The 215,000-nt window shown below is 36.3% G+C and overlaps 13 protein-coding genes and 1 pseudogene across 28 annotated transcripts in view; 6 read left to right on the plus strand and 8 right to left on the minus strand.

Moving 5' to 3' along the window:
• Positions 1-8,620, minus strand: part of LOC106880891 (low-density lipoprotein receptor-related protein 6) — a 56,579-nt gene extending 47,959 nt beyond the window's left edge. Inside the window, exon 1 of the mRNA XM_014931044.3 lies at positions 7,629-8,620. Within this exon, the coding sequence (XP_014786530.1) occupies positions 7,629-7,683 (55 nt within the window). The 5' untranslated portion in view covers positions 7,684-8,620. The remainder of the gene's footprint in view (positions 1-7,628) is intronic.
• Positions 8,621-19,509: 10,889 nt separating this feature from the next.
• Positions 19,510-30,609, minus strand: LOC106880884 (NAD-dependent protein deacetylase sirtuin-3). 4 transcript variants are annotated; one of them, XM_089359386.1, is made up of 10 exons: positions 30,174-30,609; positions 27,663-27,822; positions 26,391-26,543; positions 25,452-25,687; positions 24,785-24,885; positions 24,034-24,078; positions 23,473-23,589; positions 22,530-22,650; positions 21,354-21,448; positions 19,510-19,823 (listed from the first exon to the last, which is right to left on the minus strand). In XM_089359386.1, exons 1-10 carry the CDS (start codon positions 30,226-30,228, stop codon positions 19,614-19,616), a joined length of 1,293 nt encoding a protein of 430 aa, XP_089215512.1. In that variant the 5' UTR covers positions 30,229-30,609; the 3' UTR covers positions 19,510-19,613. The 4 variants fall into 4 exon arrangements, with proteins under 4 accessions (XP_089215512.1, XP_089215513.1, XP_089215510.1 ...); XM_089359387.1 differs by lacking the exon at positions 30,174-30,609 and adding an exon at positions 29,943-30,071; XM_089359384.1 differs by lacking the exon at positions 30,174-30,609 and adding an exon at positions 28,700-28,938.
• A 1,396-nt stretch (positions 30,610-32,005) lies between these two features.
• LOC106880893 (battenin) lies at positions 32,006-52,615 on the minus strand. Of its 4 annotated transcripts, none has more exons than XM_014931052.3 (16): positions 52,517-52,615; positions 47,324-47,407; positions 46,182-46,236; positions 45,275-45,389; positions 43,913-43,984; positions 43,466-43,545; positions 42,693-42,778; positions 41,761-41,833; positions 39,809-39,952; positions 38,813-38,889; positions 37,591-37,643; positions 35,732-35,800; positions 35,423-35,478; positions 34,463-34,556; positions 32,982-33,122; positions 32,006-32,676 (listed from the first exon to the last, which is right to left on the minus strand). In XM_014931052.3, the coding sequence occupies exons 2-16, from the start codon at positions 47,346-47,348 to the stop codon at positions 32,548-32,550; spliced, it is 1,269 nt and encodes a 422-aa protein (XP_014786538.1). In that variant the 5' UTR covers positions 47,349-47,407; positions 52,517-52,615; the 3' UTR covers positions 32,006-32,547. The 4 variants fall into 4 exon arrangements, with proteins under 4 accessions (XP_014786538.1, XP_014786536.1, XP_089215509.1 ...); XM_014931050.3 differs by lacking the exon at positions 52,517-52,615 and adding an exon at positions 49,559-50,628; XM_089359383.1 differs by lacking the exon at positions 52,517-52,615 and adding an exon at positions 48,116-50,062.
• Positions 52,616-59,800: 7,185 nt separating this feature from the next.
• On the plus strand, positions 59,801-63,143 carry LOC106880895 (retinol dehydrogenase 12). Its single transcript, XM_089359389.1, has one exon. The coding sequence runs from the start codon at positions 60,996-60,998 to the stop codon at positions 61,941-61,943; it is 948 nt and encodes a 315-aa protein (XP_089215515.1). The 5' UTR covers positions 59,801-60,995; the 3' UTR covers positions 61,944-63,143.
• A 474-nt stretch (positions 63,144-63,617) lies between these two features.
• LOC128249044 (retinol dehydrogenase 12 pseudogene) lies at positions 63,618-67,872 on the plus strand (annotated as a pseudogene). The gene has a single exon (XR_016243580.1). The product of XR_016243580.1 is annotated as a retinol dehydrogenase 12 pseudogene (transcript).
• Positions 67,873-70,253: 2,381 nt separating this feature from the next.
• Positions 70,254-79,253, minus strand: LOC106880890 (uncharacterized). Its single transcript, XM_014931043.3, has 4 exons — positions 79,189-79,253; positions 74,009-74,185; positions 73,012-73,119; positions 70,254-72,429 (listed from the first exon to the last, which is right to left on the minus strand). Exons 2-4 carry the CDS (start codon positions 74,177-74,179, stop codon positions 71,401-71,403), a joined length of 1,308 nt encoding a protein of 435 aa, XP_014786529.2. The 5' UTR covers positions 74,180-74,185; positions 79,189-79,253; the 3' UTR covers positions 70,254-71,400.
• A 9,783-nt stretch (positions 79,254-89,036) lies between these two features.
• LOC106880900 (N-alpha-acetyltransferase 40) lies at positions 89,037-100,197 on the minus strand. 3 transcript variants are annotated; one of them, XM_052971480.2, is made up of 9 exons: positions 100,059-100,197; positions 96,407-96,451; positions 94,604-94,654; positions 93,994-94,046; positions 92,062-92,157; positions 91,165-91,326; positions 90,673-90,756; positions 89,748-89,825; positions 89,037-89,205 (listed from the first exon to the last, which is right to left on the minus strand). In XM_052971480.2, the coding sequence occupies exons 1-9, from the start codon at positions 100,062-100,064 to the stop codon at positions 89,088-89,090; spliced, it is 693 nt and encodes a 230-aa protein (XP_052827440.1). In that variant the 5' UTR covers positions 100,065-100,197; the 3' UTR covers positions 89,037-89,087. The 3 variants fall into 3 exon arrangements, with proteins under 3 accessions (XP_052827440.1, XP_014786547.1, XP_014786549.1); XM_014931061.3 differs by lacking the exon at positions 100,059-100,197 and adding an exon at positions 98,968-99,174; XM_014931063.3 differs by lacking the exons at positions 92,062-92,157; positions 100,059-100,197 and adding an exon at positions 98,968-99,174.
• Positions 100,198-101,807: 1,610 nt separating this feature from the next.
• Positions 101,808-128,157, plus strand: LOC106880885 (uncharacterized). Of its 6 annotated transcripts, none has more exons than XR_016243581.1 (16): positions 101,808-102,011; positions 103,950-104,066; positions 104,573-105,807; positions 107,027-107,157; positions 107,765-107,891; positions 108,107-108,206; positions 109,237-109,385; positions 109,915-110,185; positions 111,369-111,476; positions 112,014-112,098; positions 112,917-113,018; positions 114,581-114,712; positions 114,825-114,911; positions 115,341-115,516; positions 116,773-117,010; positions 117,345-128,157. XR_016243581.1 is itself a non-coding variant. In XM_089359390.1 (15 exons), the coding sequence occupies exons 1-15, from the start codon at positions 101,916-101,918 to the stop codon at positions 116,911-116,913; spliced, it is 3,057 nt and encodes a 1,018-aa protein (XP_089215516.1). In that variant the 5' UTR covers positions 101,808-101,915; the 3' UTR covers positions 116,914-128,157. The 6 variants fall into 6 exon arrangements, 3 of the variants coding, with proteins under 3 accessions (XP_089215516.1, XP_089215517.1, XP_089215518.1); XR_016243582.1 differs by having other exon boundaries at positions 118,831-128,157; XR_016243583.1 differs by lacking the exon at positions 101,808-102,011 and adding an exon at positions 102,105-102,172.
• Positions 128,158-129,381: 1,224 nt separating this feature from the next.
• On the minus strand, positions 129,382-137,156 carry LOC106880899 (eukaryotic translation initiation factor 3 subunit K-like). Its single transcript, XM_089359394.1, has 8 exons — positions 136,885-137,156; positions 135,830-135,928; positions 134,830-134,950; positions 134,141-134,215; positions 132,491-132,569; positions 131,847-131,924; positions 131,051-131,176; positions 129,382-129,489 (listed from the first exon to the last, which is right to left on the minus strand). The coding sequence occupies exons 1-8, from the start codon at positions 136,935-136,937 to the stop codon at positions 129,425-129,427; spliced, it is 696 nt and encodes a 231-aa protein (XP_089215520.1). The 5' UTR covers positions 136,938-137,156; the 3' UTR covers positions 129,382-129,424.
• A 3,140-nt stretch (positions 137,157-140,296) lies between these two features.
• Positions 140,297-145,605, plus strand: LOC106880887 (uncharacterized). The gene has a single exon (XM_089359395.1). It carries the CDS (start codon positions 140,928-140,930, stop codon positions 142,980-142,982), a length of 2,055 nt encoding a protein of 684 aa, XP_089215521.1. The 5' UTR covers positions 140,297-140,927; the 3' UTR covers positions 142,983-145,605.
• Positions 145,606-159,062: 13,457 nt separating this feature from the next.
• Positions 159,063-164,944, minus strand: LOC106880897 (delta(14)-sterol reductase LBR). The gene has a single exon (XM_014931058.3). It carries the CDS (start codon positions 164,820-164,822, stop codon positions 163,527-163,529), a length of 1,296 nt encoding a protein of 431 aa, XP_014786544.1. The 5' UTR covers positions 164,823-164,944; the 3' UTR covers positions 159,063-163,526.
• Positions 164,945-164,979: 35 nt separating this feature from the next.
• On the plus strand, positions 164,980-183,512 carry LOC106880896 (serine/threonine-protein phosphatase 2A regulatory subunit B'' subunit gamma). 2 transcript variants are annotated; one of them, XM_089359397.1, is made up of 14 exons: positions 164,987-165,213; positions 167,911-168,038; positions 168,948-168,997; positions 169,134-169,188; positions 169,977-170,089; positions 170,837-171,005; positions 172,166-172,210; positions 173,016-173,057; positions 178,608-178,751; positions 179,156-179,292; positions 180,157-180,232; positions 181,290-181,427; positions 182,370-182,497; positions 183,270-183,512. In XM_089359397.1, exons 1-14 carry the CDS (start codon positions 165,129-165,131, stop codon positions 183,388-183,390), a joined length of 1,431 nt encoding a protein of 476 aa, XP_089215523.1. In that variant the 5' UTR covers positions 164,987-165,128; the 3' UTR covers positions 183,391-183,512. The 2 variants fall into 2 exon arrangements, with proteins under 2 accessions (XP_089215524.1, XP_089215523.1); XM_089359398.1 differs by lacking the exon at positions 173,016-173,057 and having other exon boundaries at positions 164,980-165,213.
• A 1,574-nt stretch (positions 183,513-185,086) lies between these two features.
• Positions 185,087-190,911, minus strand: LOC149133172 (glutathione peroxidase 2-like). Its single transcript, XM_089359399.1, has 3 exons — positions 190,593-190,911; positions 185,863-186,093; positions 185,087-185,735 (listed from the first exon to the last, which is right to left on the minus strand). The coding sequence occupies exons 2-3, from the start codon at positions 186,082-186,084 to the stop codon at positions 185,388-185,390; spliced, it is 570 nt and encodes a 189-aa protein (XP_089215525.1). The 5' UTR covers positions 186,085-186,093; positions 190,593-190,911; the 3' UTR covers positions 185,087-185,387.
• An 11,596-nt stretch (positions 190,912-202,507) lies between these two features.
• On the plus strand, positions 202,508-209,139 carry LOC106880888 (uncharacterized). The gene is made up of 3 exons (XM_014931041.3): positions 202,508-202,719; positions 205,037-205,189; positions 208,851-209,139. Exons 1-3 carry the CDS (start codon positions 202,566-202,568, stop codon positions 209,000-209,002), a joined length of 459 nt encoding a protein of 152 aa, XP_014786527.1. The 5' UTR covers positions 202,508-202,565; the 3' UTR covers positions 209,003-209,139.
• Positions 209,140-215,000: the final 5,861 nt, after the last annotated feature.

Genomic DNA, 215,000 nt, shown 5'->3' on the forward strand with positions numbered 1-215,000 from the left:
ACAAATATATACACTTACACACACACACACACATATATATATACATATACACACAAATATAGGTAAGCACACGTACATAGACAACGTATATATGCACAAATACGCAACGTTCACACACACACACACACACACACACACACACACACATATATATATATATATATGTATATATATGTATATATATGTATATATATATATATATATATATATATATAACATACACATATACACACATACAGAAGAGAGAGAGAACGTGAGAAGTAAATAGACTTAATTGTAATTCTAAAAAAGGTCTATTTGAAAAAATTGCAGCCTATATCCTAACATTTAGGCAAGAAAACAGTTAATCAATTGTCAAGCAATTCACGGAAATCAGTTTTAATTACTACTGCACGCATATAATTAGACGATTTATGAGAGAGAAGGGAGATTGCCTAGCTTCAGTTGTCAAATATTGGCGGTGGTTGAACTGTGTTAGCAATGATTAAAAATTGTCACACACACACATCAAGTAGAGAGTGGCGTATCCTCATTTTCCCTGGGGTATAGATGACTGATAAGATACTAATACATGACTGGTACTAATTTAGCTGGCCCCGGGTTCAATGAATAATGAACAGCAGTAAGCTTGATAATAGGAAAATATCTAAACTCAGAAACGGGAGTCCAGTAACTTGATTAGATATCACCTTTCGCCTTGTGTGTGTATGTGTGTATATATATGCACAGAGATGGCGATGCTGAGTTCAATTTCGAATACAAACGGAAATTGTAGACAATATCGGTTTCATGCTTTCATTAAAGAAAGCAAAAACTTATAAATTCTATTTCGATTAATTTTTTTAAAAGACGATTTTAACGAGTAAGAGTCTAAAAGATAATGAATAATACAAACAAATGATTAATAAACAATTTCCTTTATTCACAGCACACAGCTTTCCTTCATTAATAAACATTGAGATTGTATTTCGAAGAGCTAGTAGACGGCATTATATTTTTAATTGTTAGAATTCTGAAACACACACACACACACACGTGTGTTAATCCCCGCCACCACTGCTTGAAGGCAGTGTTGGTTTGTATATGTCCCCGGATCTTAACGGTTTGTCAAAAGAGAACCTGACTTTAAAAGATTGCTTCAGGCTATCTCAATAGTTATATGAGGGGTAAGAAGGGGGGGGGAGGCATGGGATCGATGTGTCATGGATTTTTTTCTTTTTCTTTTTCTGAGAATAAGCGTGTGTACGCCGCTTCTAAAATACCTTTTGTGCATTGATTTAACTCGGCGACCCCGTTTCAATTCCCAAACAGGAGCCTGTCACAATCACCACCACCAAGTGTCAACTGAGAAAGACATGAATGTCACAACCTCCCGCTTCCTCTTCTCCAGTAAACCTGAAACTTCTTAGAAATAAAATACAAAAAATGAGGGAATCAACAGGGGGCAGACAGCAGCCGCAGGATAGAAAATAGCAGCATAGGGAGAGAAATGTGTGAAGAAATCGAAAGCGGCATTTCAGAGGAGTCCAGTACAATAGCGGATAAAAGGTTGGGAAACCCTAACACCAGAAGGGTGAAATAAATAGAAATGGCAGCAAAAGGAGTAATAGTAGATGTTATTGTTTAGTCCCAGGTCTATCTTAATTGAATTGTCCTGTGATTAAAGGCATTTCAGTCGAGATCATCACTAAATATTTACAATACTGTACATCTAGGATTAATACGAAAATTTCATTGCAAAAATATTCATTTTTCCGAAAGCTGTGTAAAAACAAAAGTCAACTAGATTAAATAAATTATCCGAGACTTTATTGCCCATTCCGAAAAAAAAAATTCCACAACAAATTCCGATATAAACGCTATTTACATCACCTAAAAGGTATTTGTTGAAAACTTCAATGAAAGATATCCATTGTTTCTGAAAGTTATGAGGAAACAAAGTCGGGTGTGAAGTGTAGGTATGCCAATTATTTAATGTGACCTGGCGGTTCCTTTAAGACGGTTGGATGTGATTTAGGATGATTTGGCTGCTATTCCTAGCAAAGTGAACGGTCATGAAGTAGAGAGGGTCCCTTGAAAATAATGGTAACAATTAAGCTGTAAAGGGAGCAGTTATTAAGCGGTGTGATGAAAAACAACAATAGCAGGAACATCCACAACAATGACGGTCGACAGCAATTAACCATTGGAAAGAAGAAGAAAAACAGACACACATTAGTAAGACTTGGATAAAGGCGATCACAACATAAGAATATATGGGTGACCTCCACATTAATACAGGGTAGAACGAGAGAAGTGAATCGATGAGAGAAAAAAAGGACAGAGCAGTTGATATAAAATTCTGTTGACAGACATCCAGTGGGGTCGCGAGAACCTAAAAGATAGCGACAGCAATATCTTATAGGATAAGTGCAACGGTTTTACAACTAGTAAAGGTAACCCCTGGGTATTACTAGTCTCGAGTCCAAAAATTTATGGGGCCAATTACCCGGATTCCATAACGCATACGTGACCAAGAGAGATTACAACATATACTCGGAACGGACGCCAGTTCGTTGAAAGGGTTACGCATTCGCAGACGAGTGGACAGGAGCAATGTGAAATGAAGGGTTTTGCTCAAGAATACGATGATCAACCTGGTCTGGGAATCGAAATTACGATCCTGCGATGGATGCAACACCCCTAACCATTAGGTTATGCGCCTTCACACAAATACGAAACAGAAATAACAGAAACCAGGAGATTTAAATAAATGGAAAGAGTGTGGAAGTCTTGGAGAAGAAAAGTGAAGTTGGTAATTATTGTCGACCAGCACTCAAATCGATATAAGTGTGGTCAACAGAATTTTATATCAACTAATTCTAGAGGTTGGTCAGTTTAATTCCGTCAAGGAAGTGATAAGCCTGCTCTGGCAAGTCTCCGATTGGGGAAAAAAAATGAAGTAATACATGTGCCCGAGGACGAAATGTTGACGAACGTTTCGGGGAAACACCCTTCGTCAGAGTAAATATAGGCGATCTCAAGTTGTATGAACGATTTTTACAAAACTAAATTCTAAGCCGTTTTCAAACTATTTTTGTTGAACAATTTAGTACGTTGTGTAGATACATTAGTCCCAATATGAAATAAACTTCAAGAATCTCTGGTAATGACACAGTTTAAGCGTTTCCCGAAAGAGTTTAGACAATGTAAATCTTCATAATTTTCTCTACAAAAGTGAGGCTCTCTAAGTCAAATAATGTTTGTTTTTCTTTTAGTAAGAAATCGACGAAGGAAAACACTACCCTTCTAACATTCAAACAAATACCCGGACAAATTCCTCCATGAAATACTAGAAAAACCGACGAAACTCTACGGCATGGACAAACTTTTTTCTAGAAGCGGGCAGTATAGACACGGCTCATCATTAGGTGGACCGCACTACCCGAAAGAATTCGAGGTAATTTTTCGTTAAGCGTGCCATTCAGAGAGTCCTGCGGTTCGCAGTTTGCCCATGATTGTCCTAAACCACGACCTCAAAAGACTACCACAAGTAATGCTATAAAGTTAGACATGGCCTGGGCTAATAATGACCAAAAATCTATCTTAGCTCTGTGAATGTGTGTGTTATAATTACAGTCAGTTTAAGTTCAATATAAAATTTGTTTCAGTGATTTTCAATGAATTGCTTCCAGTATAAATGTGAACTTGTAGATTTCATAGTTTAGAATAACTAGCAACTATTATTATTTTTTTTTTTCATGCATAATGGTTTTGAATGCAAAATAAAATGTATTTATTATTATCATGTGTGGAAAATAAGATTGAAAACAACGATAGCATTACCTCGAGGATAAATAAGTCAGTTTTTGTTGGGGTTTTTTTTTGTATTTTAATATAGTAAACGAAATTAACAATAACCATGTGACTTAAAGGGAACAGCACCGCCCGAAACGTTAGTCGCACCACACGGCATTGTTTTTAATTCTAACTACTTCGCATGGCAAGAGCGGTTAGGTCAGTGAACTGGGAAGAGCTGTTGGCCAATTCTCATTTCACCATCTATGGCTAGCTTAGTTCCAATTGAAACAGATCTAGATTAAACAAAAAAAAAAAAAATTACAGTCGACCTGTCCGGCTCGGTCGATAAATTGTTGACCAGCACGCTCACTCATTACCTAATTCCATTAGATTATTCTAATAAAACAAAATCTACGTGCAACTTAAGACGAATAGAGTTTTATGAACAATTTAGGGGACAAGGATCAAAGCCTTTTTCTCTTTTTTTTTTAAGCAAATGGATGGGTGAGCATCAGATAGAAAGAATTTTACCTGATTATCTAATATAATTTTTCTACGTTCCGGGTTCAAACACTACCGAGGTCTCAACATTGACTTTTACCCCTCTGCGGTCAATTTTAGTCGACGATACGTCTCCCCAATGAAATGTGTGGCCTTTTGCCAAGGTAAGTTAATAACGATCGCTAGTAACAAAACACAAATAGAGAAGACTAAACGACAAACAGTTGTTTTGTGTCTGCATTCTGCCTATGTAAATATCAGTCATGCACTGAGTATACTTCACTATAAATTTGAGGCCTTTTGTCAATGTCAGAATTTATTATTAAACAGCAGAGTAAGGGAGACGGGGACACAGTCAAGAGGTCAGCAGTTCATATCCTGTCTCTTGAAATGTGTCTACCCGTGTCTATGATATGGTGGCTCTATCTACATTACGACTATGGAGTGGCAAAGATCGTAAGGAGAAACTAAATGCCTTATAGTATTTGGTAATATCCCGAGTTCAAATTCATTCGAGATCGACATTAACTTCCCATCCCTATCCCTTAACATCGACTCTATAACAAGTAACAGTAATATAATGGGTGTCGATTTTATCAACTAGACATACCTTCCCCAATACCACTATGAATTTGTGGGGAATTATATATATATATATATATATATATATATATATTTACTTGGAGAATGGCGCAACAAATACAAGAAAAAGCATTTTCGTTGGACTAGATAGCCGTTGTTTTATTATGTGGAGCTTGTGAAATGAGTCAGTGTGGAGGTTTAGGTTATGTAAAGACTACCCCTGAAGGATCGAGGCAAACCTACCACTTATATATATATATATATATATATATATATATTAGACATTCTAGATATATAAGATTCGCTTGTACCACAACCTTGGAAATTAAGTTGTTAATCCCCACCTCCAAAACCGCCTTTAACTGGCATAACATGAAGAAAACGTTTGGAATGAGAGGTATCAAATGCCACAACCAAATAGCATTTTAGCTCAATCTAGATTTGATAAGAGATAATGGCGAAATAGTAATGTAGTTTAGTGTGTATAGAAAGATAAATGGACAAACAGTAGTATTTATAGTTACTGAGCATTAGAGAAACGGTGACGGAACAATAGCCCTGATATTGATATCGAACAATACAGAAATCGAGTATCTAGAGAGACGGACCATGATGATATTATTGACAGTCACCATACATAATGATAGGGTTTATAAAACAAAAAGATTAAGCACAGAATGCAAACAGTGCCAAGTCAACCCTGATCACGGGCATTCCTTGTTGTCATCGTCCCGTTTTGCTCCAAGATATGGTGTGCTTAGGAGAACCACATTATCCAAGACGATAGGGTGTAGTTTTGAGGGAGATTTGAGTATTATTTTTAGCAGGTCGACCGATCGTGTAAGAGAGGTGGTTCCTCTCATTGGCTCTACAGTTTAATAATAGTAAATGTTGTACACTAGATATCGTGCAAAGGAAGTTAGAATATTTGCCAACACATGGATGAAAACGTAAATAAGCGAAGCTACAAGTTTTATGACAAGAAACAGAAGAAAGAAGGAAGGAAAAAAAACTCATCGCAAAATAAAACAAATAAAAAAAAAAGATTATTATAAAACTAGGTGAATATCTAAGTAGATATGTCGAAGAGAAAATAATATTGTTGGCGGTGGTGGTGGTAGAGGAGGAAACACCCCCTCATGTTATTTTAGGTGTAAATGTAGAAATATATATATATATATATATATATACACATATATATATATATATATATATATATATATATATATATATATATATATATATATATATATACATATATATAACAATTTATACATACAAAGAAGGAGATTAATTAAAGGCCTCGGTCAAGGCAGAAAATACACCTGACTGTAGAGCCGCCGAAACAATAAGGTGAAATAAGATGAAATAAAAAATATCGACAGTAATAAGTAATATTGTTATACTAAGATAGAGAAAATCTTAGTCATTGAGATACTAATTCTGTCTGGAGACAATTTTAGTGAAATACTATTCTATCATCGATAGAGTGTATCTCTTGGATGGTTAGTCCTATTGTATATTATTAAGTCTGGTATATTATTAGAGTGTAGTAGTAAACTATGGCTTAAACATGATAAACTATATTTAATAGTTTGTACTGTAAAGTACTAAGACTATAAAACTGGATAGATTGTCTATAGTGTGGCTATGAAACTGGTAAGGTAGTAAAATATTACGCCATAAGTTACCATACTATCGATGAAGAATACATTATAGTACGGTATTGCACTATCACTAAATAGTATAGCATAGTCGTTGTTTAACTCCAGGTTAGCCTTGACTGAGCAGGCATGATCAGAGGCGGTCCAACCATGACTGCCCGTCTTTTTTATTATTTTTTTTGTATGTTTAAGGAGTACCTTGCATTAGAAATCTATCCTTTCTTTTAATGATGGTAATATAGTATTTGGAGGAATTTAGCTGCTGTTTCTCACAGGTCGAGCGACCACGTAGATGGTAATAAAACGTTGTAGTATATAGTAACATAGAAGATATGTAGTATGGTATATAGTATGATATCAAAACTATTGATAAACAGTTTAGAAAGAGAAGAAAAAAAAGGTAACAGAAATGTTATGGCAGGATAAGGTGCTAAAAATAGAGTTGGGTATATGGAAAGATAGGAAAGATATCAATCGATAATTTTTATCTACATATAGTAAAGACGGTTATGTATCGATAAACGGTGAAAGGTGAGATAAGGTAGAAACGGAAAGCCAAAAAGGAGAAGAAGATGGAGTAACTAAATCCATGCTACATGCATATATGGAAAGAGAGCACAATATGGCGGATCATATCTCTCAATGTCTACAACACACACACATATACATACGTAAATATACATATTTACACACATACATACATATATATGTGTACGTGTATACGTGTGTCTGTGTCTGTATATATATATAAATATATATATACATACATACGCACATGCACGCACACATGTACATTTCATACACATTACAGCTAGCAAGTGCGATTCATGTAATGTGTACATTGTAATTGTTTAGAACAAAGCATGCAAAATTTCAATGAAACAATCCATGGGCTCAAGGCATTGTTAAACGAAAAGAAAACTGGGGGATAAACGACAGACATAAATTCCTCAACAGTAAATTATAGCGCGATTTGTGGAAACGTAGTATCAAGTTTAACCAGCCATTACACGCGCACATATATATAATTAAGCACATACATACACATTCGTATAGGGAATGTGTAAACATTGTATAGACAATATAGCGTAAGGCACTCACCAAAACAACTCCAAAATAGCGTGTTGAGCAGGTAAAAGTTAAAGAAGGTATCCATGATATAAAATGCCGATCTGCAACATGCAGTACGGTGATGGTAGAGCCTTGCAGATCATCCAGCTTTTTGCCTCATATCCGAGCGATCATTTTTTTAACTTTCACCCAGCCCGTCTTCTATCATCAATAAACACAAACTGAGCATGTTCAATTTCTTTCAAATTATTAATGTTGTAATTATGTATGTGTAAGATATCACTCCTCTTGGCTTGAATCTTCGAGGATTTTGACAAAATTTGTTGCTTTTATTACTACAAGTCCGTTAATTGCTTTTCTTTTTCTTTTTGGTATTTAGAAGCGGTGCCCAAAGTTTTGGCAGTGTTGGGAGCAGCATCATGTTGAGTGTGCAGTGTCATCCACTGTCATTAGCATCTCTCTCTCTCCCTCACTCTCTCTCTCTTTCCCTCACTCACTCTCTATCTCTTCTCATTATAGTGACCTCCCCCGTTTCACAACAGCTTTTTTTCCCCCGTCGTCTCTCCACTGCTTCCCCTTCCTACAACCTTGCTTTCTTTCAGTTTACCTTAAAAAGCCTAGGCCGTTTTCTGTTTTGGCTATTCCAGGTTTTATCACAAATCGGCCCTTCTCATATCCAATTAATCTCTTAATACTCGCATTACGTTGAGTGTTGTTGCTTCTAGCACAAGTTGGGTGATTGAGTCGGCCACGTTTCCATGGTATGGTAGCTCCCAGCGACTTTCAATGTGGACTAAAATGTTGGTACAACACCTCCAAAGGGAGTACTACTTCAACTTGACGGCTGCTATTATTCGCATAAAACTTTCCAAACTATCCAAGCGTCATATTCCTATAGATATGTGTGCAAAAGACGATTTATAAACAATACATAAAACCCTTACTACTAACATAACGACGTCGATAATTGGACAGCTTTTTTATAGCAATTCCTCAGAGATTCAAACTATAGCTGACAAGGGGGATAATCATTGGTCTCCTTGTTTTTCCTCCTCAGACGTAGAACTTTTTTTTTTCTCTCTCCTAATGTTAACAACTTTATGAAAAGTAGTCAAGGGCTAGATTCTAATCCTTTCTTTTCTCGCTCATTCGGTTGCTGTCATCTTGCTTGTTTCTTACATGATAAATATTAGTTCTCAGATCTCAGGACATACGAGTATATGATATAAGACACAGTGCTGTCTTAAAGCATGGGTACATTCGGCATTTGCGGGTCTCGAGGCTCGTTTCTGCTTTATGTATACAGTGGCTTGCTGTCAAATACATAATTATCGGGCCAGTGCATTGATTTGCCCCGGGGTTCTATAATGCAACTAAGACGGGTCTGATATGATATATATGCTTTTCTTGTCAAGGACATTATCGATATGAGTGGCGTGAAATAGCTTCAAGGCCGGAGTCCAAGACTTTTCCTTACCTTGAATTCTGCGGAGTGACGTGCATCATTTGTCTATAAACAACAAACATTTTGCAATTTATTCGACGATCCCCTTCGAATTAAACTGATGCGACTCGTGAGAAGAGTCCGTGAGCCTGTTTCGATTTCGGTTTGAATGTAAATATTGTCGTTAATGCCCTTGGAAAAGCCATGAATGTCACAATTTCTGTCTCCCTCAAATATCTAGCCTCTATATTTTAATAAATATCGATGTTTTTATATTAAGCACAAAACCACAAGTAACTTATGCAATATATTGAAATTTACAATAACTAATACAATCTAAAGGAATTTACCAAAAAAGTCTTCAAACTAAATTATTTTTAAAACATTGATTTTTTTTTTTCAATAATTTTTTTTTATTCTCCTATATTATAGGCCTACGATATTTTGGTTTCTGTCACACCTAGGTTATTTTGTTAAACTTTTATTAGTCCATGACCAGATTCTGATTTTATACTAGAATTAATTTCATCAATTTACCGAGTGTGAGTGTATATGTTACACTACACAATAATTTATCATTATGTCAGCATTATCGAAAAATCATCATCATCGTTGTCGTTTTAATATCCCTATTTCCATGCTAGCATGGGTCAGGTGGAATTTTTTTAAGGGAGATTTTCTTCTGCTGGATGCTCTTTCAGTCACCAATCCTCACCTATTTCCAAGCAAGATAATATTTTCCTACAGCTGGAAATACGCAACCTTACTTGAATGACAGTGATGCTTATTTATAACCATCACTTGATGTCTAGAAAAGGATATACACAAATATGTACATACACATATACATGCATATTTGCATGCATACATACATACACAAACACGCACATTGAATACTGTTGTACATAGGCTAAATGTGTTTGAAAGTTGTGTGTTTTGTTTTCGGTATGTTTGTTCCAAAACAACACTTCTTTTAGTGCTGGTGACACTGCCGGATTGAATGGTACTGCCAGGTGTCGAAACCATAATGGTATCTGTGGGGCAGCTGATGATGGGGGTATGTTGGATTGTTGGTATGGCTGTTTGTGTATATGTGGAGTAATGTTATAATATATCCTTTTGATACATACATACATACATACATGTGATGGGCTTCTTTTGGTTTCTGTTTACAAAATCCACCCACAAGGCATTGGTCAACTCAGGACAATAGCAGAAGAAGACACTTGCCCATCTGACTGAATCCAAGACCACATGCTTGGGAAGCAAGCTTCTTAACCACATAGCCATGACTGTACTTCATCTTTATGGAAAAAAAATCACCATCATCCTTAAGAAAAAGACTGAAGCATTGGAAATGATCATGAGGATACTAGCAGGGTCATCTTATCAGCCTCTTGAGCCCCTGGGCAAAAGAATGCACTGGGGATCCTATGTTTATTTATTGGCAGCTAACTATAGACCATAGTATACATACATAGATTCAGTGGTGTAGCTAGAGTGTGTGCCAAATATTTACATATATATATACATATACGACAAGCTTCTTTCAGTTTCTGTCTATCAAATCCACTCACAAGGCTTTGGTTGGACCAAGGCTATAGTAGAAGACATTTGCCCAAGGTGCCATGTGGTGGGACTGAACCCGGAACCATGTGGTCGGGAAGCAAGCTTCTTGCCACACAGCCACACCTACACCTCCACACAGCCATACCTGTGCCTCCACACACACACACACATTTGCAGGCCCATAAAAAACAAACTTCCACCAACTATTTTGCCTATATGTCTGTGCACACCTTTCAATGCCGTGTATACCATAAGGTCTGCAAATCTAACGGAGGCCTCAAAAAGACATTTTAAGATCTACAAAGATCAGAACTTAACTGCAGCTCTCAGTGGTCCAAATCAGATGTGCAATCTATGCGGGTGTCTTTTCAATACATTGTCTGGTTTAAAACTCCACATCAGATGCCATGATGGATCTAAGGCGTAAGTAAGTACAAGAGGTGGTTAGACTCTGCATAAGGAGTAGACAACCACCACCACACACACACACACGTGATGTGCTTCTACCAAATTCCTTCACAAGGCATTGATCAGCCTAGGGCCATAGTAGAAGGAATTTCTTTGAGGTGCTGTGCAATGGGACTGAACCTAAAAATCACATGGTCACAAAGCAAGCTTCTTAACCACACAACCATGCCTGTGTTCATATAGAAGTCTCCAAATTTGAGAAATGAACATGAAATGGCTTTTGATAAAACTGGAATATTTGACACTGGTAAGGAATGGCTACAAGTCAGCATCTCTTGCTTGTAAAGTCTCCTGGTTGAAGAAAATTCTATTTATTTTATTCATTTTTATTTTTTATTTTCGATATGCACACACATACAACCACACACACACACACATGCATACTGATGATGATGATGACGATGATGACTGAAGCTGGTGGTGGTAGTGGTGGTGGTGGGTGGTAGTGGCGGAGGAGGAGGAAGAGGACAGTGATAGAAGAGGAGGGGGTGGAAGAAAGTGAAGGCAAAGGAGTGTGAAAGAATCTTTTTTTAAAGAGAAGGGGGGTGGAGAGAAAAAAGTATTAGAATTGTTATATAAAAACATCTGTTGTGACAACTGAGACTTGAAAACAGCAGAAAATCATCAGATTCTGTTAATTCCAGAGTGTTTAACCGAATATTATTCTATGCCAAGAAACAATGTATGTGAGATCTGTGGGTGTAATTCAAGGAAAGACAATCCATATCACCTTTTAACTGAGGAAGTTAGTTAAAAATAAAAATGTCATGACCCCCACTCCTACCCCATCCTGAAAGAGATTGAATAACTCAGAGAGGTGAACAACAATGAATTAGTATGGATATGTTTAACCCTTTTGCAACCAGATTACTCTGTCAAATCTAATGCTCATTTATTCACATTGTTTTCAATTAATCATGCATTGTCTCTTCATCATCATCATCGTTTAACGTCTGCTTTCCATGCTAGCATGGGTTGGACGATTTGACTGAGGACTGGTGAACCAGATGGCTACACCAGGCTCCAATCTGATTCGGCAGAGTTTCTACAGCTGGATGCCCTTCCTAACGCCAACCACTCCGAGAGTGTAGTAGGTGCTTTTATGTGCCACCGGCACGAAGGCCAGAAATTTTGATGATGTCTTTGCTTGTTTTTAGAATGACATTGAAGGGCTGGTGTAAGAGCCCCCACAAGCCCCCACCAGAACCAGTGGCATGGAAAAAAACACTCAGTACACAATATTAAATGATTGGCATTAAGAAGGGCATCCAGCTGTAGAAACCATGCCAAAGTAGACTTTGGAGTACAATTCAGTCTTAGGACACATTGAATTCTGTCAAACCCATGCCAGCATGGAAAACAGATGTTAAATGATGATGGTGGTGGTGGTGGTGGTGGTGGTGGCAGCGGCAGCAGCTGTGATGATGATGGTGATGATGATGAGAATGTCAATGACGACGATGAAGTTGATACTTAGAGAGGATGTGTTGCATGAAAAAAAAAAAATAAATAAATAACATAATTTAATGCAACATCGTTTTAGCATTAAATTTTTAATAAAGAGAATGTGAGAAATATTTTTATTCTGCCGTGTAATTCCTTCCTAAAATAACTCAACTAATTGTTAACCACTGCAATTACTAGGGTCTAAAGATTTCACTGAATTTTTCTTGTAAAATATTTTGAATTGACTCTTTTTTTCTTTTCTTTTTTTTTTTTTCTATCAGAAGCTTTTTTTGTAAAAAAAAAAAAGCTTTTTGCTTTCAAGAAAATAAAAATTTGCTTCTTTTGTTGCTTTTTTTTTTTTAACATTTTTAAATGCTTTTAAAAATAGTTTTATTTATTTATTTTTTGCTTTGTCATACAGTTCATTGCTGAAGGTGCACCAACAGCATACAGAACATAGTTTGCTTTTTTTTTTTTATTTTTGTATTCTTTTATTCTTGTTCATATATTTCTATATATAAAAAAAAAAGTGGGGGTCGGTGGCGGAGTTCAATTCAATTGGAATGTTCATTAGTGTTTCAATGAGTTTTCACAAACTCCAAACACACGCAGTTTCATTGAAAGTTTCACATATCAGTTGCTGAATTTTTCCTTAATGCTGTCAACAGATATAAAACTTAATAGCAATACTGTGTTCTTACTATTTTCCCAGCAGCTGATCAACTGTGAACATCTTTCTCTTCTTTGCAAGTGAGTCAGCTAATTAATTGTTCTGCTTGAATACCAGGTTTTGATAATAATAATCTTCTTTTGACGGGGGGGGGGGGTTCTGTTGCATTCCTCACAATATCATTTACAGGAGTGATGACATATTGGTATTTTCTTTAGTTCCAAGACTTCTCAATAAGCTGTGATTAACAGTTTCTGTCTTAGAATCACCGGCCATAATTTCTGCCCCACACTGTTTCGTTTTACGATTATCTTAGCACTACATCGCTGCATGGTATACTTACATTGTTTTTGTTTTTTTCTTATTTTTTATTTTTATATCTGCAAGATGTATTGATTTTAAAACTGCTAAAATATTTAAATATATAAAGCAGAGGCATGGTTATGGGGTAAGAAACTTGCTTCCTAACCATAAGCTTTCAGGTTCAGTTTGACTGTGTGGCACCTCAGGTGAGTGTCTTCTACTATAGACTCAGGCTGACCAAAGTATTTTAAATGGATTTGGTTACCAGCTCCTGTTAAACTGTTCAACCCATGCCAGCATAGAAGACAGATGTTATATGATAATGATAATGACAATGATGTCGACAGTGATGACAGCGGTGATAACGATGATGGCGGTAGTTACAACGATGATGGTGGTAGTGACAATGATGATGATGATGATGGTGGTGGTGATGATTTCTGAAACAAGGATTTTTCTTGAAGTAATCAGCCACCTGAAAGCAGGAAGTGTTCGTTATGTTAATAACGAATTGCAGTTTTAGTTAACTGTGTTTGAGGTGTTTAATCCCGACTCACATTTGTAAGGATAATTGTTTAAATGAGAAAGGGATCATATTAAGATAAGATACATTGCGGCTTTTAATTTACTATTTACAAAATATTACAAACTCTGGACTTTGATATTAATAACTCTTAATAAGTGTGTAGGTAGTTTCTGTTATCTAGGTGACATAAACAGTGCTGGGGTGTGTGTGTGTGGTTATAGTGAAAGCATGTCGTAGCTAGAGTAAGAATGCGGTAGAAACTATTCAAGGACGTGTCAACAGAAATAGCAACAGCTATTGTGTTGTTTAAGAGATACTGAATGCCGAAGAGCTGAAGAGGCTGGCTAGAGTTAAGTGTTGTTTGTTAAGTGTGCCACATTGAGAAGATGTTTAGGAGCTGTTACTTCTGTTGGAAACAAAGAGAGCAGGCTGCATAAAAGTGTAAACAAGAAGCCAAGAAGCACGATGCTGTTTAATAGTGAGATATGAATATTGAATATGGAGGTATAGAGTTTGAGATGGAATTTGTCAAGTGTGGGCTGCAGAATGTCTAATGTTAACTTATCTGAAAGACAGGAGGTTACTTACTCTAAAAACAATTTAACAATTCTGCCAACTTAACGATCAACTGCATTATTTGCAGTTAGAAAGCATACATTTTATTCTGAAATATTCTTTTTATTTTTAAACTCATCTCACTTTCTCTCTCTCTCCCCCACCCCTCTCATATTACGGTGGTGAATTGTCGTCAGTGATGGGTAGAATGTCTCATAGTATTTATTCCAAAATTCTGTGCCCCTGACTTCAGATCCTGCAAAGGTTAATTTTGCCTTTCATCCTTTCAGGGTCAATGATGATGATGATGATGGTTTCAAATTTTAGCACAAGGTCAACAGTTTTCGAGTGGGGTGGGTGGAAGTTAATTACATTGACCCCCAGTGCTTAACTGGCATTTATTTCATCAACCCTGAAAAGTCAGCCTTGGCAGAATTTGAACTCAGAACATAAAGCTGGAAGAGGTGCTGCTAAGTATTTTGTCTGGTGTGCTAATGGTTCTGCCAGCTCACCACCATTGCCGATGACGATGATGATCTTAATATATACAGTGCACGGAATGCATTACTATCTTATGTGTACCAAAAACTCACAAAGGGAAAAAAATCATAAGGACTTTTGAGCGAGATCGTTGCCAGTGCCCCTGGACTGGCTCTTGTGCGGGTGGCACGTAAAATACACCAGTTTGAGCGTGGCCGTTGCCAGTACCGCCTGACTGGCCTTTGTGCCGGTGGCACGTAAAAGCACCCACTACACTCTCGGAGTGGTTAACGTTAGGAAGGGCATCCAGCTGTTGAAACTCTGCCAGATCAGATTGGAGCCTGGTGCAGCCATCTGGTTTCACTAGTCCTCAGTCAAATCGTCTAACCCATGCTAGCATGGAAAGTGGACGTTAAACGATGATGATATGAACCAGAAACAAGCAGATTCTGTCCAAAGATCTTTGCCCCCCTAAAAAACTTCACAGTAAAATATATGGAATCACTTATATAGAATCGGTCGGTTTGTGTTGATTCAAAAGTAATATAATTACTTAATCCATTAGTATTCCAAAACTGATGGATAGAATTACTGAGGCAGGAAATTCTTCTTTGGTTTATCTTCAACTTCCACATCAACATAATCATTTTGCTCTTATCTTATTCTACATGTTGCAAAATTATATTTTGCCGTTTCTGTTGATATTCGAACCATAATAACTTTTGGTGTCTGGTTTCTTTTTCCATCATATACCATTAAGAGTGGATTAAGTCAAATATAATCTCTTGTTCCATAAATTGAAATTTAGAAAAAAAAAAAAAAGGTTTAGTTCTGTAACCGAAATGGTAAATAAAATTCTATCTTAAGCAGTTTATCCATCAAAGTATTACATGAAAGTTTTGGTTATAGCACCGGTCTCTCTCTCTCTCGCTCTCTGGCAGCTGATGAAGGAAATGTTCTCTATGTGGCCTGTGTGTTTTCTGTACTCTGTTTATCATTTTGTCCACGTTTTTTTGCAACGTCCTGTACCCAGATATGCGTCTATATATACATGTAGATGTAGGTATGTACATACATGTATGTATATATGCATATACTCACTTATTATTTGTATTATATATATATATATATATATATTCGCCATGATAGATCGCTAGCCACTATGCACTTTTGTTTTCTCTCCTTGTTTCTTTCTGTGGAAGAGCATAGGCTTGAAACGTTAAAGACTTTTTCACTTCCAGAGCATTATACTAATGCATCTGCTTGTTTTCTACACCACCTGTCTTCATCTTTTGTTTTGTTTTTTTGTGAATTCTCTCCCTATATATATATCCCAACTTCGCTTGACAACCGTTGCTGGTGTGTTTACGTCCCCGTAACTTAGCGGTTCGGCAAAACAGACCGATAGAATAAGTACTAGGCTTACAAAGAATAAGTCCTGGGGTCGATTTGCTCGACTAAAGGCGGTGCCCCAGCATGACCGCAGTCAAATGACTGAAACAAGTAAAAGAGTAATATATATATATATATATATGTATGTATGTATGCTTGTGTGTGTGTGTGTGTATACATACAGGGGCGGGTGCTGAAAAGTTCCTGGCTTTAAGGGTATTGTGAAAGGCCTGGATGGAGGCCTTACCTTCTGAGTTCTTTAACAGGGTTTAGAAAAACTGAAGTAGACATTAAACTGATGTTACTCAACTAACATATCATTACTTAATTAGTAGCAAGGCAGCAAGTTGGCAGAATCGTTAGCAGACCAGGTGAGATGCTTAGCAGTATTTCGTGTGCCACTACATTTCTGAGTTCAAATTCTGCCGAGGTCATTTAATTGGAGTAACATTACTCGACAGGCTGGAAAGCTTGGAGATCAGGGAGTCTCTCAAAGTTAAGCAGCCACTTCTCCACATCGAGTGGTCAAAACTGTGGTACTCAGACATGAGATTAGAATGTCTCGGGAGAGAATCACAAGACAGATTCATCAAACCAAGTCAACTGGTGGGAGATCCAGGAGTAGACCAAAAACAAGATGGTTGGATTATAGCCATAGACTCGGTCAGCTGCACTTGAGAATCTAGCAGAAAAGTGTGATGGTAATTGCTTCTATGGAGGAGGTGCCTAAGGACTCTATCCCCATGATCTTCCCAGGATCAGTGAGTGGAGATGATGGATGGATGGATGGAATTTTCCTCCACCAGTTCCAGATGTCTTACAGGGAAAATTTTACAATTACATCATACTACTGCAACAAAAGTATCACACCATAATTCTACAATCGTATCATATCTTATCACAGCTGCTGTGCGTAATAAAAATATATCGTTTCTTTTGTTTAATATTTATTAACAGTAGCTACATTCACTTATATATTCTAGAAAATGTTGGAGAGTTTGGCAAAAACAAACATCCACATTAATCACTGAATGTCATTCTTGATGTTAATAGTTTAATAAGAGCAAGAGAATTTCATTTTCCAGTTGTAAAGTTGATTAATGCAAATAATATAGTAATGAACCGAGAAGCAAAACAAAAGAATTTGTGGATAATCACTGTATCAGTAAACAACATGTAGCAGGAATATTGGCAGAGTCCCAAACATCAACTCATTGCCAAGAAATCAAACTCAAATCACTATGTTTAGATGTAAAAATAACTAAGCACCGCAACAGGATTCTGTCAAAGATTGATAACGTCAGCAAAGAACTATCCATTTCAGATCTCTGGTAGACACATCAAGAATGTTTTTTTATTATCAGTAGATAGCTAATCAGTAAAAACAACAGAACCAGTAGATGTTTAACACATTGTTATATCCCAGTTGTGATAAAAACATATGGGATTGTCATTAACGATTTTGTCTTTGGCGTGTTTTCTTTGACAGACCTTGGCTGCAGTTGTTTGAAGGATGAAGTGGGACAAAGCGTGAATCCAGATAGAATTAAGTGGATATAAAATGACGATGATGATGATGATGATGATGTGGATGGTGGTAGCGATGATAATGATGAAGATGATTTTGAAAAGGCAATTTAAGCTTTATGATGTTGGTTCAGTTTCTTTTCAAATATATCTAAAATGACAGATATGAAAAAAATCTCGCCTGTGCTTGTGCCCATGAAAAGCACTGAGTCCACTCTGCTGAGTGGTTGGTGTTAGGAAGGGCATCCAGCTGTAAAAATCCTGCCAAAACAGTCACAGAAGTCTGGTGCAGGCTTCGGCCTGGCTGGCTCTTGTGGTACCATCCCACCCATACTAGCAGGGAAGACGGACATTAAACGAAGATGATGATGATGATGATGATAGCAGATGATGAAACAATTTTCTATTATGAAACTGTTGTCAGTTGGAACAAATTTTTGGTGTAAGTGACAACAAAGAACTGAATACAGGAGTGTAGATATCTAAGGCCTTGTTCAAAAGTACTAAGTTCTAAGCTTGCTGGCACTGAAGTTTCCTTGAATTACTTGCAGCATTAGTAAAAAAAATATTAAAAAATAAGGACCAAAAATATGAGCGAGACATTCAATTACCAATATTATCACCCTCTTAAAAGAACAACAACAATAAAAAAGATGGAAAGACAGAGACTCCTGAGTAAAAAAAAAAGGAAGAACTTTATCTGTTTTTTCATTAAAGTCTTGAAGTACAGTATACAGGTATGAGACGTTTTGGTGCCGCCTGCTTGGCATTGCTGATTCCACACAAATTTATTAGATGTAAGATGTTTCAACATATCTCTCATTCTCTCCCTCGTTCACTTCCTCAATGTGTTTATGTGTGAGCATCTTTTAATTTCTCTATTTCTCTCTATACGTAGGAGAAGAGAGGAAAAGGGCTCATGGCAATTCTGTTCAATCAATGAAATCGAATGTCTCTCTCTCTCTCTATTTCTCTCACTTTTTATGTGTACATTTCTGCACATGCATGCATGTGTGTTTGGGCCTCCAGCACCAAAAAGTGCCGTTGCCAAAACACACCGAATGTCCAGTCAGTTGTGTGAAATCGTCAATGTCCAAACAACCACACCCAATCATCTCTTCCTGCAATATACACACTGATTCCAAAGTACTGTTATACATTTACAATTATTACTATTATTATTATTGTTGTTGTTGTTAGAATTTATTTTCTGATATGGAATATGAATTTAGAATTCATTTCATTGTATGTGAACCCATATACATACTTGTATATATATATATATATATATATATATATATATATATATATATATATATATGTATTGTAAATATATTTATAATTATAGTATATATATATATATGTATATATATATATAATCATAGTAATCACATCATTTATAGTAAGTATATATATATATATATATATATATATATATATATATATATATATATACACATTACATATACATATATATATATATATATACACACACATATATATATATACATATATACACTATAAAAATAGGTAGAATTCAAAATAGAAATTTATTTGTTAAATAAAAGATACTAAATATTGAAAACTTTAGATTTTCTCAAAAAAATTATTTACAAATTTCTTTGTTTGTATTTTCTATGGTGTTGTTGTCTTTTCCTGGTTGTCTTTAGAACAAACATCTCTACTGCTTTCACTTGTATTTGGATTGTTCTTTTTGGATTTTGATCTAATGCTTGGAGTCTTCTTCTCTGACTCTAGGGAGTTCTGTTCACTATTTTCAAGTTTTGGATCAGATTCTTTAAGAGAAGTGTTTGATTCTTTGAACTCCTTATGGAATTTGTTTGCCTGGAGACAAAAAAAAAAAAAAAAGGGTGAAAATAAAATTAATACTTTATCACTTGAAAATAAATTCGATAATACCAATAAGAATATTTTATATCTAAACTTCCACATCTGTTTTTCCAATTATCTTTTTACTGGTTTCAGTCACTGAACTGTGGCCATGCTAGGGCACTTCCTTGATGAAGCCCATCATATATATTTTTGTGTATATATATATATATGTATGTGTGTTTGTGTGTCTGTGTTTGTCCCCCCAACATTGCCTGACAACCGATGCTGGTGTGTTTACGTCCCCGTAACTTAGCAGTTTGGCAAAATAGACCGATGGAATAAGTACTAGGCTTACAAAGAATAAGTCCTGGGGTCGATTTGCTCGACTAAAGGCGGTGCTCCAGCATGGCCACAGTCAAATGACTGAAACAAGTAAAAGAGTAGATATATATGCATGACAGACTTCCACACAGTTTCTGTCAACCATATTCACTCTCAAAGCATTAGTCAGCCTGTGGCTATTATAGAAGAAACTCGCCCAAGGTGCCACACACTGTGAATGATTCTGAAACCACGTGATTGCAAAGCAAGAAAACAATATTTCATTACTATACAAATGAAATATTTGCAAAGTAAATAGAGTTACATCCCTTGAGCAATAAACGAACACAAGAACAAGAATTACATGAGGATATGGTAAGCGTGTCCAGAGTGGGCAATAAGTTCAATGTCTGAGTGGTTAAGAAGTTTGCTTTGCAACTAAATGGTTTTATGTTCAGTTTGAGCAACAAGAGACTTTTACTATAGCCCCAGGCCGGCCAATGCCTCGTGAGTGAATTTGGGAGATGGAAATTATTTGGAAGCCTGTTGTGTATGTGTGTGCGTGCATGTGTGTTCATGTGTTCGTCTTCCCAATGCTTGACAACTGGTGTTCGTCTGTTTATGTCGCCCTTTAACTTAGCAGTTCAACTGAAGTGACCGATAGAATAAATACCAGAGCTAAGACCATAAGTACAATGCTTGATTTGTTTGACTAAAATCCTTCACAGTTGTGCTCCAGCAATTAAAAGATGAAAGACACCCTAGGGTTCTCTCATCAGCTGCCATCTTAGTGCATGTAGTCCTTGAGGAATTCAGGATGGGATGCCCTACAGGCATTTCAAATGTGAATGAAACTATAAAATGGGATAGGGTCAACATAACTAAATCCACCAGTTCTGCTGCAATAAACCCTGTCCAATCCATACAAAAATGGAAAAGTGAATTCTAGACGCCGCCGCCGCTGCCGACGACGACAGCTTAACATTCATTTTCCATACTGGTCTGGATTGGATGGTTTGATCAGAGCTGGTAAGGCTGAGGGCCACACCAGGTTCCACTGTCTGTTTTGACTTGATTTCTATGTCTGAATACCCTTCCTAAAGCCAACCACTTCACAGAGAGTACTGGGTACTTTTATGTGGTACCAGCACCAGTGCTTTTAATGTGCTACCAGCATCAGTGAGCAAATAAATTAATAAGATACTCCAATGTAATACTTACGTATTTCTTGCCCTCAGCATCTGTTAACAGTTTCAATATCTCAGCTTCCCAATTGAGCTGAGTGACTAACTTTTCTAAGGATTCAGTGAGATCCCCTAAAAGCAGAAAATGCAAACGAAGTTAGATATTTTAAGAATTTCATTATAAAACAACAAGGAATTTCATTATAAAACAGTTTGGATTGACACCAGATAAGACATATGATGGGATTTTCTTTAAATTTATTAGTGTTAGGAAGGGCTTCCAGCTGTTTTGAATTAAAATCTTCGGATCTTTTTTAAAACGGGGGCCACATTTTTCATTAATGTTTTACGTAGTGTTTTTGGTACCGAAAGACTTTCAAACTTCGTATACTTATCTATTTTGTGTTATAGAACAGAAAAATATTTTTGTATTCGAATTTATTTCATGTAAAAAATTGTCTTATTTCGATAATTTCAACCAATCACTGACAAGTATTCAGTTGTTTACATTTACTCCTTTGGATGATTAAGCGATGTAAAGCGTATTTAATCTCCATACCTTCGTTTTATTTGCTTTTTTCATTTTAAATTTGCTTTAACCCTAACCCTAACCCTAGGGTTAGGGTTAGGGTTAGAGTTAGGGTTAGGATTAATTGTTTCAGAATCGTTTGTTTATGTAATCGGCACTTAATGTATATCGGCTGAATGGACGTCAGTGATTGGTTGAAATTACAGAAATACGACAACTTTAACATGGAATAATTTATGGATTTCTTTTTTTTTTTTAAGAAGACTAAGAGAAAAAGATGTTTTATATGACACATTCTACCAGTGTTCCAAGTTTCAAAGTGTTTCGTTAATGAAAAATGTGGCCCCCGTTTTAAAAAAGATCCAAATCTTCCACCAAACTTAAGTCACAATTTATGTTCCTAACACTAGCTTAATGATAACAAAGTTATTTGACTAAATTCTTTGTTATATTTAAAGTAATTGAAAGAAACACAGAGCATCTCAAAATACAGTAACGAAAGGGTTAAAGAAATTATCGAAAACTCACTAAAAAAAAAAAAAAAATCAATAGTTCAATATTGTTATACCTTATATTTCAACAACCACTCATTAATGAAAAAAATTAAATTTAAAAATTAAATTAAATTAAATAGAAAAAGAAGTTGGGTGTTGGGGAGATCTTTCAAAGAAACTCAGTCTGTACCTGCCACAGTAAAGTCATTTGCACGTGAAGACGTCCTGAAAGGTCCAACAGCTTTCATATTAAAAAGTATTCGAGGAACAGTTGATGGTACATAGTCAATAATGCCAGCAAATGGGTGAACCTAACAAATATAATATAAAATCCATTATTAGTAATATGTCCAATTCAATGTTTATATTAACTCGTATAGAATTGAATAGGTTTTATGAATCTTTACAGGTTTTTTTGTCAATAAATTATTAAATAAAAGGTAATAGTTTTTAAGGTTTGCAAATTTTGAGTAATTTTAGCCAATTGAAAGCCACCATTACACACACCATCATCGTTTAACGTCCTCCTTCCATGCTGGCATGGGTTGGATGGTTTGACAAGAGCTGGTAAGGCAGAAGCCTGCACCATACTTCTGTGTCTGTTTTGGAATGTTTTTTTTTTTTTTTTTTGTAATGGTTGGGTGCTCTTTCTAGCACCAACTACTCTGCAGAGTGGGCTGAGTGCTTTTTACGTGGCACCAGTACGGGTGAGGTCAGTTTTGGCATGGTTTTTACAGCTGGATTCCCTTCCAAATGCCAACCACTTTACAGTGTGGATGACTGTACATTTCACACTGGTGTCTGTTTCCATAGCAACAAGCAAAGCTGTAGCCAGTCCTGTTTCCATTGTAACAAGGTCACTGTACATGCACTTTCACCACCACCACTAGTTTTGGTGAGAATCATTTTGTAACAGATGGTTATCATACAGAAAATGCCGACTTCCAATTCCTGTTTTCTGATTGACTAAAAATGGTCAAACTTTGAACCTCTGTAAAATTTTCCTTAATTTTTTTTTGGAATAAAAGAATCCCAGCAAGAAAAATTACATCTATACACCAAATTTCAAAATCTCCAAATCTATGACAGCAACCAAAAAATTCCAATATCTGAGATAAAAAGATATTTCTTACTTCGAGTGACGTCCCCATTATGAGTACAAGCTCTGCTCTCGACATATCTTTGTGATATTGGAAGAAACTTTTGGGAAGATCTTCTCCAAAGAACACAATGTCTGGTTTTACAATTCCCTAAAATATAAAATAAAGAAAAATGTTATTAAATGTTAACAGAAAGAAGGTAGCAAGCTGGCAGAATCCTTAAAGTGCTGGGCCAAATGCTGAGCAGTATTTTGTCTATTTTTACAATCTGAGTTCAAATTCTGCTCAATGAGGATGCTCAATTACAACCATCATGTGATGTCAAAACACATAAACACACATACAATTGGCCTCTTTCAGTTTCTGTTTACCATATCCACTCACATGGCTTTAATCAGTCTGGAGCTATAGCAGAAGACACCCACCTGTGGTGCTGTGCAGTGAAATTGAACCCAAGACCATATGATTGGGGGAAATATATTATAATAATAATAATAATAATTGGAGCATCAATTATCTCAAACTTAAAAAAATTTAAAGATATTTTATACAGAAAGAAACAACATAAAGAAAGTGACATAAAGTAAATCTTACCTTACAATGTTTGCATTTAGCAACATCCTCTTTAAAGATAGCATGCTGAAAAAAAAAAACAACAGGTTATCAAATGATGTGTTAAGCTTGTGGGAGTTGCTTGTCATCAAAGTAATGAAAATAGAAGACCTTACCACCTCTTGTTTCTTTCTTCTCCTATCCAGTCTCTCCTTTAAACACACCTGCAACCTATGCAGCCTCTTCATCCCCAGTTTTTCCTTTCCTACACTCCATTCGTTTCTTAAAGCCCTTCTCTTTCCAACACCACCACCTTCACCAGACCCAACCACTGCACTTTTTACATAAGGGACTTTTTTCATGCATCTCCAACAACCTCATATATGTGCTCCAGTGCACATAATCTGCTTTGGCATGATTTCTACAATTGGAAGCTCTTCCTAACACCAAGTGCTTTACAGAGTGCACTGGATGCTTTTTACATGGTGCTACCACTAGTGCAGCCATGAAGTAACTCGCAAGACAAGTTGAGACATCTCTCGTCTGACTGGGACATAGTATTGAGGGAGGTGGCTTTATGCCAGGTGATGAGAATTTAAAGTATGATAGAAGGACAGAAACAGGTGTCTTGCAAATAGAGGATATGTCAGGGCAGACCCTTAAGTTACAGGAAGGATATTTTAGGGGGTACCCCACAAAATTATTGTAAAAATAAAATTATCTGAAGTAGCTTAAATATACTTCGCCAAAATATATTTTCAGAGATAAAAGATTTTTTAGAGATTCAACAAACCTTGACTTCGTTTCCTTTGTACTTCTTTCTACAGGAGAGGCATGTGGCATGTGCAAAGGTTCCATGGCATTCTATGAGTTTTGCACAAGGAATTCCAGACACTGGAAGATATGAAAACAACAGATGAAAGAGGAGTACTGGGTTTTGGAAATAATGTCTTTGTTACATTTTAAAAGTAACAGTGTGGCTGTGTGCAGATGCAGGTGTGGTAAGAAGCTTGCTTCCCAACTACATGGTTCTGGGTTCAGTCCCACAATGTGATACCCTTCACAAGCGTCTTATACTATAGCTTCAGGCTGACCAAAGTCTTCTCTCTACATACCACTGACGATAAGGGAAAGACAAAGACCAATGGAGCTTGACATCAGTGATGTTCCAATTCCTTTCTACACCTGAGTGAACTGGAGCAATGTCAAGTAAAGTGTCTTGCTCAAGAACATTGTAGGATATGTGTGAGAGGTTAGATATAGCCAGTTTGATGTAAAATTGTTTTAACCTTGCATCACCTAACACAAAACCATTTCCTGTAATGCTACTCCCCACTCAGGTGAGGGGATTTGTCTTGCACGATAATAAAATTCAGAGATGAACATAAAAAAAAAAAAAACTCACAAATCTTAGTGGAAAAAGAAATCAACAAAAATTGATTGAAATGTTTAAAACTTACATCGTTCAAGACCGTCAATATTTTGAGTATACAATCGAAGTAATAGTCCTTTATCATGTAAAAGACGGAGAAAATAATGGTTGTAATTTGGACGGTACTTTACAGAGGGATACAGTTCTTTAGCAAGGGCAAAGAATGGCTTTGGATTGTATTTGAAATAATCTATATCAAAAATTGCTTCTGGGTATGGAATGTTATACTGCTGTAAGTTGTCGTACAGACCAGTTCCGGGAGTCCTGTGGAAGAAGAATTTAAAAACTAATTCAAACACTTGATAATCAAAAAAGACAAAAAAAAAAACAACTAAAAATACAATATTATAACAATAAAATAATAATGACAACTTTTCTTTATTCTTCCTGAACCCCAGCACTCATAAGACCAGTTACCCCATTTCCGTGATGTACAAGTAACTGAGACCACAAGATTCGTCTAATTGGGACACGAGTCCATTGCGAAGCCCCAAGCCAGCAATTTTTTAGGAGAAGGGGGGGGGGGGGACAAGCCAATTACAGTGATTCCAGTACTTGACTGGTACTTTCTTTTATTGACATTGAAGGAATAAAAAGTAAAGATTTGAACTCAGAATGTAAAGAGTCAGAAGAAACGCGACTTGCCACAAATGGCAAGTCTTTAGGGCCTCGTTTTTGTTTAGATGAATGGGTCTTGTCAAGCAGCAGCAACACAGTCACAGGAAAGTACCTCAGGAGGGCATTCTACACACTAAATACACATATGGCAGGGTCCCACATATATAAAATAGTGAGTTCAAAAACTTTATTTTTTTTCAGAGAAAGAGATTCTGTGCACTCATTGCATAGGTAGCCTCAGTTAATGCAAAGTTTTCAACCCACTATATTACATATGTGAGCCCCTACCTTAGATAAATAGTATTAAAAAAAAAAAAAGATAAAGACAATAAGGAAACTTTTAGAATACCTGAAATCCATGATACCACTGTTGGTACTGAGACCAGCTCCAACTAAAACAACAATCTTTGATATATCATTACTCTGAAGGAGCTTTGTTGCCCTTGTCAAAGAATCTAATTTGTGATCAGAATTATCAGTTTTAGACGTGGACAATTTTCGGCTGTAAGTAGAAACAATACATTTTTTTTTTTTACCAAAGGAGTTACAAAATATATACATAAAATAACAGTTAATTTATAATTACATAGGATTATAAGAGAATATGCAGGAATAAATTAAACAAGGACCCATTAAGCCAAGTGCACCCATGCTGGTGGTATGTAAAGAACATCTTTTGAGTGTTCATGGGGGCAAAGCAGTGGAGTTACTCTTGAGCGCTGGGCCTCACCGAGGCATTGATCGAGACCTTTAGCATTATGTCATGCTTGAGAAGAAGGTTCATCAAGCCAAGCAAAATAGCAGTCGTGGCAGATACTGGAGTCATGCAAATTGGCACCCTTGCCAGTGGCACGTAAACACACCCTGGTGTCACACAAATGGCACCCGTGCTGGTGGCACATAAAAGCACCCATTACACTCTCAGTGTGGTTGGCGTTAGGAAGGGCATCCAGCCCTAGAAAACTATGCCAAATCAGACTGAAGTCTGGTGCAGCCTTCCAGCGTGCCAGCCCAGTCAACCCATCCAACCCATGCCAGCATGGACAACGGACGTTAAAGGATGATGATGATCATAAATTTAAAATTTATATTAATACAAAAACACTTTTTATAGAAATATCTTTTAGATTTGTATTTTTATTTTCAAACAAAGCCTTGTGAGAAGAATTGGTAAACGGAAACTGAAAGAAGCCCGTTGCATGCGTGTGTATGCATGCATGTTTGTCTCCCTTGATTGTGATTTCATTTAATTGTAAATGAATGTCATTCATTTCCAATATTCTGTGAAAACATATCTAGCCATTGGGAAATATTACCTTCCTTCATCATCATCATCATCATCCCTTAGACCAAGTGACTAACCTTATAAGTTGGTTTCCATAGCGTATAATGATTGAGATTACAACATTCCCCCTGGATGGGACACCAGTCCATTGCAGGGTTACCCTTTCCCAGCTGAGTAGAGACTGGAGCAACAAGAAATGAAGTGTTTTGCTCAAGAACACAGGGCACCACCTGGCCTAGGAATAGAAACCATGATCTTGCAATCATAAGTGGGCACATGCCCCCACACACATCTATCAGGTCACAGCAATTGATAAAAAGAAAAGTAAAAACTTACTTTGGATTTCTGAGATGTGTTGTGGCTAGCTTCAAATTTTCATCCTGTACACTTAAATTCTTCAGACCATCCAACAAATTAGATTCAATTTCAGAGTTAACATTATTTTGATTGACAGTTTGGATCCCACTCGATGTTAGTATACTGGGTTCCATTTGTGCTGCACAAGAAAGAAAAAATTGGATTAACATTCTTTCATTTATTGTTTTACATCACTTCTCTACATAGCCACAGATGCGGCCATGTGATTAAGAAGCTTGCTTCCCAACCATATCGTCTTGCGTTCAGTCCTGCCGCATGGCACCTAGGGAAAGTATCTACAACTACAGCCCTGGGCAGACAAAAGCTTTGTGAAGTAGATGTGCTAGATGCAAATTGAAAGAAGCCCATCGTGTAGTTGTGTAGAAATTCTCTAAGCTTGGATTATATTTTAGCCAGCAGAGAGTCAATTGGCATTCAATCGTTTTGAGTCTCAAGCTTGACAGCACGTGTTGTCAACTGTAAACACATGAAATATTATCACTAATACGGCTTTTTCGACGGTGATTTAATTTTCTTCTTGGGAATTTACATACACAAATGAAGCAGGTAAGAACCTAGCTGCATACACATACATGCATATGTAAGTTGCACATTATAAATATGCAAAGCTTTTCTCAAGTTTAAAATGTGGCATTGCTTTTGTTATCTACATTCCACACACATACATACAGAAAAGAAATATGTATACGTATATATTTGCGCCGAAAAGTCAATTTGTTTTGAAATCGCCGATATTTAGGTAATCGTACCGAAAGATCGCCGAAATCCGAAATAGCCGAAACCTTTTATAAAGAGTTCCTGCAAATCCTAGAAATGTCCAGCTGTGTCCATTCGTCTTTTGTTGCATCTTTTGAACTTGAAAGTATGTATACCACTCCAAATGAAGCCCATTCTTTCCATTAGCCAATAATAACAAACACGGAAGGGTAAATTGACCAACAACAAACAACACCTGCATCAGAATATATGTAACCTTGTCCTATTTCATGACTTACCTGTATGGAATCGATTCAGTAACTTTCTGTGTGATAGTACATATGTGTCTATGTTCTTTTTACTTGATGCCAGCGTATATCTTAAATGATTAAAGCTTTTCCTAAATAAATCGATAGTCACCATTGTTGTTATTAAAAATCTTCTAAAATCTTTGCCTGTGTTGTGTATTTGTGTATTACGTAAGAAGATGGTGAATAGCAAAAAGATCTTTAGTTAGATGATCGCCACATGTTGATGTGGTTAGTTTCGTATATATATATATATATATATATATATATATATATATATATATATATATATATATATATATATATATATATATCCAAGCAAAACATGGAAACATAATTTCTCTTTCAACTAATTCTGAGGTTCGTTTGTCAGTTAACTAATATTCATAAAGAGAATTTCGAAATTTGACAATTCGGTATCTAGAGACGAAGACAATATACTTAGCAGTAACAATGTCAGATGTGTTGCGACGAGGAGAATGGACGCAGATATCCACAGAAAACTTCCAAACATTCAAAAACAGGTGTTTTGCAATAATCTAAAACCGTGGTTCCCAAACTTTTTAGAGACGCGACCCACTATTTATGGCACCAGTTTATGGCGACCCACTTAACTCTACTGGGTAAAAACATTAATGAAAGAAACAAATTTATTTCAGATTACATTTTTATTGAGACCTGTGAGAGGGCCTCGTTTATATTAAATGTGAAACAAAATGTTTTATAACTGTTTCGATGTCTCCATACCCTATGGGTAGGTATTAACTCTAATACAAAACCTCGAAGCAGTAACTGTTATCGGCCCGATCAGTGTTGTACTGCGCAGAGTTAAAGTTCTCTATAAATAGGTAAAAACAGACTTTTCCTTTTTACGATTACGTTACGAATAAATAACTTGAGAAAATGACCACCTCTGATTTGTTAAGTTCGTGAAAAAAAGCCTACTGCTTGATAAAACAACCAGTCTGGTATTGAAAACATGAGTCTTGAACTGTCTCGATAGACAGCAGTTAATCAAAGGTAATGCGTAATCTTATAACTTTTTGCGACCCACTAAGATTCCGTTCGCGACTCATAGTTTGGGAACCACTGATTCTAAAATATTAGATATCCAGCAACTGTGGACAAAGAACATTGGTGTAAAAGCCAAGTAGGAACTCATCGCCAGCAAATATGAATAGGCCATGCACAAGCTAAAAAGACCAAAGGGATAGATCCATTTGGTAATGCGAACCTTGGATTACAACAGGAGTGAAAGGGAAAAACAGAACGTCCGTGGATCCTTTGGTGGTGATCGGTAGAATAGGAACTCAAGATCAAACGAGGAGCCAAGATGTGCTAGAAAAAGTCGATAGAAAACTTATTCCGCTAAAAAGAAAGAAAAAAACAAACAAACAAACCATGCCGAAACCGGGAGACAGAAATATATATTTTTTGAAACGTTAAATAATAACATATATTTTACCTTCTGCAACGCAAGTATTCGAATCCATTTCGTGTGGGATCTCTTTTTTCTCCATAATATAAAAATTTAAATGTACAAAACGTGTGTATAAAAATAGACAGTTTCGTATAATAAAATCTCTACTGTACGAGTAATGATCATACTATCAGGAGGTGAAAGTTGACACTTGTTCAGAGAGAAACAAACAGATTTGTTAACTACGAACAACGATGGGAGATAACTGGTATTACATTGCTGACCAATAGTAAAGTATTGACAGCAGTGAATATTGGTAATTTCAGCTTACAAAAGTATATTCTCAATAAAGTATATATCTGTATATGTATATTTATATTGACTATATAATTTCAGAGAAATGTGTATTGTGAAATAAAGAACGAAATCGACAGAATTGTGTTTTATCCATTCCTCATGCTTAATACTTCCGGTTATTGTCACACATGGTTAACTCCCTTCCTTAGCAACAGTTGCTAGCTAATAATCCAGGGGCTCGTTCCTTACCAGTAGTTCTACGGATAGTTTTCTTTAAAAAAAAAAAAAATCATTCGAGGAAAAGCTTTGACTGTCAGTTTTCTCTGTCATTTGGCAGACCTAAAAATATTTATTAAGGATAGCGTCAATTGAGCTTATTATACAAATAGTTTGTTCTATTAGTCGTTATAATGGAAGGTAGCCATGTATCTTCTCTCTAGCAAAATTATACATTAGCCTCTCAACACAAGGCATAAAAACTACCGCTCTGCCTCTCAAATACATTTGCCCCCTCTCAGTTAATAGGCGTTTTCCTTGTCTTGTAAGTTACTTGGCGATCTCACTTGTGTCAATACCATGGAAAAACACCCAGTACACAGTAAAGTGGTTGGCGTTAGGAAGAAAATCCAGCTGTAGAAGACCTGCCAAAAATGACACTGGAACTTGGTACAGACCTGTGGCTCTGCAGTTCTTGTCAAACTGTCCAAACCCATGCCAGCTTGGAAAACATGTTAAATGATGATCTCTTTTAACTTGACAAAGGAATTTCAACCATGTTTCGTGGTCTGCTACCACAACAGCTCCTTTATAGGATCCAGTTAGCTCAAGGCATCAACAGGAGGAACCACGTCCAGTTTTGGCCCCTTCTCCTCTACCGTTTTGACGTGGGCCCCCCCCCCTTTCGGCGGTGTCTTCAGCTCTGGTGTTGGGTGCATGTCTTCTTTCTTCTATTCCCTGGCCTCTTTGATGCAGCATCAACGAGTGTCAGCGTCCGACTGACTGTCTTGTCAAATTCCCCTTTTTATACCTGCTGCTAGGCTCCAGCAGGCTGAAAATTTGATTCTTAATCAATCAGGGTTGTAAAAGTTTGTGGCAGTGGGCTTGAAAAGGTCTTCATTGTAGATGTAGTCTTTCATGTGTTTAGAGAGGTAAATACAGGTATAGTTTGGATGGATAGATAAATAATGGAAAAGAAACAAAACTGTTTCAGCTGCTTAGTTTAATGTGTTTGTATTTTGGATCGAATAACACCATTTTGGCCACTTGTATTCATCATACTCTTTTGGTTATCGCCCAATTTTTTTCCCCACTCATTACAAAGATCTTAAAATTTTTTTAAGTCATTGGTAATATTTTCTTCCAATTAAAAGTCTGTTGTCTTTTCATTTTATCACCGTTTAGAGTCCACACTGTTGGCATTAAGAAGGGCACCAAGCTGTAAAAACCATGGCACAGCAGACATTGGAACTCAATGCAGTCCTCAACCACGTCAGTTACTGTCAAACCACCCAACACATGCCAGCATGGAACATGGATGTTAAATGATAATAATGATGATGATGATTGAACAGAAACACGTCCCAAATCTAAAAAATACATTTATTTAAATAACTAAACAAGTTGCTTTATTAAGAAACATGACTTTTATAAAAAATATTTTTTAAAAATGATATTTATTTATAACAAGATTATATAAAAAAACATATTTAAAAAATGCATGGGTGTATATTATTTAAATTATGTAAGATAACTAGGAAAATAAAGTGATATAAATATGGTTCTTAAAATATATATAAAAAGATGAAATGAGAGTATCAGCCAAGTGAATGAAAAATTAAATTATAGTTTCAAATCATGATATTGGTCTGCATATCATCTTATTATAAAACTTCACTGTCCATCTTATCTCAGTAAACCCAGAAGAAATCACAAAAACGAGAACTATTGTCACTTCTCGGCCCCATGCTTATTAATGTTAACAATGGTGTCATGATCAAATTATTCTGGATGTCTGACTTAAAAAAAAAAAATCACTCCTTGTTAGATTTGGCCCGCTTAAGAAGTGATAAAATCAAATATTAAAATTTGTCTTTATGATATTATGTTGATCATTTACTGCTGATTACATCTTGATAGGTCTTCGACAAATGCTGTTGTGAGCCGGAATTGAAATAAGCCCGGCAATGGCTATGCCCATTGAATCAGCAACACAGGTCACTCCAATACTGAACTCTAAGTATTCGGGGCTAATCTACAATGGAATATAGAGAAAATGGTTGGTTATCATTATATAATTTTGCAAAACGAGTTGAAGAACATATATATCCTTCAATAAAAAACATATAATATATAGAAAAGAGCATGATTTATTAAAATCATTTTAAAACATTCTCAGCAGATAAAACCTCAATTTGGAATATATACTGTACAGAGATTTCTTTTTTTCTATTTTTCTCAGAGTTTAAAATTTGTTGATTTGCTGATGCTGTTATTGCTGCTAACAGCAGGGAACATGTTGGGAATTAGAGATTAAAAAAATACTTTTAAATTACTTACCTCCTGTGACATTCGGTAATATGTATTAACATAAGCTAAACCACCTTGTACTCCTTCAATAAATATAACTGCAATGATGATCCAAAAGCTTTTTATATAATGAAAGAGGACTTGTGTCTGAAGAATAGCTAAAATGCCCATCTGGAAAGGAAAAAAAAAATAAATAAAAATAAAAGCAAATCAAGGAAGAACATATTTCACCTTTATGATCTACTACTGTAATACAATCCAAGGGGGTGCTGAAAAGTTCCTGGTTTGGGTAAAAGAAAATACAGGAAAATCAGTTACTTATAATTTTATCAAACATATTTCCCTCTCAGATTCACACACTTATTGTAGAGATCTTTCAGTTTTTCTAAGCCCTGTAAAAGAACTCAGAAGGCTGGGCCTCTGCCCAAGCCTTTTGTGATACCCTTAAAGCCAGGAAATTTTCAGCAACCCCTCATATTTATATATTTTCTTGATAGGCCGTTCTATATATTTTGTATTTTTATGTGCATATATATTTTTCACCTTCTATGCTTTTATATATGTATTCCTTTTATATGTTGAAGGCCATGGTAATGTTTATATCTCATCAAATCTATGGAAGCGTGGTGTATGACTCGAATTAGATGTTTGTTCTCTAATCAATGACCTTTTCTTGTCTCTATCTCAATTTCATTTGAGCACTTCTTTTTTTGCAGTCCTACAAACCCTTTTGTCTCCATAAAAAGAGGCAAAAAATTATTTCTTGTCATATATATATATATATATATATATATATATATATATATATATACATACATACATACACACACACAAACACAAGGCGATGCTGAAAAGTTCCTGGCTTTGAGTAAAAGAAAATACAGGAGGATCAATGCTCGTGAAATTAACGTGCAAGTGGCTGAGCACTCCACAGACACGTGTACGCTTAACGTAGTTCTCAGGGATATTCAGCGTGACACAGTGTGACAAAGCTGACCCTTTGAATTACAGGTACAACAGAAACAGGAAGAAAGAGTGAGAGAAAGTTGTGGTGGAAGAGTATAGCAGGGTTCGCCACCATCCCCTGCCGGAGCCTCGTGGAGCTTTTAGGTGTTTTCGCTCAATAAACACTCACAACACCCGGTCTGGGAATCGAAACCGCGATCCTATGACCGCGAGTCTGCTGCCCTAACCACTGGGCCATTGCGCCTCCGCCTATGTGTATATAATCTATAAATCAATTTGGAGAAAAATACATGAAAGACAAAATACAAAAAAAAAAAATAGAAAATAAGAAAGAGAGAATAGGAGGAAGGAGAAGAGAGAAGAAGGATGAAACATTAAAAGCAAAAACAATACAGACAAAAATCATGACAGTAGAGAATATCACTGTCTTGAGTATTTAATTTTTTGGTTCCCGATGTGAAAGGAAAGCATTACTTAAAAAGAATTACTTGAAGACGATAAATGCTGGACAGAAAAAAGTATGAAAAGGAGAATGAAATTTGTACCTGTAGTATAACAGGCAACCAAAGGAATTTCAAATGGAAAAGGTTTACAGATGAGCGGGCAATGAAAACACCAATTTGGTAATCGACTTGATACCTACAAGATATATAAACAAATAAAATAGATCAATAAATCAATACACAATAAAATTGTGAACAAAATAAGCATCACATTTGACAAAGTTATCTGAATGCTGAATGATTTAAGATTGGATTGAATCATTGTTTTGAATTAATTATCACCTGTTTCTCTCTCTCTGTCTCATTCTAACCTTTCATCATCTGACACAAGATCACCTCCTCCAACGACCCCTCCCCACTCAAAAGATTTTTCTGTCTTGCAAGGTACTTGGGTGACCCTGTCAGTGCAGGTGCCACTTAAAAAGCACCCAGTCCACACTCTAAAGTGGTTGGCATTTGGAAGGGCATCCAGCTGTAAAAACCTTGCCTGGTACTTGGTGACCCTGTCAGTGCAGGTGCCACTTAAAAAGCACCCAGTCCACACTGTAAAGTGGTTGGCATTTGGAAGGGCATCCGGCTGTAAAAACCTTGCCTGGTACTTGGTGACCCTGTCAGTGCAGGTGCCACTTAAAAAGCACAAAGTCCACTCTGCTGAGTGGTTGGTGCTAGGAAGGGCATCCAGCTGTAAAAATCCTGCCAAAACAGTCACAGAAGTCTGGTGCAGGCTTCCGCTTGGCTGGCTCCTGTCAAACCATCCCACCCATGCCAACATGGAAGGCGGAAGCTAAACAATGATGATGGTGATGATGCATTATCTTGCAGCTTTGAAATTTTGATGATGTGGTCGTTTATTTTTTGATGTGATTTGTTTGTTTATTATGGTAGTGGAGGACAAACAAAAGCACGCACACACACTATTGATTTCGAGCAAGCTCTGTCTAAAAATACACAGGATTTTGAAAGGGTATTTGAAGAGACAAAAGATCAATAAAAATTGCTCACCATCGATACTGTTCAGCAGATTTTAACCATATTTTGTTGAAATAAAGAAGTTCAAACTGTAAAGACGAAGGGGAAAAAATTAACGCAAATAATTAACTTCCATAATTACTCAGTACATATTATCACCATCAATAGGAGGCGCAATGGCCCAGTGGAGCTTTAGGTGTTTTTGCTCAATAAACACTCACAATACCCAGTCTGGGAATTGAAACCGCGATCCTATGACCGCGAGTCCGCTGCCCTAACTACTGGGCCATTGCGCCTCCATAAGTGAGAATGCAATAGAGGTAAAAAAAATTATTGTCTTACCAATGTTTGATTAATATAATACTCAGCAATATATACCAAACACAATGGTAACATATACTTTACAACTGCCTAAAAAATAGAAAAATGAAAAATATTTTAAACCTGAAGAATCCAGGCCAATATTTAACATAGAAATAGTAGCAAGAATTCCAATATGATTAAGTAATAAGCATAGGCATGGAGGTGTGCTTAGCTTTGCAGCCATGTGGTTTAGGGTTCCATTCCACTGTGTGATACCTTAACCCTTTAGCATTCAGGTTACTTTTTCAAGTGTAATGCTTATTTATTCACATCGATTTGAATTAATCATACATTATTTTGTAGCTTTGAGATTTCAGTGACACGAGTGTTTATTTTCTAGAACAATATTGTAGGGTAAGTGTGAGATGCTGGATCTGGCTAATTTAAATGCTAAAGTGTTGAGCAAATGACTTCTGCCATAGCCTCAAGCTAACCAATGTCTTGTGAGTGGGCTTGTTACATGGAAACTGTATAGAAACCTACTATGTGTGTGTGTGAGTGTGTGTGTGTGTGTGTGTGTGTTTATTTCCTCTAAGTAATATGTTTTATACTTGATGGTTTCATGTGAAGTCTCATACAAATATCATAGACAAGGTGAGCATAAAAACGATGACAATGACGAATATAGGTATAGGGTGTTCAAAGCATCTCTCTGCAGTAAGTATTTTATTGCAAAAATAAATATTCATAAGATGATATAAGACTGCAAAAGAATATATCAGACTTTACAAGACTTTCAAAAACTTTATAAGAGGTGTTGGAAGTGTCGTCCTTCATTTTCAATACATGTGAGCACCTCCTGGGCTGAATTCACTGTGGAGAGACTTTTTGAATACCTTAGATATTGTACATAGTAGGATATTCTTTTCATACATTAAGAAACACAATTGAGTTCAGCTGACCTTGGTTGTTAACTGGAGCTGGTTTACATAAACAACAAAGGGACTATATATTATACAGGTTGCTTTAAACCTGGCAGGACAACTTTTGTGATGCAGAAGTATAATTGGTTGACCTAGTCTTAGCACATTATTAATGTTTACTTTATAATACCATATCATCTTCATTGCTCAACATCTCTTTATCCATATTGACATGGGGTGGATGAATCCAGAACAGGAACTAACAAGCCACAGGACTACACTGAACCCAAATGTCTGCCTTGGTGTGGTTTCTACAGCTGGATGCCCTTCCTAATGCCAACCACTTTACAGAGGGTACTGGGTAATTTTTTCTTTTTACAAAGCATTAACACTGGTGAGGTCAACAAGTACTTGAAAGACATAAATCTTTAAATTGTTTCAGCTTTAAAGCTGTTGTCATGCTGGGGCATTTAACAAAAAAAGAAAAAAAAGAAAAACTCAACCACACCAGAATATAGTGTTGTGATTAATGATATATTCATGATGACAACAACCAGACCAGAACCCATAGTGGATTGGTCATTGCCAGGGTTAATATCAAAGAGTGGACAGGCATCAATTTTGTTAACTGACAGAGGGCAGCAGCAGAAGAAAGGAAGAGGTGGTGAAATCTGGTTGTGACATCATCAACAAATGCCCAAATGACCACATGGTCAAGGGATAGTAGGAGGAAGAGGAGGATGATATGGAAATGGAAAACTTAAAACTCACAATTTGAATGTACTTAATCTGATATTTTAGTGCCTTGAACATCTATTCGCATTTCCACAATGTTGGAATATCAAAAATATACAAGACGGTGACATTTTACACACACACACACACACACATAGATTCATCTATAGACATGGTGGACATTCAGGTTTTAAACTGCACTTTAAAAAATATTATATATAAACCAGTGAAAGATTTTACCCCAATTCTGACGAGTTTTTCTCTTGTATTAAGCATCAATCTTGGAGGTGATGCTGGAAACAGAAAGAATATTGGTGTTACCATATATATGTATATATATATGTATATATATATATATAAGCATATATTCATTTTAGTGAAGCATTGTGTGGTATTACTTTAAAGAGATTTGTTGCATCAGGCTGGAACAATGCAAGACGGTACAAAGCAAACTACAAAAGGAAAAGGAAACAGAACAAAACAAAATTGTAGGTTTTACCTTATCTGTATATATTTCAGGGATCTGTATATACATATATCATCATCCTTATTTAATGTTCAAGCTTTATGCTGGCATGGGTTGGATGGTTTATCAAGCTCCAATGGATCCAAAGATTGCATTACACTTGATAAAGGAATCTGATATATATATATATATATATATATATATATATATATATATATATATATATATGACGGGCTGTCAAGCGATGTCGGGGGGGGGGGGGACAAACACAGACACACAAACATATACATGCACACACACACACATATATATATCTATCTATATATATATACATATATATATATATATATATATATATATATATATATAAAAATAAATATATATATGCATATATACAATGGGCTTCATTCAGTTTCCGTCTACCAAATCCACTCACAAGGTTTTGGTCGTCCCGAGGCTATAGTAGAAGATACTTGCCCAAGGTGCCATGCAGTGGGAATGAACCTGGAACCATGTGGTTGGTAAGCAAGCTACTTCCCACACAGCCACTCCTGCACCGTAATTCTAATATAATTGTCCGATTTGTATCTACTGACCAAGGCCATTTGTTTTCTTATTTCTAGTCAATTATTTAACTGTCTTTTATTCAATTTAAACCAATCAACATCACATTGTGCATCCAGTTCATCTTTCTCATTTTATTCTTTTGTGAACAAACAAACAATGCCATTATATTATAGTAAGTTGTTATAAACAGTTTTTTTAACAAATAATTTAAGTTACCGTATCTGATGGCATATTCGATGCAGTCCAATTTTAGCAGTGCATATTTAGGAAAAAGTGAACCAAGGATGAAATTAGGTTATGGAAAGCTCCACCGTGCATTTAGAACCAGGGGGTGAGTTTTTGAGACATTTTATTTTGGTGGTGGGGGGGAAAAAAGTATCTCATATGCCATCATATACAGTATTTAATTAATCATTAATAATTACTTACAGTTTAATAGCATACTGTGAGAAACATCAGTACCAAGTGTTTGTAAAACTGGAGGCTTTTGCAATAGGACAAAGTAACTGGAAACAATTACAGTAAAAATACAAATTTAGTTTAATATATTTAGATTAACAATTAATATTACAATATTTGAGGGCAGTGAATCAACCAGAAACCAACAGAGTGCCAGACTGAATGCTTTTCAGTATTTAGTTGAGTTCTTCTATAATTTACATTTAATGTGTTTGACATCAACTCACCTGAAACTGCCTCTGGTTTCATGATAGAAAACCTACTTATTTTAAAGTGTTTGCATTTAAATGACAACTAACCATTGTAATTTTACATAAGAATCTTTAGTTAAATTGTGTTCCAAACATCAGATAAATTATAAATAAGTCAGTTATTTCACTAAATCACTTCTCATTTATGCTCTCAACCACATGGTTTCGGGTTCACTCCCACTGCATGGCACCTTGGGCAAGTGTCCTCTGGTATAGGCTTGGGATGACCAAAGCCTTGTGATTGAGCAGAAGTTCTCATTGTGTGTGTGTGTGTGTGCATGTGTGAGAAAGTGCTTGTGCTCTCCTAACAGAGAGGAGGGGAGTGAATTTCTTTAGAAACATGGTAACAGAAGGGTTAAACCCAATCGGGATTTACTTTGCCTTTAATCCTCCTGTGGTCAATAATAAAAAAAATCAATAGTATAGTCAATGCATTGTAAACCTTCTCAGCCATTACTGAATGTGAATAAATAGTGTAAATGCAATTATCGATAATTCAACTTATCCTTGCTCATCACTCACTCACTCACTTCTCACACTCAACCACACAGCCACACGCAATTATGGGACAACAATGATTATAACAAGACATGCATTTGCTTCTTGACTTCATAGGTTTTTCTATCAGTAATAAAGGATTATTTTTAATGTTAACCGGAATTAAAATGTGATCTCTAGACAGGAATGAAATATACAAGAGGAAAGACAGACTTACCTGAATGCAAAAATGGCAGGAATGATGAGCATGACCAGTATTGTGTGACGAGGAGAAAGATTAAGCATGGTGAGTCCTGCATAAGAAAGAGCACCAAAAATACCAGCCCCTCCAGTTCCAGAGGACCATGTTGAGACAACATTTCTGGAAAGCATAAATGAAATAAGAAAAATATTGGTGCATTAAATGTAACAGCTATGACAATTAAAATTTGAACGGAAAACAAAAAGAAATTTAAATGTTATAAAATGAGATTTTTCTTAAAGATAGATGTTGAATTATGCTTAAGCTATAACCAATACCATTATCATCAACTGAATGTTCACTTTTCCATGCTCGGATGGGTTGGACAGAGTTTATTGAAACATATTTTCCACAACTGGATGCTCTTCCTGCTGCCAACCTTTACCTGCTTCCAAGCAAGGTAATATTTCTCCATGGTTAGACATGTTTTCACAGAATATTGGAAATGAATGACATTCATTTACAATGATCATGTGATGTTAAGACAAGGAGACACACACACAAAATGGGCTTTTTTAAAAAAAGTTTCTGTCTACCAAATCCACTCACAAAGCTTTGGTTGGCATTGAGCTATAATAGAAGACAGTTGCTCAATGTGCCATGCAGTGGAACCGAACCCTAAACCCATGTGTTTGGGAAGCAAACTTCTTAACCACACAGCCACATCTGCACCTGGTAAATACTGAAATCTGATACATGGGAGACAGTTGGGGCATGGTTGATAAGGGTACTGAAACTGTGCATTAGAAATGAATGCATTTATGTGGAAAACCAAAAAATATGCATATATGTAGAAATCAAATAATCAGAGATGAGACCAGTGGTTCTCAACTGGGGTCCATATATTATTTTTGGGGGTCCACACAACAAAAATAATAAATTGGGGATCCACAATAGTATTTTAAGGGCCCCTGAAAAAACTTTGCTTTAGTTGTATGTATTGGTATGTATTGCAAGAAACAACTGGGTTTCTTTCTCTAACATTTTACTTTGTTCAACTTACACAAGTTAATGTGTGAAGAACAAAATAGGAATTTTGAAAGGAGTTTCTATGAAACTAGTGTTTAAAAATTGAATAACTATGGGGTCCAACAGAATAAAATGATAATCAAAGGGGTCCATAGATACAAAATGGTTGAAGACCCCTGTGTTAGACCAGCCAAAATGTAAGTTTGACAGGGACTGAAAAAAAAAAGCGGGGGTAATAGTCTGGAAAACTTACACTACTCTTGGATTGAATGGGAATCCAGTTGGTATGTGTTGACAGTTTGACAGGAGTTGTAAGGACTGGGAGTCACACCAGGTTCCATTGTCTGTTCTGGTTTGGTTTCTACAGGTAGATGCTCTTCCAACCACCAACCACTTTACAGAATGTACTGGGTACTATTTACATGGCACTAGCACTGACAGGGTTGTCAAGTATTTTGCAAGGTAAAAACCCTTCAGCTGGGAGTGGGGAATAGTATTGAAGCGGGGTGGCTTTGTGCCAGTTGATGAGAGATTAAAGGTATAGAGGGGCAGGGATAATTGATTCAATCATTTTAATAAGCATCACTAAAGCATTATCTTTACCTTGGTAACAATCGATAACAGTCTACCTAAGTTAGCTATTGGCACAGTACCTTATTGCATGATCTAGTCAGTTAAGAGAATGACTGATAAAACCCTTTCACATTTTGGTATTTTCAGCGACTCATTAGACCTTCCTGGAAATCCTCTTTGGAATTGTAATTTCAACTGTTTTGCATGCTAATTCTTCAAATCAGTTGTAAAAAACAAAAAATCTTCCTAGAACTTCAATTGGATTATAAACTCTATATTTTATTTATACTATGTGTTGAACAACTTCTCCTAATGACAATTCCATACCTCTTTCTTTTTTCTCTCATTCTCCAATGAGCACAGAATCAGATTTGATGGATACTTACTTGTGAAAAAATGAAGTTAAACTCAGGAATGTAACTTCTCCTAATCCAGAGCTAAAGCTGGCAAAACAAACACCTGTCCAAAAATAAATATAAAATTAAATAGTAGCCACTGTCCTATTATTATACAAAGATTGTTTTTGAGTTTCATACTCTTGTATTGTACAAACAAATTTGAAACAACTCTGAAGAATTCTTTCAAGCTTCTAAAGCACATTTAATAGCGAAGCCTGACAGTACAATCTCTAAAGGAAAAACTGTGGCACGTGCCTGCTGGAAATGTATACTTGATGTGAAGAAATCAGCTTTGAGATGAATATAAATGCATACAAGAGTTATACAAAATGTCAGTTTATATTGCGCATATTTTTCAAAATTCACTTTGTCCATAAACATTAGGCCATTACAATTTTATAATTTTTTTCCTTGAAGGATAGTAAAGAAAGATACCCTTGATAGTACGGTGCATTAAATACACGGCTACAACTAATTAATATATATATATATACATATATATAGGAAAATGAAAAATAAGGCAGAATGCTAAACTGGAAGCATATTTTAATAAAGATTTCTAACCGGCTTTCATTGCAAAGCAAATTTTCAAGAAGAAGGAGAATGAAAATGTTTTTTACAAAGAAGTACAAAATGAAGAAAATAATATATAAAAAAATAAATATACCAATACATTATATTGTCTTTGAGCTTTTGAAGTTCAATGGTAATTCATGTATATAATGGTTGGAAAAATAAGGATGCATGAGAATTGAGAGTTGTGTTAGGTTTAAAAAAAGGGTTAAAAGTTTGTGTTAAGTAGGAAGTGTGGTGTCAAAACAGGAACTTCCTGTTTTGACACCACACTTGAATAATACGACCGAATATACTTGTAAATATGCCATCAAGAATAATTAAAAAAAAAAAAAATCAATAATTACCAATAATACTGAAGATGACATTTGAAGCTGCTGAAACTAATATGAAACTGAGAGTAGTTGTAGCGATGATTATTGTCACCTTTAAGCTGAAATAGTATTAAAAAAAAAAAAAAAAAAGAATAAATTAAATGTACTTGTTAATTAATATGTAAATGAGGTGGCAAGCTGGCAGAAATGTAAGCATGCCGGTGAAATACTTAGTTTGCCTTTTAGCAGTTCAGCAAAAGAGATCGATAGAATAAATACCAGGCTTAAAACATAAGTACTAGAGTCAATTCATTTGACATAAAATTTCAAGGCAGTGCCCCAGCATGGCCGCAGTCTAATGACAGAAACAAGAAAAAGATATATATATATATATATATATATATACACACACACACATACATATTTGTGTCTTTGTGTGCGTCTACTGCTTCACAACTAGTGTTGGTTTGTTTACATCTATGTAATTTAGCAGTTTGGCAAAATTGATCAATAAGTACTGTGGTTGATTTGTTTGATTAAAACCTGTCAAAGCAGTGCTCCAGCATGACTGCTGTCCAATGACTGAAACAAGTAAAAGGTAAATTTTCCTTCACATTTTGATTCTAAGTCTTGCTCTTTTATCAGGTTTGTAAGGAACTCTACAAAAGCACCCAATAAAAAGAAAACTGAATTATGACTGATTTACTGAACAGAGCAACAAATTAGTAACATGCTGTTTCAATTAACTGTGAGACAGAAATACATGAATACTTGATACCGAAGAAAATAGTAAGAGAATAACTTACTTGTAAGATAGTTTCTGGATGTAGAGTGGTGAGGATAATTTTATCAATAGTGCCGGAAGAATATCAGCAAGCAGGATAGCCTACGTAAATAAAAGAAATATAGATGTCACCATGAATTTCCTATCCCTTACAGATCTGTGATTGTCAGGCTGTTCAGATGGCTTTGTACATTCTATTCTTTTTTACTCTAGGCACAAGGCCAGGAATTTTTGGGGAGGGGGCTAGTCGATTAGATCAACCCCAGTATGCAACTGGTACTCACAAACAAGTGAGAGATGGGGACAGTAAGGGCATCCAGCCATAGAAAATCTACCTCTATGAAATCTGTCTGACCCATGCACATGATGATGATGATGATGATGATGGACATCACGTTGAAAAAATGGACATGATGATGATGATGATAATGGATTGGTAATAAAAATTTGAGAAAATGAAATGACTTACGCCAGTTCCAATTTCATTACAAATCAGATATTTGGAACCAGAATCTGCGGTGGTGTTGCCAAATGTACTAGACTTGAAATACAGAAAGAAAAGAAATTAAAGAATAAGATAATTGTTTATCCTACTAACTGAAATTGTAATTAAAGACACATGATTTATATATATATATATATATATATATATATATATATATATATACATACATATTGTGTGTGTGTGTGTGTGTGCATATGAATTAATAGGTTGGTTTTATGTTGAGTTATAAGAAAAGTAATTTAACATTAAACTGAAGAATTACGCCATACTTTTTACTACACTTTGACAATTTTTGATATCTTTGCATCTGAAGCAGTTGGAGATATGATAGTTTGACCAAAAGAACTAGCTATTGCAAGCAAAATTAAATATTGAAAAAATGCATTTGGCCAAATTTGAACATACAACAGTTTAACATAATAGCAACTATATATATATGTGTGTGTGTATTTAGAATTATCAACAAAAAAATTGAAACCAATATTTTTCAAAAGTTTAATTCTTTAGCATTTAAACTGGCCATATCCAGTCCAAATATTCTACCTGTTTTATGTTCAAACCAGTTAGATCCAGCATCTCAGACCAACCCGAGAATGTCATTTTAAAAATAAACGATCTCATCACTAAAGTCTCAATGTTACAAGGCGATTCATTCAAAATAGTGTGAATAAATAAACATTATATTATACAAAGTAATCTGAATGCCAAAGAGTTAAAATATGGAAGAAAAGAAAAAACATTGTTAGAACAGATCCCAACATTTAAAGGAGAATGGAAGATAAAGTTTGGAAAAACTTGGTCCAGGATAGTAAAACAAAAATTTAGTATGGTTGAAAAATGTTAACTTGTTCAGAAAATAAAAGTTTGCCTTACACACACACACACACACACACCTATTTATTTATGGGGGGGTACTGATAAGTTCCTGGCTTTAAGGGTATCACAAAAGGCCTGGTTGGAGGCCCAACCTTCTGAGTTTTTTTTACAGGGCTTAGAAAAACTGGACTGCTGCAATAAGTGTGTGAATCTGAGAAGGGAACATGTTGAATAAAATCATAATTAACTTTTCCACCTGTGTTTCTTTGTTTAACATACATTTCTTACCAAACTGGCATGAGTTTGACAGGGGAACACAGGGGGTGTATTTGAAGCAGGATTTAATGGTTGGATGCTTTTCATGTCACTAATCCTTATTTGAAAAAAATGTGAGGATTTTCTTATATATATTCCACAGGTTTTAGACAATGGAGAGCAACGAGTCATACACATGCATACACACGTGCACATGCACACACACACAGAGGCAGAAAAATGTGCTATACTAACATTATTTTGGAATGTATCAGACTGGTTTTGTTTCTTATTTTCCTCTTCTTTCAGAATATCATGTGCAGCACTTAACATTATCACATAGGCAAAGTTATTGCATAACCCAAATATCCTGGAAAGAAATAAAATATGAAATTACATTAGACAAACAACTGGCACCAAAAAATGGTAAAGTTTAGATTAAATGAATGGGAGGGCAGTAGCAAAAATAAAATCATCTTAAACTATCTCAATATCATTATTGTTATTATTTTTATTAAGGCTGCGACCTGGCAGAATAGTTACAGCACAGCAGACAAAATATTAGGTTGTCCGGAAAGTTTGTGCCGATTTTTAAAGGAAAGAAAAAGGTCAATAGATACTTGCCATTACATTTTTAATCAACCAAATATGAACCATTTTGTTGCACAATGCGTCTCCATCTTTCCTTTAACTTGAAAATACCTTCTTCCCAGAAATGAAGTGGCTTCATGGCAAATAAGTTGAAAGGTAAGCTACTATAAATTGGAACAAACTTTCCGGACAACCCAATACTTTGTGGTATTTCTTCCAGGAGTGGCTGCGTGGTAAGTAGCTTGCTTACAAATCATATGGTTCCGGGTTCAGTCCCATTGCATGGCACCTTGGGCAAGTGTCTTCTACTATAGCCTCGGGCCGACCAAAGCCTTGTGAGTGGATTTGGTAGACGGAAACTGAAAGAAGCCTGTCGTATATATATATATATATATATATATATATATATATTGGAAGGTTTATATATATATATATATATATATATATATGTAAGTATGTGTGTATATGCTTGTGTATCTGTGTTTGTCCCCCCAACATCGCTTGACAACTGATGCTGGTGTGTTTACGTCCCCGAGAGTTTGATGATAGGAAGAAATTGGCAGTTGCTTACCAAAAAGCTAAGAGATTTCTTTTATTTTCCTTCTCTTCATGCTTCATAGAATCCACTGAAGTAAAAGAAATATGTCATCAGAAAAATAAGGATATTAACACAACCTCACATGCATGCATGCACAGAAATATACACATACAGATAAATATACACTTAAAGAATGAAAGAGAAGGAAAATATGAGAAACCATGCAGCTCTTCTACAAGAACCTGGTCTGTCCCCCACTCACCCACAATTCTCTCATACTCTCATGTCCCCTAGCATAAAACTGATCTTCCTCTCTCTCAGGGTTTGTGATTTTGCAAGTTGCATATAGCAACCTCAGTAATGGGGTGGCACAAAAAATGCACCCTGTACTTGTTGTAATGTGGTTGGTATAAAGAAGGGCATCCAGCCATAGAAACTATGCCAAAGCAGACATTGAAGTATGATGCAGTTCTTGGTCTCAGTGGATCCTGTCAAATTGTCTGACCCATATCAATAAAGAACATAAGTAAAAAGTAAAGTAAAATTGCCTTCTCGAATCACGCCGACTCACAAGGGCCGTTTTCATGGTTTCCATCGTATATAAATTCCCCACCTGAATGGGACGGTGGTCCATCACAGGGCTATTCATTTTTTTTACCAGTTGAGTGAAGTGGATCAACATGAAATGAAGTGTTTTGCTCAAGAACACAATGCGTTGCCTGGTCCAGGAATTGAAACCACAATCATACGATCATAAGTAACCCATTTAGCTATGCGCCTCCATGCCAGAATAGAACATCATCATCATCGTCTAACGTCCGCTTTCCATGCTAGCATGGGTTGGACGATTTGACTGAGGACTGGCGAACCAGATGGCTACACCAGGCTCCAATCTGATTTGGCAGAGTTTCTACAGCTGGATGCCCTTCCTAACACCAACCACTCAGAGAGTGTAGTGGGTGCTTTTACGTGCCACCGGCACGAAGGCCAGTCCAGCAGTACTGGCAACGGCCATGCTTAAAATGGTGTATTTTATGTGCCACCTGCACAGGAGCCAGTCCAGCGGTACTGGCAATGATCTCGCTCGAATGTCTTTTCACGTGCCACTGGCACAAGTGCCAGGAAGGCGGGACCCAGTGAGTAATGAAGAGGTTAGTATTAAAATTGTGGCTTACAGGAACACTGTGAATTGTTTTGCATTGTACCAGAGGAATGTTCAGAAGGAAGCAAGTAGGTAGAATCTTCAGCATTCACTTGATCTAAAAAATAAAGAAGATTAAAAAAAAAAATGGTAAAAAGTGCATACAACTATTTCTCCTCAAAAAAAAACATGACTGGTAAGGATAGAGGCATTGGTGTTAGGAAGGGCATCCAGCCATAGAAACCATGCCACAACAGATAGTTGGAGTCTGGACACCTCCCTGCTAACAGCTCCATGTCAAACTGTTCAACCCATGCCAGCATGGTAAGCGGACTTTAAACAATCATCAATGATGATGATGCTTTGACTTTCTATTTAATTGTTAGAGAAAGAACTGCATTTGTCTATTGTGTTTGGCTTGTGAAAGAGCGGAGTCAAAGTAGATTTTTTCTTAAAAAATCCCCCTTTTATTGGGGAAATCTGACACATCCACTCAAAATTTTGTTGCCCTTAACTGCAGAACACTGTGTTTTAAGATGAGCTCTAAACTGGTCCCACATCATATTTGTGGGTTTCTTTAATCTTTTAGCATTCAGATTACTTTATCAAATGTAATGCTTATTTATTCACCTTGTTTTGAATTAATCATGTATTATCTCATAGCTTTCAGATTTCAATGATGTAATTGCTTATTTTAAGAATAATATTGTAGGATAGGTATGAGTGGCTGGATCTAGTCAGTTTAAATGTAAAATAGGCAGAATATTTTAGGCCAGATATGGTCAGTTTAAATGCTGAAGGATTAAAAGTGCTCCAAGACATTTACCCCAGATTTCTCACCCATAAACCAATGTCATTTCCATCTGTTTAGACTTTAGGCTGGTAGTGTGTACCAACTCCAGAAGGAAATTTTCACTCTTTGGAACTGTTTTTCTTTTAACAATAATCATGATTTAGTTTGGTTCCATCAGCCAAACAAAAAATCGGTATCATGTTTTTTTTTTTGCCTTGTTGCTCTTCCATAGTAATACTATATATTTTATTCAGTGTTCTGTTCCTTGACATGTCATCGGAAAAACAACAAAAACACAAATATGCATCCCATATATGTCTTGAATTTGACACAGTTCAAAGTCATACTACTTCCTCAGTTTTATTACAAAGCAATGAAACTGCACAATCATTTCGTCTACATCAGAAGGAAGCTTTTATGAAATATTTGTTTTCTGTCTTACAGATAAAGAATGTCTCCTGAAGAATCTTTGGCACCATCCATTTGAAAACTTGAAAGATTGACTAATTCCATATTTCTCATCTTTTGACATTTTCTTTGCTTGTAACTTGACATCCGATGTTGTTACAATATGTCCATCGTTTCTCTTTTCTTCCACCCATTCAACCAATTCTTTCTCCAGTTCTGGATAGTGAGCTTGCTTCCCCCTTAGACATTGTTTCTTGCTAGGCATTTTTTCCAATTGGATTTTGTTCTTCCTCCATAACCTGATATTGCTCTCAACAACACCAAATTTCCTACAGGCTGCGCAGTTGTTGTTCTTTTCGGCAAATTCTACGGCTTTAAGTTTAAATTTCGCACTGTAAGCAATACGCCTGCTTTTCACATCCATACTTTTATTATAATGGTGTTTACCGAAATTTTTTTCACTATTAGCGTAAGTTTAAACCGTATTTTTATTTTATAATTATAGAAACACTTTTAAACAAATGCATATACACACACCATCAGGGACTCGCGTTAATGGAATCAACAATTATTATTGGATATATTTACTCAAGACACAAGCAATAAGAACACATTCATCGTGAGATTCCATGGAGCTACTACATTCAGTATATTCGTTTTTAGATTTGTAGCTGCATTTATATTTTACACTCAAGTGTATTGCAACCCCCGAATTTTCATCTTGATGTTTTTTTTCAAATGAAAGTTTTCGCATTATATACGAGTAAATGTGTGTGTGTGTGTAGAAAAGCTCGGTCGAATGACAAACTTCATAAATATTGAAATAAAAGGATAACTTGAGCTAAATAGTGGATAATCTTTTCTAATCACGGAAAGTTAACGAAAAGGTGTTGAAAATCACCGCAAAATATAAAATAACAAAAAGGTAAAAAAATAACGGAAACCATACAATAACAACTAGAATTCATGTGACAGTTTAACGCTTTAAACAGTGTCAAGAAAGTAACTTATTTAAAGTTTTCCAGTTGGGTAAGTCTCACTCGAATCCTTCAAACTTATATAACTTACCGTCCATATCTTCTTCAGTGGACAACTGTGAAAAACTGACAGAAGTACTTTTACGGTTTTTTATGTTATCCATTTTCTCCACAAAATGTTTTGTTGATGAAATAAAAACAGTGATAAAGAATATATTCCTCGCTTATGAACGGAACAAAATTTTAGGGAAAGTTAAAAAAAAAAAATTTTGGCGTGAAGAAAAGAAGTCCAGTATAACGGGCAGACCTTTCGGTGGAGAGAGTCATTTAATAAATTTTAACAATTAATATATAAATATATAAAGTTGTCGCTGTTCAGTCGGTCCAGGTCATCTTTGATCGATCGAACCTATGATCAAAATATACCAGCCATGGCCATACAGTCTTTGCAAGGGTATGTATGACTACCATAACTAATGTGTTCTTTTCTTAAGACACTCGGGTCGGTTTGTGGAAGATTTTGCTGTTATAATCACCGAATGGAGCTACCTCTACAAGGTTCACTTGGTTAATGTTGTGATTTAAAGATCTTTAAATAACTTCGTTATCACGTGATTGGTGAGTGCTCTCCCTTGCTGTATAGTATTCGCTTAAGGGAGAGCACTCGCACGTTGTGTAATATTTGCATTGCAGACGCAAGACCAGAAGTTTAATGGAGCAAGGGACTTGTTGATTAAATCGGCTTCGGTGCTCACCCGGCACTTATTTTATCGGTTCCGAAAAGACGAAGGACAAAGTCGGAGGAATCTGAACTCAGAATGTTAAGTCGGAAGAAATGTCATTAAGCATTCTGTCCGGCTTTCTAACGATTCTGCTAGGGCATACCTACACAATTGTGCCCAGTCTCCGAACTTGTGAATGAAATTTTCTACAAATACCTTTTGAGTGGTGTATATTCAAGTTATATGTGAATTTGTTGTAAGAAAATTTTTCGATCAGAGTGAAAAGGAGTTTCAGATAAAGATTGGTGGGCGCGCCCAAATACATACTGAAACATCACAATTTTTTTTCGAAATTTCAAGTTTCATATTGTAGACATATACGTGATGTGTCCGCCAATTTCTTTGTTTTTTTTTTTTCTAGATTAAATTCCGACATAATCTGAAAAGTATTGAAAAGTTTTGAAAATTCCATTAAAAGACACTAATTTTACTTAAAATGACAAGGAAACAAACGGAGGGGGCACATTTGTATAGATATGCCGAATATCGTAATATTAATGGATACCAGACCTTTGGAAGCTTGATTTAAGTAATGAGTTGTAAATATGGACTAAGCATCGCATAATAAGCAACAAGGATATCCAAAGTTAATGCAGTACGATTGTTTCATGCGACTCCATTTATTTAAGCAATGTAAACATTACATCAAATGTAAAATGCAGAGTAATCCTCAGCTGCACAAAGATATAGAAATTTATTGAAATTTCCTTTCAACAGAAGGACATATTTTTGTAACTACATTTAAACTCTCCAGGTAGAAAGGAAAAATACAAAAAACCATTTTGACTAAGCCAGACCATACAGGCTAGTAATTAATTCTAAGCAGATTCTTAAATAAATAGAGTCGCATTAACTTTGGATATCCTTGTTGCTTATTTTGATTTTATATATATATGTCTATATATATACATATATATCAGATTGGAGCCTGGTACAGTCTCTTGGCTTGCCAGTCCTCAGTCAAGCCGTCCAACCCATGCCAGCTTGGAAAGCAGACGTTAAATGATGATGATCATCATCATGATAAATATATATCATTGTATTGACATGACTATTAGATGTTGTTATACATCTCTGGTCACAATGCACTTCCTCATTTGTTGTAGCTTCTGAATGATGCCACTCCACTTGCAAAGCATGCAGGCCAACACTCTCCTTGAGTGAAACACCAGTCCATCATCGGGTTACCCATTTACACATGCACTCACGCACGCACACACACACACACAAAGTAGGGGACTTTGAAGGAAAGAGAAAGAAAAGAAATCAATCCTAAAATTAAACACTGAAACTGTAATAAACACGGAAGCCGTAATAAAGTTTACGGCCAGCTTCTTCACTTACTTTGCTAATGAGTGAGTCTCTACAACAGAGGCAGGCAACAAATAAGCCACCGAGGCCGTCTCTGTGAACCTAAGACTTTTCCTAAAATATTTTCAAATTCAATCTATTTGCAATTCATTAAGTAGGTGATAACTTTTTCATAGTCATACGTGTCATGAATTGTTCAATTTGTGTTTATGTAAGCATAGCCAAAGGAGGAATGAAGTGAGGGTATTCTGGAGTATTTTTATATATAATTATGATAGAATACACATGTGAGCCATGGTCACATGTGAAAAAAAAAATCACAAAAAGAAGTTCATGATAGCTGCCTTACAGTATAGAGTAGTGGTTCTCAACCATTTTTTAATCTACTCTTTTACGTGTTTCAGTCATTTAACTGCGGCCATGCTGGAGCACTACCTTTAGTCGAGCAAATTGACCCAAGAACTTATTCTTTGTAAGCCTAGTACTTATTCTATCAGTCTCTTTTACTGAACCGCTTTGATAAATATTTTATTCTAGTCTACAGAACAAATTTTTGTAAACAGATTCTCCTTAAAACCCCACCTTTCTTCATAACTGATATTGTGTCTAGTAAAATGTAACCCTGTGACATATTCCAAAGGAACTGGTATGGGATCTTTAGGAATCAGGTGCTGAGAAATTAGAATTGGATTGTATACAAACATACACCGAAGAACTAACATGCTTAGAGAAAGAAGGAGAGAGAGAGAGCATGGAAGATTTTCTGGCCCACTTAGTAACAAATTAGATAAATAAGAAAGTAGTAGACAACTGAACGAAACTAGAAACCGACATATTAACTTTCAGGTTTACAGAAATACAGTCAAATGTTCTGAAATGAGAGTAATTATGTGAGTTATATAAACTACGGTGGAAGTAAGAAAACACAGCAGAAAGCTAGAAAAATGTTAAAATACCATTGAGATCTTGTGCAACAATTTCTTTAAGTAATAACCCTTAATATATTATTTCGCAACATGTTAGGTTGTTAACCTTCATTAATACATGTACTTATCACTAAACACATGACCAAAGGTTGACTTTAAAAAAATAGATAAAAGCTACACCTATATGTGTGTGTTTGTGTGTGTGTATGTAGGTTTATATATATATATATTTATTTATTTATTTATTTATGTGTTTCAGCCAAGTTGCTGCGGTCATGCTGGTGCACCATATATATATATATATATATATATATATATATATATATATATATATATATATATATATATATATATATATATATATATATATATATATATATATATATATATATATATATATATATATATATATATATATATATATATATATATATATATATATATATATATATATATATATATATATATATATATATATATATATATATATATATATATATATATATATATATATATATATATATATATATATATATATATATATATATATATATATATATATATATATATATATATATATATATATATATATATATATATATATATATATATATATATATATATATATATATATATATATATATATATATATATATATATATATATATATATAGGTGCAGAAGTGGCTGTGTGGTTAGAAGCTTGCTCTCTAACTATATGGTTCTGGGTTCAGTCCCACTGCATGGCACCTTGGGCATGTGTCTTCCACTATAGCCTTAGGCTAATCAAAGCTTTGTGAGTGGATTTGGTAGATGGTAACTGAAAGAAGCCTGCCGTATATTTATATATACACATATACAATATATATGAATAAGTGCTAGGCTTACACTGGCATGTGAAAAATTAGATAAATAAGAAGGTAGTAGACAACTCAACGAAACTAGAAAAGTGACATACTAGCTTTCAGGTTTACACAAATAATTTGGCAGATGCTGGATTAAACATAATTTGGAGAAATCTGTTAACTTAGTGATTCCCAAAGTGGGTGGTTATTGCCCCACTGGGGGCAGTGGAAAGTTTCTAAGGGGTGTTGAAGAAAAGCGATAATGGGGTAGTGATTCATGTAAAAACAACAAAATAATGGGTTCATTAGGTTAAGTTTTATTTGTGGAATACAGTTGCTTTGAATTTGCTTCAGAAAAAGGTCTATGTTTGTGATGGTTACTCGGGGTGGGGACGCTAGGAATGTGGCCTGAGTATCAAGGAGACGGCAGCCTGATAAAGTTTGGGAACCACTGTTTTAACTATATGTCTGTAGAGAGTAGTGTCATGAAGTGTATGAGAGAGAAAGAAAAGCAGGAATGGTTCATCACAGTGAATTAAGATTAGTTTTCTGTAACTGAAATCATGCAAAAATAATCTATAATGATTAAGCAGAAACCAAGTACTTGAGTAGTTTTTCAGTATGGAGCATTATTTTTTTCAACTGTTGATTTTGATTAATCCATACAACTTACGTTTTTGTATGGAATTTTCACTGCCCCTGAATAAACTTAATATTGAACAGCAAGAAAAAATATATCTCTATGTATGTATATATGTCCATGTATACAATTAATCAAAGGACATACTAAGTGTGTCTAAGCCAAAACACTTATTTAAATTATTTTGACTGTTACTTCTAGCAGGCAGACATACTTAGTAAGTATATCCTTTGATTAATTTTATTCCTTCAGCTATGCCTTTTGGGCCTGTAATTGCCTATATTATTGATTCTGTTCTTATCATTTTTAATTGTTACACTAGATAATAATAGAATCAATATCTTTGCAAATATTTTCTCCTGAATTATTTGCTCCATATTGAAATTATGTCCTTGTATATGTATACACACAAACACCTTCTAATTTCTTTTTTTCTTTCTCTTAGCAGTTACAACTGCGAAAGCTGATTATGTCATTTTATCTAAACTGGAATGTATATTTTCCACATTCGTATTTGAATTTTTTGTATTTCAATAATTTTTCATTGCTTTTATTCATTCTCAAATTTGATGGACATAAAGCGGCAAGCAAGCTCAACAAGAAATCTCTAGTGAGACTTTTTTTTATTGATGTACCCCCAAAGAGATCCAGAATGATGGGTCCAAACATGTTTTGCACTTAATAAAAGTCTAACACACATTCCATCTCCTACTTTATTAATACTATATATATATATATTTATTTTTATTACTTTTCGCTACTTAACATCCTAGGTTAATATCCTAAATTAACATTATTTACTTTACTTTACTATATAACGGTTTTCTTAACCGATATTTAACGATCTAACTATTTAATGACCACTCGGAGTTATGACGAAATTTTACGAGCCGTCATTACATATTTTACAAAACTTAAAAACTTTGACTGCCGTATTGTGCGCTGTACGAGAACTACTGTTGTGATGGCAGCGCATCCCGAGCGCCCAGCCTCACCCTCCGACACGCTCGCTCTCTCACTCTGCCGCCTGTGGTCAGCCAGGCAACACAGTGACGCTCTCTGTACCTACATTACTATTTCGTCTCTTTTTTCCATTATCTCTTGCACCCCATACTACAAGATGCCTCCAAAGAGGAAGGATACATCTTCACCTGCAGCAGGAAGCGCCAAGAAACAACGAAGGCGGGAAAAAGGTGAGAGCTATCGCAGACGATACGGGTCTGGCACATTCTACCATTTTGAAGGACAAAGTTAAAGTGAAGGAGGCAGCCAGAAGTTCGACAGGCGTTAAAGCATGCATCACAAGACATCGGAAAGGTCTCATTCATTCACGAGATGGAAAAGTTGCTGGCAACCTGGATTGACGATCAGATTAAAAAAAGAATTCCGATGAGCCTTCTCACTATCCAAGCAAAGGCACGCAGTATTTTCACCACACTGAAGGAGCAACAGGTAGAAGAATCAACTGAGACATTTACGGCAAACTATGGTTGGTTTCAACGATTTCGTTCGAGATTTAATCTGCATAAATCGTAGCATCAGCGAGTGCGGATGTGGAAGGAGCAGAGAAGTTCGTTCAAGATTTCGACAAAATGATCGTCGATAGTGGCTATCATCCAGAACAAATATTTAACATGGATGAAACTGGGCTGTGGTGGAAGAAAATACCTGAGAGATCATACATCCGCTAGGAAGCAAAAACTATGCCTGGTTTTAAAGCTTTCAAGGGCAGAGTAACATTGTTGTTAGGTGGAAATGTCGCTGGATTTAAGTTTATTAGGCATCTTATGTACTGGGCCTGGAATCACAAACATACTTACGATGTCTTAGCTACAATAATACAGTATCCACATCCTAACTTTTAAGGTTTTCCTTGTGATAATCTTACTGTTACTTATTCATTTTTCAACAATTTATGTTAGTGATTCTTGGCCCTGTACTGCATATACTTTATACAGTACGGTATTCTGTTTTTATATGTACATACAGTACACTATACCGATAAAAAAAATACATACCCTATGAATATTCGTTTAACGACGAATTTGCGTAACGACAGGGCTGTTGGAACGTAACTCAGTCGTTAAATGAGGACAGTCTGTAATCAAATTGAACCCTGAAGAGATACAATATCCCATTTTTTATCACAGACAAGAGTGAGTCGAGATATTGCATCAACATATACATAGGTCATTAAACAAGTTTTTACGATGGATCGTGTTATAGCTCTTATTTAAATTGATATGTGCACAAAATTGTATGATTAACAACTTTTCATATGAGAACTTTGCTACTTTGATAACAGGTACAATATTTTTACCAAATATTTGGTAGAGATCTAAAAATACATACATACATATATATATATATATATATATATATATATATATATATATTACGACAGGCTTCTTACAGTTTTCATCTACCAAATCCACTCACAAGGCTTTGGTCAGCCTGAGGCTATAGTAGGAGACACTTGATCAAGGTACTACGCAGTGGGATTGAACCCGGAACTATATGGTTGGGAAATACGCAGCCACTCCTGCGCCATGCTTATTCAAAAGATATGTAGTAACGCCGTGCGCATGCGTGGAATTCAACAACCAAGCTTTCCCGCTTCATTCTGTCTCTTTCTTGTTGGCCAGCGATTGAGCAAGGACGTGTTTAACTGTCTCTCTCCATATTTCGAACTTACGCTCGACAGCTCGCTTACATCTACATACCAACGTCCCAACAACCATGCTCACACACATAGAAGCTGTAACAACAAACAAGAGCTAAAGATGTGTAGTAACGCCGTGCGCATGCGTGGAATTAAACAAGCAAGCGTTCCCGCTCAATTCATTCTCTTTCTTGCTGGCCAGCAATAGAGCATGGACATGTCAAGCAGTGTCTCTGGCATTCAAACCTGGAGACAGTCTCTTTACGTGTTTAGCTGTCTCTCTCCATCTTTCGGACTTACACTCGACAGCTCGCTCACATCTACATAACAACGTCCCAACAACTATGCTCACACACATAGAAGCTGTAACAACAAGAGCTAAAGATGTATATATTTACCACCTGAATAAAATGTTGTTTAAGTTGATAGTCTGGAGTTCAGCGTTCCGTTATATTCTTAATTTTATATAGGAAAGTCAGGTATACATCTAATGATGTATAACCAACTTTTCTATACTGGTGACCCCCGACGTGATTCGAACACACAGCCCGCTGAGCTGCAATAACCCACTTTCTTATAAAGTGGTGATTCGACGAAGAAACAAACGCAGCATGGACTCTGGACTACCAACTTATAACTGGTGAACCCCGACTAAAGAACAAATACGGCCATGGAGACTGAACTACCAACATCAACAAGCGCGGTTTCTTTTCTCGCCTCTGTTAGAGTGGATGTTTCCACTCATGAAAAACAGACAAGAATTACAGCCTGCGACTTTCCAATTGTGTACAAAAAAAAAAAGAACTTGGTATAAAACTCTCGTGTACTGACTTTCTTTCTGCTGTGATATCTCACATACATATAGACGGCCTGTTTTTTATTATGTTCTTATATGTCGCATTCACACTCTCACATACACATACATCTTTTATGCCACACTAAATATCTCTTGTTATTTCATACGGTTGTCTTTTCTATCGTCTCATTACTGGTATTTACGAAATCTATGTTACTGTAGTATAACATAATTACTTGTATATCATCTTTGATATATATTTTGGTGTTCGACCGTGTGACACGTTTAAATAAAAGGAGTCCTCTGTTTTTCCATTCGTCACCATTTCTCCTTTTTGAGTTCGCACGGTCGTTTTTTCATCTTGGGTTAAGAAAATTTTTCTTCGAGGTTTTCGCTAATGGCCGTACAGAGATTTGTCTGTCGACTGTCTGTAAAAGCGTACCTCTTCAAACACCTATCACCAAGCAGCCTTTTCGCCACCAGCTTCGTGCGCCAACCAAGATTACCACCGTGACGACAACAATTACTACTACCAACTACAAGCATTCCCCCCGACGTCGCCAAGTTTCAACTGACCCATTACCACCACACATACAGAACACAGCTATATTACAGTTCCTGCGCCGACGTTTTCACCATCAATGTACTGTCTACCACAATGTCGTGCGCCAACAACCCCACCACCAGGGACACACCAGATCAACACACTCGGTTTTATCTTCACTGTGGAGTGGAATTTATCCACTCACGCACAACAGTAAGAGCTAGCCGAATTGAATATTCCGTACCGGGTAACCGGTCACAACTAGCATTCCGACGCTCAACTATAGCTCTGCTCCTTGAGTATGGACATTCAAAATCAACTTGTGTAACTTTTATACGAACTGGATTTTTTGTCTCTACAGACACTTTTACTATGTTCTGTGTTTTTTTTCTCACACACACACTTGTGCACTCATACATTTTCTTTCCTTTCAGTAAAAACAAACACTCAGACTTTCACATTCCGTGATTCCAGTTCCTGGACAGTAGTCATCACGATTTGTTTTCTCATTGTCTCATTTGTTTTTTACTAGGTGGCATTTACTGCCCATATTGCATGTTTTTCTTTCATTCCTTCACTTTGTACATTGCATGCATGTATCACACGAGTGTACATTTCATTTCTTTAATTTTTCTTTGTGTGTGTTTTGTGCTACATTCTTGTGGTTGGTTTTCAGTGGCCATCCTGCCTCAGGCGTTCTAACAGATTTTATATTATCGTGCGTTTCTCGCACTGGCAAGGGAGCCCTGTAGTAACGCATGCGTGGAATTAAACAAGCAAGCGTTCCCGCTCAATTCATTCTCTTTCTTGCTGGCCAGCAATAGAGCATAGACGTGTCACGCAGTGTCTCTGACATTCCAACCTGGAGACAGTCTCTTTACGCGTATAGCTGTCACTCTCCATCTTTCGGACTTACACTCGACAGCTCGCTCACATCTACATAACAACGTCCTAACAACTATGCTCACACACACAGAAGCTGTAACAACTGTCAACAAGAGCTAAAAATGTATATATTTACCACCTGAATAAAATGTTGTTTAAGTTGATAGTCTGGAGTTCAGCGTTCCGTTATATTCTTAATTTTATATAGGAAAGTCAGGTATACATCTAATGATGTATAACCCACTTTCCTATAGATACAATGAAACATATTTTAAAGAAGAGGATCCACCATGTTAAGAACTTGATGGGGGCTGCGCTCAATCGAGATCCGGATGGATTCGGCCACCGTGGTCGGCTGGGTAGGAACAGTGGTTACCAGTGAGAAGAGAGTCCGGACGAAAGGTGCCGCGGAGATGTTGGTGAAACGCCGCCTAGGAGTTCTGGGAGAGCTGATCGCCGAGTTCGGACTGAAGCTGAACGTGGTTTTTGTACCTTCGGAGAGAAACAGGGCGGACACACTGACCAGGGTGAAAAGGGCGTGTCGGCTGGGTGACTCCGAACTGAAGAAGCTACATGCTATGCACCACTTGGGGGTGGATAGGACCCTGTATCTAGCGAAGATGATTGATGCTGACGTCACTAGGAGAAGCATCAAGAAAGTGGTCGGGAACTGTGACAGATGCCAGCCCATTGACCCCGACCCGGGTGGGCATGAGCAAGGGAACCTCTCAATAGAGCGAAACTGGAGGAGACTAGCTGTGGATGTGACGCACTACCGTCAGGGAATGTATCTCACCAAGAAATATATTTTGTATTTTCAAGTTATATTTTTTATTAAAATACCTAGTTATATAAATAAATCGGTCAGTTATCTTAGTTTTTGCTGTTCTGTATTCATTTATCTATAACTGAAATACTTGAGAAGACCCGGCAAGCCAAGTGAGACCAAAATCCAAGGCCTCTGCCAGGGGTGTAGCCAGCCCACTTATGCGTACCTTTCCTTCATTGGACACTAAACTCCGCTTGCGAAGACCTGTTGAGTCAAGTGAAATCGAAATCGAACTAAATTCGATGACTGGCACCCATGCCAACGTCTCCTTCATTGGACACTAAACTCAGCTTGCAAAGACCTGTTGGGACAAGCGAAATCGTGATGGCACCTGTACCAGTGGAGCGCTAAGAGCACCGTTCAAGTGTGATCGTTGCCAGAGCAGCTGTCTGGCTTCCGTGCCAGTGACACGTAAATAGCACCATTTGAGCGTAATCGTTACCAGCGTCGCCTTGCTGGCACTTGTGCCGGTGGCACGTGAAAAGACATTCGAGCAAGATCGTTGCCAGTGCCGCTGGACTGGCTCCTGTGCAGGTGGCACGTAAAATACAGCATTTTGAGCGTGGCTGTTGCCAGTACCGCCTGACTGGCCTTCATGCCGGTGGCAATTAAAAGCACCCACTACACTCTCGGAGTGGTTGGCGTTGGGAAGGGCATCCAGCTGTTGAAACTCTGCCAGATCAGACTGGAGCCTAGTGCAGCCATCTGGTTCACCAGTCCTCAGTCAAATCGTCCAACCCATGCTAGCATGGAAAGCGGACGTTAAACGATGATGATGATGATATTTCAACAAGCCACGCAAGTCTGAAAAGCAGGCGTAAAATGATGATGATGATGAACAGCAACATAATTTTAATCTAATACAAGTAAACTTTCTCATGTTAGATAATAACAACAACAACGACAACAAACTTGAATTGTCCCTTATCACAAACAAGCGACCCGCAGTACACCTTAAAAAAAGTCTCCGACTGCTGTCATGAAAGCTTACAAGAAACTGAAATGGCACGTTAAACTCAAACATCACCTCCAGTTCTTATACGCAGGCTGCAGAAAAGAAATGCTTGTCTTACTAGCTGTGAGACTCACAAAAATAGAAATGAAAACATGAAAATTTCTCTTGTTCGTTATAAAGATGAAATTACTCATTAGCACGTGAGCTTACGATGCGCCGACCATCGGGAAATACATGTTGTGAGATGTTTATGTAGTTCTTACGCACCTTCGTTCGACAAACCTCAGAACTGTATAAATCTGTGTTGTGAAAAGCTGTGTCAGTCCTGGTTCCTGTTGAAATCTCAGTATATTAATGATGTTATTGACAATTTTGGCAGGTGTAGCCATCACAATTATTTTACCATTATCGATTCGCTACTATATGAAAGGAGCCACCTGCACCAGCCCTGTTAAACTGGAAGGCAAAACAGTTATTATTACTGGAGCTAACTGTGGAATTGGATTCGAAACAGCCCGTAATTTATTACAACGAGGGGCTCGAGTGATCCTCGCATGTCGGGACGTAAATAAGGCAAAATCGGCTGCGAAACAATTAAGTGAATTAGGTTCAGGTGTTGTACTTGTTGAAAAACTTGATCTCTCAAGCTTCGATTCCATCCGGACATTCTGCAAGAATATTAAGCAACATATAACCTCTTTGGATATCCTTATAAACAATGCGGGTGTTTATTTCCACCCGTATGCTAAGACAGAGGATGGCCTGGAAATGCATATGGGGGTCAATTATTTTGGTCCTTTCCTTTTGACACATCTTCTACTGGAGTTATTTAAAAACTCTGATTCACCCCGCGTCATTTTTGTCGGGAGTATGCTTTACAAAAACGGGAAAATCGATTTTAACAACATGAATAGACAGGAGTTTTTTCATCAACACGGTGCCTACTGTGACAGTAAGTTAGCATGTGCTTTATTTTGCCGTGAATTTCGCAATCGAATGTCAGACACTAATATCAACATATATTATGTTCACCCAGGTGTAGTTAATACAGATATAAGTAGAAACCTTTTAAATTCATCTCTTTTGAAATCACTGGTCGATGTTTTCAAATTACTTTTAAAAAATTGCCAAGAAGGTTGTCAAACTGTTATATATTGTGCTGTTAGTGAAGAGACGAAAAACCAATCTGGTTACTACTACAGTGAATGCCGGAGACACGAATGGGCAAAGCAGGCACTGGATAAACAACTTGCTAAAAAGTTGTGGAACTTCAGCGAAAAAGTTACTGGATTAACCGAATGAAAATCTTAACAATTGATCTCTCATCAAATTATAATGTAACGCTACCCTTCTTTTCTGTGGAATAATTAAAAAATAATAATAACGAAAGAAGAAAGACCTCAGATGCAATTAATATAAAAATCTTGTTCGTCAGGAAATTAAAGAATTCGATAACAGTTTAGTTTTTAAGAAATACTGATTCGATCTTGGAAGGTGTGAAGTATCATTCATTTAATACAACAGAACCCTTGCAGGGAACAAAGAAAGTATCTTGTATTTTAACGTATGTTTCCTTTTCTGAATGAAATCAACGGCGACTTAATTGTTGATGTTACATGACGGTTATGGAAATATTTATTTGTTTGTTTATTATCGATCATGATCAGTGATATTGGAATATCCAAGACTGGCTTTACTAATTGAATGAGAACATTTTCAAACCAAATATTTGACAGTCCGTGCTGAGGTAATGTTCATACGAATGTGTTGAATTTTAACATCTTTCTAGTTGTTTTTGTTTCGTCGTGCTTTTAAGAAATCAGAATTTTCTGTATTTAATTAGTATAAAGAAAAGCATTCCTGCCGGGACCAAAAGCTAAGCCTAATAACTCTTAACGAATCATACGTTTCGGTAATTGTATTAAATGCAGTTAAATACTGCCGAATGAAGAAAAGGCAAACCTAAATGTGACCGTCAAGTATTTGTTTTGAAAAGTTTTCGTGTTGGACTTTAAATCCAGGAGTCTCTGATTTATTTAATGAGGGTTCCGCGTAGGAAGATCACTGATCCCAAATTGTAACACAAATATATGGTTTAATGAACATCATTTTCAAAACTTTCTTACACGACTTTGGAAGTTAGGTATAACAGTTTTTAGGCATACCTACACAAATGTGCCTCGCCCCATCAACTTTGTACGTATGTGAACGTCACACCATTTTTCTTTTTTACGTTAAATTCCGATATAATCGTTATCTACAGCTTCTGAAAGTTGTTTATACAAAACTTCACTAAAAAAATATCGTGTCTATATGGTTTTATACCATGTCGTTCTATATGATGTGTGTATTATTACGATGGAATTCAGTTGTTGAAATGTTTCAAGCTCGGATTCAGTATCTTAAATTTGCTATGTTCCAGGGCAAAAATACAAAATCAATTACCTTAGAAATTTCAATCGACTTTTTATTCTGCCAATAAAATCCTTTTTTTTTTTTAAACGATGGTATTTTCTAAGTGTCTTTTTATGAAAGGCATACCTTTCATCTTTTACTTGAGTGAGTCATTGGACTCTGGCCATGCTGGGGCACTACCCTCAAGGATAGAGTTGAACAAATCAACCTACACACTTATTTATTTTTTTGTGCCTGGTACTTATTCTATCAGTTTCTTTTGCCATATTGTTAAGTTATGGAGAAGTAAACAAACCAACACTGGTTGTTAAGAGATGGGCAGAAACAAATACAATGGTACACTTGCACACGCATATATGACAGGCTTCCACACAGTTTCTGTCTGCCAAATACCTTCACAGGCATAGCTTGGCCTGAGGCTATAGTAGAAGACAATAGCCCAAAGTACCGTGCCATGCGACTGAACCTGAAACCGCGAGGTTACAAACCAAGCTTCTTAACTATACAGCCATACCTGCACCTAATTGTATATGACTTGTAAATAATGATTTCTGAAATAAGAGCGAACTTTTAGAGGAAGAAAAGAACTGAATTCATTGATTAATATATATTTGACTGACAGTGGAAAAAGGAAAAGCTAAGTCAACTTTGGTAGGGTATGAACTGGCAAATTACCATATATTCAGGCAAATAAGGTGCACCTCCATTTTGGCAGGCCTGACCGGTGGAGGAGAAAAAAAACTGCACCTGACCCCGAATTGCCAAGCTGAATATCTCACATTTTCATGTATAGGAACACTGAAAATTTAAACTGATGCCCTTTCGGTGAGCTATTGTGGTAGGTTAAGTTCCAATACTTACCTTAACACAATCGAATTTCACCTCTGTCCTCCACTGTCACCTGTATTGTCTATTAATAACAGGAACCAAGTCTACTCAGAGCCTGACCTTCAGTATGTAAGGTGCAGGGGTTCTTTTGGAATGTATTTTGGAGGGAAAATATGTGCCAAATATGTCCAGTGCCAATACATCCAATTCGATACCAGACTTGGATGAAGATGAGATTTTTCAGCATGACGGAGCTCCATGCCACAGATTGCATGCAACACAACAGAGTCTGGCTGATGAAGGTGTTACCGTATTGAAAAATTGGCCAATTCAAAGCCCTGATTTAAATATCATCTAGTAAATTTGGACAGAACTAAAGAGAACAGTTTGTCAGAAGAATCCACGCAATTCGTACGCGTCTCTTCCCAGGCGCATTGAAACAATTATTGAGGCTAAGGGAAGCCACACAAAATGTTAACAATGTACAGTAACTTCTTAAAACGAACATTATGTAATAAATTTTCATTATAGACATTTTTCTGTTTGAAAACGCTGTATCTTGATTGGTTTATGTGAGGCAGCCCCAAATTGTTGCACGGTCATTTTTGGTTGTCGTCTCACATCTTTCCGTTTCATTCAGAACACCTACTACAAAATATAAAGATTGAGTATGGACACGGCTCCAGCAGGGCCAATGTTTTAAACTATAAAAATCACAATACGAAACATCCACTTATAAGTTGGCTATTAGTAGAAATTTACAGTAGTCTAAAGTGACTGAGATTTGTACGGTACTGTATTATAGTGGTTGAATAAATATAGATCGATAAAATGAGTACTAGACTGAAATGAATACTGGGGTTGAACTGCTTAACTTAAATTTATTGATATGTTACTGTAGCTTACTTCCAATGATTGAAGTTAGTAAAAAAGTTCTGATACATAGTACAAGAAATTTACTTTTGGTACATAACCATATTATATACATTAGCCGCACACTCTTAAATATACCTTAATATAGTAAATTAATACTTGTATTTATTTGAAGTACATTTATTCTCCACGCTTGCATGGGTCAGACAGAATTTGTTGAGGCAGATTTTCTATAGCTGAATAGTCTTCCTTTTGTCAACCCTCACCTGTTTCTAAGTGAGGTAATGAAAAGCAGGCGTATGATGATGATGATGCTGAACAACATAATTTTTATCTAATACAATTAAACTTTCTCATGTTCAATAATAACATGAAGAAGTCTCCCTTCCATACACATGCAAGCATGTATCTGACTCATACACTGTTCACTTTCCAGATATTTGTACAATACTACATATGCTTTATACGCACTTTTGACAAGTTGTAGTGCACCTGAGCACTGTATACAATAATTTCATTATTATTATTATTATTATTATTATTATTATTATTATTATTATTATTATTATTATAACAACAAACTTGAATTGTCCCCTATCACAAACAAGCGGGCCTCAGTACACTGTAAAAAAAAAGTCTCCGACTGCTGTCAAGCACGCTGGTAGCAAATAAATTACGAGAAACCTAAATGTTAAACCCAAACATCGCCTGCAGTTCTTATGCGCAGGCTGCGGAAAATAAATGCTTGTCCTTCCAGCTGAGTGTGAGATTCAGAAAAATGGAGATGAAAATATTTAAATTTGTCTTGTTCATTATAAAGATGAACTTACACGTTTGCACGTGAGCTTACTTACAATGCGCCGATTGTGAAGAAGTACATGTTGTGAGATCATTATGTAGTTCTCACGCACCTTTGTACTATAAACGTCAGAACTGTAAAATCTGTGCCGTGAAAAGGTGTGTTAGTCCTAGTTTCTATCGAAATCTCAGTATATTAATGATGTTGTTGACAATTTTGGCAGGTGTAGCCATAACAATTATTTTACCATTATCGATTCGCTACTATATGAAAGGAGCCACCTGCACCAGCCCTGTTAAACTGGAAGGCAAAACAGTTATTGTTACTGGAGCTAACTGTGGAATCGGATTCGAAACAGCCCGTAATTTATTACAACGAGGGGCTCGAGTGATCCTCGCATGTCGGGACGTAAATAAGGCAAAATCGGCTGCGAAACAATTAAGTGAATTAGGTTCAGGTGTTGTACTTGTTGAAAAACTTGATCTCTCAAGCTTCGATTCCATCCGGACATTCTGCAAGAATATTAAACAACATATAACCTCTTTGGATATCCTTATAAACAACGCGGGTGTTTATTTCCACCCGTATGCTAAGACTGAGGATGGCCTAGAAATGCATATGGGGGTCAATTATTTTGGTCCTTTCCTTTTGACACATCTTCTACTGGAGTTATTAAAAAAGTCTGATTCACCCCGCGTCATTTTTGTTGGGAGTGCGATTTACAAATACGGGAAAATCGATTTTAACAACACGAATAGACAAACGTTTTACCAAAAACACAGTGCCTACAGTGACAGTAAGTTAGCATGTGCTTTATTTTGCCGTGAATTTCGCAATCGAATGTCAAACACTAATATCAACATATATTATGTTCACCCAGGTGTAGTTAATACAGATATAAGTAGAAACCTTTTAAATTCATCTCTTTTGAAATCACTGGTCGATGTTTTCAAATTACTTATAAAGAATTGCCAAGAAGGTTGTCAAACTGTTATATATTGTGCTGTTAGTGAAGAGACGAAAAACCAATCTGGTTACTACTACAGTGAATGCCGGAGACACGAATGGGCAAAGCAGGCACTGGATAAACAACTTGCTAAAAAGTTGTGGAACTTCAGCGAAAAAGTTACTGGATTAACCGAATGAAAATCTTAACAATTGTTCTCTCAACAAATTATTTCTGTGGAATAATTAAAAAATAATAATAACGAAAGAAGAAAGACCTTATACTTCTCGGATGCAATTAATATAAAAATTTTGTTCATCAGGAAATTAAAGAAATTCGATAACAGTTTAGTTTTTAAGAATTACTGATTCGATCTTGGAAGGTATGAAGTATCGTTCATTTTATACAACAGAACAGGGAACAAAGAAAGTGTCTTGTATTTTAATGTATGTTTCTTTTTCTGAATGAAATCAACAGCGGTTTAATTTCTGATGTTACATGACAGTTATGAAAATATTTATTCGTTTATTTATTATCGATCATGATCAGTGATATTGGAATATTCAGGACTGAGAACATTTTCAAACCAAATATTTGACAATGCGTCTTGAAGTAATTGTTCATGCGAACGTGTTGAATTTCAACATAGCTTTCTAGTTGTTTTCGTATCGTCGTATTTTTAAGAAATCAGAATTTTCTGTATTTAATTAGTATAAAGAAAAGCATTCCTGCCGGGACCAAAAGCTAAGCCTAATAACTCTTAACGAATCATACGTTTCGGTAATTGTATTAAATGCAGTTAAATACTGCCGAATGAAGAAAAGGCAAACCTAAATGTGACCGTCAAGTATTTGTTTTGAAAAGTTTTCGTGTTGGACTTTAAATCCAGGATTCTCTGATTTATTTAATGAGGGTTCCGCGTAGGAAGATCACTGATCCCAAATTGTAACACAAATATATGGTTTAATGAACATCATTTTCAAAACTTTCTTACACGACTTTGGAAGTTAGGTATAACAGTTTTTAGGCATACCTACACAAATGTGCCTCGCCCCATCAACTTTGTACGTATGTGAACGTCACACCATTTTTCTTTTTTACGTTAAATTCCGATATAATCGTTATCTACAGCTTCTGAAAGTTGTTTATGCAAAACTTCAATAAAAAAAATATCGTGTCTATATGGTTTTATACCATGTCGTTCTATATGATGTGTGTATCGTTACGATGGAATTCAGTTGTTGAAATGTTTCAAGCTCGGATTCAGTATCTTAAATTTGCTATGTTCCAGGGCAAAAATACAAAATCAATTACCTTAGAAATTTCAATCGACTTTTTATTCTGCCAATAAAATACTTTTTTTTTTTAAACGATGGTATTTTCTAAGTGTCTTTTTATGAAAGGCATACCTTTCATCTTTTACTTGAGTGAGTCATTGGACTCTGGCCATGTTGGGGCACTACCCTCAAGGATAGAGTTGAACAAATCAACCTACACACTTATTTATTTTTTGTACCTGGTACTTATTCTACCCCGAATTGCCAAGCTGAATATCTCACATTTTCATGTATAGGAACACTGAAAATTTAGGCTGATGCTCTTTCGGTAAGCTATTGTAGTAGGCTAAGTTCCTGTACTTACCTTAACACAATCGAATTTCACCTCTGACCTCCACTGCCACCTGTATTGTCTATTAATAACAGGAACCAAGTCTACTCAGAGCCTGACCTTCAACATGTGAGATGCAGGGGTACTTTTCAAGTGTATTTTGGAGGGGAAAAAAGTGCATTTTATGTACCAGAAAATGTATTTTTTTATCTATTATCTTTTCCTGTTATCTGTTATTAGACTGAGGTGCACTGCCTTGAAAAATTTGAGCTGAACGAAATTACTCCAGTACTTATGTTTTAAGCCTGGAACTTATTTTATTGGTTTCTATTATGAAACCACTAAGTTACAGGGATGTAAACAAACAAACATAAGTTGTCAACCGGTGTGGGAGACAAATACAGCCACAAGGACTCACACACACGTATATATGACAGGCTTCTTTCGGAATTCCAAATATCAAGTCTATTCACAAGGTTTCAGTCGATCCAAGGCTATAGTAGAGTACACTTGCCCAAGGTGCCACACACTAAGACTAGACCTGGAACCATGTAGTTGGGAAACAACCTTCTAGCCACACAGCCATGCCAGCACCTATACGAACATAACAAAATCCCGCAAACTATTTTGTCAAATAGCTCCTTCCTATAACATATACATTATCGTTCAAATGAGAATAAAAATGCTTTTGATGGGGGTGGGGGTGTATTCTATTTTTCCACAGTCCTAGATAAAACCCAAATTGATAAAATCTATTCAGAAAGGTCTTCTTGATGGCTTTATTATCTTGTATTCTTATCATCCAATCACCTCATCTTCACTTATGTATATAAGTTTACATATGTATGTATATATTCATATATGTATGTTTGTGTGTGTGTATATATATATATATATATATATATATGTGTGTGTGTGTGTGTGTGTGTGTGTGTGTGTGTGTGTGTATGTATGTTTATGTACCTGAAAATACAAGTTTGAACAAATTGACTTCAGGACTTATTTTTCAAAGATTATTACTTATCGTATTGGTCTCTTTGCTGAACTACTAAGTTATGTAGATATAAACACACTAACACTGGTTGCCAAGCAGTGATGGGGGATAAACATAGTCACAATGACAGACACAAACACACACACACACACATGACAGGCTTCGTTCAGTTTTTGTCTACCAAATCCTCTCACAAGGCTTTGGTCAACCTGGAAATATAGCAGAAGACACTTGTCAAAGGTGCCATGCAGTGGGACTGAACCCGGAACTATTTGGTTAGGAAGCAAGCTTCCTACCTCACAGTCATGCCAGCACTTATGTTCTATGTTTTATTTTTGCATTTTTCACAATTTTACAATTTATACAACATTACATATTATAAGACAAGTACTTTTATGCTTTCTGCAATCTTCAGGTTTATTTAGTAGCAGTATTAACCAACAGCTATGCTTCGCAACTGATAACTGTAGTAGAATGCTTGAATTTCTCCTTTAAATACTTCCCAGCAGGCTCCAGCAAGTTGTATCATAAATCTTATGAACTGTATTTTAACCTATCAGAGTACTGTTTAGATGTCACAACTTAGTGGGTGTGACCGTATTTTATTCATAAAAACATTTTGACCAATTAGCATGCAGCTTAGCAATTATGCCAACACAGTTCATGATCATTGCCAAAGCAGCTGTCTGGCTTCCGCGCCAGTGGCACTTATATAGCACCATTTGAGCGTAATCGTTACCAACGTCACCTTCCTGCCGGTGGCACGTGAAAAGACATTTGAGTGAGGTTGTTGCCAGTGCCGCCAGACTGTGCGTAACTGGTACTTATTTAATCAACCCTGAAAAGATGAAAGGCTAAGTCGACCTCGGCAGAATTTGAACTCAGAACATAAAGACAGACGAAATACTGCTAAGCATTTCGCCCAGCGTGCTAACGCTTCTGCCAGCTCGCCGCCACTCAGTTTCTGGCTACCAAATTCACTCACAAGACATTGAGCAGCCCATGGTTATAGTAGTAGATATTTTCCCCAAGTGCCGTACAGTGGGACTGAATCCGAGACCATTTGGTTGGAAAGCAAGCTTCTTAACCCCCACAGCTATGCTTGTGCCTGTATGGTGAGATGAGAAGAATAAATAAAAACTGTTGAAATGTATTATTTATCGAAGAAATTTTAATACGCAATATAGATAAAAATAAATAAGTTAAATAATTTGTTAAATAGATATAAAAGTCTCCTTGAGTATTTTTACATTTATTTTCAGATTTGTATTATTATAATATAATCTGATTGTAACTTGAAGATATCGGAGTACTTTTTAAAATATAGTTTTGTGTAGTTGTTGAATAATCTCAGCTGCTGTTGTTGTAGTTGCTATTGTTGTATGACTACCTTTAGTCAACCCTGACTGAGCTGACCAGAGGCATGTAAGAGACAAATGAGAGCGACTCACAGATCTCTTGTTTCACACACTCCACGTCTCCCATGAACTTCCTGACCATCATGGACTCAGGTCTTCTACTAACACCCACGGACTGACCAAAGAGTTGTGAGTAGATTTTGTAAATAGGAAGTGAAAGAAGCTTGTTAATGTGTGTGTGTGTGTCTTTGTGCTTGTGTTTGTCCCCACCACCACTCAACAATAGGTATTGGTTTGTTTATGTGTGTGCATGTGTGCGTGCACATGCATCAGATACTCTCACTTTGCCTTAGATTCATGTGATAGTTGTAAACGAATGTCACCATCATACAAGCAGTGTCCTCCATTTCCAGTCTTCTGATCATGGTGAAATATTACCTTACTTGGAAACAGGTGAGGGTTGGCAACAGGAAGGCCATTCAGCTATAGAAAATCTGCCTCAACAGATTCTGTCCAACCCATGCAAGCATGGAAAAGTGGACATTAAAACAATGATGATGAGGTAGACTCTGGCATGAAGTAGTTAATGATATAGGGGAACAGCCTGAACATGTGCTCTCCTCACTGTCCACTCTATTTCTGTATACCCATAGACCCAGGTCCTAGTGTTGATCACAACAGAAGGAGCAAGTAATATGGAGCTATGTGTGGAGACAGGTAATTGAATATTCTGGCAGTTAGATTATCCACAGATTTAACTAGTGAGATTTCTTGTAGTCATTCCCTCTACTGCTGTAAGAGACAATGTTCCCTATTAAATTCTCATCCATGCTGGAAATGTGGATTATGTTAAAATGGTTTTAAATAGGGGGATTGATATTTTCCTGTGTCCTTGGTTCAAATTTCCTGTATGTCCTACTATTTGACACTTTTAGAATTCATTTTAAGTAAGACAGATCATTGTTATGAGTTTGTACACATTGGGGTGGATATATATCCTCAATCTTATATAAAATGTCTTCATTCAGAGTGGGGGATCCCTCAACGGGTTGTAGATATAATATTTTGTCCATGTTTTGATTGCAGCAATTAGTTTTCCTCCAAATGAAATCAGTGTTCTCCAACTGCATGTTATTTACAGGTGCAGTCCCAAAATTAAAGTTGCTATTTCTGTCAAGAAATCCATGACTGCTTATATTAATATAAGTGCCATAGTTGATGTTGCTGTTTAGTCTTGGAAAAGCATTAAAATCAATGTTGTTAGTGAAGCTGGTACCATTACTTACATCAAGAGGTGCACCAAAGTCAATGTTGCTATATATATCAGTAAGTATATCATCCTGTTTGATGTTGTTATTTACATAAAATGATGAACCAAGATTTGTGTTGTCATTTGCAAAAGACGATGTTTGGGAGTTCTCATTATCACTCCAGTCAAAAGCAGTCTCAGAACCAGCAGAATCATAACAAGGTAGACTATGCTGTGAACCAGACATAACACTGGAAGGAGACATGTTTGAAATGTCTGTGCAGCTATTGAAATTTCCACTGTTATGCAGATTATTTGATCCAGGGAAGCAATAAAAACCATTAAAGTTTGAAGAAATTTTAGATTGATCATATTTTTGATCAGGAACATTTACAGAAGAGGTTGCTTCAAAGGAAGCTGATGGATAATAAATTGGCTGTTGATAAGTATTCAATGTATTTGTATGTGCGGGTGTGTTATTGATAGGATTATCAATCATGTGATTTCCTTCGTATGTTTCCTTTTGGTGATATGTTTGCATTATCCAGTTCTGAGTAATATCCCTGAAGCTAGAATGGCCGTAAAGTTCATTGTAGTTGATGTCTCTAACTTCATCTGTGACATTAGACAATAGCTTTTCCATATTTTGTTTCATATCTGTAAGTTTCCTTACAATACTTTTTAACATTATTTGTTTTTTTTCTTCTTCGAAGAGATTCTGAAATTGATAAAAGAAAGAAAAATAAAATCCAGGTTTTTATTCAGCATTTCAGAAAGTTTAGTATATAAAACATGAGAGGTTACAATATGTTGTCTGTTTATGTTTTATAAGTCTTCTCCATTACATGGACCACTTTGACTGGCAATTTTATTGTAAGCAGGAATCTTTCAGAGAGATATTCTTCCCATTGTGTATGTTACCTATGAGTTTGCAAATGGTGATGTATGGACTTTGACAGGGATGTATAACTGATTGATTGATTATTAATGAACTGATCAATCAAAGAATTGAATAGCTCATTGGTTAAATAGTTGACCAATTAACAAATAATAAAGAAATGAAATAGACCCAGTGTGTGTATGTTTATCATTGGCCCAATGACCCTCCCTAGATGCAACAAAGTCTCATATAATATTCTTCCGTCTAAATGATGACACTAGCACCATCTCAAAACATTGCCCCAAACTAACATACCAGCGAGTAATTGAAATACAAATAATGTAATATATAGCTCAAGATATTCCTCTGACAAGTATAGAGGTTAACCCACACAGTATTAGTAAAGTATCGACTACTTACAGCTTGAGAAAGCCTTTCTTCCCATTTTTTCTTGTTGCGACATCTAGCAGCTGCTCTCCGGTTCTGTTCTCGGCGTTTCTCTTTCTTTATCTCTTCATCAGGTCTCAACTGTTCACAAAGACAAAGCAGTCATCATTAACATTCAGAATAAATCCCCTCTTCCACCACCAACTTCATTATTTTCATTATTCGCTTCACGTGTCATACGCATGCTTACACATTCCGTCATTCTTTTATTCCTTATATCATCATCATCATCATCATCGTTTAACGTCCGCTTTCCATGCTAGCATGGGTTATATATATCCCTGGACTGGCTCTTGTGCAGGTGGCACATAAGATGTACCATCCTGAGCGTGACCGTTGCCAGTACCGCCTGACTGGCCTGGTAGGGTTTTCGAGCAAGATCGTTGCCAGTGCCCCTGGACTGGCTCTTGTGTGGGTGGTACATAAAAGACACCATTTCAAGCGTGGCCGTTTTCGTGCGGGTGACACGTAAAAGCACCCACTACACTCTCTGAGTGGTTGGCGTTAGGAAGGGTATCCAGCTGTAGAAACTCTGCCAAATTAGATTGGAGCCTGGTGTTGCCATCCGGTTTCACCAGTCCTCAGTCAAATCGTCCAACCATGCTAGCATGGAAAGCGGACGTTAAACAATGATGATGATGATGATGATGATGATGATATATATATATATATATATATATATATATATATATACATATATGTAGATAGATAGATAGACAGACAGACAGACAGACAGACAGAAAAACGGACAGACAGACATAAACACACACATACACAACAGGCTTCTTTCAGTTTCTGTCTCCCAGTTTCACTCATAAGGTATTAGTCAGTCCTGTGGTTAGAGTAGAGCATGCCACCAGACAGTATCCATACTGTGGTATCCGGCAGGTTTGAAGATAAAACAGGTAGATTATTTTGGCCAGATATGGCCAGTTTAAATGCTAAAGGGTTAACAGGTAGTAAAACTCACTTGATATTTTTTCTCTCCAGTAAATGTAGTATTAATCGGGTTCAGCCCATTGGCATGTCTTTTATTCAGGATATTAAGCTTCAAATACTGCTTGGTCATAGGACTAGCAGAATTCTGCAGCTGACATTGTTTTAGGCATTCTTCAATCTCCGGATCAAGTCTTGTATACATTTTGACCTAATTTAAAGAAGGAAAGAAAAAAAGCTGAATATATATATATATATATATATCAACCACAGATAATTCAAAAAGAAAGAAAATGAATAATTTCAAATGTCATTCATATTGATTTTCTTTCATTTACAATCGGGCATTGTCATGAGGCTGGAAGAAATGCTGCCAGGCATTTTGTCCGAAGCACTGATAATTCTATAAACTTTTGAATTTATTGGAAGTCATTGGCAATCTAGCATGATATTTGGAGCTAGGGTTACCATGTGAAAACTATTTTAAAGGTTGTTCAGGTTTTACATTTTGGGGGATTAAATGGGAAATATTTGTTTTAAGGAGGTTTAGTAACACAGTTTTAAAACTTTGTTGACGTGTTTAGATGTTACTAGAAATGCATTGAGAAATAACTAGATAGTGTAGATAGAGTGGTTTGTGTCAAATTCCGCATGAACTCTCATTGTAATTTTACAATCTACGTCTACTTATCAACTAAGAGCAATGTTCATTATTACATTGTATGAAGTTCAAAATATCATTTAATTTCACTTTGTTTAACAATTATGTGGAGGAAAAATATATTCACTTTCAACTGTTTTGTTGCCAGTATTTCTAAAGAGAGAACATGCTAAAACTGATGCCTTCACATGGAATTTTTTTACCGAAAAAACTATGGTAAATTTATTCATTTTCTTTTTTGATTTCATTGCATGATCTTTCATCTTTTATCTTTTACTTGTTTCAGTCATTGGACTGTGGCCATGCTAGGGTACCCCTTAGATGGATTTTAGTCCCCCAAAAAATCAGCCCTGGTACTTATTGTTTTTAAAGTTTGATACCTATTTTATCAGTCTCTATTGCTGAACTGCTAAGTTATGGAGACATAAACAAACCAACACAGTTTGCCATGTGGTAGTGAGGGGCGGGCAAACATAAACACGAAGACACACGCAATATATATCTATATATATATCTATCTATATATATATATATCTATCTATATATATATATATATATATATATATATATATATATATATATATATACACACACATACATACATACATATATATATATATATATATATATATATATATATATATATATATATATAATATATATTATATATATATATAATGGGCTTCCTAATTAGTGTCCTTCTACCAAATTCACTTAGAAAGCATTAACCATCTCAGGGCTGTAATAGAAGATACATGCACAAGGTGCCACACTGTCGTACCTGTGCCTATTATAGTGATATCCTACATATATATATATATATATATATATATATATACACACATATATATATATGCATATATATATCAATGATTGCTTGCAGAATGCAAACTCTTTCCAGAGAGACCTTTTCAGAACCTCGAAATATCAATGAAGAACAGTTTAGATGGAGGAAAGAAAGAAAGACGAAATGATGACCAGATAGCCACAGACAGACAGACAGAAAAGAGGTACATTCCATTTATGGAAAGTAAAGTGTGAAACCAATTCTTATGCTAGAGAAACAAAATAATTGTCTTCTAAGTCTGAGCAGTCAACAATATGACGGAATTATAAATTGAAACCAACTAAAAGAAGTATGTTAGTTATTGGGTGAGGGTAAATAACTTTGTTGTGTAGTGTAAGCAATATTAATGAGACTGAGAAGGTTGAAAATAAAATAAGTGGGATTAAAATATATTTATGAATTTGTTCTGCAAGGTTCTTGATGTGAAATCGTGTGTTGCAACAGATATTGTTATAAAGTTAAAGAAGTGATTTAAAAATTCTCAATCGCAGGATAATGCTAATAATATAGCCTGAACAGGATAAACTACCCCTATTTTGCAGAAAAAAGTGTTGGAAAGGAAAGGGGCGAAGGCATGAGTGAGAAAGAGAGAGTTAGAAGTATTGCAATGGGACACGGGGGAAAACAACACTCACACATAGGGGTGCGAGTGTTGATAGATAATGTAAAATTCAAAATGGAAAATGGAAAGGATTAACAGAAAGGGACAAGGGACAAATGAACTTGGAAATCCCCTTTATTGGCCATTCTAAAGAAAGACAGGTTCGGTTAACTAGCTAATGATTGGAAATGAGTAACTCTGAGTATTGGAAATCGGAGCCTTTCAGTTATAATCTATTAAAGAATACTCTGCATTTGTATTGAGTCCTGTAATTTATTGCTTCTGGTGAATCGACACACACACACACACACACACGTACAATTATCTGCCGACAAAAGTAGATAAGAGATAAAGCTTTAGGTAATGACAATGACATTAAATATATAAAAGATAAGATGTACTTCCCATATATTGACTAAAGTTTCTATTGTTTATGAATCCTATGTATGTATGTATGTTTGTGTGTCTGTATGTATTTATTTATGTATGATTCTGTGTGTGTATATATAAATGTATCTATGTTTGTACTTATAAATGTAGGTGTGTATGTGTGTCTGTATCTGCATGCACACATGTGTATATTTATACATGTGTAATGTATGTTTAGACACAGCTTGGGCACTCAGTTAAGAAGTTTGCTTTGCACTCACAAGATCCCAGGTTCAATCCATTACATGACATCTTCAGAAAGTATTGTTCCTTTCATAACCTTGGGTAAATCTAAGCCTTGTGAGAGACATAATGTTGATAAAAACTGAATGGAAAATCTGTTCAATGAATTGTACCTATAGTCAAGGGGTTCTCACCCATAGACCCCTTTGATTACTATTTTATTCTAGTAGACCCCTCCCCATTTGCATTTGTTGTTTAAAAACTAGTTTTATAGAAACTTCTTTCAAAATTCCTATTTTGTTTCTCACACATTCACTTGTGTTAGTAGTTGCATTATGTAAAATGCTAGAGAAAGAAACCAAGTTATTTCTTGCAATACATACATCTGAAGCAATTTTTTTTTCAAGAACCCTTAAAATACTATTGTGGACACTCAATTTAAATTTTGTTGTGTGGAACCCCCAAAATCTTTTATGGACTCTGGTTGAAAACCACCACTTTAGTCCAATAGCCCAACCTTGTCAGACACTGTGTCAGGCTGATTTTGTCCATGGATTACATTAACCCTTTCGTTACCAACCCACCTGAAACCAGCTCTGGCTCTGAGTACAAATGTCTTGTTTTCGTAAGTTTTGAATTAAAATCTTCCACCAAACTTTAGTTACAATTTATGTTCCTAACACTAGCTGAATGATAACTAAGTTATTTTACTTAATTCTTTGTTATATTTAAAATAATTGAAAGAAACACAGAGCATCTCAGAAGAAATATGGTAATGAAAGGGTTAAGGATACTCATGTCTATGGAATACTCAACCAGAAGTTCATTTGATGAAACAGATGAATAATTATCTTTGAAGCCGACTGAGATTCATTTACTGGTTTTTTTTTTATGTAGGTATATTTGTATTCTTTTATTCTTATATTTGTTTCGGTCATTTGACTTCGGCCATGCTGGAGCACCACCTTTAGTCAAACAAATCGACCCTAGGACTTACTCTTTGTAAGCCTAGTACTTATTCTATCAGTCTCAATTGCTGAACCGCTAAGTAACAGGGATGTAAACACACTAACATCAGTTGTCAAGCGATGATGGGGCGACAAACACAGACACACAAACATATATATACACAGACACACACACACACACACACACAAACACACACACACACACATATATATATGATGGGCTTCTTTCAGTTTCCATCTACCAAATCCACTCACAAGGCTTTGGTCGGCCCGAGGCTTTAGCAGAAGACACTTGCCCAAGGTGCCATGATGCAATCTTTGGCCCCATCAGATCCTGTCACACTATCTAACCTATACCGGCATTAAAAGATAATGCTGATGACGATGATGATGATGATGATATTACTTTTACTGAGGAGCAAAATTGCTTTACTGTATTCCCACTCTAATGGGAATACAGCATAACAGGATTAATAAAAGTACAAATCTCTGCTGGATTCCTGGTAAAGCACTAATAAAAAGCACACGTAGAAAAGGAAGATGCACCTAATTCTGTCCATTAGTTTGCCTGAAATCGTTGCGCTTGAGCTTCATATGCTGTTATATATTGCTTGCTCGGTAGCCCAGGTGTGGGGTAAAGTTAGACATAGGGGCCCAGGTCCAAGAGGGTTAAGTTACTATTTGCTTTCAGACAAATGCTAACTTGCATCTTTACCCATGTACATAAATGTGTGTGTGTGTGTGTGTGTGTGTGTGTGTGTGTGTGTGTGTGTGTGTGTGTGTGTGTTTGCATTTGGTGTGCATACACAGATGTGCATATATCCTTTTTGTAAGTGGAAATAAAAATTTGCTCATATTTGATGGTGAATTGTAAGTCGATACAACAAAAATGACAGATTCAAATGAAGAAACTTAAATAACAATAAATTTTCACAAACTGAAATGCATTATGAAACATTCATTATGAAGAGATGATATAACATATTTCATATATTGTGTCACATACTTCATAAAATATATAACAACTTACCATAGAATCCTTCATTCTTTTATTTTAAAACCACCATAAAAAGAATTATGTATTTATTATAAGATATTTTGTGGGTTTACCATAAAACATTTTATAAATTGTACATAAAATTTGGTTTTATTATACATTGGACATGAGCAAGAGATATGTTTTCCTCTTAAAATGAATGATGGTATATTTTATGAACTATGGACTGACCATACAACTGTTATAGGTTTCTTTTTGGATTGACTACAAAATGTCATGTTGTCTGAAGGAATACTTATTTTAGTCACAATAAGATGATGAATTCACTACAGAATGACTATAAAAATGCTTATGAATTAACTTATGAAATATCCATCAAAATGATTGTTGAGATTATTGTTTACTTGGAAATTATTTCGTTTTGATCTTTTTGGCTGAGAAATATCAGACACTAATGCAAAATATACAAACTGTTGACTTTACATGTGGATTTTTGGAACATATTTTGTTAAACATGTAAACACTTACAGATATATTTCCAAAATTTTGTTGCTTGTCTCTGTCCACGACTTCCTGTGAAATGAATGTAAATAAACAAATGCACATGTAATTATATACAAATATTTATAAAAATTCCAAGAGGTGAGTCAGAGGAAAACACGTGTGATAATTTGTTGATGATGTCATTATTGATAACACTGATTTAACGAGTGGAGTGTGGTGATTGTGGGGATGTGGAGGGTGTAATAATTGAACACCAAAATAATTTTTATTTATCTAATTTTTATTAATTAATTTTGTTCTGCTCAGATTTTTCATCAATTTAGCGTCAATGAAATAACTACCAGTTGAGCATAGGGGTCGATATAATCAGCTAGCTCCCTGTCCCCTAAAATATTTCAGGCATTGTACCTACAGTAGAAAGGGTTATTTATTTATTTTCATTCATATGCAGTCCATAGTCTTTATAGCCTATGAGATCTTAATATAATTGAGTAGCTTTTTCTGTTGATCGGATCAATTGGAACGCTTCACCTCATAACTGATGGAATACCTGTTAAAAAAAAATATTAAAATGTTTTAAATCAACACAACCATTATTCACTGTCAACATGGCTGTAACCTTCATTATCAGAACCACAACAAAATCTTCACTATCACTATTGCTCCCAGAACTCAGAACTGTTACAAGGTATTGCATTCATGACCGCAAGGTTGTGGGTTCAATTCTCAGACTGGGCACTGTGTTGTGTTCTTGAAATTAAAACACTTCATTTCACATTGCTCTATGATCATGTCAACATCTGATGAGTGACACAGTGTGCATCTGTGCAGGGAATGTCAGTTTGATGGAAGGAGAGATAGCTAATGTACAGCATTTAACCTTTGAGCACTTCAAACGAATCATCTGTGCAGGTTTGTTCCGCAAAAGATGTGATTAAACATGGAGAGTTTGAGAGAGTTGTAGTTATTGAGATGAGATGAAATATTTGACACAGGGTCTAGTATAAGTCTGGAGGTCAAGAGAAAAATAGAAAAGTGTATGTATATGTGTGTATGTATATATATATATATATATATCAAAAGGATGTGTTATAATATTATTCCACAGCCATACCAACAATCCAACATACCTCCATCATCAGCTGCCCCATGAATCTCATTATGTTTTCGACACCTGGGCAGTACCATTCAATCTGGCCCGGCGGTGTCAAAAGCACTAAAATAAGTGTTGTTTGGGAGCAAGCATACCAAATAAACCACAACTTTCAAACACATTTACCCTATGTACAACCGTACTGGTAAATAAATTCAATAAGTAAATTACGAGCAACTCCTAAATACGTAACTAAACAGCGACAAATCTGTTATGAAGTGACAAAGTCATAACATGGGAAGAATTGAATCAATTACATCAACCTGGCGGAATTGCTTGCAAGCTGGACGAAATGCTTAGCAGTATTTCACCCATTACTATGTTCCATGTTCAAATCCTGCCAAGGTCGACTATTCAACTGTTACTTATTTGATCATCCCCTAAAAAGATAAAAAGCAAAGAAGACCTTGGTGGCGTTTGAATCCAGAGTATAAAACCAGAAGAAATGCTGCAAATACTGTCCAGCTCGCTAACGATTCTGCTGGCTCACAGCCTTCTTAATAATTATAATGATGGCTTCAAATTTTGGCACAAGGCCAGCAATTTTAGGGGTTGGAGTAAGTTGATTACATTGATCCCAGTTGTCAACTGATACTTATTTTATTAACCCTGAAAAGATGAAAGCAGCATCTGAACTCACAATGTAAAAAGGGAGGAAATGTTGCTAAGCATTTTGTGCAGTGCACTAACGATTCTGCCAGCTGGTTGCCTTCATCATCGTTTAACGTCCGCTTTCCATGCTAGCATGGGTTGGACGATTTGACTGAAAACTGGCGAACCAGATGGCTGCACCAGGCTCCAATCTGATTTGGCAGAGTTTCTACAGCTGGATGCCCTTCCTAACGCCAACCACTCTGAGAGTGTAGTGGGTGCTTTTACATGCCACCTGCACGAAGGCCAGTCAGGCGGTACTGGCAACGGCCACGCTCAAAATGGTGTTTTTTTACGTGCCACCTGCACGAAGGCCAGTCAGGCGGTACTGGCAACGGCCACACTCAAAATGGTGTATTTTATGTGCCACCTGCACAAGAGCCAGTCCAGGGGCACTGGCAATGATCTCGCTCGAAAATCCTTAAACATGTCACGGGCACAAGTGCCAGAAAGGCGACGCTGGGCACAGGTGCTATCCCGATTTCGCTTTCACTTGCCCCAATAAGTCTTTGCAAGCTGAGTTTCGTGTCCAATGAAGGAGATGACGTTGGCATGGGTGCCAGTCATCGAATTTAGTTCGATTTCGATTTCACTTGACTCAGCAAAGTCTTTGCAAGCGGAGTTTAGTGTCCAATAATGATAATAATAATAATAATGATTTCAAATTTCGCCACAAGGGCAGCACTAGTTCTGCAATTGACATCTGCCTCAGTATCCCCCCCTCTAGCAATAAAGCTACCTTGGTAGGCAAGATTGACGGTGTTTTCAACAGGCTCTTGATTCAAAAGAATCTGTGTCTCTCCTTGCTCTCAGGCTTGCATCATCTTGAATTTCTCATTTTAAGACTGAAAATATTGACTGTTTCCAACAGACGTTGACAATTGGGGTAATTTCTTTTCTATTGTTGAAGAATATCTAACTTAATCAAGAATATTTATTGTTAATTCGAGTAAAAACATTTATTGTATATTTTTTCATTTATTCATATTGTGTTTGAGGAATTACCAAAGGTTTTCTGTTCACATGGCATTTTGTTTGAGAACAAGAATAATGCTTAAAAATACTTCATGTTTACTATAGATCAGTGAAGATTATCACAGCAATGCTGACAAAAATATTTGATTAAAATCACATTTTTTTTCATTTTTTTATGTGACCGGTGACAAGAGATAAGGCTTTGCTATTTTAAATTACCAACCTTATCATTAAAGACTATAAAGCCTACTTATATCAGGTCCTTGTGTTGCAATGGTTAAGTGTATATGGAGCAAGAAAGTGAAGGCCATATTGGGTTGGCAACTAAGTTCCCACCGTTTTTTTAAATTTTGGAATTTATTGCATTTTTAAATTTTGGATCTATTTTTTTCGAGAATTCTATTTTTGAATCATTTTGGAATCTTTTTTTTTTTTCTAGTTACTTTTAGTTAATTTTTGTTTATTTTCAGATCATTAAAATGGAATGTCAAGTTAAGAAAAACGAGCATTCTCGACACCTCCTTCTTTTTGCTTTTAATCAAGGTTCTAAGGCCACAAAAGCTGCTCGCGACATTTGTGCTGTGTATGGAGAGGGTGCCATAGCTGAAAGAACTGTTCATGATTGGTATGCCAAGTTCAAAAATGGAAAATTTGACCTCAAAGACGCACCTCATTCTGGTTGACCGGTTGAGTTCGATGAAGAGCGATTAAACCAACTTTTGCATGAAAATTCTCGTCAAATGACAAGGGAACTGGCAGAGAAAATGGAATGCTCCCACGCGGCTATAGAGAAGCATCTTCACTCGATGGGAAAGGTTCAGAAATATGGAGCATGTGTTCCGCATGCTTTAAGTGACAACAACAAAAATCAACGAGCCAAAATCTCCATTGGTTTGCTTGCTCGTCACTGCTCAACTCATGGACACAGGCAATGATTTCTTTACCAAATCGTTACTGGCGACGAAAAATGGTGCCTGTACATCAATATGAAGCAGCGTAAGGAATGGCTTATCCCTGGTAAACAAGCGACACCTTGATGAAATAAGATCTTCATCCACGTAAAACGATATTGTGCGTATGGTGGGACTGGGAAGGGATTATCTATTACAAATTGTTTGAACGGAACGAAACGGTCAATGCGGAACTCTATGTTCAACAGTTGGAACGACCAAGGAAGCCATCTAATATGCCCATGCATCTTTTATACAGAGGAAAACCGTATTTATTTATTAATGTCATGTTTGAGAAATTACCAAACATTTTCTGTTCACATGGCATTTTGTTCCCTTAAAGGATAATGCTTAAAAATATACTCCATGCTTACTAATGATTATCAGAGCAATGCTGGCTAAAAAAAGTTTTGATTAATCCATTTTCCCCATTAATCCATTTTCCCCATTAATCCATTTTCCCCATTTACTACTTATTTTTTCCATTATGTTTATTTTTTAAAATTTTTATATGTGACATGCCACAAGAGATAAGCTTTATCATTTTCAAGTGATTGGTCTTATATTTTAATTGTAAAACATTTTTATGTCTAGCCAAAGAAATGCACTTGAGTTTATATTTCATTAATTCTATGGCATCTTGTTTTAGGTATGTCACTGAGCCTTTCTTTGGCTCCTATCACTAAGCAACAGAGGAGGAAAATAATCCTTTCCGATTTTGTTACAAGGTCAAGGATTTAAGGAAAGGGGGAAAATGAATACATTGACCACTGCTCAACTGTAGCTTATTTTATTGACTCCTAAAGGCAAAGTTAACCATGATCATATACTATACATTTAATCAACATTATCCAGTGGTGCGTTGTGTCCTTGAGCAAGACACTTTATTTCCCGTTGCTCCAGTCCACTCAGCTGGCAAAAATGAGTAGTACCTGTACTTCAAAGGGCCAGCCTCGTCACATTCTGTGTGATGCTGAATCTCCCTGAGAACTATGTTGAGGGTATGCAAGTCTGCGGAGTGCTCAGCCACTTTCACATTAATTTCACAAGTAGCTTTTTCTGTTGATCGGATCAATTGGAACGCTTCACCTCATAACTGATGGAATACCTGTTAAAAAAAAATATTTAAATGTTTTAAATCAACACAACCATTATTCACTGTCAACATGGCTGTAACCTTCATTATCAGAACCACAACAAAATCTTCACTATCACTATTGCTCCCAGAACTCAGAACTGTTACAAACCTTATCAAAAAATACGTGTCTGTTTCTATTTATTTACAATAACGATGATGATAACAACAACAACAACAACAACATCAACAACAATAATAATAATAATAATAATAATAATAATAATAATAATAATAATAATAATAATAATAATAATAATAATAATAATAATAATAATAATAATAATAATAATAATAATGATGGTAATATTGATCATGATAATGATACTGATAATGTTGATGATAATAAAAAGAAATTTATATTATTTATGTTTTGGAAACTGAAATGGGGGGGGAAAAAAAAAATCCCCTAGCTTGGGTTTCTAGTACTGTTGATAAATTATCTGATTGAAATTAGTTAATTTATTTTTTAATTTATGTTACTGAAATTGATTGGACAAAAACATTTATGATGTAACACTGGTAACATGTGTTGTTGGTATTTGCTGGAGATATCCAAATATTATTCACCAGAAAGGCATGGCTTTGTGGTCAAGCAGTGCACTTTGCAACCACATGGTCTCAGGTTCAGTCCCACTGTGTAGAATTTTGGGCAAGTGTCTTCTTATAGAACTACATTAAAGAGAGAGTCTTGTTTATAGAATTTTGCAGCTGCATACTCCTTCTTTCAATAACATTAAATCAGGAAATAATATCAGTTTTGAATTTTGGCACAAGACCAGAAATTTCGATGGAGTGAGCGGACGTTAAATGACGATGATATACATATATATATATATATATATCTGTGTGTGTGTGTATATATATGTTTATATGTTTGTGTGTCTGTGTTTGGCCCCGCACTATTGCTTAACAACCGATGTTGGTGTGTTTAAGTCCCTGTAACTTAGCGGTTTGGCAAAAGAGATTGATAGAACAAGTACTAGGCTTACAAAGAATAAGTCCTGGGGGTCGATTTGTTTGACTAAAGGTGGTGCTCCAGCATGGCCACAGTCAAATGACTGAAACAAGTAAAAGAGTAATTCCAACAGTTTTTGACGAATGAGATAATTTCTTTTCGTACTAAATCATGGAGTTATTTTAAATTAGTCGTTTTTTTTAAATTTTCATATACCCACCAACCCTACACTTTGCAAAGAAACTCTAATTTAATCATGAAAATTTATTAATTATTCAAGTAAATTTACTTTGTATTTATTTTCAATGTATTTATATGCTAGAGAAACTTGTACCAAATGTTTCCTGCTCACATGGCATTTTGTTTTGTAAATAGAATAATGCTTAAAAATACTACATGCTTACTACAGATCAGTGAAGGTTATTTGATTAAATTATTTGATTAAATTTCACATTTTTTCATTATCAGTTTTATTCATTTATCTTTTTTTTATGGCACGCCATATGAGATAAAGCTTCAAGCAAAAACTCTTATCTTTTAAATATCAAATAGTATAATTCATTTTCTTTTTAATGCTGGATCTCAGAGCATGTAAAGCTATATAAATAATCCTTTGTTCTATAGGAAAATTTGGGAAAGAGGGGACTAGTCAGTGCTCAACTGGTACTTATTTTAATGATTCCAAAAGGACGAAAGGTAAAATCAACCTCGGCAGAACTTGAACTCAGAACATAAAGCTGGAAGAAACATCACAATGAATTTTGTCTGGCGTGCTGATGATTCTGCTAGCTTGCCATCATAAGCTGTATAAATAATTCTTTCTACTGAAGGTACAAGGCCATGAAATTTTGGAGGAAGGAACTAGTAGATTACAAAAACCCAGTATTTCACTGGTACTTATTGACCCTGAAAGGATGAAAGGCAGTTCCTTGGTGGAATTTGAACTCAGAGCATAAAAACAGACAAAGTACCAATAAGCATTCGGCCCAGAGTGCTAATGATTCTACCAGCTCCCTGCCTTCAGGTTATGTAAGTAATCCTTTCTACTATAGGCACACGGCCTTGATTTTGTGGGGAGGGGGACAGTTGATCACATCGACCCCAGTACTCAATTGGTATTTAGTTTATCGACCCTGAAAGGATGAAAGGCTACGTTGAGCTTGGCGGAATTTGAACTCAACATAGCGACGGGTGAAATACTGCTAAACATTTCGTCAGGCATGCTAATAATTCTGCCAGCTGGCTGTTTTCAAGTTGTATAAAAAATAGCATGTAAAGATTGGGTTGGAAAATCCTTTTGATTGAAGAAGTCAAATATTTACATGCTATTTATTCATAGCTTTGTGTGTGCTTCGAGATCTACTATTCTGAAAATGGATTACTTCACATTCTCTCAAAAGTTTGTAAATTCTTATGACAGAAAGCACTGATGCTGGTGCCACGTAAAAACCACTGGTGATGGCACCATGTAGAAAGAGGCTAATACACTCTGTAGTGGTTGGCATTAGGAAGGGTATCCAGCTGTAGAAACCAAGCCAAAACAGACTATGGAACCTGGCACATATGTTTATGTATATATCTATGTGTGTGTCTTGTGTCTGTCCTCCCCGCCCATCATCACTTGATAACTGGTGTAGGTGTCTTTATGTCCCTGTAACTTAGCAGTTCAGCAAAAGAAACCAATAGAACGAGTACTAGGCTTAAAAAATAAGTCTATTTGGAGTCTATTTGTTCAGCTACTAAAAATCTTCAAGGCAGTGCTCCAGCATGGCCGCAGTCAAATGACTTGAACAAATAAAAGAATCAAAGAAAAGTATTCATTAATGTTTTTTTTATTTAGTGGAGGGAATTAAAAACACGTAACGTACACACATTTTAGGGGTTGGGGATGGGTGTGTGTGTGGAGTGTGAAGTCCTGATTACAAACCATAAATATCAGCATTACTTATAATTACCAATACTACTACCGGAACTTTCATCACAACCACAAGTCACCACCACCACCACCACTATTATTCTAATCACCTCAGCTATCTCCGCTATGAACCTTATCTGAAAACGTGTCCAGTTCAATCTGTTTACAATAATAATGGCTATGGTGATGACAGTGTTGATTGTTACTACACAAGCATGTTTTATTGTCTAGGGAGGGTCATTATGCTAATATTATTAACACACACACTGGTTCAATTCCACTCCTTTATTATGAGTCAATTAGTTAAATATCCAACTAACTAATTTAGTTGGATATTTAACCAATTGACTAATAATAAAAGGAGTGGAATTGAACCAGTGCATGTGTTAATCATATTAGCATAATGACTCTCTAGACACAGCAAAATTTGTTTCAACACACAAATTCACATAAAGAATCTTGCAAACCAGACACAAAAACATGTTTTATATTTTCAAAACTGAAATGAGAGAACTGCAGTCATTAAATAGGATACACAAACACACACACCATATTTTAAAATTTGAACTCAGAATGTACAGACAGACAAAACTTCATTAAGCATTTTGCCAAGCGAGCTAATGACTCAGACAGTCCACTGCTTGCCTCCAATGATGGAACAATGCATATCTACTAGCATTGCAATATACCACAAAGAAACATAGAAAGGTGTTCTGGTTTGGCTGAACAAAATTTATTTGAATGTAAATAGGGCTTTACAAGCAGAAAATAATTTTGTAAAACAAATGAAAGGAAAAAAAAGAAAATCCTTTTCATTTCTTTGTTATGACATGTAAATATGAAATAAATGCACTTTTCCATTGATGTCTTGGCTTTGCTTTCTTGATTGAAAATAATGGTTTCTGCTGATTGGCAGGGACAGGATAGACAATCACCCCAGTACTGATGGTTTGATATTTTATCAACCCTGAAAGGAGGAAAGGTAAAGTTGTCCTCAACAGGATGGATCATAAAACAATGAAGATTCTCTACAGGTAAAATATTTTATCTGAATTATTTTTTAATAAATCAGCATGGCTGTGTGGTTTAAGAAGCTTGCTTCCCAATCACTTGGTTTCTAGTTCAGTTCCACTGCATAGCACTTTGGGCAAGTGTCATCTACTGTAGCCCCTGGCCAAGCAAAACCTTGATTGGATTTGATAGACAGAAACTGAAAGGAGTCCATCATGTGTGTCTGTTTCTGTGTACCCTTGCCTAGGCATCATATAATAATTGTTAATGAGTACCATTTACAGTTCAGTGGAAAGTTGTAACCAATCTGTTAACTGTTACCATCATCAGCATTTAATGTCTGTTTTCCATGCTGACATGGGTTGGACAGTTTGACAGGAGCTGGCAAGCCACACCAGGCTCCAATTGTCTGTTTTGACATGGTTTCTATGGCTGGATGCCTTTCTTAATGCTAACCACTTTATGGAGTGTACTGGGTGCTTTTCTTGAAACACTGGATTGGGGGTTTCTTATGTGACACCGGCACAGATGCTTTATATGTGGCATCAGCTACTGTGAGCTTGCATGGCAAGGACCTCTTGGTTGAGTGAGAGAGTGAGTGTGTGTGTGGGGGAGCATGACCATAAAGGACATACCTATACGTGTGGATGGATGGTCAGTTTTACTTAGCCTGACATGTCTTTTCAAGCACAGCAAATCGCCAGAAGTCCCAGACCCTTGTCAACTCTTCAGTGAGGCCTAACTTCTGATGTTCCTTTCTCACCACTTCATTCCATGTCTTCCTTTGTCTACTCCTGCCACAGGTTCCCTCCACTTCTTTATGCAGCTGTCCTCATCCATACCAGCACAGTCTTCTTCTCTTTTGCACACAATTGATGTCTCTTATACCCAGTTTTCCTCTTACATCATTTACACTCTGTCATACATACACACTGACATTACCCACCCAGCAGAGCATGCTAACTTCATTTCTTTCAAGCCTTTGCATATCCTCAGTAATCACAGCCCAATTAATACGTTAAGTAGAATTTAGCTAACAGTAGTCAAATTGATATTTTTAACTAACTTCAACTGACTTTCGTTTTAATTAAAAAAAAACAAAAAAAAAACCACAAAATTCTGAATGATCATTATTTATATATATTTATATTCTATATATACAAATTTATAAAATGTTAAGTTGCTTTCTCAACCACAGAGGGTTTTTTTTCTGGCATAATTTTACTGAGTATTTCATAGCAATATTCTTCTTCGAAGAGTGGAGTTTGTGGCGAGATTTCATCAACACTGTATCTGTAAAAGAGAGAGGTTATAGTTTTACACACACACATGATCAGATATATATATATATATTGTATGCATATGTACAAGGGCATGCTGAAAAGTTCTGTTTCTCATTTGCTAATTAGTAATAATTTGGAAAACAACTGATTTAAATTCATTTGATAATTCTAAGTCTATAATCTAGAACAGGAACAGTGGTTCTCAAAGTCCACGAAGCCCTTGGGGGTTCTTGAAAGATTTTATTAAAATTTATGAGCAATAAATTGGTTATATTTCTACAATAGACAAAACACTTTATTAATTTTTTTTATACAATTCCTAATAATATTTAATTCTAAAATTATAAGATTTTTGAAACATTGAATGGGTGTGAGGGTCCATCCAAGTAAAATAGGAACCAAAGAGGTCTACAAGCCAAAAATGGCTGCGGAACACTGATCCAGAAGTTAAAAGGCTTAAGGTTAGTTTTACTTCCTCTTTAAATCAAAAAATGGTTTCGGAACGTGTCCAGTAACAGAAAAGAAATGAAGGCAAAAACAAAAGTCACTTACTTTAGCTTATTTACAAAAAAATCTCTTCCAACAGGATTGTGTTTAAATATAGTCAGCATTACTTTCTTCATGTCTGTTCTATAATGAAGAGATTTTACGTAATTAATAATAGGAAATAATTGAGTTACTTAACAATAGAAGAAACTGATAGAATAAGTACTAGTCCCTTGTATAAGTCTCTTGGGGTGGGGTCCAATTTGTTCAACTAAAACCTTTCAAGGCAGTGCTCTAACATGGCCACAGTCAAGTGAGTGAAACAAGTAAAAGAATAGAAGAATTCTTGGTCAAGTGATTGGCAATAAGAAAAGATCCAATTGTAGAAACCACACCAAGAATGGAACATTTGAGTGAGACAATTCTTTTTTGGAACGTTTCTATGTCTCACGACCATGCAATATCATTCTTCATACACAAGCATCGATCAACAGTTCATTTAGAGAGAAATTACCTCCGTTACCAGCACAGGCAGGAGCTCACTAAATATTAACACTTTCTTCTTGTTTTGATCACTCATGTATGCATAATTATATATATATATATATATCATCATCGTTTAATGTCCGCTTTCCATGCTAGCATGAGTTGGATGATTTGACTGGGGACTGGCGAACTAGATGACTACACCGGACTCCAATCTGATCTGGCACAGTTTCTACAGCTGGATGCCCTTCCTAACGCCAACCACTCCGAGAGTGTAGTGGGTGCTTTTACGTGCCACCAGCGCGAGGGCCAGTCACACGGTACTGGCAACGGCCACGCTCAAAATGGTGTTTTTTATGTGCCACCTGCACTGGAGCCAGTCCAGCAGCACTGGCAACGACCTCGCTCAAATGATTTTCTAATGTGCCATCAGCACAAGTGCTAGAAGGCGACGCCGCTAACGATTATGCTCAAATGGTGCTATTTATGGGCCACTAATACTTACTTATGAGCAAGCAACTCCAGGATTTGCATTAAGAATTTGCCAAGTCCTTTTCGTCGTGCTTCAGGCATAATTTGGATTTCATAACTGAAAAAACAAAAAAAAAACAAATGACATAAAATATGCAATAAAAAAAATGGAAATAAATATATAAAAGTTACTATGCATTCATTCTAATGAAACTAGCAAAAGTTGAATAGTCATGAATATTCAAAATCCCACTTTGAGTTGATTCCTTTTACATAGGAACAGAGTCCCAGAAAGTTATAAAAGCTGAACATAGTGTGTTATCCGAGATCAGTGATGAATGAATCAGTGATAAATGAGGCTACATTTAATCATGCAGATGTAAAATAAGACAAGTCATACTCCTGAAATATATGTATATACTATAGCCCAGGGGTCGGGTAACACTTTTTAACCAATGACTGAAACAAGTAGAAGATAAAAGATAAAGATACTAGTGGATTGAACATAACGGTAACACCAACTTACCAATAAAGTACTTCATCATCACATTCTAAATCGAACCTAAAATGAACACAGGCGACTGGCTTCTTACTGTCCAAATCTCTTGCTATCAAATACCATGCTTTGTCTTCTGTCATTTCAGTTTTCTTCTCTCGGTCACTCCATCCCCAATCACTAGCTTCATACCTAATGTAAGTGGAAAAAGGAAAAAAAGAAAAAGAAACAATAATTAATTTTTGGAAAATGGGTAAATATGCACAAGTGATTGATGCCAGGGCTGCCTGACTGGTTCCTGTGCCAGCGGCACATAAAAAGCACTATCCGAACATGATCGATGCCAGGGCTGCCTCCTGTGCTGGTGGTACATAAAAAGCACCATCCGAATGTGGCCGATGCCAGTGCTCTCTGACTGGTTCCTGTGTCGGTGGAACATAGAAAGCACCACAATTTGGCAGAATTACAACTCACAACGTAAAGACATGCAAAATGCCATCAAGCCTTTTGTCCAGCTCACCACCTTTAATAATTATAATAGTAATGAATCAGGTTTGACCCCTGCAAGATTCCTCTTCCTACACTTGGATGTACATCACCTCAACCTTTCTATTACCACATTCATGTCAAAATACACTGCCTTTGTTCCAATAAATTTTGGAAATAATCATGATTTTATTAAAATAAGTTTGTCAGTGTTAACCTAGTGTTTGCAACGAAAATTAACATGATATTTTGATGCAAGTTCTTAATTTAGATCACTTTAAAATGGAATTTATATCACAGAACCATGAATGGTTGGTATCAAAGGATACATAATAGATTGAAGGCATATTCTTGGGTTTTAGGTAAATGTCTTTCCCACCACAAGTAAGAAATAAACAGAAGAAAACGTAAGAGAAATATTATAGTAAAAAAAATTCTTACAATGACTGCATATTAGATTTCGTCAACTGAAATGCCCAGTCAATGGTTTCCTTATCAAGTTCAGACACCTTTGAACATTCGATTTTAATGTCTAATCTGTAAAAAGAAAAAAAAAAAATCTCAGTGATGGACTTTGTTTAAAATTGTTATTTTTGTTTATTAATTTTTCTCGAGCCCAAGGATTCATAATGCCAATCAACCAGTTTCCATGGTGGTGTATAAGTGACTCTAAGATCTCAACACTACTCCTGAACCGGGAGCTAGTCTGTTACAGGGTACAAGGTAAGCAATTTTGAGCGGCGAGGAGAAGTCAGTTACGTCAACCCCAGTACCTGACTGGTACTTTATTTTATTGATCCCAAAGGTATGAAAGGAAAAAAGTTACCTTCAGTGGGATTTGAACTCAGAACATAAAAACTGAAGAAATGTAGCTAAGCATTTTGTCTGGAGAAGCTAAGAATTCTGCCAGCTTACTGCCTTTAATATTAAAATAATTACATTAAATTTTGTATTAAATAAACATAACAATGACCACAAACTTAATTAGAATATCCCTGCTTCTACTGGTGCTTTGAGGTTCTGGTAGTTGTGACACGACATTCCTGATACTGTAGAAAACAATTGTCTAGGCGTTCTCAAATTATAGAATTCTGTATCAGCACTCTTAAAACTACCAGGTACATTTCTATGGTTACTTCCTTCACAGAAAACTGGTGCAAATAGCCTTGCATCAGAATATGACCAATTGAGAAATATGAACAAAGGATTCTTCAGCTGACATCCTCATCATTTAACCCTTTTGTTACCATATTTCTGTTGACATATACTGCCCTTTTTTTCAATCAATTTTTAAAATAATGAAGAATTTAGTAAAATAACTTTCTCATTATTAAGCTGAAGTCTGGAATAAATTAGAATCAAATTTTGATGGAAGATTATAATTTAGACCCTTTTAGAACAGCAAGTTTATGCCATGGAACCTACAGCAGTCTCAGACAGGTTAACGTCAGTTTTTCAGGCCAGCATGGACTGGATGGTATATGATATGGTCCAAGAAGCTGCAGAGTTGCATCAGGCCTCAGTATCAGCTTTGGCATAGTTTCTATGGCAGGATGATCTTCCTAATGCCAACTGATAAATACCCAACAAACAATTAATTTTTATGACTAGTACACTGATCTAGTTTACCTTAAAAGCCATATCCAACCATAAAATACTATTTGTTTTATGTTCAAACTGGCCAAATAGTCACTTACACTTATGCTACGATGTCATACTGAAGGTAAACAATTCCATAATCAAAGATAATGCATGACTAATTCAAAACAATGTGAATAAATAAGCATTACAATTCCAAAATGCGTTTTTTATATATGACAATTTTATCAATATTTTGTTTGCCTTCACTAAAGATTGATCTGTTGTTGTTGTTGGCACTCCGTCGCTTACGACGTCGAGGGTTCCAGTTGATCCGATCAACGGAACAGCCTGCTCGTGAAATTAACGTGCAAGTGGCTGAGCACTCCACGGACACGTGTACCCGTAACTTAGTTCTCAGGGATATTCAGCGTGACACAGTGTGACAAGGCTGACCCTTTTGAATTACAGGCACAACAGAAACAGGAAGTAAGAGTGAGAGAAAGTTGTGGTGAAAGAGTACAGCAGGGTTTGCCACCATCCCCTGCCGGAGCCTCGTGGAGCTTTTAGGTGTTTTCACTCAATAAACACTCACAACGCCCGGTCTGGGAATCGAAACCGTGATCCTATGACTGCGAGTCCGCTGCCCTAACCACTGGGCCATTACGCCTCCACTCTGAGGAGTAAGCAGAACATTAATATGTCACTACTTAGATAACTGAAAACACACATACACAACAGTCAGATATATAGCTAAAAATTATAATAAACTTATAAACCTAAATTTAAACATACCCATTTCTTTCAAACTTTTTGAATGGCATCAACATAGACAGAGGGTCTTCCAGCTGCAATATTAGAGATGAATAAGAAAGAAAAATTAGAAAAGTTTTAATTTTAAAACATGACCTCAGATCAAATTTCTTGCTAAACTTCACCATTTCATATCCACTTTTCCATGCTTGCATGGATCAGGTAATTTATTCAGGCAGATTTTTTACAGCCAGATGTCCTTCCTGTTGTCAATCTTCACCTGTTTCCAAGCAAGGTAATATTTTCCTATGGCTAGATATGTTTTTCATGGAAGACTGGAAATGAGCGACTTTGCTTGTATGGTGGTGGTACTCATTTACAACTATCACATGATATCTAGAGTACATACAAACACATACACAATGGACTTCCTTCAGTTTCCATCTATCATATTCCCCCACAAGGCTTTAGTTGGCCTGGGGCTACTGAAGAAGGCACTCAACCAAGTTGCAACACAGTAGAATCGAAACCAAGAACACATGGCCGGGAAGCAAGTGTATTAGTCACAGAGCCATGCATTTTATTGCAACAGACACAGTAAAAGAATAACTTAATTCTGAAAATTGCTAGTGCAACAAATTTAATAACATACCTTATTAGCAGCTTCAACTTTCGCAATTGACGCTTTTAAACGAGAAATTTCCTAAAAATATCAAAAAAGAAAAAAAAAAAAGTCAATTCCTAAGTTTACAAACCAAAACCTTGCTGTCTTATTTTCACCACTATCATTGTCATTAGACTAGAAAATTATGCGAGGGGTGCTGAACAAGTTTTCAGCCCAACTTGTATTTATAACTGCAGCATTCATGCCTTACACACACACACATTCACAAGCTAGAAGCTGCTACACATACACTGACATTTCCCTGATCTAATTGATGGTATTTAGCTCCCAACCAGCCATAACTGAACAAGCTGATGATCAAATGCATTTCTGCTGTGATCATTGCATCAGTTTAAAGATATAGTGTAGTTTGAGGTACATTTAAGCTATTATTTCTCACAGACTGAACAATCATGTAGTGGCTTCCTTGTTGGTTTGTATTAATAATCAGTTGTAGCCATTTCTCTTCAGAATATTACAAACAAGCAGGATCCATGGAAATACTATGGTGTAAGCCAGCATATTTGAAAATCTACTTCCCCTTCATCCAAGATTATGTGTATGTCTATTTTCATAATACCGATAAACATTTAAACCTAGTAAAAAAAACAGAAAAAGGATTACTGATAGTACCCCACCATATCCTATCCACAGCCTTTGGTCTGGAACATGTAAAAGATAAAAGTGTAACAATCACAGCTATTTACTAAGGTTATTTCACTTTAACTCATTAGTGTTTAAACGGATCATATCCAGCCAAAATAGTCTACCTGTTTTCTGTTCAAACTGGCCAGGTGTGGCCTCTCTCACCTATCCAGCAATGTCATTCTTAAAATAGACACCCACATCATTGATATCCCAAAGCTACAAGGTAATAAATGATTAATTCAAAACAATGTGAATAAACAAGCAATACATTTGGCAGAGTAATTTGAATGCTCAAGGATTAAGATAACTGTTTACTGATATATCTTTTAATGCATAAATTTATAGATCAGGGGTTCTCAACCAGGGTCCATATAAGATTTTTGAAGATCCACAATAGTATGTTAAGGGCCTCTGAAAAAATTTTGCTCTAGATATATGTATTGGCGTGTATTGCAAGAAACATCTAGGTTCCTTTCTCTAACATTTTACAAAGTTCAACCAACACAAGTTAATGGGTGAAAAACGAAATAAGAAGAAAAAAGTCTCTACAAAACTAGTTTTTAAACATCAAATGGCTAGGGGGGGGGGGGGGGGTCCACCAGAATAAAATAGTAGTCAAAAGTGTCTATCAATAGAAAATGGTTGAGAACTCCTGTTATAGAACTTCACGATATTGTTTGATTATGTTAAAATCAAAAATCAAATCACAATAAAAAATGGAAATTGTAGTCGTGGCTGATGCCAGTGCCGCCTGACTGGCACCCGTGCTGGTGGCACGCAATAAGCACCATTCATGTGTGGGTCGTTGCCAGTGCTGCCTGACTGGCTCCCTGTGCCAATAGCACATAAAAAGCACCATCTGAATATGGCCGATGCCAGTGCTGGTAACGATCATGCTCAGAAGGTGCTATTATGTGCCACCAGCTACTCTGACAATGATCACACTCGAATGGTGCTCTTAGTGCTCCACTGCTACAGGTGCCATCACGATTTCGCGATATAAACAAAAACACAAAAAACTGGGGGAGGGGGGGGGGGCTGTTAAATTTGTGAATTTCAATAGCATATGGAGAAAGAAAGAAACAAACGCTTAATAAACAAAACAGCTTTTTCAGTAATGGCGTTGGCACCATGCTTCCATACCTGCAGTTTCTTTTGTCTTTTTTCTTTTGATTTAGCAGTTCTTCTCTGAAACAAGAAAAAAAAAAAAAACATCAACCTGTGTTTAGGATATTCTTGGAATACAGCAATCATTAGCTGTGCAGTAAGAAGCTTGCTTCCCAACCACATGGCTCCGGGTTCAGTCCCACTGCGTGGCACCTTGGGCAGATGTCTTCTACTATAGTGCAAGGCCAATGAAAGCTTTGAGTAGATTTAGTAGATGGAAACTGAAAGAAGCCTGTTGTGTGTGTGAGTGTGTTGTCATAGTGTATGTGTCTCCCCTCCCACCATTTGACAACCAGTGTTGGTTTGTTTATGTCTCTGTACTCCTTCAAGGTGGTGCTCCAGCATGGCTGCACTCCAATAAGTGAAACAGGTAGAAGACTGAAGATGTCAAAATGCAATTCTATGTGGAGAATTACCTTGGAAATCTTTCGAGAAAGTATAAACAATAACGTGTCTTGAATGGCACAACAATGCTTTCCTTGCTGGCATGGGTTGGACGGTTTGAGTGAGGGCTGGCAAGCCAGAAGGCTGCACCAGGCTTCAATCCGATCTGGCAAGGTACTTCTACAGCTGGATGCCTTTCCTAATGCCAACCACTCCAAGAGTGTAGTGGGTGCTTTTTACATGCCACCGAGTCCCAACCTCATGGTTTCAGGTTCAGTCCCAATGCATGGCACCTGGAGCAAGTGTCTTCTATTTGCTTAATCAAAACCTTGCGAATTGATTTGGTGCATGGAAACTGAAACTCTCTGTGTTATATATGCATGTATGTATAAATGTTGAGTGTCTACTTGTTTTTGACATTGTGTAGTAGTTGTAAATGAGCATCACTGTCATACAAGCAGTGTTGTCCATTTCCAATATTCGGCAAAAGCTTGCCTAGTCATGGGGAAATAACACCTTATTTGCAACCAGGTGAGGGTTGGCAACAGGAAGGGCATCGACCCGTAGAAAATCTGCCTCAATAATTCCGTCCAACCCATGCAAGTTTAAAAAGTGGACGTTAAACGACGACGACGACATGACATGAAGTTCTCGTTTTCCTGGCAACTAATAGGAGACAACTCTAGACTTTGAACTGAATAAGTTGATTTCAGCAATGGTACTGCAAACAAATTGCAAATAGAAATGTACAGCAAACTACTGCACACACCCAAACATCAATAGACCCCTTAAATCCAACTTCGAGAGTACCTGACAACTTTCTCAAATTTATTCCAAATGACTCAACTGCTGTCCACCAAATGAGTGCACATGAACCAAAGAAGGACCGTCTATGTGATCGTTCGACATGCTAGAAATAGCAGCCAAATCTTCCTAAAAGCCTACCGTCTTATAAAAAGATTATATTGGGTAATGTCATCCTAGATACACAACGTCTATATAAAAGACAAGTAGGTCATATTTGGAACGTCTTTATCTCTGTATAAAACTGAAGTCATTCTTGGAACGCCTCTGTTTGAACAGAAGATGGGATAGTCATTGTTGGAACACCATCAGAGGACTTTAGAAATAATGCATTTCTAAATCTCTCAGAGAGATTTGTGCAGTAGTGATACGATGAAGTAGTTGTATGCTGTCAACTTAATGTGACAGTCCCCTGAAGGGAATACTACTACTGTTGGTTAGACCTGGGAAGTTGCACCGCTTCCTGTCGGCCTTGACGCATTTCCTGTGTCCCCTTGTAAACATAAGGACATATAAAAACACGTGCAGTCACCTACAGACTGAGCTTCCAAATCCTGTTTCCTGACTGGGTGAAAATGATCAAACTTTAAACCTCTATAACTTTTTAAAAACATTGTTCTACAAAAAGTGAAATTCAGCTTGAAAAAGTATATTAATGTGCCAAATTTTAAAATTCTCCATAAACTTTAATTTTTGAAATGCTGGCAACCAAACTAACTAGATCCAGGTCTTGAGATTCAGCCTGAAAAATTACATCAATACACCGAATTTGAAAATTTTCACTTGGCCGCTATTTGCTTGTACTGGTCGCATCCAGAACTCGGATGTTCTCGGACCCCGCATTGCCGATTTCCTCCGTAAAATTGGGATAACAGCAGCTCGTCTGAGAAATGAGCTCTGCAAGGTGGGGGAAGCTGTTGCAGCTAAAGACACCGGCCATTTCCGCGGCAGTGCCTTTGCTATTTATGTCGACGACGCGCGGCTGAAGGTACCATTCAGACTGGGATGCACAGCCTGTTACTCTCTCCCCCCACTTTCTTTCGTTGTTTAATGCTCATCCTTTTTTATTTGTATTTTTGTTTCCTTGTTGAAGTAATTCTGTGATTGCTGTTTCGGTGGTTGATTTCTGATTTCATATTTTCCTAAAATGAGAACATTCAACAAAAGACAAGAGAGAGAGAGAGAGAAACCCTTCGTGACTCCACGCAGTCTACGTCGTTGGCACTACGACAATAAAACATACGCGGACAACCTGGTTTAATATTCGACGACTCAGATAACCTATTTGGATAACGCAAGATGAACAACTCAGTATTGCAACGAGGTATATAGCATGATTGTTAGCTTACTTGAGCTTGAAGCGTTACGGTCAAAATCTCTCGCGGACGAAGCCTACGAATGATTGACAACATATCTCAATGAAAAATTGTTTCAATCACTTGAACAACTGAGTGGCACAGCTCCCAGGTCTGAAGGATTCTTCCCAAAATGTTGATATTCTCCAACTTTCGTTGGGGAATTTTCTGTACTATTTGTCAAAGTGCCAACGTCGATCTTCATTCGTTTCCTTGGTTTCTACTGTTTCACGTCATAATGAATGGTCCAAGTTAATTTTCAAAGCCTGCCGATACTTCTTCAGTTTAAACGCAACGCGACAGCGAAAACATTTCAAAATCATTGTCCAACCTAAGTTTATTACACGTGATTTTGATTATGCTATTCCGGCTGTATAAATATTTGAAGTGGCAGAAAAGCCACCAAGAACAGTGCAGAGGCTGCTGAAAAAGCATCTAGATGGCTGCAGCCGAAAAGTAGTGATCGGTGGGGTCAGCAGAAGGCCGTTTGGACACGAACCAAAGCTTGTTCAACCTAAGCCATGTTGTAAGACCAGAAACAACCACTGAGTCCGAAGTACATTGACAATGAACCTACGTATTGCATCTGCAGATGTTTGTGGAACTATTTGAGATAAGATGTACAAACCCCAAGAATAATGACATTGACGAATCGTAATCAATCACAACATTTCTACATTTGGCATATTTTGCAGAGAAATAAATTTATAGAGCCAATATAAAAAAAATGTCCCAAAATTTACTATATTATTGTCAACATTGGCGCGCGAAAGTTACATTTCGAAACATTAGTGACAGGATTTCAGCATGTAACATTTAAAAGTATTTGCATAATATATTGGAAATCTTATCAATGAAATAACACACTATAAAGGAAAACTTTTTCTAACAATGAAATAATGCAATGTAAATTTTTCTTGTAGCAATGCCAAACACCATGTGTACGTCAAGTAATGAAACAAAGTAACTATCAGCTACAAATATTGTAAAATAAAGGATTATAAAACGGAATATTAAAAATTTATATCCAAATTTAGATGAATCTCTAGAATTAATCTAATAAAAATTACAACTGTAATACTCACCCCCATGTTTGTTAGTTAATGGCTTGCACCGTTTCCCGCCTTTTTCCTTTATTGTTTATATCTTCTATTGAGTTACCTCCCTTAAACAGCTGACTTGTTCCTGATTGATCTTTCCTTCAGCTGTTAAATTAGGGTTTAAATTAGTCAATGTCGGTGGAGCTATTGATAAGTAGGAAATAAAAGCGTTTTTCGATTACATATTAAGTATAATACTTTTATTATTCAATCTTTTCCCTTTTTATGTCTCTAAACAGGGAGTCTCCAACAGATATAGTTCAATTTTATTTTTTTAATAAAAACGGTTTACCATTTCTGAAATGAGTGTGAAAAACCAAACCAATATCTACATGGAGATTTATCTAAATCGGACCACATCATTTCATCCTGTCACTATTTTTTTAATGGCTTCATTTAATTACAAAATTCGAAGGCATGATTAAACATTTTAGGAATTTACTTTCACCAGCTTACAATAAAGAGCAAAAAATATTCAAGGCAGTAATGAAATGCCTTACAGAACGGAATCATTAAATCGAGAAAAAAAAATTGTTTTATTTTCTGCATGCCCATTCTTAAAGTCCTCCTAAATATTGGATATTCTTGCGATAAAGTTCCAATTCACATCGTTGTTGTAGTCTTTTGATACTAACAGTAATGTGAAAAACATGAACATTGCACATCCCCCAGAATAATGTTACTATACCTATGTAAAATAAAGTGGAAAGTCTTTAAAAATTATAGTTGGTGAATTAAAATATCTGAATGAATGTGAAGTTTTAAGAATAAGGTTGACATTCAAGAAATAGCAGTCAAATACCTTTCAAACTACATCATACAACCGTAGGATAATAATGGCTCTAGATAGTTTATGTCCGAATAAAGATGCAATAGTCATTGATGGAATACAGTGGAATAGCAAAGGTTTTCAGTGTCCAGGGGTAAAGACTCTTTTGGAGCCACTATCTTAACAGGCATGAGAAGCCAGAGGATATTTTAAGAACGAAGACGACTGTTCAAACCCCGCCTATATCTGAGGTGGACTTTATTCAAAAGTTTGATTCATGAGTACTGAACAACAACGGTAACAAATATTGTATGTTGTAAGGATCAATTACTATTTTTGCGACCGAGTTTTAATTTTCGGGTGGAACTTTGAGATATTAATCTCACCAATATCTACAGTAGGCGAATCGCCTTAAAAATATTTCGAATACATCTTGGACATTGCACATACCACTTTCCTTCACATGTCACTTATAGTGTGTTGATTCTTCCGAGAAAGCATTCTTGGTGAAACTTGCCTCCGCTTTTCTTCCCCACTGTTTTTATAATCTAAACTGAATATTATCTATATTAATTCACCTCTCACGATCCTCCTATTCTTATAAAGAAAAGTTGTGAACATCATCTCATCTACACTGCCTCTACTTCCTTAAATCTGTTCAAGTAATCAATTAAAAAAACAGAAACAATTTTTTTTAAATGTAGAAAAAAATTATTAACCCATGAATGAAACTCATTGAATACTGCCTTGTCCATTGTACCAATGTTCAAATATAGTCTTCTGCTTCTCCTAACTTGCGTTGTCACCCACATCTCCCAAACTACTGTGCCACGTTTTTCAGAACCTTGAGAATTTCTGAATTCTTTTTCTTTAGATTTGCATTATTCTGAAACTGTACATATATCTGTTACTTTCTAGATATTTACAATAGATAATTTCTATATAATAATTCGAATTAAACTTAATCACAACCTTATATACTTATCTTAATTCTCCTGAATGTCAGATTATCAATTAAGTAGTAATTATTTTCGTTGAACACCGCTTGATTTTCATACGTAAACAAGATAAAAATGAAGAATGAGAAACATGTTTTATGGTTTATTTTAATTTGCGGTTGGCTTTTATGTTCATTAAAAGCCTCCAAAAGCAAAAAGAAAGAAATTATGGTTAGTACTTTACTCGGTAATTTTCAACGAAATCAAATAATATCTATTTCAGTGTTAAACATATTTCAATGATTCAGTGTTGTCTCATTCATCGTGATTTTGGAGATGGCGCACCATAGCAGACAGCTAGAAACGACCTTTTATACCATTTATTTCGTTCGGTGCTTCTCACTTTTGAATTACAATTTTCTTAGTTTTAATCTATGCATTCTTTCACGCTAGTTTCTTTAAAACAATGTTTCAGAATCCTACTGAATCGCGATAATAAACTGTGTTCCTCTTTTCGTAATCAAACACGGACGCTATACCAAAGAAACCTGTCCAATGTTTTCGAAATTTGTTTTTAACTAAAATCATAAAACGAACAGTTCCTTCTATTTTATTTCTTATTTTATACTACAAAACATTTACTCTGATTACCCATTGTTTTTATTATTTGTATTTTTTTTTCTTTTACTATTTTAGTGGGGTCAACCGGTATTTTGGGGGAGTGAAATATTTACCTAGAATATCTCTAAATTTCTTTATTTATCTATTATATTTGTTCCCATACTGATTTAGATAAATTTTATACTTGATTAATATTTCATATTCGAAGATTTTATACATCTTCAATTCTATTGCAGTTTAACTCCATTCTGGCAAATTTACTTTTTCATGTTCCTAAAGAAAACTTGTAGTTCTTTTCTTTATAGAAAACAACTGATTTTGGAGGAAAAGATTTGTATATTTTAAACAAGAACTATATGAAGTTAATCTTTTCACCATGGGAATTGTGTCAACAGTTTTAATCTTCGCAGGTTCTTCTCGTGTTGAGAATGAAAAGTGAATCAGCTCCTTTCAACAATATAGGCTACGATATACATCGAATGAACGTTGATAGAAAATTATTGCAAACTCTGGATTTAACAGTGGAAGCTAAAATTCTTCCATAGGTTTGCATGTTTATTATTGACTACAAAACTGTCCAAATTAATAAGGCACACCGTCTTTCTCGTGTGTGCATGAGACTAAATTTGTTTTTTTTAATTAACATATGGCGTTCATACTCAACTTGGTATCTCTGATATATATTGGGGTTTTTGTTTGATTGAGAATGACCGCAGAGTCCATTTTGCTATGGATTTGGTGTATGGCAGAATGAAACGTCTCTACTTTCTGTTGGTTTCGTCTAGTTCTTCCTGAAAGAATTGATTCAAATGCCTTTGCGATCGTACGTTTTTTTCAAACTGGAACAAACGTGTCTTAGACAATTGTGTTAAAACTGTATTTAAAATATCTCTTATCGATGGTACTTGTCTGAAAAGGTAGGGGCGATAGAACTGAAGGCCTTAATGATTGAAGACAGGTTTTTTAAAAGAGATTTATGATTGCTTGGTTTGAGGTTTCTTGAAGGTTTTTTTTCCCCATTTAATTACATTCCTATTATGTCCCTTTTTCCATTGCCACATCTAGGCTCAATACAGTGTTTATTCATTTTTTATTTCTTAGTCCAATCCACGCCAGCCTGGAAAACAGATATTAAATGATGATGATAATTCCAAAGAATTATAATACCTAGGTTAAAATAAATAATGCTTTGTTTTAGTTGTTACAAATCATTTGGGGGTTTGGGGAGTTGTACCTGTCTTGCAAGTGACTTCATCTGAAACAATGTGTTGGAACTGAAGCACCTACATCATGAAAGAGCTATTCTAGCCATTTAATAACACACTAAGCTGTTAAATTTAGTTCCTGAAGTGTTAGAATTTTCATTGCACAACTCTGACGTAGTTCCATGAAATTGCAGTTATAAGTCGTAAGACAAATTTGTGAGGGCAATGATTTTTTTTTTTTTAATTTTGGTATAAAAAAAAAAGAGGTTTTAGTTATTACAGAATCATGGTTAAGTTTTCATTCTAATCAGTTTTGTTTATTTTATTTTATTTTTTTTTCCAGAAATTATTTGACTTTATTGAAAATGAAAAGAATTCAATTTCAAAACAAAAGGCTAGTTGCTCTCTCAACTCACCAAGCTTGAAGTCAGTAGCGCACCTAAGACTCCTGGAACCACAGGTATGTTTTTTTTGTGTTTTATTTTTGTTAACAAAACTATTAACTGGATTTATGTCATAGAAATTAAGAAACGTCAAGACATGAAATAAATCATTTTTAACAGGTTAACTTGAAGTAGATAAATAAAAAACAGCATTTAGAATATTGGGTTAAAAAAAATTCATACACACTATTATTTGTAGTTTAATCTACATCAAGTTACACCATTAAAACGATTTATCAATTGGATTATTTTGAAAGATTAAATGGATAGATTGTATTTTGTTTGATTAAAATTTATGAATATGATATTCCATTTTTAAAGAGAAAAAAAAAAGGAAAGAAATATATAGACCGTAGAACTATTTTATTTGAATACTGTTTGAATATTGTTTCATATCTCATTCTGTCACATCAATTCTTGTTACATGAATTTGTTTTATATAGTTCTAATCCAGGAATAAAAGCCAATACTTTCAGCATTGGTAACATCTAAACTTTTTGTTTCTTTTTGATTATCTCTTCAGAATGAAAATACTTTCCTTTGTTATTTAAAGTTCTTGGAAAATAATCCTAATGATGGTTTCGTCTGGTCTGCTTTGGGCCATCTTTATTTACAAAAACCACAACCCCAGACCACACAAGCAAACTTTTGTTTTAAACAAGCTGTAAAACAATCTACTAAAAATAGTCTCTCTGTCAATGAATGGTATTATATCGGTCCTTTTGTCATTGGGAAAATGGAACTGGACGGAGATCCTTTGGCTGCCTATGGTGGCATCCGTAATGTTTCATTATATCGTTTGAAAAAAAATATTAAATATTTTTCTGAAATTGTTCCTAATGGGGAAGTCAAATGGAAAGTTTATCGACATTTAGGAGAATCCTTGATCCGAATTTCTCCTGAATTAGAATGGAATGATTTGGTTGGATCTCTTGGTTCTATGGGTATCACTGAATGGCAAGGTTGGATTATTGGTGAGTTTGCTATCAACGAAAAAGAACAAACAGTTATTATTCAATGCCATGGACTTACTACTGCCTATGTAGATAAAATTCCAATTGTCGGAGATGTCTATCATCGAGATCAGCTTATGTTCAGCATTACCCTCACACGCGGAATCCATACACTTTATGCAAAATTACGTGCTAAAGTAAACGCAAATTTTAAATGTGTTTTCAAGACAGTTAGTACAAGTTTTGATATACTTTCTCCAACAATGGTACCTGATCTAGTCGATGGTTATTTGTTCAGTCAATATCTAAGTATTCCTGTGATTAATTTCCTGGGCAACAAATGGTTAAAGAATATTGGAGTTTCTCTCAAGAGTCAATCTTACGGTCAGCCAATTACTTTGGAATTGGTTGATAAACGGAATATAGCTCCTGGTCAAATTCTTGGACTAATCATTTCCATCACTTCTCCTCATAATCGTCTCACAAATGGCTGTTATTCAACAGGGATCGATTTGGTTCTGGAAATTTCTACATCAGAAGGTAGCATGGAATCTGCACCAATAAATCTTCGGTGTCGAAAACTTAATCAGTCTTTTCTATTTTCGTTCATTGATCATGATGGTTCTGTCCAACAAGGAGCTGCTATCGCACCGATTTCTAAATGTGTCTCAAAGCTTTGCCCGGTCCTTCTCACTCTTCATGGAACTTCTGTACCAGCACAAAACCAGGCAGACAGTTACAAAAGAATGGTTGGAAAAGATTTTGAATTTGGATTTGACACAATCTGGCTTTTGGCACCAACAAGGTAAATATATTATTTGGATGTAACTCTTCACAAAGGTAAAAAAAACACACTAAGAGCACAATAAAACATATAATAAAGTACAGATCTTATATTGCACTGACAGTTCAATATACCAAGTCAGATGGTATTTCATTATGTGTTGTATTGTACTCTTCTTGTTATGTATTATTATTATTATTATTATTATTATTACTGGAAGGCAGCGAGCTGGCAGAATCATTAGCACGCTGGACAAAATGCTTAGTGATATTTTGCCCATCGCTTCGTTCTGAGATCAAATTTGGCCGAGGTTGACTTTGCCTTTCATCCTTTCAGAGTTGATAAATTAAGTACCAGTTGTGTACTGGGGTCGATGTAATGGACTACCCCCTCCCCCAAATTTCAGGCCTTGTGCCTATAGTAGATAGGACTATTATTATTATTATTATTATTATTATTATTATTATTATTATTATTATCATCATCATTATCATTGTTATTATTATCATTAAGGTGGCGAGTTGGCAGAATAAGTACCAGTTGAGTACTGGGGTCAATGTAATCGACTATACCCCTCCCCCAAATTTCAGGCCTTGTACCTATATTAGAAAAGATTATTATTTATCTTCTCCATGCTCCATATCTCATTTAAAAACAATTAGTAGGGTCTTATTGGTCACTGATTTCATTCAGGCATTTTGAAAAACAAGCTAATTTTTAAATTGCATCTTTTGGGGACATTTATGTTTGTGCTTTGAAGTGCATTTACCTGTGACTTTTCAAGGTACGTAAGTGCGTGCAAGTGTGGTTATGTGGTTAAGAAGCTTGCTTCCCAAATGTGTAGGATTGGGTTCAGTCCCACTGTGTGATACCTTGGACAAGTGTCTTCTATTATGGTCCTAGGCCGATCGATGCCTTATGAGTAGATTTGATTGACAGAAACTGAATGAAGCATATCATGTGTGTGTTTGTGTGTATGTACATGCGGGTTTGTACCCTTATCTATTTGATTTTTGCAAATGAGCATCATCATTGTTTATGTGAAAAATGTATCTAGCCATGGACAGTATTATCATACTTGGAAACAAATTAGCGTTGGCAACAGGAAGGGCACCTGGCCGTAGAAAAATCTGCCTTACCAACAAATTGTCTGACCAATTCAGGCATGGAACAGCAGACATTAAATGATGTTGATGATGATGATGTATAATTATACTTATCTTTATTTTTATTTTCACAGGCATGGAGCACACAACTGGGAAGGGCCTGGTGCTCTGACTGCTATGACAGCCCTTGAAAAACTGCGTATCCTTGTCCAGTCAGCAGATTGGATAGAAAACAAAGTTGCAGCTGACCATGTGATTTTTTCAGGCATGTTACAATGTTAAAATAATTTTCTGAATTAAACATGCAATATTTATTTAAAGATTTGCCAAGAAGTTTTGAGTAAATGTGGCTGTGTATTAAGAATTTTGCTTCCCAACCACATGGTTCCAGGTTCAGTCCCTCTGTGTGGCACCTTGGGCAAGTGTCTTCTACTATAGCCTTGGGCCGACCAAAACCTTGCAAGTGAATTTGAAAGATGCTGGCCAGATAGGAAGCTCCAATTGTCTGTTTTATTTTCACAGGCATGTAGCTCATAACTTGTCACTGGCACAGATGCTTTATATGTGGCACCAGCACAGGTACTTTATATGTGACACAAGCACAAGTACTTTATATGTGGCACCAGCACAGGTATTTATATGTGGCACTGGCACAAGTGCTTTATATGTGGCACTGGTACAGGTGCTCCTTACGTGGCAATGGTATGGGTGCATTTTACATGACACCTGTGTAGTTCACAATTGAGCAGACCATGTATCTCAGATCAATGACAAATGAATCCGTGTTAAACTAGGATAAATGTAATACGTTTGTTTCTTATTTCTACTTTCTCATGTTAACAATACTGATAATGCCATTCACTGCTCTTCAGGTCATTCAATGGGTGGTCATGGAGCATGGCACCTTGCTACTCACTTTCCTGACCGTGCCCTAGCTGTAGTCTCCCTCGCAGGATGGATCAAGAAAGAAGAATACGGGGACAGTAATCTGTTTTTCAGGTTTGTTTCAGAAATTGTTTTTTCATCTCTTTCACAGTAAAAACATGGCTGTGTGGTTAAGAAGCCTGCTTTGTAACCACAATACAACACATAATAAAATACCATCTGACATGGTTTATTGAACTGTCAGTGCAACATAAAATGGGGTTTCTCACAAACCCCATCCGAAATTGTTTGTAGAAAGCCAAAAATGATAGTATTATCTTATATTTCAGACATGATATTTCAGCAAGCCACACAGATCCATCTGTCAAAGCAATAATGGAAGCTGCTATTGCAGAAAATGATGCTGACAGACATGTTTCAAATCTTAAGGTAACTGTTCAATCCACTCCACAATATATTCCACAATTGCTTATTATTTCCACTATGTCTGCATATACAAGTGATAAGTTGATAATGAATTGCAATCTCTGTGAATATTGTTGGTATTTTGTTATTTTTAGAGTGAGATTTAAGATGGCTATAGAGTTTACCATTTAGTTTACCACAGAATTTTTATGTATGATCTCATATATATCATAGAAAAATGATATTTTATAATTATTGGGTAAGAAATTTGTTGCACATCCACATGATTTGGGATTCAGTACTTCTGTGTGGTACCTTGTGCAAGCGTCTTTTATTATAGCTCTGGGCTGACCAAAGTCTTGTGAATGGATTTGATAAACAGAAACTGAAAGAAGCCTGATATATATATATACATTTTCAAAATGTAACTACATGTGGATTGCTTTTTTTCTCCGTTTTCCTTTTCTCTTGGACTTTCCTGATTCCTGTTTCTGAAGAAGAGCTTTGCTTGAAACGTAAAACTACCTATCTTTCCTTCCCTGAGCATCTGTTAATACTTTGCATGTACTATGTCCTCGCATTGTTGCTTTTTTCTTGTGTTTTTTCTTCATTTTTGGGGGGCTTTATTTATTTATGTATGTATATATGTATGTATTTGTGTGTGTAATGTGTGTGTTACTATCTCCTTGCCTTGACTTCAAATGATAGTTGGAAATGAGTGCCATTGTTATGTAAGTGATGTCTGTTTCTAATCTTACATGAAAGAACTCTATGTTATATATGCATGCAATAAGCTTCTTTCAGTTTCTATGTATCAAATCCACTCACAAGGCTTCACTCATCTATAGTAGAAGTCCCTCGCCCAAGGTGCCACACACTGGAATTGAACCTGAAACCATGTGGTAAGGAGGCAGATTTCCTAATTTTGATAGAAACTGAATATCCTTTATTGTAATTAAACAAAATAATCTCTTTCTTGAAAATGTATTGTTATATTTTTCATTAATTTATTAATTAATTAACTAATTGGCTTGTTTTGTTTTTCAATCAAAAGGGAATTCCAGTGTTAGCAAGAATTGGAGAAAATGATAGAACTGTCCACCCCTATTTCGTAAGGCGGATGTTTCGATTGATTTCAGAACTGAAGACAGCCATCAATTATACAGAACTCTCAGGCAAGGAGCATTGGTGGTGGGATACTTGGTGAGTCAAGAAGGGAAATCAAAGAAAAACACTGGTTTTTTTTCTCTATTATTGTTTTTTTTCTTTACTCTTCTTTCAACCCTTTCCCTTCCTAACATCAAATCACACACAAACATTCTATCAATTTTACATTCAAACTGGCCATATTTGGTCTCTCGTGCCTAACAATGGTATCGTTGAACTCTTGAAGCTACAAAATAGTGCATGCTTAATTCAAAATAATATGAATAAATGAGCATTATATTTGACAGAGTAATGTGAATGCTAAAGGGTTTTAAATGTTTAGGTTTTGGCTTATATTCCATCTCCTGTAAGATAAAAATCTCGTTCTTCCTGTTCTTTTAGATGTTATGATGTTTGGTGCTATTTACATGTCACTGGCACAGTATTTTTAAAACGATATTGTAGGGTAGGTGTAAGAGGCCAGATCTGTCTGGTCTGATTTTAAAATAAGTGGAATATTTTGGTCAGATATGGCCAGTTTAAATGCTAAAGGGTTAATCATGCCGTTTTCTTCAACATTTTGCAGGTCTGTCAATGACGGAGGTGCTGTGCATGACCAACAGTTGAGGTCATTTGCACAGAAACACGGTGGCATCCCAGAGTTCAGTAAAAGCTCAGGAAGCTGTAGTGTTGACAAAGAGCATTGCTCTAGTGGTAATCAGTATTCAATCACTGCTTCTCAACGTCCAGTCGATGGCCATCATACTCTGGTGACACTTAACCCTGCTTTCGGAGAATCTATCCATGGTATTTGTGTCCTGCAACAAATTACACCTTTCCGAACAACCACCATAGATGTAAGTAAACAAATATATTAACTCCTTTAAGTCTGTAAAGTAAATATCATTGTCATCATCATCATCATCATCGTCGTCGTTATCGTCATCATCTGCCCAGGCAACTTACCTGAACAAATGCAACTCTCCCATGCCAGGTATCCTAATTGAGCAATACACCATAAGCATCTCGCTTGCGTTTTAGTCATATTGGTCTTTTTCTAACTGAAATATCTCATCTGTGCACAGATGATGATAGTGGTTAGCTAACTGAACTGATTCATCTTGCCCATTGATCATTTGGTGTCTGTTCACCTGCTCAGCATCTAATGATATTTACCATTAATTCAATAAATTCATTTGCTGAAGTAGTTCACATCATCCATCATGCTGCAGTCACCTGACTTCAATGAACCCTGACTCGGGTGGCTCACATGTTAATTAACTCAAAACTAGTACCCTGACAGATGCTACTACTCTGGGTCAGGGTAGATCCGGGAATAATAGTTAATAAGATGTGGTTCCACACTCCTCAAAAACCTAGAGCTCTTATACTAGGGCCCCATTATTGGATGCAGTTTAAAGTCATATCCAGGGCATAGAATATATTGCCTCCATTAATTTTCAGGCTCAGCACAATTTTCGATTTTTAATCAACATTGTGGTGATTAAATTTTTGCATACTAGTGTACAGACACCAAATTAATTTGTTAAAATTGGTTGCAATTAACATCCCTTAGTAAAAAGCACTCAGTCCACTCTGTGGGGTGTTTGGTGTTAGGAAGGGCATCCAGCCATAAAGACCATGCCAAAACAGACACAATAACCTGGTGTAGTCTTCTACCTGGCTGGCTCCTGTCAAACCGTCCAACCCATGCCAGCATAGAAGACAGACGTTAAATGATGACGATGACGATGAAGTTATATGAAATATGTAGAATTCTGAAAAATATCCCACTATCAAAAATGAGTTAATCCTTTTCAAGCCAACCTACTTGTGACTACCCTTGGTTCTGTGATACAAACTTCTTGTTTTACACGGATCTAAATTAAAACCTTCCTTTGAAATTTCATGTTAATTTCTTTTTAATAACCACCAGTTTAATAATGACTTATTTCACAAAAAAAAAAATTTTTTTTCTAAATGCTACAGTTTTTCACATTCTAACTTGAATTCAATCAATATTTCTTTGTCATTGGAAAGATCCATCAAACTGGCGACTCTATTCAACTGCAAACATCAAATGTTGCTAAATTCCAGCTTGTAAAAAGTTCAAACCGAGCAATAAACTGGACATCGGTTAATGTTGTTGTAAGTATGGTTATGATACTTTACTGTCTGAAATATAATAAGTTCTTATATATCATCATCATCATCATCATCATCATCGTCGTCGTTGTCATGGTTTAATGTCCGCTTTCCATGCTGGCATGGGTTGAACAATTTGACTGAGGACTGCTGAGCCAGGAGGCTGCACCAGGCTCCAATCTGATCTGGCAGTGTTTCTACAGCTGGATGCCCTTCCTAATGCCAACCCTTTGTCTGTCCTTGTTTGTCCCCTCTATGTTTAGCCCCTTGTGGGCAATAAAGAAATAAGAACTGAGGCCTTGTCAAGCCTTCCTCCACAACTCATCTTCTGTTTTCTTCACTTAAGTACTGGGGTTGATTTGTTCAACTAAACCTGTCAATACAGTGCCCTGGCATAGCTGTAGTCCAATAACTAAAGCATGTAAAAAGGAAAATAAAAGACCTGTATAAACTGCTTTAAGGTCTCACTTTATAATATAATTTCTGACTGGATTTCATTTTTCTATGTTACTGTTTATGTTTTGTTTATTTTTGTTTTAGGTTGATACTGACTTCACTGTTCCTCCAACCTCAGTGCACACTATGATGAACACACCTGATAAAGAACACCTGTGCAGATCTGAAGGTTAATTGACATATATATATATATATATATATATATATACAGTGATATCTCACAGTACAAGTTTAATTCATTCCGTGACTGAACTCGTCTTATGATTTACTTGTTTTACAAATCAATTTTCCCCATTGAAGTTAACTAAAATGTAATTAATCTGTTCCAGCCCCCCAAAACCACTCGAAAATAATTTTTTATGGGTTTTAAAACAGAAAAGTTGTAGTTACAAGTAAAATGACAATTATAAAAAAGAGAATGTAAAAGAAATATGTAAATTGGTTTTATTAATTGAATTACCTTAAAGATGGGACGACTTGTGTTCTCATACTGTGGATTTCTGCTTGTACTTCATGACAAAAATTCGCACGAGTCTCGGCTCGTACAGTTGATTACTCGTACAATGGTGCACTCGTACTGTAAGGTTCTACTGTATATGTATTTGCACACACACACATTTAGAGTGGACTGACTGAAATAAAAAGGAGTTCCCCACACCATGATAGAAATTAGTATTTTATTTTGGCTGAGTCTGTCTTTTGTTTGTTTGAATTTCACCTGTAGATGCACAGAATCATCAGGCTAGTTGTGACTGAAGATCCTGTAAATATACAGGTGAAACTCAGAGACTGGCTTAACCCAAATAACATGAGGGGCTGTGTGGTAAGTAGCTTCCTTATCAACCACATGGTTCCGGGTTCAGTCCCACTGCATGGCACCATGAGCAAGTGCCTTCTACTATAGCCTAGGGCCGACCAAAAAAAAAAAAAAATCAAAGTTTATTATTATTATTATTATTATTGTTATTTATATTGTTGTCATTGAAGGTGAATGGTCTATATGTACCGAAAACAAGGAAACTAGCCGAGACTATCGTAACTATGGGCCTGCAAGACGTGTAGCTGAAAAACCCTTCTTGATAGTAACTGGTATGTCTTAGATTTTCTTACTTTCATATCAATGTAGTTTTTATTTTCAGTTTTTGCAAGTTCTTCCTTGGTCTTGTCAGTAATGGATGCTCAATCACAATGATGGATGCTATCTCTAGCGGTCAAGCATCCATCATTGACAAGACCAATGAAGGTTGGAGTCATGTGATCATGTGATCTCGGTGCTGGAGATGGTGGGGATTTATCTCTCCGTTAGCAATACAAACAAGAGTGTGTTTTGCACCATACTTGAATCTGTTCTGATATTACCATACATCACATTTCTGTTGGGCATATTATTACTGTATCACATTTATCACATATCTATATATATATATATCTTATTTTTGTTTAGTATTGTGAGTCTTCCAACTATACTGTCTATCTTAAATTGCCATGCTTTATCATATTTCTGAAGCACACTTCATCATCACCATCATTTAAGATCCATTACCCATGCTGGCATGGGCTGGACGGTTTGACCAGGGCTGGTAAGCTGAGGGGCTGCACCAGACTCCAGTCCATTTTGGCATGGTTTCTACGGCTGGATGCCCTTCCTGTCACCAACCACTCCAAGTGTGTAATGGGTCCTTTTACGTGCCAATGGCATGGGTGCCAGTTGCGTGACACCAGTATCTGCCATGACTACAATTTCACTTGGCTTGATAGGTCTTCTTCTCAAGCACAGCATATTGCCAAAGGTCTCACTTATTTGTCATGGTCACCATGAGGCTCAACATTTGACAGGTGCATTTCATGTACCACTGGCATGGGTGCCAGTTGCCTTTGTGAAGCCCGACGCTTGAAGGTGCTTTTTACATGCCACCAGCACAAGTGCCATTTACTTGGGACCGGCATAATTGTCTGTTAGGAAGAAATATGTTCTTGTTGTTAACAGATACAAATTCTCATCTTGGTGTTACCATTATCTTCCCAGTTCTATAGTATCAATAATCTATCTCCTCAATAAACAGATAAACATTTTATTATTGAGGTGATTTTTGGTTTTATATAACTTATTTAAATCATTAACTCTTTTGATGTAAGCCCACCTAAAACCATCCATGATTCACCATCATCATTTAACGTCCATTTTCCATGCTGGCATGGGTGAGACGGTTTGACTGGAACTGGTAAGCTGGAGAGCTGCACCAGGTTCCAGTCTGATTTGGCATGGTTTCTGCGACTGGACACCCTTCCTAATGCCAACCACTCCAAGTGTGTAATAGGTGGTTTTTATGTGCCTTCAGTGTGGGTGTCATTTACATGACACCGACAACGGTCATGACTACAATTTCACAGGTGCCAAATGCAAATTCTTGTTTTAAAGTAACCTAAATTAAACTTTCTATCAAAATTTCATATTAATTTATGTTCCAAACACCATCAAAATTCTTCATTATTTCCAAAATTAATTGAAACAAAAGCATTGCATGTGAACAGAAATATGGTCATGAAAGGGTTTAGTCTGTTTTTATTCCTGATTTAAAAATTTAAAAGCGATTAATAAAAAAAAACAACCTATTTCAGACATGTTTCAATTTAGTATGTTTTAATTTCAGGTACTTTAGGTTCTGTAGTTACTAACCAAATACTTCTACAACTTGCTGTATATATTTCCAACCACTTCTGGCTTTCATCAGATACTTCAGCAGCCATTGTTAAAGATACTGAAGTACCGCTAGAAAAACTAAGTAAGTTAAGCTGTTTCAATCCTAATCAAAATATGTTATCTTTCTCCTACTTTAAAGAAATTGTATATATTATGAGTAATCTTATCTTATTAATGATATATATTCATTTCAGAGAAAAGAAACCTCATAATCATAGGTGGCCCTAAAGAAAACAGCTTAACATCTGAATTTCTTAAAAAAATACCTATAAACATTGAAGGTAATGATATTTCATATTTTTTTCTTGCATCACCAGTTGTAGAGTACGAAACTCTTAATCTTGGGGTTGTGGGTTTGAGCCCCATGTTGAGCAAATACTTTGTAACCGTTTAGCATTTAAACAGGCCATTTCAGGCCCAAATATTCCACTTATTTTGTGTTGAAACCAACCGGATCCAGGTTCTCGGGATTCTTCTTGGTGATGTTCTAATTACATTTCTGTGATATTGGAGCTGTGATCACTCAATGCAGAGAAATAGCAGCTTGACCTGGAGAGACTCCCTCCTCCACAGATGGCCTTACCTTTGCAGGAACCCCATTTCAACTTCTTGTATTCATGATTGTATTCATTTGGTCATTACCATAATTTTAAAAGAACATGCAAATGTATACTGCTGCTATTTCCACCTTGTTATCTCTTATTCTACAGATAATAAAATTATTTTGGAGAAATGCAGATTCAAGTCTTTGCGATCAGGAATCTTGTCTTTGGTACCAAATGGAGGAGACAACTTGGCGTTGTTATTGATGGGTCAGTCTTTTGAAGGATTACTTGATATTGTTTCTCTGGCAACGCCTACTATACCACCAATGTGTAGGTCTCCCGTAAGTCTGTTGTTTTATTCTTCATCCCAATAACATTATTGCAAATACCTCTTTACTGTCTTTTTATTTATTTCCAATCTAATTCCTGCTAGTGCCAACCATCACTGGTTTACCAGTTCTAGTGAGTGTTCTTGATGTCATAGTCTTATTTGATATTATTGAAGTGTGTGTGTGTGTGTGTGTGTGTAAGGGAGCTCTTTAATCCTAGTGGACAATCATTCTAGTACTGGTGACACATTAAAATGTATTGTTAGCAAACAATTACCAACTTTCTGAAGCCAGGATTTGAAATCGAAACCACAGTTTCAAGCTAGTTATTGGCTAATTGTTCTCATTTTTTTTGCACTAAGAGATTAGCATGACAAAACAGTGGGCAATATTTTTTCTATTGTGTGTATATCAGACAACAAAGAATCGTGACAATAGGAGTTGCTGCTTTTGAACAGGCCTGTCCATCCCATACCTATATAGACAAGCAAATATATAAAACAATATGCGTTCATGCTTCTATTACTGGTATTGCTCTGGGACTGATTACCAAAAATTTGTTCTGTTTATTTTATCTGTTCTCTATTCAGCTGCCAAATATGGCCTTCCAGCAGCAACCCTATCCAGCTAGGGATTGACCACTCTCCAGCGGCTTCACATAGCTGTCTGACTTGAGCCTAAAGCCGTGTTCAAAAATGTGGAGATTGAAATCTGGCAAGCAAATGCAGTAAGAATGTCTGCTGTGTCCTTTCCTGCTAAATTTGACATACATTATTGTCAAATTTAGCCTGGACACCCTGTAAAAAGAAAGAAAAATTTTTAAATGTTTATTATGATACATCATCATCATCATCTCTCCACTTTCCTTGCTGGCATAGGTTGGACGGTTTGACAGAAACTGGCTAAGCAAGACTGTACCAGGCTTCTGTGTCTGTTTTGACATAGTTTTTACGACTGGATGCCATTCCTAACACCAACCATTCTGCAGGGTGGTCTGAGTACTTTACACATCACAAATGAAGTCAGTTTAGACCTGGTTTTTACAGCTGGATACCCTTCCAAATGCCAACCACTTTACAGTGTCAACTGGATGTTTTTACCATTGCACCAGCACTGGCAGGGTCACCAAGTAACTTGCAAGACAAAGAGCCTTTGAGAGGGAAGGGGGAATTGGCAGAAGTGACTTTGTGCATGTTTTTTTTTTAAATGTCTCCTTAAAAATTATTTGAGATAAGTTTCTTTTTTTTTCTTTTTTTTCTCTATTTCAGTTTTCTAATCTCATCCCTGATTTTGTGATAACGGGTCCTTCTTTTCCTCTGAAAGGCCCAGGTGGATTTCTTTGCACTGGTTTTTGGGGCAATGGATGGGAATTTAGGGCAGACATATCTTCATGTTCATGTCATGCATAGGAAATAATGGCTTTCACATCTTCCTTTCAACACATCTCAGAATTATGTTGAAGATTATGAAATTAAATTTTTCTTTTTTTTTTCATAATTTATTTTTGTAAGTATTCTTTCTTATTTTCTTAATTTTTCCTTTCTTCCTTCTGTTTTTCTTATCTTTCTGTATTGACATTTATTTCCTTTCTTGAATTATATTACATTGAAGAAGAAAAAAAAACCCTACTGTTTCAGTCTACCAATTTCCTAACACACACACACACACACACACACACATGTACATATACACACACATACACATTTATATATATACACATATATATATGTATGTATATGTTACATACATATATATGAACACACACACACATGGCCACAGCAAGATGGCTGAAATCTGTAAAACAGTACAAAAAAATTTTCTTTTATATTTTTACATTCAGTGGATGGGAGGACCGAACAGATGTTAAGACGAAGCTGTGAAATGAAATATTCATGATAACAGAATTCCATTCCTTGTTCAAAATTATTATTTTTATGTAATTATTCAATTGTTTCCTGATATATTCCATTATTTCAACTTTAAGATATTAAAGCCAACTGTTTTCATTGGATTATCATAGATTATCTTCACCATTTTCATGCTGCTGAGTTTTTGGCAGAATTGTTAGCACACCAGACAACTGGCTTAGCAGCGTTCCTTCCAGCTTTACGTTTTTTTGTGTTCAAATTCTGCTGAGGTCAACTTTGCCTCTCATCCTTTTGGGGGTTGATAAAATAAGTACCAGTTGAGCACTGGGGTCAATGTAATTGACCAGACCCATTTCCCCAAAATTTCAGGCCTTGTGCCTATTGTAGAAATAATTATTTTCACCATTTACTGCTGGTTCAACTTGTTCAATGAGTTATTTTTCAAAGCATGTTTGTAAGTTTTCGTTAACGTATTCTCTTTATTCCTATCATCCTGGTTTACTATTTCTCTTAAGGTACTTTTGGGGATACACAACAGTCAGGAGGATTAAAGTTGTAAGTTACTGTCTGGCTAAGAATGTCATGAATTTAAAATCTCACTTGCTATAACCAGTATATAGTATCGTCATTGTCATCGTCATCATCATCATCATCATCATCATCATCTAATATCTGTCTTCCATGCTGGAATGAGTTGGAAGTTTTGGTGGGAGCAGGCAAGCCAGAGGGCTGCACCAAGCTCCACTGTCTGTTTTGGTATGGTTTCCACAGCTGAATGCCCTTCCTAATGCCAACCATGTTACAGAGGGCACCAAGTGCTTTTTACGTGGCACCAGCACCAGCAAGGTGTCTGCTTTGGTATGGTTTTTACAGCCGGATGCCCTTCCAAACACCAACCACTTTACAGTGTGGACCAGATGTGTCCTCAGATAAAATCAAGTACTCTGCTTACCTCAGTCTGCTCAAATCAGAACAGGTACAACACTCAGTTTAGTTGACTGAATGGCTGGTTGGAGGAAAAGTATCCATTGAAAAGGAAATTCTTCCACAATTCATATGTAAATGACTAAATTTGCAAAGCAATCCTCTCCATAACAATGTAAAAATACATGTACCACCATAGCAATAGTAGTAGTAGTAGCTGCAATAGTAATAGTAGTTGTAATAATGATGATAATAATTGATAATGAAAATGCTAAAACAAAAGCCTCAGTGGTAACAGCAGCAGCAGCAGTAGTAGCAGCAGCAGCAGCAGCAGCAGCAGTAGTAGTAGTAGTAGTAGTAGTAGTAGTAGTAGTAGTAGTAGTAGTAGTAGCAGCAGCAGCAATAATAATCAAAACTGTGGAGAGGTAGAAACAATAGAGTACCATGATAAAATGTCTTATAGTATTTAGTTCTACCTGTTTACATTTTTAGTTCAAATCCCACCACTATCAATTTTGCCTTCTTTCCTTCCAGGGTCAATATTCAGAAACTGGGATTGATGATTAAATTGACTACACTTTTTTTTTGTTCCCTCCCCACATAATTTGTGGCCTTCTGCTGATGTTAGAAATCACCATTATTTTTCATTACTTAAATAACAACGACAACACAAATTGCATCATTTTGAGACAAATATTTGCTGATGACCACATGGTCATCTTTAAATAAACAAAGGCAGACAATAATGCCCTTACACAACAGGAGACATGTTGCAAATCATCTACAATTGGGGGTGGATATTTACTTCCAAATGAAATAAGAGAATCTCTCTCTTAAAAATACTTGTGTAACTATGACAATGTTTAAGAAAAAAAAACAACAACAATTGAATTCTATGATTATAAAAAGAAGCTTTTTAAAAATATATCACAAAGATACATTCCAGAAGATGCAAAACATTAATTGATATAATTTGTTTTTAACTATCGAACTTGAAGTAGATAAAGCTATAAGTATTAACATGTAGAATATTGGGTTGAAAAACTTGTAAGGTTGAAATTATTGGGTTGAAAAACCTCTTGGATAGAAAAACGTCAAAGGCTACCCATGGGACATGAACTCACATCTTCAGTAAATGTGACAGATGTTCTATCATGGGATCAAAGCAATCCTTTAAAATTCTTTATTCATTACAAAAGCTTTGTTCTTATAAATGAGGAATGTGTGTTGTTTACATTGTAAGAATTTAGAATCTTCAAGAGATGTGAGTTCATGAGTTTGTTTTTAACTGTGGAACTCAAAGTAGAGAATCTATAAATAATAGATGTTGGCGCAGCTATGTGCATAGGCAAAGGCACAGCTGCGTGGTAAGAAGTTTGCTTCCCAACCTTCCAACCACATGGTCCTAGATTCAGTCCCATTGTGCAGTACCTTGGGCAAGTGTCTTCCACTATAGCCTCGGGCTGACCAAAGCATTGTGAGTGGATTTGGTAGATGGAAACTGTAAAGAAGCCCATCATATATATATATATATATATATATATTTTGTTGATCTTACCTTCACAGACTGTGTGTGTGTGTATGTGTTTGTCCCCCATAATTTAGCAGTTTGGCAAAAGAGACCAATAGAATAAGTACCAGGCTTTAAAAAATAACCACCCATGGGGTTGATTCATTTTACTAAAACTTCTTTAAGGCGATGCTCCAGCATGGCCACAGTCAAATGACTGAAACAAGTAAAAGAGTAAAAGAGTAAAAGAGTATTTCGCATCTCTTGAAGTTGTTAAATTCTTATAACATAGTTGTTAATAGACGTATTTTAATGTACAGAATATGGGTAGTATTATATGTAAGGTCGATACTCAGGTATTTCAAGCAGCTACCTCCATGCCAAGGGTCTACTTGAGAAGAGCTGATCGGTGGCTACACAACCATGAGAGTATCAAACATACGCAACATCAGAAAAATAAATATCATAATACTACATACACAAACAAATACTAAAAGAACATTCGCTTGTCAACGAGAGAGCCTCTATCTGTTGCTTCCTAGAAATGATAGCCAAATCTCCCTCCAATTGTTCACTACCATCTTGTCTTTAAAAAAAAAAAAATGAAAAACACATCGAATAATGTAGTCTTAGTACACTATATTTGAAGAAAAGATGGATGGGATGGGATGGGATGGTCATGGTTGGAATGCCTTTGATCACAGTTTGCTCAAGGGGCTCACCAACTACATCAATAAAACTCTAACAATCACAAACTTACAGAGAGAGTTCAAGAGTGAATGACAAATCACAATGGAAAATAAAATCACTGCACATTCAATTCCTTCTATGTAAGGATAAGTATATATATATATATATATATATATATATATATATATATATTCTCTTTTACTCTTTTACTGGTTTCATTTTGGGATCACCACTACTTTATTATCTCCCCTTCTTCCTAGCTCTCCTGTGTGACCCCTCTGCTGGGCAGTTGCCATATATCTCGTTTCATAACTGTTATCTCTGAAGAGCACAGGGTTACATAATTGGACTGTTATCTAAGACTCCATTGAACCCCTGGTGCGAGACCAATTGGTAAGATTGGCCATAATGGATATATAACACTTTACATTTGAATTAATACACACACACACACACTTGGATGGTAATGGATCAAGGTAGAGAGTAAGATTCCTTGATCTCCTGTTAGATTATGTGTGTTTGTATATATGTATATATATACATGTATATATATACATACATACAGAAAGATAGATATTACAAACACACAGTTACATACATACATACCTACATGCATGCATATGTCACATATTTGAATGTAAGCTTGCATGAAATATTATATAATCCATTAGTTAACCAATTTAATTAATTCCTTTTTGTTTATATAAATATATAATTAACTAGTTGAGTGAATGAAATCAGCCTGTGTTTCATGACTCACCTACTACATACACTCTTTCGTAAAAGCTTTCAAAAATATGATTGTGATAACTTGCAGAGCCATTGATGGATGATTGGCTTCAGCCTAAAAGAACTTGAGACTCTATAATTTCTGTTCAGATATCAATAATATTTACTAAGATACCAACAGAGAATGTTTTCTGTTAAGATGCCTAACTGTATTCAAGTGTGAGTATCTCTCTGCAGTTGAACATGCCTACTGTGGTAAAATGGTTGCTGTAGTAATTAGGGATACATGTATGAAGTAAGGCAAACATTCTTTGGTATTTGCAAATATTCAGACAAAGAGAGAAGAAAAAGAGTTAGCCATTTTGATATTTTCAAAATATCCTAAAAAGGATATAGCAAAGCTTACAGCATATAAAGGTTTTGATTTGCACTAAATTATTGAAGTATTGAAACTAGAAAAACTTCTGAGAAAATCTTCTAAAGATTATACCTCTTGGAAGTGTACATATTCTTAGCATAAAACAATATTTGTTGGTAAATACAAAGACAGGGAGAAAAAGAAACAGTATATGGTTACAAATAATGCAAAATACATACATGAATAGAATACATCAGTTCACTTTGGATCAGTTAATAAATTCATAATAAAAATTATTATATCGCATCAGTAACAATAACAATCCCATTACTGCCACCCCTCATTAACATTACAACTAATTATTTGACTGAACTCAATTCACATATTTTCATCATTATTTAATATAAATAAATCATTTGAGGTTTAGTTTGTGAAATGTAATTTATATCTTTTATACAATTTATATTTTCTGGAATGTACAAGTTGAAGCAAATTTGTGCATCATCATTGTTATAAATAATATAAATGTTGTATCCATATCTTAAAAATACGCACATATTTTTCATGATTTTTTTTTATAATGCAGATGTTGTTATCCTTTAAGAGAAAACTAACATCTTTATTAATACGTTTATAATCCTCACTTAAGTATGTGAATGTATAAAATAAGTATTATTGGGATATGTATGTAATGAATTTAGAGGGAAATATGATTTTTTTTTCTCTCTCTACCTCCTAACATGAAATCAATGAAACATTTAATATTTTAAAACTGTGCCTAATTAAGTCACATATCTAAATAAATAAACAAGCCTAAAATTTAATTGTTGTCATTTTTTTAATTATAGTAGCAATTATAAGGTAATTTTAATTACATTTGCAATCGTAAAATAATTTTAAAAGAAAGTTTCGTCAGTTTTCAGCTAAAGAAACATTTAAAATTTTAATTAATACAGGTACAACATTGACTTTTCCAAAACGTTTGGTTACAAAATCATTCCATACTACTGATTTTTCCAAACCAGGTGTGGTCACACTAAATTAAACAAATATTAAAATTTTCTTAAATAATTAAGTGAAATACAAGAAATGAATTTATTAGTGCTGTACTGTGCAAGATACTGTGAAATGCGGCCACCTGGTAAATTAGTCCAGTGGCCATGAGAATTTGAAGTTTCTGTTTGTAACTTATTGCAGATTATGAGAAGTTCTGAACCATTGGGGATTGGAATGTTAGTGTTGTACCTGTAATGAACATTTGTTCATATATAATAATATGAATTCTAAAGTTTTAATCAAATTCAGTTTAATTCAATTCTATTCAAAAATCACTTTACTATTCTAAAAATACTAAAAAAATATAGTTTAAATTTTTACAACAGATATTATGTTGCATTTTTTTGCCAAATATGCTTTTTTGCTTGTCAAATTTCTTAAGAAATATGTATTGCTCCTGCTTTTTTGATTCAATTATGGAAAAATATTAAATGCAACTGTCCTGACAAGTCAAGCAAATGTCTAAATTTTCAGAAGCATTAAATTTAAGAACCAACTAATTCTTTAGAACTATTCAACATTAAGGACTACAGATGAAAAAAAATATGGTAGTGTGATTTTCCAGAATATACAGTTTACAGCAGGTGTACTACTTTTACAGCTTAGACTGGTGAAGTTCAAAGGTCACTTTCAAATTTGTTTAAGTTTACTTTTGGGATATGTGAATATTTTATACAGCAATTATAATAAATTTGACTAAACACTCCTTTTCTTTTTCCATACATAATGTTGTAGAAAAGTTAGTGCATATTAAATACAAGAATGCTCTTTCAATTTTTTTATTAGTCTATTTTTCAAATATCTGTTACTGTATGAGTTTGTTTTTTGTTATTTTTTGTTTATTTAAAAAAAAATTTTTTTTTGTCCTGTGACAAAAGTGTTTGCTCAATGTATATAAGTATAATTATTAATTGCTACATCATTTTAGATGATTAACCTTTTCTGCACACAATAATTTCTTGTACATAGGCCAGTGAGCTGGCAGAAACGTTTGCATGCCAGGCAAAATGCTTAGCGGTATTTCATTTGTCTTTACGTTCTGAGTTCAAATTCTGCCAAGGTCAACTTTGCCTTTCATCCTTTCAGGGTCGATAAATTAAGTGCCAGTTGCGTACTGGTGTCGATCTAAATTTTGGGCCTTGTACCTAGAGTAAAAAAGAATAATTTCTTGTACATACATTAATCTCTTTCTGTACTAGTTTTTAAATGTGTGCATGCATAACTTTGCATGCAGAGGGAACAGTGCATGTCTCCTTGGATTTCATTGCCCATACTTACAGAAGTGCATTATTATATGAAAAAAAAAAATGGAAACTATCAGCATTTTCAGCCTCCACCTCCTCTATAAATATCACAAGTTATTGAACAAATATAAATACATAACATAGAATTAGTTTAACATTTTCAGCAGCAATGAATCTGTATAATTTGGTAGTTTTTATCACTTGAACCATTTCTGATATTAAAGTGGTCTGATGATCTGAACTGCTTACAGTTGTTATTTGTTGACCCACTGAAAGCAAATATCTATAACCTTGTTTCTGAAATATCAATTCCAAGTAACTGTTTGTTTAATTTTCAAGTCCAACTGCATCTTTTCCCAATAAATACAAAATCACCTAACTATTGAGGTGTAGATAATTCCAACATCAACATCTTGACGCCACCGGTTGTTTTAAACTCTTCAAAATCTGAAACCTAAATTCTATATTTCCATGATTCCGGTGTTGAAATAATAACAAGATTAAGTACTTGGATATACTAGGCCTTGAGATTTCAAACTTTTAAGAACCAGTAGCAGTATTTTAGTGTTTACAAACCTCATCTTCATACAGGTAGTTCTAACATAATTTGACACATTTTATAACCCACCCAATCATTTAGTTTTGAATTCAACAAATTTTATAAAGCATCCAATTGTTTAGCTCTGAACTTCTATATCTTTATTGCTTTGATGCATTGTACAATTCTGGCATAGGGTTTGATAGATCTATGTAATGTTCAATCCTTCCTGTTTCACCTGATCAGTAAGATACAATACTCTTAGGTCAGTCTTAACTACCATATTTGTCGATGTATAAGATAACATTTTTTTATAGTTTTAAATGTATCCCCAAATTGCCCTGCATCTAACATGGCTGTATTGTAGATGGGAGACTGAGTGTTGTAGGCTATGATGCCAGATGAGCTTGATCTGCTTGGTACAATAACCATTTGAGTCAAGCAAACCGTCTCCAGCACTCTCTGTACAACCTGAGAGGGCCTGTACTCCTCTGCTGTCGTTAAGTAGATTACTGGAACTGTGGCCATCCATGACTAGACTTTGGATGAATACTGGGGTGGTTTCCCATTGTCTTCTCCAAGGGTGTGAGGGTTTGAATTCAGAGACTAGAGAGCCGGAAGAAATACTGTAGAGCATTTCTGCTGATGTGCCAATAATTCTGCCACTCTCCCACCCACAGGGAACAACTTGAAATGAAGTGTTTTGCTCAAGAACACAACACACCACCTTGTCTAGGAAATGAACTCACAATCTGCCAGTCATGAGTGCAACACCCTATCCATTAGGCCATGTACTTTCACAATAATTGTTAGAAATAATAAAATATTGAAAACAATTCAAATTATCACAGTCTATAAAATTGCTTACAATATGTTGGCAGTTATGTGGTGAGCTCACATCATCTCATATCTCTTTCCTTGGCATATATAACCCGCATCTGATAGGCATCTTACATTATTTAATGACTGTGCTATCTTTAAGAAACATTTGATTTGTTTATTATCGGAATGAAAAGACAAAAAGGATGATAACAGAAACACAGCTTTGGTGCACGATCACCATAACACGAAACATCAAAGCCAGAAATGGGAGTTTCACATCCTGTCTAGCAATTCATCATCATCATCATCATCGTTTAACGTCCGCTTTCCATGCTAGCATGGGTTGGACGATTTGACTGAGGACTGGTGAAACCGGATGGCAACACCAGGCTCCAGTCTGATTTGGCAGAGTTTCTACAGCTGGATGCCCTTCCTAACGCCAACCACTCAGAGAGTGTAGTGGGTGCTTTTACGTGTCACCCGCACGAAAACGGCCACGCTCGAAATGGTGTCTTTTATGTGCCACCCGCACAAGCCAGTCCAGGGGCACTGGCAACGATCTCGCTCGAAAATCCTACAGGAGCCAGTCAGGCGGTACTGGCAACGGCCTCTCTTCACTAAAACATAAACAACTATTCAGTTGATCTGAAAGAAGATAAAGCTAAGATATTGTACTTTCATAACATAGTTTATGATAAATATATTGTGATATATACTTTATGCCAGTATCTGTCACAGCATTGTATGTACATGCAATGAATCATACTTTTTTTCCCTTACAAAACCACTTTAAAAATGACCTTTATATCCTACTTAATTTTAAGAATACCATAAAATGGGTTTTTGTCCCCGAGAAAGCATTTCATATAGACATAAAATGTTAAAAAGCACAAAATATCAGCACTATTTGTTTATACAAGCTTCCTCAGGACAAATACTGCAGTTTTCTCATCATAATATTAACATCTATTTCCATGCTGGCATGGGTTCAATGGTTTCACAGGAGCTGGTAAGGGCCAAGGACCACACCAGGCTCCATTGTCTGCTTTGGCATGGTTTCTATATCTGGATGCCCTTCCTAACACCAGTGACTTTACAAAGTGTACTGGGTCCTTTTTACATGGCACCAGTGCATTTTATTTTTTTTTTTTTTTTTGGTTTTCTTAAAGTACATCCATGTTAAGTATGATATATAGATTGCTATTTGGTATTAATACTGCTTCTATTACTCCTAACTAATGTTTCAATAAGTGTATGATCAAACATACCAAATTTGTTTTTCCACAAAGTATTCTTGTAAAATAAGGTGTGTGTCTTACATGCTGGCAAATACAGTAGTTGTTTGCAGGTCTTCCAAAGTCTGTCTTTGAAATAAATATTTCACTTTTACCAATTACTCATTCAACCATAAATCACATGTTCTTGGGTAAATGTCCGAATCAAGCCATCTCTATGAATATGTCCTTGATATTCAATCTTTATTGTTAAAATTGCATATCCAACAGATAACACGCAATACGATCCACTGCAATTGCTGTAGAACCTCAAAATATTGCTTGAAAGTTATTGGTATTCCATTGAATCTTTTACAAAAGAAATCCATAAAAAAAATTCTGTAATCCTTGAATTAGACATATTTTATTTCAATTTTCTTCTAACAAATATCACAGATATGTAATATTTTGAATTAACTGTAACTGTTTAATGTTTTCATGTCGCAGTCATTCATAAAGCCCAGGATTAAATATTTAGCCAGTAGTTCCTAAGTCTCATCCCTCAGTAAAATGGAGGGGCAAGGTTTGGTAGGGGGTTTAAGTTTAATATATCTGTAGACCTGAACAGGATTCTTTTTGTTTTTTTACACAGTTAAATACTAACACTATATTTTCTGGTTGATGAACACAAGACCATCATGTAACCTCGCATGAAAAGCACTGACCCCAAATCTGTATAACAAAGTGTTAGCTATAAATTATACATATATAAAAACACTTTTAAGATCTCTTCAATACCAAGCCAACCCAATCCCTATGTAAAAGAGAAGTGTAACGTATATATAAGAACTTTTAAATGGAAATTCATAAACCCTTTAATGCATTAAAGGATTTATGAATTTCCATCTAAAAGTTATTATTATTATTATTATTATATTAATCTTATGCTATAGTGGGACCTTCTCATAAAGTTACTCTGGAAGATGGAAACAATAAGCAATGGCCAGAATAAATAGCATGGAAGCTTTTTATGAACACACTCAAAAAACATTTTACACAAAGGATATATATATATATATATTAATAATCTAGAGAAGAACCACCATTGTGCAACTCACACGATGAAGGAGATCAGACACCATCAAGAAAAGCGTACTATACAAAATACTAGTTTTAAAATCTGAAAAACCCAGGGGAAAATTTGTAATACATAAAATCTAAAAAATATTGGACTAAAATATTTTTCATTATACAACTCAATTTGATATTAGTAAATTGTATTTCCTTGTAAGTTCGGATTTCATAATTCCCTAACATTATAATATATATATATATATATATCCACACCCACCCACATATGTGCAGATATTATTCTAAATAGTTAAATTTTGTTTCTTAAAAATTGAAAAGACCTCTGGGGTTTGTTTGTTTGTTTTTTTTAAACTTTTTTCTGCAAATTCTATATTTAGAGCTATCACTTTTGAGGACATTCATCACATTGTAATACCAAGGAGAATGTGTAAAATAAAAATATAAACAATACTCTTTATTTGCCGTTATAAAAATTTTATGTTGTTCTTATTGTTATTCAAGTTTTCAACTCTCACTTCTTTCTTCCTCTGTCATTTAATATGACTACAATCATTGTCAAAATGTACCTCTAAGTAAGATTGTTGAAATAAAACATGGAATTATTTATATATTGTTTGTTCACTAGTTATTATTAAATGTTTTTCTTCCTTTGTTTTTTGTGGAAAATCAGTCATCACCATCTACTGGTGCTTCTCCTATACTGGCATAGGTTGAGTCGATATGAACTGGTGTGCCAGGGATCTACACCGAGTCCTAATGCCTGCTTTAGCATGGTTCCTACAGCTGGATGCCCTTCCTAATGCCATCCACTTCACAGTGTGTACTGGGTGTTTGTGGCCCTAGCACTTGAGGGTTCACCAAGTAACTCACAAGACAAGACTCACACAACTGAGTGGGGTATAGTATTGAGGGACATGAAAATTTGACAGAGGGGTCAGTTTTGAGAGTCCTAAAAGCAGCAAGATGGGAGAGAGAAGCTCAAGTTGCCCTTGATATATCTACATATGGAAAAGAAAAGCAAAAAATAGACAACCTACTTCTACCAACATTTCCCTATGCTAGAAAGACACAGAAGAGTACTGTAAAACTCCAAGGATTCTGAGAGCATACTGGCAAGACCGCAAAACCAATCAAGACATTCTAATGAGGGCCAATACAAGACCAATTAGCGAAATCATCACAGAATGAAGATTAAATCTATCAGGTCACATACTCCAGTTAGCAGAACAACTTCCAAATGGATATTACCAGAGGTAAAAAGAAAGAGAGGAGAACTGAAAATTACACAGCACAGACCATAACTGACATGAGAAGCCAATATCACATGGCCGGATCCAGAGGAAAACCACAGCCAACAGAAACCAACAGCATCAAGTAACTGCTCAATGAACTTGAGACAAAAGTAGTCAAAGCTGGAATGCTTTTGATCATAAATCTACTTACTCAGGGTCAGGTTAAATGATAACTGAAGAAAAACCTGAAAAGACTAGGTCTTTCACTATTGTTTGGTTAAGACTAGCCAAGAATTCAGTCATAAAAAAATTTCTACAATTCTATATTTCTGAGATGAGGGATATATATTATGTATACTGTTTACATTAGTTGGATTGGCATCCTCATCTTGATTGTTGCTTCCACTACATTTCAGTTGTGTACACTCCAGCCTTCTTTAGGTGTCTTGTGGATAAAGGTATTGCTATCAAAAGGGTTGAATTCTAATTCTCAGTATAAACCAATATTTCTTCAGTATAGCAAAATTTCAACCAAATTAAAAAATAAAAACAATTGCATGAAATCAAAGCTTTGAAATTATAACACATACGATAAAGACATCAGATCTGAATAATTTATTCATTTATTTCTTCTCCCAACAAATCATTGAGGGGCCACAGGAGGCACCAGCTGTCCTTTCGAAGCCATTGTCATGATGGCAGCAACATCTACAAGAAAAAAAAAACAAGAAAACAAATCAACAAAATAAAGAATTAGTATTATATTTTTATATTTATTTTCCAGAAATTTAGGATTAAATAACAAAAAAAGTTTTTTAATTCAAAAATATTTTTTTTTTAAAATGATTGTTTCTATACGGTTTGTGTGGATGGATGGATGGAGAGAGGAAAGCTTTGATGGTTAGGGGTGTTGGAGTTAGAGAGGCAAGATAGTTTATAAATGATAAGCAAGCTTGGAGAGGGTTTGTTGACAGATGATGAGTGAATTTGATGTTGCTCAAAGAGGTATGGAACCAGCACGATGCAGTGGGAGTAAACCAGCATATGCTGTCGGGCCCTACTGCTGATATTGGGGGTTGCGTTTTATGCCTTGTCCCGAGCGTAGGACGGGGGTTGCTTCTTTGAGCTGGGAAATGAATGCAATGCCTGGTATGTGTCTTGTGGCTACCCGCTCGTTAAAAAAAACGGGGAATGGGCCTGGGTATATCTATATGTAACTACTGAACAGAGAAGATGAGTAAGTTGAAATCAGTTTATCATCATCGTTTAACGTCCGCTTTCCATGCTAGCATGGGTTGGACGATTTGACTGAGGACTGGTGGACCAGGCTTCAATCTGATTTGGCAGAGTTTCTACAGCTGGATGCCCTTCTCCACAACATTTATAATAGTGTGGAAGCTCACCAACACAATATTGTACAGTATGTTCTATTTCAACAACTTATTGCAGAGAGCACAAACATTTTCCTTGTACTGTGACAACTCATGCAATGAGATATGAAACCGCACAAGATAAAACGCAATTTCATATTACTACAGGATATAAGGCAGTGAGCAAGTAGAACTGTTGGCATGCTAGACAAAATGAGTAGCGGTATTTCATTTGTTTTTATGTTCTAAGTTCAAATTACACTGGGGTCGAATTTGCTTTCCATCTGTTCAGGGTTGATGAAACAGGTACCAGTTAAGCACTGGGGGTTAATATAATCAACTTACCCGCTCCCCAAAAATCGTTGGTCATGTGCCAAAATTTGAAACTGATTTTACTGGAGGCCATTCTACAATTATAATAATAATAGTAGTTTCAAATTTTGCCACAAGGGCAGCAATTTTGAGGGAGAGGACGAGCCATTTACATTGGCCCCAGTGTTTAACCGGTACTTATTTTATTGACCCTGAAAGGATGAAGGGCAAAGTCGACCTCGGCAGAATTTGAACTCAGAATGTAGCGGCAGACGAAATACTGCTAAGCATTTCACTTGGCATGCTAACGATTTCACCTGTTCGTTGCTGCAGCAATAATAATAATAATAATAATAATACTAAAAGTAATGGTATCAACATATTCTATTTATAGAGCATGGCTGTGAGGTAAGAAGTTTGCTTCCTAACCAAGCAGGATACAATTCAGTTTCAGTTCCATATAACTCAACATTTATACCAAACTTTGAGCTCAAATATAAGTTTTGCAGGACTTAAACTAATCAGGACTTAAACTAATCAGATCACTCATTCGTAAAATTACATGTGTGAATTTCACTTCCACTTACTTTCAAGTGTTATTGTCTCTTTAATGTTCTTGGTTTTGATGTTTTCCTCTTGAACAGCAATAAAAATGGTATCACTGTCGATCAACTTCCAACCATATTTAGCTATCCATTGATTTAACTGCATTTCTGAAAGGAGAAATATAAAAAAAAAGTTTCACTAATTTTCTTTCATCAATGATGTGATGATAAATAAACAACAACACAGCATCTACTATAAATACTTGTATCACAAATATAAATATACTGAAACTTTAAAATATGTCTGTTGTTTGTGTGTGTGTGTGTCTGTACGTACAGGGTGCGTAAGGTATTTGAGGACAAGCATTTTTTGGGTCATTGCTGCATTATTTGATAACCGTGTATAACCCCTGCCCAAAGGTGTCACTCAGTGGAACTGAACCTGGAACTATGTGGTTGGGAAGCAAGCTTTTTACACTGCTACCACTGCTGAATTTTAATATATTTCCATTCTAGTGCTGGTGTCATGATAAAATGCACCCAGTAAACTCTCAAAAGTGAAATTTACAAATCAGACATAGGCCTTCGATCTATCTGGGAGGGTAAAAGCTCCAAGAACTGACCAAGATCATAATAACTCATCCGTTCCAGGCCACCATGGAAGGCAAGCATAATAAGTAGCCTTGTAAGATGGATGGATGGGTGTGTGTGTGTGTGTGTTATGCAATGTCTAAGAGTTACATGAAAAGAGCTTCTGAAATATTTCAAAGGAACAACATTTTGAGGTTATTCTTTAAAAAAAAAAAAGTAAAAATAAACATAAAACCACTGAAAATACCTGGAATGCAGCCAAGTAACTCTGCAAATACTTTCCGGCTGATTGTATCGTAGCAGATTCCAATTACGTGGCAGATGTCTGTGAAAAGATAACAGAAATTCAGAAAGTTCATCCTCATCGTCATTTAACATCTGTTTTCCATGCTGGCATGGGTAGACTGAAGCTATGAGATAATGCATGATTAAATTAAAATGATGTGAATCAGTAAGTATTACATTTGACAGAGAAACCTGAATGCTAAAGGGTTAATGATAGAATCTTCCATTGACGATGATGTACAAGCGTTCAGTTTTTGCTGAATGACCTGCTCAAATGATTTGTTTATAGTGATCAAATGTATGTGTTGCACATAAGCACACTCCCTCCATGAAATCGAAAGTGCCTCTACTGGTGCACAAGTGTGCCACGCATCAGATGTTGAAATGATTACAGAACAACGTGAAATGAAGTGTTTTGCTCAAGAACACAATGCACCACCTGGCTTTAACTGCTAAAACTGCTTTTAATAGGTAGATTAATAATATTAAAAAAACAAAAACAATCATAAACATAATCCACAAAAATATGACTGTTGCAAACTCTTACATCCTTTTAAAGGGTGTGTAGTTAAATTTAGAGAAAGAAAGAAAAAAAAAAAAACTTACATTTTCTGATTGAGTCTTCAAATCCAACAACATCATATACCATGTGTGGTAGGTCATCTGACAGTGATTGAAAGTAACTCTGCAAATACAATTCCAAAGGAATTATTTTAAAATTAGTTAGAATTTGTTCAAAATTCTAATCTATTTTGCGTTAGTATTAAACGTTAACAAGGACTTTCGAGCGAGATCATTGCCAGTGCCCCTAGACTGGCTCTTGTGCGGGTGGCACATAAAAGATACCATTTTGAGCGTGGCCGTTGCCAGTACTGCCTGACTGGCCTTCATGCCGGTGGCACGTAAAAAGCACCCACTACACTCTCGGAGTGGTTGGCGTTAGGAAGGTCTTCCAGCTGTAGAAACTCTGCCAAATCAGATTGGAGCCTGGTGTAGCCATCTGGTTCACCAGTCTTCAGTCAAATCGTCCAACCCATGCTAGCATGGAAAGTGGACGTTAAACGACGATGATGATGATGATGAAGATGTTATTGTATTTGTGTATATCATGAACTTTATCCAGAATTTTTTTTAACCCAAGACTTAAGGTGCATGAGAACTAAATGCTAACTATTTCCCCCACTCTAGTGCAGCCATATTCCGGATGTGACTTGAAGTAAGTTATGTCTTTGTTGAGGCTTATTTATCTCTCATAGCATTACATCTTTTCTATGATGGCAGTGACATGGCACACACTTGATAAGTTACAGTTTTAGATTGAAGGATACAAGAAACTGCCTGCAACTCAACTAATGGACCTTGGTCAGGGTTTGAAATTTGCCCCAGGCACTAACACACACATATACATACTCATAAACCCTAACACACACACACATATATATATATACACATAAACTCTTGCAAAAAAATGAATACATATATATTACTATGCAGTTTATATAGCATTGTAAGCTAACACAGGAGTTTGTTAATGTCACATGAACAAACAAACATAGCCATTTCGGATGTTTTGATTTCAATACAAAGCAAAGGTGCCTCTGGTGATACATTTATTACATCATTTGTATCTGTCTAAACATTTAACCTATATGCGCTAAGATTTGCAGAAGTGCTGCGGAAGAAAAAAAATCATTGCATTTCTGATAAAAAGAGGTGACAGGGGAGTAAACCATAAGCAACAAAAAATAAATGAAAGGAGAATAAGAAAAATGGAGGGAATATTGAAAAGAAGACCATTGCTACATAGCAAAGTATTTCTTGGAAAACATGTCTACAATTTAAAACAGCAGAGATCGTCGTCGTCGTTTAACGTCCGCTTTCCATGCTAGCATGGGTTGGACGATTTGACTGAGGACTGGTGAAACCAGATGGCTACACCAGGCTCCAATCTGATTTGGCAGAGTTTCTACAGCTGGATGCCCTTCCTAACGCCAACCACTCAGAGAGTGTAGTGGGTGCTTTTACGTGTCACCCACACGAAGGCCAGTCAGGCGGTACTGGCAACGGCCACGCTCATCTCGCTCGAGAAACCTCATGTGTCACCCGCACAAGAGCCAGTCCAGGGGCACCGGCAACGATCTCACTTGAAAATCCTACAACAACCCCACACAAGAGCCAGTTCAGGGGCACCGGCAACGATATCGCTCGAAGAAATATCATAAAATAAAATATTGAAATATAACCATTTCAAGTTACCCAAAAAGTCTTAAACTGGCACTTCTCCAAAAGATCAGCTAAAAAGAACACTTTTTGTACATCTTCAGAATTTAGCTAAAATTCAAGTCAAGGAAATAATCATTAATAAAACACAACTTGTAAAAACAAAATTCCTTGTTTTTGTTATTTTTATAACAATAAACCAATTATGTTTTAAATTTTCAAATTGTGGCTTTGAACATGATAGATAATTTGTTGTATTTTATGGCATAGCACTCCATCAGTTATGATGACAAGGGTTCCAGTTGTGGGTTCGATTCCTATATGCATTATGCTCTTAACCAAAACACTTCTTTTCACATTGCTCCAGTCCACTCAGTTCGCAAAAGTGAGTAATCCTGCAATGGACTGGCATCCCATCTAGAGAGTTGTGGTGATCTCGGCCACTTATATGCCATAGAAACTGGATAACTGACCCTATGAGCCTATGACTCCGGAAGGTTCTTTATCCTTTATAGGTGCAGTTGTGGCTGTGCGGTAAGAAGCTTGCTTCCCAACCACAACCAGTGCTTTCTCTTTGGCAAATAATTATATATGGAAGAAGCAATGAAATGATGCAAGTGTATATTTGAAAAGAAGACCACCATTACATGTTTCAACAGAAAAACGAATAATAAAAAAAACAAAGAACAAAAAAAAAACTGTACAACTGTTTGTGTTAAGGATACATTTTTTGCACTAAGGAAGCAATGGCATAGGTTGAAATCAGTATGGGGTAAATTGGTCAATGCCTTCAACAAAATATATATTGTCACAGACTCATTATAATTTCCTGGATTAAACTGGTACCTGAAAATTAGAAATAATAATATTAGATTGGATTAATAACGACAATGTGCTTTATGACTCCACCAGCTTTCCAACTTAATAATAATCCTTTCTACTATAGGCACATGATATGAAATTTGTGGGGATGGGGTAAGTCAATTACTCAACTGGTACTCTTTTCATTGATCCTGAAAGGCGAAGTTGACCTCAGCAGAATTTGAACACAGAACGTAAAAGCAGACGAAATACCATTAAGCATTTTGCCCAGCATGTCAACAAGTCTGCCAGCTCATAATAATAACAATAATCTTTTCTACTGTAGGCACAAGGCATGAAATTTGGCAAGAAGGAGCCAGTCGATTAGATCGACCCCAGTACTCAACTGGTACTTAATTCATCGACCTCAAAAGGATGAAAGGCAAAGTCAACCTCGGTGGAATTTGAATGAAGTGGCAGACAAAATACTGCTGAGCATTTTGCCTGGTCTATCAATTATACATCCACCACCAGTCAGAGATCTGTGTGTTTATACTTTCACAACAGTATTCGTGTAAATGACATTGATTTGAAAATGACTACAGCAAATTAACACATATGAAAACAATAACTATGAACTTTTCAAAGTTCTTTTTAACCCTTTTGATACCAATGTGCAGGAAACCACATCAGGCTGTCATGCAAATGTCTAGTTTTCAAAAGTTTTGAATTAAAATCTTCCACCAAACCTTAGTCACAATTTATGTTGCTAACACTAGCCTAATGACAACTAAGTTATTTTACTGAATTCTTTGTTATATTTAAAATTAATTGAAAGAAACACAGAGCATTTCAACAGAAATATGGCAACAAAATGGTTAAAATATACTTTATACTGTTGAGAAAACAAACTTGTAGACTTACAATTTTAAGACAGCTAAATTTGCTTCCAAATCATATGTATTTTCATCAACCTGCATTTTAACATATTGCTCCAATGTTGTTAGATTGTCAGGGTTATATCTGCAAGGAAAAATATTTTTTAAAACATTAACAAATAACCTGACTTTTTTTGGAGGGATTGTAACGAAATGAAAAACCTTTGAATTTAAAAAGATCTAATGTACTATTTTTGGATAACTTGTTCCAAAACAGGAAAAATGAAATGGGTGGATTAAGACTAATAACCCTTTCTAGTAAAGGCACAAGGCCTAGAAATTTGGGGGAGGGGGCTAGTTGATTAGATCAATCCCAGTGTTTCACTGGTACTTAATTTATCGACCCCGAAAGGATGTAAAGACGGAGAAGTGGTTTCGTTTTCAGTCTCAGTGCGCGGCACCTTAGGCAAATGTTTGCTACAGTAAGCTTTCGTTTTAAGAACATGTAAGTACGCGTTTCCGTATCGCTTCCATTAACGAAATTCATTCACAAACCATCGGTCAGTCCAGGCCTATAGTCGAAGTCGGCGATCTTACGTTTTACCGACATAAGTGCTGGATCGAAAATGAAAACGAAGGATATACAAAAACAGACTAGGCTTTCCTGAGGAAGAGTAAAAATGAACAAATGCTTAAAAGTATATATATATCCTTCAAGCGAAAGATCACAGTCCAAAATATTTTCGTTGTTGAATAGTTCAATATTTCATTTAATCTGGTTTTTAATGATTCAGGACGAATTCTCAGGAAACGGTGATTGTATGAGATTATTTAGAATTTGTTGTTCATTTTCCTGATGTTGTTTTGCAAGCCAAAATATCCCAAAACAACAAAATTCTCAACAGGACACTAACAAACAATTTAAAAAAAAAAAAAAGCCAAAATACTGTCACCCCATCCTCCTTTCTACGTCAGCTGCCAATTGAGATCATACTTGCAACTGATAGATGAAAATGAAGCCAGGGACATAAACTCAATTATCGCCTAACTTCCTTTCCCTCTGTTATTTCAACGACAAAACAATAACGAAGGTGAATTTACCTGTCAATTCCCTTTAAAAGTGAAGCCACGGTTGCTCTCATAACTTCCGCCATTTTTACCGACAGAGAGGAAAAGGCTGATAACAGATTCTCAGCCGTAAAATAGTATCAGTAATGATGGCAAATATTCGATAATACGTTGAGACTGACATGTTTATTAAATAGCGAACAATATAATAAATTATGAGATTTATATATCGTTCAAATGTATTCGATATTTACGGCATAATAATCAGAATAAATAGTTAATCCATAGTTTCGGGAATGCTTATTGACAGTCACATGGTCCATATCTCAACGATAATACATTTCTGCTAGAAACACGTGTTTTTTGTTAAGACTTTTATATGTTTTGTCTGTCCACTCACGATCGCGAGATTGGCATCTATTCAATTTGCAGCAAGAAATTACAGAACTTACATCTGTTGTCTGTTACAGAAGAGTCCACCACTTATTACTATGATTTTTTTTTTGTTTATTTATTAAAAAAAAATTCTAATATAAAATTAGAACATTTTTTTGTCCCTGAAATGAAAATAAATATGTTCTAGTGTACTTTCCCTCTCATCTTTATATTGTCTGATGCAGGTAGTTTCAAGTTTATGGACTTAGATTGCTTAAAATTACATAACTTCCAACACTTGCAACTTCTGTTACTGATTTCTTAAAATGTGAATCAATTTTCGTCATCAACATGCAAACTACACCAGAACTACATTTTGTGAAAATAATCTGGTGAAGGTTTGAAAAACTTCAAGTGGTCAGAAGAAATTTAATAAGACCCACTAATCCAAGTAATGATAGATTATTTCTCTCCTGATACACAACCATGGCTCTATTGTTAAGAAGTGACACCTTGGGCAAGTGTCTTCTATAGTCTCGGGCCGACCAAAGCCTTGTGAGTGGATCTGGTAGACGGAAACTGAAATAAGCCCGTCGTATATATGTATATTTATGTGTGTGTGTGTATATGTTTGTGTGTCTGTGTTTGTCCCCCAATATCGCTTGACAACCGATGCTGGTGTGTTTACGTCCCCGTAACTTAGCGGTTCGGCAATAGAGACCGATAGAATAAGTACTAGGCTTACAAAGAATAAGTCCTGGGGGGCGATTTGCTCGACTAAAGGCGGTGCTCCAGCATGGCCACAGTCATTACTGAAACAAGTAAAAGAGTATCTCAACAAGAATTGATGGACCCTTGTGATTTGACGGGCAATTGATATTGTATACACAACTACTTACTTCTTTGTTCAGGGGTTCGGGTAAAAGGTAAAGTTAGACATGGGCCCAGATCTGAGAGGGTTAAGACTTGCTGTTCATGGGAACTACTATATGCCGTGATCTAGTTCTCATAGCTGAACCTATAATAAAACTGGAGAGCAAATTCCAGGTATGGAAGCTAAACCGAGAAATGAGGCCTAAATCTGGTTCTGTTTGGAGATGGTAATATTTTTTGCCAATTAACCCCACACACTATATACACAGTCTTCACTTCATCTTTATTGTTATTCCTATTTTGGTGTCCTTTATCTAACTCATTTGCCAAACATACTGTGACCTATTCAACAACTCTTCATGCTATATTCTTTTATTTGTTTCAGGCATCTAAGAAGTTAGTATAAATCTTTTTGGTAAAGGACTGAAGTCTGACTATAATTTAGGAGATGTAGGACACTTGCAGGCTGTGTGATGGATGAAGTCATTTTCTTTGCTTTCTTGACGGCTACCTTGTAGCTTTTGCTGTTGTTTACCTCTGAGAGAGAGTTAACTTTTGATTGAAAGCATTCCAATCATGACTGACTCATTTCATATGGGGGGGGGGGGTCATTTATTTTTTAATATTTAGGACTACATTAATCAATGCGTCTTCTTTATAAGATAAGAGAAAATTTGGCTACTATTTCTAGCAGGTGAAATCTTCACATACATGCTCCTTCATTTTACAAGTGTTACAATGTTAGGTGAATATCTCCTAGCCGATGGTGGTGACTGCCAAGTTTTGTTGGTACTTTTCTTTACTAGTACACTTGTGCAGCTACTTATGAACCAATTTATGGATCTGGGCTTAGGTTGTATGAAGGATTAGCAGAGAAAATCCAAGGAGTATGATACCTCTCACCAATTTAGCTCTTTTATAAGTCAAAGGCCAAAGAGCAATCAACAAAGAATTGACAGAACACACGTCAGATACATAAATGGATGCAAAATATATATTATGAAAGCTCTTTTAGCTGTTATAGGTGTCTAAGCCCAGGTTAGCTCTGATTGACTTGGATTAGAGGCAAAGGTATTCCAGCTATGACCATCTCGTTTGTTTTGTATATTTATGATTGTACTGACCAGTATGTTTTTTTCTTTATAAAATGCTAAGGTATGATTCGAGAGATTTGGCTGCTATTTCTAGGAGGTTGATCATCTTGAAAAGTTTCCTGTTTGCAGTACTGAATTCTTATTCATACATATGAATAATTATGTGAAGAATACAACTAATGACAGCATGCAAAAAAGAAAAAAAAAAACCCCAAAAACTTTGCCTGTTATCAATATCTTTTGAATCCACAGTTTTAATAAAATAGATACCAAATCGATGTAAAGAACTGTATAGATTTTTGTTTATATTCATTAAAATCAACAATACAATTTAAATCCCTTGTTTATATAATAATGCAATAAAAGTGAAAAGCTGGTGTCATAATTCTCATATTTGCAGTGTAATAGTAAGACTTAAGTCTAGAACCCTATCTGTTGCTGAAGTTAATTGAAAAACTTAAGGGCGAGATTTTAGTTTATAAAGGAAAATCAATCCAGCAGGCTTAAAGGTGATAAACTGAATACGGTGCACAAGCAATTATCCAAATTCATGCTTGATTTTCCTTTTTTCTTTTTAGATCATTTTATTTTTGATTATGAAAATTATTTTGGTCTAAGCAGTACCCTAAGTATTTAAATTAACTACAGAAATTAATTCTGAACGTCTTAAAATTTATCTCCCCTGCTCCATGAGAGCCACTAACAATTGCCGCTAGGCTTCTTTTTTTTTTAGTTTCGTTTTCCAGTTCTAATTATAAATATCAATTAAGAATTTATTTGTGTACATCGTTCATTTCAGTTCATCGCTTTCATTTAATTGTTCAAATTCATACCATTGACCTACCTGAGTTATTTCCGTCAGCTCGTTTATTTTTCAATACAAAAATGCTAAAATAGATTATTAATAAAACAACAGCAATATATATTAATCAATCATATGTTTATTTTTGTTCATGAAATATTATATGAAGCTTAGTACCGATATATATGTGTATATATATATATATATATATATATATATATATATATATATATATATATATATATATATATATATTTAAATGGCAAGCTCCCGGGAGTTACGAAGAGTCGGATTTGGAAATGAGTATATAAATTTAATAATAATGCATAAAAGAATGATAATGGATTATGTTAGACTGGACATAGTCCATTTAACACAATTAATCATCTGAATTAATTGATATCCAGACAAATAGACATTTATTATTAAAAAAAAACAAAAAAAAACAATCGCTTTAATTAACAATTATAAGATCAATATTATAAAATAGTTTATGATTAGGCTTCGTAAATCAGAGTTATCTGTGCTTTGTGTTCTAGTAGGAGCTCGACTGAATTTTTGACAAATACCACGGGATGTCATGATACTTGTAAAAAACGAAGCATTACGTCTAACAAATGAAACAGTATATAAACATATGAACACTATTTATGGAATTTTCGACACGGATTTATCTTTTGAACACAAGATGATTGTTTGGTTGCTATGTGAGTTATCAAATACGCAAATCTCAAATGAATGACATCCTATATTATTGCATATTAATTATTTTGATATGTAACTTTAATGATCCTTTTATAGTAAATTTTATTGTTTAGAAAGTATGTTCTTTCGGATAAATTTTATACAACTATGACACTACAGAGACGTACATATGCTCCAATTAAACAAATTGTCAAATTAAACTAAATTGTCGAAGAGGAGTGCAAGAAATGTCTCACTACATGAAAGCCACGCGAAAACACTTCTCCAAAAATGTTCATGAATTCATTATAAGGCCACTGTTGAAACAGAGAGAGACTGGAGAATTATGTGATGTTGTCCTCAAATTACACGGTCAGTGTTTTCAAGCCCATAGGGCTATTCTTGCTCTATGGAGTCCTTATTTTTTATCTATGTTTACTTGCGACATGAAAGAGAAGACAACTAGAGAGGTAGACCTCTCCGAGTCGCTTTCATTGCAGAGAGACAGCGTATTTGCAAGCGTCCTCGACTATATATACACTGGGACAATCGCTCTCACATTGGATAATGTTGAGGATGTCCTTCGCATTGCCGATTTCCTTTTATTGGACGATGTCAAAGACTTCTGCCGACAGTTCTATTTGGATCTCGGTAATCTCGATTTAAACAATTGTCTGCGCGTTCGATTCCTAGCAGAAGACCATAGCCTACACGAAGTGAAAGAATATTGTCAGAAAATAATTGAAGCGCGATTCCATGACTATTTGATATTTCATGATGACATCCTCGAACTGTCTGTGTCTTGCTTATTAGTTTTATTAGAAAACCCGGCTGTTGTACAACATACTCGGCACAAAGATCTTAAGAAATTGATTCATCGTTGGGTTGAATATGATCCTGACGGTCGTAAGCAATTTCTCGAAGAATTAAATTTGTGCATCAAAGTTTGGGTATGCGATCTGATAAACGAAGCACCTTTCTTTGGCCGGGCTCTTGCCAGAACTGGGATGGCTAGCCTGTGGCATTCATACCACGGGTCTTCTGAAGAAATTCCGTCGAATAAAACAATGGAAGCCAGTGCTATTTTTACCGAAAACACTTCACATGGATTTGAACATAGTCAGCAGGTGTTACTTGCTGTAGTGTGGAATCAAGGTATGAAGTTTTTTAAGCTTATAGTTTACAACATTTCTGAGCAGAAGTGGTACTGCATGCCTATTCCAAAAGAACGTTTATTGCAACTTATCCCACCACGACAGTCCTTATGCAATGTCCTGCTGAACAAAAGTCAATTATATCTTTATCTATGTTCTAGTTTTCCCTATCCTACCGATATGCTTAAAATTAATGTGATTGCCATAGATTTACAAACCCAAAAAACCACTTTGTATTCTTTTAGAACTGTCGACTACTATAACCCGAGTTATAGAACAACATTGACAAACTATCGAACTGTACCTCCTGCCATAGTTTACTGCAACAATCATTTCTTTGTCATTGGAAATAAGGAAGGTACTGGACATCTTTTCCTTTGTAACTTGCAAACGCATCTTTATTCATGTTACCATATACCTAGTTCCAGGATTATTAGTTTGGCACGTGCTGTAGTGAAAAACAACCAATTTATTTATCTTTGGTACCGTCATCGAACGGGTCCATCCGAGGAATTTTGCATCAAGAAATCTGTTGGCTTTGCAATGTTCGATGCAAAGATGAAACAATTTTCTAGCTGGGATATTCCTCCACCTGATATTACTTATGATGATTTTGCAAGGCCTTACATCATGTGTATTAGAGAAGATACGGTATTTGTGTACCTTCCTGGAAAACCAGCACTGGTATTAGATGAAACTAGGGGCAAATGGGTAACTTCACTTCGACGGATTCCTGTGCCGGGTTCGTTTTCTGATCATAATGCTCAGCTTTACGGATATCAATTGCAAGCTTCTACCAGTCATAGTATATTTGTGTTGAACAATGAAGCTCCATATACCACAACAATTTATGAAGTATCTGAAACTCTCCCTATGGCATTGGCTCATACTCCACCTCCAATTGATCATGTTTCTATGGTAACATCAGGATTATTATCATCAAGTATCCTTGATATGTTAGAAAGTTATGACACATACGATGATTCTTATGCGACTGCCTTGCATGTTAATATGCAAGTTTCAGTGTGTGATACAGAAGACAGTGGGACTTCTAACGACGAAGAACAAGATTCGGACAATAATGATTATGAATATGATGAAGACTTTTATGGTTACAATTTTGAGATGGATACTGGCTTGGAGTTCTGACATTTAGCACCATTTGGTTCATCCATAGACATGTGTTACTGAAGACTTTTCTTTTTTTCTCTCAGTTAAGTTTTGTTTCGTTTTATGGTTTAATTATTATAAATGCTTATTTTGAAAGTAAACAGCTCTTAAACTGTAAGTTCAAACGTTAACATGTATTATTTTAACTTTTTCTGGCAGTCATTCCAAAACAATTTGTTTTTTTATCAATACAATATTTTAATTTTTTATATTTATTTTCACAAAATTATTCTTATTTAATGTTTAATTTATTCTTATTTAATATTTAATTGGATAAAACCTCTACATTATTTATTACAAAGACTGAAATGGAAAATTAGATTTTCTTATTGGTGAAAGAGTAGACTCTTTGCAAAACGTAAGATTTTCTGAAATAATTAATTTTTACTCGTATTTAATTCCCAATTTATCGGTCGTAACTTCATTATGTAAATGTCTACATAACTTCCCGCCGCTCTGTTATTTCAATGTATAGTTTATAAAATGCTTCGGTGTTGTTTTACATATTACAAAACCAAAGATTATTACGATGAAATAACAAATGTACTTTAATTATTTTTTCCCGGATTGCTCAAATGTTTTTGTATCGATTACAGTCATTTTTTTAAAAATTTATGTAAACAGTTTAGATTTTTTTCTTTAAACAAAAAAACTTTAATGGAAAAAGGAGATTCATTTATGCTTGGCAAGAGACTTTTTCTCTTCAGCCATCATAGTATGAAATAATAACAGATGAACTAAATAGAAAAAAGCAAAATATCTAACCGGTTCTCTTACTTAAATAATATATGTACTTATATAATTAGCAGAACAAGACATACGAATAAAGCAGAACCGATTATAGACCAGGACAACTATAATGAAGAAGGGTTTTCATTAAGATAAGATAGATAAACTAAAACAAAATAAAAATCAATAAAGTGAAAATGAAAGTGGAGGTGAAAAGCAGAATTAGGAGGCGATTACATATGAGTTAAGCGGTGATACGTAATTAGGGTATAATATATGATGAGGACCATCATCTCCCTTTTTAATATCCATGGTCCACATGGATGCCCTTCCTAACAACAACCACTTTACAGTGTGTATTGGGTGCCTTTTACTTGTTACCATCTCTATTGAGGTCACCATGCAGCTTGCAAGATTACAAACCCTGAGGGGACAAGGGATTAAAGTACTGGAGAAGTGAGGGGGCAGAGCAGGTTCTTGTAGAGGAACTGCATGGTTACTCAGATTTAGTTGGAGGAGGAGAGAATGATCAGTAGGAACTGCAAAGAGGGAGTTGAGATGAGGTGTCCAGGTGGGCCTTCAAGGCGAAAAGTGAGTGGATGGGTGGGGGTGGGTTGTAAGATTGCATGGGAAGCAAGAGAAGAATATAATATAATATAATGTAATATAATAAGTACCAGTTGAGTAAGCACTGGAGTTGATGTAATCAGCTGAATTACTCCTGGGTGAGAGCATAAGAACTGCACCCCTCCACCAAGTCATGTCAAGTCTGTGTTTCAGAAAAGGCTCATCAAACCAGTGCGATCTCAAGCTTAAATTTAATATAATGAATTGATTTATTTAATGAATTGTAATATAAGGAAACTATAACAATGTGTGGACTGATCCTAAGGGTAAATGATAAGTCTCTAAGGGTGTCAGTGGCACAAATTGTTAAAAATGTCAAGATTATATAATGCATATGGACAAACTGCAATGCTGCATGACAGTAAGATGTGGGCTTTGAATGCAAAAGACATGCAAAGGCTGGAGAGGAACAAAGCTGATATGCTCTACTGAATGTGCATTGTCTGTGTGCATATGCAACAGAGCATTAATGTATTGAGAGGAATTAGATGCAGTGTGCAAGAGAGAAGACTGCGCTGGTTTTGGTCATGTAATGTGGATGGATGAGGATAGTTGCCTAAAGAAGTGTTGATCATTTGAAGTGGAGGGAAGTTGTGGAAGTTGAGAGAGACCCAGGAAGACATAGTACAAAGTATTGAAGGCTGATCTCAAAATGCTAAGCCTTACGAAGGAGATGACAGAGGACTCAGATATGTGGAACATTGCTGTACTCAAGTAAACTTGCCCACCACAACAGAAGTGAGATCCTAAAACCAAGGTGCCATGTTAAAAGCAATGGTGTGTGTGCTGGTGCCATGTAAAAGCACTCAGTAGATTCTGTGAAGTGGTTGACATTAGGAAGAACATCCAACTGTAGAAACCAAGTCAAAACATACTATGAAAGTGTCCAGCATGGAAAACACCATTAAATGATGATGTTTTGGTAAACTCACATCTTAATTCTGCCTTTCCCATCTTACTCCATCCTTATTTTACTTTACTAGTTTTTATTTTATTTTATTTATCCTATCCTACTTAATCTAAAGCCTTCATGGTTGTATTTGTCCCGATTTATAATCTGCTTCACTTTATATATTTTAAAACAGATTTTACACACACACACATATAGATAGATAGATATAGATATATGTATGTATATGTGTATGTATGTCTATCTATGTATATGTATGTATGTATATTTATATATATGTGTGTGTGTATGTGTATATATATATATATATATGTATATATATTTATTGGCTAAACTGGCAACATGACCATCCCCAAATACAACAATATATATATATGTTTGTGTGTATATGTATATATATATATGTGTGTGTGTATATATGTATGTATGTATATATATATACACGCACACATATATATATATATGCACATATATATTCCACATAAACCTTTATATTTTTGTTTATCTTGTGTAAAGGTGACATTTAGTTATTGTAGTTAGAGTATAAAAGAATTCTATCTTATTTTAAGTAAGTGACTAATTCACTTGAAAAAAAGAAATTGGTTGAATTGACGGTACCTTATAAAGTTTAATACATGATAAAATATTTATGTGAAACTGCCTTGTTACTGTGAAAATTATCTTTTTTTTCCTTTTCTTTTAATGATAGCTATATTAAGAGCAAAATTACTTTTAATGTAAGGATTGGTATAGATGAGTACAAGATATCAATGTTATGTGTCATAGCTTTGTACATTGGTAATTTTACTTGTATATGTTTAATAACTGGTTTTCTCTTTCACTGTTTTATTATAGGGAATTTATATACATTCATATACTGATAATTTATCTTAGTATCTATTCTTAAACTGAGTAATTGAGACTTCAAAAAATGGATAGAAATTGAAAACCTTCAAGCTAGTAGGCCGATTCTTGTATGACCAAGTCAAATATTGCTCTCTCTGGAAAACAGACAAATCATTGAATATTTTAGAGACTACCTTTTTTTTTTAAACTCTGAATTAATCTAATTTTGATTGATCATTTCCCTTTTCATGGCTAACTTATCACCATGTCAATCCTATAAGATTGAATTTTTAAAGAATGTCATCTTAAGTTTTTTTCCTAGATGGAGAATCTGGGAAAGGGTGAAGTGAAAGTGTCATACATCATTGACCTACTGAAGAAAAGAATCTTTGTTTTTATACAAAATTTTCTGCATTGTAATTATTTACCCATTTATACTATCTGAGGTTGATGACGTATGCTCTAGCCATATATTATAGTTCAAACAATCATTTATATCTCCTGCTTACATTGCCTAGTAAAAACAAATTCTACTTTGGACACACCAGCAAAAAAAAAAAAAATTATTTTATCACTATCATAGATGCCTGCAGCCCTTCATATCTTAATTCCAACTCTTTATTAAGTTTAAAAATAAAAATTTTAAAAGACCTATTAGTTTCTTCATTCCTTCTGGTGGCCATCTTGAAAATTTTACTCATCGACATTTCCACTGTATCACCAACTGTAATATTTCAGTTGAAGGTCAACAATGTTTCTGTTTTTATTTTTATCCCTTGGGTGTGAAAGGCTATGACTTCACCTTTTTCTTTATACTGCTGCATAAAGGATTGGTATTGGTTATATTGAGATATCATGATAGGGCAAAGTTCAGAGCAAGTTATCATTCACATAACATATCTTTTCCTACAGTTTGTAGGATAATTTCCTTTTTTTTTCCTCTCTCTTTGCAGGATAGAAGTAATTTATTGTTTAATGTAATTCATAGTATGAAACTTCATACTCATAAAGTTTAGCATTCTGTATTGTATTTACAAAAAGGAATTTTTTACCCATCTTCAATGTAAAGCATAGCATGAAGGTTGAAATCTAATTAAAGTTAAGTATTCTAGTCTATATTGTTGTTTCTTTTCATTTTTTTTTCATCATCTCCATACGCGTGGTTTGATATTTATATATTTCATCAGAACAGCTCGTGGACAATTAATAGATTTAAGTCAAAGTTAAGTCTTTCAGAGTCATGTATACAAATAGGTGTAAAAGAAAAATGAAATGAAATAGAAGTGCAATCAGTGATATCTTCGTCTGTCAAGATGGACACATTTAACAAGATTTAAATGTTTTTCACCAGAGAAATTCATTGAAACTTGTGAGCCAAAGGCTGTTTATTTCAGAGGTATGGATAAATGTCCATTGTCCTTTGAATTCCTGATTCAGAATGATGTTTCATTTTTTTCCTGTCATTAAAAAGTGTTTTATATATCATTCACTTGACATATCATCTTGATGAATGTGTTAAGCAAAATTTAAATGTTTTTAATCAAGGAAATTCACTCAAAATGGTTAGGTTTTGCATTGGATAAAAACCGACATATGTTATGCAGCAACAGTAGACTAATTCTACTGATATGGTTTCAGTTCTTGGTTGCAACCATTTCACTTTACTTTCATCATAATTACCCACTTCTTTCAAATGGTGATGGAGACTGCTGAGACATTAAAGTGCTAGATCTAATGTATATTATTTAGTTCTGTCTTTCTACATTTTGGGGTGAAATCCTGCTGATGCCATCAAATATGTGCTGGGTTTGTTTCAATCAATTATACACATCCCTACAAATCTGAGTATTGTGCATACATATATATATGTATATTCTTTCTAATTTTGCCACAAGGTCAGCAATTTTTAAGGGAGAGGACAAGTCAACCCCAATATCTTCTTTAATTGGTCCCCGAAAAGATCCCTAAATCATAGGACAATATGAGTCAGGAGAAATACCACAAAGCATTTTCCCAGCATTCTAACTATTCTTCCAGCTAACCTTTTTACATCATCATCATTTAATGTTCGTTTTCCATGCTGGCATAGGTCGGACAGTTTGACAGGAGCTGGCTAAGCCAGGCAAGAAGACTGCACCAGGCTTCACTGTCTGTTTTGGCAGGGTTTTTACAGTTGAATGCCCTTCATAACATCAGCCAACTTACATTGGATTCTGTTATGCAGTGGAAAATTCATAGACAAATTACCAAATCTCTGATCTTATTTTAATTAAACAAAAAAGAAACCCGTCAATTAGTTTAATGTCTCAGGGAAAGGTATGATATTAAAAGCTGTCCATGTATTTCATTTATACGAATTTCCTTTGGTTTACTACATGAACTATTGTTTTGAGGGCCAGAAGGACTTTCATAAAGTATAAAGCACAAATCGTAATTATAATTCACAGTTGAATTACAGTTATAATATTTCAAAATTTTTCTGTGAGTTCTAACTGTTTGATCTGCATATTTATTGCATCAATATCTTTTATCTATTACTTGTTTCAGTCATTGAACTGCAGCCATGCTGGACTATCACATTGAAGAGATTTAATCAAACAAATCAGCCCTACTACTTATTTTCAGTCTGGTATTTTTTTCTTTCAGTTCTTTTTGCCAAACCACTAAGTTATGGGATGTAAACAAACCAACACCGGTTGTCAAGTGGTGGGGTGGGGGTAGAGGTGTGACAGACACATAGACACACACACACACATTTAATTGTGTGTGTGTGTGTGTATTCCTTTACTCTTTTACTTGTTTCAGTAATCTGACTGCAGCCATGCTGGAGCAGTAGCTTTAGTCGAGCAAATCAACCCCAGGACTTATTCTTTGTAAGCCTAGTACTTATTCTATCAGTCTCTTTTTGCTGAACCACTATGTTATGGGGACATAAACACACCAGCATTGGTTATCAAGCGATGTTGGGGGGAACAAACACAGACACACAAACACACACACACATGATGGGCTTCTTTCAGTTTCCGTCTACGAAATCCACTCACAAGACTTTGGTCGGCACATGGCTATAGAAGACACTTGCCCAAGGTGCCACACTGTGGGACTGAACCTGGAACCATGTGGTTGGTAAGCAAGCTACTGTACATGTATATATATATATATATATATATATATATATATATATCTGTTATCACTGATAGGAACAGAATTGGTTCAGAAGAGCATATTTCTGAATATACTACTGATTGAAAGCCACAAAAATGCTGTATTCTTCTTGAAAATGCTTCTTTCTCAGCATTAAATACGTTAATACTAGTGAACTAATCAATACATTATGTCATAGGCTCTCAGTAATTATAATTTCTGTGGGATTTAGATTTGCTAGAATCAAGACTGATGTTACTAGTTACTTTATTTAATGCTATATAAGAATAATACTCATGAGCCATCAAGAGAAACGTCTGTATTTCCCTCAAATCATACCTTTGTCTTCAAAGAGAGAGAGAGAGAGAGAGAGAGAAGGAAGAGTCACACTGGATAATATTGTCCTACCTGAAATAAAGATGGAATGGTCACATCTGGAATGCTTTTCATCATAGATCTGCTCATTTAGAGATAATCTGGGGCTTAGAAGCAATTTAATCACAGTGACTGCAATATATGTCATAAATAAAACCTTATAATCTGTTAATTCAATTAACTACATGCTTAATGTTAACCCTTTCGTTACTGTATTTATTTTGAGATGCTCTGTGTTTCTTTCAATTAATTTTAAATATAACAAAGAATTTCGTAAAAATAACTTAGTTATCATGAAGTTAGTGTTAGGAACATAAATTGTGACTAAGGTTTGGTGGAAGATTTTAATTCAGAACTAATGAAAACAAGACATTTGTACTACAGGGCCAGAAGTGGTTTCAGGTGGGTTGGTATCAAAAGGGTTAATGTGGCACCATCACTAGTGCTTTCTACATGGCACCAGCATGAGTGCTTTTAACCCCTTTGTTCCCATATTTCTGTTGAGATGCTCTGTTTCTTTCAATTATTTTAAATATAACAAAGAATTTAGTAAAATAACTTAGTTATCATTCAGCTAGTGTTAGGAACATAAATTGTGACTAAGGTTTGGTGGAAAATTTTAATACAAAATTTGTGAAAACAAGACATTTGTACTCAGAGCCAGAGCTAGTTTCACCGGGTTGGTAACGAAAGGGTTAATCATAACTGAATATTTATTACCTCCAGCTATTTCCATAATTTTAGGAGTCAAATGATTTGACTTGAACTGTGACTTTACAGGATTCTCTGGAACAATTTTCCATTATCTTCTCCTGGGCCATGAGTAAGTCTAAGCTCAGTGAATTATAAGCAATGTACTTCATTCTATACACAGCAATCACTCTTCCCAGTTATCCCCACCTCCCATATAAAAGCTATATAAAATTCACACCCACCCAATTTGCAAACCTTATATCTCAAGTAGGTGTCAATATTTTCATCTTCTTCTAAGATAATCTTATCTTTATTGAGAATAGGTGTCTTGTCCTCTGGTAATGTTGCCAAACTGGTTCAGCATCCTCTCCTGGGGGAAGACTTTTTCATTCCACTTCATGCCAAAAAACTGGCACTTAAAATCTCAAGGTTTTTAATAGACATTTTGTCTTTGGGTTTCTTTTAATAAAAATTTCGATTGACTACATAAAGCTGAAGTATTTTATGTAAGCAGATAGAATCTTTAGTTTGAACAAGTTTTAACAGCAGAAGGGGGAGGGGGTAGTGGGCCACACTCACAAAAACAAATGGCATGCTCAGCTGTGCCCCACAGTCATGGTTGTGATGGCGTTGCCATGGGAAATGGCCTGTATTTTACTTTTCTTAATCGTTCAATATGATCTCAAAATATCCTCCTCATCATCATCAAGCCCTGGACATTTCTACCTCAACATTACTATGAGTTCTATCACTAGAACTCATTGGGCCGGTTACCCCGGTGACTGAGATCAGAACACTCCCTGCGAGATCAGAACAATCCATTGCAAGGTTACTCATTTTTGCCAGCTGAGTGGACTGGAGCAATGTGAAATAAAGTGTGTTGCTCAAGGATACAATGCACCACCAGTATTTGAACTCATGACCTTACGATCATGAACCAGATATTCTAGCCACTAAGCCACATGCGTTCATAGAAGCTTCTGATTGTAAAGAGCAAATTGACATCTTTATATGTATTACTATCTAAATAACTTAATTTAATTAATTAATTGTCCTTGGCAGGATTTGTAATCAGAATCATTAGTTTATTTGATCATCATTCGTGCGGGTGACACGTAAAAGCACCCACTACACTCTCTGAGTGGTTGGCGTTAGGAAGGGCATCCAGCTGTAGAAACTCTGCCAGATCAGATTGTTGGCTGATGTTGCCATCCGGTTTCACCAGTCCTCAATCAAATCGTCCAACCCATTAAGTTAATCCCATTAAGTTAATCCAAGGTGCAGGCTCTCTTAAACTGATGAGGATGATATGATTGCCACTCAACTTGAACATCTTTAAGGAAAACTATAGGCAGGGATGGATGTTCTAAATTTGGGAATTTTTGCTTTCAATACCTTATTTTCAGTAAATTTAGACATAAAGTACTGTTGTCAGGAGTGCCTAGCATCTCCTCTTTGCTAGTCATATTCAGTGATTTTATCACAACGTAGTCTCAGTATATAAATAAATTGTTATTGTCTTAAATGTTAGAGTATGTCAGCTTCTAGTCTCTCTTTCTAGCACTGCATGAATAAAACCGATGAACCATATCTAGAAAAATAACAATAACAATATGATTTCATCATAATATTCACATGATTAAGCTATATTGTTACTATTAGTTTCAACCACTTCCCAGCCTTTTGGCTAAGATCAAAGTGTACTATTAGTTTCAACATAGTTTAGCCAATATTCTGGTTTGATTAAACAATATTGTTACTATTTCTGGATAATAGATAATTGATGGAATGCCAAGAAGATGAGGTGCTTGTTAGCTTAGAGTGAAAATTGTGCTAAGGTTAACGTATACTTCTAGTCATATGGCTCTAATTAAACACATACAAGCAAATTCCATTTACGCAATTTTGAAGTATTAATTTTAAAAAAACAATCAGCTAAAAAAATATATTTGTAAATTATTTTAGTTTTATTATATTTTATTGTTAGTATTTGTATTGTCAACATATTTAAGTAAAATGCTAACTCTAATGTGTTCCAAGTTATAAACTATGAATTTTCTATTTAGAAATAAAACTGAGTGACCCAAATAATAGGGAGCTTTGGCAGCATTTAGTTATATCCCTTTATATTATTAGTTCAAATCCTGTAAAGGTGCTAATATTGTTCTGGAGGTTAAGGTAGTGAGCTGGCAGAATCTTTAGCATGCCATGCAAAATGTTTAGTGGCAGTTTGTCTATCTTTACGCTCTGAGTTCAAATTCTGCCGTGGTTGACTTCGGCTTTCATCCTTTCAAGGTCAGTGGAATAAGTACCAGTTGAACATAGGTAGTCGATGTAACCGACTTACTCCCTTCCCTGAAATTGCTGGCCTTGTGCCAAAATTTGAAATCAGTATTGTTCTGAAGTTGATTCAATCAGTTGCACACCTTCCCTGCAATTTGTGGATTAGAACCAATGTGAAAATTCAATATTTTATTCAGAATTGAAATTTAGTTTTAAAGAGGGAGAAGAATTCATTTATTAGAACATTAGAATTATAATGTTATGGGTTAAACTATGGTCTTAGAATTGCATCTAAAAAGCTTTATATGTTGTTTTGAACTCTGGAAAAATGGCTTTATTGTAAGAATTAGCTTCATGCGTTACATGTTTTTCATCATCAGGTGTCATGTGTTCTCATTTAAGTATTATGAAAAGAGATCTGATGTTTTATCAGTTACAAACCACTTCTAGATGAGATCAGTCTGAAATAATCCCATCATAAGCTGTCATAAATAAAAGCTTATAGGATCAGTAATCATTTTTGGTTTCTATTCTATTAACCTTTAGCATGCTGTAGGTGCATCATGTTGCCATATAAATTTTCTCCCTTCTCAATGTGACACAATGCAGCTACAGCAGCAATAACTCATACAGTGACATGCGCCGAAGTGTGCTAAAAGTTAAAATAAATGCTTCTCTGAATAGGTGGCTAGGTTTTCTTTTAATGTTAGCAACTATTTTCAAATTGTCTTCATTGAAAACAATAATATACTTGAAGGATATATTATTCAATAAAACCTTTAATTCATAATAATACATCTTATAAGTTATCTGTAAAGAACCTAGTCAGTCATGATTTCTGTTTTGGCTGATATCAACTGTCAATATTTCCGGAGATGTACTTACTTGTCTGGCAAATAATTCCATCTGAGGTTGTGTGTTGAAACTAAAGCAATTACAGGATGAAAGACATAATAGCTGTTCAAAAGCACACAAAAGACTGTTAACTCCACTTAAAGATTTATTATTTGATGTTGAAATTTTCCTCGCACCAAATAATAAATGTTGAAGTGAACTCTCAATAATAATATATTAAAAATTTGGTAAAAAAGAAAACAAAAACAAAAAAAAACAGTAGGTTCATAGCAAGCAGAATTCTTAGTCTTATTTAAAATCTATAATTGAAGTTATTTCACTTCACTCAAGCTGTTAATGCAATTTAAAACGTAATGAGAATCACAGTTTCTTTATAAATACAAGGGTCTTTTACCTTAAAAATTTTCTTAAAGTGTATCTTTTGAGCAGGAATTAGTTGTTTGAATTGCTTCTTCTCGTTCCTTATTTCACTTCAACAAAACTTGTTGTTTTTAAAGTTAAAAAAAGACAAAATTCAGCTGTCAAGTCAATTATTTTCTCTCTTTATACTGATAAAAAAAACCTTTTTATTAGTAAGTAATTTGTAGTTTCTCATAGTTGAACTTGAAATCTGATGTAAAAATTGTCAACTGATTTCCTAGGATAAACCTAGGAAATAACTGTAATGAATTTTTGAATTTTTGTTTGAATGAATTTTTTCAAAATGATTTTTGAATTTACCACCTACCTTCACTATCATATATTTCTTTTGATTCTTTTCTTAATTTCTCAGCTTTCACCAGCAAAAATCAAACATTTTAATTTTACTACACTCAACAATTTAACCCTGGTTTGAAAGCACTATGGAATGCGTGTGTATGTGTGTGTGTGTGTATATATATATATGTGTGTGTGTGTGAGTGTGGACATATGTATATATATATATATGTGGTATATATATGTATGTATGTATGTATGCATGTATGTATGCATGTATATATATATGTGTGTGTGTGTGTGTGGATATAAGTATATATATATATATATATATATATGTATATGGATATGTATATGTATGTATATGGATATGTATATGTAAACTCTGGCTACCTAAATCTACTAAGTTTTAATGTGAGTTTATTTCTTAGACAAACACAGTGTCTTGTTAGGGAAAGGGAATATATAACGTTTGTGCTGTTTGCATTAGCATTGAAATAGGTGCGACTTCTCCAACATTAGGTTATATATATATGTGTGTGTAGCACAAACGTCATATAACTCCTCTTGTTTGATAAGCAGAATGGGATGACTAGGCATAGCAGACTGGACGTTGAACCTGTTTCAACAACAGTACTTTTTGGCACTGGAGGCGAATACATACACACACAAAAACATACACATGGAAAGATAATTAGTGAGTGAGTGCGAGAGAGGGGGAAGAAGGAGAGAGAGAGATTACAATTTGTTAATTGAACACAACTGACATAAACACCTCCCCCTCTCCTTGTACATATAGAAATATATGCTCACACAGAGAAACTCAGAGAGAGAGAGAGAGAGAGAGAATGTGAACAACATTAAAATAGAAACATCAAAATGAGAAAAGCCTCAGCTATGCCAAATAGGAAGTGCCTAAAGGGCTGTGCCAAAACGTCTCGTAATCCCTAATAAAACATTGTGTCTGTGTAAGAAATTAATTAATCATCAAACTCACCTTAAGATTTTAGTATAATGGGGAAGAGGAATCGAAGTTGAAAGTGACTAAATCTTGTCATCTGCTTCTTAGATGCAGTGAAGATAAAAAAAGAAAAAAAGCACAAGTAAAAAAAACAAAAAAAAAACAAAACAAAACAAAGACTTTAAACAATAGAAAAATTATATTTCTAGTAGTTTATTAACTACAAATATTTTTCTATACATGTTTTAACATGCAAGATTTTTGAAGTGAAAAATTGATTTTAAGATTTTTTTTTTAAATTTTCAAGGTTATTTGATTACCTCATGTATATCTATTTGGTAGGATGCTTTCTATTTATTGATATGTATAGTTAATTATTCAAGACACTTTAGCCTTGTATTATTTATATAAATATATATATATGTATATATATTCTTTTATTTTACTGCTTTAAGACAATGGACTGTGACCATGCTGGGGTACCACCTTCAGCAATAATATCGACCCCAGTACATGTTTCAATTTGATATTTATTGCATTGATTTCTATTTGTCAAACTGCTATGTTACAGGACATAAAACATACTATAACATAAACTACCCCAGCTTTTAGATTGTAAACACAAATATGGATACAGGTACACGCACACACATATATCTATGGTATGTATATATGTGTATAAAACCTGGATTAACAATAGAACAAATCATCAGGTTTGTTCAGTTCCTTTCCTTCAGTGTGTACACCCATATGTATGCGTGTTTATAAATATATATATATTCCATAACTGCCATCCCTTAGTGCGAAACTGACTAGTAAGACTGGCCGTAATGAATATATAATACTTAACACTTCAAATTATATATATATACATACACGCACTTATGTTTTCATATTTAGTGTTGACAGTTGGGAAAAAAAAGTACATGAAACCATAGTAGAGATTAATAAAGCTTTATTTTGGTCAAGTCAGTCATTTCTTACTCTAGGTTTTCACTATAGGTGCACAGAGTCTTGTAACTTGTCTGAAGATAATGTGCAGTGTAACACCTACACACAAAACAGACTGACTTGACCAAAATATAATTTTACAATATATATATATATATGCACTTTTATATTGTCAAGCAGTATTTTCCTGGTAATGGCATCCCAACTGGTCAGAATCTTACTGATGGTTTCCAGCCAGATCTTCAGAGATGCTGGATGCACTCACCTCCCCTCTTTTATGTGGGGGGTAAATATATAGTCCTGCCATAACCAAGAATTTAAAAGTATAATCACCCACTTTCTCTTGTACGGTGCTTTTTCTTTGACTTATGGACCACTAACCAATACATGTATGTATATAAATAATGCACCCACACACACACATATATATGTGTGTGTGTGTGTAGATTTGTATATATATATATATATATATATTTATATATATATATGTGTGTGTGTATATATATTTGTATATCATCATATTTATATATATACATATGTATGTATATGTTTACATATATAAATATATATATGCATATATGTATATATATATATATATTCATTCATATGTATATATATATATATATATTCATTCATATGTATATATACATATGTATGTATATGTATATATGCATATATGTATGTATATATATATATATTCATTCATATGTATATATATATATATATATTCATTCATATGTATATATACATATGTATGTATATGTATATATACATATGTATGTATATATACATGTATGTATATATATGTATGTATGTACATATATATATGCATATCTATGTATATATAAATATATATCTGTATTTATATATAAATATATATATGTATACACATGTATGTGTGTGTGTGTGTGTATATATATATATATATATATATACATACATACACACACACACACATGTATTCGTATGGAAAAGATACATGAATGTGTGTGTATATATATATATATATATATATATGATCACAGAATGAAAGTAAGAAAAAGCGAATAACTTTCCAAATTTATTTCTGCATTTCTCTGCCTTATCTTTCTTTTTCAGCTTTAGTAGCTTCACTTTACCAGTTCTAGCACTTTACCATCCTCCGTCCTACAGGTCAACTCATATCAACCTGTTGTCAATCATTTGTAGAAAGGAAATATAAATATGTTGATGTTGTGATACAGTCATTTGTAATCCTTGTATTTATGTATCCATTACCCATTTTATTCTTTGTTTTGTTTTTTTAAACATATTTTGTTGTTTTTTTCTTCTTCAAAATACCCAATATTGTTGTATTTTTACAAAACACTTTTTTTATTATTATTTCATAAATCTAAACCTAATGTACAATTCATTTAATACTTTATAAATGGAATAAATAAATGCATTCCTTTGAAGTAGTTTGTTGTTATTGTTTATCACCAGTTTAGCTTTAATTAAGCAGAGCTATAATCAAAGCAATCCAGCCATGACAACCTTGTCCTATACTCGAGATTCCCAAGACTACATTATGTAAGTGTGTCCACCTATGCACCCCTTCTGTTTTTTTTGGTTTGGTCTGGGGTACAAATGGGTTCTGCAAGCCTATGATTGCTGATATTGATGCAGAGAATATTTCAAATCAACTGTTGTAAGAAAGACATCAGCTAGGAGGGAATCCAGAGAAGCAATGAGTTGTCTCCATTTTGTCCCATTCATTTTTTTTTCCCTTCTTATACAGGTGACTCTCATCTGTAAGTGTTTCACGAATATCTTCTGTGGCCTTTCTCTCTTTCTACAGCTACCCTCCACCACCCAGCCCTCGGCAATGCAAGCTGGTCTATATTCAGGCAGATGTAAAATGTACCCTGCAAATCTGATTTTGTTCTCGACAATATCTTGCAGACCTTCCTGATGCACTCTCGTCATCACTTCTTTGTTGGTCATACAATGTAGACTAATAATTTTCTCAAACAATAACAATTAATTTTTTGTTAATTGTTATTGTTTTATTTTAAATATCACAAGGTATCCATCACACAAACAATAACAATGTATACATCATCATCATCATCATTGTCCAGCATCCGTTTTCCACCCTGGCATAGGTTAGATGGTTCAACAGGAGCCGGTGAGGCAGAGAACTGCAGCAAAATCTGATATCTGCAGTAGCATGGTTTCTGCTAGCTGGACGTCATTCCTAATGCACTTTACGGAATATATTGGGTGCTTCTTATAGGCACCAAGTAGCTAGCGAGACAAGACCTCCTCAGCTGAAGTATTGAAGAGAGGTGATAAGAGGCTAAAGTATAATAGAGGGACAGGAACAGGTGTCTTGGTGTAAGGGAAATATTTGGCTTTTCCAGTAGGAAAAGAAAGATGGTGGTGTAGATACCATTAAAATCCATGTAATTTACACACTTTCACAAAAATAAAAATAAACTTTAGAGGGTGTGTAAATTACACGAGTAGACCATTTCCAGAATTTTTTTGAAATTGTTTTTGTTGGAAAAAAAAAATGTACAAAATGTAAACATTCGTACCAGAAGTTGACTCATTTAATGTTGGAATAGGTTTCTACAGAAAAAAATAATGGCTTAAATATAATGAAGTTGAGTTTTATTTATACTGGATGGTATAATGCTTACTTTTTCTGTATAAATTTACTAAAACCTCAAATGTTTAACTACTTTTTCAAGAGAGCTTGATCTTCATGAGTAGTAAGTGTGAGATATGGGACAGTTTTCTGTCCTGGAAATTTTGTTCTTCTGAACTAACTGCATATTGCTTTTCTCTTTGTCCAAGTCTCATCTCTTCCTGTCACTCATACTAGGTCTCTCTTCTCAGGTTCTGCACTATACACTTATAGAAATTGGGGTGAAGAGGATAGAGGATTAAGTCATGACTTGGATAAACAGAAGATACAGGATAAAAGATTAAGCAACAGTCTTAGATATCTTAAGTAACTAAATTGTTATTTGATAATTATTTTTTATTATAATCACTCCATATAACATTACAAATCTTTTAATATCATCTCAGTAAATTTCTAACATCGGGGATGGGGGTGGGGGCAAATACCTTCAACTTGGTTGGTTATCAGTTGAAGACTTTATTGAAACCCTCTTCTCAAGTCAAAGTTAAGACTAAAAGTAGCATAAAATCCAAAGCAAACTGCTTCATAATTAGCAAGTCAAACTTTAATCATAAAACACATTCATTAATTAGGAAAAGTGTGTAAATTTGATCAGTGGAGCCCTCATCATCTGACAGCTTCATCAAAGAGGTGTCCTCTGCTCGTCATTGAAGAGTAGACTTACTACCAAACCTTCTCTAGGTAGAATCCACACAAGTAATGAAAAGTAGGTTCTTTGTAATTGTATCTAATGGAAACAACAATGGTTTGCATCCAATGAAAAAGGAGATTCCATCACCAAACCAGGCTACATCTGAACAAAAAGTGATCCTTTCTTGCTGGTGAGATCTGAAAGGTGTTGTTTTCTATCAAGTGTCAGGTTCTGGAACTGTCTTCAGGCTGTGGTGGAAGCTGAGGGTAGCTGCTTCCGAGTAAACTAAAACCAAATGCTCGAAGCAGAAAGTATTATCAATTTGAAGCATTGCAGAAAAGAAAGCATTCATCATTGTTTCATTTGACTGCAGCCATGCTGGAGCACTGCCTTTAGTTGAGAAAATCAACCCCAGGACTTATTCTTTGTAAGCCTAGTACTTATTCTATCGGTCTCTTTTTGCTGAACCACTAAGTTACAGGGACGTAAACACACCAGCATCGGTTGTCAAGCGATGGTGGGGGGGAACAAACACAAACACACGTACATATATATATACATATATACGATTCTTTCAGTTTCCGTCTACCAAATCCACTCACAAGGCTTTGGTCGGCCTGAGGCCATAGTAGAAGACACTTGCCCACGGTGCCACACAGTGGGACTGAACCCAGAACCATGTGGTTGGTAAGCAAGCTACTTACCACACAGCCACTCCTGTGCCTATGATTATTTATTTTTACATTGTATGGCCTGAACTGGTCTAAACATATAATTGGTAGAAGACTTGGACTGGATATGGCAGGTTTAGATACAAAAGGGTTAAGATTTTATAAAAAGCAAAACAAACCAAAACCGTATGGTGACACAAAAAATGAAATAATGTCAAACTGTGAATACAGGTACTTGTAGCTGCTAATTGTAGCGTAGTCACTTCAACTTCTCTTCTTCTTTCAGGCTTGGAAACAGGTGAAGCTTGGCAACAGGAAAGGCATCCAGCTGTAGAAAATCTGCCTCATCAAATTCCGTTTGACCAACAAGCATGAAAAAGTGGACATTAAATGATGAAGATGATGATGCAGTATAACCTAAGGCGTTATTCAACATGTCCTCTTTCTAGCAGGCTGAGTAACAATGTAAAGGTTCATAGCTGCTAGAATACCGAACAATCAGTACAAGCATGAGCTAGAGGAGGACTCTAAGTGGTCACTCAACCTGCTAGAAATAACAGCTAAACCTTCTTCAAATTATATCTCACCCACTTTAAAAAATGGGTACAATGGATAAAGCAATTCTAGATATACAAAAAGACAGAGTGGTCATACTTGGAATGGCTTCATTCATAGACTTACTCAATCAGGACAAATGTGAGGCCCAATGACAACAATTACAAACACAATCATAAAATTGTTTTTACTTTACAAAATGCAATTTTTTTAATGTAAAAGTAATACTAAAATGTTAGAGAATGAATTTCAAAGTGAGATGTCTTGTATATAAGACAACTCTGAGCAACTTGATTAATCAAAAATTTACACTTTAGAATATATTTTAGTTCTTAAAAAACGTCTTAACCCTAATACTGCACAAATCAGATATATCCATTCAAAATTTCATTACCCTTAAGTGCAGAAAGCAGTTTTGTATAACAATTATCATTTGTTGGGGAATGTTATATTTGAAACTAGTTTTTGTTGAGATATGTCAAATTTATTGAGGCAATGTGACTTGCAGAAAACAACCAATTCTATATTTTGGTAGATGTTTAACATCATTACTAGAATAACCATGAAATTTAACTTTGCAGTTGTTGGCACTCTGTCGAGGGTTCCAGTTGATCCGATCAATGGAACAGCCTGCTCGTGAAATTAACGTGCAAGTGGCTGAGCACTCCACAGACACGTGTACCCTTAACGTAGTTCTCGGGGATATTCAGCATGACACAGTGTAACAAGGCTGACCCTTTGAATTACAGGCACAACAGAAACAGGAAGTAAAAGTGAGAGAAAGTTGTGGTGAAAGAGTACAGCAGGATTCGCCACCATCCCCTGCCGGAGACTCGTGGAGCTTTAGGTGTTTTCGCTCAATAAACACTCACAACGCCCGGTCTGGGAATCGAAACCGTGATCCTATGACCGCGAGTCCGCTGCCCTAACCACTGGGCCATTGCGCCTCCACAATTTTGCAGTTAATGGGTTAGAAAAAAGATATCATTTTTGTCCTAAAAATGATATTAAATAAAATTAGATCCATTATCACAAAGTATTACAACATTTGCTTCTTCCAGCAGATTAAACTAATAAGAATGTTTGGTTCTAAGAATCTAGTCAGTACTTGAAGTATTTCAGGAAGTTATTAAGCAGTCTTTTCAAATCTGAACCTAGCATAAATAATATTGTGTAGGGCAGATCAAAAAATATCGACGATATTAAAAATCAGTGCTTTATAATATTAGGCAAAAAGGCCTCGCATTAATTCATAAAAAATGTATTGTTCATGATGTAAAATGGAAAAGGTATTATAGGAAAACTATTAATTTTTTTCTGCGGGGGAAAAAAGATGTTCTCAAACTCAGTTCATGTAGTTTAGCATTCAAGTGGGCATCAAGACATGAATAACGTATACAATAACTGTGGTTCACAAGGACTTCGTGTTGGTAATCAGAATATAGACTACCATTGAAAACTCTATGGACGACAAAACAACTAATGTTCAATTTGTTAAGGGCTATGGTGAATGCTTCAAGGAAAATCTTTTTTTGATACCATTATTTCCATCTGTTTTATTGATTTGTCAGCAGATAAAAGAGCAGTGTTGGCTCAAGCATGCAGCATACTAAAAGGAAGGAAACATGTATGTTGATCAAGAAATCCTTGATGAAATATGCACTCATAAAAACTCTTGAGTAAGGACTTCTGTGAGGCACTTTTTCGGTGGGGGAGCTCCAAGATATAACTTGTAAAATTTGATTCAATCAAGTGTATATATAATCAGTGTTTCCGAAATACCAGTAAAAAGGAAAATTTTCAATAAAGTTCAATAATGTTGTCCCACAGTAAAATGTCCATCCAAGTAAAACTCTAGTTGCAAGAAGTCCTTTATATCAAGATGATAATAATAATAATAACGGCTTCAAATTTTGCCGCAAGAGCAGCCACTTTTGTGGGGGAGGAGATAAGTCGAATACATCGACCCCAGTATTTCACTGGTACTTAATTTATCGACCTCCAAAGGATGACAGGCAAAGTCAACCTGGGCGGAATTTGAACTCAGAACGTTGCGGCAGACGAAATACCACGAAGCATTCTGGTCGACATGCTAACAATTCTGCCAGTTCGCCACCTTCTTAATAATAATAATAATAATAATAATAAAAATAATAACAACAAAAGGTCTAGTGGTAATCTGTGGTAGTACAACAATTAACATCCAGGTAAGGCACGAGCAAAAATAGTGCAAAACACAGACACAGGTCAAGAGAACAAAGTCAATATAATACTGTAAAGGGAGGGAAGAGAAATCAACATTTTGGATAGATATCCTTCGTCAGGGCTTGAGGAAAGAGAAGAGAAAGGGTGGAAACTGATGTTGTATTAGAGATATAACATGTTAGAAAGGCAGAAGGTGTAACAAAAAAACAAAGGCGTTTTTCAGTAGCGAGACGTGAGAGTAAAATAAAGGGAGTGAGTATATGTGACAAGCCTGGAGAAAGTAGGTTTTTAAATGTGTTTGAGGGAACAGGGAGTCGAGGAAAGAATGTGTGTGTAAGCTCTCATTGAAATGTAACTCCGATCTAGTACTAATCGGGTTGAGTCACACGACATAGAAAGTCTGTAAAACATAAAAAGTATGCAGCGCTATAATATGAAAGTTGTACATTTGTCAGTATATATGCATTACATTTGAAATGTAATATATAAGGATTAAAACAATATTTAGCTCGGAATGTTAATCTTGACAGATCAAAGTAGGTTATATTACTCGTGTCAATATAATTTACACAGAACATTCATGATAAACACGTGTGCTATAAAATGAATAAGAAAAAAAAAATTTTAAAGGGAGGAAGGGTTTCGTTTACATTTCCGCCGCGTGAACCTTTTTCGAGGAGTGGTGCGAAACCGCATAAACCCCGAAAAAATTCACTTTTAGTATATATAAGGAATAATTCGATATTTCACTTTACTACAATATTTCTTCCAGCTATTTCCATATTTCTTTTCACACGCAGCCGAATCTCGTCTCTCGCGATGGATTAATAAGATGATTAAATAAATTGGGTAAAAGTAAGGAATGATGCTTCCGAACCCACAGGTCAAAGACCAGCAGAGAGACATAATAATGTCTCCTAAATAGTTAGGTTTCTGGCACATGCCCCACCATCCAGATACTAATAATCGGCGATTGGTGGATGAAGTGGGGATACTTTGTAAATGCGCTACCGATTGATGTTTGGGATCACGTCTAAATGTATTTTTCTGGGAATTAGATGAACGGAAAATAAAGTAACCAATACAGTTTATGACAGTTAATGCAGTTAAAACATACCACGGAAGGCTGTGAGATTGCGTCATAAGGTATTTACCCTGTAGTGTATACAAAAATGGTACCCAGACGAGGTCACCAAAACACAACATGAAACCAAACCCATCAGAGGTTATATCGATAGTGGTTAATATAGCTTCTTCGAACCACAAAGCATCAACTATATAAAAGCCTTGGAAGATAGTTACAAGCAAGAGGGCAGGTGATGGCCCAAAATGATCAAAATAGGATTTTACAACAAAACTAAGGTTAATTATAACCCAGCCAATCAATCCTGGACGCATTTCACAAAAGAATTTCAAATCGAAAGAACCGATCCTTGGATTGAGTTCATGTCCCATGAAAAAATCGTAAAACATATTCCCCGAGTTTCCATTCGGAGCTAGTTTTGAAGGTGCTACTTTCCAGGATCTTATGTAAAGTAAAATACTTGAAATGTAACTGAAAATTAAAGCAAATATCATCATTTGAAAAAACTTGTCGTAAATAATGCTAGCTGGGAAGCCCATGTGGACAGCAGCTACAAAACCAAATATAGATATTAATAAACTTAGGAAACCGTTACATCTGTACTGAAGTCGTGACCCATCTCTTAATGGGACACCTAGGTACAATTTTCCAACAGGAAGTATAGCCAAGAAAGATTGGAATATCATCCAAAATAAAAACATCGACACTGCAGTCCAATCGAAAAAATACGTCCACCAGTTATAAATGAAAGGTAACTGACCGAATTTACATGTTTGTTCGTTACACATGAGATTCATAATAATGACAATGCATGGCAAAGCTACAATGTTTACTGCAGTTCCCAAAATGCCACCAAATTCCAAATCAGTCGTTTTTTCTGTTTTGTTGGCACCTTTTTTATTTACACGGTTGTTTCTGTAAGTTTCCATGATTGTTTTAACAATATTATATATTTTGATTTTTGAATGCAAGTTGGGGGAATTGATTTAAATGCGTCGGAATCCCGAAGACATCCGCTGGATAATGTTTTTGTAAAGAAACAAACCACGAACTTCCGGTAGGCACGTGACTTCATTGCAGCCAATCAGAATTCATTTAGTCGGAAGGAAATTCGAAGATGGTGGTGCATGTTTGTCGTCTGCGGAGATAATGGTCAAACACTCGTATGAACTCAATTATTTAACTTCTTATAAAACGGACTGACGTTATTTGTCGTTGAGTCTGAACAGAAATTAATGGCCATGACGCTGATAGACCAAGGGGTGAGAAACGTGGCAAATTTTCGGCGAAAATTAAAGAGATGTCTTGAGATTAACACTGGTAAAACAAAAACTTCCGTTAACTTAAGAATTCTAATTGCTGTCCGTTCTTGTTTTTATTTTATTCTAAATAAGAATCCTTTGTATTTACCGCTTAATCAATCGAACATTTATAATTATTATACACGATAAAGCCTGTTGTGAGACATGTTATTCGTCAGTGTTTGTTTACACATCAAGACCTCCCTAAACATTTGTGCATATTCCATTATGGCCTTAGATACCACCAATTCAACCTATCTGTTTGGTATATATATATATATATATATATATATATATATATATATATATTATATGTATTTATTTTCTCTAAGTTAATAATTAACTCGGACAAAATAAATTGGTTAATAGATACCAGGGTAGCAAAGATCACAAAATGACTGTGGTGTAACTCCTGTTTATGAGGTAGAAACTCTTTGTTATTTTGGGTACTTGAGTAAATATATAAATTTAGTAAATGGAGTAAAACGCATATTTTAAATGAATTCTTTTATTTCCAACATATATTCGGTTAAAATGTCTTACGTTTAAGCTGGTTCTCATGCATTTCCCTAAAGAGAAGATTACATCCTTATCAACATCACCTATTCCTATGCAAGGTATAATTTGTAATCTTCGAAACATATGTTGGAAATAAAAGAATTCATTTAACATATGCGTTTTACTCCATTCATTAAATTTATATATACTCAAGTACCCAAAATAACAAGGAGTTTCTACCTCATAAACAGGAGTTACACCACAGTCATTTTGTGATCTTTGCTACCCTGGTATCTATAACCAATTTATTTTGTCCGAGTTAATTATTAACTTAGAGAAAATAAATACATATAATATATATATATGTATATATAGATTCACATATACGCATTATTAAACAATATTGTCCATGATAGTTACTGCTTCATAGTTTTCCTGTTCGACTTTCTATAGCCATTTCCTAAATTTACGATAACGTAAGTAAACACATCTTGTTCGTTAGGCTTTACTTAAAATTTTAGCCTGAAGATTTCATTTTTAAACATTTAAAAATATAACCGTGAATTGTGTTATTTTCCCGTGTATGTGTATATCGTGGAAAATACTTGCTGTTTTCATTATATAATTTCATCATCATCGTTTTTTTTATTAACGATTATTCGGATGGGAAGAAAGGTTAGTTTGGAACTGACGGAGACATCTCGTTCCATAAACTAGATTGCTTTCTTGAAGTATAACATGGAGAGTATAATAATAATAATAACAATAATAAACTTTAAGACACAAGGCCAACAGTTTTGAGGGGAGGGGTTAGTTGATACCGTCAGCCTCAGTACTTGGACTGGTTCTTTATTTTATTGACTCCGAAAAGATGGCAGGATCGTTATCTCACCGGACAAAATGCTTTCCACCGAGGTTGACTTGCCTTTCAGGCTCGATAAAATAAATACTAGTTGAATTCTGGGGTCGATGTAATCGACTCACCCGCTACCCTAAAATTGCTAACCTTGTGCCAAAATATGAAACTGTCGTGAGCTAGCTGAATCGTTGGTGCGTTGGACAGAATACTTCGTAGTATTCTTACTGAGTCTTTACGTTCGGAGTTCACACTCTTCATCCTTTCGCCGTAGATAAAATAAAGTACTAGTCAAGTACTGTATTTGATGTAAACGACTTGCTCCCTTTACTCAGAATAGCTGCCCATATGCCAAAATTAATAGATTATTACAGGTCGTCGTCGAGTTACGACTTATCCGCCTTACGACGATTGGCGCGCCAGCTCCTGGCAGCAATAATAAATAGTTCAGTTGAAATCTAATGGGTTTAATTTCTTTGGATGATGTCAGCTTCCCCTATGTTTGGTTATCGATTGCTACTGTGTTGGATGACTATCCTGTCGTAGAGACATGGAGGCACCCTCGTATTTGTTTATAAGACGACTGCTTGAGATCCGGACTTTTTGACTAACGCCAGTATAATTGTATAATACAGAATGCTGTGTGTGACTTCTATCAGAATGTACCTTAAGAATGTAAAACTATTAAACAAAGCTATGTATCCCTACAGGCCGACTTACGACCAGTCAGTCGGAACCAGTTGTGGTCGTAAGTCGACAACGCCCTGTATTAAGTAGTGGAGTTGATGTACTTCTAAATTTATCATCATCATTATTAATATTCATTTTTCCATGCTCACACAGTCTGAGAAAATATTTTGAAGCAGATTTTCTCTGGCCAAATGTTCTTCCTGTTGCCAACGTCACCTTTTTCCATGTAATGTAATATTTCCCATAACGCCACCTTTTTCCATGTAATGTAATATTTCCCATGACCAGACATGTTGTCATGGAAGATTAGAAATAAAAGACTCTGCATGCATGACAGAAACATTAGTTTACAACTATTATGCAAAATCAAGACATGGAGACAGTAATACACACACACATGTATTTTTATACTTCGGGTTTCTTTCAGTTATTGTTTACCAAATCCACTCAGAAGGCTTTGGTTAGCTGAAGACTACAGTAAAAGACATTTGTCTAAGGTGCCATGCAGTAGGATTGAACCTGAAACCACGTAGTTGGGAAGCTAATTTCTTATCACACAGCCATGCCTGTACCAATTATGTAAAGCTTAATTTTTTTTTTAACACTCAATTTTATGTCTTTTTGCTGTTGAATATTTTCCAAATATTTTTTCATGTCATATTTCTCTTTTAGCTACTGAAAACAAAGAAAAATCTCAGCTGGAAGAATTAGAACTTTTTACCAAATATTATCAACTTTGGAAGGGAAACAATGTTCAGAATAATAACACATACTATAGCATTCCAAAATTCTATTGTCAAGTAAGCTACTGTTTAAAATAGTGATTTTTTTTCAGTTTCCCAATTTCTTTATTTTACCATATACTATGTACATATTTACAAACATACGTGTATGTCTTCTTCTTTTTGTTTATTAGCATTTTTTCTAGAAGATGGAAGTTGGTTTATTACTGTATCAAACTTTAAGAAAGTCCTGCATAATTTTATTACAGATTGTATCTGTAGAGTTTGTGTTAGCCTCAAGGATGATACACAAATTTGTTAAGTGTTCCATATTTTTATGGAACGCATGGAATGGAGAGACTCAGGAAAACATGGGATGAAGTACTGAAGAATGACCTCAGGACGGTGAACCTTTCAGATGAGATGACAAAGGATTGAGATACTTGGTGCCTTATTGTATTCAAGAAAGCTCGTCCTACATAGCAGAAGTTTTAAGTCTGTCCTCGCCGCTGATAAAGGAGATTGGCCTGCAAGAGTCCTCATGCTGGTGCCACATAAAAGCACACAATATAGTGCCATGTTAAGAGCCACTGGACTGGCTCCTGCGCAGGTGACACGTATAAAACACCATTTTGAGCGTGGCCGTTGCCAGTACCGCCTGACTGGCCCTCGTGCCGGTGGCATGTTTAAGCACCAACTGGACTCTCGGAGTGGTTGGCGTTAGGAAGGGCATCCAGCTGTAGAAACTTTGCCAGATCAGATTGGAGCCTGGTGCAGCCATCCGGTTCACCAGTCCTCAGTCAAATCTTCCAACCCATGCTAGCATGGAAAGCAGATGTTAAACGATGATGATGATAGCATTAAAAATGTGGCTGTAAAACAAAATGAAAAAAATTGTTCTGTGTTCTAAATTATAGGTTTAGTTTGGAATTTTTATCCTCATCTTGGATGGCTATTCTATATTTCAAAATTTTTCTTTAACTTTAGCTCCCTCTAGAAGAGGAAATCTTATTGCAAAAGGTTCGAGAAGAAGCAAGGTAATTATATTTCTATATTGTTTGACAGGATTACTGTCATGTATTAACAGCTTTTTATAAAATATTTAATACACCATATTATTTTAGAATTAAAGAACAAAATTCTGTTTCTGTTCATTCTTCTTTTTATTGTTAGAGCCTTGTTTTTGCAAAGAAGAAGCCGTGTTTTACTTGGAAATGAAGAACTGCAGGTAATATATCATTTAAAAATTATGGTCATCTTTTACTGTATTTCTTGTTCTTTCCTGTCTTGCAAGTTAATTTGGTAAATTCCATTAGTGTCAGTGGCACTGAAAAAGCACCCAGTACACACTGTAAAATGGTTGGTTTTAGAAAGAGCATCCAGCTGTGGAAACTGGAGCACAATGCAACCCTGCAGTTTGCTGGATCCTGTCAAACCATCTGGCCCATGCCAGTATGGAAAATGAATGTTAAATGATGATGATGATGATTATCCCCTATAAAAAAGGGCTCAGTATACAAATGTGTCTCTCTTCAGCTCTAATTCTCTAATTATAGTTTGCTTGATTTCGATTGTTGTCATTAGCACATTTCAGGCATGTTGAATTACATGACCATTCTTTTAACTGAAAGGTGTGTATCTTTATTGACAGCAGGAACAACTTTCTCATGCTGCTTTATTAACTGCCAACAGAGCTGATTATGTCATTTACATAGAATTGAGTATGAGAAGTCCTTTCTGCCATTAGTTGATAGGAGCTGGCTAGGCAAGAGCCTGCACCAGACTTTTGGTATGGGTTTTTTACAGCTGGATACCCTTCCTAACACCAACTACCCAGCAGGGTGGACACATAATTTCACTAATTTGGATTTCTCCTTCAAATCTGTTTATCCCTTTGAGGTATGGAATACAGGACAGTGAAGTTGTAAATTTTGTCTACCATTTAACTTTATATAATTTATTTTTTCATAGATACACCGATAGTTTTTATGTAAAATGGATTTCATCTCTTTGTAGCATTTATGGTTTCTACTTGACAAACATCACACTCCACCTCTTGTTGCTGACGAACAGATGATAAATTATCATGACTTTCTTAAAGTGGCTGAACAAGCAGGGAGCAAGTGCAAGTATGATTACACGATTATCAATGTATTTTTATTTGATTAATGTAATTGAGTTTTCATAATTTGAAATTTGCAATTTGAAATCTGGAAGCAGAAATCGAAATCGAACTGAACCTGACGACTGGCACCCATGCCAATCTCTCCTTCATTGGACTCTAAACTCTGCTTGCGAAGACCTGTTGGGGCAAGTGAAATCTAAATCGTAATTGAACCATATTCAATGACTGGCACCTGCGCCAGTGGAGCACTAACAGCACTGTCGAGCGTGTTCATTGCCAGAGCAGCTGTCTGGCTTCCGTGCTAGTGGCCCATAAATAGCACCATTTGAGCGTAATCATTACCAGCGTTGCCTTCTAGCACTTGTGCTGGTGGCACGTAAAATACACCATTTTGAGCATGGCCGTTGCCAGTACCACCTGACTGGCCATCGTGCCGGTTGCACGTAAAAGCACCCACTACACTTTCGGAGTGGTTGGCATTAGGAAGGGCATCCAGCTGTAGAAACTCTGCCAGATCAGATTGGAGTCTGGTGCAGCCTTCTGGCTTGCCAGTCCTCAGTCAAATCGTCCAACCCATGCTAGCATGGAAAGCGGATGTTAAACGATGATGATGATATATATATCTGTATATGTATTAAAAATGCTTTTATACCTGATAATACATGGAAAATTGTACTTAAATAATCAGAAAATATTAAATTATTAGTTGTATTTTTTGTAGTCTGAAGCAATGTTTTTTTTCTTTTTTTAGATCTTTCTTCACTGCTACTATTTTTGGAAAATTATATCAGAATGAACATTATGGAAGAATACCTATTATGCAGTTTTTTAATTATGTGATGCGAAAAGTTTGGTTGCATCAAACAAGAATTGGATTATCTTTATATGATGTTACTGGGCTTGGTTATTTGAAAGAAACGGTAAGCTTTTGTCTTTGGATTTGTATTATGCCAGAAAATGTGAATGTGATAATAAAAATGAAAGGGAGTGAGAGAGAGAGAGAGAGCAAAACCAATGAGGAGGATTCTGGCTCATACATTTGACACATACACACTACCAACCACATGGTCCTGGGTTCAGTCCCACTGCATGGCACCTTAGGCAAGTGTCTTCTACTATAGCCTCGGCCTGACCAAAGCCTTGTGAGTGGATTTGGTAGACGGAAACTGAAAGAAGCCCGTCATATATATATATATATATATATATATATATATATATATATATATATATGTGTGTGTGTGTCTGTGTTTGTCCCCCTAGCTTTGCTTGACAACCGATGCTGGTGTGTTTACACCCCCGTAACTTGGCAGTTCAGCAAAAGAGACCGATAGAATAAGTACTAGGCTTACAAAGAATAAGTCCTGGGATCGATTTTCTTGACTAAAGGCGGTGCTCCAACATGGCTGCAAGTCAAATGACTGAAACAAGTAAAAGAGTATATGTAAAGTATATCTAATAAAAATGTATTAAATATATATAAAATTTTTTGTTGGATTTTTTGTGTACTGTAAACAGTATAGATATCATCATTGTTTTAACATCCACTTTTCCATGTTTGCATGGGTCAGATGGAATTTGACAAGGCAAAGTTTCCATGATCAGATGCTCTCCCTGTCGCCAACTCTCACCTGTTTTCAAGTATATATATATATATGATATGTATGTGTGTCTGTATGTATGTATATCGTCATCATCATTGTTTAACATTCGTTTTCCATGCTGGCATGGGTTGGTTGTTCAGACTCCAATTGTCTGTTTTGGCATGATTTCTACAGCTGGATGCTCTTCCTGATGCCAACCACTTTACAGAGTGTGCTGGGTTGCTTTAAGAAATCCCATTTGTGAACTGAAGAATTCAAAATGAAACAACACAAATTAAGGCCTGTGCAGAACAAAATAGTATATTATTGCAAAGAGATTAAATATTAAGATGACATTTATATCGAGAAATAAACTTTTATCATTTAAGAAACTTCTTATAATTGTTAAGTGGCTTTCATCATTTTCCTCTAATTTATAGGATAAGATTTCAAAGAAACTACAAAATTAACATTAATTTTGCATTTGTATTTTTCTGCAGGATCTAGAGAACTACATTTTAGAACTTATCCCAACATTACCACGAGTAAGTTGACTCTTTAATATTTGGTGCATGTGTTTTTATTTAAAATATTTACAGTTTTCTCTTTGGTCTGTAATACAGTTTGAGAATTAATGAGATTCTGAAAAAAAATTGGGTTCTTTTCCCTTTGAACGACACATCAAGAAATTAATTTTTTGTAACTAAACACTTTCAAACATCGGACACTGGTAAAATGTGTCATATAAAACATCTTTTACTCTTAGTGTTGTTGAGAAAAGTTTGTATTTTCAAAGTTATTTTGTGTTAAAGTTGTCGTATTTCGGTAATTTCAACCAATCAATGACATGTATTCAGCTGAATAAAATTACTGCTGCTGTTTGTCAACAACAACTTCTGGCGGTGTATATGGTTTCTACAGCTGGATGCCCTTCCTAACACCAACCACTTTACAGTGTGTACTGGGTGCTTTTTATGTGGCACCATCACCACCAAATATCCCGTAACTAATAACTAGCTGTCACACCAGCAATCCTCCCACGACTAAGATGTTTATTCCTTTGAATATAAATTCACTACTTTTCATGTTTGATTTGGCTTTAGGAAAGACATCAAAACTGAACACCATTAAAATTTTGTTTCATTTATTGTTGTTATTTTAACCAATTATTTGTGTTATTTCATTCTAATGGACATGAAAGGATTATTTTATTTTGAAGAAAATAGTCATTTTACAAGTAAACAATTTCTTTCAGTGATAAAGAAAAGAAATTACAAAAACATCCCCCCCCCTCCAAAAACAAAAAGCAAAAGAAAAAAACCTTAACTAAAATATCTTTATTTCTTAAAGAATTCCCAGCTCCATACTTGGATAATTAAAGGAGGGTATAGGGTAAGTGGTTGATTCTGATGATCATCATCCCTTTCTCTATGAACAAACAACTTTTCTTACCCTCCCATATACCTATTATTTCATTACTTTCTCCTGGAACTTTATAACAATTTCTCTCTCTTCCTCTGTGTATATGTGTGTTTATATACATATATATATAATATTTATTATAGTATTTATATATAATATTTATTATACACATATATATGTATCATCATCATCATCATCATCATCGTTTAACGTCCGCTTTCCATGCTAGCATGGGTTGGACGATTTGACTGAGGACTGGTGAAACCGGATGGCAACACCAGGCTCCAGTCTGATTTGGCAGAGTTTCTACAGCTGGATGCCCTTCCTAACGCCAACCACTCAGAGAGTGTAGTGGGTGCTTTTACGTGTCACCCGCACGAAAACGGCCACGCTCGAAATGGTGTCTTTTATGTGCCACCCGCACAAGCCAGTCCAGGGGCACTGGCAACGATCTCGCTCGAAAATCCTACAGGAGCCAGTCAGGCGGTACTGGCAACGGCCACGCTCAAAATGGTGCATCTCATGTGCCACCCGCACAAGAACCAGTCCAGGGGCACTGGCAACGATCTTACTTGGCTTGCCGGGTCTTCTCACGCACAGCCCATTTCCAAAGGTCTCGGTCCGTAGTCATCGCCTCGGTGAGGCCCAATGTACGAAGGTCTTGCCTCACCACCTCAGCCCAGGTCTTCCTGGGCCTACCTCTTCCACGGGTTCCCTCAACTGTTAGGGTGTGGCACTTTTTCACGCAGCTATCCTCCTCCATTCTCACCACATGTCCATACCAGCGCAATCGTCTCTCTTGCACGCCACAACTGATGCTTCTAATGTTCAGCTTTTCTCTCAAGATACTTACACTCTGACGGGTATTCACATTGACATTACACATCCAACGGAGCATACTGGCTTCATATATATATAAATACTATAACCACATGTGGTTGGGAAGCAAACTTCTTGAACCTGCAAATCATAACTGCTGCTCATATATCAAATAAATACCCCACCCACTAAAAAAAAAGACATTACTTGCGTAGAACTGTTCAGGCTACATATTGAAGTACAGTCGAGTGAATCATCGCCACCACCATCATCATCATCACCATCATCATCATCATCATCATCTAACCCATTCTGCTATGCTTGCATCATGGATCAGACAGAATTTGTTGAGACAGATTGTGAATATATTATATATATGGAAGAAAAAAAAAAATGGAAGTAAAACGAATTACTTCACATTTCTATATTTCGACCACAATTTTCTATCCTGTTTCTTCCTTCAAATGCCTCATACTACTGCAATGTTTACGGTTAACTGTCATTTCTGAATTTTGAAATATTAACTATGAACAAGTCTATTTCTCCCTTAAGCTTGTCTTTTTAATTTCTATTTTTCAATTGTATTTTCTTTCCTGGTACATTTTCTCCCAACATTCTATTCTTTAGCAATTGGTTCTGTATTTGTAAAGTATTTTTTTTTCCATGCGACCTAGGAATCTTAACCCATGGATAAAAAAAATAAAACTATTTTTTAACTTTAATTTTTTATTTATACTAAAATACAGGTAAATAACACATATTGATTAAATTTTAAAGAATTCAGTATGTTTAATTTTTGTCATGGATAAATAAAAAATTTAGTTAAGACCAGGTGGTAAAACCCAATTTAATTAACATCTCTGAGATTTACGAGAAGACACAGCCATCGTCTATGACTTGTGAGCAAACACTGGCTAAAAATCTTGTGATCTTGGTTATATATGCAATTTAAAGGTGTCCAATGTATTGGTAACTGTGACTCAGCTTAATTATAATTTATATTTTTTTTGCTGAAAAATTGTCCAAAGTGACTGAAGGGGTTAAAGCTGGGGCTTAATCCAGTTTCAATTGCATATAAGTGACTGAGTGAGATTACAGCACTACTCACTGAACAGGACGCTTGTCCCCTTGCAGGTTTAACTCCCCACCTATTACTGGGACTCGTCTATAGTTGAGTGGACTGGAGCAACATGAAATGATGCCTTTCACTCAAGAACACGACAAACTGCCTTATCTGGAAAATGAAACCGTGATTTTACAATTGCATGTTTGACACCTTAACCACTCGGCCATGTGCCTCCACATTGTAAAACAAACAAATATCATCATCATGATTTAACGTCTGTCTTCAATGCTGGTATTGGTGTGGATGGTTTGATAGGAGCTTGCACCAAGCTCCACTGTCTCTTTTGGCATGATTTTTACAGCTGGATGCCCATCCTAATGCAATCCACTTTACGGAGTGGACTATTATTTAAAGTATTAATTATCTTACTTTGTTCAAGATTCATTTTTCCATTGTAATTGGAATACAAACATCTGTGTTTCTATAAAGAGTCATATTATTATTATAATAATAATAATCATCATCATTTAGCATCTACTTTCCATGCTGGCATGGGTTACACAGTTTGACTGGAACTAGTAACATGGAGAGCTGCACCAGATTCCAGTCTGAATTTGGCTTGGTTTCTTTGCCCTTCCCAACGTCAACCACTCCAAGAGTGTCGTGGGTGCCTTATATGTGTCACTGGCATTTGTGCTCTTACATGTTACCAGCATGATTGCTTTTGTGTCGCTGGCACTGGCCACAACTACAATTTCACTTGGTTTGATGAATCTTCTCCAGCACAGCAAATCACCAAAGGTCTTGATCACTTGTCATTGCCTCATGGAAACTCAACATCTGATCATACTTCACCACCTTGTCCCAAGTCTTCCTGGGTCTACCTCTTCCTCACGTTCCCTACATGGTTAGAGATCGGCACTTCTTTACGCAGCTGTCCTCGTCCGTATGCATCATATGACCATACTAGCGCAGTTGTCTCCCTTGCACATCACTTTCTGATGTGCCCAATTTTTCTCTCAAAGTACGCTGTTGTACATGCACACTGACATTGCACATCCAGCAAAGCAACTGGCTTCATTTCTTTCAAGCCTATGCATGTCCTCTGCAGTCACAGCCCTTCACTACCATGTAGCATGGTTGTTTGCAAACAGGCATCATACAATCTGCCTTTCACTCAGAGAGAGGCCCTTTGTTACCAACAAAGGTAGAAGCTCTCTGAATTTTGCCCAGCCTATTCTTATTCCAGCAGCTAAGCTCTCAGAGCATCCACCTCCACAGCTAGGTAATGAAAGCTATCAACTACTTCTACGTATCTCCATTGGCATTTGATGGAGTCTATTTTCTGTGCATTTCTTGTGTTGTTATTAATAATGATGGATTCTCCCATCAAAGACGACGTATGGTCATTCAGCTGTTGCTGAATGACCTGCACAAATGACTTGTTTATAGTGACCAAATGTTCATGCTGTACATTAGCTCACTCTCTCCATCAAATCAACGTTGTTTGAACAGAAGCACTGTGTACCACACGTCAAGCGTCAAAGTGATTGCAGAGCAATGTGAAGTGAAGTGTTTTGCTCTAGAACACAATGCCCCACCCAATCTAGGAATTGAAATTAGTTCACACTAAGCCATGTCATATGTCCTTAATAATAATAATAATAATAATAATAATTTTTAGAATTTTTAAAGTTTTCAACTGAGAAATAAAAAAAAAACAAATTATCCATTTAAAACTCTTTGCCCTTTTAAAAAATTTTGGTAATATATACTTTATCATTGTTATTTTGGAAAGCATGTCTTAAGTATTTCATTTAAAAAATCTTGTTACACTTGTCTTTCCTCTGTATCTCAGCTTCTATTCTTCAAAATTGTTTAACAGTCTATAATAATACTTTAACAAATATTTCTTATGTTTATTAACAGCTATATTAAAAAATAACAACTCTTCTTCATTTAATTAACTTTTTAACCCTTTAGCACTGATTACTCTGTCAAATGTAATGATTATATAGTCATTTCGTTTTGAATTTGTCCTGCATTATTATTTTGTAGTTTTGAGGTTTTGATGATGTGATGGCAATGTGGGAGTAGATGTGAGTGGGAGAGTCTGGTTGGTTTGAAAAGTAAACAGGTGGAATATTTTGGCCGGATACGGCCAGCTTAGCTCTTTAGCATTTAATCTGGATCAGATATTCTATCTGTTTTATGTTCAAACCAACTGGATCTAGCTTCTCACACCTATCCCACAATCATCATCATCGTTTAATGTCCGTTTTTCATGCTGGCATGGGTTGAATGGTTTGACCGGGGTCTGGCAAGCCAGGAGGCTGCACCAGGCTCCAAACTGATCTGGCAATGTTTCTACAACTGGATGCTCTTCTTAACACCAACCACTCTGAGAGTGTAGTGGGTACTTTTTATGTGCCACTGGCACAGGAGCCAGTCAGGCGGGCCTGGCAAATTCAAAACAATGTGAATGAATAAGCATTACATTTGATAGAGTAATCAGAATGCTCAAGAGTTAATAACACTTCTATGCTTAATAATTTTCATGTTATCTAATATAACAGGAATGCTATATATATTGATTGTACATGGTTTTTATGATATATGTGTGTGCATATATATATATACTTGAATGGGCTATGGTGCCCAAAAACAACTCGTATGAAACACCTTTAAATGTCTTTTCCAAGTGATGATATTTAGACATGACCTCGGCCAATACTGGCCAAAACTTATCTAATTATATTTAGAGGGTGTTACATAATCAACAGTTAATAGCAGAGTTGTTTTTGATTCTGAGTTGAAATCCTTCTGAGATTGGCTTTGTTTTTCTTTCCACAGCCAATGATAATATCTATTAGTAAAATATTAAGGTTTTTTTTTCCAGCTACTGTTACATCCAAATACTACGAAATAAATTTCTTGTTTAAAAGTGGGATGCATTCTGAAAGTAGCAGGTGATGACACTAATTCGTCAAAATCTGAGTGACCGACATTGAAAAAGTCTTGAAATTTTCTTTTACAAGTGCAGACATGGCTGTTTGGTTAAAAAACTCACTTTGAAACCAACCACCTGGTTTCAGGTTCAGTCCCAGTGCACAGAACCTTGGGCTAGTGTTTACTGCTATAGCCTCAGGCTGACTAATTCTTTGTGATTGTACCTGGTAGATGGAAACTGTGTAGAAACCATATATATATATATATATATATATATATATATATAGTAATAATAATTATATATATATAGTAATAATAATAACATTGAAAAATACCTAAGGAGTGAGAACCCAGGTTTGAAATTTCCCCAAGACATCTGATGAAGGCTGCAGGGTATATCAGACGAAACGTTGTGTTAATGACAAACAAGATGAGGACAAATATCCATCAAATGTAAATAATGAACATAATTACTCATCTCTTAAATATAGAACTGAACATATATAAATTGTCTATTTTTTTGTAAACATCTTATGTGAGGATACAATTTCTCCATTAATTCATTATTATAAAGCAGAATAAATTTGTTTATTCAATTGTTATACACACACAAACACACATATATATATATATATATATATATATATCTTCTTATTTTGGGTTTCAAAATATTGATTTATTTTCAGTTGAATGTCTTGGAAAGATCTTTTTACTCCTTCTATGTGTGTACTTCTGTCAGAAAATTCTTTTTCTTCCTTGATCCTATGCGAACTGGAAAGATTAAAATTCTGGATATCCTTGCCTGTGGTTTTCTTGATAATTTATTAGAGGTAAGTTTGGATTCGTAGAGAATACATATTAGCATGAATTATCACTGATCTAACAAGAGAATTTAGATAAGTAACAATTTACATCAGCTCAGTTTACATGATATTGTTTACATCGTCATCATTTAACATTCTCCTTCCATTTTGTTTGCTTATATAACATCCTGTTTCCTAGTATTTCTGAATTTTGAACTTAACTTCAGTGATCTAACAATGGTTGATGTCAATAATGCTGCACTAGACAGCCTTGTCTGTCTGTCAGTCTGACTGACTGACAGAGCTTCAGTTATAATGCCACAAATAGTGTAGGAATCCTTTGAGAGGATTTGACTAGTTAAAAAGATGCTTTTGTTCTAGATATGGTAATGTACTGCTCCAGTTTACCAGTTTGTAATATTTTTTTGTAGTTACGTGATGAAGAACTCTCAAAAGAAATGCAAGAATCTAACTGGTTTTCAGCACCGTCTGCTTTGCGTGTATATGGTCAGTATCTAAATTTGGATAAAGACCACAATGGTATGCTTAGCAAAGAAGAATTATCCAGGTAATTATTATTATATTGTTTAATTCTAAAAGTTGTCTTATTTAACCTGTTTTAAAATGTAAGGCTGCAGATTTGACGACTTTTGTTTGTTTTCAGAAAGTTGTTTTGTTAACTTTGTTATAAATTTGGTTTTAAACGTTAGGCTCCTTCTCTCATACTGTAACCCCTTATCTAGTATAATGCCTCCTCCCTGTCTACTGTAGCTCTACCCAGTTGTAGGAGATCTTAGTCTTGCAAACTGCACAGTGATTTAACTAGTGCTAGTGCCATGAAAAAAAAAAAAAAAAAGCATCTAATACACACTGTAATGTGGCTGGTGTTAGGAAGGGGATCCAGCTATGGAAACCACATTAAAGTTAACATTTGAGCATGATGTAGTCCTCGGACCCATCAGATCTTGTCAACCCAACCTACACATGTCAGTAAGGAACATGGATTTAAATGGTGTTGATCAGGAAGCCTGAACAGCCCTCCAGCTGGTCAGCTCCTGTCAAACTGTCCAACCCATGTCTGCATAGAAAACGGACATTAAATGATGATGATGATTCTTGTTTCAGTAAAACTATAAATTTTAAGTTGTTATACCAACAGCTGTGAATTGTTAGGTGAGCTAGCAGAATTGTTGGCACGTGAGACACAAACTGCTTAGTGACATTTCTTTCAGCTTGTTACATTCTGAGTTCAAATTTTGCTGAGGTCGACTTTGCGTTTCATTCTTTCAATTTTAATAAAATAAGTACCAGTTGAACACTGGGGTCGATGTAATCAACTTACCTCTTTCCCTAAAATTGCTGGCCTTGTGCCAAAATTAGAAAGAATTATTTCTGAGTTGTTATGATTTTAAATTAATTCTTTCCACCACAGATATGGTACAGGAACTTTGACTGATGTTTTTCTTGACAGAATATTCCAGGAATGCTTAACTTATGATGGAGAAATGGTTAGTATTAAAGACCTTTGTATATATATAGCAAAGACCTTTGCTATATTTTTAGATTTGTTTTTATGTAACTTTCTATTGACAGCTGCCTTCATTCCTATCCTCATCATCTTGTTTGTTGTTTTTATTTCTCAATTTGATTTCTTGTTTTTTAATTTGTAGATATCGAGTAGATTTATTTGTTTGTTAAACCCAGACATTCGAGAATACTTGTTAAAGACTCGGGATTACCACTTCAAAATTATTTCTATCTGATTTAGATAACAGCAGTTTTAGAATTTTTAATTTGCAAATGTTTTAAAAATTAATTCAAATTGATTCAATAGTTCAACCAATTAAAATTGATTCAATAGTTCAACCAGGACTCAATGATAAATTTCAGCTAGAAATTATTTTCGTAAATGTTGATTGCATATGAACTAGTTACATTGCTTTAAATGAAGGAAAAATATAATGCATTCATTGGGAGAAACTGTTGATGGTGTTGAGTTACAGAATAGGTAGTTTACATATCATACATGTACAAAAATAAAAAGATAATAAACCAATCCATTGGGAGAGAAAAATAGAGTTGATGTTAGTATTAAGATATTTTTTGGTTTCATGATTGGATAGATACAATTTGCATCCTTGTGAAGTAATATATAAATTATAATATTCAATTTACGTACCATGTAAAAAGCACCCCATGCTGGTACCATGTTAAAATGCACCTGTGCTGGCATCATGTAGAAGGCACCCATGCTGGTGCTATGTAAGGAGCATCCATGCTGGCATGAAGTAAAAATGCATCCCATGTCTGTGCCATGTGAATAACACCCAGTACACTCTGTAAAGTGGTTGGCATTAGGAAGGGCACCCAGTCATAGAAACAATGCTACAAAAATCTGATTGAGACCTGGTGCAGTCCTCTGGCTTGCCAGCATAGAAAATGAACATTTAATGATGATGGTGATAATTTTTAATTGAATATCAAAAAAAAAAAGAAATTTTTTAAATAGCCTTTTTCCAAAACTTAATGGATTCATTAGTCTAATATTTCTAATTTATTTTTCAGGACTACAAAACTTATCTTGATTTTGTTTTAGCCTTGGAGAATCGGAAAGAGCCCCAGTCATTACAGTACCTTTTTCGTATTTTAGATGTACAGCAGAAAGGTTATCTTGATACATTCTCACTCAATTATTTTTATCGAGTAAGTACACAGTTGTAGTTTTATCCTTCTTGCCAGAATTGATTTGGCTTCATGTGCTAACGTTTACCTGAGATACAGTCTACTCTTTCATAGGTTTTTTTTTTTTTTTCTTCTGTTGCCATCCTGTTTCACCAGTCCTCATTCAAATCGTTCAACCCATGCTAGCATGGAAAGCGGACGTTAAACGATGATGATGATGATGCCCTAAGACTCTTTAGGCCAGTTACCTGGCCTTAAGAGCCCTAGCAAAAGATATGTTTAATACAAATTACAAATCCTAAAACTGTTTACAAATACAGTAGTACCTTACATAAATATATATATATATGTATAAGGCATGATTCATTTGTGATCAGAGTTGTATGAAAACCGAGGTAGTACTGTACTTGAATTTGACAGATTTCAATGTGTATAGACTCTAATGAACATTTACGTTACTTAGCTGCCTAAAGGCGGTGAGCTGGCAGAAGTGTTAGCATGCCGCGCGAAATGCTAGCGGTTTTTTTTGTCTGTCTTCACGTTCTGAGTTCAAATTCTGCCGAGGTCGACTTTGCCTTTCATCCTTTCAGGGTGAATAAATTAAGTATCAGTTGCGTACTGGGGTCGATCTAATCGACTGGCCTCCCTCCCCAAAAATTTTGGGCCTTGTGCCAAGAGTAAAGAGTAAATTAACTACCAGTTGCGTAGAAAGAATTATTTAACTGCTTTAACTGAACTGAGTAGAATTAACAATTATTGGATGTAAGCCAGTCCTCAGTCAAATCGTCCAACCCATGCTAGCATGGAAAGTGGACGTTAAACGATGATGATGAAGGCAATTATTGGATGAGTATGTTACATACTCATAAAAAATTAGTCTGAGAATATACTTAATTAAAAAGCTAAATGAATGTATTGTGCAATTATGTTTTACGTTTAGTTATGTAAATTAAATTATTTCAGGCTATTCAAGAACAAATGAAAAGACATAAACAAGAACCAATATTATTTGAAGACGTCAGAGATGAAATATTTGATATGGTGAAACCAAAAGAACCTTTTAAAATAACTCTACAAGATTTAATTCATAGGTGAGTTTATTTTTTTTTATTTTAGGACAAATAAGTACTGGCTATGCATTGTTGACTCTACATAACACACGTTCATGATCATCAACATTTAACATCCGTTTTCCATGCTGGCATGGGTTGGACAACTTGACAGGAGCTGGCCAGCTAAAGGGCTGTTCAGGTTCCCTGTCTGTTATGGCTTGGTTTCTATGGCTGGATGCCTTTCTTAATGCCAACAACTTTGCAGAGTGTACTGGGTGCTTTTACACAGGACTGGCACTGTACTCTAACGTGGCACCAGCACAGGTGCTTTTTATGTGGCACCTGCACTTTATTTTCTGATTTAGGTCTGAGACTCGTTTTTAACTTATTTCAGAATACTAAACCTGAAAATCATTAATTTTTGTTTTCCACATCAATTTTTTATTCTGTGATGTCTTGTGTGTGTATATATATGTGTATATATATATATATATATGTATTTGTGTGTCTGTCCTCCTACCATTGCTTGACAACTGTAACTTAGTGGGTTTGCAAAAGTGACCGATAGAATAAGTACTAGGCTTTAGAAAAAAAATTAATACTGGAGTTGATTCAGTCAACTAAAAAAGATTCTTCAAAGTGGTGCCCCAGCATGGCCATGCTAGACTGAAACAAGTAAGAGAAAACGGAAAAAAAAAATTGGTGAACGATTTTCTCCCTTTAAGCACACACACACACACTGCCTGTCATTTTATTTCTCTCTCTCTCTCAATACAAAAACGTTTATATTGTTATTTTCTATTTATTTCAGTGGCAAGGGAGACACTGTGTTGAGCATTCTTATTGATCTTAATGATTTCTGGACTTACGAGAACCGAGAATATATTGTTCTTGATGGCTCAAAAGAAGAAGATGAGATGTATAAAATTTAAAAAAGATTTATGAAAATACTAATTAAATTGAAGTGATTTAGATATATATATATATATATTTTTTTAGCTGTTTAAAAAATAAATTGAAGGTGTCTTTTGTAAAGAAGTTCCTCAAAAAATAAGCACGTTTTTAAAGTCATTTATTTTTCCTCTGAATTTAAAGAAACAAATATTTTTTCCTTTACAAAATAGGATTTTCCAATAAAACAAAAAACAACTGAGTAATTTAATTGAATGTAATTACTTTTCTTTTTTTTTTAAGTATATTTTGGCATGTTAATATGTATGTAGCTCTTAATTCTGAGGATCATCATTTAATGCCCACTTTTTCATGCTTGCATGGGTCAGACACATCTGTTGAGATAAATTTTCCATGGAGAGATGCTCTTCCTGTAGCATACTCTAACCTGTTTCCAAGCAAGGAAATACCTCCCCATGGTCAGAAATGTTTGTCATGGAAGACCTGGAAATGAATGATGTTGCTTGTATGACACTGATGCTTGTTTACAACCATTGTGTTATGTCAAGAAAGCTTGTGATCAGAGATGCACATTTTGTCAGCCACTAAGGGACACGCTCAACTGGTCAAGGTCAAACAACTGACAAGCAAACTTGTGGTATTGAGCAGAATATATTTGCTGTAGCCCATATCATTATTATTACCTCCACCTTGAAGGCGGAGGTGTTGTTTTCAGTCTTGTTTGTCTGTGGACAAAATATCTCAAGAACCACTGGATGGATTTGGATGAAACTTTCAGGGATGTTTGGCCTTGTGACTGGCACAAACTGATTAGATTTTGGGATCAATCCGGTACTGGACAAGAATTCTGAATTATTTTCCGTTTTTAATTAATTTTTGAGAGCGGTTGGGTTCATTTTTAGTATTCTTGTTTGTGAGAGTTGTCAAGTTTATTTCAGCTATTCTCATTTTAAAAATCATCTCCGGCTAATCGTTGAGGACTTTGGTGTTGCTTTGGCGGAGGTTTGCGCTCTCTGAGTGCTCTTGTTGTAATTATTATTAAGACAGTGAGCTGGCAGAATGTTCAGCAGCAATTTTGTTCATCTTCACATTCAGAGTTCAAATACCACCAAGGTGAACTTTGCATCTCATCCTTTCGGGTTTGATAAACTAAGTACCAGTGAAACACTGGGGTGGATGTAATCAGCTACTCCCACCACCAAAAAAAAAAAAGCAAAATTTCAGGCCTTGTGCCCTTAGTAGAAAGGCAGTGAGCTGACTGAATCATTAGCGCACTGGGCAAAATGCTTAAAGGTATTTTTCCCATCACTATGTTCTGACTTCAAATTCTGTTGAGGTCAACTTTGCCTTTCATCTTTTCGGGGTCAGTTAATTAACACTGGGCTTGATATAATCAACACATCTCATCCCCCAAAATGGCCGCCCTTGTCGCAAAATTTGATGTCATTATTATTATTATTATGAAGGTGGTGAGCAGGTAGAAATGTTAGCTTGCTTGACAAAATGATTAGTGGTATTTCACCTGTCTTCACATTCTGTGTCCAAATTCCCCACAATCACTTGACAACCGATGTTGGTGTGTTTACGTCCGCATAACTTAGCAGTTCGGCAGAAGAGGCCGATAGAATAAGTCCTGGGGGTTAATTTGTTCAACTAAAAGCAGTGTTCCAGCATGGCCGCAGTCAAATGACTGAAACAAAACAACAAAAGAACATGTCGAGGAAATAGGCATTTTTATTACAAAAAGAAGGATTTATATGAAATAATTTACTGAAAAAACTTTATCTAGGTGAGAATAAAAATCTACGATAACAAGTTTTTAACTTTATTGTTACCATGTCATGTTCACTTAATTCAGTTTCCAAGGAAGAAATTTCATAACATCGATCTTTATGGAATAAGTCATCTTATTTATTTTTCATCCTTCCACACAAATGGCCGAGAATTGAAACTAAAGAATTCTTGTGCAAGACTAAACTACACTAAAACATTTTAAGACCAGATCCTTGGCCTCATCCTAGACCTTTTCAATCAGGAATTTTATATCTTTTTGGATTTCTATTGTTGGGAAGGATTTACTGTATCGAAGAAATGGTTTACCATCAGGTGCTACAAGAAACTTCTCAAAATTCCATGAGATATCATTTCGTGCCACCGGAGCCCAGTTAATACTGGAAGGGTTTTTCATAAAACTGGTAGAATCGTCACTTGGGTAAGGTAGATGGCTTTTCAAGAACTGGAACACAGCATGAGTGCTTTCTCCGTTCACTTCAACTTTCTCCATGATTGTAAAATTAGGCTTGAAACCATTTCCTGGTCGGACATTTTGAAGGGACAGCAATATTTCTTCACCGTTTCCATTTTCCTATGAGAAACAAGGAGAATTATAAAAAAAAAATATAAAGTCTTATTCTTTTATTGAAGACATGCAGAACAAGATATCTTTTGGAAAACAAACAAGGGTTAGCAACAGGAAGGGTTTCTTTACAAACCTGAAATCCAAACTGATTACATGGAAATCCCAGAACAACAAGCTTATCAGCAAATTGAGAGACCAGCTTGTTCATCTGCATGTAATCCCGTGTCGTTGTGCCTCATAGTGAGGCTACATTTTCAACCAGGATAACTTTACCCAGGAAGCGACTGAAGTCAATATGTTCTCCTTTCAGATTTTTTGCTGAAAGCTCAAAAAAGCTTTTAACAATTGCGGTCATTGTTCTATTCTGAAAAATGAAAAAAAAAGGTATTTGTAAGATAATAATTAAGGTTTTGGGGCTAGTTTATATATATATGTCAAAAAGCTTGTAAGACAATATCTGGATTTAAAAGGATATATGCCAGTTCACAAAAACATTCCTTCAGAATCAGAGTCCAAAGAGCAAAGATGTAGAAGAAATTTAAATAATATCTTCCATTTGTGATCGTTGCCAGTGCCGATGGACTGGCTCCTGTGCAGGTGGCACGTAAAATACACCATTTCGAGCGTGGCCGTTGCCAGTACCGCCTGACTGGCCCTCGTGCCGGTGGCACGTAAAAGCACCCACTACATTCTCAGAGTGGTTGGCGTTAGGAAGGGCATCCAGCTGTAGAAACTCTGCCAAATCAGATTGGAGCCTGGTGTCGTCCCCTGGTCCACCAGTCCTCAGTCAAGTCGTCCAACCCATGCTAGCATGGAAAGTGGATGTTAAACGACGATGATGATGTGTTTTAAACCCTGTCAGTCAGCAGCTAGTCTTAAAAGTCATAGTTGACAAAATAAGTACCAGTTGAACACTGGGGTCGAGGTAATCTACTGATTTCATCCTCCCAAACTTGGTCTTGTGCCAAAATTTGAAACCATTATCAAGCTGGTGTTTGAAACGTAAATTAGCACGAAATTTGATAGAAGTCTTTTTTTTATTTAGTTCACTTTAAAACAGGTAGTTTGTATCATAGAATCTAGCAACAGATAGTTATCAAAGGGTTAAAGCATGGAACTATATCAAGATTTGGTGGAAGGGAGAGAGAGGAAGAAAGCCCTGTACAATAAGAAGTGCTGAGTTTGATACAATATTGCACACACACACACATGCAAAAATAGAGTATCAGTATTGAATTATAATGTACAGTTTGGAACACCTTTTCAAAAAATCAAAATATACAACATAGAGATAAACTTACCTAATAACTGATCCAATGTTCAATTAGAAGATATTGAACCACTGGATTAGTCATCTCTATGTTGTATATATTTAAATTGAATTGTACTTGGGCATAATTTTACGAAGATGTACTTGCATAACAAGTGACCTGATCTGAGATTGTGTGCTGGAACAAAAACAATTGCAGCGTGGAAGGTGTTTATAAGCCATTTAAAAATGCACAAAAACCATTAGATTCACTTCAACATTTAAATTTAATTTGTCAAAATATTTTCGTCGCTTTGAAACTGCAATGTATTCAATGACAAATTTTGGTTGGCCTGAGGTTATAATAGAAGGTGCCATGCAGGAATTTTGCCAGTGAACAGGTTGCGGTTTCAAAGCGATGAAAATATTTTGACAAATTAAATTTAAACATTGAAGAGAATCTAATGGTTTTTATGTTTTTAAATGACTTATATATACACCTTCCATACTGCAAAAATAATTTTAATTTTTGAAAAGATGTTCCAAATTTTGGTATAGATAGTAATACAAATGGGAATGTTCATATTTAGAGAATTTTTAAATTACACATTAATAAATAGACAAAGAGAAGAATGTAATGTAAACAATCTTATATCTCAGATTTACACCAATGCTTAATAGGACTGCACCTCACTAGAACTTCCTGTTCAAGTGTCTTTTACTAAACTGAACACCTCAAATGACGTAATAAGCCAAACTAACAACATTTCAAAACACTCCTTCTTTTGTGAAAAAGTAAGTGTTTTTAAAAAAATTATATAGGTGCAGGCATGATTGTGTGGTTTAGAAGTTCACTTCCCAACCATATGGTTTCAGGTTCAGTCCCACTGTGCCGTATCTTATGCAAGGGCCTTCACTATAGCCTGCATGACACTTTGGGCAGGTGTCTTCTATTATAACCTCGGGTCAACCAAAGCCTTGTGAGTGGATTTGGTAGGCAAAAACTGAAAGAAGCCTGTTGTATATGTTAATAAATAGATAATAAAAACTCATTCTTATATTTGTGAAGTGCTGGTGCCACATAAAAAGCACTACACATTTGGTAGAGAGACGGAGTATTTAACAAAGATTTCTTTTCCTGTTTTAAAGATATATTTGAAACCTCATTTCTGTTCATGAAATAAAAGTAGGAGGGTCGGTAATAAACAAGTGAGGGATGAGGACAGATGATTCCAAATATTATAGAAACAAATAGCTGCCTGCATGGGGCAGAGCTTTCTGACTGGATGCCCTGCTTGACATAAACAAACCAACATCAGTTATCAAGCAGTGGAGGTGGACAGGCAAACACAAACACCCATCATCATCATTATCACACTTAATGTCTGCTTTCCATGTTGGCAAGAGTTAGACGGTTTGATTGGAACTGGTAAGCTGGAGAGTTGCACCAGGTTCCAGTCTGATTTGGCATGGCTTCTACAGCTGGATGCTCTTCCTAACACCAACCACTCCAAGAGTGTAATGGCTACTCCTTATGTGCCATTTATATAACACTGGCAACAGCCACGACTACAATTTCACTTGGTTTGATGAGTGTTCTCAAGCACAGCATATTGCCAAAGGTCTCGGTTACTTGCCATCGCCTCCATGAGGCCCAGCATTCGAAGATCGACCACAACGACGATTTCACTACACACACAAGTTTGTTTTTTTTCTTTCAGGTCTCACCTACCAAATTCACTCATAAAGCTTTGGTTGGCCCAAGGCTATGGTGGAAAACACTTGACCAAGGTGCTGTACAGTGGGACCAAACCCAAGACCACATGGTTGCGAAGTAAGCTTTTCAACCGCACAGCCACGCTAAAAAAAAAATATAGTGCCCCTGCCAACGACTTCGGTTCCTTATTAACTTTCTTAAAATTTTCTTTAAAACATGTTTTTGTAACAATTTTTCTAAAAGTACATTTTAAGTGTGTAGATTACAATTATGTCAAAGTTGCAAGAAAAGAATTTCTTTGGATGGGCTTCGGATAATTCTCTCCTCATTCTCCCGACATTCATTACTTTCTTTAAAAATGCTTTTTCATGAAATTTTCCACAGAGGAAAGTTTTCGATGGTGTAGATTACGATTACAATTGTAATCGTGTTTTTTTTTTTTTTTTTTTTTTTTTTTTGTTACAAATGATAGGATAATCGTAATCTACGCCCTCGAAAAAGTATCTTCGGAAAATTTCATTAAAAAAGACGTATTTTAAAAAAGTTGAGGAAAATCAATGGTGGGACGGGGTACACCCGTTTCCCCACACCCAATTTTTTTTCCAAATTTTATCACTTTTATCTGTATCATTAAAAATGCACTTATGGAAAATATCATTAGAATATATATTTTTCTTACAAAGTTGTGGGGGAAACAAAAGTGGAGAGGGGCCCAATTCTGTAGTTATGCCTCAAACAAACACAACACGTATGTATATAATATATAATACTATAATACAAAACCACATTAAAATACGAATCCTGAACAATATTATGATTCTACCGTAATATGTTTTTACAAAAGAAAAACAAAGAGGGGGAGGGGGAAGAAAAAGAAAGTTTTTCTGATTTTCTATATGGTTCAGTAATTTAGCTGTGTTTGTAAAGTATTTCGAGCAAAACAGATTATATGGGATTATAGTATTTAGTACACTCCTTAACACATAAAGCGTGACGGGCCACGATCGCGGCCCAGATAAATGCATTTAATTTATGGGCGTTTGTTGGGGTCTAATGTCACTCAAACACTCCGATACCCACCAGAATGCAAGAGGACTAATAGTTCAACTAATGGCTTTTCAGATGATGTAAAACTTGCCATCGTTATATACTAAAAAGATATTTAAACTATTTTTTGTTTTTTTTTATGTGCGCATGGTAGTCTCATTTTCAGCGCCTTTTGGGTTAAAGTAAATCAAGTTAAAAGTGTCAAAAGAAGATACTTTAGGAGAAAATTCTACAATATTTTAGGACACGCAAAAAGCTTCTTTTCGAAATTATGGTAACAAATTGAGCGAAGGTAAAGAATATGCGCACCACCCGTTTTCGGCGTAATCCGAAACGTAAATTTAACCCTAACCGCCGAAAACGGGTGGTGTACGTATTCTTTACCTCCGCCACAAGTTGTGTGTTGTATGGGGGTTAATCGAAAGCACTTCAAAGACATATATTTATGTTTGATAAACGTATATATGTGAGTAAGTAAAAAAAAAAAAAAAAAAAAAAGAAAAGCAATTGCCTTCTAAAATTTATATGAAATGCAGTTTACATTCTTAAGATTTTCACCTCACATATTTCGTTCAATTTCACGGAAAACTTAATAAAATGCATATGTATCAGAAGAAATGAAAAATGTAAGTAATTGCTAGGACGTAGGATCCGACTCGAAAGGATGCTGTTTATAGTATCTTATAATTACATTTTATCAGGGAGATATATAGTAGCGAACGTCTTCGACACTGCTTAATGGGCATTGCTTAGTTTATCAAAAGATGGTAAACAAGACAACTAAAAACGTAATCTATGATATGATTAGATAATTGATGTAATTTTAAGTTCCGAAAACACACACACATACCTTCCGAAGAAGAAAAACGTGCGCGAGTTTTTCAGTTAGACTAATTCACGATGCCTCTTTCGTATAGTTACCATAAACTGGACTGACAGGCTCTTCTACAGCCAACTGTCGAATTGTTTAAGCTAACCGCTTATATAGTTGTTAAACTAAAATAAACGCGTTAAAATTCCGAAATATCTATGTATATTTGTTTACATGACAAACATAATATGTGTATTTTTAAAAAATCTAATCTTTAGAAGTAGGTTAATTTTGTAAACTGTAAAATCTCACGTAGGTATAGTTTCGGTCACGTAGGGAGAAAATGAAAACTAAGTCTAAAAATGTTTCGGTGGAAGTAAATTCATTTAAACTTTAACAGAAAGTAAACTTGCCAATTTGCTCAAGAATAAATAAATAAATAAATACGTAAAAATGTAAGAAAAACACACATTATTTTCAAACTTTTTATTTCAATGTACAATCTTTTTGATATCAATAAAATTAATGTTGTTTGTGTACTAGACCTTTGTGCCTGATAGGAAGAATGTAACCTTTGGACTGGAGATATCGCGAATATTTGCAACAACGTGGTGTTCCCTATTGGTTCTCATTGATTAAATGAAGCTATTAAACCAGTAACAAGATCTACGGTTCAAGAGTAAAGAGTACTTCTTCGAAAAAAAAGAAAAAAATTTCTGTAGTTCCCGTCTACAAAATTTCACTTATGCGGTTTTGGTTGCCCAAGATACTGTATATTGCGATCTGACGCAAAGACACGGCGACGATCTTTTCTGTTTGGCAGTCAGTATTTCAAAAATTGAAGTTTATCGAAAATTTTAATATTTGGCACATTAATGTAGTTTTCCAAGCTGAATTGCTGGAGTTATTTCACTTTTTTCCAGGAAAATGTTTAAAAAAAGTTATAGAGGTTTAAAGTTTGATCATTTTCCCCCAGTCAGGAAACACGATTTGGATATTTGTCATCTTGTGCGTGACTGCACGTTTTGTCGTCAATATCCTGAAAATAGCACGTATTGTCAATATTTGTATTCTACACGCGGAAACCGAGTAAACAATACGTCTTTTGTAGTTTTAAGCATTCAATATGCATTTAAGGCAATAGCAGCAACTTATAAGATTTGTCCAAAAACGTTATTTAGCTGTTAAAATTTAGCACCAACTTGAATTGGATGACGAAGCAAGTCCTCTGCACATATTTCCCGAACATAGCTGTCATAATCAACAGCTGCGCAACGGCTCGTTCCTAGTTCTTCAACACAAAACCGGACTGAAGTCAATTCCCTAACCCATGAGTAAAGGAAAAGCACTACAGTCTTAAGAGAAAGGCTGTAACCTTCAAACCACGTGTCTTTTCTCATTGACACAGATTCCATGCATTTTTGGCGCGAGCATCGCCGGTACACATTCAAAGGGCATCTTTTGTATTCATAACATGCTTCTTCTCTTTACATGATTTTCCTTTGGGTGTAACACCCTTTTCTTGTAGGTACGACACAGCATCCTCCCCTATTCTCTATCAGAGACGCGAGGTTACCGGAGCTTGCTGCCATAATCAAACAAATCGGTAAAATTTCCAGGTGGATAAAACCAATAAGTGGTTTCTGTGGTATGACGTCAGTGTCTGGGGAGGCTGACCGGAAGGGGAAACAGGGCAGAGGCAGCCTCGATCGGCGTTCGTGCCCTTTTCGAACGGGGCTGCGGTCAGGACAAGACGTGTTAAGCGACGGTCTAGGTTTGGGAGAAGCAGCTGCTATACCTGGTGTACTTTGGGTCGGGGCAAGCTTCAAGGATCGGATACCGCAAGACGGACTCGCAGTCGAGGAAAGGAAAACCGAGGTAAGGCGATTACATCTACTCGTACGCACACACCACAAGCTATTTCGGCACCACGTGCAGAAATTCGCCGCGATGGCAGCCACCAAGATTAGGATCGCCAGCGATGTGATCAGGCCTTTTAATGGCGAAGGAGATGTGATGGCTTGGATACGAAAAATTAGGCTCGTTGCCAAGCTGCAAGGAATAAGTGATGTGGCGAGTCTCATGGCTCTGTACTTGGAAGGGAGCGCCCTGACCGTCTACCTAGAAATGGACGAGGAAGAACGATTAAGTGCAGAGAACGTCGAACGGAGGCTGAGAGAGGCATATACGGAGAGCGAGTACGCTGCCTTCGTAAAGCTAGGAACGATTAGATGGGGGTGGGGGAACAGGTGGATGAATACGCGGCGGAAGTGCGAAGACTGGCCACGCTGGTTGTGTTTACGGGAGAAGGCCTGGACAGAGCGGCGCGGCTGGCGTTTGTAAATGGATTCCCCGACGACGTAGGGATCCGATTACAGCAGTTGGCTGGCGGGAGGAAGGAAGCCGATAGCGATGGCGGCGACAGAGGCACGTTCCGACAGACGACAACTTGAGAGCGGCGTGAGGAAGCCTACCAAGCAACGACAGCGGCCGTTCTCGGGCCGGTGTTTCAAATGTCAGGGGCCGCACATGGCGAGGGAATGCGCCGAATCGGGGCCCGTCTGCTATCGATGCAGGAAGACTGGGCACATCGCCCATGATTGCGACCAGGGAAACGACCGTGGGGAAGTTGCTGCCTCTCAAACTTTCCCCGCAACCAAGTAGAGGCGCTGCCCGTGGTCGGAGTCGAGGTCGAGGGGAAGAAGTTCAAGGCCCTCGTGGACACGGGTTGCACGACTACCCTCGTGACGCCAAGGGTGGCGAAGAAATGGGATGGGACGAGTAGCGGTCGACGGTAGAGAGATCCGTTGCAGGGGCAGCTCCAGTCTGGAGATAGCGTTACCGAGCGCGGCGCTGAGGCTACGGGTGATCGTGATCGACTATGTGATAGACGGGGTTGATGTCGTGTTGGTGATGGACGCCATCAAACGTCTTGGTGGCGTTAGGATTGCAGGAGATGAGGTCACGTTCGGAAGCGTGGGGCATCGTGCGCCGTGAGTCGGGACCGCCAGGGAGAGCAGAGCCCCGTCGAGGACAGCGCCGCTTACACCATCGAAGACAAAGATTTTCAGGCGGCGTTTGATGGTCGGAGGTGGACGATAGAGTGGCGATGGAAGGACGAGCCCCCACTACTAAAGAACAGGGTGAGCTGCTACCAGCATACGTTGAAAGGTCACGCCGACGTCGAGTTCGACGAGGAGGTAGAGAGATGGATCAAGGAAGGAGTCCTTGTCCCGTGGAAAGAGGAGGTGGTGAGTGGAGTGCTGCCTCTGATGGCGGTGGTGCAGCCGACGAAAGGAAAAGTCAGACCGGTGCTGGACTTTAGGGAACTGAACGACCATATATCGTGCCACACGGGAGGCGAGGTAACAGACGTTTGCGGTGAGACGTTACGTGTGTGGAGACAGTCGACCAAGGCAGCGACGATCGTCGACTTGAAGTCGGCATATTTGCAGCTCCGTGTGAGTGACAAGCTGTGGCGATACCAGCTGGTGCGGTACAAGGGCCGGACGTACTGTTTAACCAGGCTGGGTTTCGGGCTGAATTCCGCTCCGAAAATTATGGCGATGGTGCTCAAGTCCGTCCTAGGGAAAGAGGAGAGGATAAGGAAGGCCACCAGTTCCTACATCGACGACATTTTGGTTGACGAGACTAGTGCCAGCCACCGAGGTAGTGAGACACCTGGAGAGGTTCGGGCTGATTGCGAAGCCGCCTGAGTCGATGGGGGGGGGGGGGGGGGCTGCGCTGTGGCTGAAGCTACAAAAAGACAGATCGGGCGAGCTGGTATTCCGGAGAGGAAACGAGATTCCAGAGCTGAGTTCCAGCGTCAGCAGGAGAGAGTTGTTCTCGGTTTGTGGGAAGTTGATCGGACACTATCCGATCGCTCGTTGGTTGCGCATTGCATGTAGTTACATCAAGAGACGAGCAGAGGGGGAGAGTTGGAGTGACAAGGTAGGAGAGGCGACGGTGGCGATGATGCGGGAAATCCTGGAGAGAACGAGAGCGGAAGACCCGGTCAGAGGAAACTGGTATGTGCCCAAGACGGAGTGCGGGACGGTTTGGTGTGATGCTAGCAGTATAGCGATAGGGGTTGTGTTGGAGATCGAAGGTGCTGAGGTGGAGGATGCGGCCTGGCTACGGAAAGCGGACGACTTCAACCACATCAATGTCGCCGAACTGGATGCGGTGCTGAAAGGGGTGAACCTGGCCCTGAGATGGGGACTGCGCTCGATCGAGATCCGGACGGATTCGGCCACCGTGGTCGGCTGGGTAGGAACAGTAATTACCAGCGAGAAGAGAGTCCGGACGAAAGGTGCCGCGGAGATGTTGGTGAAACGCCGCCTAGGAGTTCTGGGAGAGCTGATCGCCGAGTTTGGACTGAAGCTGACCGTGGTTTTCGTGCCTTCGGAAAGAAACAGGGCGGACGCACTGACCAGGGTGAAAAAGGTGTGGCTGGAGGAACCGGAGGAAGCAAGGAAAGGGATAGCAGTAGCGTGTCGGCTGGGTGACTCCGAACTGAAGGAGCTGCATGCTATGCACCAGATGGGGGTGGATAGGACCCTGTATCTGGCAAAAATGGTTGATGCTGACGTCACTAGGAGAAACGTTAAGAAAGTGGTCGCGAAATGTGACAGATGCCAGTTCATTGACCCCCGCCCCGGGTGGGCATGAGCAGGGAAACCTCTCAGTAGAGTGCAACTGGAGGAGACTGGCTGTGGATGTGACGCACTACCGTCAGGAAATGTATCTTAGCATGGTCGACTGCGGGCCGGGCCGGCTGGCCATTTGGAGGGAGCTGAGGACAGGCATTGCCGATGAGATTGGCCGCATTCTGAACGGGATATTCTTGGAGAGGGGTCCTGTGGGAGAACTGCTAATGGACAACGGGGCGGCGTTTCGTTCGGAAGCGTTGGGAGAGATGCTTGACCGGTGGAAGGTGCGACGATTATTTAAAGCGGCGTATAGACCGAGTGGCAACGGAATCGTTGAGAGGCACCATCGGACGATCAAGGCCATGGCTGAAAGGGGGCACATTTCGCCCCTGGAAGCGGTCTACTGGTACAATATGTCTCCCCGATCCGGACAAGCGGAAGAGTCTGTGCCGCACAGAGCGGTGTTCAAATATGAATGGAGGCATCCCTGTAAGATGCCGGAGTTCTGCGAGGAAGAGAAGGGACCCGCCGGCGTGAAAGTAGGGGAGGAAGTTTGGGTCAAGCCGCCGAGGGCACGCTGCACATCACAATGGGGCAGAGGAACAGTGACAGCGGTCAATTCCAGAAGCAATGTCTCTGTGGATGGAATGCCGCGTCACGTGTTGGATCTGCGCAGGATAACCACTTCGTCGGATGAAGAGTGCGATGGAAACGAGCCACCTAGCTTGAGAAGATCTCGACGTGTAGGGCGCCCGCCCGGTTGGATGGCGGACTTCGAATTGGAGTAGGGGTGAACGTGATCTTTAAGATCAGGGTGGCGTGTGGTATGACGTCAGTGTCTGGGGAGGCTGACCGGAAGGGGAAACAGGGCAGAGGGAGCCTCGATCGGCGTTCGTGCCCTTTTCGAACGGAGCTGCGGTCAGGACAAGACGTGTTAAGCGACGGTCTAGGTTTGGGAGAAGCAGCTGCTATACCTGGTGTACTTTGGGTCGGGGCAAGCTTCAAGGATCGGATACCGCAAGACGGACTCGCAGTCGAGGAAAGGAAAACCGAGGTAAGGCGATTACATCTACTCGTACGCACACACCACAGTTTCAATATATTTGTCAACATGTTCTTCCTCGCAGACAAAAAAAGTCCTCATGTTCCGCTTGTTACTATGGAAACAGGCATGAATGTGTCTGTGGCTTACGATTGGCTAAAATTACCTTGGGTTTTCAAACTTTAATTGCTAATAGCTCTTCATTAATTTATAGCGAAAAAGATTTTCATGTCATTCATTAGCCTATAAAAGTGTATCATTACGCTGAATATGAAATCAATTCGAACAGAAATTGACGCTGGCAGCCAAGCAGAAACGATTCCACTGCTAAGAGAACTTCATAAGCACACAACCTTGCTTGCACTCATAAAATTTGATAAGAGATATTCTGTTGAAAAAAGATACTGACATTCATTTTTGAGCAGCGAGAGCTATTAAAAAGAAAACAAAAACAAAAAAAACATATATCCTTGATTTCCTTTAACTTGTTTCACCCATTGGACACCGGCCATGTTAGCGCATCGCCTTGAAGGGTTTAGCCCATTAAATCGATCCCAAAACTTATTTTTCCTCGAAATCTTTTGCCTAACCGCTAAGTTACGGGGACGTAAACATACCAACATCGGTTGTCAAGCGATGATAGATGGCAAACACAGACACACTAACACACACACACACACACAAATATACGGCGGGCTTCTTTCAGTTTCCGTCTACCAAATCCACTCACAAGGCTTTGGTCGGCCCGAGGCTATAGTAGAAGACACTTGTCCAAGGTGCCTACACACACACACACACACACACACACACACACACACACACACATATATATATATATATATATATATAAAGTTAGATAAGGATGGTTTATGGGATTGCCCTGGGTTTCACGTCCATAAAGCGCTCAGCTTTACAGCATATCGTCAGATCCCAAACCTGTTGGCCTTGCTAGAGAGGTCTTAGAGAGGCCTGTAAAGCTAAGCGCTTTATGGAGGTGAAATCCAGGGCAATCTCATAAACGGTCTTTATCTAACTTTATATATATAATATACTGCTCTATAACTTAAGAGTGTGCTTCTATTTCGGATTTATGTTTAACCGCTGATATATATATATATATATATATATATATATATATATATATATATATATATATATATTGTGTGCGACCCCCTTCAGTCATGAATGACTGATTGCACCTAGAGAGTTACTCTTCGAGGCCCAAGTCCGGGCAAGGTTGTTTATAGGGCTTTCCTATAAGGTGTTATCCACCCCTGATTGGAACTCTCCCGTATGACATGTACGCATGCTCAGTGACTTGCTTTAACAGTTGCAATCAGCTGAATGCACATTGCCAGTGACATTTGACATAATTACCCACACTCTGTGGTCAGGATTATTTTTTGGGTTTGATGTCGGTATCGAAGGGATTACCAGACACCGGACAATACAGTGAGAGCAGCTTTCACTCACATCGTGGTATTCGATGCTGTGTACGTGTCTGTCGTGGTAAAATATGCCACTCCTTAACTGTTGCTTTACTTTCATCCGTAGCACGAGGTAATTATGTCATTATCTGTGAAATTCGGCAACTTACAAAGATCTTTAGATCAGGCAATACTTCACCGAGAGGAGATATAAGCTTCTGCTTATTCGTGTCTGAAGTATCGTCCGATACTTCAGACTTATCGTCCGATGAATTTACTTTGTTGACATATCGACAGAATTTTTATACCTTCCAACCTTTCAGTCAAGTCCGCCTTTCTTCCAGTAACATACTGTCCATATAATCTTAAATATTTCTTTAACTCAGGCACAGTAAGTACTTCGATAGCTGAATCATCAAGCTGCTTTATATCCATGATAAGACGTAAAACAATAACAATAGTGTGGGTAGCCTCCGGAAGTTTAATTATCTACATGGAGCGCCGCCTAGCCAAGGGAGATAACCTACTTATAGGAAAGCCCTATAGAAGACCAGCAGTCGCCCATGCACACCATCCTTCCCTCCGATGTTATCCAAGGGAAAGGCAAACACCGATACAGCTTGGCACCAGTGACGTCGCAATGTCACACTGATTCCACCTAACATACAGTTACACCCCCTTGATTCGAAAGGAAGAAAATCATAGGGAACAGGGAACACGTTTTTTTTTTGTTTTTTTTTTATATAATTTTACCTATGTCTAATGAGTTCTCATTATTCTCAAGAATTTCATTTTCACCCCGATTCGCCAACCCCTGCTCTACATGTTTTCCTGACGTCCTAGAAATAACAGCCAAAACCAGTCTTACCGTCTTCAGTGAAAAAAAAAAAAAAGAAAAGAAAAGAAAAAGAAAACACATAGAAGAGTGTCCGCTTTGCCACCATGTAATTTCGAGCTCAATCCTGCTGCGCAGCACTTTGAGCAAGTGTAATCAATTGTAACCCTGGGCCGATCAAAGCCTTGTGAGTGAATTCGGTTGATAGAAACTGTATGGAACTCTGTCGCGCGTGTGTGTGTGTGTGTGTGTGTGCGCGCGCGCGAGTGTGTGTGTGCATGTGTTTGCATTTGTTCCCACCGGTTGAAAACCAGCATTAGTTTGTTTACACCTCTGTGACTTAACGGTTCAACAACAATCCGCACATACAGACACGCACGCACGCACACACACACATACACACACCCATGTAATGGGTGTGTGCGTGCGTGCGAGCGTGCATACCTATCTGCTGAATGTGAGAAGGATTGGCTGATAACTCCAAATGGAAGGAAATGTTTACAAGATTCACGATAAAGATGTTTCGCTAGGAGTGGAACGGACAAATTTACGCAAAAATCTTTACAATAAGGCTAATTATTATTATTATTATTATTATTATTTCTTACATTTGGCACGACAACAGATTCTTAATAGAAGAGGTGTGAGGCGTAGTGGTGATGCTGTCCACTCATGGATATATTGTTGTTTACCGTGTCGGGTTTGAAAGCAAAGTCGACTTTGGCGATATTCGAACACAAGATGCAAAGACCTGAGACAAATACCTAGGTTTTCGATGACGAAGATTCCATATATGCAAAAAAAAAAAAGGGCTGTAAATACTTGAGTAGTATCATTACTTAGATACTCAGCAACTTTTGTAGATTGGACAAAAAGTGAAGCAGCAAAACTAGACAGAAGAACTAGGAATGAATTCAATATGAATGGAGGACTCCACCCAAGTGCAGGAGTAGCAAGATTATACCTATCTAGAAAGGAAGGTAGAAGAGGGTTAATATCAGCGGAAGACTGCGTGGAGTTAGCTGGAGTAGATATAGACTACTATGTAGGTGGTAATAGTAAAGAAAGTTTATTAAAAGCTGCTAGAGTCAGAGCAAGACATAGGTAAACCAAAACACCAAACGAACTAAAAAACCAAAGATAGTTTCAGCAAATAGTAGTAGTGAGACATGGTTATGGCTGCAGAAAGGAAAGCTGAAGAGGGAGATAGAAAGTTTGTTACTAGCTGCACAAGATCAAGCATTAAGGACTAATTGGATAAAAGCCAAAATAGACAAAAACCAAATAGATTCCCACTGTAGATTATGCAAATCAAAAGAGGAAAACGTTACTCATATAGTAAGTGAATGTATCATGCTTGCACAGAAAGAATACAAGAAAAGACACCACAATCTAGGGAGAGAAATCCATGGGGAGATTTGTAGAAAGCTAGGATTTGAACATGCTGATAAATGGTATGAACAGGAACCTAGTAAAGTACTACAAAGTAAGAAATACAAGATGTTGTAGGACTTTAACATTCAGACTGACAGAGTAATAGAAGCTAGAAGACTTGATTTGGCAGTAGTAGTAGTAGTAGTAGTAGTAGTAGTAGTAGTAGATAAAGAGAATAGAAAGTGCCAGATAATTGACTTTACAGTCCCAAATAATGAAAAAATTAATATGAGAAGTACAGAAAAAATAGCAAAGTACCAGGACCTAGCTATTGAATTACAGAGACTATGAAAAATGCGGGTAAAATGTATCCCAGTAGTTATAGGTGCAGTGGGAACTATCCCAGAAGAGATGGATAGAGGAAATAGGTATAAAACCCAGTTTAGTGCTGCTTCAGATAACAGTGTTATTAGGGACAGCTAGGATACTTAGGAGATACTTTTGTAGCCCGATGTTAGGATTCTTTTCCAACAGTTTAATCCATACCTTCCTAAAGTGGGAGATATCGCCCACCGGTGGACGATTTCATATTACAGGTAGACGATGGGCGAATTTCTAGAAAATGGTGGGCGATTTGGGATTTTGGTGGACGATATGAACATTTTGCGGGTGACAATGAATTTTTAGAAATCAAGTCTCCATTTACTTATATCTGGGCATGCCTAGAATAAGGATGCACTTTTATAGATTTGACTATTCGCATGTATAAAAAAGCGGACTTGCTTATCGATCGAATATTTTTGTCGCAGTCATTGAGATAGTTGTCGTGCGTGATAAAATTAGCAGCCAAATGTTTGTTTTTTTCACATAACCGTACGAAGTCCCGCGTATAGAATTCAAATTCGCGAAAATTTTCTGAAAACTCCGAAAAATATAAAAAATTATGAAGAGTTATATGTTGTACGTAATTCTGTGGTTTCATATCAAAACACAAGTGCTATTTTCAGGTTGTTGACAATATGTGCAGTCACGCACAAAATGACAGCTTTGAAATCGTGTTTCTTGATTAGGTGAAAATGATCAAACTTTAAACCTCGATAACTTTAAAAAAAATTTTTTCTGGAAAAAGTTGAATAACTCCAGCAATTTAACTTGGAAAGGTATAGTAATGTGCCAAATTCTAAAATTTTCGATAAACTTTAATTTTTGAAATGCTGGCAGCCAAACGAACTAGATCCGTATTTGCTCCAGTAAAGGCGCGTCATCTGACTCTGCTCTGTTGACTTCTATTTGGGAATATCATACTGCCTTTCTGACGACGTCTGCAGAAATTCGTTTTCACATTTTCACTTTACACCAGTCAAGCAAATTTGTCTACAGTACAGTAGTGATTATTTATCGCTTGGATTTATTCCTTCTCCTCAGAATTGTCAGTTGCCATATGCCTTCTTTGCCATCAAACATTGACCAACGAAACAATAAAACCTTCACGCTTGAAATATCACTTTGATGCAAAGCATTCTGACAAGAAGGACAAGCTGTTGTCATACTTTTTGCAGCTGAGCTCCTCTTTCAAAAAGCAAATGCAAACATTCAACAGGTTACTCCAGGAAACTAGTAAACAGGAGAATGACGGGTTGATTGCATCGTACAACACTGCATTGCTTGTTACTAAGTCTGGGAAGTCTCACACAATTGGAGAAACATTACTTTGTCCAGTTATCGAAGAGGTTTTGTCAACCGTTATGCACGAAAAACCCGATAACATTATGAAGATCCCACTTAATAATAACACGATTTCTCAATGCATCGATGATATGGCCAACGATATCAAACATCGGCTTATCTATTCTCCAGCGTTCTGAATTTTCACTTTGCTCTGTGAAAACTTTGTACGTAACTAAAATAAGTACAGGAATGCCTCGATATACAAGTTAATTTGTTCTTGAAGATCGCTCGTAAAGTGAAAAGTCTTAAAGTAGAGCAATAATTTCCCATAGTAGCAATGTTATAAATCGTAATTCGTTCTCAGAAAAATATTTTATCAATAAAATTTATAATACTCGTAAATAAATGGTAATAAAACTACGGTAGAATGTAAAGAATATTTTATGTAAAGTAAAAAGTATGTCAAGATCATTTATAACGAACAAATATATCACTTTCACCCGCACTTGACTCGCACACACCATCCTTTGTAGATGCGATCGACGATTCACAAGCACTCGTAGACGGACTTGTAGATTTCTTTTTGAAAAACTCGTATGGAATCGTTTGCTTAGAAGAAGCTTCTTTTCGCTCTCTATAAATTTCTCGGTAACACTCAGAAGCATTTGTTATGGTAGTAGAAAGTTTTGCACTTCGTTCAAAATTTGGATCTTGTGCTTGAAAAATAAAACTTGGAAACTCGGAGCCTCGTAAAGTGAGTTATTACTGTATATCCAAATTGTGTGTTAAGATTCTTCGAAGTAATTGTAATCCAAATACTAACAGCAATGATGATGATGATGATGGTAGCGATGGTGCTGGTGATGATGATGATGATGATTTCTTGATTTCCTTTAAAAATATTTCTAATGTGCCGGATATCCTTTATTTGAACAACATTAATAGAAGCGTATTTAAGGAGAGGTTGGTACACAATTTTCACAGTTGTGCGCTTCATTTCATTTAACAGCGAGAATGGATATGCTTCAAAGTGCCTACGGCGTGCAGGTCTTCGGGTTTGTGGCTGATGTTGTTGCCATTGCTACAGTTGGCTGGTTGCGGACATATAGCAGTAGAATAGGATTATTTAAGATTTGCTCCGCCTTCTCATGTTACCAAGTTGAATTTTGTAAGTTTTGCATTTTCTTTTATTCATTAAAAAAAAAAAAAAATTTTAATGAGATATATTATTTCTAACTCGATAATATAACTGCTTGCCGCAAATTGTTGTTGGCACTCCGTCGCTTACGGCGACGAGGGTTCCAGTTGATCCGATCAATGAAACAGCCTTCTCGTGAAATTAACGTGCAAGTGGCTGAGCACTCCACAGACACGTGTACCCTTAACGTAGTTCTCGTGGGGTATTCAGCGTGACACAGATGACCCTTTGAATTACAGGCACAACAGAAACAGGAAGCAAGAGTGAGAGAAAGTTGTGGTGAAAGAGTACAGCAGGGTTCGCCACCAACCCCTGCCGGAGCCTCGTGGAGCTTTAGGTGTTTTCGCTCAATAAACACTCACAACGCCCGGTCTGGGAATCGAAACTGCGATCCTATGACCGCGAGTCCAGTGCCCTAACCACTGGGCCATTGCGCCTCCCCTTGCCGCAAATAATCGAGTTACAAATAATATACACACACACATACACGCACAAAGCTTTAGAACTGTCGTCATCAAAGAGGTCCTTGCATCGTAAAGGACATCCGTATACACCGCGGATATTTTAAAATATAATTTAAGACTTGAAAATCCCTACTAATGCCAGTGCATCTAGAAAATCGAGTCGTTCATAATTTTGTTATACACAAAATGATTTATAAAATCAAGTATGCAATAGCTCCCCCAAATTTTTTTCTAAATTACTTTAAAACAGTAATCTTTAGGAATAATTATCAGCGACAGAAGCAGTGTTAATACCAAAAGACAATATCTATTCCCACTTAAAAGTGGACGTTGTATTATAGAACACAGTGTGGCGGGATGTGTAGCAAAAGATGTTGAAGTAGCAGATAAAATAGGCATGTAGACGACATCAAAGTAAAGCAATGGGAAAGCATCGAATTGTGGTTTAAATGATTTAATCGACACTTTCATTTACGTGTTGTATACACAAAGAAATCCGCTACATGACATTACCAACTTGCTTCGAGTTGGCGAAGTAAAAAATGAACAGGAGAAATACTGTGAGAACCGGGCATATTTTGCGTATGTGTGTGCGTTGGTCATTCGGTCGAGTCTGTGTATGTTCTACGACTGCTACTGTGCTGGGTCGTTCATGCTGAATATGTGGTTATGTGTTGGCTGCTTAGCTGGCGCAAGTTAACTGCTGTCTGTCGACTATTTGCCTTTGCTGGCTGTCTGATTATCTGTCGTGTGTCTGACTGTATTTATAATGGTCATCCTAGCTAGAAGGACAGACATACCACAGGAGTAATTTCTACCTACGTAAGTCGCCTCCGGACCACTTGAACCTTAAATGACACGGCTCAGGTCGGAGATCGAAGTGAAATCCATCCATCACTTTTTGATAGGACAAAGAAATTTCTTTTGCGCCCGTTTGGCCAATGGTGGATCAGACGAGTAAGAATCCTTAGATTCGGTTTCGAATCTCAGCTCGGAAAAAGGAAGTGTTAGTTTTTACAATAGTACACTGCGAAAGTTATGCGCGACTCTCCCGTAATAACTATTGCAGTACTGTGCGTTCTAACACAGTAATCTCAAGCTTTCTACGCAATGTGAGAAGGTAGCGAGCTGGCAGAATAGTTAGCACGTCGGACAAAATGCTTAGCGATATTTCTTTCGGCTGTTTGTGTTACGAGTTCATATCCCGCCCAAGTCAACTTTGTCTTTCATCCCTTGGGGATCGATAAAATGAAACATCAATCAAGAACAGAGGGTGATGTAATCGACTTGTCCTCTCCATTCAATAATCGCTGGCCTTGAACCCCCACAACTGACCAGCGTTCAGTGGTACCTTGTGATCTCAGACTCTTATATGGCCCGGAGACCTGGTAATCGGTCGTGCATCTATGTATATGGGGATTATTCTGCCCGTGGCAAACGGTGTATTGATAAAACGCTCTCTTCTTTATTTACATAATTTCTTCTCAAGCAAAGCATTTCAAGGGAACAGTCTTTCGAAATTGTAACGAATGTACCTGTAGGGTTTCCGCCCGGAGATTCTTTGCTTATAAAATTAACAAACCATGAGGTTTCTCCACCTCTCTCTCTCTCTCTCTCCAGTTGTAGAGAACTTATATTCTTTTGATTATTTGAGTCTAAGCACGTTATAGGTGCGAAATCAATGGTCACTCTCTGGCCGGCCATAACAATCACACCTCTAAATTTACTACTTCTCTAATGTTTTTGAGTGTCCTTTTTTTTCGGATATATGAACTAATCACACACACACACACTGCTATTTAATGCGGAATTTATATTTTCAGCTGGCAAATTGTCGACCATGAGGGGTGCGGTCTGTCTTGGTTTCATACTACTATTAATCTCTGTCATTATGGCAAGTGTGTACATATTCAAACAAAATGTGAGAGGTTATAAAAAGTACCGATGGGCAGTGGCAATAATGGTGCTTTTAGGAGGTAAGCGTCCAAATTTTAAGTTGATTTTGAGTAAGACAATATTATTATTGTTATCATTATTGTTATTATTATTATTATTATTATTATTATTATTATTATTATTGAGTGAGAGAGCAGTGTATGCAATCAAAGTGACACTGGGGTAAAATATACGAAGCCCATTATACCCATCATGACCGCCAGTCTGATAAGGGGACACCAGGCACATGCATCACAACCATATGTGCGCGACATTGTGGTCTTATATTAAGATAAACAGCGCATGACCTTGCAGGTGGGGCCCAGTTAGAATTTTCTTCAGGTCGAGTAGCCCATCCCGCTCAAAAGGTTCCTGAATAAGGTTTGTTTAAGGATGTTAAAAGAAACACCCATGTTTCCAAAAGTGAATTATCCAAACACCAAACAATTCCTCTCAACACATGGCTGTGATGCTCCCCCACTACTTCTGCTTATGATCAGAGATGCACATATCGTCAGCCACCAAGGGACATGCTCAACTGGTTAAGGTCAAGCAAATGACAAGCAAAGCTGTGGCATTGAGCAGAATATTAGCTGTAGCTAATCTTTTTATACCAAGACAAAACAATGTATATGATAACACTTCCAATCAGTTAAGATCAGAAGCCATGGTGGCCAGTACCTGATACTGCACCAGGGCATTTAAAAAAAAAAATTTTTTATTATTATTATTATTATTACTATTATTATTATTATTATTATTATTATTATTATTATTATTAATTATTAATAATAATAATAATAATAATAGTAATAATAATAATAATAATAATAATGATAATGATAATGCGAGCTGGTAGAAACGTTAGCACGCCGGGCGAAATGCTCAGCGGTATTTCGTCTGTCTTTTCGTTCTGAGTTCAAATTCCGCCGAGATCGACTTTGCCTTTCGTCCTTTCGGGGTCGATGAATTAAGTAGCAGTTGCATAGTGAGGTCGATCTAATCGACTGGTCTCCTCCCCAAAAAATTCGGGCCTTGTCCCCAGAGTAGAAAAGATTATTATTATTATTATTATGAAGCAAAAATGCTTGGCGGTATTTCATCTGCCGTCACGTCCTGAGTTTAAATTCCGTCATGTTCAAATCTACTGCCCCTATGGCAAAATTTGAAACTAAAAGCGGCGAGCTGGCAGAATCGTTAGCACGTTTAATGAAATGCTTAGCTGTATTTCGCCGTCTGAGTTCAAATTCCGCCGAGGTCGACTTTGCTTTCATCCTTTCGGGTCAATAAATTAAGTACCAGTTACACACTGGTGTCAATGGAATCGACTCATCCCTTCCCCACAAATTTCAGGCCTTTTTCTTTTAGTAGTAAGGATTATTTTTATTAACTTAAAATTTGAAATCAATATTATATTTAAGGAGCAATTAGTACATTTCAGTCGAGTATCAAATTTGTGTGATTTATAAAAAAAAGGCTGATAGTGACTTCGTAGTTTTTGAACAAATAAGCGCGTGTGTAGTATGGGCCGTGGAGACGCAATGGCCCAGTGGTTAGGATCGCAGTTTCGATTCCCAGACCGGGCGTTGTGAGTGTTTATTGAGCGAAAACACCTAAAGCTCCACGAGGCTCCGGCAGGGGATGGTGGCGAACCCTGCTGTACTCTCTCACCACAACTTTCCCTCAATTTTTCTTCCTGTTTCTGTTGTGCCTGTATTTCAAAGGGCCAGCCTTGTCACACTGTGTCACGCTGAATATCCCCGAGAACTACGTTAAGGATGCATGTGTCTGTGGAGTGCTCAGCCACTTGCACGTTAATTTCACGAGCAGGCTGTTCCGTTGATCGGATCAACTGGAACCCTCGACGTCGTAAGCGACGGAGTGCCAACAACAACGTAGTATGGGCCAACAATTAAGAATTTTGCTTTGCAGTTATGAAGTCTCTGGCTCGAACCAGTACTTGGGCAAGTGCCTTTAACTATTATAGCCTCAGTTTGACCCAGATCTAAGTGAACTTTGATTGGGTAGACAGAAACTTTGTACAGGCTTATTAAATGGAATGTCTATGCGTTTCTAAGGTTCAGTCTTGTCGCACCACTCTGTGTCACGCTGATTCTGTACAAAAACCGCATTAAGGTCGCCCAAACAACTGAATAATTGTCTTAGATCCATCTTAGTTTGCGCGCGCGATGGTGTAATACACACACACACACACGCACACACAAACTCCCATGACGAGTGAAAAATGGAGTCGTTGATTTCATGCTTCTACTCCGCGACTGAAGGTAGCATTCTGGATTTTCAGTTTGTGTGAAACTTCCGACTTTTCAGAAGAAAATTTCCTTCTTATACATTCTGATAGCTTGTTCCCCCAGTTCGAATGTGCATCAAATATATTCGGATTGATAATAACCTTGCAATTTCACTTATCACTGCTTAGCGCTCCCTCTCCGTAATTTACTTGCGGTGAGTCGCCGTTTAGCATAAGAGAAAGCATAAGAGAAAGCATAAGAGAGGTAATCTCTTAATTCAGCTTGCAGTGCCGTCTGCTTAGTGTCTGTGACCGATGAGGAGATAACTACACTAGTTACATCCAGGGTCGACTTATGGTCATTATGAGCCCTTGGGCAAATAAATGCACCGGGCCCGATAATATTTATTTATTGACAGAATACATTGATTATAAGTGGACCCCTTAGACTCGTGAGGCTCCCGGGGCAACTGCCTTAAGATGGCACTGCTTGCAGCCCATTGCGCTAATGCTACCTTGCCTTTTGTTCTTTATCAAGTTGGTAAAATAATAAATAAATAAAATACTGGGGTGGATGTAAAATGGGGCTTGGAGTAAGGGTTAGTGTCTCTGACTGTTGTCAGGAGTACTGTAACATCTTGAATACAACATGACCTCCGTGTTGTGTACCAAAATAATCATTAAGATATTTTATTCTCTTAAAAGCGGCGAGCTGGCAGAATTGTTAGCACACACCGGGCAAAATGCTTAGCGGTATTTCGTCTGTCTTTACGTTCTAAGTTCAAATTCCCCCGTGGTCAACTTTGCCTTTCATCCTTTCGGGGTCGATAAATTAAGTACCAGTTGTGTACTGAGGTCGAGCTAATCGACTGCCTCCCCCAAAATTTCGGGCCTTGAGCCTAGAGTAGAAAAGTAGGTACATATCCGTTCTGCAGTTCTTTTTTTTAACGGTCACATCTTTGGTATTCTGCTGTATCCAGTGTGGGAGTTTCCAAGAGGCTTTGGTTGCCTACTTGTGACTACACAGACACTTAAAACACTTAGTGAACGTATGGTACATGGTAGTATGCTCTTGTAGCATGCACTATGTTTGTTTGGTTTCACATATCCGTTCGGCGATGCTGTTTTACCTGTTCAACAGAACGATTTATGAAAAGTCAAAGGCGGCGAGCTGGACGAGATGTTTAGCATTATTTCGCCGTCGCTACGTTCTGAGTTCAAATTCCATCGAGGTTGATTTTGGTTTTCATCCTTTCGAGGTCGATAAATTAAATACCAGTGAAACACTGGGTCGATGTTATCGAATAGTTCCCTCCCCACAAATTTCAGGCCTTGTGCCTATTGTAGAAAGGATTTATGAAAAGTCAATTATCATGTAGTTATCTTCTTATTGTTCTTTGTCACCCTAATCTCAAATTACATAACAAAATGTGTATTCTTCTTGCTTTCAGGTATATTTGGATTTGTCGGTCCACTTTTTGGCATCGGGAATTACGGCTTTACTCCAAGCTATTCATTATACATAGCTTTATTGGCGGGAATCCTGTCTATAGTTGCTGGTAGTTTGCACATAGTTGCGGTTAAAAGAACTGTCTTCGAATGAGGAAATTTCCAATTCCAAGGTGCCAAACCATGTACAACGATTTTTCCCGTTTAATTTGCACTATTAAAAAAAAATTGTAAAGAAAATTAATTTTTTTCAAATTTTATTTTGTTTGAAAATAAACGATTTCATGTTTATTATTTGTGTCATGGATCTTTTAATATTTCTATCTATGAAAAACGTTAGCTCCCCGGGCGAAATGCTTAGCGGTATTTCGTCTGTCTGTTATTGAACATTTATTGTTGGAGTGTGTTCGTAAAGTAAGTTTCTGTTAATTGTTATATCGTTATACCTCTTGTGCCTATTGTTAGACCTATTGTTTAAAAATTGTACTATAGTTTTCTTTCGAAAGCTATCTGTGGTTTTCCCCTGCGGGGGAAAACATTAATTGCCGGCAAGATGCCGAAAAGTGTGTCTTCGTCGGGTGAAAATTCATCGACCGAGCAGGAAGCGAGGAAGATTGAAAGTTTAAATTTTGATAATATTTCTGATGTTTCGGAAAGTGAATTCCCTGCATTACCAAAAGTTACGGGTACCAAAAGAATTTATGTTCTACACATGGGAATTCATACGGTTATGAAAAACGAGGTGATTTAGCCGTTATTTTTAGCACGGCCTACGACCACCTGATACCTTCGTCGTTTCTTTGTCACTTGGACAAGTATTAATGTTTTTCAATATGTTTCTCCCCATAAAACACATTTAATGGAATGATGACGCACAAAAGGCCGGTCCATTGCTAAGATTTAAACAACAAATTAGGTCTGTCCATATTTTAAACTCTCATTAAAAAAAAAAAATCGAAAATGAGTGGAACTTTTAGAAGTTATGGGACGGGGGAGGGGTTTAAAAATTAAAAAAATATTTTTTTCATAATCGTATGAATTCCCGTTGTGGAATACAAAAATTTTCTGAAAATTCCAAAAATTAGAAAGCCAAGTGAGATTATTTGGGGTGCCTAAAACCCTAATCCGTCCAATCGCACACACTACCTTTGAACTGATACAAAACTCTATTGTAATTACGGTTAACTGCTAATTTTTACCAGCTGTTTATCACGTGAGCGCTCCTTACTGTATCTTAGCGAGGATGTTACGGAATACCTGTGGAGGCGCAATGGCCCAGTGGTTAGGGCAGCGGACTCGCGGTCATAGGATCGCGGTTTCGATTCCCAGACCAGGCGTTGTGAGTGTTTATTGAGCGAAAACACCTAAAAGCGCCACGAGGCTCCGGCAGGGGGTGGTAGCGAACCCTGCTGTACTTTTCACCACAACTTTCTCTCACTCTTACTTGTTGTGTCTGTAATTCAAATAGTCACACTGTGTCACGCTGAATATTCCCGAGAACTACGTTAGGGGTATACGTGTCTGTGGAGTGCTCAGCCACTTGTACGTTAATTTCACGAAGCGACGGAGTGCCAACAACAACAACGGAATACCTACAATTACTCCTTCGATCTCATCATAAAGTCATATAAGAGTTATTTCCCCCAGTAATGATTTTTTAAAAATAGTTATCTCCCTTGAACCAGTTTTGTTAGGAGTCTGCAATTTATTTTTACATTGTTATCGAGCCTAAAAAGAAGTTATTCAAAAAATATTTAAATTTTTCTACAGGTCAGTAACTATTTTTCTTATTGATTTTGTCGTTGATGAAATTCTAAAATGACTTTGAAAGATTTGAAATCAAACACAGTTATTAGCAATCTTTGGTACCGCTGAAAATGCACTTCACTGCAGTTGGTGCTTTTACATCACATTAGTATACACAATAATAACATAAGTGTGACCGAAATAAACTAAATGCTTTACAGCATTCAACCAGCTGCATTTAGGAATAACTGAAGTACTACAGAGATATATTGGCTCAAGGCCAGCAATTTTGGGAGAAGATTTTGGGGGAAGGGATGAGTCGATTACACTGATTCCAGTGTTCAACTGGTACTTATTTTATCGATCACAAAAGGATGAAAGGTAAAATCGACCTCGACAGAATTTGAACTCAGAAAGTAAAGGTGGACGAAATGCCGCTAAATATTTAGTCCGGCGTGGTAACAATTCTGCGAGCCCGCCACCATGAAGTACCACAGTAATATATTAAGAGATATTTCGTTGATTCTATTTACTTCCCCATGCCCCAATCCCTAACTACACTACAAGGTTTGGCAACAACTGTAAAACAATCATCTCTGCTTGCCATCTAAGTCCGTTGTTATGGACACCTACTAAATCATGACATCCGAGATAAAATGGCAGACATCGGAACACTCTGGATTTAGTCTTAAATGACATGCACATTTTGTAAGCATCGATGTCGACGTAGAAGTTATGACAGCTATTGACAGCCATTAGTGACATATTTTCTCTATGACGACCATTGGAATATATTATTTAATCAGCAACAGCTACAGGTGCTTGTAAAGAACGACCGTGCGAACTCAAAAACGGAGAAATGGTGCCGAATGGAAAAACAGGGGACTCCTTTTATTTAAAACGCGTCACACGGTCGAACACAAAATATATATCGAAGATGATATACATATATGTTATACTACGATAACATAAATGGCCAGTAATGAAAGACGATATTGAACACAACCGTATAAGATGAATAACAGAATTATTTATTGTGGCGTTAAAATGTATGTCTGTGTGTGAGTGTGAATGCGACATATAAAAACATAATAAAAGACAGGCCGTCGTGTAAAGAAAAGAGTGTGTGTAAGTAATACATGTATGTGTATGCGTTATATACAGCAGATAAAAAGAGTCAGTAACACGTGTGAGCATTTATACCAGTTCTTAGAGTACACAATAAGAAGAGTCTGTATGTGAAAGAAGTTGAGGCGTATGTGTGGCAGAGCGATCACTAGTTGTGATGTTGTGGCTTCCATGCCGGGTCGGGTTCTTGTTATACAGATGTTCGTCTCTGGTTGAACTTCTTGTCTATTATTAATCGTGGTGAAGCTGAAACACCCAACAGAATCGAAGAGAGAATATGTGCCGCGGTTACTGTTTGGACGCTGGTGTACGTAGAAAGTCGTGTTGACTATGGTTGGCGATGATGCTGGTTAGTAGTCGTAGACTCGTGTTGCTGATGGCGACGTCGGTGGTAGCCGTAGCTGGACGAAACTGTTGCTGTAGTCGCTGGAATTGCTGCTGCTGCTGTGTGGTACACGGAACAGGTCTCAAAGAGAAACTGAACCGAGACGAATTTGCCGGGTATAATCTAGTCTATTTAAAGAAAAATAGGGGCTCCAGAGAATGATTAGAAAAACACTATCACGTGACCTTATTAGGAGCTGTGATTGGTCAGTTTGCGTTCTGGCGGGAACGGTTCGAAGAAGTTGCCGCTTCGAATAATAATCAGTCACGTGATGACAAGGAAAGGTGTTTTCTACTACGGCCGATCTTGAATATATTTAACAGCGGGGAAGATGGCTTCTTTGTATACAATGGCGATCGAGGTGTTAGTTTCACTACATGGTCTTTGCAAACGTGCACGTCATGTTTTTCAAAAGATATCCGATTTAATTTTTGCGGGGCCGTACTTTTCACATAACCTCCAGTGGACGAACTTAGCCACGTTATTGTGCCTCCTTTTATAGTGCTTTTGGCCCAGATTGCTACACCCACTCATGATATGTGAAATTGTTTAAATTTTGCTGTCACACATCCTACAAAAGGGCGATTCACTTCTCTTATGTATTTGGAACTTTGTGTAATTAGTTCTCAGTTCTGCATATCAACGTTCTCATTGCATCCTTTCAGATTACATTTTCTTAGCCATCTCCAAGTGTTGATATTGCTTTTCCTTCGATTTCTCTGTGCTATTACCCATGTAGTGATTTCATTTTCCAATTGTTTATTGTTTATTCTTCATCTTATTTCTTAAACGTTTGTGGGTGCATTTCATTTTCAGTAGGTATTGTATTGTTAATTCTAAACAACAGTAAGCAAGGATTCACTCGGCTATTTGATGTACCATCCAAGACTGTTCTTCTCGTTGACAAACCATCCATTATTATTTTGGGTTGTCTCAGGATTGGTCTTATTCCCGGGAAGAATTATGTGGATAGCGGGTTACTACCTGTAGCCTTAGGTATCCACAAGTTTTCAGAAGTCTTTCAAGTGCCTAGAACCCTCCTGATAATCCCTGCTGTCCTTAAGAGACAAACTTTCTATAGGAGCTCTACCAGGCATTGTATTTCAATCTCCGCCAGTCATTTGTCTATAACTTGACTAATTGTTCCCAGCGCACCAATTGTTATAGGCACGACCTTTACTGTTCGCATGCTCCAAATTCTTCCTATTTCAAATTTTAAGGGATTGTATTTTGTTTTTGTTTTTCTTCTTCTTTCTTTACGATCCTGAAATCAAATGGGCACGATGTGTCGATAAGTAAGCAACTTCGCTTTTCCTTATCTTTGATTGTAATATATGGTCTATTGTTTTTTAACTTCTTGTCTGTTTGAATTGGAAAGTCACACAAAATCTTACATTTCTCCGACTCTAGTACTCTTTCGACTCGATGATTGTACCATGTGTTTCCAACCTCAAATCCCAATTTTTGGTACAGTTTCCAGTGTAAAGCTTTTACAACCTGGTCCTGTCTCCATTTCTTATGTTCTTCCTGTGCCAACTTGTGACATTCTTCCACAATGTGTGCCACTGTCTCGTTCCAAGTTTTACAGGCTCTACATGTTCCTGACACATTCTTTCCATATATATTTTTTCTCAAGTTGTTTGTTTTGATCGCTTGATTTTCGGCTGCTACAATTAGACTTCCTGTTTCTTTTTTTAATTGCCCCTTTTTTAAAACCAAGCCCAGGATTTTGTTCCACATACTTCTTCAGTGGCTCTCCAAAATTGGTCATGTAGACGTTTCTCTTCGATCTGTCTGATGTGCTCTCTTTGTATTTCATTCTTGTCCTTTTCTCCTTCATCAAATGTTCTTTTTTAACTAACTTTAGTAGTTTTTTTCTATTCTATGCACAAAGCCCGAAAGTTTTGGGGAGGGGGCCAGTCGATTAGATCAACCCCAATACGCAACTGGTTCCTAATTTATCGACTCAGAAAAGATGAAGGAAAAGTCAACCTCGGCAGAATTTGAACCCAAAACGTAAAGACAGACGATATACTGCTAAGCATTTTACCCGGCGTACTAACGTTTCTGCCAAGCTCGCCGCCTGACTCAGCTAAACACTGAAAATTAAATGGGACAATCTCTGCAATATCGTCACGGTCGAAACATTTATAATTATAGTTTTTTTTTTCTTCATTCTTTCCAGTTAAAACGGGGGCCACATTTTTCATTAATGTTTTACGTAGTGTTTTTGGTACCGAAAGACTTTCAAACTTCGTATACTTATCTATTTTGTGTTATAGAACAGAAAAATATTTTTGTATTCGAATTTATTTCATGTAAAAAATTGTCTTATTTCGATAATTTCAACCAATCACTGACAAGTATTCAGTTGTTTATATTTACTCCTTTGGCTGATTAAGCGATGTAAAGCGTATTTAATCTCCATACCTTCGTTTTATTTGCTTTTTTCATTTTAAATTTGCTTTAACCCTAACCCTAACCCTATGGTTAGGGTTAGGGTTAGGGTTAGGGTTAATTGTTTCAGAATCGTTTGTTTATGTAGTCGGCACTTAATGTATATCGGCTGAATGGACGTCAGTGATTGGTTGAAATTACAGAAATACGACAACTTTAACATGGAATAACTTAGGGATTTCTTTTTTTAAAAAGAAGACTATGAGAAAAAGATGTTTTATATGACACATTCTACCAGTGTTCCAAGTTTCAAAGTGTTTCGTTAATGAAAAATGTGGCCCCCGTTTTAAAAAAGATCCGCTGGTTTAAAAATTTAGTTGCTACGTCACGTAATATTTTTGAAAAAAGCTAATAAAAAAGAAAAGAAAAAATATAATCTCGGACGAACCAATCGCACCACTTTTATAGACATGGTTGTGTCAAGAAGCTCGTTTTG

Source organism: Octopus bimaculoides, chromosome 11 (genome assembly GCF_046866305.1).
Source record: "Octopus bimaculoides isolate indiv1 chromosome 11, ASM4686630v1, whole genome shotgun sequence".
In the NCBI taxonomy this organism is placed as follows: Eukaryota; Metazoa; Mollusca; class Cephalopoda; order Octopoda; family Octopodidae; genus Octopus; species Octopus bimaculoides.

Bases quoted from the DNA above. Each gene is read 5' to 3' on its own strand.
- LOC106880884 (XM_089359384.1), bottom strand. From the start codon at position 28,823: ATGGTGACTATCGATTTATTTAGGAAAAGCTTTAATCATTTAAGATAT. The intron at 22,651-23,472 runs GTAAGAAATATC...TATATTTGTTAG, and splicing joins TAATGGGGACGTCACTCGAA to GTTCACCCATTTGCTGGCAT. The intron at 19,824-21,353 runs GTAAGTATTACA...TTTTGTCTCCAG, and splicing joins ATGCTGAGGGCAAGAAATAC to GCAAACAAATTCCATAAGGA.
- LOC106880893 (XM_014931050.3), bottom strand. From the start codon at position 49,631: ATGGATAACATAAAAAACCGTAAAAGTACTTCTGTCAGTTTTTCACAG. The intron at 46,237-47,323 runs GTAAGCCACAAT...CTTTTACTTCAG, and splicing joins AAACAATTCACAGTGTTCCT to TGGATTCTATGAAGCATGAA. The intron at 33,123-34,462 runs GTACAAATTTCA...TTTCCTTTCCAG, and splicing joins GGTTGCCTGTTATACTACAG to ATGGGCATTTTAGCTATTCT.
- LOC106880900 (XM_014931061.3), bottom strand. From the start codon at position 99,030: ATGTTGTCAATCATTCGTAGGCTTCGTCCGCGAGAGATTTTGACCGTA. The intron at 94,655-96,406 runs GTATGGAAGCAT...TGATATTTTTAG, and splicing joins AAAGACAAAAGAAACTGCAG to GAAATTTCTCGTTTAAAAGC. The intron at 92,158-93,993 runs GTATGTTTAAAT...TTCTTTTTACAG, and splicing joins AAAAAGTTTGAAAGAAATGG to ATTAGACATTAAAATCGAAT.
- LOC106880895 (XM_089359389.1), top strand. From the start codon at position 60,996: ATGATGTTATTGACAATTTTGGCAGGTGTAGCCATCACAATTATTTTA.
- LOC106880888 (XM_014931041.3), top strand. From the start codon at position 202,566: ATGGATATGCTTCAAAGTGCCTACGGCGTGCAGGTCTTCGGGTTTGTG. The intron at 202,720-205,036 runs GTAAGTTTTGCA...TTATATTTTCAG, and splicing joins ATGTTACCAAGTTGAATTTT to CTGGCAAATTGTCGACCATG. The intron at 205,190-208,850 runs GTAAGCGTCCAA...TCTTGCTTTCAG, and splicing joins AATAATGGTGCTTTTAGGAG to GTATATTTGGATTTGTCGGT.
- LOC106880885 (XM_089359390.1), top strand. From the start codon at position 101,916: ATGAAGAATGAGAAACATGTTTTATGGTTTATTTTAATTTGCGGTTGG. The intron at 105,808-107,026 runs GTAAATATATTA...TTATTTTCACAG, and splicing joins TGGCTTTTGGCACCAACAAG to GCATGGAGCACACAACTGGG. The intron at 113,019-114,580 runs GTATGTCTTAGA...TTTTAATTTCAG, and splicing joins ACCCTTCTTGATAGTAACTG to GTACTTTAGGTTCTGTAGTT.
- LOC106880897 (XM_014931058.3), bottom strand. From the start codon at position 164,822: ATGGAAACTTACAGAAACAACCGTGTAAATAAAAAAGGTGCCAACAAA.
- LOC106880890 (XM_014931043.3), bottom strand. From the start codon at position 74,179: ATGTATACAAGACTTGATCCGGAGATTGAAGAATGCCTAAAACAATGT. The intron at 73,120-74,008 runs GTGAGTTTTACT...CTTTGTGAACAG, and splicing joins CTGGAGAGAAAAAATATCAA to TTGAGACCTGATGAAGAGAT. The intron at 72,430-73,011 runs GTAAGTAGTCGA...TATCAATTTCAG, and splicing joins AAGAAAGGCTTTCTCAAGCT to AATCTCTTCGAAGAAGAAAA.
- LOC106880887 (XM_089359395.1), top strand. From the start codon at position 140,928: ATGTCTCACTACATGAAAGCCACGCGAAAACACTTCTCCAAAAATGTT.
- LOC106880896 (XM_089359397.1), top strand. From the start codon at position 165,129: ATGGCCATGACGCTGATAGACCAAGGGGTGAGAAACGTGGCAAATTTT. The intron at 168,039-168,947 runs GTAAGCTACTGT...CTTTAACTTTAG, and splicing joins TTCCAAAATTCTATTGTCAA to CTCCCTCTAGAAGAGGAAAT. The intron at 181,428-182,369 runs GTAAGTACACAG...AAATTATTTCAG, and splicing joins CACTCAATTATTTTTATCGA to GCTATTCAAGAACAAATGAA.
- LOC106880899 (XM_089359394.1), bottom strand. From the start codon at position 136,937: ATGGCGGAAGTTATGAGAGCAACCGTGGCTTCACTTTTAAAGGGAATT. The intron at 134,951-135,829 runs GTAAGTCTACAA...TCTAATTTTCAG, and splicing joins AATTTAGCTGTCTTAAAATT to GTACCAGTTTAATCCAGGAA. The intron at 129,490-131,050 runs GTAAGTGGAAGT...TTTTTCTTGTAG, and splicing joins AGAGACAATAACACTTGAAA to ATGTTGCTGCCATCATGACA.